Source organism: Anabrus simplex, chromosome 8 (assembly GCF_040414725.1).
Source record: "Anabrus simplex isolate iqAnaSimp1 chromosome 8, ASM4041472v1, whole genome shotgun sequence".
NCBI classification, from domain to species: Eukaryota; Metazoa; Arthropoda; class Insecta; order Orthoptera; family Tettigoniidae; genus Anabrus; species Anabrus simplex.
Window position 1 is genome coordinate 23,150,161 of NC_090272.1, and position 243,793 is coordinate 23,393,953.

Consider the following 243,793-nt stretch of genomic DNA (forward strand, 5'->3'; position numbering starts at 1 on the left):
TTCCACCTTCCTCAGCGTGTGATTTCAATCCGAGTTCTTCAGCTGTTTTCTGCAAGATGTAGGATCGTTGAGAGCCACAATCCAAGAAAGCTCTCACAGTTTTTCTTCTGCCATTTCCGTGGACAGTAACCTTCAGTGTTTGTAGTATTACTTGACGAACAGATGTATGACAAGCCATATTTGAAGTTGTGTGAAGCTGACTGGCTTTCTCTTCTTTCTTCGATTCATCCTTATCTTTCTGAAAAAGATCAGGACACATAACCGTGGCATGCTTCTTACAACAAACCAAGCACCTAATATTTGATTTACAGTTCTTTGACAAATGATTAGGTCGCAAGCACGTGAAACAACGCTTTTTTCTCTAACCTTCGATCTTCTTTCCTCAACTGTCATGTTTGTTGTTTTGAAACACGTCTCGCTATCATGGGCCTTTTCACAGAAGATACATAAGTCTTCTGAAGTATTGCTAAGTACAGCCACCGTAGGTATACTCATATTATCTTTAATGTGCTTCCTATCTACTTTTGAAAAAGATCCCTTCCTTTCAGTCTTTCCTTTCGCTTCTGTACTACCGAAACCTGACTGTGCTAACAGTATTTGCTGCTCATTTCGGACTTCACTCTTGACAAACTCCATTAAACAATCAAGTCGAGACATCCTAGGTTCCATTTCATTTACACTCTGTTTAGAAAATGGACTTCTCTGCCATGCCCGTAACGTTTCTTCTGGTAAACTCGACTCAACCAAGGGAAATAACCATGTACCTGGATCTGTGCCGGTCAGGTTTAAGGTACTGAGTGACCGTAAATGCGATTCTAATCTAATCGATAAAGTTGAAAGGGGAAGTTTATCATTTTGAGTAGCATTTGAAATTACTAGTTTCAACAGTTCTCTTACATAGACTTGCATCAGAAGGTCATCCCTACCGAATCGTTCTTTTAACGCTTCAATGACTTTTGGATATTTTTCTGTTGTTTGAGGGTAACTAAGAACAATTGACTCTGGTTCTGTGCCAGGTTTCATTGCCTGTAATAAATACTGAAACTTGTCACTGTTGTGCAAAGTATCATCTTCGTGTATCTTTCGGAACTGAGACCAAAACCCTAACCATTCCTTAAGATCTCCATTAAATGTCTTCAGTTCAATTTTGGGTAACTTAAAGGACCTTCTTTTACTGTTATGATTGCCTACGTCATTTCCGAACATCTCGCTAGTTTGTGGACTAATCTTTCCTGCGAGCAAAAGTGTATTGTTTACTTGAACCTTAATAACCTCAAATTCGTCACTATATTTCTCAGTACTTTCTCTTTCAGCTAAAATAACATTATCCTCTGCATGACTGTCTAATAAATGATCCATTATTTTCACGTCAATTTCATGAAGTTCCTCCATTAAACTTTCTAAACGGTTAAAATTTGACTGCAACAAGTCACGATTCTGCGAGGTAATTTCTGTTACAAGAAACTCTTTAATACATTGAAACTTCTTTGTTACACATTGCCTAATAGGCGTCCTACCTTTCTTTAGCCGTTCCATGTTGCTTCCTTCTCTTCTTGGATAGGAATAATTATTCACGATTACTCACAACATATATTCCTCTCTCGCCTTGGACAGGAATATTCACAGTAATTTATATACGTCTCCGATCACGTCGGGGGTCACCAAATGTTAGAAATGTCTTATCTGATTCCATATTTATATGAAAACATGCTTTTTCTCTCATGCAAACTATATTGAAATTCACCTTCTGCAATGCTTATAAAGAAAAACAAGAACAACAACCATATTATTAGAATATTACCCGATGATGAATGCTTACTCCTAGGAACTCTCAATCAACAGTTCATAGAGATGACAAATCCAAAGAGTATAAACGAAGTATTTACAACACAACCCTCAGACAACCTAACACTAAGGCTCCACACACCAACTTGCAAAAATACTGAAAGATGCAACTGTCATACTTTACATAAACCAATAAATGTTTCATAGCTAGGGATAATTATAGATAGTTATCTGAAATGGAATTTTCATGCATCAAATTTCATCATTAAAGTTCAGAAACTTATTTATATATTTAACAGAATTAGAAATGTCATTTGAACAAAAGCCTTGAAGTCTGTATAGTTTTCCTTAGTTCAATAGCAACTGCAATATGGAATTAACAGTTGGGGTGGAATACTTGATTCACACTTGGCTCAGGTAAATGCATGCCAGAACTACATACTGAAAGTCATGTACAAAAATCCACTGATGTTTCCAGCATATGAACTGTTCCAGCAAAGCATGCTACTTAACATACGGCAGCTATTCGTGCAGTCAGTGACCCTATACATGCATAAAAATTTAAAGCTCTTCTGCAAAGAATATAAATAAAAAAATTGTACTAGGTTGCAAGACAAAACTGGAATAAGTACCGTATACCACGCCGGAACACTTGACTAGGACAAAGAAATCTAAGTTGTCTAGGGCCACGGATATATAATGCACTAACCGTGGACGTGATCAATGACAACCAGAATACACTGAAGAAAAGGCTATTCACATGGCCCATATAAAAATTATTACAAAGTAGATCAACTCATAAATTTCCATTATAATATTTAAATCAACTAGCACACTATTCCTCTCTACTAAGAAACCAACCTTCTCCTTATCCCACGTCTCTCATTTCCAGCTTCCTGTTTATTACACCAAATGCAGAAAAATAGTACATAAAATTACTGTAGTACAATATCACCAAAATGACAATGCAGTAAATGATATTCACTAGATGCCATTATGTACATAATCTAGCTATTGCATTTTTGAAGCCAACACACGTTTACTTTATGTGGGATTCACACTGTACCTTTTACTACTTCTTTATGTATATGTAAGGTGTTGTTCGTGAGTAAAAATGTTTAAAATAAAAAAATTAAAAAGTTATGTTCAGTGGTTTGTCACTCGCATAGATCCTATGCTTCCGAGGTCCCGGATCAGACTGAGTTCTTCAGACCTCCACTCGCCGAGAGCACTGTTGTACCTCACGTCACCTCACCCGAACCCCACCTGACAAATACGGCAGCTCCTATTGGTAGAAACATCTTGCGATTGCAATTGGTCGATTGGTCAATTTCGAGTTGAGAATTCCCGGTCGATTGGGCTATCTGTTTATCGCTTTGATAGTTTGTATTATGTGTCTTGAACTTTCCAACCCGTTTTTAATTTCAATTTCACTATATGCGAATATGTTATTAATAACAATAACATGTGTATCATACATATTTATGTCACGTTATGGCCTTTCGGTTGAAATAAATTCGTAATTATCGCTTTGATGACCACGTGCGGTCACGCACTACTTTGCCACCTTTGTTTATCTTCTGGTTTATTTTCCTTTTCATGCTCCTCGAGTGTTTTTCACTGAGATTCTGAGTGGAATTTCTTGTTTGAAGAAGTAGAAGGCGTTTGAGGTAAGAATTCCTTATTATTCTTATTTGATTAACCTCCTGAGGACATAATATGAAAAGCAAATTACACTAATGTAAATGAAATTCCAATAAGAACGCCGGCCTCTCACCGCTGGGTTCCGTGGTTCAAATCCCGGTCACTCCATGTGAGATTTGTGCTGGACAAAGCGGAGTCGGAACAGGTTTTTCTCCGGGTATTCCGCTCTTCTCTGTCATCTTTCATTCCAGCAACACTCTTCACTATCATTTAGTCTGTAAGTCATTAATCATTGCCCCTGAGGAGTGCGACATGCTTCGTCAGCCGGCACAATTCCTATCCTCGCCGCAAGATGAGGCCTCATTCATTCCATTCCTGACCTGGTCACTGACTGGAAAACAGGTTGTAGGTTTCCAATGACTGAAATATGTATGAATATTACGTAAACCGAGCGTGTTAGGAGCGCGTAGCTGTGAGCTTGCATTCGGGAAATAGTGGGTTCGAACCCCACTGTCGGCAGCACTGATGGTGGTTTCCGTGGTTTCCCATTTTCACACCAGGTAAATGCTGGGGCTGTACCTTAATTAAGGCCATGGCCGCTTTCTTCCCACTCCTAGCACTTTCCTATTCCATCGTCGCCATAAGACCTATCGGTGTCGGTTCGATGTAAAGCAACTTGAAACATTATGTAACTAGCACATATCTAGGTTATGATAGCCGGGTGGTCAGTAAAGTTCCTAGGGAGAACACTTCAAATTCAACCATGTCAATTTGTAAAATGCTAATGATTGAGTATTAATGTATTTAATTTTGTATTATAAAACACCCAGCAAGTAGACTACACAGTGTGGACACGTACCAGTGAGATTGCGCTCGGGCTGTGGTGGGTTTGAACCCCACTGTCGGCAACCTTGAAGATGTTTCACTTCACAGCAAAGTCCCTTGCACACGGTAATGTCGCGGAAGGTAGCAGCATATTTTTCATAATACTGTACGTAAATTAACGACCAATTCTTTCGACGTAGATCTTAATAGGTGGAGCTATCTTGTGACGTGGCATGGGAATGTCTTGTGCTGGATCAGCTGCCATATTATTGCACGTAGATCCTGATGCTACATATTTCTTTCAATTTATTGGAACTCCTCTCCTGCGGATGGACTGAAAGGAATCATTATTTGTACCTCCTGCATGTTGTAAGAGGGAACAGTCACAGAATCTGTAATCACTCTCCTGTCTTTTAAGCCCATAAACATATTCATGATTCTATCCTATTCCGTGTAGCAGAAAAATTTAGATACATCTTACTGTACTGTAAATAGTGCAGAACAATGAATACAAGGGTTGCATACAATTTTGTACCTTGACATTGTTTATAATCTTAATGCAGATGATTGATTGAATGATATGTTGTGTTTTGGCGCAATATATAGGAACAGAGTACGTGCTATTATGTCTTGCTTTCTTCAAACACTACTCTGCCAGAGACTTGCCACCCTCTAGCAGATGCAAAAGAAATGCAAATCTCAATATTCCTCAGTGTGTGGCCCCAGGTGCCTCATTTGACAGACTGAAAGATGTATCATATAGTAAGTTCCTTGAGAAAATACAAATGGTGTTTTCGAAAACTTTTGACATGTCAGTGCAACGTTAGACTGCAAAAAGAGAGAAAAGTATTATGTTGTAACTTGCCAGTTCCGGTTTTTCTTTCATAAATGAATGATATTCTATTTGTGTTGTAATGTATTGTTTTCTAGCTGATGAATATTAATTGATGATTACCACTACTGAATTTAATGTCATGAAATAGTGATATTCTATGATCATTAAAACTTTTGTGAAAATTTCTCCTCAATGCTTATACCTGTAATAGGGTCTACTGTGGATAGTAGGCAGAATATAGCTCCATAACTTTTTTTTTGCTAGTTGCTTTACGTCGCACCAACACAGATAGGTCTTATGGCGACGATGGGACAGGGAAGGGCTAGGAGTGGGAAGGAAGTGGCCGTGGCCTTAATTAATTTACAGCCCCAGCATTTGCCTGGTGTGAAAATGGGAAACCACGGAAAACCATCTTCAGCGCGGCCGACAATGGGGTTCGAACTTACTGTCTCCCGAATACTGGATACTGGCCGCACTTAAGCGACTGCAGCTATCGAGCTCGGTGCTCCATAAATCAAAATATCATGTTTTATTTCAGTTTACCTTTGAATCCTACAAACTTCCTCCTTAGCATACGAGTTTCTTTTAATCACTTTGGTGTCTGTGTATGGCTTTCTTTCTTACATTGTATTTATATTTCAGTTTCTGCATGAGTGGCATGTCTTGATACTATTGACTGTTGAGGTTGGCTTAAATAGTGTTAAAGAGGACTGACGTACGAGCTGATATTAGTATCTATTTTTGTCGTAGGATTGCCAATCCCACTCACCTTCTGGTCACCTCCTTCCTTCCTTCCCCCATTGTGAGTTAGCTTCATTTTTCCTCAACAGAAAAAAAGCAACACAGGCCAGGCCGGTCACTCCCATCCTTCATGGCTTTGTGAATTAGTAAAAATAAAATTATAATAAGTAGCACATGCTGGTAAGCTTATTTTCTCCAGAATAATAATAATAATAATAATAATAATAATAATAATAATAATAATAATAATAATAATAATAATAATAATAATAATAATAATAATAATAATAATAATAATAATAATAATAATAATAATAATAATAATAATAATAATAATAATAAAGCACAGGCCAACCTCCAAGTGTATCATTGTTCAGAATGAAGTATTTCTGAAAAAGGTAACAGAAAGAAAGAAAGAAAGAAAGAAAGAAAAGATATGAAAGAAATGAGTATATTTAATATAATATTTAAGAGTGGAGGGAGGGTGAGAACCTGGGGAACCGCCGCTCTAAACGATTTAAATCGACCACTCGGTAATTTTAGTTCAGACCTCCTGACGGCCAAAGGCGCTAGCGTGCAATTCCCAGCGATCATTGCGGCAGCTCCCGGCAGTCTTTGCGGCAGCCGTTGCGTACCGGTACTATACGCGAACCTTTTCTTCAGCCCTGAGCTCCCTAGTGCTGAATCGGTAGACCTCGGTTATCTTCGACATCTATATTGGCAACCTTTGAAACACAAACTATGCATCGCTGGCGTACACGTTACGAACGAGTACTGATGTTGTTTACACAGCAAAGCCAAACTATAGAATTCATGCTAGGAACAAGATTCGCATCGAGAAATGTTATATAATGTTAAATAATGTATGTGTGACACAGTTGTTGGCGTAAGATAGTAAATGTTTAGAAAATTCATATCGATCGATCATATTATCGATTCAATTCAGATTTCATTTCCATCCAGTTGGCAGTATAACCGGGACCGTCAGCGCTCCCTCCTTACCCCTCACCCCGTAAAAACCGGGCTCAAGAAAAAGTTCGCGAATAGTAAAGAGTCGCCTCTACATTCTCTTCGATTATGTTAAACGTTTGTGCCAACGAGCTAGATTAACATAGAGAGGCGGAAGCGCTGCCTGGGTGAAGCTAATAGAACGAAAGTCCGCCATGTTCCCTGTGGTCACACAAGCAAGGGGGCGTGGCTGTTGAATGACGAAAAGTGTAGAAAATACGCATTTTAGAATCACTGGAGGAGAATTAAAGACCGTTGCCGAAAGCATTAAAAATCATAGACTGCGAATACAGCCACTTCATCATATTGCGGCACGAGGGCCAACATCACGATCAGTTGATTGTAAGGTATTTCGAAATCATCGCACAGTGATATACGAATATGCTTCTCTGTTGTGGTTAAGCGTAAATTACAATAAAAACCGTAGACATAAATATTTATGACAGAATGCCTTAAAATGATAGAGACCTACAATAGGGTACAACATTGTTCTGGTCATATTTTTAAAAGTATTGCATCCCCATGATTACTTTCTTTCTTAATCTGTTTACCCTCCAGTGTTCGTTTTTCCCACAGACTCAGCGAGGGACCCCACCTCTCCCACCTCAAGGGCAGTGCTCTGGGGCGTGAGACCTTGGGTCGGGGATACAACCGGGAAGGAGGGTCAGTACCTCGCCCAGGCGGATGCACCTGCTATGCTGAACAGGGGCCGTGTGGGGGATGAGAAGATTGGGAGGGATAGATAAGGAAGAGGGAAGGAGCGGCCGTGGCCTTAAATGAGGTACCATCCCGGCATTTGCTTGGAAGAGAAGTGGGGAAACAACGGAAAACCACTTCGAGGATGGCTGAGGTGGGAGTCGAACCGACCTCTACTCAGTTGACTTCACGAGGCTGAGTGGACCCTGTTCCAGCCCTCGTACCCCTTTTCAAATTTCGTGACAGAGCCGAGAATCGAACCCGGGCTTCCGGGGGGGGGGGCTGCTACTCACGCTAACCACTACACCACAGAGGTTGACCATGGGTACTTTTTTTCTTTACGTCGCACCGACACAGATAGGTATTACGACAACGATGGGATAGGAAAGGCCTAGGAAGCTGCGCGCCCTTAACCGCACGGCCAACTCACCCAGTACATGAGTACTGTACCACTATAATTGCTTAATGTAATTACTTATTATAATATATGAGGAGAATATAATGTTTTTCCCATTACCATATCATATTGGGATTACTAGCTGAAAGGTAACCTTGAAAGTTGTCCATTATGAAGTGTTTTTTTTTTTTTTTTTTTTTTTTTTTTTTTTTTTTTTTACAAGTTGCTTTACGTCGCACCGACACAGATAGGTCTTATGGTGACGATGGGACAGGAAAAGGCTAGGAGTGGGAAAGAAGCGACCGTGGCCTTAATTAAGGTACAGCCCCAGCATTTGTCTGGTGTGAAAATTGGAAACCACGGAAAACCATTTTCAGGGCTGCCGACAGTAGGGGTTCGAACCCACTACCTCCCGAATACTGGATACTGGCCGCACTTAAGCGACTGCAGCTATCGAGCTCGGTATTATGAAGTGTAGACCTAGCCTAGTTTTGAATACCAATGCAACTGACATTTACAATAAATGCTGCATAAATTTCACAGTTAGCAGTAAAATACTGTATTTACCATACTTGGTGTACGCTTGGCCGAAATACTTTACGTGGTTACGTTTCCTTGGTGGTGGGCGCTCCATTTTCTTTGTTTGTAAAATCGAATGAAAATTAAAGAGGGTTTTTGGAACGGCATTTGCCAGTAATCGCCGTTGGTCATTTGTTTCATACATGCACTTATCTTCGAAAGGTACAGAGCATAAGCGACTGTATTGAGTGGGATACCATTTACCTCTTTTCGTCCTAACAACGCATTATTCCGTTAATTTCTTGTTCTTTAAGGGATATCTGAAAAATAATCCGCCAAATAATTACCGTGGCTATCCTGTATAAAAAATAAAATGGGTTTAATTACAAACAGAGATTGCAAAAAGAATCTCGGTTATCATTCAGTAATACATAGGCCTACTTATAAATACGATATATCCTTGGTTTTATTACTCCGATTAGTACAACCGTATGCTGAACATACGGCTGGCATTCTTGAATGCGAGAATTTATCTTTTCACTTCTTAAAACTTACGGTGGTGATTAAGATGGTGGTGATTATTGTTTTAAGAGGAAGTACAACTGGGCAACCATCCTCTATTTAACACTAATCAGAGGGAAAATTTGAAGGGATCCGATACTTCGAAAAATGAAGATATCGGCCAAAGGAAGACAAGGGCCACGAAGGGCGTGAAAATGAAAGACTCCCTAGCCCTCGCAAACCTAATAGCATCGGGGTCGGAAAAGAACAAGAGTTGACCAAGAGAGGTCGGATAGGATAGGTGAAAGTGAGGAGCCTGGCACAAGTAAGTGGAAGCAATGCCAAGACACAGCTAAGAGCCCCGTGGTTGCCAATCCACGCTCCAAAGTTCAGAGCTCCTGGGGTGTCTTAAAACTTACGAAGACGTAGAAATTAAATTGGCATGCACGATCTCCCTGTCACCTCAACGTATGTTCTCGCGCCAATTCGCTTTGTTTTGACAACCGTTAACATGGCTTCCGCTTTATCAACTTGCTTCCGCAGGGAGCGCTGATGTCAGGCATGCAGCCTCTCTATGTTATTCTAGCTCGTTGGTTTGTGTATATAGGTATTCCTAGAGCTGGGAACGGTAGGAGCGGAGCGGAACAGTTGTTTCCGCTCTTCCTCCGGAGACCACCGGTAGTCCTCCGATTGAATTCACTGGCGGAAAATTCAAATGTTTTAATGTGGGCAATGTTGTAACGGTGATCTTGGGTGGAATTATAAGGTATTAATCCAGCCCGGGGGCCACTACATTTGTAATGTTATAAGTGAGTGGAAATTAATGCAATCTTACTTAGAGAGCGTCTGAGAGGAGAGATGTGTTCATTGCGACGTCCAGGAACCCACCAACCCGCCCCAAGAAGTACATTTACTGTTATAACTAGAGACGAGAATTATAGGCACTAAAAACAGTTAAAATAGGCAGGCATGTAGGCTCTTAAATTAGCCAAAATAGGCATGCAAATAGACACTAACGTGTAAAATAGGCAACAAAATAGGCATGAAAAAATACTTATAATTCAATAACACGCTGAATTACTATAAAATGAATTTACAACAAGCAACGTTTCAATGTTTTCCGGTAACAATCTTGTTCTCCTGTCAGGCAGAATGTTTTGTACTGAGAGAAATCTCTCAACATCACAGGAAGTGATTGGACAACGCTTCAATGAAGCCACTTAATCTGATTTTAGTTCAACTGCTTCATCTACCTCACCTCGTAGCACCCTGGCTACTTTTGCCGTCGTTTTCCGTCATGGATTCTGCTGCAGGACTCGTATGGAACTTTTTGCTGACAGCGGCTACCTTCCCAGAGGTTCGGTCAAAATTTCTCCTGACTTCTTCCACAACCCTAAATGACTCCACAGGGGGAAAGCCACTCGTCTCCTACTCGGTGATGCTCCCGGCAGCTTGTTGAAGTCTGAAGATGCTCCTCTTTATGCAGGGGGATATTAGCTCCCACCATTACAGTGCACAGGTCTATAGAAAATTGTTCTTAGTCGCTGTTCACAGTGGACTGGTAGAACAGCTGCGATGACAACGCTTTTTGTGCTCGTGTCAAATGCATCGCCATATTTCTATGATAATCTATATGGTATTTTTTCACATTTTATCTGAAAAATAATAAAATTGACTTAAATTACAATGTTCTTATATTTCTACAGCTGGGCTAATTGGCAATAATGCTTAGTATAAACATAATAATGGCGTATGGCCTCCGAAGAGGCCTGGTGCGGGTCTTTTTCTCGTAGACGGCCTATTAGGCGACCTGCATGTCTGTGAACATGAGGGCCATACCTAGGATGATTTCTAATGCTGAAAATTCCACACACACCCAGCCCCAGAGTCATTGGAATTAACCAATTAGGTTAAAATCCCCGACCCGACCGGGAATCGAATCCGGGACCCTGTGAACCTAAGGCCAGTACGCTGACCATTCAGCCAACGAGTTGGACAGTATAAACATGCATTTGTTTCATTAAAAATAGGGAAAGACTATTAGCGGTGATGTTTCTAGAAGTACAAAACTTTAAAGTAGGAACAAGAGAATTCGTAATTTACATGGAAATATGTCCTCAAAAATGTTCAGTTATAATCTGGCAGTTTCCTGTCGAGTTCACTGAGTGAAAAAAAAAAAGCCATAAAAATGACGCGAAACGATACCTGAGTAGCGTAGAGGAGAGATCCTCCCTATATGCTTGCCAAGGATTCACCAAGCTGCCTCTAGCAGTATTCTTAATTATATAGAAGAATTAAAACGGAGGCACTGTAAATCTCAGATTTGTGAACATTTTATATGTTGCTATTCGCCTGCTTTGGTCACCCGAGTCAGCTGTCATGGAGACTATTTTCTGTTGCCTGCAATAGATCCTGCATCATGTGTGCCCATAAGGCTGCCAACCTCACTGAAAATTAGAAAACCGCGTGATTTGAAATTGCCGTGGCATACGCCCATAAACTTACTTTTTGTCACAGTTTAGCAAAACTCTAGTGATGGGATGCTAGAGCTTACTCACCCCAGACTCTCTGTACTCTTTGTACGCACAACGGGTACAAACTGAACCTCACCAATCCAGACCAACGGTCTTTCCACTGGCCTGGTCTTGTAGAGGTAGTCTTTGTAGCCTTGTTAAACACGCTATAACATCGTCCAAGCCATGCCATCTTGTATGTCTAGCCTCTGTGATATCGTCCTAGCTGCACTACATTCGATCTTCAACCTATGTTTCGCGAAGGCATAGCGGAAGCGTAATAGAGTTCACTGGAGCCTACACATAGCGCTGGTGAAAGTTACTTACGATGTTTAAAAATTACAATTCAGTTGTAGTCCGCTTCTGTGATGTACTAGTTAGCGTGATTAGCCGCCACCAACGTAGGCCCGGGTTCGATTCCCGACTCTGCCATGAAGTTTGAAAAGTGGCACGAGGGCTGGAACGGGGTCCATTAAGCCTTGGGTGGTCAATTGAGTCGAGGTGGGTTCGATTCCCACATCACCGGGCGAGTTGGCCATGCGGTTAGAGGCGCGCAGCTGTGAGTTTGCGTCCGGGAGATACTGGGTTCGAATCCCAATGTTGGCAGCCATGAAGATGGTTTTACGTGGTTTCCCATTTTCACACCAGGAGAATGCTGGGGCTGTACCTTAATTGAGGCCACGACCGCTTCCTTCCAACTCCTAGACCTTTCCTACCCCATCGTCGCCATAAGAACTGTCTGTGTCGGCGCGACGTAAAACCGCTAGCAAAAAATAAAATTCCCACCTCAGCCATCCTCGAAGTGGTTTTCTGCAGTTTCCCACTTCTCTTCAGGGAAATGCCCAGATGGTACCTAACTTAAAGACGCGGTCACTTCCTTTCCTCTTATTTGCCTGTCCCTTCCAATCTTCCCATGCCTTCACCAGGCCCCTCTTCAGCATAGAAGGTGAGGTTGTCTGGGAAAGGTACTAGTCCTCCTCCTCGGTTGTATTCCACTACCCAAAGTCTCACGCTCCAGGACACTGCCCTTGACACGGTAGAAGTGGGATCCTTCGCTGAGTCCGAGGGAAAAACCTACCCTGGAGGGTAAACAGATTAAGAATGAAAGAAAGACAGAAATAAAATATTTCAGTTTTAAATCTCTATTTTCGCAGGAATTGAATCAGAGTTCAAATTACCGATTTTTAATTTTCATCCACTCTGTGACAGGAGACCATCGGCGTTCTAACTCCTCGTTCAGTAAAAATGATTATCTACATTTTAGTAATATAAATTATTGAAAGTTCACGACTAATATAGCATTGCAACAAAATAACTTTCCACAATACGTAAATTAATTGGCCTATAAATGCTACAATGAACTGCGATCACAGTTCAGTCACAAGAAAAGGTAAAAGGCAGAAGACTACCTTTTATTTATTTTTGCTACTGGCTTTACGTCGCACCGACACAGATAGGTCTATGGGGACGATGGGATGGGAAAGGCGTAGGAGTGGGAAGGAAGCGACCGTGGCCTTAATTAAGGTACAGCCCCAGCATTTGCCTGGTGTGAAAATGGGAAACCACGGAAAACCGTCTTCAGGGCTGCCGACAGTAGGGCTCGAGCCCACTATCTCCCGGATAAAAGCTGACAGCTGCGCGCTCCTAAGCGCACATCCAACTCGCCCGGGCATTGCCATAGACACCCTTCTTCTTCACAATAAATCATAACACGTTCTGAAGACAAAGCGTACGCGTACAACAGTTCACATCGAGAAGGAGGTATAAGGGTTCGACGTTGATTGGTTCTCGCATATGTCTTAGAATGTTGGAGGGGTTGAATGCTTCGAGGTCAAATTGTTCCTTGCTTTTCCTGAAGGAAATTTCCCAAAAACTATTTCTGGTGACTTCCAAGAATTTCCATTTTTGTTCATGGGGTAAACAGATCTTGAGAAATGAGAAGATAATACTGTCGAGCGCATCGGTTAAAATATAATGCAGTGGAAGAAAACCGTCTCCTTTGAAATATATTAAAAAGGCATCAAATAGGCATCAAATAGGCAATTATTCTCCAAATAGGCACAAACCCCTGAAATAGGCATTTATAGGCACAATAAAACCAACTAAATCTAGCTTAAAGGAACCTGAAACAGATTCATATCTCAAAAGCCTACGTTTCTGAACACAGGAATAAAATAGGCAAATAGGCTTCTAACCGTCCAGACCAATGGTCTTGTCCACGGCAAGAATCCTAACTATCCAGACCAATGGTCTTGTCCACGGCAAGAATCCTAACTATCCAAACCAATGGTCTTGTCCACGGCAAGAATCCCAACCGTCCAGACCAATCGTCTTTCCTCACAAAACTAGAGGCCTAACGCCGCTTCGCGGCTTCTAACCGTCCAGACCAATGGTCTTGTCCACGGCAAGAATCCTAACTATCCAGACCAATGGTCTTGTCCACGGCAAGAATCCTAACCGTCCAGACCAATCGTCTTCCGTCCAGAGGCAAGAATCTAATAATCACCACCACCAGCTAGCGAAGCAAGCATAGTTCCTAAGTACAGAGGTTGGCAACACGAGCACTGCTAGAGAACATCCTTTCCGAGTAGGCCGCGAGCGAGGAAACAAACGACAGTCGCTACGCGTGAGTGGCCCCCGCTATAACAGATTTTAATCGGTTGAAATTCAGTTTGCAATAGGTGCAAGTGGATCGAATAATGTAGATTGAACATTGCCATATATTATGCCCTTGCAAATGCATTTACAATATTATTAATAGTAAAAATGTGTAAGTAATAGCCTAATGATATTCCATTGCATATGAACATGTATTATATGCGATGCTCTTACATAAATTATACTCGTAGCTGATTTATTATTGAAGGGAAAGAACTGGTCCGCCTCTGTGGTGTAGTGGTTAGTGTGATTAGCTGCCACTACCGGAGGCCCGGGTTCGATTCCCGGAATTCACGAAATTTGAAAAGTTGTACGAGGCCTGGAACGGGGTCCACTCAACATCGGGAGGTCAACTGAGTAGAGGTGGGTTAGATTCCCACCTCAGCCATCCTCGAAATGGTTTTCCGTGGTTTCCCACTTCTCCTCCAGGCAAATGCCGGGATGGTACTTAAGGCCACGTCCGCTTCCTTCCCTCTTCCTTGTCTATCCCTTCCAATCTCCCCATCCCCCCGCAAGGCCCTTGATCAGCATAGCAGGTGAGGCCGCCTGGGCGAAGTACTGGTCACCCTCCCCAGTTGTATCTTCAGATCCAGAGTCTGAAGCTCCAGGACACTGCCCTTGAGGTGGTAGAGGTGGTATCCCTCGCTGAGTCCGAGGCAAAAAAACCGAACCTGGGGCCTCTTCCACGAACGAACTTTGCAACTTTTCACTTTGCACTTTTCAGTTCAGATTTTGTTCCACCATCACTTTTCAGATTTAGCTTGCAGAGTGGAAAGTGAAAAGTTAGGAATCTTTTCACTTTTCAAGCCTGTTATGTTCCTCCATTGGTACAGAAATGCAAAGTGCAAAAAAAAGAAGTGAAAAGTTTTCAGAAGTCTTGCAAAGAGATGATTCCCTTTTCATCTGTTAATTAACAAGTATGTACACGAGTTTCTAGGCATAGAATTTGGTTTAGTGATATAAACACGTTACGACGAGAGCTTTTGTTAGCATCAAGTAAGGACAGTGATGAAATCTCCAACAAGAGAACGTGCAAAGGCAGGATTAATTTTCATAACCTCACTTCGACGTAACTTCGCGAGTGATTTCGTATTACCCCAACACAGGTTGACTATATTCTTCAAATTATCGGTAATTTATTGAAACATGCAACAAAAGAAGTCAATCGCTTTCCGAAAAAGAACAAAAAGAACCAATGCTTACATTGTTTAATAAATGGTGCCCAGTTGCACGGTGTAGCAGCAATACATGGGGCATCAAAAATCAATTATTTGTAGAACTGTTACCAAAGTCGTAGATGTTATAGTAAATGTAATATTTCCTAACATAGTACCATACGTTGACCTGATAATCCACTTAATATAGAGAGCGGATTTCTAATGAAGGGCGAATTTCCCTCTGTGTGTTGATATGTTGGCGGTACTCTCGTTAACATTGATGCGTGCCTCCATTTGAGAGGTTATTTTTAAAGTTGCCAAAAAGGATGTCCCGTTTCTCCTTGACAACTTCAAGCACAGCCAGCTCCTTGTAATAACCTTTCTTTCCCATCTTCTTCTTCTTCTTCTTCTTGAAAGGTGTGATTGGACTCATGTGTTATCGTCAAGTCACGAAAACATTAATTACTTCAACACTGACACATGTATCACTGGTATTGTACTTTAAAATGTAACTGATAGAAAAAACATACCATAGGAGTCACACAAGAAACGATGATGACATATAGACAGAGGGTAAAGAGATTTATATCCTACCAAAATTATGATAAACATTTTGCAATGGAAGAGTGAGCATAAAGAGACTGTCAGAGGATTATAATATAATATGTGCATCATCAAGAAACTGATTTATGCTGTTCACAAGAGTAGGAGTTAGAGAGGATAATAAACACGAAATACTTGTGGGGAATGGGATGCCCATGTTAAGCAAAGAGGATAGGAAGCGCTGGCGGGGAACATCAAAAGCAGGACATTGTAACAGAAGGTGATTATTGTCAGTATCAGACAAGGCACAAGCACAGGAAGTTGGGGGAGGAAGATGAAAACGATTTTTATATTGGGGAGTAAGGGCATGATTAAAACGTAGACGTATAATAGATGTGAAATGGCGCCGAGAGTACGTACCATAATAAAACCACGGTTTAAGAGGAATAACAGGTTGTAATTGATGATAAAAACGTCCCTTTTCTCGTGACGTTTCATTCCAATCGGACTGCCAATGTCGATATGCTATATCCCGCACTTCATGAATGAGATCAGAAGGGGGGATCGCAATAAAAAGAGGGGGGATTGTTGTGATGCTCGTTTAGCTGCCTGATCAGCAGTCTCATTCCCCATGATAGCAGAGTGACTGGGAACCCAAACTAGAGTTATATAAACACCAGAACGAGTAAGGACATATAAGAGATACTTAACGCTATATAAGTACCAATTAGGGGAAGAGAGAGGCGAGCATAAGGCATGCAGAACATTTTGTGCATCCGTGAAAATCGTAACCTTATCATAAGCATGTGACCTGATGGTAATGAAGGCTTGTCGAATAGCAAACAATTCGGCGGTAAAAACAGAAAAGGCAGAAGGGAGGGAAAACTCAGAGAGAGTATACGGTTGGGGGATATAAAAGGCTGCTCCAACGCCGTGTGCTGATTTTGATCCGTCAATATAAATACTTACTTCCCTTATGTGGAGGGAAACTCGAATACGTTTAGTTGCAAGAGGGGAAAGAGGAGTAGAATGTGTTAGACAAGAAAATGATTCAGAAGAAGATATAATTACTTGAGGACAAAAGGACTGACTGTCATAAGGGATAGAGTATAAAGGCAATGTGGGTAAACGGAGGAGCTCAAATTCTCTTGGTATAAGAGAACGAAATGCGGTATATAAAGCAGGGACACGGTTTCCACGGGGAGATTTGGAAGAATAATAAGAATGTAAAAGTCGTAGCTTGGGGATAAGCTGAGACCGGGTGACAGTAAAATGTTTGAGGACATACTTAGCGGCTATGGTCCGTCGCCGAATCTTTAAAGGCTGTTCACCGGCTTCTATTAATAAGGCATTGGTTGGTGTAGTTTTAAGTGCTCCTAAACAGACACGCAGTGCGCGGTATTGTATTGTATTTAAACGTGCAAGGGTAGTAGCAGAAGCAGTGTCGATAAAAAGAGCACAATAATCTAGTAAGGATCGAATAGTTGCTCTGTAAAGGAGAATAGCTGTAACGGTGTCAGTGCCCCAACTTCGATGGGTGATCGTACGTAATATAGAAATAAAACGATCAGTTTTACGTTGAAGAGAGACCACATAAGGAGTCCATGATAATTTGTGGTCCAATATGACTCCAAGGCAGGGATGCTGATTGACAAAGGGGATGGTAAGACGATCAAGAAGGAGAGGAGAACGGTTAGGTGCGTGAGTATGGGTAAAAAGGATTGCAGCACATTTGGAAGGCGAGAGTGAGAAGCCATGTTCATGTAACCAGAGAGCAACCTCATGAAGTACACACTCTATTTTTCTCCTACACACATCAACACTATCATGTGATACGTATAAAACATAGTCGTCTGCGTAAGCTAAAACTCGTGCGTTCTTTGTAATTATACGTTCTAAATCTCGCATATAAAGCGCAAAGAGGATACCGCTTAGTATATCACCCTGTGGGACTCCATGCGAAACGTGTCTTCCTGGAAACGGGGGGGTAGGGGGATTTGAGAATGAGAGTACGAGAAGTATATAGGCGTTCTAATAGAGAAATAAAAGCAGAGGGAAAGCCAAGAGAATCAAGGCAAGACCATAATAGGTGTAAAGGAACGGAATCATAAGCTCCTTGAATATCAGGAGAAACAGTAATAGTGCTATGTTTACGATGTCTAGCTAGTAGGAGATCAGTCAACAAAATATTGAGTGGATCTTGTGTGCTACGTCCTTTAAAAAAGGCATACTGATATTTAGGAAGGATTTGATGTTTCTCCATAACCCAGAGAAGACGCCGTAGTAGAATTTTTTGAAAAAGTTTCCTAACACAGGAACTAAAAACAATGCCACGATAACTTAAAGGAGAAGAGGGATCTTTCCCAGGTTTAAGAATTGGGACTAAATGAAAGTTGTTCCACTGTGTCGGTACCTGTAAGGTGAGAAGGGTATTATTAAAAAGAGAAAGTAAAACAAGAAGACCGGTATGGGGTAAAAGTCGGAGCATAGTGTAAGTGATACTATCAGGACCAGGAGATGAACTACGAACTGCTTGTAAAACGGACTGCAATTCGGACAGTTGGATGGGTTGAAGTAAAACAGAAAATTGGGGGGATATGGGACGGAAGGAAGAAAAGGGAGGCGGAATTGTGAAGTCAGGTGTTATAGTATATAGAAAAGAAAGAAGGACATTAGGCAGAATAATCGAATGCGTAAGATGTACAGAAGTAACACGGGTGAGCGCGCTAATTGCGTTCCAAAGGGATGTTGCAGATACGCGTTGATTAAGAGAGGAGATGAAGGCCTTCCAAGACTCGCGTCTCTTTTCATTAAATATGCGTTTGATACATGCATTATGACGTTTCAATGTTAAATGATTAGCTAGCGTCATATTCCTACGATACAATTTAAATAAAGCTGTTCGCCGCAGTATTAACTTGTGACATTCGTCGTCCCACCAATGTATTTTCTGATAAGGACGGGGACAGAGGGAGGGGATAAATATGAATGGATGGAAAGTCACAACATATGAGGAGAGAATGCGTAGAAGGGTAGTATAGTCTAAGGTATTGGGCGCGTATTGAAGGAAATGGGTGTGAAGGAAACTACAATACGATTGTTTATCAAAATTTCGGAAAGACCGAATATTACTGAGCTGAGAGGGTGGGGATGAGGAAAAGGGTGGTTTAGAAACACCAAAAGAAATAAGAATAGGGAAATGATCACTCAGATGAGTGTCACGGAGTATATGCCACACGGTATTAGGAGTCATGTGGTCATGGCAGAGCGAAAGATCAACAGCACTAGGGGGTGAACCAGGAGGGGTGAGTCGAGTTGGGAACCCGTCATTTAAAAGGGTAAAGTGATGGGATTGAGTTGCCGTAAGAAAATTTGTCCCTTTAGATGTATCTTTAGAGCTACCCCAGGCAGTATGGGAACAATTAAAATCACCAAAGAGAAAAACATTGTCAATGGAATCAAATTGGGTAAGGAAGTGGGACCAGTGAGAGGTAGAGATATAAACATCAGGAGGACAATACACATTGATGAAATATATATTTCGCACGATAATACCTAAAGCAAGAGTATTTGGAATGCAATGCGTCAGAGGAAAGGGGACATATGGAATAGACTTATGAATAAAAATGGCAAGGCCTTCACTTCCATTAGTATCAAGGCGTTCGACACGAAACTCAGGAAGATGAAAAACGGTGTCTGCATAAAACCATGTTTCTTGTATTATAATGATGTTAGCACATGTTTCCTGAATTAATAGTTGAAGTTCATGTTTTTTTATGAAAAAGACTTCTAGCGTTCCACTGCAAAACGCGTATCATATAGGGTAAGGATATGAGCGATGCGATCTCGTAGTTGATAAATTACCGGTGAAATGGGAGACTCTCCTCCCACATTCTGAAGAAGCAAGAATAAGATTTGTTGGATTTCTTGATGTACTTGGTTTCTTTGCATTAACAGTTGCGAGTCGTGGGATCGGGGCGGGTAACTAGGACTCGAAGTAGAGGGAGGTGGTGCTGTGGGAAGAGAAGATGATGTTGTAGCAGGCGGAGAAGATAATGGAACCCGGCCCGTAGAACCAGGGTCAGGGCGTACCAAGGCAAGATAACCAGTTCTATCATAACCCGGAGTCAAAGGCGGAGGGGCAGATTTCTGGATTACTTGTGTAAATTTACGTTTTCTAGAAAAATCTTGAACAGGGGAAGAAGAGACTTGTTCTGATACCGGGGGGGGGGGGGGGAATCCTGGGGGTGTTGAGACGGATGATAATGAGGGAGGGAAGTCTTGTTCTTAGCATCTTGAAATGAGATATGTTCCGTGCTCATGACCTTCTTTATCTCTTGTTGATATTTGTGTTCCGGACAAGTTATTGCTCCCGTTGGATGTGGGCCTTTGCAATACACACATTTTGCAATCTGAGGTGTACAATGATCGGTGGCGTGCTCCATTGAGCACTTCCCGCAGCGTGCTACCTGTGCACGACATTGGGCCTGTGTATGACCATATCGGAGGCATTTTCTTCAGAGAACAGGGGAAAAAATGAAAGGCTCAACATGCAAGTAGACTTGGAAAAGAGACACTTGTGTAGGCAACTTTTGGGCTTGAAAAGTAATTTTAATTGACCCAGTGGGGACATATCCAACACCATCATTGGAAACAATGCGACAATTGAGACGTTGTACTGCTTTAACCGGTACGGTTGAAGTAAGATAAAGTCGAATGTCGTCTTCAGAAAGGTTCTTATCCACATCTCGAATAATCCCCACATGAAAAATATTAGAAGACGGGATGTATGCCTTAAGATGTAGAGATGTGAGCAGAGGGTGGCACAGAAAATCGTTGGCTTGCCCCGCATTATTAAAAATAATTTGTAGGCGATTACGACCTTTACGGGAGATAGACTGGACGGAAATATTACGTTCATAAAAATGTCTCCCAAGGGCCATAGGATGGAGTTGCCCTAAATTTTTGTTTTCTAGAGATTCAACGTATACAATATAAGGTCCAAGGTGTGAATGGGAATACTGTTCACGTTCCATAGGCGGCAGTACATTGTCACCATTAGAATTAGAATTTTGTGATAATTGTGAGTCTGTCAAAATTTATTGAGCTGCCAGGTTTCCAGAAGATTCGTCTTGCATCCGAACTTCTTCCTCCTGCGCGACAACTAACTTATCTCCCAACAAAAGGCTATCACCTCCACTGGAGGCAGCCATAATAACACACGGCACTAGCACTAAAACAAGAAAAAAGAATCCTCACAACCAAGTACTGAAAACACGGAGCACACGACTAAGCGTATCGTAATGTGTAAGTACTAGGTAGCGACTGGAGGCACAAAGTTCTTCAAAATATACCAGTAAACAAACTTCAAACTATTTGCTGAAGTTCAAACAACACCTCTCTACGGTTGCCAAGGAAAACATCACCCCTTTCTTTCCCATGATAACAACTTTAAAACTAACGGTGCCACAATTATACATGTAGGATTACTGAAGAGGGCTCTGCCATCTAAGTAGACCTATACATATTCCTTGACGTCTCAACTGTACTATAGCTAATACTTCATTGTTTTGCAATCTCACAGACATGAAATAAAAGTTACATTGAAGTCTTAAAATTAAAAGGTTGTGAGGTACGGTATTTAATAATAAACCTGCAGAACAACGGGTAGGCTTTAGATTTAATATATGGCGACCGTGACAGGATTCTATTAAATAGTGGCTTGCAACATACCGTACGTAAATTGTGAACATATCCATCCCCAGTTGTTGTGTAACGGTACAGACGGATGGATACGTTGAAGAAGAAACGAGCGGTAGTACGGGCGGCATTTACTCGTGTATATAATATCTTGGAAGAAAGACGAAATTCCATACTAAATCACGAAGCTCGAGACGATGTGGAGATTATGGCTGATCTGGAATTGCTACGTGAGAAATTTGAGGAGCTGGCGCGCTTGGATGCAGAAATATTGGAATTGCTGCTACAAAATCAGCTACCAAAACACAAGAATTGGATACTGAGGTGCAGGTCGCGGATGAATACTCAGGCAAGTACAAAAGAATAAGCCTTTACTTGCAAAAGTCTCTAAATGCTATTGACGATTCTATCTCTGACCAAAACGTAACCAAGAGAAAATTTAAATTGCCTGCTCTCGAGTTAAATAAGTTTGGTGGTGAAGTTAAAAACTGGCTAATCTTTTGGGGACAATTTAAGAAAATAAATGATGATCCTGACTTAGATGATTCCGATAAATTTCAATATTTGTTAACAAAACAAAAACCAAGATAATGAAATGTACTCTGGATGGTAAACAGGATGTTAATGTTTGGTTGGAAGGAGAAAAATTGACTCAAGTAAATCAGTTCAATTATTTGGGAAGCATCATTACATCTGATGGGAGGTGTGAAAAGGACGTCCGTTCTCGAATAGCCCAGGCTAAAGAAGCTTTCAATAAAAAAGGAGCCTATTGACCTCCAAGGCAATATCACTACCAGTAAGAAAGCATTTCATTAAGAGCTTCATTTGGAGCATTGCGACCCCTGGACTCTATTACAGGCTGATAAGAAAAGAATAAATGCATTTGAAATGTGGTGCTGGCGTCGAATGTTACGAATTCCCTGGACTCACAGGCTAACAAATGAAGAAGTTCTCAAGAGAGCTGAAGAAACCGTCAGTCTAGAGAAAATGATCGTGAAAAGAAGATGTAGTTGGACGGGTCATTTACTCCGGCGTTCATCATGGTGCACCACACTGCTTGAAGGGAAACTGGAAGGAAAGACTAGAAGAGGACGACCTAGAGCAGGGTTCCTTGATGGCATTAAAGGGCGACGTCCATATCAACTAATCAAGCAGTTGGCTCAGGATCGAAGGTCGTTTTCACGAGGACAGTCATGCTACCCACCAACCATCAGGTTGAGGAGAATGAGAGAGAGTTACAAGCCATGGAGCCGAACACTAGAGCTAGGGAAGTGGTGGAAAGTTTTCCCCCTATGGGTTGTAACTATAGCAAGGCTATTGAGTGCTTGAAATCTAGGTTTGGTCGGGATGATGTGTTAGTAGAATTCTATGTCAGGGAACTACTTAAATTGATTTTAGCTATGAATTCTAAACACAAGCAGGTCAGTCTTTCCTCTCTCTATGACAAAATTGAGACTCAGTTAAGGGCTCTAGGGAGCTAGATACTCTTGGTATTCAAGATCCAGGTGAAAAAAAAAAATAAAGAAGAAAGAGAACAGGCGACTCTAGATTATTTTCTCGATACTGTTAAGGTAAATGAAGAGGGCCGCTATGAAGTGAGATTACCATGGATTGAAGGACATCCACCAGTTCCTAGGAACTTCAATTTGGGGAAAAGAAGAATGGAACATACCCTCAAAAACTAGAAGAAAATGGTTCTAAAGCAATGTATGATGAAATTCTAAATGAATGGGTACAAGAAGGAATCATCGAAGAAGTACCTGCCTCCCAGTGGAATGAAGGGCACTATTTGCCCCATCGACCTGTATTTAAGGAGAACAGTACAACAAGAGTCAGACCTGTTTTCGATGCGTCTCCTAGAGAGTGTGGCTATCCTTCGATGAATCAATGCTTGGAGAAAGGGATTAATCTAATTGAAATTATACCTACATTACTTCTCCGTGTGATAGCAGATATAAGAAAAGCATTCTTCCAAATTAGTCTATGTGAAGAGGATCGGAACTTCCTTAGATTTCTTTGGGTTGACATGCAGGGAGAAATGAAAATATTCCGTCATACCCGTGTTGTGTTTGGGGTGACAAGCAGCCCGTTCTTATTGAGTGCTGTGATTGATTTTCATTTGAAACGTATTGAAAGATGAAAGGTATTCTCCAGCTACCATCAAGAAGCTTAGAAAAAGTTTTTACGTTGATAATTGCGTAACCAGTTTACAATCAGCTGATGATCTACTCTGTTTTCAGGAAGAAGCAAGGAGAATATTTGCACAGGCCAAATTTGACTTGAGAGGTTGGGAGTATTCTGACTTTAACCTAAAAGATAAGACTGCTACTCCTGTTCTAGGCCTTATTTGGGACAGAAGATCTGATACTCTAGCCGTGAGTGGCCACAAATCTATAGACGTAAAGTTGATCACTCGAAGAGCTATACTGTCAATAGCGCAGAGAGTATTTGACCCTATTGGCTTCACGTGTCCTGTGTCACTTTGTCCAAAGCTTTGTTGCAGCGATGCTGGGTCATGAAAGGGGGATGGGACGAAGAAGTTCCAGATGATGTAGAAAACGCGTTCTTGGCATGGTTACAAGAGCTTCCTTTACTTGAAGAAGTGAAGATATCTCGGTGGCTCATGGGAATGAGTGATATGATATTATGTTGCTCGGTGCATACCTTTTGTGATGCCAGTAAGTTTGCATATGCCGCAGCAGTGTTTTGCGTTTAGAATATAATTCCTGTGTACATGTACAGCTGATACAAGCAAAATCTAGAGTGTCACCACTCAAAGGAATGACAGTTCCGAGCCTGGAGTTATTAGCTGCAAACAGCGGAGTGCGGTTAACTGCATCTTTGAAGAAGGAATTTGAACAAATAGAGACAGAAATTTTCTTCTGGAGTGACTCTACTACTGTCATCACGTGGATACAGAGAGAAGGTCACTGGGGAGTCTTTGTGTGGAACCGGGTTCAGGAGATCAGAAGGCTGACGGTGAAGGAAGCTTGGAGACACATACCAGGCAATATGAATCCTGCTGATCTTCCTAGTCGTGGATGCTCTGCTGTACAGTTGCTTGAGTCTAGATGGTGGGAGGGCCCACCATGGCTGAAACTGCCACTTGGAGAATGGCCTTCAGAAGCACCAGAACCGGATGAAGAAATTATAAGACAGGAGAGAAGGAAGATTATCACTTCGATACTTCTATGCCTCGACGGTGATTTTGACCGGAACGGGCAAGTTGGCCGTGCGCGTAGAGGCGCGCGGCTGAGAGCTTGCATCCGGGAGATAGTAGGTTCGAATCCCGCTATCGGCAGCCCTGAAGATGGTTTTCCGTTGTTTCCCATTTTCACACCAGGCAAATGCTGGGGCTGTACCTTAATTCAGGCCACGGCCGCTTCCTTCCAACTCCTAGGTCTTTCCTATCCCATCGTCGCCATAAGACCTATCTATGTCGGTGCGACATAAAGCCACTAGCTAGATTTTGACCGGTTCTACAACTTCTCCAATGATTGTGATAAAATTGTAAGGGTCATTGCTTGGATATTACGGTTCATTAATTCTTGTAGAAGGAAAGATGTGGTGAAACAAAATGAACTTCAACTGAAGGTATTCAATGTAGCAGAGAAATACCTTGTACGTTTGGTGCAACATGAGACTTTCAGTGGAGTAAAAGATGATAAATTATCTACGTTGTGTTCCTTTATGGATGTCGACGGAATAATTCGAATAAAAACGAAGATAGTCGAAAGAAGAGATTTAGAGGACTTCAGGTTGCCTGCAAAGCTGCCTTCTAAACATCCTGTGGTTGACAAGATTGTGTTCTGGACACATATCAAGTCTTGTCATGTAGGAGTACAAGATCTCCTAAGCCACTTAAGGGAAACATTTTGGATCCTCAAAGGAAGAAAAACTATTCGAGCCATTCTAGCTGGTTGTGTTGTCTGTCGGAGACATAAGGCGAGAAGTGTTTCCGTTTGTACACCTGCTTTACCTGAGCCACGAGTGCGGGATGCAGTTGCTTTCGAGACTACTGGTATTGACTTAGCTGGTCCATTGTTTTGAGAAATAATCGCAAAATGTGGATATGTCTATACACTTGTGCGATGTACCGTGCAGTCCACCCTGAGCTGACCTCATCACTCTCCATTGATTCATTCCTACGAACTTTCAGAAAATTTGTAGCTCGCTGAGGTAGACCTTCGATTGTATATACAGATAATGGTAGAAATTTTGTTGGGACACACAATGCTTTCAGTCAATTGGACTGGAACAAGATTTCCAAATACAGCAATGCTCATCAGATTGACTGGCAATTCAATCCTCCCACAGCAGCATGGTGGGGAGCATGGTGGGAGCGACTAATAAGGATGCTAAAACAGCTGCTAAGGAAAACTCTTGGCAAAGCTTCGCTATCCTATGAAGAGTTGGAAACAGCCTTATGTGATTGCGAAGCCGTGATGAACTCTCGACCGCTCACATATGTATCAGAAGACAGTGTCGATCTAGCCCCTATCTCGCCTAATATGTTTTTGTTAGATATGAAAGAAATGGGCGTGCCAGACTGTGATGTCATGGATTCTGATCATCTTAACCGACGGAACAGAAATCGTTAAAGGATAAGAGATAGCCTTCGTCAGCGATTTAGGAGAGAATATTTAGGTCAATTAGCATTAACTGCCCAAAAGAAGAGTCGTCAATTGCTTCTAGGAGAAGTTGTTCTTATTGGAGCAGACAACATCAAAAGAATCGATTGGCCTTTAGCTGTAGTGGAACAGCTTATTCCAGGACGTGATGGAGAAATTCGTCTGGTGAAGCTGAAGACTGCAGCAGGGGCCCTTTTCCGACCAGTCCAGAGGGTATATCCTTTGGAAATTCGTGCAAAGGAGGCATCTACAAAAGATGAACTTTTAGTCGGCAAGAGTGGTGGAGTTGGGACAACTGCCCAAAGCAGTGTGGAAGGTAGTGGGGAAATTGGACATGTTCGAACTAGGTGTGGACGTAAAGTGCAACTACCTGCTAGATTTCGATGTGATTGTGATTGACTTTCAATGACTGTTTCATTTGTTTAATTTTACTCCTGTGTTTCTGATTTATTGTTTTAGTTTGAGTCGTTGGAAATTAATCACGACACAAAGGTGGGAGTATGTAGGATTACTGAAGTGGGCTCTGCCATCTAAGTAGACCTATACATATTACTTGACGTCTCAACTCTACTATAGCTAATACTTCATTGTTTTGCAATCTCACAGACATGAAATAAAAGTTACATTGAAGTCTTAAAATTAAAACGTTGTGAGGTACGGTATTTAATAATAAACCTGCAGAACGCCGGGTAGGCTTTAGATTTAATAATACAGTCAATTTCGCCGCGAAAGTTAAAAACATTACAATCATGAGTATTTGGCCTATAGACTTTGACTATGGAATAAACTTGATCGGATCACTCATTCGCAAATACTTTTCACTTTGCGAAGAAATAGAAAAGAACAACCTAGATCATGGTAGAACAGAAAGACTTTGCACTTTGCAAGAATTGAAAAGTGAAAAGTACAAAGATGAAAAGTTGCCAAGTTCGTTCGTGGAACAGGCCCCTGGAAGGTAAACAGGTAAAATATTGAAAAAGAAGAAGGAGAAGAAGAAAAAGCACGGATTTTTTATATGCTGTACCGGGTTGAGTAGTTCAGACGGTAGGCTAGTGGTAGGGACGGAGCGGTGCGAAACGGAGCAGTTGTTGTGACGTCATTGCCCGGCTGTACCGAGTAAACTACCGAGTGAATGTACTGTAGCGGCACGCTTAAGCATGTTCCTGGTATTAGAACGTAAAGGTGTTTCACCCGTCTGTTCAATGACCTTTTCTCACAACATAACTGGTTTGCTTAATACAGCAATGTTGTTTTCTGCTGCTAAAGTCGATCTGCTCATTTCATCCTTGTGATGCCTCTTGATATAAGCCCACAAATTTGATACACTACCACCCGTCGCGTAAATGCGGCCGCAAAATTTGCATTTTGCTGATTTTTTAATCATCAGTAATTTCAAATAAATGCCATGCATCAGACGGCCTTCGTGGCATTTGTGGTACAAATTTCTGTAAATATTTATTAAACTCCTTTAAATATTCTAAAACATGAATACCACCTAAAATGGGATTAGATATCGAACTAATGCCACATTTATAATCTAATGTACTTTGCATTATCTACAAAACACAACAAGCAGAGGAAATATAGACGCATATTTAATAAGCACAGTCTGAATACAGGTACAATATACTTACAATGGTAGGCCACGACGTTCGGATCACGGAGTACCTTCAAACTTTGTACACATTAGTAGTCCATTAGGACAAGATAATGTGCAGGTAGTAAGGCGTACTATTAAGGCGTTCTCGAGAAAATCGCAAGAAAAATTTTCGCGTCGAATATGTTCCGGTGCGTTACGGTCACGAGCACGGAACGGCGCTGGTCGAGTGGTTAGCGTTTTAGCGGTGGGCCTGTGGATCGAGTCCCGCTTGTCGCGTTGTTTTTCAATTACAATTCAAAGGTGATATAACGAAAAAGGTGTATTCTATTTGCATGGACTTTTATTGGATTTCAAAAGTTATTTGGCTCTTTACTCATGTTTCTTTCTTTCTTTCTTTCTTTCTTTCTTTCTTAATCTGCTTAGCATCCAGGGTTGGTTTTTCCCTCGGATTCAGCGAGGGATCCCACCTCTACCGCCTCAAGGACAGTGCCCTGGAGCTTCAGACTCTGGGTCGGGTGATATAACTGGGGAGGATGTCCAGTACCTCGCCCAGGCGGCCTCACCTGCTATGCTGAACAGAGGCCTTGCAGTGGGATGGGAAGATTGGAAGGGATAGACAAGGATAAGTTAGGTACCATCCCGGCAGTTGCCTGGAGGAGGGGTGGGAAACCACGGAAAACCACTTCGAGGATGGCTAAGGTGGGAATCGAACCCACCTCTACTCAGTTGACCTCCCGATGCTGAGTGGACCCCGTTCCAGCCCTCGTACCAGTTTTTTCAAATTTCGTGTCAGAGCCTGGAATAGAACCCGGGCCTCCGGGGGTGGCAGCTAATCACATTAAACACTACTTCTTCATCATCTGTTCACTCTCCAGGATCGGTTTTTCCCTTGGACTCAGCGAGGGATCCCACCTCTACCACCTCAAGGGCAGTGTCCTGGAGCTTCAGACTCTGGGTCGGGAGATACAACTGGGGTGAATGGCCTGTACCTTGCTCAGGTGGCCTCACCTGCTATGCTGAACAGGGCCTTGTGGAGGGATGGGAAGATTGGAATGGACAGGCAAGGAAGAGGGGAGGAAGCGGCAGTGGCCTTAATTTATGTACCATCCCGACATTTGCCTGGAGGAGAAGTGGGAAACAACGGAAAACCACTTCGAGGATGTCTGAGGAGGGAATTGAACCCCTCTCTACTCAGTTGACCTCCCGAGGCTGAGTGGATCCCGTTCCAGCCCTCATACCACTTATCGAATTTCGTGGAAGAGCCGGGAATCAAACCCGGGCCTCCAAGGGTGCCAGCTAATCACACTAACTGCTACTCCACATAGGTGGACAATAATATAATATAATACAATATAATATAATATAATATAATATAATATAATATAATATAATATAATATAATATAATATAATATAATATAATATAATATAATATAATATAATATAATATAATATAATATAATATAATATTCACTAACGATAAATGAGAACGTATATATTTCATATATACACCTTTTTCATAGTTATGGAGCAGTATTTACTACGCCGCTACCACATCCGTTGCGCACCACTACTGGAACTGCAAGGGAGCACACCAGAGAAGGATGAAAAATAACGTAGCAGTTACTTTGTCACAGTTACATGCCTGTCACTGTTACAGAGGACAAAAAAATAACATGTTCGGGAGTAACGACAACACAATAAGTTACTAGTGAAAACAGTAACTGGGAAGTGGGAACTGTCACCAGTAGCAGCTTACAGACACAGACTTCAGAGTTCAGATAGTACCCATGTCTTCCAAGTGAGAGTGTTTTCGTAGGAGATTGCTTTAAGATACACTATAGTGTATAATATACTGAATATTGTTTTTGTTTTAGTTACTGCTGTCATCTGGTAACTATAGTATAAACTGTTATGACATATTCAACTGCTCAGGGTTTATCGTTGACTCAGACATCGCATAGGGCTGCCTACAGTATAATTTTATTATAAGATTCACCTGTATACATTTTCTTTTGCCATAAATAAATTAGTACGATATGCTAACTTTCCATATTGATATTATTGATAAGATATTATAGATAACACAACATTACTTCATTTTACTTAACCGATCCTCTTGTACCGGTTTGTGTCGATGTTTGATGTTTTTTTTTATCTTCTGTCCTTGATCGGGGCATTGTCAAACTCACTCCTCTAGATTTCAGAAAAGACGCTATGTCGTCTTCTCATATCATCCGTTTTCCGTCTCTCGTTAACTTTATAGCAAATAGGAATGCGTATTTTGATGCACCGACTTTCAACAGTGTAGTGATGCGTGAGTGCATGTGCGAGTGAATGAACGGGATTTCGCAACACAGCTGTAAACGAGGCAAGCTTGAACCCGTGACCAGGCTGTGACCAAAATGTGAGTAACGTTGGACGTTATTTTTAACTGTTACTTTTCACAGTTACTTCATTGTATCAGTGACAGATGTAGCAGTTACACAACGAGGCAAGCTTGAATCCGTGACCAAGCTGTGACCAAAAGGTGAGTAACGTTGGACGTTATTTTTAACTGTTACTTTTCAGTTACTTTATTGTAGCAGTGACAGATGTAGCAGTTACACAAGGATAACCGTTTGTCATACCTCTAGAGCACACATTCAGTACTGTTCCTCAGTCGCCCAGCGAAAACACCGATTGGTTTCTAAGCAACAGGTTCTTTCTTCTTTCTTGATGATGTTGATTGGGCTTTATTTTATTTTGCCCATTAAGCTAGCTTGGATAAATGTATAAACTGAGGGATATGATCTATAATGACTATAAGTCAGTTGTTCAGGAAGGTATTATCACACAATTACATCACTAGAAATTGTAGCACTTTCTCTTCCTCTTCGTCTTCTTTTCTTCTAGGCCATTTACACAGTTTAGAGTAGAAAACCTTTCCGTAAAGTTGTCATAAAAGAATGTTGGACTGGGTACTCTGATGCTCTGCTTAATAGACAAGACAAATACTTAATAATACACGGACTATTTACAAACAATAAACACGTAGGGTAGATCATACTTGTGGTGTCATCGCGACAGTTAGGGATGAGAATCATACAAAATCTAAAGGAGATTACACAATGGAACACAGGGACACAGGGTACAAATCTTCACGCAAGAGTAATCCGTCTCGGAGACTTTTCTACTTAACAAACTGGACCGGATCGAGATATAAAGGATAATACAAAAGAGAGGAATGATAGAATAGAATAGAATAGAATAGAATAGAATAGAATAGAATAGAATAGAATAGAACAGAATATATTTATTTATCACCTACAGGATGTCCCAATTACAGATGACGTAATAGAAAATTAAATAATTAAATGAAATAAAAAATAAATTAAATAATATTTATACAAATATACACATATATACAAGCAGATATAAATCATCACATGTTTTATACAGATTATTCACATAATTTACAAAATTATCACGTTCCACGAATTGCAGTGGAAGGGTAGTGAAAAATGTCGAGTGACCCTTCCAGCTGATTTATTGCCCTAAGGGCTTGCATGAGCCAAGAATATTCATGCGCAACCGTCCTACATTTGGCCAGGTGGAATGAACATTTCTGCCTTGTTCGTCTGCTTGGAACAACCTCAGCATAGCCGGACTGTCCACTTTACTCTTCAAGCATTTAATCACTAACATTGCGTTCGCACACCTTCGGCGCGTTGCCAGCGTATTCATTCCAAGAATGTTTACAAAATCTTCATACCTGCTTGAAGAGAGTGGCGTGCCCAGGAATACGAAACTAATCCACTTCATGTAACTTATCTGTACTCTCTCGAGATGGTGTATGTGGCCTTTCTGATACGGGAGCCACACCTCACAACCATACTCGAGACAGGGTCTCACTAGGGAACAAAACAGCGTTTTGACACATAAAATATTACTGAAACCTTTAAATTCCTCTTGACAAACCTCAGGAGTCTGAAAGATTTCTTTATAATACCATCAATGTGTTTCCTAAAGGATAAGCCATTCCTGTTACTAAGAATTACACCTAGATCATTAAACTCCTCCACACGATTTAAACTTAATCCACTGATTTTATACCTGTAAAATACAGGTGTAAATTTCCGAGTAAATGACATGACACCACACTTGAATTTATTCACTTTAAGGGACCACTTATCACACCACTCGCATATTTTCTTCAGATCCTCTTGTAGATAATAGCCATCATTGTCTTCTTCTATGACTTTATATAGTTTCAAGTCATCAGCGTACAAGAGACATTCACTGCTCTGAACGACTGTAGTAATATCATTTAGAAACAAAACAAATAGAAGAGGCCCTAACAATGATCCCTGTGGAACGCCAGATGAAGGTTGATAGGGGTTAGATATCAAACCCTCGGACTTGACAAAACATATTCGACCGAGCTCGATAGCTGCAGTCGCTTAAGTGCGGCCAGTATCCAGTAATCGGGAGATAGTGGGTTCGAGCCCCACTGTCGGCAGCCTTGAAGATGTTTTTCCGTGGTTTCCTATTTTCACACATTGCTTCCACTTACTTGTGCCAGGCTCCTCACTTTCATCTATCCTATCCGACCTCCCTTGGTCAACTCTTGTTCTTTTCAGACCCCGACGCTATTAGGTTTGCGAGGGCTAGGGAGTCTTTCATTTTCACGCCCTTCGTGGCCCTTGTCTTCCTTTGGCCGATATCTTCATTCTTCGAAGTGTCGGACCCCTTCCATTTTTTCTCTATGATTAGTGTTATATAGAGGATGGTTGCCTAGTTGTACTTCCTCTTAAAACAATAATAACCACCACCACCTCCTATTTTCACACCAGGCAAATGCTGAGGCTGTACCTTAATTAAGGCCACGGCCGCTTCCTTCCCATTCCTAGGCCTTTCCCATCCCATCGTCGCCATAAGACATATCTATGTCGGTGCGACGTAAAGCAAATAGCAATAAAAGTATTCGTTTTGTCAAGTAGCTCTTTATCCACTTGAAAATACTCCCGGAGACTCCATACGCAGACAACTTTCTCAACAAGGCTTCGTGTTGTAAAGAGTCGAAGGCTTTGGAGAAATCAGTATATATCACATCAACCTGTTTACCTTTGTCCAATGCATCGGAAATTGAAGATAAATAAACTGCCAGATTGGTAACAGTTGACCTGTCTTCGACAAAGCCATGCGGAGATGGATCTATGTACTGACTAAAAGAGTCATACAGGCGATTATATATGACTTTCTCCGCCACCTTCGTTAAAAGTGAGAGCACATTATCACCTTTCTTCCACTCAGCTGGAAAACACCCACACTTAAATGATTTATTTATAATTTCATATAATGGAATTGCCAGTTCAGAAGCACATTCACGGAGGACGATGCCAGGTATCTCATCAGGCCCACATGATTTGTTGATATCCACCGATGACAGGATCCGTCTCACTTCTACTACAGAAGTTTGAATAGACACTGGATCTATTGAAAATGGGGGAGAAAATGATGAATTGCAGGGCTCGGAAGGAGAATGGTTCTTCGCGAAAGTTTGCGCAAATGTGTTTAGAATTTTATCTTTTTCGTGGATTTCAGTTCCGTTTATTAGCATAGTGGGAGGCAAACGGGACGATTTTCTTTTATTATTAATGAAATACCAAAAGCGCTTAGGGCGTGTGATGAAGTCATCTTCTACCGACCTAACGTAGTCCCTGTACTTAGCACGCTGCAGTTTTTTACATTCACTTCGTAATGTGGAAAACTGCACGTAGTCGCACTCTTGGCCTGATCGTTTGTATTTCCTTCTCGCCCGTTCTTTTTCCTTCAGTTTCTGGATTAGTTCTGAGTCGTACCAAGAAGGATATTTTCTGATGTTAATTTTTCGAAATGGCACGCTGTCTTTTATGGCCGCATAAAGCAAGTCATAAAAAGTGCTCACAGCTTCATCCACTGAGTGGGACTCTTTAATCATATCCCAGGGGCACAGGGATAAAAGGTCCCTCATTAAAGAAAAATCAGCTTTCTTCCATGCAAATATGACTTCGTTTTGCGCTTTGAAGCGAAATGTCCTTAGCATAGGCAGGAAGATTTCGATGGCTTGGTGCTATGAGTGAATTACATTTTCAGTTTTGACGCACTCCCCATTCCGAAGTAATTCGTTTGAGACTAAAATTAAGTCTAGAAAATTATCATTCCCAGTAGGGAAATCACAAATCTGAGATCGAATTCATTAATAATTTCTAGAAATAAGAATACCTCCTCATTTCTCTGTTTGATAATGTGTTGTACTTTCGACGACTCATCAGTTTTCGAAGCTAATGGGCTCAAGTTAAAATAACCGCACACAATAGCAGTGTCCCGTCTGTTGAGAAAAGATGTAATGTTTCCCAATGTTTGACGTAGGTCAATTAAGCCGGTTGTTCACTTCATCTGGAGGCAGGTAGCGGCACACAATGAAGACAGCACGACCGGGTTGAGGGTTGACTTTCACTACTTGACACTCCCAATTCCCAGCAAGCTCAGGCTTCGACACTGGTCCAAGATCAGGCTTCACACCTTCACACCTCCACCATCCATTTTTGCAATGTACACGGAATTTCTGTCCTTACGAAATACAACGTAACTGTCCGTTAATATTTCAGTATCAACTACAGTTTCGTTAAGCCAACTTTCGCTGATATAAATACAGTCATAGTTCCCTTCCAGCATTAAAGTCAGCAAGCGAGTTACGCATACTCCTCACATTTTGATAGAAGAATGCTTTGGTTGGGACCTGGATTCAGTTGTACATCTCCGGAGAGGGCTAGCATTAGGACGGCTAGTACATAGCTGGATACCTGCGGACGAGCCGGCCTTCCCTGGCCGCGGGCGTACCTTTCACTTCGGTGTGGCGACACCAAGTACCTCGAGCCGTTGAGAGAAGCCACGAGGCCAGATAAACTGCATTTAGTACTCACTAGGACTCTTTCCCAAACTGTATCTCGCGCACTGTCAAACTTAAGAGTACTGTAATCACATCGGTACAAACGAGCCGGACCGTAGGCGTATTTAACTATCGATAACAGAAGTATTACTCGGAGAACTTCCGACACCTGAATATGACAAGCCGCCATCTTGGCAGAGATCCTGATAGAAAATAGATGCTGAAGTACAAATAACAAAACATGTAGGAGGGTTAACGGGTTACCAACATAATGGGAATGGCGGATTAAAGGCGAAAGATTTAATACACTAGCAATGCATGACCGGTGTCTATTAAAACTAGTGTGGGAAGTTCGAGTACCGAATCTTGAAATATAGAACAAAACTGTAAAGAGCCTGGCTACAAGGGATCCTTATAAAAACGCCATGACGAAAAGCACCCTATATATTTAGCAATTTGTTGGGGCTATATTGGTAGTACGAACTAATCGGTAAGCCCAGCTTGATCAAGAAAGTGATTAATTACATTAATTATGCAGCAAACCTGATATAGTCGCTGGGAACGCTACGCGTAATTGTAATAACTTTTTCAAAACAAATTTTCAAGGTGCATCAAGCCATTTAAAATTTAAAAAAATATTATTTGCGTCACTCGCTACCTCACCATCTGTGGTATAAGTGCATGGTTAAAACGTAGATGGATAATGTTTGTCCAGTGTAATACCAAGGTTGCGTGTCGACAGAGGATTGAAGTTCATAATAATAACGGTCCTTATATTTGGAGGTATCGAACCAAAAATCATTCCTCTGCCTATTTCTGTCTTGTTTAATTTAGGTTTGTAAATCAGTGAAAGTTTGGGCTGTCATTTATTACAGCTGTATTGGAGGCTGCTTCTTTTGCTAGTTGCATTTTCCAGGTCATAAATTAATTTTTAACGTTGTAAACATACCAATTGGGAGATGTTTTGAAAGAGGTTATCGACTGAAGGGTGCTCATTGAGTCTGTATAAATGGTACTCTTTCTGTATTGGGAATCCTTAAGAAATAAGAGAGCCTCCCGGATAGCAAAAATTTCCGCTGTGAAAATATATAGTGTCGATGGCAAGGAATGTTTTTGAGTGATTTCAAGTTGGGGTATGTAAATGGCAGCTCCTACTCCTCTCATATTTTTAGATCCGTCTGTATAAATATCCAGTCCTATATCCACATTGGATGATCTAAGGAGTTTGATAGTTACTAGGGCAGGTTGAATCGTAGGGAAACCAGTATGGAAGGAATTTATAGAGGTGAGAATGATTTGTGGTTTGTAATATAGGATATCAAGTTGAAAAGTTAAATGGGGCAGGGATCAACACTGAAGAATTGAATTTTTATATGGCATAATTTGTATGTATGCCATAATCAAGGCGGGCTGTGACATGGTTCGTTTGGGATGGCGTTGTAGTAATTTATAGAAGAGTTGGATATTGGGAAGAATAACATTGAGTGCCATGGACATTTTCTTTAGTAGATACTTTTTGGCTAGGTATAATCTTCGTATATGCAATGGTTGCTCCCCAGCTTCTACAAGTAACGCATTAGTAGGGGAGGTTTTTAGGGCTTCTAAGCAAAGGCGGAGGGCACTATATTGGATGCGATCTAACGTTCGTAGTTGAGTCTCAGAAGCAGATTAAAAAAGATGAGCACCATAATCCAATCGGGATCAAATTGTAGCTTTATAGAGGGAAAGAGCAACCACTGAGTCTGCTCCCCACTGTCGTCTAACAACTGATTTCAGAATATTGGCATAATTATTTGTTTGTTGTTTTAGTTTCTGAAAACGATATTTCCAAGATAGTTCATGATCAACAAGTATGCTTAAATAGCAATGAAAGGTGCGAATAGGAATTTAGATGTTATCCATCATGATAGGGGAGGTATCATACTGTCTGTGATGTGTAAATACCAGCGCGGAACATTTAGTAGGGGAAAGTTGAAAACCATTATCTAAAAACCAGGCATTGACCTCTCGTAGGGTGGCCGTTAAACTGCTCCTACATGTGTCTATGTTTGCATGACTGGCGTAAATAAGAACATCATGTACATAGGTGATGATTCTAGCTGATCTGATAACCAAATGTTCCAGTACTGCAAGTACAATGAAAGAAATAGACCAATCTCCCTGAGGCAGGCCTTGCGACGAAGACCTAATTTGCATTGGTTGGCTGGGTGCTTTGACAATTAATCGGCGATCAATCAATAAATTACGCACTAGAGCGAGGAAGTTATGGGGTAGATGTTGAGCATGGAGTTTCCTTAAGAGAAGGTCAATCATAACATTATCATATGCTCCTTGAATATCTAGAAAAGTTGCTATCAAAATATTTTCTAATCTCTGCCAGCAGAATGTCCGTAATAAAAACATTATGGGCATCCTGTGTACTTCGCCCTGGTATGAATACATATTGATATTTTGATAACAGATTGTAATAATCCAGGCACCATAATAGACGATTTAGGAGAATCTTCAAAAAAATTTCTAAGAAAAGAACCCAAAATAATTCGCCTATAATTACTTGGAGTCATGGGATGTATATTTGTTTTTGTATGGGAAGTAAAAGGAAATCATTCCATTCTGGTGGTGTCAGAGATTTAACCAGAATATGATTGAAATAGTTAACAATAAATTGTTTAGCATGTGTAGGCAAGGCATGTATCATCGAGTAAGTGATATAATCGGGACCTGGGGCTGAAGTTTTTTTCTTAGCAATACCAAATTCCAATTCCCATAAGGAAATGTGTTGCAGTAATGTGCTAAATTGCGAACTTAACTGCTGAGGAGTCAGTGGGGATATAGGAAGAACTGTATCTGGCGTTAACTGATGATAGAACTCCTGAAGGGTTTCTTGGTCCAGGATTGCTTTTACATTGGTATGATGAACATGAGATAAGGATCTTATGGCCTGCCATATTACTTCGGAATTTGTAGCCACTGTAAAATTGGAAATGAGGGATTTCCATGCTACTCGCCATTTATTATTAAAAATTCTTCGCATGGAGGTATATTGTTTCTTAAGAGCGAAATTATTTTGCGGAGTGTGACGGTACTTATTGTACCAAACGCCCTCAGAAAACCTTTTGGACTGGTATATGTGCCGTTAGAAATTCTTATCAATAAACCTTGTGAAAGAACATTATCGCATCACATTTGATGTGTAATATTTTGCCTTTCTTGTTCGAATTTGTTTATCATATCTAGTCGCGCTGTGAAGTGCTACGCTCTGGCGACTAGGCTTTGAACTTTCGAGTCCGCCTGAGGGATTCTGCGCGTGTGCGTGCAGCAACAAAGTAAGCGACGCTGCTTGGCATAGGACGCGAGCAGTTGAAGTGGAATCGCCATGAGAAGAAGTCGAGTGTGTTGCAGCGGCGGTAGGTATGCTTCGGGTCGGTGGCTTTGACCCAGGATAAAAACAGGGCTCTGTGGGCATTTGGTGCCCTTATAACCTGGTAGCTGGCCTCGACAAATTCAAGTGCGGCACGAGCAGTTAAACTGCATTTTTCTTCTCCTCTGGACCTGGTTGTTAAAGGTAACATAATGTAGCCCTCGGCGTCCCTTCGCTGTTCATGGACCGAAAGCTGTAAGTTTCATTTTAATCTACTCATGGGAATTCTACAAGAACTGTGAAAAATTCCAAGATATGATTTTGGTTAGTTCCAAAAGTGATCTCTACCCGGAATAATAATAATAATCGTAATAATCGCCGACTTGTGTAATGACTGCATGTTCGTTACGTTACCATGTGTTCACCAAGAAGCTTCATCTTAAAGTTTTTAATAGAAAACAGCAGTGTGGACTGATTATCAAAATTAATTTTAAGTTCAACTATGATTTTAGCTGGTAATTTTTTCGAGAACTTCATGTAAATGAAGAGCCAGCGCAAGGTTCTGTTTGATTTTGGTTAACCTTCTAAATTTCCTTTTAGGATTGGGTTTTTGGGTTAATATATTGTTTTCTATTCTCCTTTTTCTGGCTCTTGTAATTTGTTTTAACTTTTGGGGCTATTTCTGTGTCGGTTTTTGTCCTTGCGGACATGCCTTTGTTGTTGTTTCCTTAGCAACGTGTTGTTGATTGGATTGTTGGGCTAACTTGGATTTTAATCGGTCCGTAGCGACTTAATTGTACCTTCAGTAACGTGGATGTGATTGAATTTCATGTGCTCTAAGTATAAAGTTATTTGAAATTTTATTTGCCATTTATTTTTCTCGGTTTGGTAATTTTTTGTAATGTTGATTCACATGTTTTGGTGGGATAATATACTACCCATTGCGTAGGCTCACCGTGAAGTAAAATATATTCCTTAGTGGTGAATTTTACTGCAACCTAGGCCTAATAGTTTTCTAGATTTTAAATTCAATCAATTTTAGGGTAGGCGACCCGTCGTGTAGGTAAACTTTAATTCTTCTTGTTTCATTAGTTTCCTTATCGAGGTCAGCACTTTATTATTTTTCTTTAAAAATCAATTCTATTTGACTTATATTTTATTGTTCCTGTAAGTTAATGTCAATTTAAATAACTATTTATTTCAATTTAACTAAGTTAATTGGTTTTCCACTTGTTTGTTTTTGAGCATTCCAAAAGATAATGATTTTTCCATAGTTTACTAGAGTTATCTAGAGATACATACAAGCACTTATAATTTCAAGCTGAATTTTAATTTTCTCTTTTAACTTATTGAAACATTTTTCTTAAGCAAATTAAAGTAAAATGTATTTACAAATCGTGGATTTTCATTTCACTAAATCAATGAAGCACTGTCACCGTTTCTTATTCATTTTCTGACCGCGGCCTTTTTTGCTTTCTTCCACCTTCTAAGGTGTGCCTTTTCCTCTTGTTTGCTGGATTCTTGTGTGTTGTTGTCTTCCTTGACTGCTTTTGGCCTCTCTATGGTGTTCGCTTTAACTCCCTCTTTGGGGCGAACACGCTACCAATCTTCTCACCTGGGGGCCTCACTCCCAGGCGTGTAAGGTTGTAAACCCATCGTCCGAAGGTTGTTTCGGGGACCTTGAGGATGGTGCCGGTTTGAGGGGTTAAGTCACGACGATAGGCCTGAAAAAGCTGGTTTCTCATCTGAAGTAATTGATGGCATTGCTTGTCCTACCAATGCATTTTTGTTGCGGTATTCACAAATTTTGGTATAGTCACCACTGCAGGATGATACAGAACTATGTAATGTTTGAGGAGGGCCAATAATTGATTACTTGTGAGGGGGGCATCCCCATGAATATGCAATGCAGGACAAAATATAATTATGAAAAGTATCTAAACTAAAATGTTTGAGTGGTCGATGATAGGATGTATATGATTGACACGCTTAAATACGATTTGGTTTACTGACTCCGTCTGTGAGTAGGATGGGGAAATGATCACTCAGGTGGGTATCCTTGATGGTGTTCCAGGATATGTTATGAGCTAATGAAATATTACACAAGGATAAATCCACTGTACTTGGAGGGGCCCTGGAGCAGTTAACGTTGTAGGTGACCCATCATTCAATATTAATAATTGGTGGTCATGAACTGTATTAAGTAAATTGTTACCTTTAGATGAGTCAAAGGCACAACCCCGGGAATTGTGGTGTGTATTGAAATCTCCTGCAATGATTAAGGATGGATAATCTGCAAATTGATTAAGAAGTGTATTCCACTGCAGTCTGGTGAGGTAAAGGTCAGGTGGACAGTATATATTTCCTATACACATATTTAAAAGATTGATATTTAGTACATACAAGTTGGGGATATGATGCTGAACTGAGACGAGCCGATATAACAAATTAGATGCTATCAAAATGGCTATTCCATCATAGCCATTGCCACCGAGTCGTTCAATATTATGGCCATGCAGATGAAAAAATCGATGTATGATGAAACCATGTTTCTTGCAAAATGATGATATGTAGTCAATATTCCTGTATTAATAAGAGTAATTCATGTTTTTGGGGAGGATACTTCGACTATTCCATTGAAGGATTCTTATCATATAATTGTAGGAATCTAGTTACATTATTCCTTAGCTTATAGACCATATGGGACCACTGATCGTAGCGCCCTAGAAGTTGTAATAGTTGTAATACAGTATTAGTGATTTCCGTTTGAAGATGGGTCTTTTGTTTCAAGAATGAGGGTGATGGCACGCTGGTAGGCATTTGAACCGATTGAGTGGAAGAAGAAGCCTCTCTAGGAGAAGTGGGACTCACGTTGTTAGCAGACGACACTAGGGTACTAGCATTGGATGTATATTGTTTCATATCACGGAGGATGTTGAGATATCCCTCTCTATCATAATCTGGCATGGGTACCGGCCGTGGTTCCCGAACGATAACCGAAGTAAATTTTCTTTTCCTAGGGGTTTCAAATGATGACTGAGGGTACGGTGCAGAAAGGGGTGGGAAGTATTGGGGGTGAAGTTGGGGGTTATATGGTGAAGGATGTAAATTCTCATTAGCCTCTTTAAAAACTGTTATCTGTACACATGAGTTTCTTTACACTGACCTGATATTCATGCATTGTACATTCTAGAGAACCTACTTTATGGTTACCCCGACAATGTAGGCAGAGTAGTTAGTCTTGTTGACACTCTTTAGTGAGATGTGGGGATGCACTTCGTCCACATCGAGGGGTTTTTGCTCTACAATGCGCAGCCAAATGCCCATAACGTTGGCAATTTTGACATATTAATGGATTGAAAATGAAGGGTTAGACGTTCAAGACAACACTGCAAAGGGTAATCCTATTAGGTAATTTTTGAGCGCGGAAGGTCACCTTTACGGCTCTTACGCCACTATATAAATTTTGCTTTAATTTACAACAGCATCCCCTATGTCATTGTGGATCCGTAGATGCCGATATCAATCATCTCTTTTTGCAATGTCCGTTGTATAACTCCCCTAGACGCTGCCTGTACTCAAGCTTAATACATTTCAATTTTCCCCTCCCCACGTCAATTGCATGTCTGGTATACAAGCCCTCTCACACAATAATCACTATATTAAATCAGTTCTTAGATCACTCTAATTTACAACTATAATCCCTCATTACCACAATACATTAACATCACTTACCTATTTTATAATATTCTCATTTGACTCACGTCGTCCCTACCGCCTGCTTTTAAACCAAGCCATATGGCTACCGTATATTGTCATCTGTCCCCCTCCACCGATCGCGTGTACATTTTCATTGACGACATATCATCACACTGTCAGCCCTCTTAATTTTTTGTTTACGATCTCAATAACACTTTCCGCTCTCTAAATCCCCAAAATACGTTGATCAGATATTAATTTCCCTCTGTCCAAAGTCCCACACCCTTACACCCCTCCGTAGTTCCACTGCCCTCTCCTATTTATCCCTTATATGTTGGCCCGGTGTTGTATGTTTTGTAGAATGTAGGATGCTAAAAGGTTTGTTTCTTCCACCTATTCAATACATGTAAATTTTATAAATTAGGAATTTATTATTGATTCCACTTGAGACATGTTTCGCCCTTCATTTAGGGCATCATCAGTCAAAATATCACCTCAAGGTAAAAAATCAGGTAACTGGTTAGTAGTTGACATGTACAAATTAATACATATTATTAATACACATACAAAAATTAAGTATGGGAAATAGTTGTACAAAAGTGATGGTTGAACATATAGGTTTATAGGTGAAAAGTCAGCACCAATGCCTAAAATTAACATAGTAGAGTTCGGCAGTGGTGCTCTGGAGAAACAGTTGACGCAATCATAGGAAAATAAAAAGTTTAGAATATTTACATTAAAACAATTAAGGGAGAAAAGGTGTAGTGTTCGGCGTCAATGTTTGTAACCAAAAATTAATGTCAAAGGTTGGTAACTATACAGTATTTACATTGTTCAATTGAACAGTTAAGATAAAGTTTTAAAAATATTTACATTCAGCGTAAATGTCTGTAATAAAAACTAATGTCAATGGTTGGTAACTATATAGTAATTACATTATCTAATTGAATAGTTGAGAATTTACAATTATATACATAATTACACAAGAGCAGCTGGTGCGCAAGGATAAAAAATTTCAGTACCAAGTGCGTCCTGATGTTTTAGAGGTTGGAAGAAGGAATTAGCATTGACATTTCAGTAATATGTAGAGCAGTTTATTTTAGTTAAAATCACCGGGGGTAGGGAAATAGTTCATAGCCAAATGAGGTTTAATAGGCATCAAGCTGAAAGTTTTCCAGTTGCAGCGCCGAGATCGGTACGGAGACTGGTCAGTGTGGATGGAGATTCATGGGTATTCCGTGCGTTTGAACGGCAACAATGGTGACAGTTATTAGTGGGTAATTGTTAATTAGGAAAATGTTGCGGGTTGAAACTTTCGCATATTCTATTAGTTGACTTCTGTAGCATCGAATGTGATGTGAAGACATCGGTGTGAAATGCCGGTGAGACAAATTGATATTGTTCCGTGGAATAAAGTATGGCGGACTTCGGGATGAAGTTATTGTTCTTTACTTGTCTGGTGAGATAGAATAGAGTTGCTTGTGTTGTGAACTGCTGTGGAGAGATTAGAATGTATACGGCAACTGCAGAGTCAGAGCGTTAAAGCTGGGGTGAGGCATCTTCTCATTCTGACTGCGAAGAGGAGCCGTGGTGGCACGCCATATTTGTGCCGATGTGCGCTGGGTTCCGGTGTGTTGTTGAAAGTTGTATTGTATGAAGTGGAAGTTATCTGATGTGTCGCTGAGAGGTAATTGTTGATGAGTATTGGTGGACTATGAAGGAGGCTCAGTCGGTAATACGCACATGCGGTTAGCAATGGCGCCGCCAAGAAATATTTCCCTACCCCCGGTGATTTTAACTAAAATAAACTGCTCTACATATTACTGAAATGTCAATGCTAATTCCTTCTTCCAACCTCTAAAATATCAGGACGCACTTGGTACTGAAATTTTTTATCCTTGCGCACCAGCTGCTCTTGTGTAATTATGTATATAATTGTAAATTCTCAACTATTCAATTAGATAATGTAATTACTATATAGTTACCAACCATTGACATTAGTTTTTATTACAAATATTTACGCTGAATGTAAATATTTTTAAAACTTTATCTCAACTGTTCAATTGAACAATGTAAATACTGTATAGTTACCAACCTTTGACATTAATTTTTGGTTACAAACATTGACACCGAACACTACACCTTTTCTCCCTTAATTGTTTTAATGCAAATATTCTAAACTTTTTATTTTCCTATGATTGCGTCAACTGTTTCTCCAGAGCACCACTGCCGAACTCTACTATGTTAATTTTAGGCATTGGTGCTGACTTTTCACCTATAAACCTATATGTTCAACCATCACTTTTGAACAACTATTTCCCATACTTAATTTTTGTATGTGTATTAATAATATGTATTAATTTGTACATGTCAACTACTAACCAGTTACCTGATTTTTTACCTTGAGGTGATATTTTGACTGATGATGCCCTCAATGAAGGGCGAAACATGTCTCAAGTGGAATCAATAATAAATTCCTAATTTATAAAATTTATATGTATTGAATAGGTGGAAAAAAACAAACCTTTTAGCATCCTACATTCAGTATCTTCAATACGGATAACAATGATTTTTATCACTTGCAACGTTTTGTAGAAGTCGCTGAGATCGGCCACTCTAGCGTGAAGATTAGTATACCTTGTGTCCCTGTGATTCTCCTATATCTCCTAGTATTGTGTACATCATTTAATCACTCTCATTTATCTAGGTGCTACGTCTTCTAATGAACTATTTCAAGTACTTTGAAACCATTTTATGCGTCCACTGCACGATCTACTTTACTCAATCTTCAAGTACTTCTCAATCAGAGAACATTGCGAACTGCATTGGTGTCCTAATTTCACGGAATTGTGTGCGAGTGTCGAACTAGTGCAAAACATATTAACGTATTGTGTCTGGGTGAAACAACGAGCCCACATCAACTTCAATAACAGAACAGAGCAATTGCTCCGTTCTCTTCTTAGTTCTATGTATTCCATGATAGGTAGTAGGAGGTCCTTTCTGAACGCTCTTGGTTTCAAAGTTTGAAAACGTACGGCGAGAGTTTTAACCGTTCAAACCTGCGTTGAAAAGTATTTTCATTCTGACATCTGAGCTGATCGAAAGTGGAAGCTATTTATTGGTGTGTGTCTAAGGTGCGTATTGAGAATACGACCGTAATTAGATCTGATCTTTAACATGTTGAATGCCGAGCATCAATTTTATTCCTATAGTGCTAGAGTAATTGTACGTGATGTAGGCTGTTTATATGCCGTAATCTTTTCAATATATAATTGAAGGAGCGTTATTACCAGTAGCGGACAACTTCATGAAAAATAGTTAAGAGATATTTTCTTTAAATCTACTGTACGCTAGAAATACTGAATTATTTTCACTGACCTTTCTGCATACCTGTCAAATGTTCATTCTATCAATCTTCTGCATTTAGGGCTATTGTCCAGGTGGCAGAGTCCCTATCATTTGTTTACCTAGCCTTTTCCTAAATGTTTTGAAAGAATTCTGAAATTTATTGAACATTTTCCTTGATAAATTATTCCATTCTGTGTAAATTAATATTTGTCCTTTTGAATTCAGACTTTATTTTCATATTATGATCTTTACAACTTTCAGAAGTTCAGCTCAAGCTTTTTCCTCTACTGTCATACTATGCCATCTACACAAACAGGTCGGAACACCCTGCTTTACCGATTTAGTTGGTCCGTTAACTTCTTTATCATTAACATCCTGCTTTGTTAAGCAGTTTAACTTTGTCTCCCTACTCCCAATTCTTCACAGTCCAAAGTTTGCTGAATTTTCGTAACAGTACTCTTTTGTCGGAAATCGCCAAGAACAAATCGTGCTGGTCTCCTTTGGATCTTTTCCAGTTCTCATATCAAATAATTCTAGTGCAAGTCCCATACACTAAGCATACCTCTAATTGGAGGCTTACCAGGGCCGTATACGCCCTCTCCTGTACATCCTTACTACAACCCTTCAATACCCATATAACCATATGAAGAGATCTGTACCCTTGCTTTACAATCTTGTTAATGTGATTACCCCATGCAGGTTATTGCTTATGTTAACACCTAGGTACTTCCAGTGAACCCCATGAGGTTCTATCACCCCATCAACACAGCAATTAAAACTCGTAGGTCTTTTCTTCTTGGTGAATCTTAAAACCTGACTTTTCATCCCACTTATCATTGTACCATCGTCAACTGTCCATCTCACAACATTTTCGGGTTCATTTGTAGTAAATGTAACCGTTTGTAAAATGCGCCTGTGATTAGTCCCACTGTGAAGAACACCCTGGGTCTGTATTGCCTGTGAGTGGTGCCATTGTGTGCGACATACCATGGGTCTGCATTAGCTGTGATTAGTACCACCATGCAAGGAACATGAGTCTACATTACCTGTAATTAGTGCTAATATAGGAGAAACACCATGGTTCTGCTTTTGAACCCCATTTTATAACAAAGATAATCTTTGAAGGCATTGTGAATTGGATCCATTGATAGTTTTGGACTCATGGTCATTTTTTTCATAATTCGTTTTATATTTTTGTCAATGGATACATTTTGATGTTTTAATTATAGTTTCATTTCATTGCACCTTGTACCATTACAGGCTGATGACCTACCTGTTTGTCCCCTTTAAACAACAAACATCATCACGTTTGTAAAATAACTGAAATGAAATGTCGTATGGCTTTTAGTGCTGGGATACCCAGGACGGGTTCGGCTCGCCAGGTGCAGGTCTTTCTATATGACACCTGTAGGCGACCTGCGCGTCGTGATGAGGATGAAATGATGAAGACAACACATACACCCAGCCCCCGTGCCATTGGAATTAACCAATTAAGGTTAAAATCCCCGTCCCGGCCGGGAATCGAACCCGGGACCCTCTGAACCAAAGGCCAGTACGCTGACCGTTCAGCCAACGAGTCGGACTATAAAATAACTATTAGGATGAGATGATGTTTAATTACATTTAGGCCTATTCAAATAACCTTTTTTTCCTTTCTCATGTACAAACAAATATTACTGTAGCAGTCGTCTAACTGAGGGAAAGTCTTGCAGGTTCCTCATTAAAAAAATGTTTTTCCTAATACACTTCTTGGGCCGATGACCTTCGATGTTAGGCCCCTTAAAACAAGCATCAATACACTTCTTAGGAATTCAATTGTGTTTGAGTTATCAGTCCATAGATTGGTTTGATGCAGCTCTACATGCCACCCTATCTTTGCTAACCTTTTCATTTCTACGTAACTATTGCATCCTACATCTGCTCTAATCTGCTGGTCATATTCATACCTTGGTCTACCCCTACCGATCTTACCGCCTTCACTTCTTCAAAAACCAACTGAACAAGTGCTTGGTGTCTTAAGATGTGTCCTATCATTCTATCCTTCTCGTCAAATTTAGCCATCTCGTCAAATTTAGCCAAATCAATCTCCTCTCACCATTTCGATTCAGTATCTCTTCATTCGCGATTTGATCTATCCATCTCACCTTCAGTATTCTTCTGTAACACCACATTTCAAAAGCTTCTGTTCTCTTCCTTTCCGAGCTAGTTATTGTCCATGTTTCACTTCCATGCAATGCCACACTCCAGATGAGTCTTCAGAAACATCTTTCTAATTCCTGTTTCAGTGTTTGAAGTGAGCAAATTTCTCTTAAGAAAGTTCTTCCTTGCTTGTGCTAGTCTGCATTTTATGTCCTTACTTCTGCCATCGTTAGTTATTTTACTACCCAAGTAACAATATTCATCTACTTTCTTTAAGACTTCATTTCCTAATCTAATATTTCCTGCATCATCTGCTTTTGTTCGACTACACTCCATTACTTTTGTTCTGGACTTATTTTCATCTTGTACTCCTTACCTTAGACTTCGTCCATACCATTCAGCCGCTTCTAGAGATCTGCAGTCGCAGATAAAATAACAATACAAATTCTTGATTTCCTCTGCTTGGATTGTGATTCCCTTTCCAAATTCCTCTTTGATATCCTTTACTGCCTGTTCTATGTAAACATTGAAAAGGAGGGGGCGGGGGGTGCAAAATGCAGCCTTGCCTCACTCCTCTCTGGATTGCTGCTTCTTTTCCAAAGCCCTCATTTCTTATCAATGCAAACTGATTTTTATACAGATTGTTGATAATTCTTCGTTCTCGGTATATGATCCCAATCACCTTCAGAATCTGAAATAGCTTGGTCCAATCAACATTATCGAATGCCATTTCTAGATCTACGAATGCCATGTACGTTGGCTTGTTCTTAATTTGATCCTTTAAGATCAGACATAAAGACAGGATTGCTTCACGTGTTCCTACATTTCTTCTGGAGCCAAATTAATCTTCTCCCAACTCAGCTTCAACTTCTTTCCATTCTTCTGTAAATAATAAGTGTTAACATTTTGCAGGCATGAGGTACCAAACTAATGGTTTAGTAGTTTTCACACTTGTCAGCACTGGCTTTCTTGGGAATGGGTATAACATTCTGCCGAAAATCAGATGGCATTTCTCCTGTCTCATACATTTTACATACTAAATAGAATAACCTTGCCATGCTGGTTTCTCCTAAGGCAGTCAGTAATTCAGAGGGAATGTCATCAATTTTAAGTGCCTTGTTCCTATTTAGGTCTCCCGCAGCTCTGTCAAATTCTGACCTCAAAATTGAGTCTCCCATTTCATCAGCATCAACCCCCTCTTGTTCCAGAGCCATATCCTCTACGTCATTACCTTGATACAACTGTTGGATATGTTCCTGCCATCTTTCTGCTTTGTCTTCTTTCCCTGGAAGTGATTTCCATCTGAGCTCTTAATATTCATACAGCTAGATTTCCTTTCTCCAAAGGTTTCCTTGATTTTCCTGTATGCAGCATCTACCTTTCCTAGGACCATAAAACTACAGACATCCTTGCACTTCTCCTTCAGCCATTCTTCCGTAGCTACCTTGCACTTTCTATCCACTTCATTCTTTAATCGCCTGTATTCTTTTCTGCCCTCTTCATTTCTAGCATTCTTGTATTTTCGTCGTTCATCAATCAGGTCTAGTATCTCGTGAGTTATCCACTGATTCTTAGGCCGCTATTAGCCGTGGGCGACTAGTGGCGCAACTAGTTGCTCTGGCGAGTCACGGACCATTGGATCAAATGGAGCCCATTAGCCGCGGGCGACTAGTGGCGCAACTGAGCGACTAGTTGCCGGCTGTCATCTGAGCCGGTGACTGCTCTGGCGACTTTTAGTTGCTCAACTGCGTGACGGGGCATTGCAGTAAATGTAGCTTATTAGCCGTGGGCGACTAGTGGCGCAACTAGTCGCCGGATGTACCTCCCCGCGCATACGGAAACGTCACTCAAGTTCGTGTTCTCACACCAGCTTGACGTAATGCGGACGATGGAACGCAATTGAATCAGCGATCCACCTAACCATTATCTTTCTTCATTACCTTGTTTGGTATCGTGCTGCGGCAGAGTGAAAATTTTACTTATTGCGATAGTTTATTTATTGAAGATGGAGACATCAAATAAACTACAACAGCAAATGAAGGAGATGGCAAAATAATTTGAAAGTCAAATAAATAATGAAGACCATTTTTGACTTAGAATGAAAACCGGTAACTTGGGATTCCAGAACTGAAGCTTAGGCCTACACTGACAAAATAAAAACACTGAATTCTTGGAACAGCATTTTAAAGAACTTGAGGTGAGATATATATATATTCTAGAGGCTTTACGTCGCACCGACACAGATAGCTCTTATGGGGACGAGGGGATAGGAAAGGGTCAACAGTTGGAAGGAAGCGGCCGTGGCCTTTATTAAGGTACAGTCCCAGAATTTGCCTGGTGAGAAAATGGGAAACCACGGAAAACCATCTTCAGGGCTGCCGACTCTGGGATTCGAACCCATTATCTCCCGGATGCAAGCTCACAGCTGCGCGCTCCTAACCGCACAGCCAACTCTCTCGGTGTGTGAGTATGATAAAACGTGTACTACTCTTATATGGAAATACAGTATATAATGCCCATATAAATTCAATAATCGTTTACATTTACAAGTACCATTGATCCATTATATGGCTCTATTAGTGAATTACAGCTCAACTGGGAAACACTTCTTTAGTCGTATGTCGTTTCCCGTTATTTCTTCTTTTATGTGGCCAAGCAGTTCGCAAAATGACGACTTTGACATGCGCAGGTAATTGAAAAAATTACTGTCATCCCCATTTAGATCGTCAAACAATGTATAATATAATCCTCTAGTCAGCCGAGAAACAAATATAGGATGTTTCCGCACTTTCCTAACCCTTCGGTTTTTCCTTTTTAATAGATGCTCAAGAAGAAGTTCTCTCGTAGGACGCCATTCTCTCAATTGGTTATTCCCCAGTATGAACCGAGCAGGTATTCACAAGTTGCGCCACTGATCGCCCGGTACTTAAATCCACTGGCAACTAGTGGCGCAACTAGTTTAGCCACTAGTCGCCCACAGCTAATAGCGGCCTTAGTTGATCTTTTCTTCCTTCCTAACATCTCTTCAGCAGCCCTACTGACTTCTATCCACTTTTCCTCTATTGTGTTTCCTTCAACCTTTTCATTTAGTCCTTGTGCAACTTGTTCCTTGAAACAATCCCTCACTCTTTTCTTTCAACTTGTCTGGATCCCATCTCCTTGCATTCCTTTCTTTCGTCAATTTCTTCAACTTCAGGTGGCATTTCATGACCAATAAGTTGTGGTCAGAGTCCATGTCTGCTCCTGGGAAAGTTTTGCAATCCAACATCTGGTTTCTGAATCTCCGCCTAATCATAATGAAGTCTGTCTGATACCTTCCATTGTCTCCAGGTCTCGTCCACGTATACAGCCGTTGTTTGTGGTGTTTGAACCAAGTATTGGCAAGGACTAAATTATGATCGGTGCAGAATTCAACCAGCCTACTTCCTCTTTCGTTCCTTTATCCCAATCCGAATTCTCCTACTGTATTATCTTCTCTTCCTTGGCCTACCACTGCAATCCAGTCTCCCATCACAATTAGATTCTAGTCACTTTTTACGTATTGTATTAAATCTTTTATCTCTTCATATATTCTTTAAATTTCTTGATCATCTGCTGAACTAGTAGGCATATAGGCCTGCACTATTGTGGTGGACATTGGTTTGGTGTCTATCTTGACAACAATAATTCTTTCACTATGCTGGTCATAGTAGCTAACCCGCTGCGCTATTTTCTTATTCATTATTAAACCAACTCCTGCATTTCCTATTTGATTTTGTGTTGATAATTGGCTAACCAAAAATCCTGTTCTTCCTGCCAACTTACTTCACTTTCTTTTCTTTCTTTATTCGAATCAGAAGTACAATAGAATAATACTACATTTAAAAGAAACAAGCTATATACACAGATATATACAAATAAGTCTTCAAGAATAAATGCCATGCAGATGTCGCACCGATTTGACCCAAAATTTGGTCACTTCAAGGGCGTTTGGTTTGGCCAACACCAAGGCTTCCATTGTGCAGTTTGATGGACACAGGGGGCAACATAGCAGGTGTTCGGTTGTTTGAAGTTCACCAGTCACAAAAGGCCGTATCGATGGGAAAGTTCCATTTTTGTAGATTTGCTCTGGTTCTACCCACTCCAAATCTAAGTCTATTTAAGGACCTCCCTGTCAACCAGTCCTCGGTGTGACCAGGAGGCAACACTTCCTGTGGTTCCATCCATTTTTACTAGATGGCAACGTACTTCACTTACACCAACTACATCTAACTTTAGTCTATCCATCTCCCTTTTCAGATTCTCTAACCTACCACGATGATTCAAACTTCTAACATTCCACGCTCAGACTAGCCGAATGTCAGTATCCATCTTCCTGATCACCCTCTCTCATGTAGTCCCCACCCGGATATCCGAATGGGGGACTAGTTTACCTCCGGAATATTTTACCCGGGAGGAAGACATCATCAGTACATCATTCATACAGAGAGAGCTGCATGTCCTCGGGAGTTAGTTAGGGTTGTAGTTTCCCGTTGCTTTCAGCCGTGTTGAGTATTATTACAAGGCCATAGCAGTCAATCATGTAGACTGCTGCCCTTGCAACTTCCGAAAGGCTGTTACCCTCCTTTCGATGAACCATTCGTTAGTCTGGTCTCTCAACAGGTACCCATCCGATATGGTTGAACCTGCGGCTTGGCTATGTGCTCCATTGGGACGCACAAGTCTCCCAATGCGGCAAGGTCACGTGGTTCGCAATGGAGGAATTTCATTGTACTGGTTTGAATTTTACTTGAATCTCTCTTTGTGTCTGTCCAGTTCTGTGCTGCATGTGTAAATATGGTTGTATGGCATGTCTTGTACATCACTTCCTTACACTTTCTTGGTACTGCCTCCTTCCGAATTAGATTCGTTATATTCTGGCCTGTTCAACCCGTTAGCTAAGATCTGTATCCAAACTTGTATTTTGCATTAGTTTGCTTGCTAGGTATTTGAAGCTATCTACAATTTTATGCTTCCTCTTTAGTTACCCTTATCCAGGGATCTTTTAGGTTGGGCTTTGGACCATTGACCTCCATCCAGGTCTTGCACTTGCACCTCCCTGCGGACATGACGTGTGTCGCTTCTGGGGTAGGCCGTACTACTTACCTCTTTGTCCTGATCCACTTTCACGCTTCATATGCACTGTTATTAAGATTGCCTCTCCACATCCAAAGGCATTTTATACTTAACTGCTAGGTTTCAATGAGTCTGCCCCTAACCAGAACGGACGATACCGTAGGCCTACTTGCTGGGTATCAGTGGCACTTCCTCCACTGGGAGACCAGCACCCAACCAAAGGAACTCCTCCACTCAAAGCTGCTGGTCCTTTGAGAGAGTTAGATTATTTTCCGTTGCCCAACACTTGACGTAGAGTCTCTTGCTGTATGGTGTACTCCATTCCATAGCAGATAACCCTAGCCATACTATAATTTCATGGGCCTGTCCTCCAAAATTGTTAGTCAATAATGCAGAATTTTACTTATTTCCTAAATATTAACTGTGTTTGTATTGTGTTTATAGTTCATTCATCATGGGGCGGAAAAGAACTAAGCCAAGATCCACGTCTACATCTACTCGGCATACTAGTCGGTGTACAAGAAGTATAAAGAAAGAACAGCCAGAAATGTCTGAAGAAAAACGAATGTTCCTAGAAAATCTGGAAAGAGAATGTAAGAATCTTTTACTGCCACTTAACTATAGCCTACTGACTGAGTTCAAAATGTTTAACTGTTTAGAAAATATCTTTCTCAGGATATAGATATTTGTGATGTAAATTTGTTTAGTACATAATATTGAGGGAATAGGAAATGTAAAATTAAGTGTTATTGAAGTATTTCAATATAAATCACTGTTCAATATTGTTTAGAAAAAAATTAATTTATAGTACTGCTGGGCAATAAAACATGCAGGCACAATGACTTTATAAGACAAAGGAAGTTTTATGCATCACATTGTTCAACTGTAAGCAGATCATTAACATAACTTCGCAGATAATCTGCCTTGCAAATTTGCACTCTGGTCATTTCATGAATTAGGCCGCATTCACAATGCAAACGTAACCATAAACTTAACGACGTAACGTAACCGTAAAATTGACATACTTTGAGGTATTCACAATAGAGGAACGTAACATGAATGTAAATAGTACACAGCAGCCAATCAAAACACTGCCATGTTATTTAGCACGGAAGTTTGGGCTATCTCGCAGTTTTATATTTTAATACCTCGATGGAATCAAACAACGTGGTAGTGGAAATCATATTACTTCAAACACCTTTTGCTTTGCTTCTGGCAGCTGTGTACCTGGAAAGGTGAACTAAGCAACGGTGCAGAAAATGGGTTCATACCTTGAATCAAAGAAGGTTATGTCATGACGATTTCGGTAATCTACTGTAAGAAATGACCCTCATCAGTTCGTTTTGTACATGTGGATGAAACCTGAACTGTTTGATACTATCTTACGATATGATTCCCCTTTTCTAATAAAAAGAAGCATAAGGTATCCTGTGCCCCTAGCTATCACACCCTGATGAGATGTTTGGATGATATCGTAAACTAGTAGTCTGTCATAATGTTAAGAAATATACAGGGACACTGTTTTATCTATGACAGGGATTGTCTCTCGTCCGTTCGCCAGCTCTGCGAGTTGTCTCCTGTCATTTACCGTCAGATTTCATTGCTGCAGGATATTTATTTCCATGTATTAATTTTCGGTACAGAGTCTTTGTAATTCTTTTTCCTTTTATCATACATACATACACACAACGATTATTTTGAAAGTGAATTAAGTGTTTTGTCGAAAAAAGTCATATCATGCACAAAATACAATGTTTATGTCTGCTCTGATTGGTTCTTAAACCTAACGTAAAATTAACCGCAAGAGCTTGGAGTTTGCAATCCCTTAATTTTACGGACTCGCAGTTAAGTTTACGTTGGCGCATTGTGAATGGTTCCATTAGATGACATGGCCGCTAACTTCTAAGTTGACGTTAATTTTAAGTTTACGTTACGTTTGCATTGTGAATGGGGCTTTACTTGACGCATATGTCATATTACTAGAAACTGGAAAATTAGCATATATAATTTTCTGAAATTAGCATTTTAAAAATTAGACAAAACCCTTTTCTTTTGTCTTCTATTCTAAAATTTTGTAATTTAAGGACATGGCACAGTACTGCTCAAATCTACAAGAAAATTAACTTTTCAAATGAAAGTATTATAAGAAGTTTTGCATTGCTTTCCTCCAAGTTGCACCTTCTATCTGTAATCACTGTGTTATTAAGGGATAGAAAATGTTCACTGTCAACATTGTTCGTTAGGGTCCACAGTAAATCAAAACAAAATCTAGCAAAAACAAGAATTCTGACTGCACCTCAGTTACTGCAAGCATGTCAGTTTTCCCACCGTACTTCAGTTGATTTTGAATTAAATCTCTGAGGGAACTGTAACCAGATCAGATTTCCTTTTGTGAAAGAATTGATGCACCAAACAGGTTTTCAAGATTGGTTGCTTTCCGATTATTTTACGGTTCTACGGTTGAACGTTATTGTACGGATTTTGAATATCCGCGTTTGGTTTCGCTCTCTGCAGTCAAATGATTTGTTTGGCTTTCGATAGTAGCTGGTAATACGAGATGCAGTGTTTGAAATTTGACCGGTGAATGTATCGATAATCACATTATCGATTATCACCGTGTTTTTGTCACCTGTTCTACGTCAACTGCTACTTCATTGAATGAGATGTTCCCAAACAAGTAGCAAGCTGCGATTTTGAAGAAAAGAAATCCATGAAAAGTAGCAGGCTATGAATTTATATAAAACAACTTCAGTAACTGTGTCGTGCTTCGTAGCAGCTGAAAGGCTTTGTTTGTCTGCATGTAACATTACAATTAAATTGAAATAACAAATAATGTAGTTCCATTTATTCAATTCAAATATAAATGTAACTCTACATTTCTTATTTATTTGTATTGAATAGGTTGAACTACGTTATTTGTTATTTCAATTTGTGATACAGTTCAGTACGGAACATCATGAAATTTTTATTTTTAAATGCATGTAAAATTGGCGGTAGTTTTGAAACTCATGGAATTGACGAATTTCTAAGCGATTTAGTATGTTAGTGGTGTTCGTAATGAGTTCAACTAAGAAACGAGATTCAGTCTTTTCGAGAGGCATATTCTGCTTAATTTCCTTGTTTTATACAATCACGGAAAGTTTTCCCAGTGTTAAGTGAACAGATGAGCACTCATCAAGATGTAACTTTGTATAAGTATTTAATTTCAGGGGTGATCATAACATATACAGTAAAACCTTGATGCATGGTTTTTCAGGGGGCAGGGGTAAAATGACGACTGATGTGGGAAAACTATAAATGCGGGCAACATAAAAAATAGGGGGAAAGCAAAATAGTAAAATATGGATACTGTATTGGGACATTTTTAGTTATTTAAATACCGTATAATCTCTAATACCACCCGCCACCGAATAAGACCCGCACCCTTATTTTGAAAGAAGAAAATTAAAAAAAAAAGTGAAGTCAAAATTATTTACAATCTTTACTAACACACATCAAATGATTAGAAAATACAAATAAAAGTAAACAAACATTTCCAGAGCGATATCCAAACAGTTAATTCATCATCAGTACCAAATTTGGAACTTTCATCTCCGTCACCTTCCCACGAAATGTCTTCATCGCTGCCATCCATAGCATTATAAATGCTACATTTCCTGAAGCTCTTCCGTATGAGGTCTCCAGGGATACGATTCCATGCCATCAAAATCCACGAACACAGCAGCTGAACATTCGGGTGCTGAATGCGACCAGTTGGCGTCGGTGAGTGATTCAGCCGCCATCCATTCTGTATAGAGCTGTTTATAAAGTCTGCTTTAAATGGATGGTTCATGCAGACATCCAGCGGCTGTAGCATAGAAGTCATCCCGCCCGGAATGACTGCTAGGTCGGTTTTCCCATCCTTGATGTTTCTTCACAGCGTCTGTGGTGTGGCTGTAGTAACTGTCGAGAACAAGAAAGATCTTTTGTCCCAATAATGCACCAGGCCACGTTGCCAGGCACACTTTACCCAATCTTCCACAAGTAAACTGTCCATCCAGCCAGAGTTCTGAGATCTGACGATAACACCAGCGGGTAGATTTTTAGGAAGCGTCTTTCGCTTGAGAACAATGTACGGCGGCAATTTAATTCAGTCGGCGAGAATGCACAACATTACCGTACACTGTTGTTTTTCATTACCACCTGGGGTGTGTTCCACAAACAAACTTTGCAACTTTTCAACTTTGCACTTTTCACATTTCAATTCTTGCAAAGTCTTTCTGTTCCACCATGATGTAGGTTGTACTTCTCAATTTTTTCGCAAAGTGAAAAGTCTTTGCGAATGAGTGATCCGATCAAGTTTATTCCATGGGCAAACTGTATAGGCCTAATACTCTGATTTTAATGCTTTATTTTTCGCGGCGAACTTGACGGTATAATTGCGGTACCGTTAGTTTCAAAGTTTTTATCATGGGAAAGAAAGGTTGTTACGAGAAGCTGGCTGTGCTGAAAGTTGTTAAGGAGAAACGAGACATCTTTTTTGACAACTTTAGAAATAAGGTCTCAAATAATGACACGCATCAATATTAACGAGAGTACCACCAACATATCCACACAGAGGGAAATTAACCCTTCATTAGAAATCCCGTCGCTATATTAGGTGGGTTATCAGGCCAACGTACGGTACTATGTTAGGAAAGATTACATTTACTATAACATCTATGACTTTGGTAACAGTTCTGCAAATAATTGATTTTGATGTCCCGTGCATTGCTGCTACACAGTGCAGCTGGGCACCATTTACTAACCAGTGTAAGCATATAAAATTTGTTCTTTTTCGGAAAGGGATTGACTTCTTTTTGTTGCATGTTTCAATAAATGACCGATCACGTCAAGAAAATAGTCAGCCTGTGTTGTAATACGAAATCGCTTGCGAAATTCCATCGAAGTGAGGTTATGAAAATTAATCCTGTCTTTGCACGTTCTCTTGTTGGATTTTTCATCACTTTCCTCACTTGATGCTAACAAAAGCACTCGTCATAACGTTGTTATATCACTAAACCAAATTCTACGCCAAGAAACTCGTGTACATAACAGATGAAAAGGGAATCGTCTCTTTGCAAGATTTCTGAAAACTTTTCACTTCATTTCTTTGCACTTTGCATTTCTGTACCAGTGGAGGAATGTAACAGGCTTGAAAAGTGAAGATTCTTAACTTTTCAGTTTTTTACTTTGCAAGTTAAATCTGAAAAGTGATGGCGGAACAAAATCTGAACTGAAAAGTGCAAAGTGAAAAGTTGCAAAGTTTGTTCGTGGAACAGGCCCCTGTTCTAATGGTAACACTTTTCACACCCTTAACATTCACAGTCCTGTCCACTGGCATTTCAAAGTAGACTGGCGTCTGATGTGCATTGCCAGTTTGGGAAAGCAAATATGCATTTTCCTTCTAAAACCAAATTATGTGACGCTGAAACGACAACTTCTCATCGTAGGCACAAGGAAGACTGTGAAATTGAGATACGCCTTTGTACGCTCAACCCATTTCTTTCATAAAAATTACAAACCCATCTTTGGCTTGCCTTAAACCCTTCCAATGAACGTTCCTTTGCGGTCTCTAATGGCTTTAGCTGACACATTTTGGTTGACACACCATATCCCAATTCCTGCCTTTCTGTCACATATTTATAAAGTTTTTTTTTTCAATTTCTGGAAACTGTGCACTCAGTCCACGAAAAGCTCTACGATGAACACTACATGTTAATAGCACATTTTTCTTTCTCCAATCGCAAATGCACGACTCTTCAATATCGTATTTCCTACCGGCGGAGCAATTTCCTATAATTCGGCTTCCTGAACTACTTTCAGTTTCTCACTCACGGTAAAAGACTGCAAACGCATTGTGGAATTCATGTTGATACTCCGAGAACATGCGCGAGACTGACGCCAAGCGCGGAAGTAGCGTATACTGAGAGTGGAGAGAGCATTGTTGCCAAGCCGCGCCGGCAGTGATGCCGGATTTATGCGCATTGGGAAAGATAAATTTCCCAAAATTTTAAATGTCCCGCACCCAATTTTGGAAGCGATATTTTAGAAAACAGTGTGGGTGGTATTCAAGATTATACGGTATATTATTATAAAAACAATGGCGCGTGGCCTCCAGAGCCGGGAAGCAGGTCTTTCGGGCTGTCACGTGATAGGCGGTCTACACGCATATGAAAATGCGGCCCTACCTAAGATGAATTCTGTTTAATTCGGCAAACAGACAGCCTACGAAACAATGTTTCTTAGTTTTAACTGTATCAATACGGATCTATACGATGAAGTTCGTAGATTGTACTAAACAGACAGCCCCTGAACCGTTCGAATTAACCAAGGAAAGTTAAAATCCTTGACGCAGTCGAGACTCCTTGAACCAAAGGCCAACACGTGCGAACCATTTAGCTCATACTATACATACTGGTATCAAAATATTGCAATCATGATATACAGATGCAGACAGAAGTATTCAAATAAAACATTATGCTACTACAAGACTACATTTAATGACCAAAACATACACAATAGAAATACACTCCTCTTCTATGGTTTGTAATACATCGTACCTTCATGTTAATGTCACATATATGCATATAAGTTACACAAATACATTTTCGTGCTTAAAAAGTTTCTCCCAACATTGGGACAAGTTTTCAAGTACACAAAACACAGCACTCTAGTGCTTGGTTTTCATGCCTTTATATTGAATCACTGCTGCCGAATGCCTTGGCACTGAATGTACGTACTTGCTAGTTATGTCCGCAGCAATTTTGTTTCATTCCTGCAGAATAATTTCCTTCAGTGTCGTCTTGCTGGTAATGTTTTCTGATCCTAATCTTCCAATACCTGCCAAATGTTCTCGATCGGGTTCAAGTCGGGTGATTGAGGTGGTGTTTTGAGAGAATGAGGTGTGTTGTAGATGATCCGTAATCTAGCAACTTCGGAGGTGTGCTTCGGATCGTTATCTTCTTGGAAATAAAAATTATTTCTAAGATTTAGTTTTTGAGCGCTTTTCTTCTGATGTTCTTGTAGCATTTTCTTATACTTGTTCATGTTACCCTCAATGAAAGCCAGCTCACCCACACCACTTGAAGCCATACATCCCCATACCATCACGCTGCTACCCCGCATGCTTGAATGTAAGAATCTTTTACTGCCACTTAACTATAGCCTACTGACTGAGTTCAAAATGTTTAACTGTTTAGAAAATATATCTTTCTCAGGATATAGATATTTGTGATGCCTTACATCTGATATGTTTGACATTTTTGACATGCTCTATTGGTGAAGAATATCTAATTCCCTCAATGGGAATTTAGAATTTTCCATACACTCGGGAATGTTGCTCATTGATCGGTACCTAATTTAAAAGCTTGAGATACTCTTCTTGTTTCTCAATATTTCTGCCAGATGTTTATGAATTTATTACTTTAGGGTCCTATTTTTGCCAACAGATGTCTCTGACTCAACTGTAGTGGATGTTGGTGACCCAGGCAGTTTGTTTTCGCAGCTTTCCCGTATTTCTTGCTATCTAAGTGTACTTTGTTAGGTGAAAATGGAGAGTGAAGAAGAGTTTGACTTTGAGTTTAGTGAGTCTGATAGTTTTGAAGGTTTTGAGGACAGTTCAGAAGAAGAAAATGGTAGTTCTAGTTCATCTGATTGTGATATTGCAAGTGCCAGACATTGGTGTGAAATTGATACTTCTGGAACACTACCACCTGCCCCACCACGTTTTCCTTTCAAGGCTAATCCTGAAATACATTTCCAGCCGTGTTGTGAGGATGTTATGCACTATATTAGTCAGTTCATTGACGATGCTTTTATAGATATTTTGGTGACGGAGACTAAGAGATATGCAAGACACACTAATGCTCCGGAATGGAAGGACACAATTGATGAAATGTATATTTTTATCGTGCTGACAATACTGCAAAGCATTGTAAAGAAACCTACATATCAAATGTATTGGTCCAAGGCACCTATATTAGCTACACCCATATTTCGTCAACTTCTTCCTTTCCTTTTCTTAACTTGAAGAGGTACCTACATATTTTGGACAATAGTACATATGTTGCAGAAAATCCTCCACAACCTAAACTAAACAAAATATGGCCTATCCTGAATCACATGTCTATTAAATTTGGAACTGTGTGTACGCCGGAAAGGGATGTGACAATTGACGAAAGCTTGCTGCTGTATAAAGGACGATTGGGCTGGGTCGAATATCTGCCTCTCAAGAGAGCCAGATTCGGTATCAAAACATTCATGCTGTGTGAGTCAGCTAAAGGTTATGTTTGGTCCGTGATCATATACACGGGCAAGGGATCTAAATTTGATGAGGACTACAAACATCTACCCATGTCATCACAAGTTATGACACTGATGAAACCCCTGCTGAATAAGGAGTACTAACTAACTGGATAACTATTACAGTTCTCCCCAACTGGCCAACATTCTGATTACCAATCGCACAGATATGTTAGGCACTGTGTGCCCCGATAGAGCAGATATGCCTCCAAATTTCTGGAGCACGAAACTTAAGAAGGGTGAGGTTGCAGCATTCCAGCGAGGAAACTGACTGCAATAAAATGGAAAGACAAGAGATGTCTGAATCGTATCTACCATCCATAATGTAGAAATGGAAAGACGCAGAGGACGGAAAAAGGAAGTTGTGAAACCTAAATCTGTGTTCGCGTATAACAAAACAGTGGTCTGCTACTAACCCCCTGCTGCGGAAGAGAGGGAAAGTTTTATGATATTTTTCCTCCTTGGAACTAGCAGTATGGAATGCTTTTGTCCTCTTCAAAAAACATGGAGGAAGGACGAATGCTCTTGACTTTGTGTGGATGTCGTTGAGAAAATGATTGCACAACATCACAGAGAGGAATTTTCTCCGAAAGCAGCAGGTCGTCCTTCAACAAAAGCAACCCCAGTGCAACTTATTGGCCGCCATTTTCTTTCGGTGATTCCTCCGATGGATAAAAAGCAAACCCAACAAGGATGTGCAGGATGTGTAGCAGTGTGCGTGATGCTAGAGGGAAGAAGGCACGGAGGGAATCCAGGTAATGTGTAAGGAGTGCAATGTAGCGTTGTGTTGATCCTTGTTTTAGGGCATTTCACACAGCCACGAACATATGAACAGTATTGAGTGTCATGTTGTATTACTTGCCGTCTGTTTAGTGCTGTGTTATTTTAGAAGGGATTTTGAAACAGGAACTGTTTGGTGGCTTATATTTCATTGTTAAGTTCGAAAAATGTATTTTCATTGTTACCACTGTCATTAGTTTTCAATACATAGCCCATTTTAACAATAAAAAATTAGGTAAAAATATCACAATTTTGTAAATAATTGGTATGTTAAGAGCTTAATCGACCATCACTTCGGTATATATTGAACTTTTTTCATCTGACCATAACACACGATCCAAGAATGCATTATCCTGCGATACATATTCATTAGCAAATTCCAAACGCTTTCTCTGGTTTACTTACTGACATATGGTTTACGTCTTGGTGTTCTGGATTGGTACCCGGTACTGTTCATAACCCTACGAACTGTTCTTTCATGAACTACCCTCCTAAGATGTTCTTCCAGATGTGCTCTAATTTCTGTTGCCATTATTTGGGGATTTTGCTTCACCATTTTAAGCACCAATCTTTTATTTCGAGATGTAAGTTTCGGCGGAGCACATTTCCTAGGCTGATTAACAACGGTATTCCTTGTTTTATAACGTTGGATGACGCACCACACAGTGGATGGATTTCTGCGTACAGCTTCTACAGTTTCTTTACATGTCTTTTGTTCATGCAGATGATTTTTCTGTGGCCCCCTTGCTGTCCTTTTTCATTATGTCTCAAGACTGTTACGCATGCACATGTTAAAAATTTTCCGCTAAAGGATCTTCCGGATTTCTTTTTGAAAGTTGGCAGGTATCTCAAATACATGATCCTTGATGAAGACTGTCACCGTGGTTTGGTGGATTAGCAGAGGTGAAAGAAGGTGCGGGGGTGAACAGGTCTCAGAATACGAAATTAAAGTTAAGATAAAATTTAACAAGGTTATATTTTCTTTTCAAGATTAAGAAATAACAAATAGAACAGGTACCCAGTAGCCGAAACACAAATCGATAATGTACAATTACAGTGATTACAGGATTTGGGCTCCGAGAGCCAGACACACACTTCTTGAGCTATAAGCCCAACTTTACGATATACACAATTCAACAAAGGGGCAGAAGACCCCAATCATGCCCAGGAGCACTTGCTCCCAATTACACCGTAAAGCCTCCTCGAGGCGCGCAGAAAACAAAATTTAGGAAAGAGCGACCTGCTCTTAAGTTCGAGCCTATCAAAGGCCACACCAAACTCCACTTTCAAGTTGTCCTCCAAGGACATGAAAACAGGGGTAAAAATACCCAACCTACTGAGGCCTATTAAGTAAAGAAACAGGTCAATTACATGGCCTCTAAAATACCAACTTGAGAGGAGGCGTTCTTGCACTCCTACTTGGCACTAGGCCGTTACTGCAAGGGCTAATCCCATACTAGAGAGGTGACTTATAGAAGAAGACAATTTACATTACATTAAGGAAGAAACGGTTGAGAAAATAAGTTCACTTCAACGCAATATGAGTGGGAGCTCGAGAGGGTTAAGCACTCTCTATCCCAATATGTAGTTTAAAAGATAGAATTGATACTAGGTGTCTTTACATTTTAGGGGAAAAGTTACATGGTAGAAAGGCTTCGGACCTGCCCCGAGAGTTAAACTGCTGTGCTAACAAGAAAAGAAGTTATTAAACGGCCATTACCTGGTGGCTGAACTGCTGCCCGAAGAAAGAGGCGCTTCCCGCCCCCTGCTACGTACTTTACACACTGATAGATGTTACTGAAGTGGCGCGGAGACCCGAAAATCAGCAGTTTATATACCCTCGTGGAAAGTTCGAGGCGTTTCAGGAATGAGAACACCCTCCCACAAGAATTTTATTGGCTAACAACGAAAACCCCTACACTAGATGAAGAAGAAACACATAATTGGTGGAAAATTAATTACCAAAATTCCCTATTCGTTAAATTCAAAACTGGCGGAAAGAAAGGGTTTATATTGCCAACTTAAACAATAACTGAAAGAAATTTAACAAAGAACAAACTTATGAACACAAAATTTCTCCAAAAATATAGTTCTTTCACTTCGCACTAGGGTGCACAACTGTAGTTCTTCAGTAGTGCCCTCTGGAAGAGAATGTCCACACTTCTTACTACAGGCAAAACAAAAATACATCGAAAACGACCCAGTTCAGAAACTTCAAAATTTACAAGTAGGGACATCTTCTGAGAAACTTGAGAATTAACACAGTAGATAAAGTTCAGACTTCCTCCAGTAGAGGAGTTTCAACTGGCGCAAAGTTTGAATTAGCGGTGTGGAGGTGTACCACCCGGTACAAAGACCCTATGTGAATTAAGTCTATTCACTTCCTGGTCAGTCAAGTCTTATGTACTTAATAGGCTACTGCAGTTATCTTTCATATGAGACAATTTGAAAAATTTAAGTGTCTTGAAAGTACCCATTTAAATAGAAGATGGCATGAAAGCAGATGTTCTACAGAGTAGGGACAGGTGAAGGAAAAAGCTTTGCATTCTTTGAATCCCCATACTGAGATTTTAAGGGCCAGTTCAATCATCTGCTGGTAAACTAGATGGCAGTTATGCAGGAAGTAAATTACGCAGGGATGTAAATCATCTGGTACTGTGGCTTATATGCTACCATTTTTATGTAAGCGTTAGGTAACTACCTGAAGCTAGACGCCGATATACAGGGTTGGCTGGACTGATTTTCAGAGGTTCTCACTTTCAACTGAAGTGTTGTCTATAGTAAAGGTGTATGAAGCTCATCTTATGTTCCTTTAGTTGCATCAGTTGATTATCACCAAGCCTAAGAATGAGTCTGTAGTGTTGAATGAATGAAACCTACAACCTGTTTTCTAGCCAATGACCGGGTCAGGGGTGGAATGAATAAAACCCCCATCTTGCGGCGAGGATAGGAATTGTGCCAGCTGCCAAAGCCTGTCACACTACTTTGGGACAATGATTAATGAGGAAAACCTGTCCTGCCCCCGCTTTGTCCACAAATCTCGCATAGAATGACCAGGATTTGAACCACGGAACCCAGCAGTGAGGGGCTGACGTGCTGCTGCTGAAGTGTAAATTTTCAAACACCAGTTATAAGCAGTCATATAAGTTTGGGTTGTGAACAGCGTTCTCGTAGTAGAGTGGTTGTGGCATTCGCTCCGAAATAGAAAGTAATTGATAACAGGATTTTCAGTCTGTCAGAACTGATTTAGTATAACATATCGTATACTTACTTATACGGTGCTACAATCCTTGAAGAACATGGGCCTTGTCGATCACTTGTCTCCTCCAGTCTCTCGAAGTGGCCAGCCTTCTTCAGTTCTGTATTCCTAGTCTTCTCAAGTCTGCCTCTACATTGTCCAAACCAAACCCCATGGCACTACAGCCCTTGAAGGACCTTGGCCTACCAAGCGACCGCTGCTCAGCCCAAGGGCCTGCAGATTATGAGGTGTCGTGGTCAGCACGACGAATCCTCTCGGCCGTTATTCTTGGCTTTCTAAACCGGGGCTGCTATCTCACAGATAGCTCCTCAATTCTAATCATGTAGGCTTAGTGGACCTCGAACCAGCCCTCAGGTCCAGGTAAAAATCCCTGACCTGGGCAGTAATCGAACTCGGGGCCTCCGGGTAAGAGGCAGACACGCTACCCTTACACCACGGGGCTGGCTCTACATCGTCCAGCCATCTTAATCTTGGTCGTCCCACTGAACAACTTCCCTCGGGCTTGGTGACACCCCTTCCTTGGCACTCGCTGTTCCCCCATTCGCTGCACGTCCCAACCACCGTATACTTCTAACCTTTACATCTGCAGTTATTGATCTATTCTTAGAGTTCATATAGTTCTTTGTTGGTCCTAATTCTCCAGCCACCCTTCTCGTGTACTGAACAGGAGTCTACGACCACATGCAGAAGCCACTATAGGAGAATACCAGTGTGGGTTTAGGGAGGAAAGAGCAACAAGGGACCAGATGTTCACCCTCAGAATAATAATAGAGCAAGTGTTAAAGAGTACAATATAACGGTACACCAACTTTGTGGACTTCAAGGCAGCCTATGACTCTGTTAATAGAAGGGGGATTCTCTTTGGTACTTTGATAATAAAATGTTGTACCTTTACTTAGTCTTTTATTAATTTCAGGGTTGATTTCATTACTTCCATTAATAATGCTACCCAGATGTGTAAACTGTTCTATGTTCTCTAACTGTCCTCCATCTATGTTCACTTGGCTTCTCTTTTCCACAGTGCATGACTGCAGTTTCCTTTTTACTAATTACCATTCCAAACTTCTTCAGATTTTCATTCCAAATGTCCAGTCTCCTTTGTACTTCCTTTTCTCTCTTTCCCCAAATCACATCATCTGTAAATACCAAAGCATTCACTTCATTACTACTGATACTCTAGGTTTTATGATTTCATCCATCAATATAACAAACAATAATGGTGACAGTGCACTTCCTTGCTTGAGACCTTTTCTTGTATAAAATGTTTGTCACCATTCCCCCCTTCAACACTGCTTTTACTCTCATGATACAACATTTTTATCTTATTAATGATTTTGGTACATTCCTTTTGCATTCACATACATGTTTTATCCTAACTGTATCCTAAACTATTCCCAAATCCAAAAATACGAATATTGTTTCTTGTTCCTTTCCAGGTGTTTTTCCATTATTGTTCACACTGTAAATATAAAGTTTATTGTTGATCTATTCGGTCTAAAGCCATATTGTTCTTCCTGTATGTTTCTGTTACATCCCTCAGTCTTTTGTCTATGACTTTCTCCATTATTTTTAGCCTTTGTAATGATAGGGTTATACCCCTATCATTTTCACATTTCTACCTATTTCCTTTTTTGAACAGTGGTGCAATGCTTCCTTGTTGCCAATCTTCAGGTATCCTTTCATCCTTCCACATGGCATTGGTATAGCCACTGTAGTCCAATGCTTCCTGCTGCCTTAATCATATCAGCATTGAATACATCTCTTCCACTTGCTTTACCTTTGGTCATTGTTCTCACTGCCCTTTTAAGTTCCAACCATGTTATTGGGTTCCCGTTTTCTTCTTTTTTGTTATGACTTACTATCTGAAGAAATTTACTATGGGGGCAAGATACCCCTTGCACCCCTAGGGGCAGGGGTGAATAAAAAAAACACAAAGAGGGTGGAATTATAAAAATAATAGGCGACAAATATTAATGTACAGTCCATAGGTTTTGGGCTTGCTGAGGTGAATGACACTCCGGCTGTCATTGAAGTCCATGTTCATCCCCCATCGGCATGGTTATGAGAATGGGTGGAAAGAAAATGTCCAAAATTATGGATGCATGAGTGTTTCTTCTGGCGTAGCCCTTATACAAAATTTGTACACATATGACTTACTGTACCAGTCATACCGGCATTTACTGACGCAAGCAAACAAGGAAATGAGATAGACAAAATGAAAGAAAAACGTTAAAGTGAAAGCCCAATACTTACCAAAATACACCAACTGGACCATTTAACAGAGGCAACCCGGACGGTAACCTAGCGGTTTTCATGGTGGTAAATATTAGAAGAATGAAAGAAAAACGCTGCTTAATTTCTTTTATAAGACAACTAAATCATTTAATTACCGTGATTAAGGGGATTTTACATATGACATATGACAGTGAAAAACAAATAAGGAATTGGCAGGTGCACCTACACGTAACCCATAAGATTAGATTGATTAAAAAACAAACTTTGAATTAACACAACTAATAACACAATTAAATGAAATTTAATTGATAACAAAGATACCTTAAAACGAGGGACGCCCTGTTATTTAAGAAAATAAATTAAAGATTAACTTAAACCAGATCACTTACAAATACCTATTTGGATTAAAGTCCATGGATTAAATTTTACTGATCCCCAGATGACTCCGAGTAGTTACCACAAACTTTCCAAGATTTGCTTGGATATTAATAATTTAATCAAAATTATCTCTTCAGAAATAATTGTACATAAGAAAATGTGTTAAGATGAGACCGCGAGATTCTCTGCCGAACCAAATCACATTAGGCACAACTTGAAATTAAAAAAACAAGCACAGAAAGTCGCTCGAAGCCGAAGCCGCACACACGAATAATAGACACGAAACAGGCTACCAAAAATCACCAGAAATACGCCCCCCCCTTCGGAGCGGAAGAACAAGCTAGTACAATTGAAGTTAATGAACTCACCAAAAATTAAAATCCAATCAAATATTGTCGGAGCGACGAGCGATAATTAGCTCAGATAGAACACACATAGTTTCTAAAAATAGTATGAAAGATAAGGTAGCACAAATCACACAGGAAAGTTCCCACCTTCAAACCATAAAACAGTAAAAGAGAAGAAAATAGAGCCAACAGTTCTCACTTAATGACACGCTCGTCACCAATTCAACCAATCGTCAACCTCTCTCAAAACCCACATTATTAGAATCAAAACATCCCAAAAACAATCGTTCCCGTAGGCAACGGTCGCCAAGGAAACGTCCAACAAAAATCGATACCGAAGAAAGAGAAAGAAAGAAAAAATTAATCAATTTAAAACAAACTACACTCCGTTTCACGGAGATTACCTCGCGATCTCAAACCATATAAGAAAAGCCCTTGCATATTGAGATTTTTTCCTCCTTATTTTTTTTTTTTTTACTTCAACTTAACCCAAAACAAATTAATCCACAAGTCCCTCTAACCTCTAATATTTCACGGAAAGAAAAAAAATTACTTGTACACATAGTTGAATTAAGCGGTACAGTCAATAGGCCATAAGTTTTTCCATGTTGATTAAATTGTTCAGGTTCATTTCAATGGTCAACCAGAAATCGTGGAATAGATCCACTAGTTTAGCCAAGTTTTTTTTTTTTGAGACGAGGTAATCCAACTCCCGTAGAAAAGCCAAATATAAATATCTGTTAAATAAACTTACTTTTCCAGCATCAGTTCCCGTTTGAGCTGTCCATTACTTAGACTTGGAGAGCTTGAATTGAGTAAAGTTGAGAAACAGGCGTTCCCACGAGGTAGTAGAATTAAGAAAACCTTAAAAGATCAAACTCTTTTGAGCCTTAGCCCCACATCCTTCACACTTTATCCAGGTTTATCCTGATGAAGAGGCTCTTTTAGGGAGCCCACGCGCAAACCTTCTAGCCATCTTGAAGCTCGACAATCGAATGAAACTCGCGCCAGTATAGCGATGTACCGCAACGTAGAATAGGATAGCCAGCGGACCATACAGACTCGCTCTCTAGTTGGCACGTCATTAGATCATTACTCCAGAGTCATGGGACCAGAAAATAAATAGTAGAACACATCATATGTAAACGACGGCGGTTACAATTAGCGGCCTAAGTCGTACCGAAAAAAAAGAAAAATTAAAACGGAGTAGGAATAAGATTCCAAAGTGATACACATTTCAAGGGCGAATAGCCCAGGTCTAATATGTTGAAGGGAAAGGCTTAAAACGTGTCCCCATTGGGACAGCCTCCGCCTGGAAAGCACAAGATAAACTCCCTCCACGTGCAGTGATCCAGACACAAACTGAATTTCATTAAGTCCACTTAAGATAATGATCACTGCACCCAAAACCTCTAGAAAATGTAGTTTAGATTCATTTTCAATCACTAATATCAGTCGTTACTCTCAAGAACAGATCAATTTTCGGAGAACATCACCTTCGCAACAGATGCACTGAGGATAATTCTTTTTCACTTCTCCACTTTTTTTTCCAGCAGAGGTTACTAATTTCAATATGATTTGAACCTAATTAGTGTTCATCATATATTTTTCACCATTCATAAATTACCAAAGTTCATTCATTATCAAGAAACACACCTTCCAACTTAACACCTAGCTGTTTTTTTGGCATCACAATCTTTAGTAACTAGTTTTACATAACCATCAGATTCTTCATCAAATGTGTATCTTTAAAATGGTTTTTACAATTTTAAATTTTCTTCTCAACGCTAAAGTAGTGCAAGTTCGTGCTTTACATTAAGCCTCAAGTTAAGCAAAACACAAAAATAACCCAAAGGAAAAGGAATAATGAACACAGGGCAAAAATAGGTAAATGAGTCACAGCATGACATCAATTACCATAAATTAGCTAAAACATACCTCCACATACAAATCAATCGACTCATCAACAGAGCGCACCCGCATAGGAAAATGGGAGGAATGCATAAGGGATATGTAAAATAAAATGGCAGAAACCCTACAAGGCAATTAAATCATGTAGGGGAAATACACCAAAACATGCATTAGTTCACTTACCATACAAATGCATACTTCGCAAGATTCAAGGAAATAGTTATTTACTCCCATCTACAGGCATACACAAATGCACAGATACTTCATCATCGAAACTTTCTGATACATTAGTTAAAGGGAGTAGTAGTATCCCAACCATAAATGCGAATGTTGAATTTGTCGAGATGCATCCCCATGCTTAACGTCTTCCGCAAACGAACATGCAGTCTCAATATCAGAAAAGGTAGTTGGGCATTTCGTCAATGATAAGTATGAACGGTATGCGGGTGATATTCACTTAATAATCCTAGTTACCATTTCTTCCTCTGGTACAGCTATTCTGAATACCTTACAATAAAATTTCCAATCAAGGATGTATGTCAACAAATTTTCATGCAAAAGTTATACCCTAAAACAATATTGAGGGATTAAACTCTGGGGGGCCAGAGGGATGAATTTTGATAGGACTAAATCATTAAATTCATTTATTTTTAAATTCTTAGGAATAGCTTCAGTAATTTCTCATTTTAGAATATCCTCACAATGGGGGGAATAATGCCCTAAACATACCCAGATCATCCACAGAATATACGCTCCCTGATTCTGTCATTTCAACAAGAAATTGCAAAAAGCGAATACACTCAATTGAATTGACTGAGAAAATCTTAACTCCATGAAATAATTCCTTCAGTGGGTTATGTGGAGGGGTGACATTTAAGCCTGACAACGTCTCTAATACAGGCGTAGATACACAACATGCATTATGGTGGCAATAATTAGAGGCAACGTGGTTTGAGTCATTCTCAGGATTAGGCCTAGAATAGCTTTGATTGCTAGTTATGGACAAATTCTCCATTTCCCTACTGGCAAGTATAATTTCTAGCTCAGTGGATATACTCGTGGACAAAGATAAAAGTCTGACACATTCAGATACATATTCTGCTTGAGGTTTGATACTCAGTATATCTTGTATTCTATTAATGAAATGGCTCATCCTAGCTCTGAGCAGATTGATTTGACCCTTAGTAGGAGCCTGTTCAGCAAACTCTTTCTTTAGGATACAAATTTCATGCAACGCGATTTCAATATCGTGCAAAGACTTACTCACCTTCTCTGGAGTAAGAGGGGATAAATTGATGGGTACTTATATACAGTCTGACAACGAGATACACTCCGCATGAGTCTGCCCACGTTCCTGACCCCTTACAAAAAGTTCATAAATCAACTCCCCTTTCCGGAGTTGATGGTGAAACAATACAGGACAAACCATAGATGAAACAGATATGCAACAGAAAATAACAAGAAGATATTAGAACAAGAAATTGCACTCCTTTTCACAAATCTTTTCCCTTAGTTTACCTCTTTTTTGCTACAGGCTCTTCTTGCAATATTCCAAGTATTTACCACCATGCCAGGGAAAGAATTTAAAAATGTACTACCAGTACCAAAATTGCAAAAACCACACTCTGCTACCACTTACTGTACCAGTCGTACCGGCTTTTACTGACACAATCAAACAAGGAAATGAGATAGACAAAATCAAAGAAAAACATGAAAGTGAAAGCCCAGTTCTTACCAAAATACACCAACTGGACCATTTAACAGAGGCAACCCGGACCGTAACCTAGTGGTTTTCACGGTGGTAAATATTAGAAGAATGCAAGAAAAACGCTGCTTAATTTCTTTTAGAAAACAACTATTTAATTACCTTGATTAAGGGTATTTTACTTATGACAGTGAAAAACAAATAAGAAATTGGCAGGTGCACATACACGAAACCCATAAGATTAGATTCATTTAAAAAACATCAACTTTGAATTAACACACCTAATAACACAATTAAATGAAATTTAATTCATAACAAGGATACCTTAAAACGAGGGACGCCCTCTTATCTTAGAAAATAAATTAAAGATTAACTCGAACCAGATCACTTACAAATACTTATTTGGATTAAAGTCCATGGATTAAAGTTTGCCGATCCCCAGATGAGTCAGAGTAGTTACCACAAACTTATAAAGATTTGCTTGGATATTAATAATTTAATCAAAATTCTCTCTTCAGAAATAATTGTACATAACAAGAAAATGTGTTAAAATGAGACCGCGAGATTCTCTGCCGAACCAAATCACATTAGGCACAACTTGAAATTAAAAAACAAGCACAGAAAATCGCTCGAAGCCGAAGCCGCATATACGAGTAGTAAACACGAAACAGGCTACCAAAAAAAAACGCCAGAAATACACCCCCCCCTTCGGAGCAGAAGAACAAGATAGTACAATTGAAGTTAATGAACCCACCAAACATTAGAATCCAATCAAATATTGTCGGAGTGACGAGCGATAATTAGCTCAGATAGGACACACATAGTTTCCCAAAATAGTATGAAAGATAAGGTAGCACAAACCACAAGGGAAAATTCCCACCTTCAAACCATAAAACAGTAAAAGAGAAGAAAATAGAGCCAACAGTTCTCACTTAATGACACTCTCGTCACCAATTCAACCAATCGTCGACCTCTTCCAAAACCCACATTATTAGAATCCAAACATCCCAAAAACTATCCTTCCTGTAGGCAACGGTCGTCAAGGGAACGTCCAACAAAAATCAATGATGCCGAAGAGAAAGGAAGAAAATCCCCAGGAAAGAAAGACAAAAAAATTAATCAATTTATAACCAACTACACTCCGTTTCACGGAGATTACCTCGCGATCTCTAACCATATAAGGAAAGCCCTTGCATATTTAGATTTTTTCCTCCTTTTTTTTTTACTTCAACTTAACCCAAAACAAATGAATCCACGAGTCCCTCTAACCTCTAATATTTCACCGAAAGAAAAAACATTACTTGTACACATAGTTGAACTAAGCGGTAGTCAATAGGCCACAAGTTTTTCCATGTTGATTAAATTGTTCAAGTTCATTTCAGATGGTCAACCAGAAATCGTAGAACAGATCCACTAGTTTAGCCAAGTTTTTTTGAGACGAGGAAATCCAACTCCCGTAGAAAAGCCAAATATAAATATCTGTTAAATAAACTTACTTTTCCAGCATCAGTAGAAAGCTAACCCATGACGTAAGTTTGAGCTGTCCATTACTTACAGACGTGGAGAGCTCGAGGTAAAGTTGAGAAACAGGCGTCCCCACGAGGTAGTAGAATTAAGAAAACATTAAAAGATCAAACTCTTCTGAGCCTTGGCCCCACATCCTTCACACTTTATCCAGGTTTATCCCGATCAAATGTACCACCTGTAAAAAAACCTACATCGGGCAAACCGGGAGAAACTTCATTATCAGATACCACGAGCACACTAACGCAATAAAATACAAGTTTTCAGCCATCGGCCAACACATGCAAGATTATAACCATAATTTCACCAATATTAAACAAGACATGGACATCCTCGTATTAGCAAACAAGGGCCCTTTACTGAACATAATGGAAAATTACTACATACACCTAGACCAATACTTTAATGCCAGTCACAATCTCAATGAAATCTCAGAAACCCAACATACTCTTCGATCTATTTATCACTTTCCTCAGAAACAATAATGCAGCCAACCTAAACTCAATCCTAAATTTAATCAAAGGTACTTTTCCAAGACAATTACACTTTCTCCCGCACCCTTCAGCCCTACCTTAAGCCCTCTTCCTAAGCCATATTTCATTTCAATACAAGAACTTACTGATTTCCATGATTATAATTTTTACAACACCCCATTTATACTTTATTCTTTGTTAAAAACCTCTTAGTATGTATATTCCTTGTATTATTAACTATTACCATAACATCTCATTTCACTTGTTATTCTTTAAAATAATATAATATTGTCTTAGGATTTCGCCACAAATGATCTTTGCTCCAATACGGCTGATGACCCCTAGATGGGTCGAAACTAGTACCGTATAATTTTGTAATTTTGTGAATATATTGTAGTATTGAAAAGGTGGAAACATTTACGTTGTTATTATTATTATTACTTATATATTATTCTCAGTTCAATACGGACCAAAAACATGAAATTCATAACCATCAATGATGTAGCTTACCAGGCAAAACAGAAAGCCTTTCAATATCTAGGCCTAAAATTAAAGATAGCCAAATTACGCAAAGACATTGATTTCCTAAAGCAATGTATATCACTTAACTTGACACCTAATTTTCTAAGAAGCAATAAAAAGAAACATCGGACTTCACCTCAAACCATCAAAACTCAAAACAAAACAAACAAAATATGGTTAAGAGACGAAATTAAATTCTTGTACAGGAAGAAATATTTTTTGAATCAGAAATTATACGACACTCACCTCGCAGCGACTAAACTACTTTCAAACGCACAATGGACACTATTCTATCAAGAAGTAGAGAACAAATTATTCTACGAACTAGCCAAAAAACAGTCAAATTTGGAGAATAAACTCAACAGGCTAAAAAACTGCCAACTACATAACCAACAAACTAGAAACTCCAATAGTAACACGTTCGATCGTACGCAGTTTCATCCAGCTGTTGTAAATCTATCTAACACGCCCTTAAGTGAAAGTGAACACTTAACTTTATCCAAAGGACCAAAACACAACTGGCCAAACTTGAACAGCCTCAACATAGCCGCTACTATGATCACAGAATCAGAGCTAGCCATCAGCAAAATGCCGGAAGACACGCAAAATGAGGTTAGAACCGATGTTAAAAGGAAACTGACTGATATCCTCCACAATTTAACCAACCCCGCAAATAACCTCAATAATAAAGAAAAAATTGCTGAACAAAAGCGCATATACGCCCTCAAGAAGAAAATTAAAGACAACGAACTCATCGTAACCAAAGCTGACAAAGGCAATGCAACAGTTATCATGGATAAAAAAGTATATATTGAAAAAACAAAAAACTTTTTCACAGACAGCTCATTTTCCATAATCAAAAAAGACCCCACCCAAAAAATTCAAAAACTACTTAAACAAACTCTTAAAAACACTTCATTTTTATTTACCGAACAGGAAAAATCCAAACTCATACATATGAACCCAGGACTCCCCACTGCTAAAGCTCTTCCCAAAATTCACAAAACCGGAATTCCCATCCGGCCAATTATCAACTATAGACCGAGCCCCTTATACAGAATATCACAATTCATCCAATGTTTCTTAAGAAAAAATTATCAATTCTTATCCAAAAAGTCTATTAAAAACACATCTGAGCTAGTAGAAAAACTAAACAAGTTCAATTTGCAACCGGATCACTCCATCCACTCTTTTGATATTGTAAACATGTACCCAAGCATACAAGTATCAAAATTAATTCCGATAATTATAAACAATTTAAACAAAAACAGCCACTTAAGCAAACTAGAGATACAAGACTTTATCACAATATTAAAACTTATCATCGACAATAACTTCTTCACTTTTGACAATGTCATATATCAACAAAATGGTTTGGCAATGGGGTCACCGGCCTCAGGTATCTTAGCAGAAATATACCTGGACTTCCTCGAATACACCAAAATTGACAACGAATTCGAAAACATTCTCTTTTGGGCCAGATATGTCGACGATGTCTTTGTAATCATGAATGAGAAATCAATTAACGCACCCACCACCCTCTTAAGACTCAACAATATTGATCCTCATATCAAATTCACACTAGAATCCGAATCAAATCAAAAAATCAACTTTCTAGATTTAACCATCACTAGAAACTCAGATTCTTTCAGTTATAAAATTTTCAGAAAACCCACTCAAACAGCCTCCACCATTCGCCAAGATTCAGTGCACCCCCAGTCCCACAAACGAGCCACATACAACAGCCTAGTTCACCGAGCTTTCAGCATACCTATGTCCAATAAAGATCTAAAAAACGAACTCAACACAATCCGCGGAATCGCAAAATTCAACGGCTTCAGCAATCATTTTATAGAAAGGATAATCAATAAACACAAACATCGCCCAAAAACTACCCTCAAAAAAGAAATAACCAAACCTATAACATTTTCCAACTTCACGTTCAACAATGATATCTACAAGTTAACCAACATCTTTAAGAAACAAGGCGTTAAAATAGCCTTCAAAACCAACAATAAGAACATGAATGTTTTATACAATACTTCACACATCAACAAGACCAGCAGTTTTTTAAAATCAGGAGTTTATAGGATCAAATGTACCACCTGTAAAAAAACCTACATCGGGCAAACCGGGAGAAACTTCATTATCAGATACCACGAGCACACTAACGCAATAAAATACAACAAGTTTTCAGCCATCGGCCAACACATGCAAGATTATAACCATAATTTCACCAATATTAAACAAGACATGGACATCCTCGTATTAGCAAACAAGGGCCCTTTACTGAACATAATGGAAAATTACTACATACACCTAAACCAATACTTTAATGCCAGTCACAATCTCAATGAAATCTCAGAGAAACCCAACATACTCTTCGATCTATTTATCACTTTCCTCAGAAACAATAATGCAGCCAACCTAAACTCAATCCTAAATTTAATCAAAGGTACTTTTCCAAGACAATTACACTTTCTCCCGCACCCTTCAGCCCTACCTTAAGCCCTCTTCCTAAGCCATATTTCATTTCAATACAAGAACTTACTGATTTCCATGATTATAATTTTTACAACACCCCATTTATACTTTATTCTTTGTTATTCCTTGTATTATTAACTATTACCATAACATCTCATTTCACTTGTTATTCTTTAAAATAATATAATATTGTCTTAGGATTTCGCCACAAATGATCTTTGCTCCAATACGGCTGATGATGACCCCTAGATGGGTCGAAACTAGTACCGTATAATTTTGTAATTTTGTGAATATATTGTAGTATTGAAAAGGTGGAAACATTTACGTTGTTATTATTATTATTACTTATATATTATTCTCAGTTCAATACGGACCAAAAACATGAAATTCATAACCATCAATGATGTAGCTTACCAGGCAAAACAGAAAGCCTTTCAATATCTAGGCCTAAAATTAAAGATAGCCAAATTACGCAAAGACATTGATTTCCTAAAGCAATGTATATCACTTAACTTGACACCTAATTTTCTAAGAAGCAATAAAAAGAAACATCGGACTTCACCTCAAACCATCAAAACTCAAAACAAAACAAACAAAATATGGTTAAGAGACGAAATGAAATTCTTGTACAGGAAGAAATATTTTTTGAATCAGAAATTATACGACACTCACCTCGCAGCGACTAAACTACTTTCATGATAGGAAAAACTTAAAACGGTCCACCTTTTCAATACAAAAAGTTATATTTTATTTATAACATGTATTTGTACTTGGAACTAGTTTCGACGCTGTGTTTGCGTCATCATCAGCCAAAATGGGAAACAGGCAAGCATGTAGGCATTTATGTTACACAAGGCGTTACATTAAACAATACACATCTTACAAGGAGATAAAAACAGGGACGAATATAGGAAACAAATGAATGAATCGTTGAGAAAACAAAAGTTATAAAAATAACCTTAACCACACATCTTGCAGTGCGAAAGTGTTCTTCTTGAATGATTCCTGAATGTAAAACACACGCGCACACATTTCTGAGGAGCCAGCAGGCAGGACAAAGTAAAGTGAAAACTTAAGAGTTCTTCTGAGAAGAGTTCATCATTTTTCTATGTTCCGACTAACTAATGAAGTCTCCCTTGAGTTCCTGATAAACATATACAACAGGAAATTCTCCTTCACTCTCCATGCCTGGAAGGCATCCTGGAAGGCCTTTTCCGGAATGTCTTTTAGAGCCGATGTAACATGCGCCTGGATTCTTTCAACGGTCCACCTTTTCAATACAAAACGCACGCGCACACACTTCTAAAGAGCCAGCAGGCAGGAAAAAGTAAGGTGAAACCTTGAGAGTTCTTCTGAGAAGAGTTCATCATTCTTTCTATGATCTGACTAACTAATGAAGTCTCCCTTGAGTTCCTGATAAACATACACAACAGGAAAATTAAACAATACACATCTTACAAGGAGATAAAAAACAGGGAAAGTTATACATATTAAAAATAACCTTAACCACATATCTTGTAGTGCGAAAATATTCGTCTTGAATGATTCCTGAATACAAAACACACGCGCATACATTTCTGAAGAGCCAGGAGGCAGGAAAAAGTAAAGTGAAACCTTAAGAGTTCTTCTGAGAAGAGTTCATCATTTTTTCTATGTTCCGACTAACTAATGAAGTCTCCCTTGAGTTCCTGATAAACATACACAACAGGAAATTCTTCTTCACTCTCAACAATAGCTATAAAGATCAACAGTAAATTTCATTTTAAATATTGTGTAGAGACGTGAAAGCATGATCTTGAATATAATATAACTCCTTCATTTAACCCAATTTTTTACACAAAGTGTTATATTAAACAATCCACATCTTACGAGGAGATAAAAACAGGGACGAATGTAGAAACAAATGCATTTTTGAGAAAGCAAAAATTATACATATTAAAAATAAGCTTAACCACACAACTTGCAGTGCGAAAATATTTGCCTTGAATGAATCCTGAATACAAGATGCACGCACACACTTTCTAAAGAGCCAGCAGGCAGGAAAAGGTAAGGTGAAACCTTAAGAGTTCTTCTGAGAAGAGTTCATCATTCTTTCTATGTTCCAACTAACTAAAGAAGTCTCCCTTGAGTTCCTGATAAACATACACAACAGGAAATTCTCTTTAACTCTCAACAATAGCTATAAAAGAGCAACGGTAAATTGTATTTTAAATATTGTGCAGAGATGTGGAAGCATGATCTTGAACATGATATAACTTCTTCATTTAACCACCTTTGAAAGTTACTCTCTATATTACATAGCTTCATTAACAACCATTCTGTAGCTGCACAAATTAATCTTGTAATCTTCATAGGTCCGGTATTCAGCTTGACCTTTGGACAAAATATTGAACAACTTGATTTGGACTTCATCTTGAAAAAGATTCCACTGAGCATTTGAAAGTAAGGTGGCTGCCTCTAAGTGAGTTTCATATAAGCGATGATTTAAAAACGACTTTTTCTTATAGAGAAATTTTAGTTCATTTTCTAACCAAAGTTTGTTTGTCCTAACCTGAACATCTTGTTGATAGGGAGGAACAAAACGTTGTTTCGTGACGCTTTTTAAAAAATTAGGGGTTAAATTCTGTGTAATGCATTGTTTGATAAATGCTATATCCTTGCCTATTTTCCCAATTTTGATTTTTAAGCCCAAGTAATGATAGGCTAACGACTTTGCCTGGTTGGCTGCTTCATTTAAACCTAAGAATTTCATTTTTTGTCCGTATTGAACTGAGAAGGATGATAGGAAAAACTTAAAACGGTCCACCTTTTCAATACAAAAAGTTATATTTTATTTGTAACATGTATTTGTACTTGGAACTAGTTTCGACGCTGTGTTTGCGTCATCATCAGCCAAAAAAAATGCATTTGTTTCTACATTCGTCCCTGTTTTTATCTCCTCGTAAGATGTGGATTGTTTAATATAACACTTTGTGTAAAAAATTGGGTTAAATGAAGGAGTTATATTATATTCAAGATCATGCTTTCACGTCTCTACACAATATTTAAAATGAAATTTACTGTTGATCTTTATAGCTATTGTTGAGAGTGAAGAAGAATTTCCTGTTGTGTATGTTTATCAGGAACTCAAGGGAGACTTCATTAGTTAGTCGGAACATAGAAAAAATGATGAACTCTTCTCAGAAGAACTCTTAAGGTTTCACTTTACTTTTTCCTGCCTCCTGGCTCTTCAGAAATGTATGCGCGTGTGTTTTGTATTCAGGAATCATTCAAGACGAATATTTTCGCACTACAAGATATGTGGTTAAGGTTATTTTTAATATGTATAACTTTCCCTGTTTTTTATCTCCTTGTAAGATGTGTATTGTTTAATTTTCCTGTTGTGTATGTTTATCAGGAACTCAAGGGAGACTTCATTAGTTAGTCAGATCATAGAAAGAATGATGAACTCTTCTCAGAAGAACTCTCAAGGTTTCACCTTACTTTTTCCTGCCTGCTGGCTCTTTAGAAGTGTGTGCGCGTGCGTTTTGTATTGAAAAGGTGGACCGTTGAAAGAATCCAGGCGCATGTTACATCGGCTCTAAAAGACATTCCGGAAAAGGCCTTCCAGGCATGGAGAGTGAAGGAGAATTTCCTGTTGTATATGTTTATCAGGAACTCAAGGGAGACTTCATTAGTTAGTCGGAACATAGAAAAATGATGAACTCTTCTCAGAAGAACTCTTAAGTTTTCACTTTACTTTGTCCTGCCTGCTGGCTCCTCAGAAATGTGTGCGCGTGTGTTTTACATTCAGGAATCATTCAAGAAGAACACTTTCGCACTGCAAGATGTGTGGTTAAGGTTATTTTTATAACTTTTGTTTTCTCAACGATTCATTCATTTGTTTCCTATATTCGTCCCTGTTTTTATCTCCTTGTAAGATGTGTATTGTTTAATGTAACGCCTTGTGTAACATAAATGCCTACATGCTTGCCTGTTTCCCATTTTGGCTGATGATGACGCAAACACAGCGTCGAAACTAGTTCCAAGTACAAATACATGTTATAAATAAAATATAACTTTTTGTATTGAAAAGGTGGACCGTTTTAAGTTTTTCCTATCATCCTTCTCAGTTCAATACGGACAAAAAATGAAATTCTTAGGTTTAAATAAACTACTTTCAAACGCACAATGGACACTATTCTATCAAGAAGTAGAGAACAAATTATTCTACGAACTAGCCAAAAAACAGTCAAATTTGGAGAATAAACTCAACAGGCTAAAAAACTGCCAACTACATAACCAACAAACTAGAAACTCCAATAGTAACACGTTCGATCGTACGCAGTTTCATCCAGCTGTTGTAAATCTATCTAACACGCCCTTAAGTGAAAGTGAACACTTAACTTTATCCAAAGGACCAAAACACAACTGGCCAAACTTGAACAGCCTCAACATAGCCGCTACTATGATCACAGAATCAGAGCTAGCCATCAGCAAAATGCCGGAAGACACGCAAAATGAGGTTAGAACCGATGTTAAAAGGAAACTGACTGATATCCTCCACAATTTAACCAACCCCGCAAATAACCTCAATAATAAAGAAAAAATTGCTGAACAAAAGCGCATATACGCCCTCAAGAAGAAAATTAAAGACAACGAACTCATCGTAACCAAAGCTGACAAAGGCAATGCAACAGTTATCATGGATAAAAAAGTATATATTGAAAAAACAAAAAACTTTTTCACAGACAGCTCATTTTCCATAATCAAAAAAGACCCCACCCAAAAAATTCAAAAACTACTTAAACAAACTCTTAAAAACACTTCATTTTTATTTACCGAACAGGAAAAATCCAAACTCATACATATGAACCCAGGACTCCCCACTGCTAAAGCTCTTCCCAAAATTCACAAAACCGGAATTCCCATCCGGCCAATTATCAACTATAGACCGAGCCCCTTATACAGAATATCACAATTCATCCAATGTTTCTTAAGAAAAAATTATCAATTCTTATCCAAAAAGTCTATTAAAAACACATCTGAGCTAGTAGAAAAACTAAACAAGTTCAATTTGCAACCGGATCACTCCATCCACTCTTTTGATATTGTAAACATGTACCCAAGCATACAAGTATCAAAATTAATTCCGATAATTATAAACAATTTAAACAAAAACAGCCACTTAAGCAAACTAGAGATACAAGACTTTATCACAATATTAAAACTTATCATCGACAATAACTTCTTCACTTTTGACAATGTCATATATCAACAAAATGGTTTGGCAATGGGGTCACCGGCCTCAGGTATCTTAGCAGAAATATACCTGGACTTCCTCGAATACACCAAAATTGACAACGAATTCGAAAACATTCTCTTTTGGGCCAGATATGTCGACGATGTCTTTGTAATCATGAATGAGAAATCAATTAACGCACCCACCACCCTCTTAAGACTCAACAATATTGATCCTCATATCAAATTCACACTAGAATCCGAATCAAATCAAAAAATCAACTTTCTAGATTTAACCATCACTAGAAACTCAGATTCTTTCAGTTATAAAATTTTCAGAAAACCCACTCAAACAGCCTCCACCATTCGCCAAGATTCAGTGCACCCCCAGTCCCACAAACGAGCCACATACAACAGCCTAGTTCACCGAGCTTTCAGCATACCTATGTCCAATAAAGATCTAAAAAACGAACTCAACACAATCCGCGGAATCGCAAAATTCAACGGCTTCAGCAATCATTTTATAGAAAGGATAATCAATAAACACAAACATCGCCCAAAAACTACCCTCAAAAAAGAAATAACCAAACCTATAACATTTTCCAACTTCACGTTCAACAATGATATCTACAAGTTAACCAACATCTTTAAGAAACAAGGCGTTAAAATAGCCTTCAAAACCAACAATAAGAACATGAATGTTTTATACAATACTTCACACATCAACAAGACCAGCAGTTTTTTAAAATCAGGAGTTTATAGGATCAAATGTACCACCTGTAAAAAAACCTACATCGGGCAAACCGGGAGAAACTTCATTATCAGATACCACGAGCACACTAACGCAATAAAATACAACAAGTTTTCAGCCATCGGCCAACACATGCAAGATTATAACCATAATTTCACCAATATTAAACAAGACATGGACATCCTCGTATTAGCAAACAAGGGCCCTTTACTGAACATAATGGAAAATTACTACATACACCTAAACCAATACTTTAATGCCAGTCACAATCTCAATGAAATCTCAGAGAAACCCAACATACTCTTCGATCTATTTATCACTTTCCTCAGAAACAATAATGCATCCAACCTAAACTCAATCCTAAATTTAATCAAAGGTACTTTTCCAAGACAATTACACTTTCTCCCGCACCCTTCAGCCCTACCTTAAGCCCTCTTCCTAAGCCATATTTCATTTCAATACAAGAACTTACTGATTTCCATGATTATAATTTTTACAACACCCCATTTATACTTTATTCTTTGTTATTCCTTGTATTATTAACTATTACCATAACATCTCATTTCACTTGTTATTCTTTAAAATAATATAATATTGTCTTAGGATTTCGCCACAAATGATCTTTGCTCCAATACGGCTGATGATGACCCCTAGATGGGTCGAAACTAGTACCGTATAATTTTGTAATTTTGTGAATATATTGTAGTATTGAAAAGGTGGAAACATTTACGTTATTATTATTATTACTTATATATTACTCTTTTAGGGAGCCCACGCGCAAACCTTCTAGCCATCTTGAAGTTTGACAATCGAATTAAACTCACGCCAGTAAAGTAATGTACCCCAACAAAGAATAGGATAGCCAGCGGACCATACGGGCTCGCTCTCTAGTTGGCGCGTCATTAGATCATTACTCCAGAGTCATGGGACCAGAAAATAAATAGAACACATCATATGAAACGACGGCAGTTACAATTAGCAGCCTAAGTCGTACCGGGGGGAAAAAAAAAAAATTAAAACAGAATAGGAATAAGATTCCAAACTGATACACATTTCAATGGCGAATAGCCCAGATCTAAAATGTTGAAGGGAAAGGCTTAAAACGTGTCCCCATGGGAACACTATCCGAAAAAAGTACTGTTGAGTAAAAAACCCTGCACTGCTAAGAGGTGGAGAAATATAAAAATAAACAAAAATGACTGATGTTAATGTCGAATACATAGTTGACGAGGTTGCAGAGTTAAACTGTGACACTCTGGATGGTAAAGTCATACTTCAGCTGCAATCAGTATGGAGGTTGAGAAGAGGTGAAAATGAATGTAAAAATAAAGGTTATGGATATATGTGACTTCCCATCTGACAAAAGAAATATAATGGGGATGGGGAATAGGAGGGTATGATATGTAAAAATAACCAATATTAATATTGAATCCATCGTTTGTCGATGAACCGAATTGTGATGCTCAGGATACCGTTTTATGTCCATTTTCAACTTCCATTGAGACGGGGGCCTGAGAAGTGCTTGAAAGTAAATAGTCTAAAACAGGGGTGGCGAACCTTTTCCAACTGGTGTGCCATTTTAAGTCTGATTTATTTTCTGAACTGTATACTGTGCCACTTGCTATTTTTCTTTGGAATGGCTACAACCACCCCACTCCCCTAACCCACCCTGGACTTCCATCCCTAATTCCAAATTATGTTTCATAATATGTTATTACATTACATATACACCGTAAAATAATAGCGTACATTTCATTGCATGTTCCGTGGTCGTATTTGGCCAATACCGCAAAAATAAATTTTTAATATGTAATGTTAGGATACCTAACTTTATTTTTGTTTAAATATAATAAGCACCTATTGTAACACACTTCGTCATTGAGTATTATTGGGTATAGAAATCAAAAATACTAATATTGCCGAAGCACTTTAGGTGAAATGTCGTTCTCAACTTTAGTGTGAAACTTGTTGCTGAATCTTAGTAGCCATGTCATTTATGTTAGGTTCTTAACTTGTCTTCGATACCACACAAGAAGCACTTCACAATGTTCATTGCATAAAATAGCTTTTCGCAGGCGTATGATGACTCAAAGTAACTAATGCTGTAGCAAGTTTCTTCATGGCCGAAAACATTTGTGGGAGGCTGTTACGCTGTTCAAGTTCTCTGGCTTCTCGAAAGAATATTCACCATCAACAGCATACTCGATTTTCGCCAATTTGTCACCAAGTTGTAGGAATTTGTTCACCGATGTACAGCTTTCTTGAAATTCAGTCAGCTCCATTTATAAACTGTCAATATCTAACCACTCAAAAATTGACCTTGATATAAATCATTTGTGCAAAATGAGGTTTTGAAATAAAGTGCGACAGTTTCTCCAAATCTCGAAGTTGGGATAATCTCTTGGCAACTATTTATTTGTCTTAAAAAATTCGAAACAATAAACAGTTACACACTACAAATAATTACGCGATGTTGCCAACCACACACAAGCTAAACTTCGCTAATTGACTGATGTGGCTGAGTGAATGGTTCGTCGGACGCATCTGACATTTACCTCACTTGACTCCCGGAACTATCAGTGTTAAGTGTTGCCATAATGCACGTCTGAATGGAACTAGAATTTAGATTTTCGGCATTCATTTCTTAGACCTGAAACACTATAACTATACCATGCATGAGGTATGTATAGTCTGAAGTACAGGACGTATATAAAAACGTTAATATGTGCATGTGGTGTGGCACCAAAAAAATGACACGCGTGGTGTAGGTTCGCCATCCCTGGTCTAAAATGACAGATAAGTGTTGAATCAACCGCTTTTGGTGTCACAAAGCTGGTTGGCGACAGTCTGAATGACGGTTGAAATTGTGTACATCATATCTATAGCATGATGGCTATATACGTGTAGTTATCACTTATTTTTTGATAGGTTGAAATTCTTCTCAGTCAATTCGAGCTTCCACAAGGACAATGTTTTACTAAAAAATTAATCTAAAACTTGAAATGAAATGGATCTAAATATAACAACTACATAATAGATCATAAAATCAACATCTCAAAAAGGAATTATATAAAAATTCACTTCTCACATAACTGATAATACAGATCTTGAAGGTAAACATTCAAAAACTATCTGAGCAACGCTGGGTACTACGGCTAGTAATAGTATAGAAATTATACATACCTCTCCACAAGGTAACAAGCTAACGGGCCTGTCGCCTGACTCTGAGCACCAATAACAAGCAATGCTTGTCACAAAATCTGAAGCTGATACGCTACACAATCATCTGTCTGGAAGCTTTGTTAAGCCATGGAGTGTCACTAAATATAAAAGATTTGAGAAACTGGAAGTGAAGAGTGAGAAGGATTTACAGAAAGATCCTAGACTCGGATCTGGAGGATTAGGAATACTGGAGTAATAAGAAATTTAGAGCTCTACTTCGTAATAGAGGCTCTGACTGCCAGGAAAAGGCAGGTAGCCTTTGGCGAGATGTCTCCCAAAGACTAACCAGCTACCTGTGCACCTTCTTGCAAAACAAGGTCTTTACCACGTGGTGAAGAGACTTAAAACAAATGGTGAGACACATCCTGAAGAAAGTCCATGGCTTTGATGGAAAATCTCTGAAGAAAGGTAACCCCTGGTCAAAGGAAAGTAGTTACAGCGGGAGAAGATGTGGCGATACAGGGCAAATATCTATGGTTGAACAAGTGTGGTCCCAAGTAGGCCTATTTAAAAGAAGAAATAGTTTCATGCCGTGTTTAAAAATACAGCTTAAGTCCGCTATAGCGAGTGCGGCATATAACGAGAACTTCGTTATAGCGACGACTTTTTATGTCCCTTCAAAATTCCTATATTAAACTGTGTATAGTCCTTCGGTTACAGCGAGAACCCCATCACGCCATCACTGACGCATCCGTTATTACGAGCGATTAAGCTAGCGCGAATTTTTCCGTTACCGATATTTATGCACCTCTGCGATGATATTGCATGCGATCGATTACCTTCGGCATCGTTTCCTCGCTATGTCCACTAGCGATTTTTCTCGTCGACATTCGAAGGCGATGTCGGAGTCGATTAGTAATATCCGTCGACAGCTGTTCCGTAAAGAAAATTCGAAATGAAAGGGAACATATTTTCGTAATAAATGCGTAAATGTGTCCGATAACGGTTGTTAACTCGTTAAAGATTAAGGCTGACTAAACGGCCGCTTAATTTTGAGGCTAAATACTGCAATTAAGTAAGAATGGGATACACTTCGAGATATGTCAGAGTGCTTAATTGATTTCAGAGGTTAGTTTATATTTTGTTGCGTCTGGTTAAATTACGGAAAGGCTATCATGAACATTTATAGCGAGAAAGGTAGGCTATAATTTCTCTACTGGCGCTTGAAGTGTGTTTCAATCATACGTATAGTAGGCTACGGTTAAATTAGGATACGTGACTGTTTGAATAAGAAAACTGAAACGTTTGCAACAAAATGTGATAGATCTTCGGTATGGTATAGTTTTCTCACTTTGAGCATTTGCAAACTCTCTCGTTGACATTCAAAGGCGATGTTCGAGTTGATTAGTAATACCTAGGGGCATGATTTTTTTCGCATTTCGCGAAATAGGGCTTTCCACATCGCTTTAATTTCTCGTTAATCATTTCCTAAATTATTCAAAAAGTTTAATTCGTGAGATTTGTGAATTATTTAGTTGAAAGATTACATAAATAAAGAGAATCAATATTGATAATCATTCATTATTCCATATGTAATCTTGATTAGAACTATAATATAACCCTAATCAAGACTACATAACAAATTACCCTTTCACCCTACATGGCCGTAGCATTCACCCTTTATGACCATACCATTCGAAATGAGAAATCGTTATTCTGTCTTCAGTTTCTCTTTACACACATAATTTTGGAATACAATTTCAAGATCTTTATTTTCCATGAATTTCGCTGCATTTTCGCACTTATCGCAAAATAAGTAAATTTCGCTTTAAACTGGCCTTGTCGCTTTAATTCGCTGTAATTCGCGAAAACTAAATCACTAATTTCTTAACCAGAATTATATGATTCGTTAAGATATCTCAAAATCGCTTCAAAATATTTCTTTTCGCGCTCATCGTTAATGCGAAAAAGTCATGTCTCCTAGTTTTTATTTCGTGTGGCTATTTCTAGCCGAGTGCAGCCCTTGTAAGGCAGACCCTCCGATGAGGGTGGGCGGCATCTGCCATGCGTAAGTAACTGCGTATTAGTGTGGTGGAGGGTAATGTTATGTGTGGTGAGTTGCAGGGATGTTGGAGACGGCACAAACACCCAGCCCCCGGGCCATTGGAATTAACCAATGAAGGTTAAAATGCCCGACCCGGCTGGGAATTGAACCCGGGACCCTCTGAACCGAAGGCCAGTACGCTGACCATTCAGCCAACGAGTCGGACATGCCTCTAGTAATACCCATCGACTGCTGTTCTCTAAAAAAAATTCAAAATGAAAGTGGATAACACGTTTTCGTAATAAATGCGTAAATAACGTGGTCGATAGCAGTTAACTCGTTAAAAATAGACTGAAGTAAACGATTTCTTAAGTTTAATGTTAGGGGCCTTTAAATACGGAAATTAAGAATGTGATACACATCAAGATATGGCAGAGTACATCACTGATTTCAGAGGATATTTCACATCTTCTCGCGGCTATTTACATGTAAATTTTTCGCGAGAAGCTTATTACTCTACATGCGTTTCAAATATGTTTTCATGATAGGCTACATATACGGTTAGGTGACGCTGTTTGAGGAAGAAAGCTGAGGTGTTTGCCACAAAATTCTCTGGAGTGATACCGTACTTCTCCGAATCCAAGACTTTTTTTTTTTCTCAGAATCTCATGCGAAAACTCAAGGGTTGTTGGATTCGCGGCCTAACAGTAAGTTAATGGATACCACTGGCAACTACCGCGGTAACCACGCTGCTTTTCACACGCGCACAGAACTCGTTGACAATAAACGACCGCCTCTTTACTACACATGGCTAGCCGCGACAACCGGTTGTACAGAGCCTGTGTTTCTCAAATCTGCAGAATGGCATCAAAGCATGCGACCCTTCGAATTATTAGAAAAGCCATGGCTACTCAGTTGCAGTGTCAAAACGTCTATTGTACTTGACGCTTAGTAAAATTAAGGTTTATAGACCGCAGGAATATTTTTGTGATGGATAGTCGTATTGTAAAGATACGTGGAAAAGGTATTGCCGGCAAATTTTCAACGGGTTCTAGTCTATATTATGATGCAAATTTAAAGTTAATGTTTATTAAACACTCGGAAATGTAGAATTGTGCAGCAGCAAGAAAATACGGCATTGGCCTAACTAAAGCCAATATTTGGCGTTAGCATGAAGACAGAGCTAAAAAATGCGTACTGTCACTGCCTTCGTGATGTCCAGGCCGTACTGTAACGAGCGCGGGAAAGCAATCAGCTGATCGTTAGGGGGGAAGTTAGCACTAGAGTTAAACATAGATTTTCGCAGTTTTATTGAAATTTTTAACGATGGCCACGTGTTCACTCAGATATATGTGAGAATGAGTCGTCATCGACTGCATTATTAAGTGGAAAGTCGTTAATTAGTGAAGAAAACTTAGTGTGAGCGTGTATTTATGTGAAGCTATAGGTTAAGAAGATCGTTCTTCAGTGTTTTAATTTCGTAGTTTATTTGTGTAAAGTTATATTTATAGTGTAAAATTGAGTTAGTGCATTCTGTGTTTTATTATTAACCACGAATTGTATATACTTAAATTAAGATGATCAGTGAGGGAAATCACCATGCCTAAGAGTTGCTGTGTGCCTGGCTGCAAAGCTAATTATAAACAAGGAGAGTACACTCCGGTATTAGTGTTTCCTTCTGATGAAGAACGAGTTATGTTATGGAAGAAGGCTATTCCCAGGGAGAATTTAATAGTTAATCACAACACAGTTGTGTGAAAACACATCCTGAGGGAAATAAGTGTCCCGTCCAGATGGTGAGTTAATTTTTTTTATTATGTCATAAACATTGGTAACATTAGGTAGGCCCTATATTTTTTATGTAATCAGATCTACGGCTTATCTGAATTTGGTGTATTTGAAAATGCAAGTCTTATTTATGAGTATCACCGAGCTCGAAAGCTGCATTCGCTTAACTGCGGCCAGTATCCAGTATTCGGCAGACAGTGGGTTCGAACCCCACTGTCGGCAGCCCTGCAGATGGTTTTCCGTGGATTCCCATTTTCACGCCAGGCAAATACTGGGGCTCTACCTTAAGGCCATGGCCGCTTCCTTCCCATTCCTAGACCTTTCCTGTCCCATCCTCACCGTAAGACCTATCTGTGTCGGTGCGACGAAAAGCAAATAGAAAAAAATATGAGTATCAAACAGCAGTGTGATTTATGTAAATCTTATCTTCTGACAGATTCAGATCTTATTTATGAACTGTCTCCAGAAGTAAGATATCTGAATTTCCTAAATCGAGGGGGCTTAAAGTATCCATGAAATGAAGTGAAATGTCGTATGGCTTTTAGTGCTTCGGCTCGCCAGGTGCAGGTCTTTCTATTTGACTCCCGTAGGCGACCTGCGCGTCGTGATGAGGATGAAATGATGATGAAGACAACACCTACACCAGCCCCCGTACCATTGGAATTAACCAATTAACGTTATAATCCCCGACCCGGCCGGGAATGGAACCCGGGACCCTCTGAACCGAAGGCCAGTACGCTGACAGTTCAGCCATCGAGTCGGACAAAGTATCCATCAGACATGTTAATAGAACTTGGAATTGAGGTGTACAAAGTATTTTGTGTGTTGGTGTCAGATATATGTATAAGATGGTATTTCTAAATTCAGACGATCCTAAGGCCCGGTTTCTTCAACGAATGTTAAGTGTTAACACTGCTGTTAAGGAGACTTAACACACAATTTAACAAAATGGTCGTCTCATCAAGAATTGTTAACTCTAACAATAGTTAAATCTTGTGTTAAATTAACCTAGCAGCACCTTGTGTTAAACCTCTAAACAGGTGCTAAAATTTCAAAATGGAGACATGTAGAAGACGTAAGTTTGAAGCTTTAATGCTGTATGAGGACTATTTATAAACTGAAGGCAAAGGACGGCCCATACTAAGAAATAACGACCTTTTAGAGTTGTCAGAAGAAAGATTTCTAATTACCGAAGCCATAATGAACAAGGTACCTACTAGACGATATAGATTAGAGTTTCCAACAGATTGCTACTTACCAATCTTTCCAGTGCAGCAGTTGCTTATAGATTTTACAAGGATGGGTCAGACCCTGCGTCCAATCGATTTCAACTAGCTTAATGTACCTGTTGAGGGATACTCAACAGTAACTCGTGTAGAAGGGTTTGGGTCAATACCGTACAGTTTCGGTTTCGAAATAAATGAGGACAAATGTCATGAGGCAGGATCCGCTTCGGACCACGTGGAGGGGATGGAACACTAAAATGCGAACGCATTTAACTTGAACTTGTTAGGTCCGCAACGTAATAATTTCCGAAAAAAATACGAATTTCCGATTGTAAAGCACCGCGTGTATACTTGAAAAGTTGCACACTAGTCAAGTGTAACTGGCTGAGTGGTCATCGTACTTGTCTACGAACCACGACGATGAGAGTTCGAGTCCCGCGTTAGATGACTTTCTTTTTTAAATACAAATTTAATTATTTCAGGGAATGTGAAGATAAAAATGCGAATAAAAGTAATGATCAAATTGCAGTGGAACTTTATTTTCCTACCTCAAATTAATATAGTCCGTCTCTGTGGTGTAGTAGTTAGTACCCCCGGAGGTCCGGGTTCGATTCCTGGCTCTGCCACAAAATTTGAAAAGTGGTATGAGGGCTGGAACGGGGTCCACTCAGCCTCGGGAGGTCAACTGAGTAGAGGAGGGTTCGATTCCCACCTCAGCTATCCTCGAAGTGGTTTTCCGTGGGTTCCCACTTCTCCTCCAGGCAAATTCCGGGATGGTACCTAACTTAAGGCCACGGCCGCTTCCTTCCCTCTTCCTTGTCTATCCCTTCCAATCTTCCCATCCCTCCACAAGGCCCCTGTTCAGCCTAGCAGGTGAGGCCGCCTGGGGGGGGTACTGATCATTCTCCCCAATTGTATCCCACGACCCAAAGTCTGAAGCTCCAGGACACTGCCCTTGAGGCGGTAGAGGTGGGATCCCTCGCTGGGTTCGAGGGAAAAACCGACCCTGGAGGATAAACAGATTAAGAAGAGATCCAGCAGTAACTGTGAGAACGTTTAGATCTATATTAATTTCAGGTAGAAAACAAAGTGTACCTGTACTGCAATTTGCGTAATATTTTTGTTCCCATTTTTAAATAACGTTCCCTGAAACGAGACTCGAACTCACGTCTACGACGCTCGCAGACAAGTACGATGACCACTATGCCACAACTCCTAAATATATACGCCTTGCATTGGAATCGGGGTTTCATCAATTTTTCAGAAGTTATTAGGTTGCGGACCTGACATGTTTAGTAAAATTTGTTCGCCTCTAGTGTTATATCACCTCCACTTCGTCCGAAGCGGAGGTTTGTAACGACATCTGACCTCGAGACACTTTCCATGTAGGCCTAATTGTAGGGGCAAAAGATCTTCGTAGGTCGACGTCCCGAACAAATAGCCTTTTTTTTTAAAAGAAAAAAGGCCTAATTGTAGGCGACTATGTTCACGAGGGCAAGAAAAGTGTGCAGAATTCTACAAAGAATTCTTGCTGCCATTGCAGCATTAACAAGGTACCGGTACTACATTATTTTCCCCGCAATAAAAGAATGTCCGAAAATCATTCAAAACATATCAATTATCACATTTTCCCGGTGATGTAGGAACCTTAGATTGCACTCCTAGAAGAATAGGCTATATCGAATGTCGTGATATAACAGTCGCACACTCGCATAATTTTAAATTAAAACTATAACAACATTTGTCTCGCATTCATCATATTAACGCTGTTGTTGCCTCTTACTTGACATGTTTACTTCTTAGCGGTCTCCGCTAACCATAACCTATAATAATGTCAACCATGTATCTGTGTGACAAAATACTATTTCAACACGCCACTAGGAGCGCTATATATAAAGAAACAAAAGACGCTCACTGCCAAACGCGTTCAGAAATCTTACGGAAATGTGTTAATTTGTCTTTAACAATTGTTTCGTAACAAATGTTGGAAATGTGTTCGTGAAACAGGGAACTTTTAAACGAACTGTTAAATTAATAACAATTGTTAGATAACATTTGTTAAGCAGAATTTAACATAGTTGAAGAAACCGGGCCTAAGTGTGTCACAAAATCCCTGGCTTTGGAGTCAATGCAGTTGGCTGATTCCCTAGTCATTTGTGACTGCGGGAAGAAATTGGAAGACCTGGCCGGACCGTGTAGGCCTATATATATTTGGGTGAATATATTTTTTAATAACTTTTCCAAAATTCACACCGACTTGTGTATTCAACAAAGTGCTTCAAAGAGAGCAGACCTACTCCATACTGGTGTAACTTCCTGTAAGAGGTCCAGGAAAGCTGCAGTGTTCATGGAGTGCTTTACAGTGAGGTACAGAAATAATTTATATTTGTAATAAATAGTAATTGTAATTGGCTGCATGTTTTCTGTCAGTGTGTATGATGTGAATGTTCCAGTTGACCAGAAAATGGATAAAATCGCAAGAATATGTCTCAAAGTGTTAGGCTGTATTCACGCAAACGAACGCATATACGCGAGAAATAGAACGTTACGGAGAAGGATATGTATTGTATGTCAGAATTAACAAATATTTGAGGATAGGTTTTGGTTTTATTAGGTGTTAACAGTTCTTTAAGTAATTTAAACGAGTGTGTTATTCAAGCGGAGCGTATGCGTATCGCCTTAAAGTCCCCTCCAAAGCGTGACGTCATCAGAGGTACAGTACGGCCTGGACATTACGAAGGCAGTGGTACTGTACAAAAAATGCATTCAGTGGTCCGCAACAATGACTCCTTAAAGAAGTCGAAGGTGAAATTGTGAGGTATGTGCACGAAAAACGCAAGGGCGGAATGGCCATACCGTGGCGCAATAAACTACTTCGTTGACTTTCAACGTTCACAATTAGGCCTATACGTCGCTAGCCGGTGAGTTTGGCGGAACCCGACAAGCGAGACGTGCATGTAGCGGCAGCCGGTTATATCTGACGCTGCGTAAAAGTTTTATAGACAGCAAGAATAATTTCCTGATGGATCGGTGTATTGTAGAGACGCATGGAATAGGTATTGCCGGAAAATTTTCAACGAGTTCTCTTTTGTATTGTGATGTCAATGTTAAGTTAATGGTCCTTAAACCCGCGGAAATAAAGAATAATTGTGCAGCCGCAGAAAAAATAAAAAAAAATAATACGGCGTGACGAAAGTAAATGTTCGGCGTCTAAAAATAGTCTAAAAATGCATCCGCCTACTGTACAAGGCATTCATATGATTTTACAAACTTCTTGTTGAGCCTGATTGAATTTTTTTGAAGGAAAAGTGGGGTTCATCTTGGATTCGGAGAAATACGGCACTATACTTTTTTCAGAATGAAACTAAACGTACACTTTCAAGTAGATTACGAATTACGAAAAATAACAAACAAGTAAGCCGTAGTGTGGATATCATCTGCGGAAACGCAAGTTTTGAACAAACATTCCGTTTCATACCAATTTTAAAGTGCTTGTTGGGTTTTCCGACTTGTATACAAAACCTGTTATAACGACAATCCATTATAGCGAGTGAATTTTTTGATATGAATTCTCGCTATAACGGACTTCTACTGTAACATTACTCTGTCATTATGTAAGTTTTAAATTAACGAAATTCACATATGTCATACAGACAAGAACAAAATATTAAATGAGACTGAGATGGCATAATTTTTCCAACTCCGGTTTCCTGGGTACATGCCATTAAAAACATTAAATGCACATAAATACAGCAAAACCTCGTGAATTCGAAGTCGTTGGGACTCAAAAATCGGACTTCGAATTACGTGATTTCGAATTAACCGCCAATCCGCAATTCAGAAGTACCAACCCTTGCCGCGTTATAAAATATTTTAAGGCCCGTTACTGCATGCATTTAACCTTGATTCACAGTTTATACCTTTCAAATACCATGAAAAAAGAACTATTTCCAAAATGTATCCAAGAAGGTGCATTTACAGTATTCAAATAATACACTCGGATATCTCACTGGTAAACATAACCTCACGCAACGAAAGAAAGAAAAAAAAAGCACTATTCAAAGACGAGGAGAAAAATCTATGCTCGCTCCCATGTGTAAGTGCTTTATTGATTGGATTACTATACTGTATGCATTTTAGATGCCTTGTGTTTACACAGAAAGTACCCGATGCCCTTAAAATCGAACTTTCCTATGACTCTATCCTTGTACGATTTCCTGCCGTGGCACTTCTCTCGTACTTCAGAAATGTAAACACTTGCCGCGTCACGAAGTATTCTAAGACCCATTAATACATGCAATCACCTCGATTCACAGTTTAAACCTTTCTACTGCCATGGAAAAAACTATTTCCGAAATGTATCCAACAAGGTGCATTTACAATGTTCAAATCGTACAAGGATAGAGTCATAGGAAAGTTCGATTTTAAGGGCATCGGGTACTTTCTGTGTAAATACAAGGCATCTAAAATGCATACAGTATAGTAATCCAATCAATAAAGCACTTACACATGGGAGCGAGCATAGATTTTTTTGGATAAATCGCTGACAAACATAACCTCACGCAACGAAAGAAAAAAAGTCGCACATTTCAAAGACGAGGATAAATTATGCCGGTTCTCCTGTGCAAATGCATTATTTTTTGGATTTCTTTACTGTTTGCATTTTTATTATACATGCTTTGTACTGGCATGGAAAGTGCCCGACGCTCTTAAAACATCGTGGCTTATCGAAGTTTCCTATGACGAGGGGATAAAGTATATCGCTTCCATGTGCATTGCAACGTACTACTATGACCCCCAGTGGCGGCTCGTGAAAAAATCGTCCTACGTGCTACAAAAAACAAGCTAAATACGCTGTTTTAAATCTGCATATTGCCATGATGAACAACGCATACTTCAAACTTGGTAATACTACTACTACTACTACTACTACTACTACTACTACTACTAATAATAATAATAATAATAATAATAATAATAATAATACAACTTTTCTCACAATTTATAACTCAGAACAAACAAAAACAACATGAATTTGGAAGCAGATGAATTCTTCGACAACTGTCTACGAGATACCGGTAAATAATTCATTGGAGAAATATTGTTTTTACTAACCTAATGGCGCAACTTACATCAGTGCAAATAGAATCGTGGGAATATAGATCTCCACTAAGAACACTAATTTAATTTCACTTTATATACACTGCAGTGGATAAATAATTTGATAAATCTTCGTATAAACTTTAGCACTAACACAATGACAGAAAAAAACACGCACCAGTAATATAACCGCGAGATTAAAAACCGCACAAAGCAACCGAAAGAGCTGCCAACTGATTCATTGAGACCTCCCCTATTACCAGAGTAAATGTCCGGCTCCATGGCTAAATGGTTAGCGCGCTGGCCTTTGGTCACTGGGATCCCGGGTTCGATTCCCGGCAGGGTCTGGAATTTTAACCATCATTGGGTGTACGTGTTGTCGTCATCATCATTTCATCCTCATCACGACTCGCAGGTCGCCTACGGGAGTCAAATCAAAAGATCTGCATCTGGCGAGTCGAACATGTCCTCGGATACTTCCGGCACTAAAAGCCATACGCTATTTCATTTCACCAGAGTAAATTACATTGTAATGCGGGATAACATTTAGGGTGAGTCAAAGATTCTTTGACTCACCTACGAATTCCTTATTTTTGAGACAAAAGGAAGATGGATATTTTAATAAGCATGTGTGAGATAGATTGCCTCCACTTACGTTTTACTTTCGAAACCAGACGATGCTACTCTCTAGTGGCATATTCGCTTACCACGTTCAACATAAGCACGGCCGACTGGATCCCTCGCTGCGCTCCGGCAAGACCAACTACAATTACATTGTAGTTGGTCTTGGCTCCGGGTAGCAGGAGACATCGAGTAATTCTGCCCCCTTGCGGGAGAGGAAGTAACTATAAACGGGATCAGTGAAAGTTGATCCCGGTTTACGGTATACTCCGCCGGCTAGGGGGAGTGTTGCAAGCTTGGCTGCGCCTGCGTATTGCTTCCTTCAGGCTACAGGCAAGGGCTCACTTCACATGAGCACGAGCCTTGTTCCCCGGCAGAACGGCGCTAGGTGTTCGACAGATCTCGTCCTGATTTGCACAAAACACAAATTCATATCGTACTCAAAACAGCGAAAAGGCACCGGGATAATTGTACGGTACATAAATAATATTCCTTACAGTTCCAAGCTACGTGCTGGAGCCCGGTAGCACGTACTGACCGGCCGCCACTGATGACCCCCATCCCTCACACTACGATTTCCCGGCTGGCAATTTCTCCTTTAAAACCATAAGACCGTTTGGGCTCGCATTAAAATAAAACAATGCAGTTTCACCGGCAATGTCAATGTTGTTCGGTGCCTACGAATTTATTATATTTGCCACGTTTTTTCGTCAACTGTCGGCATCGCCAGTGTTCGCGAATTCTGTTTTCCCGCACACTGCATGTTGCGTGATATTACGGCGTTCCTTAAAAGGTTGAACACAAAAGAATTCCGATTTCATTCAACTTAGCAATCATGAAGCGCACTGTAGACCCACCGAAGTGAGTGTAAGTGCAGAAAGCTACCCCTCCACGTTCCGGAACGCGCGTTCTATTATGACGCGGAGCGGATACATTTCGAGTTGAAATTACTCTGTAACATACTATTGTTTTAAAATGTAAAGGCAGTTTCGAATTAAGTCTGAATTTCGGTAATGGGGTCGACATTGTACTTCGAATTACGAATTATCCGTATTTCGAATTTCGAATTAAACAATTGAAATAACATGCAAAACTCTATCTCATGTTTCCGGGAACGAGAGCTTCTTCGAATTAGGCGGGATTTTGAATTAACCGATTTCGAATTATCGAGCTTCTACTGTATTTCTCCTTATCAAGCAACTAGAATTTTTTCAAAAACGTATGAAACCTGTTCACATTCACAAACATAGTGAAAAAATCATAGTGCTTTTATTCGCTACCATAGCTACTGTTTTAGAAAGTCCACCCTCCCCCCACCCCCTAAAAATCCTCACCTTCTTCAATAACATGGCCTTGGCACTGACAGCTTGGTATGTTAACCATGCTGGACACTTGTAATGCCTACAGATGCATTCAAACTACGGAGGACGAAACCAGAACTATGGATTAAAGTGGGTGGTAACTGGTGTCATGCTAGTATGAAGAATGCAAGTATGAAGAATTCTTCATACTTGCATTCTTAATTCATCAATACGGACAGAAGCTGATAGATTATAGTATGGTGTCATGCTGTCGAATGTACAGAGGAACACCACACTTTCTACAGTACTATAGAGTTCACTCACTTTTCTGTTCTTCAGGCACAATCTACATCTCAATGTAGTAGTAGTCACTTTATGGGGGGAGTCTATTTCAGCAGCATATGTTCCTTTTTCCATCCAAACCAGATGGGTGGGGGCCTTTGCCGGTGCTTTCTTGGGAAGGATGTAATTGGAGGTGTGGGTAGTTGGAGATGTTGAAGCCTCCAACATATTAGAAACAGCTTTTGAGGGAGCTATATCACACGAACACTCTTCCTGACCCCAGAGATAAGATAAGACAGATGACCTGCATAAATCTTAAATACTTTATTGTCTTCTGTGAATTTGATTTCTGTACAGTCGGAAGCAGATGAACAAGATGCAGATTAGCATATAATAAAACACCTTCAGCCCAGTACTGAACTGTTATGTGTACCCCATGCATGTGCTTGTTACATTCTGCTATGCTTACCAGTTTTAGTTTCTTGCCGAATTTACTTTTTCAATGATTTTGGTGGAATGCATTGATGAAATCATACTCTTTTCTTGTCCTTCCACACAAGAAATGTCATCTCATTTTTAATTGTTTTCAGTGATCCCTACATTCTGTTGGTAGACCCCTATTATGACGTATTTTCCCCACATTTGGCAGTGTTCCCATAATTCTTTGGCTAACTGAACAGTGTTATAATAATTGTCCATGTAGACAGAATATCCGTAACCTAGTTAGGGGTTAAGAAGCTGTAATACTGTATAACGTAGACTAATTCCACTTGCACCGAGTATTTTCGGTTCACATTTATATTCACTAGCGGATGCACAAATCCAGCAGACCATTATTCCGTATATTGTGATCTTAGCCGGATTGTAATCAGTCCAAGCCAGCCTTCCTTCATCTACATTAAATGGCGTAAGAGTGGGTCCACCTATTCAATACGTGATTATTTATGACAATATGTTTTCATAAAAATTGGTTATATTCTTATTAAAATGTTAATGGTACTAGTTTTGACTTTACTTGAGGTCATCCTCAGCCATTACTTAGTCAAAATTGGCATGATTAAAAAAAATTACTGAAAAGTACAAAAAAATGAGTCTTTGGTGAAAAATATTTTGAAGTGTGACACCAATGTCCATCCATTGTAGTATGTGATGCTATTCAGAAGAAAAGCTTCGTTAAGTTAATGGCTCTGTTTGTTCAAATTGTAGTCGTAGGAACCAGTCATAATCTTGATTAACATTGACTTGTAATAAGAAAATATATTTGACAAACTTGAAAATTGGCTGGAGGGTGGGGGCATCTACAAAATAAACTGTGGAACACAATGGCTCAATAGATGTTTGTAGGGTGTCAGTATTGATAAAATGTGTGTATCCAGAATAGATCTGGAAAAAGAAAAAAAAGAAACTGTTGTTTTGTTGAAGAAAAGGAAATGAAGACTTGCATTATAAGAGACTTACACCCCTTTTTCACATAGTATCCTGGGTGTCTTTCAGCAACAGTGGAGTGTCCTACACTGATTGTTACATCGAAGCAGAGGCTGGTGATAGTTCATGGGGTGGTAAGGGGATGTAGGAGTGGTGAGTGGCTGGTATTGATGTTAGAGCGTGTGTTCATTCTAAATTTGTTTGTTATAGACAGGAATGATTATGTTAAATAGAATGTTAGGCTTTTCAGAGATTTATTTGAGGTTGTAATTTTGATTAAAATAGTGTTCTAAATGAATGAACCAATTTTCGAGAATACTGAGCAGAGTACCTTTGTCCGCGACCTTTAAGACATATCTGGTTAATAGATGTGAACTGATGATTGGAATCAGACATGTTGACTCATGGAAATTAAAAAAAAAAAAATATTTTAGCATTAACATGCTCTACGTAATGTGTTGTGAAGATTCTGCATGTTGTACCACTATTATTGCACTTGAGTATATGAAATTTTTTATGTGGATTGATTGTGTGTTGTAAAAGATGGAAGAATGACTTGTAGTTTTGAAGCTATAGTGAAATGAGTCTCTTAAAAATGTTGGTAATCTCTGATATACAGTATACAAAATACTGTGTAGTTTGTCCTTGTGGCTGCCTTCTTGTGGGGGAAGTTTTATTAATCAAATCGTTATTAAACGTGGGTACCGTTTCTTTAGTTAAAGGGGATAAAGCTTTTTATTTTTATTTTATTATTTTGTCAAACTGTTTTACCCATTATTTCTGGCTATTGCATGGATAATATTCAGTTCTTCTTTAAGATCTATTTTGGATAAAGAAATAGTAAAGGCTTTATGTACCATGCTGTAAATGTGATTGGGGATGCAAAGAATCTTGTTGGATGGTGGTGTTCTGAGATCTGGACATTAATCAAGAGCGATATTAAGAGGATAGAAGCCTTTGAGATGTGATGTTGGCGTCGGCTGCAACGGATAAGTTGAGTGAAGAAGGCCGACTCCGAGCTATTGAACATTGTCCAAGAAAAGGGTCAGCTGTTGAGTCAGATGGGGAAGAGAACTTTCTTGGATGGGACATAGGCTACGACATAGGAATGATAGGAATGTGTCGATAGAAATTTTGGGAGAGAAGATACCAGGGAAATGCCCTTGTGGAAGTCCATGAAAGACATTCATGATGGCATTTCTTGTGAAATCAGGATGCAGGAGCTATGGAGACTTGAAACGTACTGTACAAGATCAAACCAGTTGGAGAAGACTCATTGCAGGGGCAAACAAGTCATTAGTCTGCATTACTCAAGGAAGGTGGTGTTAGCATTTTGTGTAGGTTTTCTGTAAATATTGTAAGATATTGAATGTTAGGTAATAATTAAATCTAAATAATTCAAAGTTTGGGTTTCGGATTCTACTGTAAACTTAATGTGTGGGTCTAAGATATTTAGGTTGGCAAGAGTGGAAGTCTCATTGGTGGATCTATGATCTATTATGACAAATGTCATCAACATATCTGGCCCAGCAGCATGTTGTTGAAATCAGTATTATTAAGAATTTTATTATGTTCAAAATTACTCAAATATCTGCCAAAATCCCTGAAGCCAGCAGGGCCCTGGACAAACGGTTTTGCTGATTAATGATATTGTCAGAACTAAAATAATTGTGTAAAACAGTTCTAAGATTTTTAGAAATTCTTGAGTTTCAAGTTTGCTAAATTTGTTTATATTGTTGGTAATTAGGTCTTGTCATTTACGGGTTCGATACATATTAACCTGATGAGTGCTACGCCCATCTATAGACGGTGTGCGAGAATTTTAATTTTTTTTTTTAGTTTCCCGGTTCGTTTTCGAGTGCGAATTTGATCTCTGACATGTTCTGCCATCTGTTGAGCATTATGTAGAACTGATCAGAGATTATAGCTTCGGGAAGGAACTTGGAGCTTTTTGTAGACATCTGTGATGTAAACAAACATGGTGGAACAACTAATTTGCTCTTGCAGCGATGTTATTTCGGATCACGGAATCTTTCAGTTATTAACCACAGTGGAAAGTGATGATGGAGATAATCATTTTAAGGAATTGTTAAGTGATTTTGATAGTGAGTCATAGAGAGTGCCGAAAATATTGTATGCGAGAGAAACAGAGCCGCCTCCTAAACTAAAGAAGAAAAACACGGTGTGTACAAAAGCTATTTTATCGCTAATTTCGTGGCGGATGGATTACTTTTCTTCACCAGAGTTTCAGGTAACTGTGACAGGCTCTGAGGGCCAAGTAGTGTTTGATGAAAACCCGAAAATCATTGATTTCTTTGAAACTTTTGTGCCAGTGGAGTTGGTGCAGATAGTTGAACAAATTGGCATCACAAACAACCAGTAGAAAATATTTAACTATCACCACGTTCCAGGTTTGGAAAGTATTTTAAAATATCAACTTATATACTTCTAAGCAGTTACATGCATTAGTTGCCTACAGATTTTAGGAAATATTATTATTTTGGGCTCCTTACTTTGTATAAAGGTAATGCACCCATGGGCTCATAAGTGTAATTTTTTCTCTCAAAATAATATTGAAGATAAGTGTAGGATTTTCCATTTGCATTTAGATTTATAAACAACCAACATTTATAAACATTTTAAGCTAATCACCCCACTGATAAGTTAAATATTGAGGCTTCTTCAATTTTTTCTACATACGAATGAGAAAACTCAGCACTGAGGTACCAAACAGTCAACTGGTAACTCAGCACTTAAAAGGTTAAATATGTCAAATGTGTGGATGGAATGGTAAGATTGAATTTTGATGCCTTTCATACTATAGCATAACTCTGTTATTTCTTATTGATTTTTTTAGCCAGAAAAATATTCTTTAAAAATCATTCGATAAATTAAACTTCGTAAAGTGTACTCGGCCTAAAATAATTGGTCTGATAGGGGCTCTGGCTTTGTGGATCTTGGGCAGTGCTCTGGCTTTCGGATGTCCTGGGTTCATGTTGATAAATTTTGAACGCTCTTGATCACTTAAAAGAAATTAAATGTTTTTGAGAATTTGATTTAAATTATGCTGGTCTCTGGATGTGGGGTCTTTTTTTATTATAGTAAATGAATCTTCACAAAAAAAAGGTTTGTTTTATTGATTTACCTTATTCATTACAACTATAATATTACCTTTATCAGCGTTTGTATTAAGATCTCTATCTTTAATTTTCTTTTTAAGATTTGAAATTTGTATTTCCAAAACATCTATTCTGGATTTACACACATTTGATCCATGTTGACAGCCTACAAACATCTGCTGGGCCACTATGTTCCACAGTTCTATTTTTTTTTAGATGTGCCCCCTCAGCCAGTTTTCAAGTTTATCAAATACTAGCTGATGTACTCGTGCTTCGCTACGGGATTCTCATAGACTTGTCTTCGTGGTTTTCCTAACTGAAGTCAATTTAGGCCATAACAAAAACGTCAGTTGGAATGTAGCGATTAAAAGCAATGTTATCACATAAAATACTCGATCAAATGGAAACAGCAGATTTTCTCACTTTTAACGAACAGTACTACGATGCTGATCTAACAGTCCAAAGTTCCAGTGCTGGAATGAGCAGGCCGCAGACAGCCGTGAACACTCCTCTGTCATTCTGTTAAATGTGCAGGCTGTTTATTCAAATCGGTGCCGCAGAGTAGCGATTTAATAGCTCGAATGCTATGATGAACCAGTGTGTTTATGTACCAGTAGTATATGCAAATTTATGAACCAGAGGAATGGCATGCTAAAGAGGAAAGTTATTCCCCATCTACTTCCTGCCAATATTCAGGCAGGCTGCGGTACAACCGGATGAGTTGGCCGTGTGGTTAGAGGCGCGCAGCTGTGAACTTGCATTCGGAAGGTAGTAGGTTCGAAACCCACTGTCGACAGCCGTGAAGATGGTTTTCAGAGGTTTCCCATTTCCACACCAGGCAAATGTTGGGGCCACTTCCTTCTCACTCTTAGTCCTTTCCAATCCCATCGTTGCCATAAGTCCTATCTGTGTCGGTGTGACGTAAAGCAAATTTAAGAAACTCTGTATAAAACAGTAATTCCCATCTATTGGAGATGAGTTGCAACAGGGACACAAAGCACATTCCAACAAACAATGGTCAGTGTAATGATATTGTTATGAGCTTTCTGTATTATAGGCCTTCACATTCAATTTTCTTTAGACTCTATGATATTAGGGCGTCTTACAAAATTATTTATAGCATAGACTGTAGTTCCTTATTCACCGACTTTGCATACCGGTACCGATTTTCATTAAAATCTGTTTACCCATTTTCTCGTGACGGCGCTGATATGGACTTGGCAACAAAAATCAAAATTCATGAGTACCTCATTTATCATAGCTGGTATGGTAAAATTGTATAAGACATAAATGATAGGAAATTTAATAGTATAAAACTTTAGCTATGTAGTATTTGTCGATAGGACCACTAATAACACATATTTGAGAATTCAATTTTAGGCCTTCCCCTAAACTACCATTTCTCTTGGCGGGCGTGAATAAGATTTATGGCCTGGATTATAGCAACTTATTCCCAGAGTTTTCATATCGATTTTCATTAAGATAGGACCACTAATAACATAAATATTTGAGAATTACATTTTAGGCCTTCCCCTAAACTACCATTTGTCTTGGCGTGAATAAGATTATTTATGATCTAGATTGTAGCGACTTACTACCGGACTGTACATACAGATTTTCATTAAATTCCCTTCAGCCGCTTTCTCGCGATGCGTGTACAGACAGACAGACAGACAGAAATTACGGAAAATTAAAAAGTGCATTTCTTTGTTACTATGGACACGCCCGATACAGAAATTCTGAATTTTTGAATTCTGACCAATGTACAGACAAAACTCTTATTTTATATATATATATATATATATATATATATAGATATTTTCTCATTACAAGCCAACGTTGATCAAGATTATGACTGGTTCCTACGGCTACAGCTTGAACAAACAGCACCATTAACTTAACAAACCTTTTCTTCCGAATAACGTTGCGTTATTCAACGGATGGACATTGGTGTCAATCTTCAAAATATTTGTCACCCAAAAACTCGTGATTCTTTAGTCTTATAATTTTTAGATGTTTTGTATTTTTCTGTTTTTTAATGATGCTAATTTTGACTAATTATTGGCTGAGAATGGCCTCAAGTAAGCTCAAAACTAGTACCATTAATGTTTTTATGCAAATATAGCAAATATTTACAAAAATATGGCTATTGTCATTGATATTCACGCATTGAATATCCCATTTGATGTAGAAAACTTGTCATTACGGATCATTATAAAGTTTATATCATTCCTTCATGTGACAGGTTTTGCTCTGGGGTGTACACCAAAGGAAACTGGTCGCTAAGCTGTTCTAATATTGGTCTGATTTTATAGAGACTATCTGAATTATCCTTGTAGTGCCTGTTGTCATTGAAATGAAGAATTATACCACCAAACTGGTTCTTTAGGCACCTTTTTTGAGAAAATTGGAATTTCAAAAGTGGAATATTTTGTGCAGTATATTTTTACATCTGGCTTCCTAATAATACCAGTATTAAAACTAGCTCAAAAGAAATGTTAATTTTCTGACACTTGTTTCCATGTCAGCAGTATTGAATACTTGGAGTGGAAATTTAGGGGTGGTTTATTGAGCTGGCTGCTTGACTGGTAACTTTGTTAAATCATTTTTCATAGATATCATTTCATTTCGTGGAACTGTACTTGTAATTTTTCATTTTATTATCGTATTTTAAATTATTTTGATAATGGTTTCGGAGTTGTTTGTGGAACACTAGTGAATTACCAAATTTGCTCACACTCCCAAATTACTGTATATAATTAATGGATTAAAAATTTTTATGCCTTAATGATTTATGGTTTAATTTAGGAGATTAGTTTGGAATCTGGTTATTCTGGTTGCTATTTTCATAATGTATATTTCTGTTGCCTCCTTTATACATCGTGCTATAATGTTATGGTCTTATTTCAGTTCAAAATGAGCTACTTGTTTTGGAGAAGAAGTATCAAGAATCAATAGGAAATATAAAAAATTACTTTGGTTTGATACGTGCCAAACTGGGAGAAAAGGCGTTAAACACTCGTTATTATGATGTAAGTATTATGATTATCAAGCATATTCTAATTGTAATGTATACTTGTGGAGTTGGCTGTGCTGTTGTGGTTGTCACTTAAAAGCATCAAGAAGAGAAAGTGCAGTCACTTCTCCGTGTGCCCATACTCTTCCGTTGTCTGCGGTGGGCCTAAGTATCTGGCCGAAACTGACAAGACAGTTGCTAGCTGATTTAATTGCTAATGCAGTACACTATTTTGCATGCGGAAGTCCATTTTCATGGATCTGTGAGTGTTGAAGTGACATTTTAGTGTTTCTAAGAGTACATTCTCCTTGCTCCAACGGAACCATGCCTTGTATTTTAACAATGTGTAGGTCAGGTTACAAAGGCAATAATCAGGTAACACCTTTCTTTCTACCCAAAAATAGCAGCATATTCATTAAGGGGACAAATGCTATTTCGTGGAAGGACAGAAATCTCTGCATATTCATGTGTGTGCGATGTTCATTTTCATAATTACATTATTCAAGCTAAGTTTGTGATTGGTGGCAAAGAGACAGAACTTTGCGACTGAGATGACATTTAACATTGGACATAGTACCATTTACTTTCCAATACTCTACTGAAATATATAATACAGATTAGGGCAACAAAATCCCCCTGCAAAGAGGTGGTAATGGCGCATAAGGAAGTGCTGGCTACAAAAGTTTACAGACCTGTCCATGAAACCTCAGAATCATCCCTCAATGAGTAATGCCATTCTTAACTCCAGTTTCTGTTCATCTAAAACTCAGAAGATACAATTAATAATGTTTCTATTCTTGAGATAAGAATTAAGCTTTTGAACAAAAATTAGACTAGAGCAAAGAATGTTGTCTGTAGCAAAGGCCAGAATAAATGAGCTATAGAAGAAAGCTGGAAACATGAGTAGGAGTAATGCTGAGCCTCAGGCTAATACGTTTGCAGAAAGTAGAAACTGATAGTAGGTACCATGATAAGAGATATGAAGTGCAGGGTTCATAAGAAATGCAGCATGACAATTTCCCTAAGATGGTGTATTGTAAAAATTAAATCCACTGAAGGTTGTAGGCATTATTTACACCCTGGTGTGTTGCCTCTTCATTCAGATCATTTAAGACATTTGAGCAATCCCAAGTAACATACTGACAGATTAGAGCCCCTAATATATTTGTATGTATAATTATTATTAAGGATACCAAAATTAATTCCACACAAAGTAACAGGCTTGAGTACATTTCTTTATTGTAAAATAAATACTTGTAATTTGTTATTTTAACAAGAGTGGGGTAATTGTCAATCTAAACCTGTGTAGATAGAAAAACATAAACAGAACTCTGAAGTTATTTTGAATACAAACTGCTCAACACACATTTATACAGCTACACATTGCTAATTAAAAATCAGTGATGTTGTTTACTGATATTGTTCATTGTGCAGTTAAACACAAAACTCAAATAGGTAACAGACTGACATACTCTGAAATATTCATCTCATTCAGTAATATTGCACATAGTTCAGGTTTGTGGGTTACTGTAGTCACGTCCTAGTTCGTGAACCATGGGCAACAGCTGAGTGGCCTAGTAAGTGGTCCTGAGAGTGGGGATACCAGTTTCTATGGAATGGGAGTGGGCATCTTGGACATATTCTGAGTCATGGCCCTCCTTGTGCTCAGGCGGCTAGGACTATAAAATTCACCGGTGGTCCATAACCCGTTAAGAGGAGAGATCTGAGCTCAGAACATTTTAAGCAAGCCTCGGACCTATAGGAGTAATGGAGTCCCACTCCCATTTGACAGGTGAGGGACTCCTTGGAAACGACTTGGCGAACGAAATGGAATTTGATGGGGAGCTATCAATATTAATGGGGCTTATGGAAGAAAGAAGGTAGAACTGGCTGAGTCAGCAAAGAGGATGCATCTGGATGTGCTTAGGAGTAAGTGATATTCAGGTAAGGGGAGATAATGAGGAAGAGATAGGAGATTATAAAGTGTACTTGACGGGTGTTAGAAAGGGAAGGGCAGAGTCTGGGGTAGGGCTCTATCGGGAATACCATTGCACGAACATAGTTTCTGTTAGGCACGTAAATGAGCGAATGATGTGGGTAGATTTATCAGTTGGAGGAATGAGGGCAAGAATTGTGTCCGTGTACTCACCATGTGAGGGTGCAGATGAGGATGAAATTGACAAGTTTTATGAAGCATTGAGTGACATCGTGGTCAGGGTCAACAGCAAGGATAGAATAGTGCTAATGGGCGATTTCAATGCGAGAGTTGGGAATAGAACTGGGTATACGAAAGGGTGATTGGCAAATGTGGGGAAGATATGGAAGCTAATGGGAACGAGAAGTGTTTGCTAGACTTCTGTGCTAGTATGGGTTTAGCTGTTACGAATACATTCTTCAAGCATAAGGTTATTCACCGCTACACATGGGAGGCTAGGGGTGCCAGATCCATAATAGACTATATCTTAACGGACTTTGAATTCAGGAAATATGTTAGGAATGTACGAGTTTTTTGCGGATTTTTCGATGATACAGACCACTATCTGATCTGTAGTTAACTAAGTATCTCTAGGTCTAGGGTAGAGAAAGTGAAATCTGGCTGCAAACGAATAAGGGTAGAAAATCTCCAGGATGAGGAAATTAGACAGAAGTACATGGATATGATTAGTGAGACGTTTCGAACAGTAGACAGTAAGCAGGTTCAGGATATAGAAAGAGAATGGGTGGCATAGAGGGATGCTGTAGTAGAAACAGCAAGGGAATGCCTAGGAACAACTGTGTGTAAAGATGGGAAAAGGCGAACATTTTGGTGGAATGATAAAGTGAGAGCAGCCTGTAAACGTAAAAAAGGCTTATCAGAAATGGCTCCAAACAAGGGCCGAGGCAGACAGGGATTTGTACGTAGATGAAAGAAACAGAGCAAAGCAAATAGTTGTTGAATCCAAAAAGAAGTCATGGGAAGATTTTGGTAATAACCTGGAAAGGCTAGGTCAAGCAGCAGGGGAAACCTTTCTGGACAGTAATAATCAGGAAGAGATGGGAAAAAGAAAATGAACAGTGTTTTGAGTAATTCAGGTGAACTCATAATAGATCCCAGGGAATCACTGGAGAGGTGGAGGGAATATTTTGAACATCTTCTCAATGTAAAAGGTCATGTTCCACATCTTAAAGGGCTACATTTTCACGAATCAAACATAACCTGTCTAATACTCGAAAAAACTTGTCTCAAAGCAGCTTCAACCAACACACTGTTTACAATGGTTATATCAGATATTTTAGACCAATTAACTTAATGAGGATAACATAACATTCGCCTTTTCTGTTAGCCAATCTTTTAATGTCGGAATATAAACAAGATTCACCCTCAAGTTTTCAACCATTTTAGTCTTTTGAAAACTTACGTTGACAACTGCCCCAGCAAATATATGCTGACTTTTATAACGAAGAGGATCCACTTCAGTACCAGACATGTACCATTTCTGGCAAAAAAAAAAAGCCTTTTTAGAACTGTGTATTAACACAAACTTTCTTTTAGACAAGATTTTAAATTAGTTTACAATAATTTTAGCATGTGTTGTACATGTCGTGTCCCAACAGCATATTTTATAACCACTATTCTGTAAAGTTAATATCATAGGAAATCATAGTTCAATTTTTACAAATTATAAAGTGTCATTGTCCTCTAAACAATGTTTGTTTTAAGATTAAATTAATATGGCTGATGATGCCCAATAAGAAGGGTGAAACATGTCCCCATAATATTTAGAGTTTCTATGTCTAATTGACCACTTAACGTGGTACTGATTGTATTGAATAGGTGGAACATTAAATTTACTCCTCTTGTAAACTGAGTACCGGGCAAGTTGGCCGTGCGCGTAGAGGCGCGCGGCTGTGAGCTTGCATCCGGGAGACAGTAGGTTCGAATCCCACTATCGGCAGCCCTGAAGATGGTTTTCCGTGGTTTCCCCATTTTCACACCAGGCAAATGCTGGGGCTGTACCTTAATTAAGGCCACGGCCGCTTCCTTCCAACTCCTAGGCCTTTCCTATCCCATCGTCGCCATAAGACCTATCTGTGTCGGTGCGACGTAAAGTCCCTAGCAGAAAGAGAATCAAAAGTGCATTGTTGTGCCGCAAATATGCAGAGAACGTTGTGCTTAGTAAAATATGAGGATCTGTACTTGTTTTACAGGTACTATGCTCATTCTCAGTCTATATCATTGCTGATAAACATGCTAGATTTTTCTAGACTTCTTGTTGAGACATAAGTTGCTGTGTATGACATTGAAATCAATTAATCTAAGAATAGCTTACAGAACCACATGTAATAATGCTTCCATTTTACATAATACTAAATCTGTCAATGAAAACAACAAATATGGCCACTAAGGAATATACCGCATAAAATGCAACGATTGTAGAGCCAGCTACATCGGGCGCACTGCCAGATGTTTTTCTATTCGCTACAACGAACATCAATGCCACTAAATATAAGTTTTCATCCATAGGGCAACATGTCGAGGATCACAAGCATAAGTTCACTAATATCGAGAATGACATGCAAATTTTAAATATGAACCCCACAGGCCCATTGCTCAATATAATGGAAGATTTCTACATCAGTATGGACCAATATGCTAATCCTAACTTCAGCTTAAAAGAAATCGCACAAAACATTCTTTTCAACACAGCCATTCCCATTCTAAACGACACATATCTAAAAAGAATTAGTAAACACAAACCCCCCCAAAGACGCGGCCCCTCCGCACTACCTCTCAATCTTAATACTACAACAGCCACACGTACACGCAACAGTGTGCAGCACACTCCCGACTATGCTCAAGGACATATCCAGCTCACATGTAACACACACACACACACACACACACACACACACACACACACACAATAGTTCATAACCCATTTAGCAGGCACACTCTATCAGTTATTCTAATTCCTGCCTTACTTTTATTTTTTCTCAGAGATTTTGGCTTACCTGAGTGGAATGCAAGTATGAAGAGGGGAGCACTCACACTTCCTTCCATTGATTTCAATACGTCATACACAGCAACTAATGCCCCAACAAGTAGTCTAGCAAAAACTAGCATGTGTATCAGCAATGATATAGACCGAGAATGAGCACAGTACCTGTAAAACACGTACAAATCTGCATATTTTGCTGAACACAAAGTTCCCCACATATTTGCGGCCCAAAACTGCACTTTTGAATCTACCTTATACAACCGTTGGACATAATGTTGGCATTACAGTATAAGATATTTGAACTTGACACCAGGATGTCAGCAACTCTTTAGACTAAGAATTGTATCCTATTTCAACATTACAGCAAATATAATTTTTGGAATATGTGGCATTCATGGGACTCTAGGAAGTCCAAGCCTTTTAACTTCCAAACTGTACCATATGAATATACAGGGTGAAGCGAAATTCGCGCACTCGGGCGTCGCGGCGCGACTCCTCACATGTCAGCAATTAAAAAATGTCTCTCACAAAAGTTTGTCCTGCGAGTATATCCGGGAGAAAAAGGACGTTGAAGAGTATTGATTAGGTGGAAAACTCATCCTTCATACTTGTGTGCTCAAACTATCAATACGGACCATGAAGACTATAGATTATAGCATTTCTACTTATAGGTATACTATCGTGTTCTGATACAGGTTGCAATACTGATGTCGCGAGCACGGCCGATCCGCTGTGTATGATGTCCTGCATAAAAACTAATATCCAATAACAAGTAACTGTGGGCATGGGATGATGACTCACCACGAACTGCCCGCTCAAATATTTCTCCCACACCCTGTTACTCTTCGCCTCCGCATCATCTGAAAGATTCTATCTGAACAATCAGTTCTTAGTTTAGGCCTAGGCGGGCCAGTGGCTAAGCACGGCAACAGGTCGAACCCGCGCCGTCTGAAAGAGGCCTCACAAACGTAAAATTAAGTACCAACGCGTCAGACACAAGGAGTATGACTGGCTTGGGACTGACAGTCTCTGCAGCTGTAGGCTGACAGACAACCATGCTCTGGAGCTGTGAAATTAAGTTCTCTAGCAAATCCTCACCCAGACCAGTTGTTGCTGGCCTGTAGTGTATGCAACGTGGCTGGGAATGCTAATTTCAATTTCTTATGGTGGGAGATACGAACTTACTAAGAAGTGACGTAAATGTGCTATCCAGGTTTCTTTAGCATGTATTTAATAGGACACGTCCTGGGACTTTGGAATAATGGCATAATAACCATGGAAACTTGCTAGAGACTGTCTTAACCAGTTTTGACTGTATTTTCTTTTCTTTTTGAAAGTGTAAATTTTAACTTTAATGCTCAAATCATTGACAACTTCTTGTTTGAGTCGTCAGTCCATAAACTGGTTTGATGCAGCTTTCCACACCACCCTATCTGGTGCTAAACTTTTCATTTCTATGTAACTGCTGCATCCTACATCTGCTCCAATCTGCTTGTCATTTCATACCTTGGTCTACCCCTAGCGTTCTTACTGCCTACTCTTCCCCCAAAAACCAACTGCACAAGTTCTGGGTGTCTTAAGATGTGTCCTGTCATTCTATCTCTTCTGGTAGCCAAAACAATCTCCTCTCGCCAGTTCGATTCAATATCTCTTAGAGTGATTCGATCTATCCATCTGACTTTCAGCATTCTTCCGCAATACCACATTTCAAAAGCTTCTATCCCCTCTTTGTGAGCCATATTTCACCTCCATACAATTCGCTCTGGATGAGCGAAAACATCTTTCTATATCTTACATCAATGTTCCAAATGAGCAAATTTCTTTTCTTAAGGAAGGCCTTCTTTGCTTGCACTAGTCTGCAGTTTATGCCCTCCTTATTTCTGCCATTGTTATTTTACAACCCAAGTAACAAAATTTGTCTACTTTCTTTAAGACTGGAGGCCGAATTCATAGAGAGCACTTACACATAAGTGCCCCTTATAAGCCAGGTTTTATTTCACATTCCCTACTTAAGGGTCCCACTTATTGCTATAAGTGAACCTCCTACACACACTTAAGTGATTCACTTACGTTTCAGCAAGATGGAGGATAATGCTTTTGCTGAATATGTTGCATTCCATTCATAGAATGCTTTCCGTGCACACAGAAAAGATGGAAAATCCTGTCGAAATGTATTGTGACCGACAATTTAAAGAGGGTTTCCTTTTAATAACGTGACAGTTACGAATATTCTTGAGAGAGTTAACATAACCTCTAGAGGACTCGCTATTGTCACCATTAATGAAGGTATTGTTTTGAGATTTTATGCCATCTCTTAAATTCAGGATATTATTATTACCGGGCGACTTGGCCTTGCGGTTAGGGTCGCGCAGCTGTGAGCTTGCATCCGGGAGACAGTGGGTTCAAACCCCACTGTCGGCAGCCCTGAAGATGGTTTTCTGTGGTTTCCCATTTTCAGTAATAGTTACAAATTTCATTGTATTCCATATTGAAGTGTGATTGCAGTAAATTAAGGTTTTCAAATGGCCACCTATTCAATACAATATTATTTTATTGACGTCAATCACGTCATAAGGGTACTAGTTTCAGCATCTTAATATGCAATCATCAGCCCTATATGCAAATTGAACAATTCTATATACGTACCTCAAGCAATCTAAAACATTTTTAAAAGCACGTTATAAAACACATTACTAGCAACTACAATGATGCGTGAAATGGAGTTAAAATTATGGTACAATTGAAATGCTGCTGTATAAAATTCATAAAATGGGGGATTCGAACCTACTATCTCCCGGATGCAAGCTCACTGCCGCGCGCCTCTACGCGCACGGCCAACTTGCCTGGTCACTTTTGATTCTATCTTATAGAACCATTGGACATACTGTTGGCATTACAGCATAAAGATATTTGTACTCGACACCAGGATGTCAGTGACTCTTTAGACTCTAAGAATTGAAGGGCTTAGTGAAAATTGAGCTAAGTGCATATTATATGAGCTGGGTCCATCTGGCATCTGTTAATTGAACTATCAGAGTGCAGGATTGCTCCATGTCAGTACTAAAGAGGATAATATAACGGGCCTTACAGAGCAGTCTCACACTTCCGAGTGGAATAAGGAGGTATCCCAAAATCTCTCTGATGCCTGTGTTCCGACTGGCTAAATGATTACCTAACCAACCAATGGGAGAGGACTGATGCAAAAAGTAGTGGTTTGTTTATAAATGAAGAAAATATAGAAATTAAAAGCAAAAAAGAGGAAGAGAAATCCATAAAAATGGGAAGATAATAGCACGAAGAAGGCACGTAACAGTGGAGAAGAATATATTGCACGCAGAAGGGAGGTTATACCTGCTAAAGTGTGCACCACTATCCAGTGCTGTAAAACAGAATGGTGTGGCTACAAGGATATTGCAGAAGACAGGAAGAAAGAGCTTTTTAATGCTTTTTGTTACCTCAGACTACAGTGGTAACTCTAAACAAGGCCCAAACACAGTTAAAAAGGGAAGGTAAGAGTACAGTGCGCAATATAAGAAAACACTACACACCCGGAAAAACAGTAGCTAGCATTACGCGGGTCTCCAACAAAACAAGTACGTAACTATCAGTGGGGCCAACTAGTGAACGACAAAACGGGAAGATGGAAGGGCTGGGAACCTACCAAAGGCATGGACATGGCTTTGATAGCGGATTCCGAAATAAATGGCCGTGATCCTTAGATTTTAAAAATATTATTTAAAAGATAATTTTACAAATACATTCCAAGTTTCGAGCTATAAGTTCAGTGATATACATAGCTTATTTCGTAGCAGTGTAAACTCAAATTTCAAATCAACTATACATCTAGTTACCAATGCAATTTACAGGTTATCCAAAATGTAGCGTACCTAAAGTGATACAGAACTATCAGAGGCAAACCCCAAGGGAAATCCTATTAAACTACAATATACATATTTTAGTGAAACAAAACGGGAATGCCTCGGAAACGAACAGGTAAGTCTAGCTGAAAAACGAAGGCGTCATAAGTAACTAATTTGGTGAATCTAGGAGAGTTTAGGGCAGACTCCTCTATGAAAAGCAAATCGGAACATTACGGAATTTTTAGCAGGAACGGAATTCAAGAGTGCTTACCCGAGGAGTGTGCCATCCCGAAAACCGGGAGGACGTCATCCAGATAGGGTGCTCGCAGACAGATACACCAAGACAGACAGATTTCAGGATACAGAATCCATTCGAACACTGCCTCGCTTACTATATATAGGAATTACTGGCCTTGGAGGCAGCCAATCAGCGTGCACGTGTTCCCTATCGCCACCTAGACTCACCAATCACAACCTTACTTTCGATCGCGAACTTTGACTAACATTCTAGAATACGCAGGATCGCGAAAGTCGTATTTTTCCAGAATAGACAGAACACACTTTCTAGAACACATACCAACAAAGTAACACACCCTGTACAAAAGTTATGTAACTTTCTGGATCTTTCCAGGAACTATAGACAGAATTCTACTATTTACAAATGCCTATGTTACAACATTATATAGTACTTCGCCAATAAAGTCTTAAAAAAATTACATTCCACTCATGCTACATAGTTCACTTGTAACACTTTTTATAACTTAGGAGATAGAAATATCCAAAATGCCTATCATTTTGGGCGTTTGGCTAGAGTGTATGGCAGGACGTGGAGCGGATGAAATAGTTTGCTTCAGATTATCCCCAAAATTAGAGGAAACATGAAACACCTTATTGTTTATAGTGATTCTTGTGTGGGACAAAATAAGAACTTTCCTGTTGTGTGTGTGTGTGTGTGTGTGTGTGTGTGTGTGTGTGTGTGTGTGTGTGTCTACATGACTGAAATGGGCTGGTTAGAGAGCAGAGATTTTTGGTGCCTGGCCATATATATTTGCCTTCGGATGCAGATATTGGCATCATTGAAACGTTAAAGCGATGTATCCAATAGTTTACACCCTTCAAGAATGGACGAACCTGATCCAAAATCAAGGAAAACAGAACCGCTCACTGTAGTGGAAATGCAGAAAGAGGATTTTGTTAGTTTAACTCCGTTAACAAAGAAGCTAACAGAAAGAAACAAAACCCCTTCTGGCATAAGCGTGGACTTCAGAGAGGCATCTTTTGAGGTTCCAGGGAGGGCATAAAGTGCATGTACGGTTCACATACAGTGATATAGGCCAATATACCACCATACGTCTGCAGAAGGGTAAGGGAAGGGCACAGAAAATAAATGACACTGTTCTGGAACCAAAGTATCCTATTGGTAGGCCCATCAAAGTGGCTAAACTGCGTGATATAATGTGCATGTTGAAGTTTGTGCCTCCCGCACACCACGGCTATTATCAGAATTTGAAATCAGACAATGGAAATGAAATAGAAGAAACCAATGAGCTTGATGTTATTTAGGGTGTTTAATGTTCATGAGGTTGGTTATTTTTTCTCTGTTGTATTTGAAAATCTGTTTTATCTATAATATCATCTACATGTCAGTAGTCAAGTGAACGTTTTTTACAATAAAAATCAACGTATTCTACCCCACATTTGCAGGAAGTTAATACAGTACCTACATCACTCAATCCTTAAAACATTTTGTCTGATTCCTATTGTTTTGATAAAGTTACAGGCAATCTAATACAATGCTAAATATCTCCAAAGTACACTTTGGAGGGATACCCCCTTTTTCCACTAAGCCCTTCAATTGTATCCTATTTTAACATTATAGCAAATATAATTTTTGGAGTATGTGGCATTCATGGGACTCTAGGAAGTAAAAGCCTTTTAACGTCAAAACTGTATTTATATATCTTAACATTAGGCATTTTATTAGAATAATGGCATTCATGTTTAATCTTAGTAATGTTTTATTCTGTACAGTCGCTATTGAATAAGCAGGTTCATCAACTGTCTTTTAATGTAATTAAAATTTTAGACTCTTTGTAAGATAAAGTATTGATTAGGTGGAAAACTCTCATCCTTCATACTTGTGTAAAGTAGAAATGGATTTATACGATACACAAAAATAGGTCTGCTCTCACCCATTTGACACATTTATTTCTCCTTTTCAGTTTAACTTATTTCTGGTTTTTTTTCGTTATCTTGTGTGATTTACAGCAGTTATGGAACCCAAAATAGACATTGAGATCTTAATTACTTTGTCGGAAATACCAGTGGTCTCATGTTAGGGAAAGCGTGATATCATTCACACCCGTTATTGAGTATCCTCAAAATTGTATCCATCTCCTTCTCTAATGAAATGTGAAGGATACAGCCTGCTTGAACTATTTTCATATTTTCTTAAGTGTATAAGATAAACGAAGACTAAGATGGTCTATATTATCCACACCGAAAAGATGTTGAAAAGGATCCACTGGAAAGTGCGGGGAGTTTTGCACCCGTCGACCCGCTGTGTGTGCGAGAAATCAATACAGTGCATCAAGTAAATGATATTACATAACTCTTGGGACTAGTTCCGTCTTCAGCCAAATACAAAAATTAAACAGATTTGATAACTGAAACATATGAATACCAGACAAAGACAGTGTTGTTGGAATAATTATAACATTAAAATATATATATATATATATATATATATATATATATATATATATATAAAAAACAAAAATTAAGGTAATGATCTTCTTGTCACAATATGATGGGCTGATTGCAGAAATGGTATTTAGACGATGTCTGCGGTTAAACAATGCCTAAGTATGGCTGCCGCATTGCAGAGAGGTTATTTATCACTTAGACACTGTCTAAAACCAATGTTCAACCGTTCATGTTTAAACACTGCCGAGAGCACTGTTTAACCTCAAATGAGAGATGTGAATCACAATCTGAGAGTATGTACCATGAAACATGTAATTTGTGTTATGTTGAGACGATTCCGGGAAGAAAGGTTAGTCCGATCGCCTCTCTGTGGGTCGCCCGCTGCTACATTGCAGAAATTCGTTTGACACGTGCGGGGAGATAGATCTTAAAATAAGGTTTAACTTTTTGAGAGACTTGTTTCTTCAGACTGTAATTGTCAACTTGAATACAATTCTTGGAAACAGATATATTTTATTATATACCTGGGATAACTTCTGTGGAATTACAGGTCACTTCGACTACATACATATTAGTCATGTGTCCCGATCGTGAGAGGGCTGTCACATACATCAACCGGAAGGGATTGACTTATATTTACTGCCAAGTAAACACACATAAGTGAAAACTAAAAAGTTGGTTGTATGGGTTATATATATACAAAATCGTATACGTTTTTGGCAACTATCAGATAGGAAAAGGAAATGGTGGTGATGGTGATTATCGTTAAGAGGACTGGGGAAGAAGAGCTGTGGCCATAACAGCCCTAGTATTTGCCTGGTGTAAAAATAGGGAAACTACGGAAAACAATCTTCAGTAGGGTTGGTTACTATGTCCCTGTTTCGGCATAAGGTGCCGGTGCACAGTTATGTTCCACTGTTCCAGAACACAGTGTCAATTGTTCCGAAACATTCTCAAGCGAGCCGGAGACACTGACTCGTTGTCCCATCAGAAGCGCCACTATGCACTGCCCTTCGCCTACTAGCTGAACTGTGCAGCGGGCACACGGGACGCGGGACTGTAACATCGCACTGTAGAGAGAACTTCGAGAGGCAACGTTACATGCTCCGCGCCAGTGGGAATTGGGAGTGTGCCTGTACGGAACATGCTGTGTGCCTGTGTTATGGCCATGGTCCAGCATAAAGCTGCAGGGAGCGTGAACGAACAGTCGGAACACTGAAATTCGCGCCCAATAATCACATTAAAGGCTGCTATTAGGTTAAGATTTTTCCGGTCAATATAAAATACACATAACACGGTTACAATGCCAGTGCAGGTGTTTAAAAGTAACCAATTCAAGAATATTTTCACCAGTTGAATGTATTGGCCTGTATTGTGAGTAATTAGTGAGTAATTAATATCTCAAATTTCCCTCAACACTTTCTCGGGGATTGACGTTAAACATTAATTTGGACTTTAAGAAAACTTTTAAGCCTAAGAAAAATATGGGTCGTTGCTTTGGAATTAAAAATATAACTGGATGAATACATTGTACTTTCCTGCTGTTAGGCCGGGCGCGCATTGAGAAGCAGTTGGCCGCAGAGCAGGGAAGAGCAGAGCAGAACATTGCGAAGTGGACGTGAGCGCACATTGCCACGCAGGGTCTCGTCGGTTTTCAGAAATAACATGTTTTCTTTAGACTCTGTGATACTGGGGCATCCACTATAAAGAGGCTCTTTTTTCTTTTTCTTCAAGCATTCGCGATTTTTCTCATTTTGTTAGTCATCTTCACAATTTTCCTTGTGCTGATGGCAACGCGGTTATTCAGCTTAAGACAATCGCAATATAAACAAACACTTTCGCCAGTTTACAAGACTGAACAATATTTCTATGTTACAGATGTTTGGCGTTCATATGGACTAAGCAAAGAATTTAATTCACGATTATTTTTTATATTTTTTACGTCGCACCGACACAGATAGGTCTTACGGCAACGATGGAATAGGAAAGGGCTAGGAATGGGAAGGAAGCGACCGAGGCCTTCATTAAGGTACGGCCCCCCCAGCATTAGCCTGGTGTAAAAATGGGAAACCACGGAAAACTATCTTCACGGTTGCCGACAGTGGGGTTCGAAACCCCTATCTCCCGAATGCAAGCTCATAGCAAGGCGATCCTAACCGCACGGCCAACTTGCATGGTAAATTCATTAATAGGATCACAGTGGAGGAGAGGGAAAAATATGTATTTACAAATGTGCTGCTAGATTTTCATCTAGTTGACACAAGATACTAAAATCAATCAACATTGACAATCTGTTGTGAACACGTTTGCATTTATATTTGACAAGACCTGATAAATGATTTTCCGTATTTATCTCTTCACATAAATGTGACGATGGATGACGGCGACGGAGTCGGTGATGATGCTCTCCATAATCAGCATTAGATCTTTGTCTTAAATTCTATATGTTGCGAGAACTTGGGTCATGGATTGTTTCATAGATATATAAGGATTACATTCTTTTGTTTGCTGTTTGTTTAACGTCACACTAACATATCGAAGGTTTCCGGCTACGGAAGAAGGGTGGAAGATTGGGAAGGTAGCGGGCATGGCCTTAATTAAGGTACAGCCCCAGCATTTGCCTCGTGTGAAAATAGGAAACCACGGAAAACCATCTTCAGGGCTGCCGACAGTGGGGTTCGAACCCACTATATCCCGAATGCAAGCTCACAGATGCGAGACCCTAACCGCACGGCCACTTGCTCGGTGGATTACATTTTAGGCCTTTTTCTAAACTACCTTGTTACGCAGCGTGAATAAAATGATTTATAGCCTAGACTGTAGTGCCTTATTCCCCGAATTTACATACCGATTTTCATTAAATTCCGTTCAGCCATTTTCTCACGAACAAACATACATACGTACATACTGCATTGCAGTCCACATGATTCACATAGTACCTACAAAACATGGTGAGACTAAATGGCTGTGGTAATTTTCTCCTCCATTTCCTAACTAACTGCGTGACACGTGCGCAGGAAACTGTGTTTCGAAGACCGCGTGGTAGGCGGAAGTACGTGGAGAACCGGCCTGCTCTGCTCTGTCCTGCTCTGTCTGTCAACTTGTGATGGTGCAATGATTTGTGTGGATTACAAAAATCTGCTCTGCGCTGCACTGCTTTAGCTGCTTCGCCTGCGTCCCAATGTGCCTTATGCTCTCTGCACTTCGAATTCCTTCCCTCTCAACTTCCATTTACTTTCTTCAATATCTCAAATTTCCCTCAACACTTTCTCGGGGATTGACATTAAAAAATTAATTTGGACTTTAAGGAAACTTTTAAGCCCAAGAAAAATACGGGTCATCGCTTTGGAATTAAAGATATAACTGGATGAAAAAATGTTGACACTCCAACACAGGGCGGCACACAGCCGGTATCGACAGGCAGACACAGCCAAGGCCAACTAATCTTAGTGCGGCCTTGGTACAGCACGTTCGGTTCAGGCACATCCAGCTGAAGCGGAGCATGTCCTGTTGCCTCTCGAAGTTCTCTCTAGGAGCAGTTACAGTCCTGTGTCCCGTGTCTCGGCACTCTGTACCGAAACACTCCACCTCAAGTTCCTAATGTTGCGGAACAAGTGAATGTTCCGGTCTGCCCAACCCTAATCTTCAGGGCTGCCGATGATGCGTTTCGAACCTACGATCTCCAGAATGCAAGCTACATCTATATGGCCCGTACATCACACTCGGCTACACATTACTATTGCTTCATCGTCCCTTCGTCGAAGCTACCGTATTTGAGTAGATCACACTCACTGTAACAACGCTATAATCAAAGCTACACTTCCCCATACGGTGGCATGTCGCTTTAGTGTCGATAATATTACGAGATTTAATTTCCACCGAAGGTAATACTCTTATCTGTGGGCAAGTTGTGCTCATGCTTAGCCGTATTTGAGTAATGTGTAGGAAAATGAAACATCTGACTGGCATTCTACGCGTGCACCGAATTTCATTGGTTGCGACAAGCAAAGAGTTTCATTTCCATTTTCAAACCAATATTGAAACTTTAAGCGGTGTCTAGTTAAACATCGACTGAACATGGTTTATGCAATATAATATCGTGCTAGATTTAGACGTTGTATAAGGCTTAAAACTCGTCATCGTTTCTGCAATCGGCCCGATATCTTTAAGTTGACTTAAGACCTGCGGCAAAGAAGTAAATCTGGAAATGTTTGTCAGAATGAGGAATGAATAAATATACAGGAAAGAAATTAAAAAGGAGAAAAATTATTTGAGAGACTCGCCTATGTCTGATGTAGAACGGACACTGACTTGCTGGACAAAGCAGCCATGCCATGTAGACAAAGGAGTGGATAAGGAACTCGCACTGACTTGCTGTAGGAAGCAGGCAATGTATACAAAGTAGTAGATAGGGAGAGGTGGGTAGGGGGTAAAGAAGGGGGAGGGAGGAGAGAAGGGGCTTCTAAGGTGGGGCTGTAGGATGAGGAAAGAAAGACTGCTGCTGAGGGGAATATGAGATAATAAAAGAAAGAGTTTTTAAAAAAATTTTATCTGAGGCATGATTACCAAAGTTAGGAATTAAAAGGTCAATGTTTGATTTCTCTGATATTTCATTTAGGTTGAAGTTAAGATTGAAAAACTGTTCTAGATTTATAAAACAATTTTTTGTAAAATTGAGCAGGGGGCCTCTTTATATAACTTTGGGAATTTTCGTGTCATGGTTGATATTAGTGAACTTATGGTTAGTATGCCGGCCCCGTGGTGTAGGGGTAGCGTTCTTGCCTCTTACCCGGAGGCCCCGGGTTCGATTCCCGGCCAGGTCAGGGATTTTTACCTGGACCTGAGGGCTGGTTCGAGGTCCACTCAGCCTACGTGATTAGAATTGAGGAGCTATCTGACGGTGAGATAGCGGCCCCGGTCTAGAAAGCCAAGAATAACGGCCGAGGGGATTCGTCGTGCTGACCACACGATACCTCGTAATCTGCAGGCCTTCGGGCTGAGCAGCGGTCGCTTGGTAGGCCAAGGCCCTTCAAGGGCTGTAGTGCCATGGGGTTTGGTTTGGTTTTTATGGTTAGTATCCCCCATGTGCTGTTCCATGGCTGAAAATCTTTTATATTTCAGGGCGTTAACATGCTCTAAGTATCTTGTATGGAAGCTCCTATCTGTTTGACAGCAATAAGATGCGTTACACCTTACTTAGTGAACTTACTTCTATGATTAAGAGAATTTGTATTGTGTCAAATACCTGTTTGTTAAAAGTTTTGAAGACTATTTTGACGTCTCACTTTTTAAATACGTTTGTGATTTGGTAGACTTGGGTATTATTATTCACCAAAGAGTCTTTAATTTACTAGCTGATGCACTGCTACATTTTGCTTTGAAACACCTCTTTGTACTTTAAGCCCTTCCTTTCTTGCAAAGTCAAAAATAAAGCACGGTGTTTGCAAGATGTTGCAGGTAACTCCAAAACATATAAATGCCTAGTAGGTGATCACGCTCAGATAACTAATCATATACTTCCAAGTTCTTCTGGCCTATTCTCGACAATATTACACTTAGAAAAATATCAAATGACTGTGATCCTCTGATGGAACTACTGTAAACAAAAAATCGCTCAGCTAAAAAAATGCTGAAATTATGAGAACTCCTCTGCTGGAGTTCATTTTTGTCAAAATATGACTTATAAAATGTGAAATTAGGTTTTTCATTTATTGTTGAATAAATATTATGTCCCAGCTCAGGGTTACAAGTGAAGACCTCAACGGCATCTATGGCGAAGGTGGACTTCAGTACGGCGGCGATGGCAGAAGAGGCTGCCCTGGACTAGGGGATAAATATGAGTACAATCCAAAGAGGTCGATGGCTTTGGGCTGATGAGGCTCTTTAGGAGGGCTGGTGGTTCCTTGGTGGAACTAACCACAACAGTCCATCTAATAGCGTCTGGACTCCATGTTGGGAGTGGCTGCAAAAGGTGTCTGTTTCCCAATGTTAGGTGCAACGTGAAAGAATCCTAGCTTTTGGGTGTGACAAGCCATTGTACTAATAGTCTGTAAAATGCTCAAGGGCTTGGGAACAAGTAGGGCATCCCCCAAAAGCAACGCAGATTTCCTGGTGTTCTCGTCCTGGGGGGACTGTGAAAAGTGGGCAATCGGTGACAAAGATTGCAACCATAAATGTCTTGACGCTGATTGGCAAGACAGATGAACTAATAGAACACATGGAAAAGGACATTGCCTTGTTGAGATTGAGTGGAACCAAGTGGAATGGAAAGGGACTGAAGAGATTGAGGAAGGGGTCTCACTTGTCTTGGAGATGCAAACTGCAGTAACTTTTCTTATAAGTGAGGACCTGGTACAGTATATAGAGGTCTACCAGGTAAATGACAGAATCATGAAAATCACACTTGGCCGACTGTTTCCCTCGCTCCGCTCCTTATACCGGCCTTGACAGTCGCTTGTGAAGCCCAGCATGAAGCTATAATTAGAAAGTTTCACCATAATGCTGCTGGAGCGCTGGCCTCCTAAGTCACTGACAGGAACCAGTATACTGCAAATTACCACATTTCCAGTTTCATTTATATTGTTTTGCTGTTGTGTTGGTAATGTGTTCGCAATGAGGTGTTTATTGGCTTGTTATTGATAGTTATGCACTAATTAGTTTATTTATTATGTAGTGTGGTGATATGATTTTTTTTAACTGTTCACAAATCTTGGAACATGTGATATTGTTGTGCACCTTTTTGTAGTTCGAACATAAATTTTCTGCAAACAAGAAAAAAATGTAACAAGTGGTTCAAAGTAATTTCTCACCATATCTCGTCCTAAATAAGAATTCTAATTTATGCGCTAATTCTTCTTATTGTATAGTGTAGTGGGTTTTTTTAACTGTGTATGTATTCATATATGTTTCAATAAAAAAATCCATAATTTTACACCAAAACTTTTAAAATTTTGTTAGCAGTTAACAGGAAGGTAAATGAAGACTGTTTATGCTATCAAATTGCCCAATTTATAATTTAAGGGGTGTCCATTAATTTTTTGTTAACAAAATGGCACTTTTTTGAGACTATTGTTATTATTATTAGCGTATGGTAACGTACACAAAACAATACAAAGATTAAATATAAATGAACAGTAAGCACAAACCATTATATACATAATTATAAGATATACACATAACATTGAAAACAATCATGCAAGCAAAAGGGTTCAAAGATTTAGATCCAAATTCTCTAGCCATTGTATGGCCTCAGCAGAAGCCACCACAAAGTCCTGGCTAGATCCAGCGAATGCCCTTCCAATGCATTCGGTGACGATATGGTCGATAGTCTGTTTAACTGCACCACAGTCACAGGCTGGGGAAGATCTCATACCCCATTTAAACATCATTGAACCACATCTCCCGTGGTTAGTACGGACTCTGTTGAGGGCTACCCATGTCTTGCGGGGTAATAATGCATTTATTTTAATATTTTTTTTCCGATCTGTTATTAATGTTCTTGATGTCCTCTACTAAATATATTAGTTTATCACGGTTACACGATGAATTATAACACATTCTTCTAAAAATGCAAAATTAAAAAAAAATTATTTTCATTTCTTCATACTCAGTTTTTGAAAGGGGATATATATTTTTTGTTGGTTCTACTACAGGACATTCCTAAATTATCTTCAATTTGTGACCTTTTTGAGGTAGATACCTGAATTAGAACTGACTTATTGTTGTTTGAACATGAAAAGAAAACAATTCTTAGTTTTAAGTAAATTAATTTTAAAGTTTTGTATTATGATTAGACCTCTTTCTTTTTAAGTGGAAGTATTAGAATTCTCTTGCTGCGTAGGTGGGACGTTCCTCTTCAAGTTTCTTGTCCTCTTTCAGCTTTCTTCTTCGCCTGAGGTACCTCCTTCACTGTCTTTGTTCAGCAGTGCTCTGAAGTTGACTTCTGCATACATGTCTCATCAGCTTGTGACACTCCTGATGCTGAGTACATACCAAGCACACTCTTCATTCTTCTTAAAACCTCTATTTCAACCTTGTTTCCACAATTAGTGTAAAACAGCATCCATGACACCCAGTTTGAGTGGACAGCCCCACATATGTATCTTTTCTACACCTCTTCCATACCGTAGTGTTGAATGATTGTTATTTTGAGTCAAACATGAAGACATTTTGATAACATTTTTGGATCATAGAGCCTTTCATACACAGGATTCATTGCATGTAGGACTTCTAGTGGTATTCCTGTTTTGTGCTTATAATTGTCAAGTAGATTGCCAGCTTTGGCTTGTTGGTATGAACACCAACTGTCTGTTCCTGTGGGGCATCTGTGATGGGAAGGCCTGCCTTTATAGGCAGTCAAATGATACTATGTTGCCCATATAGCATTTGTCATATCTTTTATGGAACTGCAGTTGGAATGCAAAGGAATTCCAAAATAATTCTGACACTTGTCTATCAGTGCCCCAGTTAATTTGCCTCTACCATCCATCTTTTTGTTATGTTGTATAATTTTTCTAAGAGCTGTTCCTAAGCACTTTTGGTAGTGGCCCACACATTCCAGTTTGACTTCTTTACCATTGTATGGACTGGAATCACACACTGCCTTGTAACTTTTGGAATCCCCATTCCCATAGAAATCTAGATACTCCAGAACTCTACTCTCACTTGAGCGAGAAAATATTTTTACTGCTCCATGAGGTTCCATAGGCGAAGACTCGCTGTAAATTTTTGGCACAGACTGCAACATGATCACCCTTCCAACCTAAATAGGATGGGGGAATGCTTATCATTTGAATGTTTCTTACATCCAATACAGTTTCTGGATATTATCTCGTCATCTAGAACTTAGCCTTTGTCAACAGATATTGCACATACAACACCAGACAATGAAGAATAGCCACGGTTCTGCCATGTACCATCTACGGAAATACCACATTCATTACCTTTCTTCTTCAGAACTTCTTGGGCAGCAGACTTCATGCATTCTTCAGTGTAGGAAGACACAACAGAAGATAGTTTTCACATGCTCATCATAAGCTGTAGGCAAGGGTGGTGGAGGGAGGTTCATGTTGCAAGCAAACTTTTTGGCATCACTGTATCCACAGCCTACTAACCTCGTACTATAAACAAGGCATCTGTTTACCTCGGGAACATGTTCCTACCTTTTTGAAGAGCAAATTGTCTTGCTTTCATAACCACACACTGCCGGGCTGAGTGGCTCAGACGGTTAAGGCGCTGGCCTTCTAACCCCAACTTGGCAGGTTCGATCCTGGCTCAGTCCGGTGGTATTTGAAGGTGCTCAAATACGACAGCCCCGTGTCGGTAGATTTACTGGCACGTAAAAGAACTCCTGCGGGACTAAATTCCGGCACCTCGGCGTCTCCGAAGACCGTAAAAGTAGTTAGTGGGACGTAAAGCAAATAGCATTATTATTATAACCACACAAGTCACATACCAAACCAAGAACTGCAGCCCATCCAAATCTTTGATTTTCAAAATTCTTAACCTTCAAAGAGCATTGAAAGCAGCTAGGGCATGCTACAATATTTATTAAATTCTGAAGGCAATCTGTCTCAATTGTTATAGTTATCAACTGGTAAGTCAGTCATCTGAAACACTACTATCACCTGTAGGTCTTATCTTAGATTGTGATGCACAACTTTGTTCAGTACTTTCGACATTTAAATTGTTTTCGTTTTGACTGGGTTTTGTATACCGGTTACCACGAAAACTGCTTTGTTTCTTTTTAACATTTTGATATTTAGAGCCCATGACAATGAATATATATCCAAATGCACACAGGTAAACAGGCAACATGACAATATTTTCACTCAAAACCTGCAGTTACGGAAAGCATGGAAGCTGGCATTACCAAAGAGTATTACTGCTGAATACAAAGAATACGCATGTGGAGCCATCTGTGGAGTGCTATTCTGCAACGAGCGCCAAACTTGAATTAAAACATCGAAAGGAACCATGAAATTCTCCGTGCAACGATGCCACGCCCACCTCAGACCGAGACGTGGGTGCATTGTTCACTTTAAATCAATTTTTTGAGCATATTTATGCATGAAACATGGAAGAACTATAAATTTTCTTAATGTAGAATGCACCATCCTGAGGGGGTTTCTTTCTTGCACCATATTGGGCGACCCATCAATTGCTCCGGCTATTTTCCCCTCAGTCATCCATCATTTCTACAGATCATTAAATGAATCAATGCATTTAATAAAAATGATGCTAAGTTTCTGTAGCTATGCTCGCTTCTAATATTCATTGTATAAACAGTTACCGCATCATAAAATTTAAGCGATATCGTAATCTTCATTTTTCTTATCACATTTTTTTGATATGATAATCTTTAAATTGCCACGCGACACCTCTCAGGGATAATTAAATTGCATATGCGAACAGTACTATTTTTACGTGAGATCAACTGGGACACCACATTTCCTTTTTAATAAATTACCATCGATACCATTCGTCCTCCGGAATCAATATCAAGTTTTCCAAGTACAATCATTCGAAGAAAAGAAATAAAATATTTTTTTTAAAGGAATTAATTCAAAATCATTTATATTATAATATTAGCCCATCTCCTAAAATAATATCTAAATTGGATAATCTATAATTTATTTCATGATTCTAGAATCATAAAAGAAAATCTGATAATATTTGTTGACATCAATTATCTTCCTCCTCTCTATATGAAAAGATAAATTTAATCTATCTTTGATCTGATTCAACTATTCCTCTTGCATTTGTTATGCGCATCACAAAAATAAAGGATAAATTCTCTTAATTACATAAATCGAAAGTACATATTCTATCTGTTGAAAACGTAGTTTAACATTCTCTGAAATTGATTATCTCATAATAATAATAATTAATTAATAAGCAGAAAAAAAATTAATATGGGTTAAAAATAAATCTAAGTCCCTAAGCCTTAGTAAACTTCATAATAAATATGCTTAATCTGAGTCCATCAGTTCTTGTTTCTTTCTTTTAAAAAATGCTTATTTTCATCATTATCAAATTGATATTCTGTCATTAACACACGCGTATCTTCCGATGTTATAACGTTAGCAATCGCAAGTAAGTTCCAAATATATATCAGCTCGAAATGGCTATTTCAAATATATATCGTTCATTAAATGAGAAATATTGGTCACCTTGACCATGTCATTTGGTTAAAATATTCAAATAACATCCTAAAATTAAATGTAGGTATCATGTAAAGATAAATTATCGTAGTTCAAATAGAAATTATACCTAATATAATTTATGGTTTCACCAATATCCAATCAAATATCAAAAATTCCGTAGGAATGCATTTGGTAACCTATTTTATTTAATTGTGGTAGAGATTTAAATTATGAAATTGTTCTATGAATTAACCCGGCATTACTCGCTAGGTCTTTACGTGCGCCGTTACTCGCTGGTGAGCGCAGCGCTCACCTTTATGTTTAAAGGCTATAATATGTCCATATAAAGATGGGGGTATTTTTAATGTGTCAATTTGAGATAGTTATTTATTTAGGAACACGGCCGAGTGGAGTAGCTATGGAGGCAAGCTCTACATTCGGGAGACGCGCGAGTTCGATCCCCACCGTTAGCTGTCCTGATAATGGTTTTCTGTTTACGCTTCCAGGCAAATACCGGGGCAGTTTCTATTCATGGACTACAGCCGATTCCTTCCACCTATTTAGCCAAATGAATTCACCATCATTGATTTCATCTGTCTTAGCTCTTCAACTGAGGTTGGCGTCAGGAAGGGCATCCGGCCGTAAAAGAAGCTATGTACATTGATATCACAGATTGCTATAAACGAAAGTTCCTCTCCTTCCTCAGAACTTGCAGACACTCTGAATCAGAGATATGATCACTTCCGTAAACCTCATCTGTTTCATTACCATCAGTCTCGATGTTCAAGACCTTTCCTCCTACGTTTCACACAACCACGAAAGTATCTGATCACTGGATGCCACAATAACTTGTAAATATTGTCTAACAACAGCCACAGTATAAACATTTCACATTAAACACAAACATAATACAAACCCTGACTTATTACAATGAGCGAAGTATAAGTAGCACAGTTCCTCGCTACTGAGCGCACCGCTCACTAAACATACACTGCCGTGCCTAATAATGAATTGCGGGTGTTTATTTTCAAAGGTAATGAAAATGACTGACGCATTCCCTTCATAACAATCTGTTACAAAGGTACAGGGACTTTCAAAGGTGGAGGTCTTGTAACATATCCTACAAGAAGCAATATACTACGAAGGTGAGCGCCGCGCTCACCATGCGAGTAACCGCGGGTTAAATACATTCTCGACACCAAACTTCAAATAATATTCAGTACAACGTTGACATATTCTCTATGAAGACAACAAGTTTCCCTTCTTTTATTTCTTATTTGGATATTTAATCTGAAGACAGTTTACGGTAACCCACATACGAAATCTACGATGTATTTCATTATACTCATGTACCACTAACCCAATATATCTCGCATTGCCATATTATCTTGCTGCATATGTCAAACATCACCATTGGCCAGTAATACACCGTATTTACCGCCAAAATTAACCTTAAGCATATCTATTTCTCCATTTATCAATATTAATTACCATAATATATCATCATTTATTCCCACAAATATATCTCGGCGAATAATTATTCGTAAATCCACATCAACATGCCGCTCAAATCCTAACTTCCCTACGTAAACATTTATCATTTCCAACAAGGCGGCAAATCATCTTAACATGTCATTAATGTACTGCAACGGTACACTTTTGGGTTAGATTTCATATGTAATACACATAAACACGTTATCCTGAAAATGAAACACATATATAAACTAAACAAGTTAATATTTACTCGCATGTCATCGCGTCGTAACAGCAACCAGATATTATTTACTCAGAAATCAACTATCTTCTTTAAAAATATTAAATCTGGGATACGTCTCTTTGTATAAGTTGTTTCAATCCCATAATGGCTGAAAATCACACTCTAAATCTCTCCTTGTTCAATTATAAACATTCCTATATTATGACATTGATTGTAAACTCTGGAAGAAATACCTACTCCCATAATGATAAATCAACTAGGACAATCTCATTGCAAAGATAGCATCGACCGAGATTTCGTCACAAAGAACTACGTAAAAACATACCAATGTTCACTGCAAATATATGAATACTACATCTACGACACATTAATTTCAAGATAATAAAGTAATTCTTTGGAACTTAACTTGCGGCTGCTGACGTTAGATGACTGGGTTAGGCTTCGATGTTGTCATCTTAGGACTGCGTAGATCGTCTCCAACATCCGTTACGTCACCATCAGGTTGTAGTTTTGGGACCCGGGATAGTAGAAACAGCTGGGCGGTCTACGTCGGAAAGTTGGCTCCATCTCCGATTTAGCCTCATGTTGTAGCCGTTAGTCATATGTGAAAGAAACATTTCCAAAATGGCAATTAATATCAAGTCCATATCCTTGAGAATGAGAATCTAGATTATATCTTTGTTTCAGGTTATTAAATCAGTAATTCAATGTTAATTCCTTGTGACAGATTTTAACAGGTAAAAATTATCAAATTAGCTTTTAAAATTTTTTTTTTTTCCAGCTAATCAACCTATAATGCGTTAAACTTGACTTGATATCTCGTAACGGCCTTCGGTCTATATTCCGACTACTGTCCGGATACTATTCAACTTGCTCTGATTTTCCGTCACGATATTTGTTCAGATATAGGTGTAATTCAAATATTTCTTCACTGTGCAGGTTCTTCATCTCTTAATAACTGAAATATCTCTCTTCTTTCTGCGAGGATTAATTTTTCTTGTGGATAAATTTACGTCGTAGTTTTGTGTACCAGATTTTTTTGTTCACCTACTTCTTTTTTAACAATTTTAAAAACTTTCTATTATTTTTTTATCACGGCCGCATGGATCCTTGATAACTTTACGTTTCACTCCGTGACCTAGGCATACTTAATTCGCCAAATGAACATCTTTGCCGTCACGTGCATGGCCTCCTTGATTTTATACGTTCGTATTATATATATATTCTGAAATCACGGCCTATTTCACTTAATATATTCGTTCTTTTTAGATGTATGGCCCAATTCCGTAATCTTCGCGATCTCATTACCGTGCATGGCAAACTTTTAATGTCATATGACAACCTTTATTCCGTTATCAGGACGATGAAAACGGTGCAAGAAGAATTAAGCTTTCAACAGGCAACAAGAATGAAAAAGTGAAAATTCTGTCCAAATACGTAATTTCAAACGTGTATAAATACCTTAAACTGTGTTCACAAATCTTGGAATATGTGATATTGTTGTGCGCCTTTTTGTAGTTCGAACAGAAACTTTCTGCAAACATGAAAAAATGTAATGAGTGGTTCAAAGTGATTTCTCACCATATCTCGTCCTAAATAAGAATTCTACTTTATGCGCTAATTCTTCTATTGTATAGTGTACAGTGGTTTGTTTTTCTTTAACTTTGTTTGAAAACATTTGAACATGTATTGCTGTGTCTCTTTTTGTACTTCTGACAGGAAAAAAAGCAAATGAACACTCATTTCATGAATTCCATGTAGACCAGGACAAAACTAAGGAGTGGTTCAAAGCAATTTCTCGGGGTAACTTTGTCCCTAACACTAATTCTGCTTCTATTGTCTGTAGCTTTCATTTCAGGAAATCACTTCAAAGATTTGCATTTTTCAGAAACCACTTATTGCCTCTCACTACAACAAACAAGCTGACACAAAGCTGAGAACACTACGTTGAAAGCTATGAAAAAATAATGTGATGAATTCTGATCTTATTGAGATTTACTTATGAATTCAATTTCAAATGTCAGTTTTACTGTAGAACTAGCATAAAGTGGAGATATGGCTGAAGTAGAAATGACATTACAAGCACAAGGATGACTGAAACACCTAAGTTTGTATTATAACTCCCTACAACAACCCTTGCCTTGAATTAGCACTTTCATCTTAGTTTCGCATTTCTATTTTCTGGTATTTATTACCCTTAATTTTTTTCATCAAATAATCCTTTAGGTGGAGTCATATTTGCCACGACAGCACAAACACGTTTTCCAAGATAATCTCAACGTGGATATTTAAACACTGACACGTAGGAACCATTACTGTTATGCCAGTAAGGCCAACGTATGAAGCTGTGTTACCTGTGCAATGAACAGTTTGCCAAGTATTTACTCAAAATACTTTTCTCACTGAATTTTTATTGAAAATTATTTTATGTTTCAACCCTGCCCCTTTCCTGACAGCACTTGATTCTTAAAACTCTAATTGAACAATCACTTTCAATCTCCAAGATTAACATCAGAAGACAAAGTATTGTGGTCAGTTCTGCTATGTATCTAAATGCTATGGATAATAAAAATAATTACTATTATTCCTCACTTCAAGGAACGTCAGTTGGACTACTCCATAATTTCATTTCGCGGCGTTATTTTGGCAAATATAAACAAAGTAGCCTTTAGGATTAATCATTTTATCAGTATTAACCTATGTAACATTCTCTGTACCCCTAAATTAAGATAAATCGGCAGTCAGTACCAGAATGTCAGCTGAACTACACCACCTCTCCGCAGTTTCATTTCAATACATTATTTTGGCGAATATTAATGAAAGTAGTCTTTAGGATTATCATTTTAACAGTATTAACCCATGTAACATTCTCCATACCTCTAAATTATGATAAATCGGCAATCAATGTCTTCCTTCCCGTTCTTAGGCCTTTCCTTTCCCATCGTTGCTATAAGACCTCTCTCTGTCGGTACGACGTAATGCAAATAGGAAAAAAAACCTCTTTGATGCTCTGTGTTGGAAACATGACTAAACTGAATACGTCACAGCCTACTTTCTGTCGCCTTCAACAAGCATATTCCTTCTCCCAGTCAGTTAGGATTATTGGCTCTGCACTTGACCTTGGACATTGCCTGAACTGTCATTTGCCTCCCTGCTGGTTCTGTATTCTCGGTCTTGTAAGTGCTAAGCAGGATCTTCAGTAGATAAAATATTTCTTCAAATCACAGTTTATATATGGAAGTCTGTAAAGGAAAACTCTACTCTTGCTGTTTCATTGACTTTCTTCCTTAGATGTTATGGTTTATAGGTCCTCTGAAGCTGAAGTCAGGTTTTCACTAAAAATGAAATATTTGGTGTATACTTTGATGTACAGTAGGTGAATAAGGGCCAGTTATTTTTCTTTACTATAGCTGGAAGTTCACTAAAACCAGTGGTGACTGTAGTTGGATCCAAGTACTGTATCTTGTTAACTCATTTTTTGGATCAGATTATTGTGCGAGACTTTTTAAAAAATTTCAAAGGAGATATTCATTCTCATAGGATATAAACATCGTTTTGATCCATATTGAATTGTGATCACAATAGTTATTAATGTCGTAATGGTCCACCTTTTCAATACTATAATATGCTATATTTTTTAATTACATTATACTAAAGTAGGGCCTTGGCTGGCCATCTTCAGTGTTAATGTAATACATCTAATAAGTGTACAAATGTACATAAAAACGAATGTACAAACACACAAGACATTAAAATCAGGGATGAAACCGTCAGATGGAACTAACAATTCTACGAATATTAATGCAGGAAAGAGTCTGGATGATGACCATACTCCAGACAACATAACGTCAATATTGCTTTCCACACCAACAACAGAAATATGGATATTCTCCACAATTCCAATCTGGTCAACAAATCGGACGCTTTTACTAAGTCAGGAGTTTACAGGTTTCAGTGCAGCGACTGTAACAGTTCATATATAGGACAAACTGGCAGGAGCTTCAAGATTAGATACACTGAACATCTCAATGCAATTAAATACAATAGGTTTTCTGCAGTTGGTCAGCACATAAAAGATTATAAACACAAATTGAATGGATTAGATCAAGATTTAACAATATTAGACAAGCTGAGCAAAGGCCCCGTACTAGATATCACTGAAGCCTCTTACATACATCCAGACCAATATTGCCATCCTAATCTCAACTTGAACAACATTTCCAAAAAGCCCAGGATTTTATTTGATTCTCTTATTTCAGTTCTCAACAGTGTTAAACTCCCTAAAAACAGCTTGTTTTTTCAGATTATACATTGCACGTTATCACGTTATTCTTCCCTACCACGCCCACCTGATTCCCCCCCCCCAACGATGTTCTTTGCTTCTAGCAAACTCCAGCACTTGCTCCTTGCCACTCTCCACGCACACATCAGACCGTTAGAGGTCTCTCTCCTACTCAACTTTAGTGTTTTGCCCTATTTCCAAGATTTCATTTTAACTCTTAACTTTCTCTTTATACATCAGGTTCCGCAATTGGATCAAGAACTTTCTGGCCATATATCTACTTTCTCTTTGCCTGCAATATGATCCACTTCTTTGAGTACCTCATATGACAGCTTCTTTTTAAGAGTTGGTGTTACAAGCTACCATCAAACTTACTTATGTTACTTTATATTCAATACTCTGTGGAAGGACTGCATACTACGACAGTTTTTGGATGTCCATGTTTTATTTTAACCTAGTGTTTAGCAGTGCTATGCTTGAGACTTTGTAACTATTTCAAAGTGATTACATCTTCAAACATTTGTTAATATTCTCACTTTCATTTTATACTTTGACCAGCAAGCACATAACTTGTTTATATTATTTTAAGCATTGCATTTTTACTTCATCCTATTGTCATTTACTAAGGGTCTATTATATGTACTACGTACTTGTATATCTTTGTCCATACGACCTGTTTCAGCTGATGATGGTGTCCATAGACATCGAAACCAGTACTGAATAAAACTGTTGTGATCATATCAACAGCATATTATGTATTGAAAAAAAAGGTGGAACAATCAAATTTCCTTCTATTGTATGCATACTCCAGATGTGAAGAATTTAGAGCCTAATTTATTTTTCAAATTTTACACATAGTTCATCCCAGATTTTCAAGTAAATTGTGTTTGTACATTTGTTTTTATGTCAATTGTGTGTTTGTACATTTTAGTTATTAGATGTATTACATTAAAGGCCGAAGATGGCCAGCAAAGGCTGAAACTAGTCCCTAGTTTAGTAATGTAGTTCAAGAATATTGCATATTATAGTATTGAGGAGGTGGACAGTTACGGCATTAATTTTTATAATTATTATCGTAATATTCATTCTGATATTGGCCTCTTCGTGTAGAAGAAAGTGATTTTATGGCAGTTTGGATGGCACTTGGGTACTCGTCGTGCATGTTTGGAATCATAGAAAAAAAAATTGTTACCTGAAGTAGCATAGAGGAGAGATCATTCCTCAATGCTTGCCAGGGATCCACCAACCTGTTCCAAAGAAGTATTCTTCCATATATATTAGAATTGAAACAAAGAAAGCCTAAAACAGGAAATTGTGACAATTTTCTTTTTCCCCTTTTCGGTAAGGGGTCATCCATTTTTTCAGTAAAATCTAGTGCTTGCCTGATTTTATCCTGTGCTTTAGAAACTTAATTTCCAATTCTGGAGGTGCTCATGACCCTGAAATTTAGTCGACCTATGCAAAAAATGAGTACCAGGTTAATTCCTGGGGGGCAAAGACAGCTGGGAATAGAGCTAACCACTCTACGCCACATCGGAATCCATTAGTCCATAAATAGTCGGGGCTTGTATGGTAAGTGACCTCTTGTCTTCATCACGAGATGGTGCAGCTCTTTTGAGGCATACCCCCAATTGAGGCAAGTTGCATGTATCATTATTAACCACATACCAGCCCTTCTACCATTTTTAAATTTCTGGCAGTACCGGGAATCAAACCTGGACCTCCAAGGACAGCAGTTAATTGTGCTAACCGTTAAGGTGCTCTCAATTGGAACTCTTAGGGATTCAAGAGTTCTTTCTGAAGCAAAATTATTTGTTCCTCCTGAGGTTCTCTCCGTTTAAGGTTTGATGTCCTACTGAATCTTTTTAAAGCACCCTTCTGGTTTAGAAGTATTTAATACATCTATTAAATAATGTAATTCCTAAGCAAAAGTTTGTCAGTTCACTGTCTTCAAATCCATCTGAGTTTATCTGTCTAAGAAACTTAGTACAATTTGAAACAGAATTAACAACTAAAAGGCAAGTTGTGCAGTGAAATGAAATTGCGTCTACATGTGCAGATGTTAGCTTGTGGCAAACTTTCAAACCTGAAGAATTATGGCAATTATCCCTTTCGAAAACATGTCAATAGAATTTAAAGTTTAAAACTCCATTATAGTAGTACACTTGCCTTTTGTCATAGACATTTCTCATTTAATATGTACAAGCAACTGAGAAGGCCCAAATTCTCCTACTTCCATCAAAAGGATTAGGAATATAGCATAAGAACTTCTCTTCTTTCCCATTTATTCCTGAACATTTCCACACATTTTTATTAGACTGGTTTTCGTCTAAGGAGATACAAATATGCCAATTTTCTCCACTGTTAAAACCACCTGGATTCAAATTTTTTGCAAACGATCACTTGGTGTGGAAGTTTGGCTTGCATGAACATCAGTTAATTGAACCCTTTTATGCAATAGGGGCACATAATTGAAAACCATTGTTTGATTTGATTTCCCCCTCCCCTGTTATTCGGCGTGTTCGCCAAATCGTGCTCTTCACTTTCACTTAATAAGACTCCTAGTTCTTGCCTTCACAGATCACTACTCAACATAAACATATTACAGCTATTGATAGCAACCCTCGCATAGCAATGGTGCTGTCTGTAGCTGACGAGTCACTGCAGTCCCTATATTTGACAGTAGTAAACAACTTAAGAACTCGCACTTTTTCTTCTACTTGCTATGCTTAGAATGTATTCATGGATATATGTATACAATGTGTAGAAATTATGTATTCTAGATTTGCAAGTTTACAGGTTTTTTAGAGATGATTTTAATTCTCCTTTGGTGGTAGAGTTGAGGTTTTATATAAATTTTGAGTTTTAAGAATTGTGCATTGTTGAAAAATGAATTGTGATTTTAGTTGTGAAATACAGTTTGCTTCATTTTTCTTGTGTAACACATAGCTGTTGGTTGGAAATTAACTTGGCTGGATGTTTGTTTTAGCTACCCTTAACTGAAGAAGTACAATCTTCTGCTGCAGACTCTACAACAAGGCGCAGATCGAAAAGCTGTTCTTCACTTTTTGCTGTCCCCAAAGGTGCAGTCTCTTTTTGAATAAATTGACATCCAGGTATTACTGTGCATTACTTCCTTGTAATGCACAGAATTCTTTTGTCAAAATCCTTGATAGGACTTTCCAAGATCTGTTAACTGTCCTTTTTCCCAGTTCATGTACATACAATGACTAGCAAAAAGAAAATTCACATGTTCATCTTTTCTTTAAATTTTTATTTACTTACTAATATTATTAACTGATACGATGTATGTATTGTCTACACACTCCACTTAATTAGCAATGTTTTAATTTACATGGTTCAGTTTGTCAAGATGTTGGAGATTGTTTTGCGGTCTGCATGGTTATTTCTATAATGCTTTTGATGGTCTCTATTCAATAACACTTTATGATCATTGTTGTTTGCTTCATTCTTTTTTAAAATCAGCATCCTGCACATCTTACAGTGAAAACTCTGGCTTCTGAGAGCCTTCTTACAGTTTTGAAAGGAATGTAGACAGCTAAAGATGCCTTTAAGTTCAGAAGCTCCTGTGAGAGCAGTAGTACTGGTGAAAGATGGAAGTTCCATTATGTTGCAGAAGTGTTGGGAACACAGGCTTTAACCCTGTCGAACACTAGGGATGGGTTCAAAGGATGGGACCGGTATATACTATACAGTCCTAGGAAGTTCAAGGGACTAGGGCTGTTCTGTTCGTGTTGGGAGGTTGTTCACCGCATTAATGCCTCTTTAATTCCAGAGATTCTTACATACAAAATACAAGGAAACGAAAGGAAGAAAACCTCAACTGTTTGAAAAGGCTTCATCTAACACCAGATGACAACGTATTGAATAAAAAGGATGTTTTTATACCCCCGGAAAATAAGAACCCAGTTGAGAGAAGTTGATTTGGTAAGTGGTGTAATCTCTCTCAGAAAGGGAAAGGCGTTATAGTAGAACCTCAGTAATTCAAAATCAGTTAATGCAAAATCCAACCTTATTTGAATAAGCTCTTGTTCCCGGAAATATGAGGTACGGTTTTGCATGTTATTTAAATTAATTCGAAATACAGATAATTCGTAATATGAAGAACAGTGTCGGTCTCATTACCGAAATTGACTTTAAATTCAGAACTGCCTTTACGTTTAAAAAAAAAAAAAAGTATTTTACAGAGTAATTGAAGTTCAAAATTTATCCAAGTCATGATAGAATGAGTTCCGGAATGTGCAGGGGTAGCTTTCTGCACTTTCACTCACTTTGATGTGTCTTAGAGTGTGCTTCATATTTGCTAAGTTTGAGTGAAATTGTAATTCTTTTGAATTCAGCGTTTTATGGAACGCCACAATATCACGCAGCAGGCAGTGTGCGTAGAAGCAGAACCTGCAAACTCGGGCGAAAAAGCGTGGCTCATATAATCAGTTTGTACGCAGAGAACAATATCGTTAATGCCAAACCCAAACGGACTAATCGTTTAAAAGGAGAGAAGTGCCAGGCGTTGAATCGTGCAAGGGTGGGGTCATTGTACTGTTGCGATGCACACAGAAGTGAGACTTTCTCCCCTTGTCGTAGGAAAGTTTTATAAGTCACGATGTTTTAAGGGCATCAGGTACTTTCCGTGCAAGTACAGGGTATCTAATATGGATACACTATAGTAATCCATTGAATAAAGCACTTGCACGGGGGAGCCAGCATAGATTTCTCCTCGTCTTTGAATTGGGCTTTCTCTCTCTCTCTCTCTCTCTCTCTCTTTCGTTGTGTGAGGTATGTTTGCCAGTGGTTTATCTAAGTGCATTATTTGAATAATGTAAATGCACCTTGTGGAATAGTTTTTTCCATAGCATTTGAAAGGCTTGAATCAAGGTGATTGCATGCATTAATGGTTCTTAGAGATACTTAAAGATACTTTGGTGGGTGAAGCTAAAGACCTATGTGGAGTAACAGGATTGACCAAGAAAGAGACACCTTGGTGGAATGACACATTGGCTATAAAAGAGAGAAATTGGGCAAAAAAGATGCTAGACAAAGAAAATCAGAGAGATGCACAAGATTCAGGTGGCCAAGAAATGATTACAGGAACGTTACAGGGCATAAGAACTTACAGCTAAGAGGATAGTAAGAGAAGAGAAAGAGGGAAAAAAAATGGAATGAGTTTGTGGAAAAGTTGGAATAGGATAGCAGAGGAAGCAAGAAACTTCTTTACAGAGTAATTAAAAACAAGCAAAATAACCTAGAAGACATCAAGGTAATAGAGCAGGACAGTGGATCAGTAGTACGAGAGGAAGATGAAATCGGGAGAGAATTCAAGACCTTCTTTGACAAGCTCCTGAATGGAGAGGTATCATGTAATTCAAAACAGAAAAGAATCTGAAAAAAGTGAAGAGCCCAGCAAAAATATGGAGCCACTGATCACATGGCTGGAGAGAAGAGCCTTTAAAGTATGAAGAAAGGGAAAGCTGCAGGAATAGATGAGTTAAGTATGGACATGTTGAGAGCAGGAGGAACCCCAGCAATCCAATGGCTATATAGACTCCTAAATGTTGTATGGCAGCAAAATACCATCCCAGAAGACTGGAAGAAAGGTATAATTGTTCCTATATTCAAGAAAGGCAGCAGATGGAAATGTACCAACTACCGTGGCATCACTACTCTCTCATGGACTAAAAATTCTGGAAAAAAAATTACAGAGGATAGATTACGGGAAATTGTAGAACCACTTTTAGAAGAGGAACAATATGGCTTTAGGCCTGGAAGATCTACAACAAATGTTATATTTGCTGTCAGGATGCTAATGGAAAAACATTGGTAAAGAGAGGAGCATTTATATCTACTGCTCCTTGACATTGAAAAGGCCTATGACATCATACCAAGGGAGCTTATTTGGGAGTGTCTGAGAAAGCTCAAAGTTTGAGGCAGTGTAATTTCAAAAGTTAAAGTGCTTTACGAGAAAACCAGAAGCTGTGTGCAAGTCAGTTCTGGACTGTCAGGCTGGTTTGAGACAAAAAGGGGAGTACAACAAGGTAGTGCTTTGTCGCCCCTATTATTTATCATTGTAATGGATACCCTATTAAAGGTGCTAAAAGGAAAAGGGCAACAAGACTTAAAAGTATTTGCATTTGCAGATGATGTAGTAATTTGGGGTAACTCAGAAAGATGTGGAAGAGAGACGGCAGGGGTGGAGTCAGGAGTTTGAGAGAGATGGATTGAACATTAACAAGGCTAAAACGGTGGTGTTGAAGGTACAGAAGGGTGACAACCAGCCGGAAATCATGCTAAATGGCACTAAGCTGGGCAGTGTCACAGAATTTAAGTACTTGGGTAGTATAATGTCCAAGGATAACTTAGCTAAATATGAAGTAAACAGTTGAATCAGAAAAGCAATACATTTTTACCTCAAAGTAAGACAGCTACTATGGGATAAACAAGTACCACTCAAAAATAAGATTATACTGTATAAATCATACCTACACCCCTATCCTCACATACAGCCTGGAAACCGCTACATTAACAAGAAAGGACAACTCGAAACTCCAAGCAGTAGAAATGAAGTTCCTACACACAATGATCCAGAAGACCAGGAGGGATAAAATCAGGAATGAAAGTCAGAAGATGTAGGGCTAGAAGACTCCTTACTCCAGAAGATCCAAAAGGCAAGACTGAAGTGGTTTGGTCATGTGAAAAGAATGAGTGCCAATAGGTCTGTAAGAAAGGAGTATGAAAGAGAAATAAGGGGAAAGAGAACAGTGGGCAGACCTAGAGGAAAATGGACAGACTTAGTGAAGAAGGATATAGAGGAGAGCGGTCAGGATTGGGAGCGGATTGTGAACGAAGAATGGGTCATGGACCGGACAAAATGGAAGGGGCTCGTATACCACACCTGGGAAACTGGAGTTGGTCAATGATAATACCTTGTGACGCGACAAGGCTTGGCATTTCTGAATTACGAGAGAAGTGCCATGGTGGGAAATCGTACAAGGATAGTCACTGTACTGTTTTGTAATGCAGACAGAAGTGAGACTTTCTCCCCTTGTCATAGGAAATTTCGATAAGCCACGATGTGTTACGGGCATCAGGTACTTTCCGTGTAAGTACACGGCATCTAAAATGCATACGCTACAGTAATCCAATGAATAAAGCGCATGCACAAAGGAGCCAGCATAGATTTCTCCTCATCTTTGAATCCTGCTTTTTCCTCTTTTGTTGCGTGAGCTTGTTTGTCAGTGAGTTATCAAAGTGCATAATTTGAATACTTGTGTGTACCTTGTTACATACATTTTGGAAATAGGTTTTTTCCCGTGGCATTTGAAAGGTTTAAACTGTGAATCAAGGTTAATTGCGTGCAGTAAGGGTTGTTAGACTATTTTGTGACGCGATAAGGGTTGGCATTTTTGAATTATTAGTTGGCGGTAAATTCGAAGTCCTATTTTTGGGTCCAACGACTTCGAATTAACCTTTTGCGTCAACATCCTCCAGCCAGTCAGTGGGTTAGTCGCCTTCAAAGATTATCTTGTGGTGAATGGCGTGATGCCTCGAAAATGACAGGCAACGCAGGGGCTGTACGAGCTATTCCAAGCAGGACCATCGCCATTAACTGCCATGAGGTAGATACTCGTGCTCACCTCCTCGGTTACTGCTCGCTTGGAGAAGCTCTACGAAATACTTGGCACCATAAAATACGACCCACCATTGCTCAAGCGTTAAGGGACTACATCCAATAGGTACAATATTTTAATTTGCTGCCTTAATACTTTTCATTTTGTCCATCTCTTTGACCAGTCTTAAATGTTCTAAAATGTTAATAAAACATCTATATTATTTTTATGAACTAAAGTGTGTCGCTACCTGTTACAATGTGTTCTTCAGATTGAGTATATTCTTTGTCTTGTTTTGTGAACTCTGAATTAAGTTTTTTTTTAAAATGTAAAAACAGTGTTCCATAACGTCTTTCCAGTTGCAGCATATGCTGCCGAGATATTGTTAGTAAACACGTGACAGCAAAAAATTTATTTGAGATAGACAGCACATGGCACATGATTATACTGAGATCACTTAGAATTTCAGCCAGACTGTCCTACAATCCAGCAACAAGCACAGAGATTCTTCAGCGACAGATAATAGCCAGCTGTTTAGGAAATAAGTTATTGTCGGCACTTCAGAAGGCTCACTCAAGAGGTTGCCGTTTCATGTGATGGATTGCGCAGACTTGAAAACGGCCTTCCAAGGACAAAAGGAATGAGGATGAAAGCATTCTCAAAGAAAAACTCTTGAAGGAGAATATGGATTGCATCTATGGTATCCCCTGGGCCCATAGCAGAGTATGTTATTTCCACTTGCTCCGTGCTCACCTGATTTTTTTTTTCCTTTCAGACCTCCCACGGTCAGCTCTTGTTCTCTTCTGACCCTGGTGGTGTGTGGTTTGCACGACCTGGAGAGTCTTTCATTTACTTACCTTCTGTGAGTAATAATAATAATAATAACTTAAATGTTTCCACCTTTTCAATACAATATATTCACAAGATTACAAAATTATACGGTACTAGTTTCGACCCATCTAGGGGTCATCATCAGCCGTATTGGAGCAAAGATCATTTGTGGCGAAATCCTAAGACAATATTATTTTAAAGAATAACAAGTGAAATGAGATGTTATGGTAATAGTTAATAATACAAGGAATATACATAATAAGAGGTTTTTAACAAAGAATAAAGTATAAATGGGGTGTTGTAAAAATTATAATATATATATATATATATATATATATATATATATATATATATATTATAATATATAATAATATATAATATATATATATATATTATAATATATATTATATTATATTATTCTTTGTTAAAAACCTCTTATTATGTATATTCCTTGTATTATTAACTATTACCATAACATCTCATTTCACTTGTTATTCTTTAAAATAATATTGTCTTAGGATTTCGCCACAAATGATCTTTGCTCCAATACGGCTGATGATGACCCCTAGATGGGTCGAAACTAGTACCGTATAATTTTGTAATCTTGTGAATATATTGTATTGAAAAGGTGGAAACATTTAAGTTATTATTATTATTATTACTTATATATTGTTCAATACGGACCAAAAACATGAAATTCATAACCATCAATTACCTTCTGTGGCCGTTCTTTTTCATTTGCTGATCTCTACCTTCTTCTAAGGGTCGGACCACTTGTTTTTACCCTCCGATTAGTGTTAAGAGTGGATGGTTACCTAGGCGTTCTACCTCTTAAAACAATTGCCGCAACCTAAAACAAAACAAATGAACGGTGGACATCATTAGTACACAGGGGAGGAGTTGTACAGTGAAACCTCATTAGTGCGTTCCTCATGAACATGTTTTCCTACTTAGCACATAGTAAATTTGAAGTCCTAATTCTCATCGTATTAAATCCATATAAAATTACCTCACTTATAGTCACAAATTTTTGCTATTACCGCTCAATACGATCACATTTTTCCTAGGCCTGAGAAAAGTTGTCATCCCTTGAAGGAGCACGATTTCCAGCTCGGGTAAGAGCCCTTGCCGCAGTTGCATAACGGAAAAAGGCCTTAAATTCTGGAACCTCACTGGGTAATAAGTTGTACCTTTTGGGAGCAAGCCGTTAGCCTCAGAAATGTTCAGTTTTGCTTACCGGTTAGCAGTCAGACTTCTGAATAACACAATGAGCCTGTTTGTGCTTGTATATTGCAGTCCATTCAGAAGTTAGAAATGTATTTCGTGTTTAGTTGCACAATGAAGGGTAGCGAATATTTGTTGCATGATAGCCTACGTCTGGAACATAATAGTGTGAAGTTGACCAGCATAGTGATTTGTCTCGTGATATCCTAATAATGGATATGGAAAAGTTGTGAACTAATGAAGACAAAATTAGTCTGTCACCAAGTAGACTGGCTTCAGCATCTTTAAGCGTGCAGAATCGGCGTGAATGTTGAAACTCGTACCTTCCAGTTTTGACTTGGATAACTTGAGTTGGTCTTGGTCGGTCGAAGTTTTGTTAGATTCAAAATGGCGGCCAGTCATTCTGTTAAATCAATCAATACTGATCTGCATTTAGGGCAGTCGCCCAGGTGGCAGATTCCCTATCTGTTGCTTTCCTAGCCTTTTCCTAAATGATTTCAAAGAAATTGGAAATTTATTGAACGTCTCCCTTTGCAGTCGCACATGGAGATGTAAAACTCCAATTCATTGTCCAGAGTGTGTGACCAGCAAAATGTTTAATAACCCACTGGTCCGAAATAAAAGGCTTCTACTAACATTTGTTTTAGAGACGGTGTGATCTGCAATAATACTTAAATATTTTTTTGGGCCCCATGCAAATATTTTCATATTTGTTTGATGTTTTTAACAATTTTCAGTGCACTATTGTTATTTTATAAGGCCCGGCAAAATAGTTTTCATATTTGTCGTGTGTTTTTCACTCAGTACTCTCTACTCATAGTTTTCACTGTGCCCACTGATATGACGTAAAATCCCCTTGTGTTGGAAAAAACGTATCTAGCGTTTCCATATCCCTATTGGAAAGTTTTTATTCGTGTATTCAGTAGTACGTTTTCTGGCTTAACATGTCCATCTTCCTTGTCCCCTGCAGAAACGTCTTAATGAGGCTTTTACTCTAATATATAACAGAACATCTGTTATTTTCCCACATGTATTACGAAAAATCTAGCCTTTAAGTTTGTTAGAGACTAGGTCAGGTTACGTGTAAGGACACTCATTATTAAAGTTCTTATTGACTATGATGATTAGAGTAGAATTTTCTTGTCCATCTATTCAATACTTATGTTTTGGCTTTATTAACCCTTTCCTGCCCTTAGCGCCCGAGAGCGCCCAGCTGCATTATCTGCACACACGAACTATGCAATAGTTTTGTTTTCTTTGGCTTTGAAGTGTTTATGAAGCATTTATGAACACGCAGTACGATCTAAAAGGCTTAGGAAATGAAAGAAGAGCAATAATCTGTCTTGACGTCGCCTAGGAAATGGTCTTGAACTTCTGCGAGCGCGGGACAGCTGTTTCGTTCGTAAACATGATGGGATTGAATACTGCGGATATTGAAACTGAGCTGAATATAGGCGACGATAGTGACACAGAATCGTTCAGTAGGGGTGGAGGTGAATTTTTGGTGAGGGAATAACGTATCAACGAAGATAATTTTAGTGATAACAGTGATGTAAGTGAAAACTGATATCGAGGATTCGGACCTGATTACGATGTTGCGGCATTTCGGTTAAAACAAATAAGAATTCCCTACCACGTAGCACGTCAATAGCAAACTCCCCGCCCAACATCTCTTCCCCTCAACCCCCTACCCGCCCTTCACAACAGCTCTTTCATACATACAACACAAGGAGTAGAGCCACAACAGACAATAGTCACAGTAACACAATAAGGCCCTCAAGATTCTCTAGCAGCAGACAAAGGGGTAAGTGATAATGCAACATCAACACTCACATTATAAGCACAACACACACACACACACGCGCGCGCGCAGTATTACTTAAGTTCATTTCCATTTGTTCCAGAAGCTTCTTCCATTCCATAAATCGAAGGAAACAGTCAGATACCAGTACTCAAAATTTGGATTGAAGCCCCTTTTAACCATAACTTACATCAAAACGATCAACTTCCAACGGAGAGTCTGGTCGCTACAAACAAGAATTAAATTGTCAATACTTCCTCTGATCAAATAGCCAAACTGCAGCAGCAAGCCTCATCAAATCTAGGAGCCATTTTCCAACGAACTCAAGACTTCAATTCTAGATTATCATCATGATTAATCACGCATAATGCAAAATTACAGTCTTTTTAAATAACATTATTTAGAGAGCACAATTCTTAACTATAATTCTCAATACTGAAATGTTACTGTAATCTAGAAACCAACGCACTTCAGAAACTATGGCTCCTGTATATTAACATCCAATATTTATATTTGACTCAAATTTTAATGCCAAATTATAGTTGAATCAATTTTATTTTAACATTGCAAACAATTTTTAGCCAAATTAACAACTGTGTTTTGGACGTCAATGTGTTTTAGAATTAAGAGTTAATCCATTTTAACATTTCAAATCATATTGTCATAATTTTTAATGTGTATATTATTCTTGTTTTAAATATTGTTATCACTGAAATCAGATTTACATTCAATGTAATGAAATTTGTAACAACAACCCAAAAATGGCAAACCTTGAGGCAATAGTATAGGCTGATGATGCTTATGAATAAAAGCGAAACATGTCCCGGTAAATTAGTGTTGTAACATTACAACTTAACAACACAAACTGTAATTTGTATTGAAAAGGTGGATCAAAATAACCAACAAATTGTTAGTATATCATAAAACAAATGTTTCGTTTCATTACTCCGAATGATTATATGGATGATTTTGAACCTGTCCATAATTTCGAAAGAGTATTACGAGAAATATATTATTTTTGACATATGTTAGGAGACAAACTATTCAGTGAGATAACCACTTGCATATATATCAATGCAGCATTCAAAAAGGCACATTCTGGAAACAGATACAGAATGTGAAGACACTTGCTCAGGGGAAATAGAAGCTGATATACAGTATATATTCCACTTCCGGAATCGCGCGGTTATTGGCCCGCAACTCAACATGAGAATGTGACACATAGCCTACTTGACTCCCTTGCCTACTGTCAGTCGCAATCAGATTGGGGAGTTTTCATGATCAGAGTTACAAGTATAAGGTTAGAATCCCAGCACATGGGAATATGGTTGAAAGAAATGTATCTTATTAAGCATTTGTCCATCTTCGGTATTTCTAAAAAAACGGCTAGAGACCATACAAAAAAAATCTAAAGGCGGGTGCACCCCAGGTTGACAGACGCGGGAAACATACAAATCGATCGAAGAAGCATTCAGAATTAATACTGTGTTCTATTAAGGATCACATGGTCTTTTAGAGGAAGGTAGAGCCATTATAGTCTCCACGATTCACGAAAAGTGTACTTGCCAAATAGCTTACCAGTTAAGAAAATGCATGCTATGTTTATGGATGAGAATCCCAATAGTCCTGTCATATGAAACTTACCGGATAATATTCTGTACCAAATTTAACATAAGTTTTGGATATCCTCGCACGGATACGTGCAGTACATGCGACACTTATTCAGCTGAGGTTAAACTATTTTTTTGCTAGTTTCTTTACGTCACACAGACACAGATAGGTCTTATGGCGACGATAGGTTAAACTTAGATAGTCACAAATAGAATCACTTAACAAATGTTGTGGTGCAGAGCGTAAATAAATTGAAGCTCAATTATAGGCTATAACTTAGGCATTCAAAACAAATTGCACCTTAAAAATGCTGAACAGTTTAATACATGTAAACGACTTGCGAGCGAGGCTCACTTTCAAGGGAAGCAATAGCGATGGATTTCCAAAAGAATTTATGCATGCCTAATGCCCCCGTTTTGCCGGGCAGCTCAGCCGGTAAGCAAAAGTTCCCAGAGGCGGAACGTTCGCTTACAGGCGACGCTAAATTATAGGGGTCAGGGACAATCTAAGGACTGACGACAAATGAAAACACTAAAAAGAAATGGGTTTTAACATTTATTAAATAAAACATTAGCACTCTCCAGATTCAATAAATATTTTCCAAAATCTTGAAATAAATTATTTATCTCTTCCCTGCTGGAATGCACCTCACAGTTCTCCATTAAATTTCATTCTGTAAAGATACGAAAGTGGGTCTTAATGAATTGTCTTAGAAAATTAAATGAACTATTATTTGAGAGAATCCTATCTCAAAATATCAAAATTCTGAATTATATCTTTCTTTTGAATTATAATTTAACATGACAATACTCTGCGATTTATTTAACCGTGAGTCAAAATTTTACCTCACACGAAAAATCCAATAACTCATTTTTATTAATTAAATATTATTTCAATTAATTATTTAAGCTTCAAGTTATATAATAAAATTATTTTGAAATCCAATATCCAACTCATTTAACTCTTATTTTTATGTCAATTGTCCTAGTGTTGTGCACAACTCACAATAAAGACTTAAATTTCTCGCATTGTAGCGTTAGACATTTTACATTTTGTGAGCTTAGTTCATTGACGCGATCCTTGCTTAAGTATTTTCCCTCGAAGCAAAGATTCTAATCTATCTTATTCCGTCATAAAATCACTTAAAGATTCATAATTGAGCCAAATATGCTCGCCACAAAACAACAAAAAAAATCGAGACTTTACGCGCTCAGCGTACACATAACATGACGAAATATAACCATGGAAATTACAATTACAAACAAAATCAGTCATTCATCCATCTCACATTCAAGCTTTGGTCCACGGTAATATTATTAAACAAATTTATCGAATCCTATCTCTTTATTTTTATTTTTAAATTTTATTTGAAATATGAGAGCTTCTCTCGATGACCATATCAGACAAGGGCTACCATTACGATCGTCTGACGTGTGATTGTGACAGGATTATCACTTTTCCAATGAAATAAATTCCACAACGATGTTCCAGGATAATTTTACAGTAGAAATCGTCACTAAAAATTCCATAGAACTGCCTAGTCACAGATAAATAAACATTCGCGCATACGGTCTATGAGTCACGACTGCGTTATTTTTAATCTCTTATTATCACAAATTATTGATCAACTTGTGCTGCATAAGAAGAAATTATGTTCAAAAACACACTCTCTTCCTTAACTGACTCATGTAATGGACACACAAATAAAATCCTATCTTAAGATCCATTTACAAGTCTCAAAAATACCAATAACAGTAATTGCAAAATTTGTGGACATCCAAGCCACGACCAATATTCCAGGCCAACATCTACTTCAATATAGCACACATTAATCACTTATAAGCACAGTAATAATTACACTCATGACCTTTAAACATTCTATTAGACCGTAATAATGTCAATTATTATTATTATTATTATTATTATTATACGCGCGCGGTCGCGTCATCGCAGGCTATGGTTTAATGAAATCATAGATGACTCTATTCTATTTCGAATCTATGGTAAACCACAAAACGTCAAGGAAAAATCCTAAATTCACAGAACACGTCGATATTCTGTCCCAAATAATTCAGAAGTTATTCCATCATTAATTTATAAATTAATAACTATTATCGCGTGGGTCAAATATTTTTAACACTTCCCTAGACTTATCATGGGACAGTGAGAACATGTCACGAAGCACTCACTCAAATAGAACAAATTATAGGTCCCAATTACACTCTCACACACATCAAATCTACCAACACCAGTGAAAGAAGAGTGAAATTCCTAACTACAAAGACTATTAGAAATGATTTCAAATATTCAAGCAAGGACTACGTCTACATAATGATTACAACAGAAAATAGAGAAAAGTATAATTTAAAATCTTAGCTGTAGTAGACTTGGCTTCTGGACTCGGTTGATGATCAGTGAATATTTAACCAAAATCCATCTCCGATGTTATTCTCTCCCGGGCTGAATTATGCCTCACATTTTAATGATACATGGCTGCAGCAGGCGAGGACTTAGGACAATTACAAACTCCGTCGTAATGCTGAAGTTCCATTCTTCCAAAGTATTTCAGGACTGCTAGGAATCTTGCGTCTTCTGGTGAAAGCTGAAACTAAAAGATCTGTCTTAGAAATAATTCCTAACACACACTCGATTCTTCAAGATGGCACAGTTTTACCTACTTTAGAAAATTTTCTTCACATTTATAAATTTAAAGAAATCTGAACTGCTGCGTTTCCGATATTTCGGCGTCACAAAATTTCCTCAGAAGCAGAAAATTTATCGTCTTTCCTCAATGAATGCTGGTAATATTCCACGTCGGATACGTTGTTTCCAATAACACGTGCTCATACAATTATTCCCGTAGACAACTGAGCAAATTAGCAGAACAGAATGAGCAGAATAGAATGAGAAAGATTTTCCCAAGTACATGGGTATTTATTTCTTCAAGACGTAGGTGTGTTTGTTAATTAAATTTAATTGGCTGAGATTTTGCGATCGGGCTAACCTTGCGATTCAATTGGTTAAATATCATGACATCAAAATCTCAAAGTATTGATCGCTTTTAATCTGGTCGAGTTCCTGTCCACGTGCCACCCTTCTGATGTCTTCAACAAGGCACAAAAAAAACCCAGACTCGCTTACAGGGCACGGGGAAACCTGTTTCCTGCTGGCTATCAGATAGTGCAGAGTTGAACTCACCTTGCTGGATGATAATTTTATGCATGGTTCCACCCAAGTAATAAAATATTCTTTCCACACAAACCAATAACCAATTTTCAAGGGTGCATATTCTCCCGTGGCTGAAAAAATGATTTGATGGGCAGATTAAATCATTATTATCTGGAAATATAATTAACATGTCCCTTGAAAATTTTGAAGTACAGTTGTGTGTCACACTATTCCATAGTTATTCCAGATGACGTTCCAGCACGTAGCCTACTATTGTCCAGTTCCAGCGCAGCACAAAGCAAGCGTAATTGACTCATGGCGGCATCTTGTAACTCCTGACACTCTTTGCATACTTCTTCAGTCATATTGACCTGCGTTGAAGCATGAAGGTATATTGGATCCTCATCTTCGTTCCATGACGTTTCCTCTTCAAAGATGACGTTTATTTGATTTATAGCAGATTGTTTAGGGCAGTTATAACTCTTCAAATTTGAACCATTATGAACTCCTTCATATGATTGATCAAGACTTTGTATGCGATAGGCATTGTTCCCATAGACTTTAATAATTTTGTACGGCCCAATAAATAACGGTGCAAACTTGGCATAAAATTTACTTGTGGTTTCTGAGGAAGCTGGTTTCTTGAGTAACACAAGCTCATGTAATTTTAATGGACGACGAAACTTCTTGTTTCTGACACGTCTTTGCCTTCTCTCAGCTTGTTCCCTTAGAGATTTTGCTGCCTTCTCAATATTCTCCTCCAGGGTAGGTTTTACATTTCCTGGGCATTGAATGATACTATCCCAAGGTCGGTAAGGTCGTCTGTCAAAATGGAGAACAACTGGAATCTGAGATGTTGCCTCGTGTATAGTGTTATTTAAGCATTCCATCATAACTGGTAACACATCTACCCATAACCAATGTGTATTTCCGCAGAAAATACGGCAGAATTTTGACAGTTCCTGCATTACTCTTTCAGCTGGATTGCTCGATGGATGGCGGACAGAATTCAATATATGCTTAATGCCCAATTGTTCCATAGCTTGACGAAATTCAGCGGAGGTAAACTGTGATCCGTGATCAGTCAATATGGCCTTTGGCTTGCCCATATGAGGTATCAGGTTGCGGATTATCCGACGGATTACAGATTTTGAATTCGCCTTTTGGATAGGATACAAGGCAATATACTTAGAAAACACGTCGATAGTGACTATTACATGTCGGTTTCCCCTCCTAGAGATCGGGACTGGTCCAAATAGGTCCATTGCAAATAACTGTTTAGGCCCTGTAGGTATTATGGGAATAGGACTATGCTGAAGCAGAGGAGAGCTAGGTTTTACTCGCTGACAAGTATCACAGGTGCGGACTACATTACGAACAATGGTTCGAAGTTTCTCCCAAGTGAATTTCTCTTGAATAGTGGCAACCGTCTTGTCAATACCACCATGACCTGTTATTCTGTGCGTATGCCAGATAAGGGATTCCTGTAATTTTGGAGGCACCACAACTCTAAGTTCAGATTTTGCAGAATCAATGAATTTAAATAATATTCCATCCAAATATTGGTAACGTGAAGCTTTCCTCTTACATCTTCTGTAATTAGGTTCTCCAGGTTTGATTCTCTTCTCCAAAAAGTCTATGATGTTTCGTAAGTCTTTGTCTCTTTTCTGGGCTTGCCGGATGTAACGTAATTTTCTTAAAAATTCGTGGTCCTCTGGAACTAATTCAATCTGATGGATTTCCTCAGTATCGGCATTCGGGTTACGACTTAAACAGTCAGCTAATAAATTGCTTTTTCCAGTACAGTGCTCCAGTTTGATGTCAAATTGCTGGACAAACATCGTCCACCTGAATATTCGTTCGGATGCCATGGTAGTTTTCAACATGAACGTCAAAGCTTTGTGGTCAGTCCTGATAATTTGATAACCATATATTATCTTCCGCCAGTATTTGAGGGCATAAACTATTGATAACATCTCCAATTCAGTAACCGTATAGTGCTTTTCGTGATTTCTCAATTTTCTGCTGACGAAGGCAAGATAAATTCTCCTTTTAGGGTCTTCCTTATTTTCTTGGAATAACACAGCTCCAATTCCAATACCTGATGCGTCTGTTTGTAATATGAACGGTTTTCCAAAGTCTGGATATCCCAATTTGACGTGTTGTATCAGCATTTCCTTGGTCTTATTAAATGCTGTCTCACATTCATCATTCCATTTCCATCTGTTCCCCTTTTTTAGCATATCCTGTAAAGGTGCGACAGTCTGCGTAAAATTAGGGCAATGGTTGGCGAAAAAGTTGGCCATCCCTAAAAATTGCCTTTACTTATGGCTTCAATCTTGACCAGGTTAGGTCTGATTCCTTCACCATCTATTATATGTCCTAAAAATAAAATTTCAGTCTGACAGAATTTTGACTTGGCTAGATTTATATGGAATCCCGTTCTAGAAAGATTTTCCAGCAATTTCTCCAGTTTAGATAAGTGATCTTCGAAGGTTTCACTGGCCAAAAGTAAGTCGTCAATGTACTTAGTCGTGAAGCTCTTTACTTCCTCCGTAAGACATCGATCCAATGCTCGAATAAGAGCGCTTCCTGCATTAGATATGCCGAAGGGCAATTTTCGGAAGACGTAGGTCTGTTGGTTGAACATGAATCCAGTTAGGAGTCTAGATTTTTCCTCCAGGAGAATGTGATAATATGAAGAAGTGAAGTCGACTGACGATTCATCCCTCGAAATTTCCTTAGAACTTCCTTAATAGCAGGTGCCTGGTCTCTTTCAGGGATTAGCTTCCGGTTTATCTCCCGAGCGTCTAAACACAAACGAAGGGATCCATCTGGCTTGCTTACGATGACCAAAGAACTAAGAAAAGGTGTACTAGCTTTCATTATAATCCCATCTTTCTCCATGCCTTCAATTAATTTCTCCACTCTAGAATGGAATTTCTCCGGGATCGGGTATGGCTTCTTCTTGAAAGGAGTCCAGTCAGTTGCCACCAATGAATATTTAAAATCTGGAATTTGTCCCGGTTTGTCATCAAACAAGTGCTTATATTTTAATAATAAATTTCGAAGTTGTTCCTTTTCCTTATCAGTTCCCTGAGCTGAATTCACCTGATTTATAAGATCCAAGGGATGTGCTCTATTTTCGCCCTCTTCAATGATGTCATACAGAACCTGATGAATTTCTTCTAAGGCCTCATGGTCTTCTTTCTCCCTCGATGTTAAGGCGCAATTTATGTGAAACACCTCTTGGTCGGTTACATCAACAGGATTCATGACTGCAGTTTCTGAAAATTCCTCCAGACGAAATACTATTTGGTTGGAATCCAAACTAATGTCTGTGTGGTATGATGTAAGAAAATCCATTCCAAGAATGATATTAAATTTGATATTTGTCATAGCCAAAAATATATTAGGGAACTTGGTGTTTCCGATTTCCACATCGAGAAATGTCTGCTGCTTGCAAGTTACGATCTTGTCAGGGATAATTCCTTTAATTTTAACATGTGAGACTGGAATGATGGGTATTTCATGCCTTTCTCTTAAGTCATTCATAAATGATGTTGATATTACACTAATAGTGGAGCCGGTGTCAACTAAGCATTTAACTCTCACGCCACAAATTCTAGCTAATATTATTGGTAATGTCCTTGCATTATTTCTACTAGTCTCAAGATTTTCTTCTAACAGATCATCAGATTTAGTAACCCATGAATCGATCTGAACTACAATCCATTCCTTCGGGACCTCTGAATTATAAGATTTAGGATTCGTACTATCATTTTCTAGTTGGATGGATGTTTTTTTTTTTAATAGCCCCTTGGCTATAATCTTCCTTTTCATAGCGCTGACGATTCTCTTCTTGCTTAGCTCTTTGGTATTCTAAGCTTTCTGCTCCTACTATATCTGGGTTCACGTCCTGGTCCTGAATCGCGTGACGCCACTTGGATTTTTCTTGATTTTCTTTGCGTAATTCCTGGATGTATTTCTCTCTCTCTTCTTGTCTCCAGTTTCTTTTTCTTCCTCCCGTATAGTTAGTTTCACTATTTCTTCTCCACCTTCCTCGAATATTTTCATAGGGTCTGCGTCGTACATTCCTTCGGAATCTCTCTCCTCGTCACTTCTGTGTCCTGACCTTGGAGAACGGTCTCTCGGTGACATTTCCTTTGTAGTTCGACCGCTAGGTCTCCCTTGGTTGAACGAAGCTCCACTGTCGGCTCGGATGACTGTAGCTTGCAACACCTGTTGTTCTTGACCTAGGTTACGTCGTGGTTGTTCTCTCGAAGTTAAATCGATTTGTCGAAGCACGGCTTCAGCCTGAATTGCGGTCTGCGCGTTCGAAGCAATCATTATACGTTGAATGTCCGCTGGAAGTTGCCTTATTATTACACGGACTACTTCAACTTCTGGGGGTGGCATATCAAGCTCCTTTAGTTTACGTAATTGAGCTGAGAAATAATCAGCGTAGCGTGTGGGCGTAGAAGAAGCGTACCTCTTAGCGTAGAGTTATGTTTTTAAATTATGCTGTAGGTCACTATTCCAATATCTCTCCAGAAATGCCTTCTTAAACCCTTCAAAATCTTCAAATGAATACTTGAACGCTTCATACCATGTTAATACTGAATTCTCCAAATAGCGTTCAGTCACCCTTAGTTGGCGTTCAGGAGGTATTTTATTATCTCTAAAGTATTCCTGAAGTTCACGAATGAAGCTTTTAGGAGTAACGCCTTTAACATTATTGAACTTCTTTGGCTGTTCCTCATGAAGTTTAATAATATTAACAATTTGAGTCTGGCCTGAAACATTTGCTGAATTTATCCCACTACTGTCCTGATTTATGTAAGGATTGGTGTTATTTATGGGATTAACCATGTCCATCCTATTATCTACTTTTGGAGTTGAAGACGGGACTTCACCAGACATCCGCTTCTCCAATTGACCTTGCCTTTCCAGTAATGTTGAAGTGACAATATTATGACTCTCGCCCTGAAGTTTATCTTAAGCTCTTCAACAAGTTCCTTAATTCCGTCCTGAAGTTCACGCTTCGATGCTTCGGACGCAGCTTTTACTTCGCTAATTTCCTTGTCCATTTCCGTTTTTATTTCTTTAAGACCTGTCTGTGTCTCTTCGATAGTCTCATAGAAATATTCTAGCCTTTCTGACGTGGTTACTTGGGAAACTTTTATTTCTGCTATGACTCCCTTTTCCACTTGTTTCAAAGTTTCGCAAAGGCCGGTAAACTTTTTACTCCATGCTGCCTTAGTCGCTGTAAGGTCCTCCGCATTGTCCACAATTTTCTCCTCAATATTCTGAAAGTTTTTCTCCACCTCATTTTTGTATTTATCAAGCCCCTGTAGTACGTCTGTCTGGACTTTAGCGAGTCTCTCACTAACTTCGTTCGACATCTCAGCTAACGAACTTGTAATACCCGCCTGTATTTCACCTTTAAAGTCTAAGAAGTTCTGTTTAACTGCTACAAGTTCACTTTGAATGGATGCTATTTTTCCATTAAATAATTTCACATCCATGTGCAGTTTATTAATGTTTTCGTCCGTCCTATTCTGTATTTCTTCCAAAGCACTTTTAAGATCGGATTTAAATTTATCCTGTCCCTCGTTCAGTCTAAGCTCAAATTTAGCCTGATTTTCACTAAGGTCCTGTTTCAATCGCTCCTGATTTTCACTAAGATCCTGTTTCAATTGCTCCTGATTTTCACTAAGTTCCTGTTTTAACTCCTGTTTTAATTTATCATTATTTTCACTTAATTCAGCGCCAAGTTCCTGTTTTAATTTAGCACTATTTTCACTTAGGTCCTGCTTCAAGCTATCTTTCAAATTTCCTAACGCATTCTCCAAAAATGCACGCCATTCATCCATAATAAGAAATATTTCAAAGAAACGGCAGTTCAGACCTCGGGGAGAATAACATCAGAGTATAAACCAGAGTCCAGTTCCACGTCTACTAATGAATTAAGCTCACCTCCTTAGGGGAAGATTTGTATATCATTTCAATAATATCTAACTATTAAAATCCGAAATGTTGCGCAAATGCAGTCGCATAAAAAAATATGAAATTTTCCTAATCTCCAAGATTTTGTTTCAAGTATTCAACATGGCCCTTCCTAACTTTAACTAAAGTGCACTCTGCCACAGAGATCTGGGCTAATAAATGTTATCAAATAACCCAAAAATCCTATTGTCGCCGCATCTTGCTTATGTCCAAATTTTGGACTACAAGATCGAGTCCTTAGATTGGCGTCGCTGATGAAATTCGGGCCAAGCACGTTACGGGCGCCAAATTTGTACTACCTGCCCCCGTTTTGCCGGGCAGCTCAGCCGGTAAGCAAAAGTTCCCAGAGGCGGAACGTTCGCTTACAGGCGACGCTAAATTATAGGGGTCAGGGACAATCTAAGGACTGACGACAAATGAAAACACTAAAAAGAAATGGGTTTTAACATTTATTAAATAAAACATTAGCACTCTCCAGATTCAATAAATATTTTCCAAAATCTTGAAATAAATTATTTATCTCTTCCCTGCTGGAATGCACCTCACAGTTCTCCATTAAATTTCATTCTGTAAAGATACGAAAGTGGGTCTTAATGAATTGTCTTAGAAAATTAAATGAACTATTATTTGAGAGAATCCTATCTCAAAATATCAAAATTCTGAATTATATCTTTCTTTTGAATTATAATTTAACATGACAATACTCTGCGATTTATTTAACCGTGAGTCAAAATTTTACCTCACACGAAAAATCCAATAACTCATTTTTATTAATTAAATATTATTTCAATTAATTATTTAAGCTTCAAGTTATATAATAAAATTATTTTGAAATCCAATATCCAACTCATTTAACTCTTATTTTTATGTCAATTGTCCTAGTGTTGTGCACAACTCACAATAAAGACTTAAATTTCTCGCATTGTAGCGTTAGACATTTTACATTTTGTGAGCTTAGTTCATTGACGCGATCCTTGCTTAAGTATTTTCCCTCGAAGCAAAGATTCTAATCTATCTTATTCCGTCATAAAATCACTTAAAGATTCATAATTGAGCCAAATATGCTCGCCACAAAACAACAAAAAAATCGAGACTTTACGCGCTCAGCGTACACATAACATGACGAAATATAACCATGGAAATTACAATTACAAACAAAATCAGTCATTCATCCATCTCACATTCAAGCTTTGGTCCACGGTAATATTATTAAACAAATTTATCGAATCCTATCTCTTTATTTTTATTTTTAAATTTTATTTGAAATATGAGAGCTTCTCTCGATGACCATATCAGACAAGGGCTACCATTACGATCGTCTGACGTGTGATTGTGACAGGATTATCACTTTTCCAATGAAATAAATTCCACAACGATGTTCCAGGATAATTTTACAGTAGAAATCGTCACTAAAAATTCCATAGAACTGCCTACAGTCACAGATAAATAAACATTCGCGCATACGGTCTATGAGTCACGACTGCGTTATTTTTAATCTCTTATTATCACAAATTATTGATCAACATGTGCTGCATAAGAAGAAATTATGTTCAAAAACACACTCTCTTCCTTAACTGACTCATGTAATGGACACACAAATAAAATCCTATCTTAAGATCCATTTACAAGTCTCAAAAATACCAATAACAGTAATTGCAAAATTTGTGGACATCCAAGCCACGACCAATATTCCAGGCCAACATCTACTTCAATATAGCACACATTAATCACTTATAAGCACAGTAATAATTACACTCATGACCTTTAAACATTCTATTAGACCGTAATAATGTCAATTATTATTATTATTATTATTATTATTATTATTATTATACGCGCGCGGTCGCGTCATCGCAGGCTATGGTTTAATGAAATCATAGATGACTCTATTCTATTTCGAATCTATGGTAAACCACAAAACGTCAAGGAAAAATCCTAAATTCACAGAACACGTTGATATTCTGTCCCAAATAATTCAGAAGTTATTCCATCATTAATTTATAAATTAATAACTATTATCGCGTGGGTCAAATATTTTTAACACTTCCCTAGACTTATCATGGGACAGTGAGAACATGTCACGAAGCACTCACTCAAATAGAACAAATTATAGGTCCCAATTACACTCTCACACACATCAAATCTACCAACACCAGTGAAAGAAGAGTGAAATTCCTAACTACAAAGACTATTAGAAATGATTTCAAATATTCAAGCAAGGACTACGTCTACATAATGATTACAACAGAAAATAGAGAAAAGTATAATTTAAAATCTTAGCTGTAGTAGACTTGGCTTCTGGACTCGGTTGATGATCAGTGAATATTTAACCAAAATCCATCTCCGATGTTATTCTCTCCCGGGCTGAATTATGCCTCACATTTTAATGATACATGGCTGCAGCAGGCGAGGACTTAGGACAATTACAAACTCCGTCGTAATGCTGAAGTTCCATTCTTCCAAAGTATTTCAGGACTGCTAGGAATCTTGCGTCTTCTGGTGAAAGCTGAAACTAAAAGATCTGTCTTAGAAATAATTCCTAACACACACTCGATTCTTCAAGATGGCACAGTTTTACCTACTTTAGAAAATTTTCTTCACATTTATAAATTTAAAGAAATCTGAACTGCTGCGTTTCCGATATTTCGGCGTCACAAAATTTCCTCAGAAGCAGAAAATTTATCGTCTTTCCTCAATGAATGCTGGTAATATTCCACGTCGGATACGTCGTTTCCAATAACACGTGCTCATACAATTATTCCCGTAGACAACTGAGCAAATTAGCAGAACAGAATGAGCAGAATAGAATGAGAAAGATTTTCCCAAGTACATGGGTATTTATTTCTTCAAGACGTAGGTGTGTTTGTTAATTAAATTTAATTGGCTGAGATTTTGCGATCGGGCTAACCTTGCGATTCAATTGGTTAAATATCATGACGTCAAAATCTCAAAGTATTGATCGCTTTTAATCTGGTCGAGTTCCTGTCCACGTGCCACCCTTCTGATGTCTTCAACAAGGCACAAAAAAAACCCAGACTCGCTTACACGGCTATCAGATAGTGCAGAGTTGAACTGACCTTGCTGGATGATAATTTTATGCATGGTTCCACCCAAGTAATAAAATATTCTTTCCACACAAGCCAATAACCAATTTTCAAGGGTGCACTAATTTATCCACTGACGTGTATTACCGTAGACAGCTGTTTACTGTTCTCCTTCAATATACATGTTTTGTCTAGTGGACACTCGGTTTTCTATATATACCCAGAGACAGTTGCACATAAAGCAGCAGATGAAGTTTGTTCTGTGTTGCATCATTTTATATTTATATTTTGTGAACTTGGGGATGAGATAAAACACTTGATAATCTTCTGTGATTCTTCATGTGGACAGAACAAGAACTGGACTGTTTTCAGATTTCTCCACTTTATTGTACATCATGCCAAATGCCCGATTCTGTGAAAATAGTATTTCCAATTTTGTCTTAAAAAGGCCAAAACATGCAGGAAAAAACAACGGTTATTTAGAATCACTAAGTCATAAAACGAATATTTGCAAAGTTTGAGAAGTGTAACCAGTTTATTTTAAAACGTGCATTTGCGTGGAAATCCGGGCTCTAGTCATTACAATAACGTATATGAAATAATCGATCAAATGAAAGATCACACATTTCCTCACTTTTAACAAACAGTACTACGCTGCCGATCTAACATTGCAAAGCTCCTGAGCTGAAATGACCAAGCCGCAGACAGCCGTGATCCGTGAACACTCTTGGTCTTATTTCGGCTGGGTGGGGGTGTCGAATAGTGGTGACTCGCAGGGCAAAAATTATGCCCTTTTACTAACCTGTTTCCTAGGATTACCAGAGGAGTCGGAAAATCTCATTTCACTACACAGGCAGCGGAAAAATCTATCTGACATGGAGGCAAATTTTTTCCTCCAAGCCAGGGGAGAAACCCTCTTCACAGTTAATTTGGAATAAAATGAATGTAGAATTTAATAAAAATGAAGATGAAGCTTTTCTTAAGAAACGGCTCTTTTCAGGGTTGAATTTTGATTTATTTAGTGAATTGTGGTGCTATAGTTTGGAATAGGCTTAAATTCTAATTCTAGACCAGGTCTTGCTGCTGCTGCTGCTGCTACTACTACTACTGCTGCTGCTGCTGCTGCCTTAAGTGTGGACCCTGCTCATTCAAAACAGCGCGTCAGAGTACGGATCGAATAGCTGGCATGCTATGATGAACCAGTGTGTTGCGTACCGGCAGTATCAGAATATGTATGAACCAAAGGAATGGCATGCTAAACAAGGTTTTCTAACTCCCCTATTTCCCGAAAATATTCAGTCAGGCTGTCATACTCGGTACGCAGCAATAGTCTCGTCTATATGAGTTGAGCGGCAGCATAACAAAGATCACAGCAGTGGTCAGTGCAATGTTATTGTTGATCAATGTTATGGGCTTTCAATATTGTAGGGCTTCGCATTTAGTTTTCTTCCGACTCTGAAATACCACTCTTATCAGAGTCGGTACGGTAAAATTGAATAAAACATAAATGGTCGGAAATTGTATTCTCTGTAACTTATGTTATGTAGTATTTCTTGATAGGACCAATGACATAGGTATTTAAAAATTAAATTTTACGCTCCTTCCCTTAAAGTACAGTTTCAAAAGGGTGAATAAAATTGTTCATAGCTTAGACTGTAGATTCTTACTCCCCGACTATAAACAGACTTTCATTAAATTCTGTTAACCCATTTTCTCGTGGATCGGCGTTGATATGGACTTGGCAATAAAAATACAAACTCATGAATATCTTTGTTAACAAAGCCAGTACAGTGACAATGTATGACATAAATGATCGGAAATTTAATTCTCTAACTTTCATTATGTAGTATTTCTCGATAGGACCCCTAATTCACAATTAAGTATTTATTTATTTTCCACCTAGTCGATACAATGATTGCTTAAGGCAATTTTTAAAATTATGTTAATTTTAAGGTCACTTCCTCTAAAGCATTACTTTGTCAATTTTATATATTTTTCATCTAAACAGTGTTATGTGGCTGAAGATGTTGATAATATACGAAACATGTACCACTTTTGACCATTAAAAATTGCCTTAAGCAATCATTGTATCGACTAGGTGGAAAATAAATAAATACTTAATTGTGAATCTATTGAAGTGCGATACGGACCATGAAGCTGATTTTATGTAAGGACCCCTAATAATAAAAATATTTGAGAATTAAATTTTAGGCCTTCCCTTAAACTACCATTTCACTCAGCATGAGTAAAATGATTTATAGCCTAGATTGTAGTGGCTCACTCTCCAACTTCACATACCAATTTTCATTAAATTGTCTTCAGCCGTTTTCTCACGATGCGTGTACAGACAGACATTACGGAAAAGTAAAAAGTGCATTTCCTTGTTATTATAGACTTGACCGATACAGAAATATCATTCTTTTCAAATTCTGAGCAATGTACAGATAAAACTCTTATTTTATATATGTATGTGTGTGTGTATATATATAGGGTAAAGTAAGGTAATTTGGTGATAATTTTAGATTATAGCAAAATAATGAGGGAAAATACAGGATTTATTTCTTTTAAATTCCATGTATCATATAGAACAGAACATTAACTGAAGGTTTTGATCATGAATGCATTCTTGCAATAACTTCATCTTGAATTCTTTATGATTTTATGCAACTCAATTGAGTTAGGTTATATGGTGATACATATAGGTAATTTAGTGATAGTAGCAAGGTAATTTGGTGATAGTTATTTTAAAACCCTTTTTATTTTCAGGAGTTGTATAACTACATTTCACAGGAGTTTTTGTCTTATGATGAGTCTTCACAACACACGTGACACATTCACATGATTATGTCATCACTATCTTGTGATTGGCAATCTTTATGCATAGTATGTGTACAAAAGCTGCACTGAATCCACTTTTCCAAAGTTTTGCATTTTTAATCATTAGAGCACGATTTTTTTGCATATGACACATATTCAGTCATTATCAAACTTTACACCTGAAGGTCCAGGAATCAGTAAGTCAACATGAGCGCTGTTAGGTCATCTTTCCTACTACTGTCGCTGCTCGATAGGAGTGTGACACCTCTCGGAAGAGTCTCTTCTGTTTTTTGTGATCACGTCTTGGTTGTCTGGGAAGCTGAAGGAAGTGCTCAACATTGGAATTTGAGTCTGCAGATTCGCTTATTTCTGAGAAAGATCTGTCACGAGAGATGAGGCAATAGCTACAGAAGAGATCACACTTTGGTTAAAAAGGCACTATTCCAGCCTTTCTAAATCCGCCTGTTATGTTGGCATGGGAGAAATTTGAAATAAATGCAGGATTGAACAATGAACGGAAATTAAACTGGTTTGGTTTATCGTTGGGGTGATTTCACATGTAATCGAAGTTTGGGTAAGATACCTTCTACAATATCTCTTTCTTCACTGTTTTGGAGCCATCATTTGAGAGACGACCACGAAAAACCTTTAAATTTTGGGGCTTGGTGCACTGTCATTTTACCTTCAGTCACTATTCTAGCTGCCTCAACTAAGTCTGCACTCTTGTACTGCTTGTACACTTAAGGATTATCATGTTGTCGAGGCTTTCGTTTCATGTTGGGTTTTTTAGCATTTCACCGTAAGCTAATTTGTTGACGGTCTATTTTCTGAAAATGATGATGAAATTTGTTAATTTACACTACCTAAAACTGAAATATATATAAAATTCTCATTCCTTCAGCATTTAATGAACCAAGCTGGAAATAGAAAATAACGTTTTGTGGGTTACCATCAGCTGAGTAGAAACTGCTTAAATATTACGGTATTTTCTTAAGGTTTGTCCCAAAAATTGTTACAGCATTAAACTTTTCTCTCAATGCAAAAAAATAACTCGCTTTCTTAGGAACAGTTCGACACCAATACTAACTAAAACAAACGGTTTATTGCCAAAGTTTATTTCACTTGAACAGCACACTGCATTTAATAAGTCTGCACTTGCCAAATCACTACAGCTGAGTTACAAAATCTCATACCTCAGTAAGTGAAAGAATCCAAGGATTATACCTGAGCACGGGACAAAGGAAAAACCCAGGACACCGAGCTGACAACAGATGAGCACAAAAACAGACAAGGTTTGGTGGTGGCATTCGTTTAAAACATTATCACCAAATAACCTTACTTCACCCTATATAGTTTTTCTTAAGACAGCCTTGTTGAATGTGTACATGAACTTCATTATCACTACAGAGACATGAATCACTGCCTTGCCTCTATAGTGAAATGGCAGGGTATCTCGTGAACCGTTGTTTCTCTTATCACATTAGCAATTATTACTGTTGTTACTTCCCGCAAACATTTCTTTTTTGCAAATATTATACTTCCTGCAAGATTGGAAGCATTAGGCCGATATTTGTTGTTTTGAAGTCCCACTGTTATTGTTTAGTTGGCCATTGCAGCATGCGGTGAGATTACAGCAGATATTCGCGCAGTGACACGCGCTAACTTAGTGTTTGCCACTCGCAGAGCAGCGGTGTATTTCTTCCATCAACGCACGGAGCCTATAACAGCCTGCCTGAATATTGCCGGGAAATAGCTGAGGAGTTAGATGACTTTCTTCTTTAGCATGCCATTCCTCTAGTTCATACATTTTCTGGTACTGCTGGTATGTAACACACTGGTTCATCATAGTACTCCAGCTATTCAATCCCTACTCTGAGGTGCTGATTGAAATGAGCAGTGTGCACACTTAATGGAATAATAGAGTGGTGTTCATGGCTGTCTGTGTCCTGGTCATTCCAGCTCTGGAACATTGGACTGTTAGAGCAGCATATTACTGTTCGTTAAAAGTGAGAATGTGTGTGGTTTTTCATTTGCTCAAGTATTTCATATGATAGCATTGCTTTTAATCGCAACATTACTAGTAACATTGTAATGACGTGTGTTGATTTCAGTTGGGAAAACAACTAAGATAGGTTTTCTGAGGATGTAAAAAGACAAGTCAGGAGTGAATGTCTGCCATTACAATGAAAATTCCCCAACTTGATTGTGACTGGAGGGCAAGAGGGTCTAACATTACAATGAAAATTCCCCAACTTGATTGTGACTGATGGTAGGCAAGGGGGCCTACCATTACAATGAAAATTCCTTAACCCAGTCTTCACATGAGAAAAACGTATGGCGAATTCGCCATCGCGCTTCTAGGGTAACGTTAAAAGCTATGCACTTTAATACAATATTACAACATGTACACTACCTAACATAGAATTCCGAAGTGAAGCACGGGTACATCAGCTAGTATGCTATAGATTTCTTAACCGAGTGGAGTGGCCATGTACTTAACTCGCCATGGCTTCAGAGACAAGCTCTGAATTTGGCAGATGAGGATTCCAGCCCCAGTCAGCTATCCTGAGAATGGTTTCCTCATTTTCACTTCCAGGCAAATACCAGGGTAGTTCCCTCCATCTCCTTACCCAGTTTCATTCATCATCAATCATTCATTTCTTCACTATCTCCTCACTTGAGGTTGGCATCAGGAAGAGCATCCAGCCGTAAAAACATGACATGTAATTTCGTCTTGCTATATCCTCACCCCCTACATTTGCTACAGATCTTCCTAGGTATAACTCGTGTAATATTTAAAGGCATAAGTCTATAATGAAGATGTATGTAATATTCATTGATACTTTCCTGAGTTGCCTGCTGCCATTTCTTGATGGATACAGTACTTTTGTATCCATCTCTTGGCACAGGCCAGAATAAAGTGTAGCTTTCACCAAAGTCCCAGTCTCATCCATGGCTGTGACAGTTTGGAAGCTGCTGGGGTATGGGTGGTGCTAAGTAATGACATTCAGAGCACGGCTAGTGCATCTGAGTGTTATGAAAGGTGTTGCTCATAGGGTCAGTCGTGCTGCAATAGCACTTTCTGACCCAGTGAGGAAAGCAATGGCAAACTACCTCACTCCTCGGCTTGCCTAGTACGCCTCATTTTGGTGCTGCCATTGGTTTTTGCGGTTTCCTTATAACCGCATAACCTTTGGTGGTGCTATTTGAGGATCCAACCAGCCTCTGGGCTGATGACCTAACAGACAGACAGACTTTCCTGAGTACAGAATATTATGGGCAGACTTCATAGGCAGCACTTACACATAAGTGCCCCTTATAAGCCAGGTTTCATTTCATATTACCTACTTAAGTGTCCCACTTATTGCTATAAGTGGACCTCACACACACTCTTAAAGCACTCGCTTATGTTGCAGCAAAATGGAGGATAATGATTTTGCTGAATATGTTTGCATTTCATTCACAGAATGCTTTCCGTGTACACAGTAGAGATAGAAAATCCTGTCGAAATGTAATGTGATAACAATTTAATGAAGGTTTCGTTTTAGAGTTATGAATATTCTTGTACCTTTGATTGAGAGTGAATGTAACCTCTAGAGGACTCTCTAACTCACCGTTAATGAAGATATTGTTTTGAGATTTCATGCCACCTTTTATTATCAGGTTATTATTGTTGTTGTTGTTGTTAATATCACCATCATTACCGGTATTTTGCTTAATTGGAAACGTGTCACAAGTTGATTAGTTAAGACTGCAGGCCTATGGAATAGTAGAACTATACTGAGTTATATATAAAATGAATGTGTTGCACTACCACCATTTAAAGGTTGATTTGTACTAATTTTATCATGTTAGTCAACCAATCGTTTGCTGGATTATATCAGAAGTTTCTAAAATTATGGCATTGCACATCAAAACATACTATTTACATTTTATTGGGGAAGTAATTAGGTCTATTACAATGTAATGGCTACGGATATATTTGTGAAATCATTAAAAGCGTTGTAAGGCTTGATATTCTACATTTGGATGAATATTTGTGTAGGTTCGAGTACCTGGATAACTATAAACATATTAATGAATATTGAATTTTCACGACCGCATTGTAATTGAAACATACTTTCAACGTATTAGGTCGTGTTACGTACATGCAGTACGTGTTGAAGAGATGTTAAGTACAGAACAAAAATGGCCAGCTGGACACCGGTGTGATCCGAACCCACAACCTCCCGATTTCGCGTCGGTTGCTCTACCAATTGAGCTATGGCCTAGGCCACCTTTGTTCTGTTTTGAAAGGATCTGAGCAACCGATCGGGAGGTTGTGGGTTCGGATCCGACTGGTGTCCGGCTGGCCGTTTTTGTTCTGTACTTAACATCTCAACACGTACTACATGTACGTAACACGACCTAATATGTTGAAAGTCTGTTTCGATTACAATGCGGTCGTGAAAATTCAATATTCATTGACATGCCCCACAACGGGCGACTTAAACGCACTCTACAGTGTGCTAGCAGCAGTGCCAGACCTGTAGCTCAGATCCTTTCAAAACAGAACAAAAATGGCCTAGGCCACCATAGCTCAATCGGTAGAGCAACCGACGCAAAATCGGGAGGTTGTGGGTTCGGATCCCACTGGTGTCCGGCTGGCCATTTTTGTTCTGTACTTAACATCTCTTCAACACGTACTACATGTACGTAACACGACCTAATACGTTGAAATCTGTTTCGATAAACATATTATATTAAGAAGAAAATTAGACTGGGCATTTTCGTAATTTGCATTGTCCACAACAAGTTTTTCCCAAGTCATTCATATTCTGATGAGAAACTGCATCGGTCAGCTTCTTCTATATTACGTGCACGTGCTTCGATGCAAGTTTTGCAGGTGTCGTCTCAGCTCGCTGTTTTGTTATCCATTCTGATAACCAAATACAATATAGTGTATAGACTATCTTTTAACCTCACAAATGTCGCGTGATGTCCTTCGATAAACAAAACACAATACATCATCCTACTATTCGGTAGCCAGAACTACACAATCCGGGAAGCATGGGCATGATATACAGCATTGCCACATCTCCAGTGATACTGTATCAATGAGTGTGCTCTTTAAGTGCTGTCTATGAAATGTAAATCCGTATAACTGAATACTTATTATGTGATCCCTTGTTACTTAAGGGTTCTACTTATGTATAAATGCTGATTATGAATTCTGCCCTAAATTTAATTTTGGATCGTTTTCGTTTCAGTTCCACAGGAAAATACATTAAAACGCAGTGAATCCACGAGCCGTGTGGGAACGCACTATCAGGTTGGTATCAAAGTATTTAGATCATGTCTGAACCTGCTTTAATAACAGAAAATAAAAATTCAGTGCTACGTAACCATCATATAATGTGTTTATTTTACTGTACTCTATCTCTGTGCTCTTAAAGAGAGAGTGAGTTAGTTAGTTATAACTTTGTTGGACATGTTCTCATTTTTCTTAGGAAAATTAGGGAATTTTATTTTTTAAACTATTTAGCCTATATTAATCTTTGGGTTCATGACTGTACCCAATCAAAATAAGGAATATAATGCTTCTAGATTTTCATTTTTCACAAAAATGAAGGCTGGTGAGGACCTCATACCTACACATCACCAAACCCTGACTGAGGAGGGGTGGTGACTTCTCTGGACCTTAGAAACTCTCACAAGCTTCCTGAGAACTTGCCTCATCTACCTTATCATTCTGAAGATTAAAGCTCTCTTGAGTAGTGAAGATTTTCTCATAATGTGAAGAGAATTCTTGATGCCCTTTGTTGGCATACTGCTGCTGGAGCTGTCTTGATGTTTCCTCTGCTGCTTAAGCTACAGCATTGGAAATGTCCAGAGTTCTGCTGATAAGCTATTACCCCAGAGTCATCAGAAATTACTCTCAGGCCCAGTTTCTTCAACTCTGTTAAATTTTACTTAACAAATATTAACTAACAATTGTTATTAATTTAACACTTTGTTTAAAAGTGCCCTGTTTCACAAACACATTTCCAACATTTGTTACAAAACAATTGTTAAGACAAATCAACAAGTTTCCGTGAGATTTCTGAACGTGTTTGGCAGTGAGCGTCTTTTGTTTCTTTACTTAAAGCGCTCCTAGCGGTTTGGTGTAGTAGTATTTTGTCACACAGACACATGGTTGACATTATTACAGGTTATGGTTAGCGGAGACTGATAAGACATAAACGTGTGAAGTAAGAGGCAACAAAAGTGTTATTATGAAGAATGTGAGGCAAATGTTGTTATAGTTTTAATTTAAAATTATGCGAGTGTGCTTAAAAAGTGAGAGAACGGACTGTTATATCACAACATTCGATATAGCCTATAAGAATAGGCTATTCTTATATTCTTATCACCGGTAATTGATACGATTTGATTAATTTTCTGGCATTCCTTTATTGCGGGGAAAATAATGTAATGCCTTGTTATTGCTGCAATAGCAGCAGGAATTCTTTGCAGGATTCTACACACTCTTTTCCTGCACTTGTGAACATAGTCGCCTACAGTTACATCAAAAGTGTCAAGCATAAAATCTAACAAGTGGAGGCCAAACCCTGTGGTCATCTGATTTCACCGAGCTTCAATGTACCTGTGAGGAGACACTCAAAGGTAACTCGTGTATAAGGGTTTAAGTCAATATACTTCAGTTTTCGAAAAAAATGGGGTCAGATGTCATTACACAGAATCCACTTCGGACAAAGTGGAGGTGATAAAACCCAAAGAGGCTAACAAATTTTACTTCAACATGTCAGGCCAACAACCTAATAACTGCTGAAAAATTGATGAAACCCCGATTCCAGTGCAAGCCATATATACTTTGGAGTTACATCACAGCGAAATGGAGTGGTGGCCAAGTGGTTACCGTACTTGTCTGCGAACCTCGTAGACGTGAGTTCGAATCTCGTCCCAGCTATAATCGTTGTACAAAATAAATTAATATGTCTGCCTCTGTGGGGTAGTGGTTAGTGTGATTGGCTGTGATTAGAGGCCCAGGTTCGATTCCCGGCTCTGCCATGAAATTTGAAAAGTGGTACGAGGTCAGCTAGGTAGAGATGGGTTCGATTCCCACCTCAGCCATCCTGGAAGTGATTTTCCGCGGTTTCCCGCTTCTCCAGGCAAATGCCGGGATGGTTCCTAACTTAAGGCCATGGCTGCTTCCTTCCCTCTTCCTTTTCTATCCCTTCCAATCCTCCCATCCCCCCTCGTCAGCATAGCAAGGTACTGGTCATCCTCCCCAGTTGTATTCCCGACGCAGTCTGAAGCTCCAGGACACTGCCCTTGAGGCAGTAGAGGTGGGATCTCTTTCTCTGTCTGTATGTATATATACATTTTAGGTAGAAAATGAAGTTTCACTGCAATTTGATTATTAATTTTATTTGCATTTTTACCTTCACATTCTCTGAAATAATGATTTCATTTGTATTTAAAAAAAGTAAGTTTTGGGCGGGACTCGAACTCACCGTCGTCGCGGTTCGGAGACAAGTACGATGACCACTCGGCCACTGCTCCACTTGTCTGGATTGCAACTCTTCAAATATATACCAGTACACGTTGCATTAGAATCTGGGGATTCATAAATTTTTCGGAAATTATTAGGTTGCGGACCTAACAAGTTTTAGTACAATGTGTTCGCATTTTAGTGTTCTATCACCTCCATGTGGTCTGAAGCGGGTCCTGCCTCATGATATTTGTCCTCACTGTTGGAACTCTAACCTATTTTCAATATCGTCTAGTATCTTGTTCATTATGGCTTTGGTAATTAGAAATATTTCTTCTGACAACTCTATGAAGTCGTTATTTCTTAGTATGGTTCGTCCTTTGCCTTCTTCAGTTTATAAATAGTCTTCATACAGCAGTAAAGCTTCAAACTTACGTCTTCTACATGCCTCCATTTTGAAATTTTAGCAGCTGTTAAGAGGTTTAACACAGGGCTGCTGCCAGGTTAATTTAACACAAGTATTAACAATTCTTGATGAGACAACCATTTTGTTAAATTATGTGTGAAGTCTCCTTAACAGCAGAGTTAACACTTAACATTCGTTGAAGAAACCGGGCCTCAATATCATTATGGTGAAATGTTTAGTTCCCATGCCATTGTCTCGGCTTCTGGGTGGGTTTTCGTCAGATACGGGCTGCCACTGTTCTCGCAGTGCGAGGACAACTAACTCTTGTGCAATCTTTTATGCTGCCTGTCTGAGTAAATTGTTGATTGTCTGGTAGTCAAACCTTTTGCTGATTTTCAGCAAGGCAATTAAAGCTACCCTGCTTGCATATTTCAACCACTCCATGCTTAAGTAAAATAATAGTTAAATATTTTATATTTAGTGTCCACCTTTTCAATACAAATTATAAATGATACACATTTATGTTAACATTCAGGGACTAGTTTTGACCTAAATCGTAGGTTATCAGGCATGAAGCAAATTACACAAATGTATTGAATGAAATAAACAATGTAACGACACAATCGTCTTAAAAACTGTACGTACAATCAATAGAATTTTAAGTTAAGGTTGGTTAAATGAAATAATTTCTGTAAAAGCAATGGAAGACAGTGTAGTGTCAATAATATTAAAAATATATACATACCATATGATATATATAACATAATGTTCAAGATTTTTGTTGCACTACGTTAGAGATCCTTTTAATAGAGGTTCCTAAAATGCTGGATTGATGCTCTATCATAAAAAGTTGTTTTTCATAAATTCTTATCTTTTGACTCCATACTTAAGCAAAGAAGATCCACTTTTCTCTTTTTTTGTTGAACACTTACTGGTCAGGACTAACCTTTAGTGCAAGGGTTGCTTGTTACATGGAAAACTGGTTCTACGGCCCAAGCCAAACATTTGTGACAGTATTTATGGCTGGACTAGGTACTGGATATGTGCATGTTGAACTTCAGAGAAATAGAAATGAAAAGTATGGTGCTATAGGTATTTATGCCGGTCGTGCATGCAATTTGCGGCCCTCACCTATTTGCAGTAATGTAACAAAAATGTATGTGGGGAATCTTAATGGTCATAATATTTCCTTTCTTATGTTGAAATCTCTAATAAATGCTCTCTTACAGACTGAGATATTGAAATGACTTTCATTAGCTAGTATGGGAAAGTAAAATAATCAGCATTCTTTAGCTCAATCACGTTGTCATATTTTGTGGGGAATGTTGGTACTTATTTCAGCAAGGTGCATTGGGATGTGATGCAGAGTTAGATTCTCTTTCTGGTGTTAATACTTTTCCCATATAAGCACCAGCTTGTTCTCTAGGCCTCAACTGCATTGATCAAACAAAACCTAGAGTCAGTTCTGGGGAGTTGAGTGCCAAAGGAAACTTGTGTGTATAGTACCTGTAGAGATGTATGCAGCCTTTTATCATACAGTAGAAGTCCGTTATAGCGAGAATTTACATGATCATCATTTAACAGTTCCAGTTTCCCGGGTACTGCTGGCGAGCCTCTTCCATTCTGTCTTATTGAGATACTTTCTGTTCTTAATGACGTCCTCCAGTGTCCTTCCCCGATCTGCAATGTCCATCTTTACGATGTCTATCCAGTGGGTTCTTGGTCTTCCCACCATCAGTTTCCCTGTCACATTCACAATTAAGTATTATTTTCCACCTAGTCGATACAATGATTGCTTAAGGCAATTTAACCCCCCTGTGGGTGGGGGTGGTAGAATAACACCCACGGTATCCTCTGCCTGTCGTAAGAGGCGACTAAAAGGGGCCCCAGGGGATCTGAACTTTGGAGCGGGGATTGGCAACCACGGGGCCCTTAGCTGAGTCCTGGCATTGCTTCCACTTACTTGCTCCTCACTTTCATCTATCCTATCCAACCTCTCTTGGTCAACTCTTGTTCTTTTCCAACCCCGACGCTATTAGGTTTGCGAGGGCTAGGGAGTCTTTCATTTTCACGCCCTTCGTGGCCCTTGTCTTTCTTTGACCGATATCTTCATTTTTCGAAGTGTCGGATCCCTTCAATTTTCCCCTCTGATTAGTGTTATATAGAGGATGGTTGCCTAGTTGTACTTCCTCTTAAAGCAATAATCACCACCACCACCTAAGGCAATTTAATGGTTGAAAGTGGTACATGTTTTGTATATTATCAACATCTTCAGCCACATAACACTGTTTAGATGAAAAATATATAAATTGACAAAGTAATGCTTATGAGGAAGTGTCCTTAAAACATCTTCAGCCACATAACACTGTTTAGATGAAAAATATATAAATAGACAAAGTAATGCTTAAGAGAAAGTGTCCTTAAAATTATGTTATGACCAGTGTCAATTTATATATTTTTCATCTAAACAGTGTTATGTGGCTGAAGATGTTGATAATATATGAAATATGTACCACTTTTAACCATTAAATTGCCTTAAGCCATCATTGTATCGACTAGCTGGAAAACAATAGATTCACAATTAAGTATTTATTAAAGTATGATACGGACCATGAAGCTGATTTTATGTAATCCCTGTCACATGTCGCTCCAAGTTAACATGCTATCCTTGTTGACTCCATCCTCATTTTATGCCCTAACCACATCATTCCTCAACTTGTCCAGTTTGGTGTTTTGAATTGTGGACCTAAGGAACTTCATCCTGGATGCCTGCAACCTTGACGAGTCATTCTTAGTGAGGGTGCAGGTTTCAATACCTTAGGTTAAGATTGGTATGAAGTACTGATTGAACGTCACCAGCTTTGATTTTGTTGGTACTTTGGGATCCTAGAGGAGTGTTCATACATGCTGGTAAAAGTGAGAGCTCTTCTGCACTCTATTTTCCACCTCCTTTGTGGCTAGTATATCTCGAGATATTACACTGCCGTGGTATGTAAAACTTTCCACACTTTCTATGGATGGTTTCCTAGCATGATGTTTGCTGGTCGTCCCTCTCTGTTTATTGGTATCACTACTGTTTTGAGTTTGCTTATCTTGAGATTGAATTTACAACGGCGAAAAATTTACTCGCTATAGCGGATTGTCGTTATACCCGATTTTCCTTACATTTCAGAAAAGATACGCAAAAATACAAATACTTCACCATGCACGTATCATGGAAACACATTGTATGTCCCAGCAAAATAATACTGTAATAATAATCATACTAATCTCGCTGAAAATTTGAGGGAACAGCCTTTCTGAAATTTAACCCGACATGGTAATAAACTAATCTTTGAAATCAGTGATGCGTTCTATTGTACCTTGAGATGTATCACATTTTTATTTATTTACTGTACCTAAACTGCCGGGCTCAGTGGCTCAGATGGTTGAGGCACTGGCCTTCTGACCACAACTTGGTAGGTTAGATTCGATCCTAGCTCAGTCCGGTGGTATTTGAAGGTTCTGAAATATGTCGGCCTCGTGTCTATAGATTTACTGGTACTTAAAAGAACTCCTGCGGGACTAAATGTTGACACCTTGGCGTTTCCGAAAACTGGTAAAAGTAGTTAGTGGTACATAAGGCCAGTTACATAGTCATTACTGAAATCGGTTATTTCGGCCTGTATTTTGACCGAGCTAACGAAAGCTATGTCACGTTACTTAAACACTTATGATGAAGAAGAAGAAGAATTATGAAGGCATGTTCTCTCTCATTTCATTTCATTTCATTTAATAATCAACAGCGCAAGATAACTCGCTAGTGTGTGTAGTGGACTTAGTGAGAAATCGATATGGATGATAGTGTTCAATTTAAATCTGGCCTTCTGCAACACACGAGTAAAAATGCCCGTTGTACACAATCACATTTTTCTTCCTGTTCAATACTTTACAAGAACAATTTCAAATCTCTTCAAAGACTGTTCAATATTGCTGAAGATTTGGCAAGGTTTGATAGAATTTTATTTTAATGTGGAGGAAAGTCAACCAGCAGTTGTGGTTGTTGGACTAGCAGTGTGAGATATTCTAGGAGGAGAAATGCACAGTAAGGCAAAATTAACATGGAAAAAAGATTGCAATATTCTTCTACATAATTTTTGTAATGTATTTACTGCCTTATTTGCATAGGTTATGTTGAGTTGGATTTATGCACATGATTTGATTTAAAAATGATAGCAGTGCAATGGAAATTTGTTTCTTATTGCACGAAAACATATTAGGAATTCAATAATATTGATCTGTTATTTGCTTCCAATATTGCGAGAATTCGCTACTGATAATAATATGCGAAGATAGTCATAAATCAAACATTGCAGATGGTGTTTACTTACAGGTTATCATACAGTAATAAATGTAAAAACTGTCAATTTCCTTAAGAAATTTCTCTCCTGTCTTCTCGTACACTTCTGCTTTTCATTTTATTGTACTCTACAGAGCTCCCTGAATAAAGGCAGAGATGTGCTTCATACTTTAGCAGTTAATACACACGCAACATCCACTGGTCATGAAACCATTTTTGTTTACATTCCTATATATCCCAGCATGCCTGGCGACTTAGCACGCACCGTTAATACTCTAATTGCAATGGTCAATTGTCAGTCTTTGATCGACAGGACATGAATTGAGTTTCAACGCACAACTTTTTATAATGCAAAATAACACACACCAGCATAATTCAAACAAGGGACCAGTTACCAAAAATGGCGAAAAGTGCAGTGATTAAAAATGTATCACCATGCAAAATGAAAGTTAAAACTATTCTAGGCTATATTACATTTGCATTTAAAGTTTGCATTCACAACGCTGAATTTGAATACAGTAGTTACCTTACAGAGGCTTCAGGAAGTAGTCCAAAGTTGCTTGCTTCAGTCTTGTGCCGGCAGTGGTGTTCCTTATCGCAAAACTCTCCACTCGCTGGATAGCCACTAAATCGTCTAGTGATGTGTCATTTATTGCATAAAATGTTTTTCAAACATCTAAAACACTCATGACTGCAGACTATGTTGGTACGTCTGTGATGTCCCCGGCCTCCTCACTCTCGTCGGATTCATCACGTGAGTTAGTTGGCTTAACAAGCTCAAGAATTTCACTCTCATTCAGATCCCCGCACACAGGCACACCTTGGTCAGCTTTTGCGTAATCATCAAATTGACAGGTGACTTCCAGCTGAGAAGAAACACATCAAATTGACAGGTGACTTCCAGCTGAGAAGAGACACGATTCCAGCTTTGTGGCACTTTGAGATGAGGAAGTTCCTCCTCAGTAATTTGGCTTTTTGTTTCACTTCATCGGAACCCAGCATGTTTGAAACATGCAGAAGTTGCAGCGGGAGATATGGTTTCCCACGACACTGCGATAGCTTCCAGTACGTTTCATTTCAGCACTTGTTTTACCTCAAGTCTACGCATTGAGTTGACCAGTATGCTATGAAAAGCAGTGTTTGAGTTTAAAATATGCCCTGATCAAGTGGTTGTAGCACACTGGTACAATTTGGTGGTAGGAATACGAATTCAATATTCCTTAGCTCAACATTTGGATGAGTGGGGCAATGGTCTATAGAAAAGACTTTTCTGTTCTTCCATCCCATTCTCGAATCAAATGCTTGAAGCCACTGCTTAAAAAGCACAGATTTCATCCATGCTTTCGTGTTCACTTCACACGTGCACGGAATATTACGCATGCCTTTAAATGCTAACGGCACGCCTGACTTGCCAATAATAAACGGTTTCAGTTTATCACTACCATAAAGTGCAGATTCATCAGCGTTGTAGACACCTTTGGGCTCGTACCTTTTGAGAATTTCACAAGAATTGGAAGCCAGTCATCAAGGGCTTTTTCGTCTACACTTCCCGATTCGCCTTTTATTATGTGAAGCGAAATGCCACGTCTGGCTTTAAAGCGGTTTAACTATCCATCGCTGCACTGGAAGTCTGAAATACTTGTCTGAGAGCCAAGTCTTGTGCCTTAGATTTTAACATTGGCCCTGAAATAGGAACTCCTGCAGCTCGCTTCTTGGTCAACAAACCAAAAAGGGCAGCTTCAAGGTCAGCATGGTCCACGCCACACAGTTTCTTAATCCCGCTTGGAATGCTACCTTTTGAAACAGCGTCTTTGATTTTTTCCCTTATTTTTAAGGGTAAATAAATGGAGTCGAAGATGTTAAATTAGACTGCCTGCCTATTTCACTTTTTGTTCACGCTGCTTTTCTCACAAGCCTGCACGATTTCATATTTTGTGGCCAAATCTAACGATTTTAGTTTCCCACTCAACATTGTAATGTGTTAAGTCACAGCAGAACGAACTGGATTTGTTTTATTACCAGTACTTTTTTCGAAAGGAAACTGGATTTGTTTTATTACCGGTACTGTTTTCAAAAGGAACGAAGACTCCCAAACACAACTTAGAAAGAACCAACAGCTTGACCAGTGCTGTTCACAGCACCAAAAACTGAAGACAAACAGAAATTTAAATTAACACTACACATTAGTCAGTTTGCTTTTAATATCACGTTCTTCGCACGTTATGGAAAGAAACTCTATCTTTTAAATAAATAATAGCACAGTCTGTTTATATCTCACACAGAAAACAATTTTAGACATGCGAACTAAGGAAATCACGACTTAAGCAACACAAGAAGTGGTTTTTTTACTCTGCGTACGACAGCAATAAATAAAAGCGTCAGATTGTCACACCATGAGGAACGACAATTTTTTGACAGCAATAATAATAGCTCAAAGAACTCTTCATTGCGACAATGCATAGCCATAACAGGTCGACCAACTCAACGAATTTGTGACATCTGAAGGAACTACCGCTTCACATGAATTCTTGATACGAGATGATAATGGTACCAATAAAATTGTTCGCAAGAGACCTGCTGCTGCAATTTTTGTCGATCGTTTCATAGAAGATTTTATAATGTAATTGTGTAAAATGGTTTCACTAATGTACGAATATTTACCGTATTTTAGTTCATGCAGTATCGAGGGTTACCCAAAAAAATTGATGGCATTTTGCTAGCTACCTACGCTGAAGAGTGTAACTATCAATAACGGAAAATAATCTGGGACGTCCGAAAGAACTATCGCTTCTTGTGAATGCTTGATACGAACAAAAGTATAAGGATGGCAATAAAATTGTTTGCAAGAGACCCGCTGCTGCAATGTTTGTCAATCTTTTCGTGGAAGGTTTTATAATCTGATTGTGCAAAACGATCATATATTTACCGTACTTTAGTTCGTGGAATATCAAGAGGTATGTGGAAGAAGTCTTTTTGCTAACTTTTTACGCTGAAATGTAGAAATACCAATAACGGAAAATAAAACGTGTTAAAATCTTTCTTAACGGATGAGTCTGTGAAAGGTTTATCGTTGTAACCGAAGGCTAATGTAGAGTTCAATATAGGAATTTTGAAGGGACACAAAATACCTGCTGTTAAAACGGGGTTTTTGTTATATCCCGTACTCGCTGTAACAGGCTTCTACTGTATCTCTAAGTGTTTTTGTACTGTGAATAGGCTTAGTCCTCCAAATACTGAACTGTCTAGTAATATTAAAATAATAGGGGTGATGTGCAGTTTTTTATTTTCACTATTTTATTAATATAATATATTCTTCTTGTCTTACTAGACTCCCGCAAATAAAGCAGTACCAACAGGTAACATGATAACTCCTAAGGTTACCCAGAATACACCAATGCCTGTTATGAGGCGACCTCGCCTAGGAGAATGGGTTGTGTCCATGTCTGGGAGTCCCCTGCTGGTGCCGTCAGTTGCCGAAGATAAAACTGTCAACGTTAATATACCCTTGCAAGATGGCTCGGTAAGTACTTCACTTCTAAGTGAAATTGAGCTACCATGCACGATGATTAGTTCATTAAAATAATGAGAAAAAGGATTTTTGTTTGCTGCAGAATTTATGGTTTTGAGAGTAATGATGCCGACTGGCCAATCTGTACAGCAGCTGGTTACCTAGTTCCCCTAGTTGAGCCTGGCATTGCTTCATGTTGTGACAGGATCCTCACTTCAGTCTTTCCTCTCTGACCTCCCTTAGGCAACTTTTGTTATGTTCAGACCCTGCCAGACCTTTTTGGCCCTTCCCTTTACCAATACTTTCATTCTTCAAAATGTCATACCTCTTCCATTTTTACTCTCTAGACCCCCTGTGGGAGACGCAGATGAATACACCCACGATATCCCCTGTCTGTCATAAGAGTCGACTAAGAGGTCCCGGGGGCTGTTAACTTGAGAGTGTGGGTTGGCGACCACATGGTCTTTAGCTGAGTCTTGGCATTGCTTGAACTTACTTGTAGCAGGCTCCTCACTTTTCATCTATCCTGTCCGACCTCCCTTAGTCGTATTAGAGCATTTGAGGCCTAGGAAGTTTTTCATTCCCCCCCCCCTTTGTGGCCCTTAGCCTTTCTTCGTCCGTTACTTCATTTTTCAAAGTGACGGATCCCTTCTTTTCTTCCCCTCTCTCTCTTTCTGTCTCACTCCCTCTCCCATGGGTGGGACACACAAAGAATACATCGACAGTATACCCTGCCTGTCGTAAGAGGTGACTAAAAAGGGGCAACCACTGGGCGAGTTGGCCATGCGGTTAGGAGCGCACATCTTTGAGCTTGCATCCAGGAGATACTGGGTTCGAACCCCACTGTCAGCAGCCCTGAAGATGGTTTGTCATTTTTAAAAAATCTCATACGAAAGGTTGAGGCTTTCTAAACACAGATACGAAGTTTTATGTAAGTGTTCCTCATAGTTTTGGAGATATTTGCATTTAAGTGACAGCTTGCACATTGTGATGGGCGTGGCTACGTAGCAGTGGATGCAAATGTACAGCGCCAGACGGTTGTGTGGTTTCTCTTTTCGTCATTTTCTTATCACTGGCTGCATGGTTAGTATACAGGTAGGCCATGTCTGTATCCTTGGTTTAGTGAGTTGTCTTTGTGAGTGAAAATCTTTGAACTTCTGTTTCCAAGGTTTCTGTTGTGTACTTGTTTTAAAAATTTCCACGTGCTTCTATTACATTGTATTGTGAATTGTGATTATAATGCCTAAGAAAGGGAATGTTGCAAGACAGAAAAAGAGATTTGCTGGAAATCGCTTTTCTAATGAAGAGAGAGGTGATAATGGCAATGTCATTATAGACGTAACCAGTAGGCCTAGTGCATCAGCGAGGAAACTTGGGCCAGAGCTTAGGTCACCTGGCAGTGATGCTAAGGATACTGACAGCGTGTCATATAGGATTATAGACTTTTCTTCTTTAGTGGATAATATAAGTGAACATTTGTGTTGCAAACTGTCATGAAGATATGAAATTAACTGGAAGTAATAGGTATATCTGGGTTGGCAAAACAGAGTTACTGAGAAGATGTCTAAAAGGGAGAAACAAAAATGAAAATGAGTCGTTCATCTGTAAAGTTTGGTCCATTTGTCCCAAAACGGCATACAATGGTAATAAAATAGTTAAAATAGCAACCTACAGTGCAGTGGCCAGTTTTAATGATGGAGCTAGCAGTAGTCTAAAAGTACTGAAGGCATTGGGAATCAAAGCTGGAAAGATTACTGTGGAAGCTTTGAGCAAGTTTGACAATGTACATGTAGATTCTGCTGGAAAAAAAAAGTAAAACTCAACTTTGGAGGCTAGAAGGACTAAGCGAAGACTCAGACTGGAAGAACAATCCAAGAACATCCAAACAGAGGGTATAACATATGGCAGTGGAGCCTTCTAATTCGAACGGTGAGTAGAACTGTGTGTGACAACTTTACAGGCGATTTCCTGAAAACTTGTTTTTTTTTTTTTTTCAAACAAGAAATGCAATACAAGAACCATTTGTCTGATCTAAATGAAACTTTGCACAGTTGGTCAAATAGGAATTCTATAGAGGATGAACTAAAAATAATGGAACCGAGACAAAATTTAGGCTTAATATGATATAAACAGGTCATAAGATAAAAATTATATGTATATTTTTAAAAACCTGCCAAATTAATTTGAATGCACTTAGAGATTTCATCTTAGTCGATAATCTATAATATTCTGTCAGTTTCAATTCAAAAGAAAGAAAACAACCTTTAAGCTCATATTTAAAGAGTTATCATGTTTTGTGTCAAATCATGTGATTAATAATTTTATCAAAATTTATTAATTAATAATTTGGCTATTTAACATTATATTTTGATTTGTACTATATCAAACAATAGGTTAGAATGTTATATATCATATTGATTTTCAATGTCCTACTTGAAATAATGTAGAAAATAGTCATGTTTTTGTTAAGTGGTGACTAAACATTGCATGACTAGTGTATGACTCCCCTTAAGGCCACGGACGCTTCCTTCCCATTCCTAGGCCTTTCCTATCCCATAGTCGCCATGAGACCTATGTGTTGGTGCGACATGAAGCAAATAGCAGGGGAAAAAAAAGAAAAAGGTCAACCAAGGGATTTAGAACCATGAAACTATTTGTGATTAGTATCATGTGGGGAACACCATAGGTGGCCTTTACTTGCGAGTAGTACCACTGTTAGGTACACAGTAGGTTTGTGATTAGAAACAGTGGGTTTCCAGTACCTGTGATTAGTACCAATGCATGCGAAACATCACAGGCTTGCGTTGCCTGTGATTTGTACCATTATGTGAGAAAACACCACAGGTCTGGGCGTTGCCTGTGATTAATACCACTGTGGGCCGGTATTATAATCTAGGTTTAAACTGTTGGTTCATTTAGACTTCAGTTTATTTGTTAGTCGTGTATTATAAAACTTAAGATTAAGTTTAACTAGAGATTAATTTTACTGCCACTCATCTACCATTTAAACTGAAGTTTAAGAATACATAACCTTACAACGTGGCAGAACGAATGGAATTCACGTTATTTTTGAGGTGTTTGAAGAAATACTAAGCGATGACAAAGTGGTACAAATTATTGAACGACCACAGGCACGAGTTTTCTGAGCAAGGGGACGTCACTTTCATATATAGAATGAAAAATAGTGTTTAAATAGGTTTAGGCTTACAAAACAGACTGTCATAACCCTATTTCAGAAAATTGGTGCTAGAATAAAACATGCAACGAAAAGGTAAGAATGTAAAAATGACATTTTGAACTGTTTGAATGTCAAAAAGTGTAATTTTTAGAAAATAACTTAACTTCCTTCTATTTCAGAAATCATGCTGTAGAACCCATCAGTCAGCTATTATTAGCATTGCGGTTTTACCTGCACCTATCACAGATCTACCACAAATCAATAGTGTTTGCAGTTACTCACTGTCACAAATATCAACGACCCCTAACGAAGTACAAAATATTCTCAATAGTCTCCCAACAAACCGCTCCACCGGGCCCAATGATATTAGCCCTATATTCCTCAAAAATACTTCTGCATCTCTCTGTGCACCGTTATCTACAATTTTAAACCTGTGTATGGCTACTGGTACATTCCCCGACAGCTGGAAACAAGCTGATATCACACCTATTTTCAAATCTGGCAACAAATATATCATCATACTGCCCAATATCTATCGTTCCAATACTATCCACTGTCCTCGAAAGATAATCCACCGCCGACTCCTCTTTTTCACACAGCCGTACATATCTGAAGAACAACACGGATTCACTCCCGGAAAATCATGCCGTACTAACCTCACTGTTCTCAATCACCACATCATTTCAGCAATGGAAAATAAATCTCAGTTAGATGCAATCTATATAGATCTGGCCAAGGCATTCGACTCAGTGGATCATGCACTTCTTCTTCATAAGCTCGCTACCAGATTTAATATCCACGGCCCCGTCTTGTCATTGATAACAAGTTTCCTCTCCGGCAGAAAACAAAGAGTGGTACTCCCTGAATCTGCCTCATCATGGTTATCTGTGTTATCAGGAGTATCTCAGGGCAGTATTCTGGGACCCCTACTCTTTGTTCTCTATATCGATGACATAATTTTTTGTACCCGAAATAGTCAGTGTTCCCTCCTCTTGTACGCTGACGACCTGAAAATCCTAAGGGAAGTGTCTACGCCTGATGACTGTGACAAATTACAGACTGTTCTCAATTCGTGTGGTGACTGGTTTAAGAAATGGAATCTTTCTCCCAATTTTAAGAAGTGCAATACAATCTCCTTTTCATTGCTAAAGCAAGAAATGAACACTGCATATACCATCCACGGAAATACATTGCAATCGGCTTCTCAGGTAAGAGACCTAGGTGTTATAATAGACTGTAAACTAACCTTCTCTGCTCACATTCACTCCATAAAATCCCGTGCTATGCGTACTCTAGGCATTCTTTACAGGTTTACTGAAATTAATGATATTAACGCCTTAAAATTATACTTTGTCTCGTATGTTCTCCCCATTATTGACTTTTGTTCCCCTATTTGGTCCTCGTCTGCTATCACAAACATATCTCAACTAAATAGTATTTTTAACTTTTTCACTTTCATTGTTAAGACTCGCAATCCTGTTTTTAAGAACAAAACTAAATGACATTATGAACTGCCTGGGTATACTTGACCTGAGAAGCCGTTTAGTTATCTGATTTATGTTACCTCCATAAAATAATCAATGGCTACACCAAATGTAATTCTCTTCCAGCGTACTTCCCTATACACGTTCCTCCCCGCCCTACACGCAACCGGCGCACCCATCATGTGTCCCATCCGCGCCTAACCTTACAACAACGCTCTATCTTCCACAGTCTCCCTACTCTTGGTAATTCACTACCCGATATCGACATATTCACACCTTTCGCATCCTTCAAACAAAAAAAATTAGAAGATTCCTTTGAAGTCCTCTCCAGGTTTTCACTTTCTTCCGTCCCTCCAACCCTTGACCTTTCTTCTTCCTAATTTCTGAAACCGACACTTCCCAGTTACCGTTTTCATTGTTGTTACATTGTTACTGTTAAAATTGTTAACTATTGTTGTTACTTAATATTGTTGTTTATACCTTTGTTATCTTCTATACTTATTTAAACTTATAATAATAATAATAATAATAATAATAATAATAATAATTAGTGTAAAATGGCCCTCCATAGGCTGTATCTAATAAATAAATAAATAAATAAATAAATAAATAATATGTCTATTAAAATGGGAGATTTTGGAGGAATTCTTAAGGCCACTGTTTCACAGACTATATACCGTATTTCCTCGTGTATTAGATCCCCACTCCCCCAGCTTTTCGAGACAAAGAAAATTAAATAAAATAAATCTCGCCTATAAGGCCCCCCTAATTATGCATTATGATCCAGTTGCTAGGCGGGCAATAATTCCATTGTAGAGATTTATCTCCCGTATGCAGTTATCAGACTGTGCCTCTTATAAGGGCTTCTGATAAGTTCACCTGCATACACCCCAGCGTCAGTGGGCAGGGTCTGACACACCCCACTCTGAGTCTAGTGTCAGACCTAAGACAAAACGCTGGTTAATAGAGGAAACGCCTGAAAAGCCTTACATCTGATATATTTTTTATGTGCTCTATTGGTAAAAAATATCTTAATTCCCTCCATGGGAATTTAGAATTTTCCTATCTCTTTAGGACTAGAATTTGTTTGTAAAACCTAACTTAAGCTTATCTAAATTACAAATACATTAAACACATTAAAATACACAGTACATTTTAAAATCCTTTAAAATAATGAATATAAAACATTTCATAGAAATGAATGTATGCGTCTTGTATGTATCGTATGTTCTCGTTTGAGTCCAATGTTATAAATAATTCAGTGCTTGCGTTCATAGGCAATGCTGTAGCTCTCTTGGGAAGTCTTATTGTATATTAAAATGTCTCCACTTGTGTGTATGGTGAAAAGCTTCTATTATTAACAAAATCCAGTATATAAACGGAGGTAAGTATGTGCAGCTGTGAGTGGAATATTATCTTTAAGTATTGGAGGAAGTTGTGGTCTAGGTTGTACGGAAGTATTTCTTGATGCAGAGTGGTGGCTCCTTCCTCGTCTATAACTGTATGCTGATGTATGTTGTTATTGCTGTCGTGGTTGGGTTGCGTTGGATTTGACACGCCAAGCTCTAAGTACCTGAATCATAATACATAACAATTTCACATTCAGCATGCCCAATTTGGACACTTAGACATAATGCTTCCTTATGGCATCTCCTTTTAGAAAAGGACATTTTAACTAATGCTTGACACAAATGTAAAGGTATTCATGTACAGCTGATTATTTAACAGTCGAAACCGGTCCTGTAAGTTAATTCTTACAATAATAAAAATTGTATTGATAAGGTGGAACCTTTTGTCTATACATATGTGAACTATCAATACGGAAATGAAACTAGTAAATCAAGAAATACTACATAACCAAAGTTACATAGAATTAAATTTCCGATCATTTGTCTTCTACACTTTTACTGTACCGGCTATGATACCACAGATATTCCTGAATTTTGATTTTTGCTAAGTCCACTTCAACACCGAGCCACGAGAAAATGGGTGAACAGAATTGAATTAAAAATCAGTATATAGAGACGGGGAAGAAGAAACTATAGTCTAAGCTATAAACAATTTTACTAACCCTGGATGAAATGGTAGTTGGGGTAGGCACCTAAAATTTAATTTTTAAATACCTGTGTTATTGGTCCTATAGAAAAATACTACGGTACATAAGTTATAGAGAATACAATTTCCTCTCATTTATGTTTTATTCAGTTTAACGTACCAACTATGATAAGAGTGAAGGTCTACAATATCAAAAGCGTGTAACATTGATCAACAATAACATTACATTGACCATTGTTTGTTGTGATGTTCTTTGCCTCTTGCGGTGCCCTCAACTCCGATAGATGGGATTACTGTTACGTACAGAGTATAACAGCCTGACTGAATAATGGCGGGAAATAGCTGAGGAGTTAGAAAATTTTTTCTTTAGCAAGCCATTCCTCTAGTTCATACATTGTCTGATACTGCTGGTACGTAACACACTGGTTCATCATCGTATTCCAGCTATTCGATCCCTACTCTGACGCGCTGTTTTGAATGAGCAATGTGTACATTTGGCAGAGGCTCACTTAGTAATTAATTAAATTACAATTTAGGCCTATTCCAAATTATAGCACCACAATTCCCTAAATAATTCAAAATTCAACCCTGAAAAGAGCCATTTCTTAAAGAGTCTTCCTCTTTCACTTTTATTATATTCTACATTCATTTTATTCCAAATTAACAGTGAAGAGGAGGGGTTTCTCCTCAGGCTTGGAGGAAAAATTTGCCTCCAAATCAGACTTTTCCACCGTCAATGTAGTGAAATGAGATTTTCAGACTCATCTGGTACTCCTAGGAAACAGATTAGTAAAAGGGCATAGATTTGCCCTGGGACTCTCCACTATTCGACCCCCTCCCCTCCCGCTGAAAAAAAAGACTAATAGTGTTCACGGATCACGGCTGTCTGCGGCTTGTAATGTAATAGACAAGAAAAATGTTCCACCGATCAATACTATTTGTTGTGAATGAATTATTGCACTAGTACCGGTTTCGGCCTTTTTTGGCCATCATCAGCTAGCACACACAAATTTACAGTCATTAGACAAAATTACAAAGATGTTACGTTAGAGCATCCAGATGTCTAATGAAAAATGGAAGTAAAATATATTGCAGTATGTTGCGTTAAAATATCTCTGATTAAAAGTGGTGATGGTTAGAATAAACTAAAACCTATTGATTGAGCATGGACATGAGTACATAAACACATTAAAATATATAGGCCACATCATAAGACACTAAAAAATATAGAACATTAAACACATTAAAACATGGTATATTTTAAAACGTCTATTAAAATTTGAGTTCATGTTGTGTTGCATTCATTCTTCAATCCTCTTGTAGTTCTTATGTGTATTAGGTGATCATTGAGAATGTTCTATGGTTGATATACTTTGTATTGGTATGTTATAAGAACTCTTGTCATTAAAATTGAAAATTGAGTACTGTGCAATTCAACTGTTGATGTAGTCCAGTAAGATTTATATATACAGCGAGATAGGGTTTGATTTTAGAGCAGTTGGTGGTGACACCTCTCTCGTCTATGCACGTTATATGGTTGTTATCTGTAAAGAAAAGCTGATATGAGTGTAGCATGTGTCTGCCATTATAATGAAAACTCCCCAACCTGATTGTGACTGATGGTAGGCATTACAATGAAAATTCCCCAACCCAGGCTTCATATGAGAAAACGTTTGGTGACTTCCCCGTCGTGTTTCTAGGGAGACGTTAAGAGCTATGCAATATAATACAATCTTGCTCACAAGGTATACACTACCTAACCTAGAATTCTGTATACAATGTAGAATTCCGTAGCCAAGCACGGGTACATCAGCAAGTTTTAATTAAAACACTTACAGTAACTTTTTAGAAGACACCATACAGTAGTTACACAAGAAATATAGCTCTGTTAACACCTTTAGAAAAATAATCAGTTCTTGTTTGAGTTCGTAATAATATGACCTTCCCCTACAGAAGTGATATAGAAGCAGGATACTATTTCACATTATTCTGCTTCAAAATTGTTCATAGGAAGGTTGAGCATGTTATAAAAGTAAATACTTTTTAACTTGTAATTCATACTTGACAACCTTTAAAGTACACAAGTATGAAGGATGAGTTCTCCACCTAATCAATGCTTTATTTTACATAGTTACAATATTATTTACATAAAGAAACTGTACCGGTTTCGACCTGTAAATAGGTCAACTTCAGCTGTTGAAGAACCTGCTTATTACAGAATAAATGCTATTCAAATTAAACAAGAATGCCATTAAAATAAACATGAATGCCACTATTCTAAAAAATTACTTAATGTTAAGATATATACATATGGTACAGTTTTGGGGGTTAGAGGGCTCCTACCCTGGCCCCATGATTTCTACATATTTCAAAAATTATATTTGCTGAGGTTGAAATTGGATACAATTCTTAGTTTTTCAAGAATCACTGACATTCAGATGTCAAAATTAAATTGAAATAAAAAATAAGGTACTTCAACCTATTCAATACAAATATATAAGAATGTAGTGTTACATTCCTATTTAATTATAAGCGGAAGCGGTACTGGTTTTGACCCCAATCCGGGTCATCATCAGCTGGATAAAATGCAAAAAACAAGGCATAGGTAAGAAAGAAATTAAAGAACGAGTCCTCACAAAAACAGTTGGAGGCAATTTAAACAACAGGGATAGGCAGTGTATAATCCAGAAGTAGAAGGTAAGTCACTTAAAAGAAGCAAGGCGCAATCTTCTGAATAGCAGCATAGCACACGCAAAGTTCGGCACTGTCTCAAAATGTTTACGAGAGAACCAATTTTAAGATTGACATGAAGTCTTGAATTTCTAGTTTACTCAGATTACTGAATTTGTTTGAGTTGTTGCTTATTATGGGGAATAATTTGGAAATTGGAATACAGTTCAATACGGAACATCATGAATTTTTTATCTTTAAATGCACAAGCTAACCAAGCTAAATATAAAGCCTTCTTACATGGGCCTAAAGATCAAGACTGCTAAATTAGGAAAAGATATAACTTCCTAAAACAATGCTTTTCCTATAACCTTACCCCTAAATTTCTTCAAAGTTGTGTCAAAAACCCAAAGAATAACCAACAAAATTTGGTTGAAAAAATTTTTTTTCATACATACATACATACATATCCCACGTCGTTCCATCTTAAGCGATGGGTCGGCAAACGAGGCTTCTCCGCCAGTTGCGGTCCCTGAACTTTTCTCCAATGCTTTCCAGAGTATGTCCTCTCTTGAATGTCAATCTTCACCATGTCCTTGTACCTGAGTCTTGGTCGCCCTCTTGGTCTTTTGTCTTCATGTTTTAGATCGTACTTTTTTTTCTTCTCGGTAATCTGTTATCACCCATGCGTCGCATATGTCCTTACCATCTCAGTCGCTGCACTGTTATTTTGTCCTGCAGTCTTACAACTTGAGCCTGCTTGCGAATTTCCTCATTACGGACTCTGTCCCTCCATGTTTTGCCGATCGTGCTACAGACAAATTTCATTTCTGCTGCCTGGATTCTACTAACATCTTTGTTTCTCACGGTCTATGTTTCGCAACCATAGGTCAGGATTGGTACTAATAAGTTTCATATATGACTCTTACATTTTGTTGGTATTTTCTTGTTCCATATTATGTTTTTAACTGTTCTTAACTATTTTGATGCCTCTATAGTTGGAACATTTCTTTCTGTCTCCTTACTTGAAGATTGGGATTATGATGCCTGTTTTCCAATCGCCTGAATTCCGTGGGAAATTTCCTTATCTATAGAACCGATAACACTTCCATGATATTTGAATTGATGGTTCATCTGTAGCTGTTTCCCCTCCATTTCAATGTGTCCCATTGGTTGCCCATATCTCTTCATGACCATAACCTCACTTTTCTCTTGGCTGAAGATGAGTCCATATTCTGCCCAGGAGTTTATTTGTCCTTGAAGATCTTCCTTAGTCTCCCCACAAGCATATATTATGATCTGCGAACAATATAACTTTCATTTTCTTACCTCCAATGATTTTGTTAACTTTTCTCTGAATCTCGTTCATCACAGTGATGAAAAGAGGAGACAGAACACCACCCTGTCTTAACCCAGATTTTATATCAAAGGTTTGTCATTCCTACAGCACCGGGCGAGTTGGCCGTGCGCGTAGAGGCGCGGCTGTGAGCTTGCATCCGGGAGATAGTAGGTTCGAATCCCACTATCGGCAGCCCTGAAAATGGTTTTCCGTGGTTTCCCATTTTCACACCAGGCAAATGCTGGGGCTGTACCTTAATTAAGGCCACGGCCGCTTCCTTCCAACCATCCTTCCTTTCCGATCCCATCGTCGCCATAAGACCTATCTGTGTCGGTGCGACGTAAAGCCAATAGCAAAAAAAAAAAAAAAAACATTCCTACAGGTGTTTTGACTTTACTTTGGGTATCTTCATACAAATTCTTGATCCGGTGTATCATGTCATCCTGTATTGCAGTTTTCTTCAGTGCTTCCCACACCTTCTCTCTATTCACTGCATCAAATGCTTTCTTGATATCCAGAAAGGCTAACCACAAATCTCGGTTGTGTTCATAGTATTTTTCCATTAACTGACGGACTGTAAGATTAAATCAGTTGTTGATCTCCCCTTCCTGAATCCATACTGTTCTTCGAAGAGGTTCACTTCAATAAGGGGTCTGATTTTACGCTCTATAATTCTTTCATAAAGTTTACCAACTGGAGATGTTAAAGTGATGCCTCTATAGTTGGAACATTTCTTTCTGTCTCCTTACTTGAAGATTGGGATTATAATGCCTGTTTTCCAATCGACTGGTATGTCCCCTTCTTTCCAGATCTTACGAAAGAGTCTGTAGATCCAATGATTTCCAGAAATGCCCATTGCCTTGATCATTTCTCCATTAATTTCATCAGCCCCTGCTAATTTTCCAGTTTTGATGTATTTCCAGGCATATTCTACATCATTCCATGTTAATTCTAACCTGTTGTCAGAGGCAGACTTGCAGGAGGTAGTACCGGTACTGTCTTTTTGTGTAGGCTGCATGCAATTCACATTTAGTAATTCATCAAAGTAAGTCCTCCAAGTCTCTTTGATCTTCTCATCTTCAGTGATCAGATTTTCATTATCTCTTAGGTATTTGGAGTGTTCTTTATCTCTTTTTCTATTTTTCATCATCCCATATAACATTTTTTTATTACCACTAACATCCTCTTTCAATTCATCACTCCACTTGTTCAACCACTTCTCTCGTTCTTCTGTAACAACTTTGTTTGCTTGTTTTTTAGTTCCTTATGATCAGTCCGGTTCTTGAAATATTTTCTGAACATGTTCTTGTTCAGAACAGCAGTTCTTGTTCTGTCATTCCACCATGGAGTTTCCTTCCGTCTTCTTGTGCCACTGGTTCGTCCACAAACCTTCTCAGTTATCATTACTAGATTTTCTTTCAGATCCTTCCATTCCTCCCCAACTGTTCTTTCATCTGTCTTTGGCATCACTGTTTTGATGTTTTCTTGGAACTCTATTATTCTATCATTGTTCTTCAGCTTCCAGGTCTTGAATTTCTTTACCTGTGTGGTTCTTACTTCTTTTAACTTGTTAAACTTTAAGTATCCAATGAGGAGTCTATGATCACTTTCCAGGGAGACACTAGGAATCACTTTTAGATCTAACAGTCTATTTTGTAGTTGTTTCTCGCTCAAATTTATTTTGTAGTTGTTTCTCGATCAAAAAGTAATCTATAAGAGATTCACTTTTTCCATCCCATCCATATCTTGTGACCTTATGGCTTTTTTGTTTTTGATACCATGAGTTCCCTATTATAAGGTTGTTCCTCAGGCAGAGGTCAAGTAGTCTAGTTCCTTCTGGGTTCCGTGGACCCCATCCATGTGCTCCTAGAATACTTTCATATCCATCTCTCACAATTCCTACTTGAGCATTCATATCCCCTATTGTTCCATGTCCTCTTATTCTTTCCTCTATGTCTTCTTCAAAATGTTCTTTTTCTTCATCTTCACAACCGTCTGTGGTGCTTAGCACTAAATGATGGTTCTGGGAAGATTTCAGCATTATGTGGAGAATCTGATCAGAAACATATTTTACTTCTACTACATGATCTTTCATTTTATGATCCATAACACCAACTCCATTTTTTGCTTGATCTCCACCTGACCAAAATAGATGGTATCCCTCTCTGAGTTCCTTTGATCCTTTTCCCTTCCACTTGGTTTCATTGAGTCCCAGTATGTTTATGTTCCTCGTTTTCATTAAGTCTACACATTCCTCTATTTTGCCAGTTAGTGTCAGAATGTTTAGCATGGCAATTTTTATTTCTCATATAGAGTTTTTTGTGTTCTCTTTGGTTGTGATGGAGCATCGGGTATTGAACAGTCATTAATATTATTACCAATGAGTAGAGGCATGATTTTTTCACATTAACGATAAACGCAACAAGAGATATTTTGAAGCGATTTTGTGATATCTTTACAAATCATATGTTTCTGGTTAAGATAATATGGATATTATGTTCGCGAATTAAAGCGACAAGGCCATTTTAAGGCGAAATTCAATTATTTCGCGATAAGCGCGATATTACAGCGAAATCGGTAGTGAGTAACGAACTTGAAATTTTTTCCAAGATTATGTATGAAAAGAAAAGGAAAAGCAGACAAAGATCATCAACAGGAGAGAAATATGTTATCATTAATGCTCTGGAAAATCTCTTTAAGACATGGCATCAAAGAAAAGGGGTTGGCTCCAGGCTTCTTGCCAAACGAAATGTTTGGAATGTTGTTCTTGTGGTGGCTGGTAATTCCGCCCCAGCCTGTCTCCTCACGGCATTGCGCAATCCTGGAATCCCTAATGACGTCTACAAGCATTACAATTAACTGTATTTCGGCTTCGTGGTCAGATAAAATTAAGTGATCACAGACAGTAGCGAAGATGGGTCGCTCGACAAGTGTTACGGTGCACAGCAGAGCTAAACAGTTTGCTAGTGAAGGTTTATACGTTTCGGAAAGCTATATTTTAATGTGTAAATTTTGTAATGTTCGTATCGAGTGGGCGAAAAATGATACTGTCTCAAAATATTGTTTTAAAAATAAGGAACATTGAGAACGTAAATTTAGCACTCCAACAGTGAAACGGCAAGCAACAATAGAACTCGCATTAGATTTGCAAAAGAAAGCTAAGAGTGAAAAAATAGAATTTATTCACGAAATAACAGTGATGCAAATCAGAGCCAGCTTCCCGCTGGAGAAGGCAGGCGACCTTGCAATCCGGAAAGGGCTTCAAAAGTATGTACTAGGTATGTACAGTCCATCAATTAAACCTCCACAATAAACGATCAGTGAATGTAATGAAACCTTTAATGAATAATTTCAGAATTTTATTAAAGCGAAATTAAAGCGATACGGCAATATCTATTTTGTGAAATAACGCGAAAATTAGTATCCTTCTCGCGAAATCGTTCAAAAATTAATGCAAAAAAATCATGCCTCTACCAATGAGGGAACTAGTCATTATTCTGGTGATTACAGTGTTTCCATCCGAGGCCTCGTTTAATAATTTTGAAAGAAATTCCAAATTATTCAGCAGCTGACTTGCTGGGCCTATCGCTTCCGAAGATTTTTCTGTCGAGGTTATCTCCCTTAGCCTTTAATAGTCCCCTATCAACCTGCAAGGCAGAAGGCCCCGAGTCAGATCTCAGGGATCAGATATTGCCTCTTCCGCCAGATCCGCCGTACCAGTGATTTTCACTTCCGCCTTCACTGCCGTTGAGGTCTTCACCCGTATGCCTGGGCATGGGTTCTGTGTTATACCCCACAGGACTGGGTCCCCGACTGAACTCAGCCACCCTATCACTCCGGCCTACTGAAGTGTAGGGTGCCCACCCCCGCGACGTGGACGTGCCAGACAGGAATTACTCAAGTGGAGGACTAGGGAAGGTGAGCCTTCCTCCCTTGAGCCGAGTTAATGCTTGTATGTGGTGCCACAACCAAAGGCGAAATTTTTTCTTATACAAGAAAAAATCATTTTTAAATAAGAGTATATGAAACACACCTAGAAATTGCTAATCTTCTCCCATGTGCACAATGGAACCTCTTCCTAACTCAAGTTGATAATAAATTATGTCATGAATTGTCAATTAAGCAATAAACTCTTGAGAAAAAACTCAACATTCTAAAGAAAAACTCTTATTCACATAAATATCATTTTAAGAACATTAACACACCCTCTAAAACCATTGAACAAGTCCATCTTCCCATTGTCAATTTATCTAAAACAACTGGGTGATGATGAAAACTTAAATCTTTCTAAGGGCCTCAAACACAATTGGCCCAACCTCAATAATCTCAATATAGCCACCAATTTAATAATTGAATCTGAAATAGCCATTAACAAAATGCCAACATAAGATGAAATCAGATATGAAGTACAAAGAAAACTTGAAAAAATCTTCATTAATAATAACAAAAACACTTCCCTAAATAATAATAATAATAATAATAATAATAGTATATTATTATTATTAATTAATGACAATAGTCATTTTAGATCTTAGAAATAAAATCAATGACAATCTCATTACCAAATCTGATAAAGGCAACACCACTGTCATAATGGAAAAAACTGACTACATAGCTAAAACTAAAGATTTCTTCAACGGCTCTTCTTTTTCTATAGTAAAAAAAAAAAAAAAAAAGACCCAACCACTAAAATCTGACACCTGCTCAAACAAACCTTAAAAAACACTTCCTTTCTCCTCATAGATCAAGAAAAAACTAAATAAACGTGAACCCGGCCTACTCACTGCCAAAGCCCTTCCAAAAATTCATAAAACTAACATTCCCATCTGCCCAATAATCAATTACAGACCCAGTCCCTTATATAATACTTCTAAATTCATCCAAACATTTTTTCTAAAAAATTACAGATTTTTATCCGACAAATCTATCAAAAACACTTCTGAATTAATCGACAAATTAAAGAACTTTGACATCCAACCAAATTTTTCTCTCCATTCTTTTGACATCGTAAACATGTATCCTAGTATTCCAATTTCCAAATTGTGTTCCTCATAATAAACAACAACTTAAACAAATTCAGTAATCTGAGTAAACTAGAAATTCAAGACTTCATGTCAATCTTAAAATTGGTTCTCTCGTAAACATTTTGAGACAGTGCCGAACTTTGCTTGTGCTATGCTGCTATTCCGAAGATTGCGCCTTGCTTCTGTTAAGTGACTTACCTTCTTCTCGATTTTACACTGCCTATCCCCGTTGTTTTATATTGCCTCTTCAACTGTTTTTGTGGGGACTCGTTCTTTAATTCTTTCTTACCTATGCATTGTTTTTTGTGTTTTATTCGGCTGGTGATGACCCGGATTAGGTCGAAACTGGTACCGCTTCTGCTTATAATTAAATAGGAATGTAACACTACATTTCTTATTTATTTGTATTGAATAGGTTGAACTACCTTATTATTTCAATTTCATTGTGATACAGTTCAATACGGAACATCATGAAATTATCTTTAAATTCAGGTGTCAAGTTTGAATATCTATGTTAAATGCCAACACTATATCAAACGGTTTTATGAGATGTTTCAAAGTTCATTGTTGGGCCGCAAATATTCGGGGACTGAGAATTAGCTGTGTATCTGTAAACAGGTTACTGAACCTCTTCTAAATTTCAACCTCAGCTAATATAATTTTTGAAATATGTAGAAATCGTGGGGGCCAGGGTAAAATCCTCTAACCTCCAAAACTGTGCCATATGTATATATGTTAACGTGTAGTATTTTTTTAGAATAGTGGCATTCATGTTTATTTTAATGGCATTCTTGATTAATTTTAATTTCAGTAGTATTTATTCTGTACAGTCGCTATTAAGCAGGTTCTTTAGCAGCTGAAGATGACCTATTTACAGGTTGAAACCGGTACTGTCCTTTTATATAAGTAATATTGGCACTATGTAAAATAAAGTATTGATTAGGTGGAGAACTCATCCTTTATACTTGTGTGCTTGAACTATCAATACGGACTATGAAGCTAATAGATTATAGAACCTTTGAAGTAGTTATTCATTTTCCTACTACACGGTGGTTACAAAATGTGTTGCTTCACACATTGTGGTTAACCTTTCCTCCCTTCATGTTGAAACTTCTCGTCAATACCGCGCAGCCGAGTTTCGTAAATGGAGCTTGTCGTCCGCAACCTCTGGGCTTGCTTTCGTACATAAGCGTTAGTTGACACCCCAAGAAACCGATGCATTGCTGATTTTCCAATCACTAGACGTTAGGTTTTCGTTTCCCGTCATTAGTTCCCAGCTTCACTATAACCCTTTCTGTATTTGTTAACTGTTCCTCACAAACCACAAATGCCGTATTGCATAATGATGCACAAAATTTGAATTGGAGTATTTTTTGCTTCAAGGGACGAAATGTTTGCCTTGAGAAATTCGTGTAACCGAATTTCAAGTAATACAGAAATAAATACCCATGAAGAATAGGACAAACGACCGGAAAATTTAAGTTACTTAGATACTGAAAATTTGAGTAAAGGAGGTTCAATTTTAAAATTTTAAATTTAATGGTCAGTTCACATTAGTAACGAGATATGTATGCCTTTTATCCTGTCCTTTTTCCCACTTAGACTGTGGTGCAATGTATGTGATGAAATCCAAGAATTTATAAATATTCCTGATTTTGATTTCTAAAAGTTCTCAGCTATGCACTCCCCAGTTGTATTCTTCTGTTAATTTCCAAAGCTGTTCCATCTTCAGACAGTACACTTTCCAAGTATTTGATGTGTTTTACTACTTCCAATTTCTTATCTCCCACTTTGATGATTTATTTTCCTTTTTTTTTGCCTCTACTTACCACCATTGTTTTACTCTTCTCCACATTTATCTTCAATCCCCATTTTTCAGTATTTATTGCGCCTGTTCTTGAACCTCCACTTCATCCTCACCCCAAATCACATCTGCAAACATCACCTTCATCTTCTTCCTACTGTAATCCTTCATTGCTGCCTTCACTATGTCATCCATCACCATTAAGAACAGTAAGGCCCGGTTTCTTCAACTGTATGTTAAATTTTACTTAACAAATATTACCTAATAATTGTTATTAATTTAACACTTTGTTTAGAAGTGTCCTGTTTCACGAACACATTTCCAACATTTGTTACTAAACCATTGTTAAAGACAAAATACATTTCAGTGAGATTTCTGAACGTGTTCGGCAGTGAGCGCCTTTTGTTTCTTTACATAAAGCGCCCCTAGTGGTGTGTTGAAATAGTATTTTGTCACACAGACACATGGTTGTCATTATAGGTTATGGTTAGCGGAGACCGATAAGACGTAAACATGTTAAATAAGAGGAACAGAAGCGTTATGATGAATGTGAGTTTCTATTTCATTTAATTTTAATTCAAAATTATGTAAATGTGCTTAAAAAATGAAAGAACGGACTGTTATATCACAGCATTTGATATAGCGTATTCTTATATTCTTATCACCGGGAAAATATGATAATTGATGTGTTTTGAATGGTTTCCAGGCATTATTTTATTGCGGGGGAAATAATGTAATGCCTTGTTAATGCAACAGTGGCAGCAGGAATTCTTTGCTGGATTCTACACACTTTTTCTTGCACTCGTGAACATAGTCGCCTACAATTACATGAAAAGTGTCTCGAGCATAATATCTAACAAGTAGAGGCGAGGCCCTGCGGTCAGCCGATTTCACCGAGCTTCATTGTACCTATGGGGAGACACTCAATGGTAACTTGTGTATAAGGGTTTAAGTCAACGCGCTTTAGTTTTCGAAAAAAAATGAGGTCTGATGTCATTACACAGAATCCAGTTCGGACAAAGTGGAGGTGGTAGAACATTAAATGGCGAACAAATATTACTTAAAAATGTCAGGTCCGCAACTTCTGAAAAATTGATGAATATCATATTCCAATGCAAGGCATATATACTTGGGAGTTACATCACAGCGGAATGGAGTGGTGGCCAAGTGGTCACCGCACTTCTCTGCGAACCTCGTAGACGTGAATTCGAGTCTCATCGCAGCTATGATTTTTGCATAAAATAAATTAATATGTCCGCCTCTGTAGTGTAGTGGTTAGTGTGATTAGCTGCCACCGCTGGAGGCCCGGGGTGGATTCCCGGCTCTGCCACGAAATTTAAAAACAGGTACGAGGGCTGGAACGGGGTCCACTCAGCCTCGGGAGGTCAACTGATTAGAGGTGGGTTCGATTCCCACCTCAGCCATCCTGAAAGTGGTTTTCTGTGGTTACCCACTTCTCCTAACTTAAGGCCACGGCCGCTTCCTTCCCTCATCCTTGTCTATCCTTTCCAATCTTCCCATCCCCCAGCAAGGCCCCTGTTCAGCATAGCAAGTGAGGCCGCCTGGACGAGGTACTGGTCATTCTCCCCAGTTATATCCCTGACCCAGTCTGAAGCTCCAGGACACTCCCCTTAAGGCGGTAGAGGTGGTATCCCTCGCTGAGTCCGAGGGAAAACCGACCCTAGAGGGTAAACAGATGAAGAAGACGACTATTAAATTAATATTTGAGGGAACGCCAAGATGAAAATTGGAATAAAAATATTACGCAAATTGCAGTACACTTTATTTTCTACCTGAAATTGATATAGGCCTAAACCTTTTCACTGTTCCTGCTGGATCTCTTTCTCTGTATATATATATATATATTAATTTGAGGTAGAAAATAAAGTTTCACTGCAATTTGATTACTAATTTTATTTGCATTTTTACCACCTTCACATTCCCTAAAATAATGATTTAGTTTGTATAAAAAAAGTATGTTTAGGGCGGGACTCAAACTCGCGTCGTCGCGGTTCGGAGAAAAGTACGATGACCACTCGGCTACTGCTCCACATGTCTCGATTGCAACTCTTCAAATATATACCAGTACACGTTGCATTAGAATCTGGGGATTCATAAATTTTTCGGAAATTATTAGGTTGCGGACCTGACAAGTTTAAGTACAATGTGTTCACATTTTAGTGTTCTTTCACCTCCATGTGGTCCGAAGCAGATCCTGCCTAATGATATTTGTCCTTACTGTTGGAACTCTAACCTATTTTCAATATTGTCTAGTACCTTGTTCATTATGGCTTTGGTAAATAGGAATATTTCTTCTGACAACTCTATAAAGTCGTTATTTCTTAGTATGGGTCGTCCTTTGCCTTCTTCAGTTTATAAATAGCCTTCATACAGCAGTAAAGCTTCAAACTTACGTCTTCTACATGCCTCCATTTTGAAATTTTAGCAACTGTTAAGAGGTTTAACACAGGTCTGCTGCCAGGTTAATTTAACACAAGTATTAACAATTCTTGATGAGACAACCATTTTGTTAAATTGTGTGTTAAGTCTCCTTGGTAGCAGAGTTAAAACTTAACATTCGTTGAAGAAACCGGGCCTAAGGGTGATAACACACTTGTTTTAGTCCATTCTCAATTCTGAATCATTCTTATACCCCGACTAGTCTTCACAGTACTGTAGCAATCTTTGTACATTGCAATTATCATGTTTCTGAATTAATTGTCAATCCCTCTGTTTATTTGGCATTCCAAACTTTTGTTCTAGGGATGCTATCATAAGCCTTCTCGAAATCGATAAAGGTCATTATATCCTTCCATATTCCTACCTCCAGCAAGTGATATTCGCTCTCAGCTGAGACATCTGGTTATGTCCCATTGGGAGATGGAGTGGCAGGCCATTCCACATCCCAATAAGCTGAGAGCGATAAAAGGAACAACGAAGGTATGGAAGACTTCCCTTCGGGCTTCGCGGACGGAAGCCGTGGTATTATGTCGCCTTCGGATCAGCCCTGGTATCGTGACTCACGCATATTTTGAAAGGAGAACCTCCTCCAGTGTGTACCTGCAGTGACCATCTTACCGTGGTACACATCCTTATGGAGTGTACGGACCTGTATAGATAAGAAATGTGTTTTTCCACCAATCAATACACAATTTATTTTAAATAAACTAGTACCGGTTTCAGCTCTTAACGGCCATCATCAGCTAGTACATGATTTGTTTCCAGCCATTAGACAATTCACAAGTTGTTATTGTATTAGACATCCTGATGTCTAATGGGGGATGGAAATGTATACAATAGCATGAAATTAAAATATCTGTAGTTAAGGTAAAAAGTTACAATAAGTTAGAACATGAGTATGTAGAACATATTAAAACATATGGGCCACAATATCAAACACTTAAAGTTTTAACACATTAAAATTTGGTATGTATAGGTAGACACTTGTTAAAATTTTTCAGTTCATGTTACATAGATTCCATTCTTCTATCTTCTGTGTGGTTCCTTTGCTTCTATGTTGGTTTTAGCTGTGTGAGGTAATCTTCGAGAATGTTCTGAAGCTGGTATGCGTCGTATTGATATGGACCTTTGTCATGAAGAAATTTTATTGTGTTATATATTCCAACTTGTGATGTACTCTAGTGAGTTTTAATATAGTAAACTGCAGGTCTTGAGTTTGAATTTAGAAGCAGTTGGTGGCAACACCAAGTTGTAACAACTTGTGAATTGTCTAATGGCTGGAAACAAATTATGTACTAGCTGATGATGGCCATTAAGAGCCGAAACCGGTACTAGTTTAATCTATTTAAAATAAATTGTGTATTGATTGGTGGAAAAACACATTTCTTATCTATACTTTGAATCTGTCAATACGGAAAATGAAATTTATAAATAATACGAAAGCCAACCAGGCAAAACGTAAGGCATTTAAATATCAGAACTTGAAAATTAAACAAATGAACGCAACCAAAAGCATTGCCTTTTTGAAGGAATGCCTTTCAAACAACTTAACACTGAAATTTCTCCAGAAATACAATAATAAACACAGACGAACTGCTCAGACATGCAAAACACAAAACAGGACTAATGAAATTTGGTTAAAGGAAGAAATAAAATTCCTGTATCATAAGAAACACCACCTTAATAATGAACTTGACTCAACACACCTGAAAGTATCCCATGAACTCCCACACAGCTATTGGAATTACTTTCAACGAATTTCCAGAGAAAAAATAGAAGACTTAGCCATAAAGAAACAAAGCACACTAAACAAAATACTGGAAACACTGAAACAACACTAACCTTAATCGAAAACAAAGATCCCTCTCTTTCTAACAAGGATTCCCAACATAAATTTCATCCACCTATAAAAAATCTTACGCAGACCGCATTTGACGACGTAGAAACGGATATGTTGAGCAGGGGACCCAAACATAACTGGGGTAATGCATCATCCTACCAGAATATTATAACTACCGTTACCGAAACAGAACTTGCTTTACAAAGGATCCCATATGACGTACGAGACCAAGTTAGACACGAAATCAGTAGAAAGATCCCGCAATACATCAATAACATTCACAATAATAACCTAAACATGAATATCATCAATAGATCGAACTTAAACGAACTTAAAAATAAAATAAAACAGAACAATCTACTAATAACGAAGGCCGACAAAGGCAACCCTACGGTCATTATAGATAAAAATGAATACATAACAAAGACTAAAAAATGTTTCCAAGACAATACCTTTTCTATTAAACATCGAGATCCAATCAATAACATAGAAAGGAATTTAAAAATTTTACTCAAAAACACACACTTTCTTCTCACCGAAACTGAATCTGCTAAACTCGTAACAGTGAACCCCCAATTACCGTCCGCGAAAGCCTACCCAAAAATACATAAAGACGACGTACCTATGAGACCAATTATAAACTATAGAGCCAGTCCAACCTACAAATTATTGCAATTCATCCAAAAAATTTTAAAGAAGCACTACTCATTTTTGGCAAACAAAACAATACTAAACTCAATAGATTTTTGCAACAGAACTAAAGAGCTACAGATCGAACAACACCATACCCTTGCTTCTTTTGACATAATAAATATCTATCCTAACATTCCTGTTAAACAATCAAAATAATAGAATCTAACCTAAAAAACAATAGCAACTTGAGCATCTTAGAAATAAACGAATTCATAAACTTGCTTGAATTCACCATAAACAATAACTATTTCAGATTTCACGATACCATTTATCAGCAACAAGGCCTACCTATGGGGTCTCCTGCCCCCGGAATATTAGCAGAAATATATATAGATTACTTAGAACACACGTCGATCAAAGAAATAGATAATATACAGTTTTGGTGCAGAATTGTTGACGATATCTTCGTAATTTTAGATAATAGATCCACTGACGCACAAGCTATACTAGACAAACTTAACACTCTAGATCCCCAAATTAAATTCACCAAAGAAACCGAAAATAACCGTACACTAAATTACTTAGACTTAACAATAACCAGACACGACAACCACTTATCTTACAAGATCTACAGGAAACCCACACACACCTCAAATACCATAAAAAAATGACTCCATTCATCCCAATACACAAAAAAGAGCAGCCTATTATAGTATGATTTATAGAGCTTTTAACATCCCAATGACAACAGAAGACCTAAACAATGAATTGAAATTAATCCAAGACAGCTGAACATAATGGATACAGCAAAGAAATGGTCAACAAAATCATTCACAAAATAAAATCACAACCTAAAACTAAATTAGCTAAAACAGCCAAACCCAAAAAAGACTATGCCCTATTTACCTTTAACAACACCCATATATATACCATAACTAATATTTTCAAGAAGCACAACATGAAAATAGCATTCAAAACTACACACAATAGTACCAACATTATACATAACACTAAAACAGTCAATAACAATAAATACAACCAATCGGGTGTCTACCGTATCAAATGTAACAACTGTGACACAAGTTACATTGGACGTACAGGCAGAAACTTCACCATCCGCTACAATGAACATATAAATGCAGTAAAACATAACCGTTTCTCATCAATAGGCCAACATGTAGAAGAATCCAAGCATAGTTTCACAGACATCAATAACGACATGACAATACTAAATATAAACTCCAAAGGCCCCCTGCTCAACATAACCGAAGATTTCTAAATTTCTTTGGACCAATACGCTAACCCCAGTCATAGCATTAATGATATTACAGAGAAAACCAGCATCATTTTTGATAAAGCCATTCCGGCATTTAAGAATGATTACCTCAAAATAGTAAACACACGCTCCAACAAACCAACGAATCACAAGCCCGACCCCGCCCCTACTTCCCCAACGGCCACTCCTTCTTCCCCTCCACCTACATCCCCCTCCACAGCTAATGAGCCCCAGACGCACTCGCAGAAGAACACAACAAGCCTTCAGATACACATTGGCACAAGACCTCCACAACAACTATAGTTAGTACTCTTTCCATACACACACCAGGCATTCCTTCATACACACACCACCGGTATACTTATATTAGCTTATTCTTTACAGACCACAACCACAAACGAACATAGACAAGAGAGGTGTTGCCACCAACTGCTTCTAAATTCAAACTCAAGACCTGGAGTTTACTATATTAAAACTCACTAGAGTACATCACAAGTTGGAATATATAACACAATAAAATTTCTTCATGACAAAGGTCCATATCAATATGACGCATACCAGCTTCAGAACATTCTCGAAGATTACCTCACACAGCTAAAATCAACATAACATAGAAGCAAAGGAACCACACAGAAGATAGAAGAATGGAATCTATGTAACATGAACTGAAAAATTTTAACAAGTGTCTACCTATACATACCAAATTTTAATGTGTTAAAACTTTTTAAGTGTTTTATATTGTGATCATGTACTAACTGATGATGGCCGTTAAGAGCCGAAACCGGTACTAGTTTAATCTATTTAAAATAAATTGTGTATTGATTGGTGGGAAAACACATTTCTTATCTATATTTTGAATCTGTCAATACAGAAAATGAAATTTATAAATAATTGTACGGACCTGGCCGATCTTCGCCGTAGTCTTAATCTCCCGAGTACCGTCTCCCTTATCTTGCGTGATGACTAGCAGTCCGCAGACCTCGTCATCCGCTTTATGAGGGATAGTGGTCTGTTTTATCGTGTGTAATGGTTTTTTTTTTTTTTTTTTGCTAGTGTATTTGTTTCAATTGCGCTTTTATCCTATTGACTTGATTTTAGTTTGTGTTGCGCATTTTAATGTGTTATTTTAACGTCTAACGTAAATTGTGTGTGTGTGTATATATATTTGTACTACCAGGCAATGCCTTATTCCTTTGTCTCCTATATTTTCTTTTATTCCAAAATAAGGCATTGTGAATTAGATCCACTGATAGTTTTAATCTCATACTCATTTTTCATCCCCATTTTTTAACTCTAGTCAGTGGATGTTTTTTAAACATTTTAACTGTCACATATCATGTCGTCCATCTCGTTCATTAGGGGCCTGTCTCAGAATGAAAATGGGTTCCACTGTTGACATGCCTCCTCTAAATCCAAATTGTTCTTCTATTTGCGTTTCTACTTCAATTCTTTTTTCTAGTATTCTTTCCATTACTTTGGCAATATGTGAGACGATTGTGATTCCTTGGGAGTTACCACATATCTTCCTATCTCCTTTCTTGAATATTGGTAATATTATTCCCTTTTTCCAGTCTTCAGGGACTTTCTTCTCTCTCCACACAGATCTGAGAAGTCTGTATGTCCTGCTTTAATCATTTCTGTTGACACTTAATCTATTCCCACAGCTTTCCCCATCTTCATTTTATTAACTGCCCATTCCATTTCAGCCATAGTAACGTCTGATTTTTTAAAAAAAAATTTGTCCTCAATTTTGTTTGCTTGTGTAATTTCTCCACTTATCTGATGTCTCACTTTTAGTAGCTCACTGAAATATTCTTTCCATCTGTCCATTATCTCTTCTGGTTAAGTCAATATTTCTCTTTTGTTTTTTACAAATCCAGTGTTCACCTTCTCATTCCTTCTATTTTTTACAACTCCAGATAATAATTTTTTTCCCGCAATTTAAATCCTCCCTGATTTCCTCGGTGAATTCTTCCCAGCTTTTCTTTTCCTCTGCAATTACTTTCTTGCAATCTCTTTTTGCTTCTATATGTATAAAATAATAAATTTGCAAATTGATAATCCTGATTTCCTTTCCCTCCTAAATTTCCATGTACCACGCCCAAATTCAAGATTTCATTAAACATTTTCAAATAAAACAGCTAGAACATCTGCCCATCAAAATTCACCACTTTACAGACTATGCAGTATTTATAACAGTGCATCTCGGAAAAATAAAGCTCTTGATTTCAATACAAACATTTTTTAAAAGAATTCATGACAGCAAGAAAGTCCATGTAAATTGATCCCACAGTCAGAATGGAGCATCACACCGGCCAGCCTTTAAATTCCCATTAATGTCATAAGCATTGTTCTGTGTGCGTGTGTGTGTGTGTGTGTGTGTGTGTGTGTGTCCAAATGTTAATGCTGTAGACTGTATATTGTTTTGTTGTTATTGTGAGACTTTTATTTATGTAGTTAACTTTGTTCTTACGGCAATAATGCAGAATGTCTAGAAAGTCGTTAAGTTTTTCAGTAAAAGGATAAGATTAAAATGAGTTTAGAATAGATTTAAGTTAGGCTAGGTAATACCGTATTTACCCAAATAATCCCCGCCGTCAAATAATGCTCGCACCCTCATTTTAGAAAGGCTCATTTAAAAAAAAAATGAAATGAACTAAAATTCCTTTCATCGGAAGGGTAACTTAGGCATAAACAAATATTTCGTACCACTCCGCGAGGTCCACGTGGTCTTTACACAAATATCACTGCTATGAAATATATTTTCCATGAAAATGAGCAAGTAGGTCTACTTACGTGACAGGTATTTCATTAATATGAACTTGCAATAGGCTCGATTCCCTGCAGATGGGAAGATTCATAGTCTCTTGCATCACTAGAATCCTCTCCTAAATTACCCTCCACTTCTAATGCCCGTAGGCGGCTGGAATATCTTATTGAAGGATAAAATCACAGCGATGAGTAATATGATCTAGATTATGCAATTAATAAACATCCGACACAGTTTAGGTTAACTAAAGCTTCCGAACATAACCTGGAATTCCCAACACATAGGTAGGCCTAAAATGAATTCTCGATTATAGCTAATATCTTGTACGGTACACGACTGGGTGACTTTTAATGAACAATGAAGGAATACTGACTTATTTTTTGAGTGCCGTACAATGTGTAGGCTATAATTGGTTTTTCTTATTCCCTTTGTTAATACTTTCTGCCACCAAGTTCAATAACAATTCACTCTTTTGGAAAGTCATATTAGGCTTCTTTCTCTGTTTTTGCTCAATAGAGGACATAATTTATGCAAATTATTTGCAAACTCCGGATGGAATCAAAAACTTGTTTACAATTCGATAGTGGCGGCAGCATGTAGTCATTTGTTTTCTGTACTTCAGTATGAAAAAATGCGGTTCAAACTGAGATTGAAACGAAAACTTAGTTTTGGTAAACCGAGATAAGAAATTCTGTGGTGAATACGGAAGTGAGCGTTATTTGAAATGACATATCAGAGTTTTGAAAATCTAAGATAACAGCAAAAGTTACCGGCGTTGGTGAACACGGGCCTAAAACACTTCTCACACGTGGTCTCTTTTTACTGGACAGTAACACGACTGATGCTGGATAATTCTTTTCGTGCAATGTAAACACTTGAAATAGACACACCGACAAAATATGTTAGTTTTGCGATACAGTAAAACCTCGTTAATTCAAAGTCTTTGTAATACAGAAATCGGACTTCCAATTATGTGATTTTGAATTAACAGCCCTCTTGTAATTCAGAAGTGCCAACCCTCACCAGTTTTTGCGGTTCTGCTTTTCCGCGTACTGCCTGCTACATGATATTGTGGCTTTCCTTAAAACGCTGAATACAAAAGAATTACTATTTCACTCTATTTCCAACTGTTAAACACACTATAGACACACCGAAGTGAGTTAAAGTGCGGAAAGATACCCCTGCACGTTCCGGAAGACGCATTCTATTGTGACGTGGAGAAATGTTGAATTTAAAATACGGTACTATTTAAAAAAATGTAAAGTCAGTTTAGAATTAAGTCTGAATTGTTTTCTGTTTAAATATGACCTATGGGGACAGTTTTCTTCCATCTACGGTTGCAGTAAGCATAACTGTACACTCAGCATCGAAAACTAGGTGAGCCAGGAGCATGTTGGCAATCTTGACGCAAATAAAACCCGCACCCCAATTTTGTGCCTGGAATTTTTTTTTAAAGTATGCGGGGATTATTCGTGTAAATACAGTATTAAGCAATAATTATTTGTAAGTTATCTGTGTATCACAAGGAATGCTGCTGTAATTGAGATGAAAATCCTGTAGCAAGCAATAAATTAAATTAAAATTTTGTTTTACTTTCTTCAATCTGTTTTGTTTTCCTTTCCTTCCAGTTTTCTTCTTCTCTTTTACCTTTTCCTTCACTCTATCATTCCACCATTTGGCTCCTTTTCCCTTACTTTTCCTGGTGTGCTTCCACATGTTTTCTCTGCACTACTTACAATTGCCCTCTTAATATTTTCCCATTCTTGTTCTACATCGCTGATGTCTGTCCTTGGTATCTGTACTCTCAAATCTTTCTTGAACTCTTCTCCAACATCCTTTACCTTTAATCTCCAGACCTTAACCTTTCTTTCTCTTTTCTCTGGCAGTTTAATGACCTTTCCCACTCTTAATTTTTGCCACCACTGCCATACGATCACCCCCAAAGGCTTCTTCTAGCATGGCCGTAACATCCATTAGCTCTTTCCGATGTCCTTCTTCCACTAGTATATAGTCTATCAGAGTTTTCGTACTTCTGTCTTCCCATCCATAACTCATTATCTTCTAGTTTTCTTCCTGAACCACGTATTCCCTATAATTGGTTCCACTGGCAGAAGTCCATTAAAACATCCCCTTCCAGATTCTTACTTCCATAACCGTATGATCCCACGATCTCCTCTCTTCCCACTTGAGCATTTAGGTCTCTCATTATTATTTCTTTATCCTCTATATTTTTCCATGCCTTCAAGGAATTCTTCTAAGGATTCTTCTTTATTCCCCATTTGCGGAGCATATACTTGAAACAGATCTTTTGCTCCAGTCTCAAACTTTATTTTTCCTATGATTATCCTGTCATTTATCTTCTTCACCTCCTCCACATACTCTAGGACATCCTTTCTTATAATCACCAATGACCAAAATAACCTATATTAGCATATAAGTAAATACATAGAATGTGTTAACAGAATACCAATATAAATGGTCCGTTATTGGGCGTTATAAATTCTCCAGCTAACTCATTCCTGGTTGCAAGCATTTCGCCTGTGTGTGCTAAGTTGGGCTCATCTGTTGGTACATAGCACACCCACCAAGACGCATGGCTAGTGCATACCTTGGAGCCACTGGCAGTGCCAGTGCACTATGGGAGACTGTCTCATTAGCAAAAATTGATGCCTGCTGATGGCCAGCTGTTAGCTGCAATTGGGAGGTAATGGTTTGGAATCCCACTGTCGGCAGCCCTCGATGGTTTTCCGTGGTTCCCCGTTTTCACACCAGTCAAATGCTGGGACTGTTCCTTAAGGCAATGGTTGCTACCTTCCCACTCCTAGGCCTCTCCTATCCTTTAATCGCCGAAAACCTTTGTGTTTGTGCGACGTTAAACAAACAGAAAAAATAATTATTACATTAAACAATTGTAGTAGTAATCGTTGGTATGCAATGCGTTTAAAAATATCAGAATGAAGTTGTAACCTATCGTAGGTCCTGTTTTGTTTTAAGGACTTCCTTCATAAACACTCATTTGTCCACGGTTTTCGTTATAATTTACGCTTAAGCACAACAGCCAAGCAGGGTAATGCTTGTGTTTGGATTTCATGGCCTGTTCTTATGTCACTGTATGACTATTCTCTTTATATATTTTTCTAACTGTCCTACTATCAGCTGATCACTATGCTGACCTCGCGCCATAACAAGGGTGAAGAGGCGCTGTTCGCACTCTGTGATTATTAATGCTCTAGGCCAGGGCCTCTGAAACGTCTAAAATCCTGCATACAAATCGAGGCACAGAGACTCCATGAACTGTGCATCGGTCCGACTAGGCTTGACTCGGATGGTGTAGTGTGCTGAGAGCGACAGAGCGTTTGGTGATAGACGGCTTGTTTATTAGTGAAATAGATAAGCGCAAGACAATGATATAATAATCGAGCAACCTGTTTCGAAGAAAGCAAAGACTTTCGAAAGTCCATTTCAGCTGGGAACCTTCGTATATTTTTTGTCAGTCGTGATGATAAAGCCAAATGCTTAATCCATGTGATAATTTAATCAATATCTATTTTCCAATACAAAGGCTTTGCTCAAATTCTTTGAGAATTTGTCGAAGGAAGATTTTCCTAAGCTGCATCACAGAGCTCGATAGGTTAAGTGTGGCCAGTATCGAGTAATCTGGAGATAGTGGGTTCGAATCCCACTGTCGGCAGCCCTGAAGATGGTTTTCCGTGGTTTCCCATTTTCACACCAGGCAAATGCTGGGGTTGTACCTTAAGGCCACGGCAAATTCCTTCCCATTCCTGGTCCTTTCCCATCCCATCGTTGCCATAAGACACATCTCTGTCGGTGCGACGTAAAGCAAATAGCAGAAACCTAAGCTGCATCGAGAAGCAGCTAAGATGATTGCTATGTTTGGTTCCACATGCATATGTGAGAGGTATTTTTTCCTGTTTTGACTTGTGCGAAAACTAGATTGGGTGCGAAAAGGCCTATTTCTGATTGTAATTTAAGGGAAGGCTCTCTGAATTGCTGTCAGCCGGTCCCTTGTTCCAGGCATAACTGGTATTATTGCAAAGAAAAACAAAAAGAAGTGCTAGAGAAGATAAATTGTCTGCTCAAACCAAATTGAAAGTGGAGTGTTTTAACACCGGTAACATTGTCCCATACAACAGTGTCAGCGCTCGCCGCACTAAAACATTTCGCAGTGAGGGGAGAATCAGTGGGGAAGGTGGAGAAGGCAAAAACAGGCCTAATGGGCGAGACAGGTGTAGGGGAAGTGGAGTGGGGATTTGCACTCTGGTTAACCTAGTGAAGTAGTCTCTTGCACCGTGCAGTGCATGGGCGCATGCACCCTGAGAGGCCCTGTTCTAGGATTTTGCTTTATCGTTCAGTTAGCTTCAGCCAGGCAGCGCTTCTGCCTCTGTTACTCTAGTGTGTTGGTTTTGCATCCTTTGCACTCTTGTGCCAAATGGGTTATTTGTGTGAGGGATGTCCTGGTTGCCTGTTCAGTGGGTCAGAGCTTGTCTGTGTTCCCTCTTCCAAGGGATGTTTCCTAGGATTGTGCTTTAAGAGTCTGCCTTCTCCACTTCAGGTGATATGACTTAAGAATTGAAGAATTCTCTGTTGGCAAAGAGCTCATTGGAAAGGAATTTAAAGCAAAGCATTGCACTCCTGCAATACATCACTAGTCAGATGATCTTTCTGAGATCTTCGTCTTTTAAGGTTCACATTTTTGCACAGTCTGGATTAATCTCATCTCATTTTCAGCTTCAGACCACTTCAACAGAAAGAAGCTTTTGGGGTCCTGAGGAAAAACTGATATAGGAAAACTTGGATTGATGAGAAGAGCCTGTTTGAAGACAGCGGTTTATGAAGAGTGCTTATTCAGTGTACCAGTTTTCTGGAGAAAACAGGTTTTTTTTTTTTTTTTTTTTTTTTTTTTTTTTTTTCTAGTTGCTTTGTCGCACCGACACAGATAGGTCTTATGGTGACGATGGGACAGGGAAGGGCTAGGAGTGGGAAGTAAGCTGCCGTGGCCTTAATTAAGGTACAGCCCCAGCATTTGCCTGGTGTGAAAATGGGAAACCACGAAACCATTTTCAGGGCTGCCGACAGTGGGGTTCGAACCTACTACCTCCCGAATACTGGATACTGGCTGCACTTAAGCGACTGCAGCTATCGAGCTCGGTAACACGGAAAATGTACCGGGAAAATTACTTGTTACATCAGAATTAAGCATTTGAGCAAGATTGCTACATAGGCTCAATGCGAATAATACACAGCGAGTAGTACTTTGAGGGTGTGCATGATTTAGTGAAGGACAGAGAATGCTATAGACCTACTTGCACCAACTGCTCAAGGCTTGCGATGTATTGCACCCTTCTTACCTAGCTACTCAGCCGGAGAACGAGAGTCTCAGAAGTGGACCGTTCGTTTTCTGGCTTTGCAAAAATTTTAAGGGCAGGAATAGAAATAAGGACTAGCGACAATAAAATCAACTATCAAATATTAGGTTTTAACAATTATAAATCAGCACTCTTAACAACAAATTTAAATTGGACAAAATCTTGTAATTCAAACATCTTCTCTGCCGGTCTATTCGGTACAACGCAAATATTCTTCCCTTAACCCTTTCAGACCTGAAAGAAAACTGGCGGTGTGAATTTTTGTTTGTACGTCAAAAACTGACTAAAATGCTCTTAAATACATATATTTTTAGTTTATTTTACAAAATAAAAATTAACATCTGAAAAAAAGCACCCGCACAATTGTGCGTGTCAGGACTTACTTCACTACTTACAAAAAAGAAAAATTACCTCAAAGCATGTGAATATACATATGTACATGATCAAATGTTCTATTTTCCAGTGGGGAATAATTTTAAACAATTAAATCTTCGTTCAAACACAAGTAAACGTTACATTTTCTACATTGAGGAGGAGTTTTGACATTACTGCCCTTTTGGCAGCAGCAGCAGCAGCTTGTCGTCAGACCTGAATGAAATCTGGAGGTGTCAAAACGTCAAAAACTTGCTAAAATGCTCTCAAATACATGTTTTTACAGTTTATTTTACAAAATAAGAACTATCGGCTGAAAAACAGAACCCACACAATTGTGTGTGTCAGGACTTCATTCACTACTTGCAAAAAATAAAAAATTTAAAAAATTCGTCTCAGTACATGTGAATATGCACATATACATGATCAAATGTTCTATTTTACAGTGTGGAACGATTTTAAACAGTTAAAATCTTATACATTACATTTCTCATGTAGAGTACGAGATTTCTTTCTCAGTCCTTTTTGCGACAGCACTCAGCACTCCTGCATGCATTGGCTGTAAGGAAACCTAGCCCGCACATTTGTGCGTATCAACATTCAAAACCTCATGGTATTATGTACGATGTTGAAAGTTCACAATTTTCGTTTGCTACACAATCTACACACTTCATAGATTATATTCTGATATTCAGTAAAGCTTCTAGATTAATATGAATGCAGTAAATAAATACTTACTTCAGGCATTACTGCTTCCCGCCATATTGCTAATGAACTGTATTTTTAAACTCTTCTTCCTCCCCCCTGGTGGTCAAGTACTAAATAAAAACAGCTGAAGTACATGCTGCGTGTCCCGCACAAGCACTGCAGTCCGGTCTAGCGCCAAGAAAACGTCAAATAAGCTCAGACATAAATAAAATACGAACCCGCACAATTGTGCGTACATGGTCTGAAAGGGTTAATTCTGGTAACATAATTTCTGGAAATACACAGACAAGTATTAGCCTACATCTGACATAATAAAATAAGCGAATTTTTATGAGAAGACCTTTCTCTAACGTTAACATGATTATTTACAAAGTAAATTTTTGATAAATAATTTTCTGATTCATTTATCGTCAGCGATTAAATTATATCCCTTCCAGTTTAATGTATTCAATTAACATTATTTCCAGTAGATTGAAATGAGGTAAAATTAAAATTTAAAAATTTCTGTCAATTTCATTCAATATGTCTTCCTCAGATTTAATTTTATAAAATGAAAAATTTTCCATAATTATTACTTCAAAATTTCCCATAATAATTACTCTAACGCAATATTCTTCTTCAGTATTACACACATTGAAAATTCTGGTATTGTACGCTTCACAATAAATTGTTCGTGACTCCTGTCCACGGACATAACACTTGCTTATTCATTTTTATCTAAGACATTAAACCCTTCTCTATCTAATTTCGGAATAAAATCCACTATTCACTTCTCAATAAATGGGAGCAACACAAATAACGATATTTTCAATCAAAACTTGCGCAAAGAACACGTAATCGAGTCAAATTGTAATCGTAAGAAATATCGCAATCCATAGAAATGACTAATCACACACACAGCATTCACACTAGGGTACACGGTAAGTTTACAATGTTTATGACGATGTCTAGTCCATGAATATTACATTTTAATTTTAATCTAAGTCATAGAAAAATTTTGATGACTGTATCGGGTAAAGAAATACCATTGCATCCCCTAGGAATGTGATGTCAGGATTATCACTTAAATAAACAAGCTAGGTTCAACAACGATGTTCGTGAGAATATCAGCGATAGATATCATCGGAAAAATTATCGTTACAGAAACGCACATAACGCAGGTCAAATATAAACGTACATGTTTGTTTCATGAGTCACGACATTATTATTATTATTTAACCTGAATCCGCCCAGCGTGCCATATATGGCACGGCAAACTACACAGTCTTCTTGGACTCTTAGTATTGTAACCGCGCGCACTGTATCCAACGCTAAAAGTTACAATTTTATTCTCAAAAAATTCAATCTTGGGCGGATCCAGGTTAAATACCACAGCTATTGACTAACACGTGCTCCACCCGAAGAAATTATGTTTAACAACACACATTCTTCACATGAGACTCAAATGGATTCACAAGTCAAACACATAACTGATTCATTCCCAAGTCCATAAATGCAATAAATAATCCGTCAAGATTCGGCAGTCTTCCAGGCTCACATTTATCTTACTAGAGCACATATTAATATTTCACACACAGAATAAACAATATTTACACTCATGACCCTTATTTCCTTATTTAACCCGTGATGAAATATTATTATTATTATTATTATTATTATTATTATTATTATTATTATTATTATTATTATTATTATTATTATTATTAAATGTGCGAGATCACAAATCCGCGTAAGCTAAGGTATTATCGGAGAGGTCAGTGATTTTCAAATTGCTGCTGTACTGTTGAATGGGACAGCCAGAATAAATGTTGAAGATTGTCGGAGATTGCCTTACATTTTAATATACCATTGTAGCTGCGATGATGAACTTGGAATAGTAGTAGGCTTCCTCTTCCTGATGTAGTGGCATCTTGAATTATCTCAATCCGCACGCAGTATTCCTCTTCTTTCTTCACTAGTAGGAGGAGCTGAAACTGACAAATAAGTTTTAAGATGTGCCCAGCACACACACGCACACACACACACGATAAATTATATTGTTGAATAATACGTAACTTCGTCTGTAAAATCTGCTAAACTTGTAGATCTAGGATGGATAATGAGTCTGTTCTGCCGAGTGATCGAACCCAAGAGTGTCTGCGACATGAATGCCTGCGTAGAATTCCCAAGACAATCATCCAAGAAAGACTCGTATCAAAGAGAGGCAATTCCTTCTGGAAACACCATTATATAATAATCTTAAGATGAGGGTGTGTCGCCGTAATTGTCTGTGATTGGTCAATGACTTGCACCTGATAGGCTGTTACATTTCATTAAAATACTGTCGGGTGTTGCGCGGCCTTGCTCGTTATCGATCGGACGGCCTTGGTTTCTCCCAGTAGGTCACGTGGGGATAGCTGGCAGCCTGACACACAAAAAATTCATAGCTCACCCCCTCGCTTGGAAAATCCGGTTTCGTGCAAGCACTTCTCTCTGTAACACGGAGTTGGGAAAAATTTCCGTCCGTGCTAATGAAATGATAATCTTACACTCATAGATATTACAAATATTTCTTATGTGCCAAATTTGAAGGGGACATCATCTCCTTTGGTTGTAAAATGATTTAGTTGGGAAATTAAATCATTCGCACACAGAATATGTTCCCTGAAAATTTCCATTCACAGTCTTGAGTCACATTGTTCAGGTGGCATTTTTTTAGAAGCTATCTCGGCACGTATCCTCCTATTGTCGACCTCCTGTGCAGCACTTAATAAACAATGCTGATCTACTATGGTGCCCTGTATATCCTGGCATTCCTTACACATCTCCTCCAGCATATTCATTTACAATGATGCATGATGGTGCGCTGGATCCTCCTTTTTATCCCACGATGATTCTTCTTCAGTAATCACATTAATTTGATCAGTGGTTGCCTGCTTTGGAAAATAACTTCTCAAATTAGTTGCGTTGTGGGTACCTTTGCAGGTATTCGGTATGCATTATTCCCAAAGACTTTGGTAATCTTGTATGGCCCAACGAAAAGTGGTGCAAACTTTGCATAAAACTTGCTGGTAGGCTCAGAAGTAGCTGGTTTCTTTAGTAACACGTATTCATGTAGTTTTAATGGTCGATGGAACTTCTTGTCTCTTACTCTTGTCTCCTTTCAGCATGTTCACGTAAAGATATAGCAGCTCTCTCGATATTCTCCTCTAAAGGTCTGAGATTTCCTGGACATTGAATAACGTCGTTCCAAGGTCTATGAGGATGTCTGTTAAAATGAAGACTAGCAGGAATCTGTGATGTAGCTTCATGAATTGTTATTTAAGCAGTTCATCATGATTAGGAAAACATTTATCTACAGCCAGTGTGAGTCGCCACAAAATATACGACAGAACTTAGATAGCTCCTGTATGACCCTCTCTGCTGGATTACTGGACGGGTGACGAATAGACACATCAAAGAAAAGTACAATAGGTTCCACCTTTTCAATACATTATATTATGTGACAGTTTTACATTACAGTTAAACCTTCACATTTTTATACACTCGGGACCGGTTTCGACAGTGTCCCTGTCATCATCAGCCAAGAACAATCGAGGACAATAAACCTTACGATACTTCAGGTATAATATAACAGTGAATATAAAATTATACATTATCTATCTACAAAAAGGTGTGAACATGTCCAGGTAAAAAATCACGATTTAAGAAAAATCATAGTCCTGTAGGGTGTACACTTATAAAATTTCTAATTAAAATAACGTGTTAAAAATCTGCTGTTGTATTATAGCTATAGCAGAGTATGTTTATAGGTGTAAATCTATGAAGTTTTGGCACTCAAGACATATAGCTATGTTTGACAAGTTAAAGGTGTTCAAACATTTAGTTAAATGGTGTTCCACTTAAAATATGTGATGCAGTTCAGCTGAGGTTGTAGTAAATATGTTTGTAGGCTTAATTTTGGTATTTTTAACACTCGAGACATATAGCCATGTGTAACAAGTTAAAAGTTGATAAAACATTTAGTTAATGGTGTTCCACTTAAAATATATGGTAAAGTTCAGCTGAGGCTACAACTTGGACTTGAGGAGCAGATGATTGTGTAAAATATCAATATAAGTAGAAATGAACAATTTAAATGGGTCACTGCTTGTTGATGTAGATGATCAGCAAGTCCTATTAAACAATTATACATGTCGACATGTGGTTGTATATCATCTTGCTGAGAAGTAACAAAAGTCCTGGCTGAAATGGTGCTTGTAGATCTTATATTGTAGGTTGTGATTACATGAATTGATTAGAAGGGATCCTGATCCAAGTCGGAACCTATAAGAAATAAAACGCGATATAAAGTTACCGTATTTAAGAAACGAAAGGGAGTTAAATTTCGCGAAGTATTGGTGAATGAGAAACTCACCTCAGGTGCCAAGTTGATGGTAGACGGAACGTAGTGGAACTGACAGGCTGAGGAGAGACGAGGCCTAGAAGGGAGCAGGGAGGGGCGGAGTTACTGAGTTAGGGGAAGGAGGCAACGCGGTAGAGGCGGGACTGTGATCAGGTGGGCGCGTGCGATGGTAGGGGAAATATGTAAGCGTGTTGTGTATTGTTTTGAAGATGGATCGGTTTTTTGGTATTTTAAGAGTGTTCATTATTTTGATAAAAGTGTCAAAAAGTATTGTAGGTTTTTCGGAGAGATCGTTAAGGTTAAAATTTGGGTTATGGTATTGATCGAGTGAGATGTAGAATTGTTCGGTGAGATCGAGTATGGGGCCTTTATTTATTATTTCAATGATGTCTATGTCGTTATTCATACCATAAAATTTATGTTTATAATCATGTATATGTTGGCCTATTGCGGAAAATTTTCTGTATTTTATCGCATTTACGTGTTCAGTATATCTAATTTTGAACGATCTACCGGTCTGTCCAAGGTAGGTGCTGAGACAGTCGTTACAGTGGAATCTGTAGACGCCTGATTTGTCAGAAGGGTTAGAGGTATTGATTGAGTTAGAATTGTATAGGATATCTAGATTTCTGTTATTAGTTTTGAAGGAGATGTTAGTTTTCTGTTTCTTAAATATATTTGTAATTTTGTAAATATTACGGTTGTAGGTAAAGGTTGAAAAAGATTTCGATTTAGTAGCTTCTTTAATTAGGTTCGATTTTGGGCGATGTCTGAATTTGCTGATTATATTTTCTATAAAATTCTTGTTGTATCCATTATGAGCTGCGATATTGCGTATGGTATTTAATTCTTTGTTGAGGTCTGATTTCGACATTGGGACATTAAATGCTCGATGTACTAAGCTATTATAAGTGGCCCGTTTATGGCTTAGGGGGTGAATAGAATCTTCTTGTATTGTAGTGGCAGTATGTGTAGGTTTTCTGTAGACATTATATTTGAAGGAAGATAAAAGTCTGGTGATAGTGAGATCAAGAAAATTAATAGTATTATTGGCTTCGGATTCCAGTGTAAATTTTATGTCTGTATCAATAGTGTTAAGGTGGTAGCTGCGTCTGTAGTGCGTTGGTCCATAATAATAAATACATCATCGATATACCTGGACCAAAGATGTATATTGCTAAATGTTGTGTTATTGTCAATTTTTGTATGTTCTAAAAAATCTAAGTATATTTCTGCTAAAATGCCGGAGGCTGGGGATCCCATGGCTAGGCCGTCTTGCTTGTATATTATTTTATCGAAGGTGAAGTAGTTGTTATTGATTAAAAGTTTCAAGATAGACATAAAGTCAGTAATCTCAAGTTGACTAAGTTGACTATGGTTATGCAAATTTTGAGGGATAATTTTAAGAAGTTTTTCTGGTTTAATACTGGTGTACATATTAGTGATATCAAACGAATGTAAAGAATGGTATGGTTGAAGTGTAAAGTCATCCAGTTGTTTGATAAGTTGTAGTGTATTCTCGATAGATTTTCTAGACTTAAAGGTGTAGTGTCTTTTAAGAAATTGTTGGGTGAATTGTGCTACTTTATACAATGGGCTCGGTCTGTAGTTTACTATAGGACGTATCGGGACATTAGGTTTATGTATTTTAGGTTGTGCTTTAACGGTGGGAAGTCCTGGGTTCATTTTAATTAGTTTGCTTTTTTCACTGTCGGTTAAAAGAAATGATGTGTTTTTAAGCGTCTGTTTTAATTGCCGTTGGATGGTTTGTGTAGGATCTTTGTTAATTATTGTAAAAGTGCTGTCTGTGAAAAACATTTTGGTTTTGGATACATATTCTGTTTGATTCATAATAACAGTGGTGTTGCCTTTATCTGCTTTCGTGACGATAGTATGAGTATCTTTAATTTTATTTTTAAGTTGAATGATTTTATTTCTATCTTCGAGTTGAGATTTGGTCATGCTTTGGGTAGGTGATGTAAAGGTTTTCTTAAGCTGTTTGTTGGCTTCGTGTCTGAGTTCATCTTGTATATCATGAGGCATATTCTTTATCGCTGTTTCCGTTTCTACTATTAGTGTTTTTGCAACATTTAATGGGTTATAATTAGGCCAGTTGTGTTTAGGGCCTTTTGACAAAATAGTGATCTCTTCATCATCGAATGTTGTATTAGATAAATTGATGAAAGGAGGGTGAAAGTCAGCTATAGGGTGACTGGCAGTGTTTGGGTTGATCAGGTTATTAGATGGTTTGTTGGTTATGGAAGATCTGTTGAGGAGGGTTTGAAATTTGTTATCTAATGTGGACTGTTTTTGGACAAGCAAAGTGGATAGTTTACTGTAAATTTTCTCTTGGAAAATGTTCCATTGTGAGTCTGATAACAACATGGCAACTTCGAGGTGGGTTTCATACAATCGGTTGTTTAAGAGTGATTTTTTCTTATGTAGAAATTTCAATTCATTTTTGAGCCATAATTTGTTAGTTTTACGGTTAACTTTATATTGATGTGGTAAAACATGTTTCTTATTGTTATTTTTTAGAAAGTTTGGAGTCAGATCGTAGGCGATACATTTCTTTAAGATTTAAAAAAAATGACGAATAGAGTTTAAAATATGTTTAATTCCCAATTGTTACATGGCCTGTCGAAATTCAGTCGAAGTAAACTGAGATCCATGATCGGTGAGTAAGGCTTTAGTCTTGCCCATGTGAGGAATGTTACATGTAATTCGGCGCATTACCGAATTTGGATTTGCCTTCTGAATAGGGTACAAAGTAACATATTTCGAAAATATGTCAATCGTAACAATGACATGACGGTTGCCCCTTTTAGACGTTGGAACGTGTCCGAATAGATCCATTGCATACAATTGTTTAGGACCCGAGGATATAATTGGTTTGGGATTGTGCTGTAGTAAATGAGAACTAGGCTTCACTCTCTGGTAAGTATCACAGGTTCGAATTACGTTTCGGACCAGAGGTCTGAGTTCTTCCCAGGTAAATTTTTCTTGTATTGTGGCTAAGGTCTTACCAATGCCGCCATGACCTGTAATTCTATGGGCATGCCAAATAAATGGCTCTTGTAATTTTGATGGAACAACCGCTTTCAATTTTCACCTGGCGGATTCAACAAACTTGAACAAGATGTTATCTAAATATTGATATCGTGAGGCTCTCCTTTTAATTTTTTGGTATCCAGGCTCTCCAGGTTTAAGTTTATTCTCTAAGAAATTTATAATAGACCTTAAATTACCATCCCGTTTCTGAGCTTGTCTAATATATCTGAGTTTTCGTAGAAATTCATGGTCTTCTGGAATTAATTCCAACTGGTTAACTTCCAGAATTTGTGTTCGGGTTCCAACTGAGTCAGCTAGGAGGTTACTTTTTCCTGTACAGTGTTCTAGCTGTATGTTAAACTGCTGTACAAACATAGTCCATCTAAATACGCGTTCTGATGCCATTGTAGCTTTCATCATGAATGTTAGTGCTTTGTGATCCGTTCTCACAATTACAGGAAACGCATAAATTATCTTTTGCCAGTATTTTAGTGCGTAAACAATGGATAGCATCTCTAGCTCGGTAACTGAATAATGCTTCTCGTGATTGCGAAGTTTGCGGCTAACAAATGCCAGATAGTCCCTCTTCTCAGGATTCTCATCATCCTCTTGAAACAATACGTCCCCAATTCCAATTCCAGGTGCGTCTGTAAGACAAATGGCTTCTCAAAATTTGGATATCCCAATTTAACATTATTTAAGAGCATTTCTTTGGTCTTTATGAATGCTTGATCACACTCATCGTTCCATTGCCAGCGATTTCCTTTCTTTAGCAACTCCTGAAGTGGTGCTACAGTCTGCGTGTATTGTGGACAGTGGTTAGCAAAGAAGTTGGCCATACCCAAAAATTTCTGTACTTGCTTAACTCGAATAGATCTTGGAAACTTGCTAATGGCTTCAATTTTAACTGGATAAGGCCTTATCCCAGTACATCAATGTCCCAGAAATAGAATTTCGGGTTGACAGAAGCGCGATTTTGCTAGGTTGTTGTGGAATCCTGGTCGTGAGAGATTATCGAGCAGTTTCTCAAGCTTAGTCGTGTGTTCATCAAGGGTTTCGCTTGCCAGAAGCAGGTCGTCAATGTACCTAGTTGTAAAGCTCTTTACCTCTTCTGTCAGGCATCTCTCAAGTGCACGTATGAGCGCAGCCCCAGCATTACAAATACCAAAGGGTAATTTGCGGAAAATGTCTGCTGGTCGTACATAAATCCTGTAAGCAATCTAGATTTCTCCTCGAGAAGGATGTGGTAATATGATGAAGTGAAATCAACAGAAGAAAAGAATCTCATCCCTCGAAATTTCCTCAAAATGTCCTTAATAGCAGGTGCCTGATCTCTCTCTGGTATCAGCTTCCGGTTGATATCACGCGCATCTAGGCAAATTCTCAAAGAACCGTCTGGTTTATTAACCACTACCAATGAACTAATAAATGGTGTGCTAGCCTTCATAATGATGCCGTCCCGTTCCATATCCTCAATTATCTTTCCGACTCGAGAATGAAACTTTTCTGGAATAGGATATGGTTTCCTTTTAAATGGTATCCAGTCTGTTGCCACATGCGAGTATTTAAAATTTGGAATCTGGCCTGGTTTATCATCAAAAAGAGTTTATTTTAACAACAGATCCCTGAGTTGACTCCTTCCCTTATCTGACCCTAGAGCTTGTTTAACCTTCAGATTAACGAGGTCAAATGGGTGTGCCGACCTTTCGCCCTCTTCTAAAATATTATCCAGAGCCTGTTGAACTTCTTCTGTGGCTTCCTGGTCTTCGGATTCCCACGATGTTCAGGCGGCGTTAATATGGACAATACTCGGGTCATTTACAGTATATCGGGTGAATTAACTAAGGCTATTTTTGACGAATCATCCATTCTAAATAGAATTTGGTTCGTATCCAAGTCGATAGTTGCATGATATGATTGTAAGAAATCTACTCCGATTATGTTAAATTTTATGTTCGACATGGCAAGAAATACATGAGAAAACTTTGTGTTACCAATTTCCACATCGAGGAACGTCTGTTGTCTACATGCCACGGTTTTATCCAGAATAATTCCTTTAATTTTAACATGGGACACCGGAATAATGGGGATATCATGCCTATCCTTCAAATCATTCAGGAACGAAGTAGATATCACACTGATAGTAGATCCAGTATCTATCAGGCATTTGACTTTCACATTACAGACCCTAGCCAAAATTATGGGTAGTGTTTTAATATAATTTCCATTTGAATTTTGATTTTCTTCCAGTAAATCTTCTGACTTAGTCATCCATGAGTCAACTTGAACAATTATCCATTCCTGGTCTTCATGTATACTCAAAGGACTAGAATTCAACCTATCATTAATTAATTGAGCTGGTTTTTTTTTTTTTATGGCACCCTGGTTGTACCCTTCATTTTCCGAGTCTTCTTTTTCATCCTTTTCTTTCGCCTTTTGATATTCGAGGCTCTCAGCTCCAACAATGTCGGGGTTTGTATCTTGATCGTGTATTGCATGTCTCCATTTACTTCTTTCTTGATTAGACTTCTGCAGTTCATGGAGGTACTTTTCTCTCTCTTCTTGGCGCCAGTTTCGCTTCCTTCCTTCCTTCCTTCCTTCCGTTCGGCGAGTATCAACATCTCTTCTCCATCTTCCTCTATTGTCATAAGGCCTCCACTTAGCGTATCGCCTAGAATAGTCCCAATCTCCACTATTTCGATATCTTGGCCTGGGAGAACAATCCCGCGGGGATTAAAATACTGTCAGGTGTTGCGCGGCCTTGCTCGTTATCGATCGGACGGCCTTGGTTTCTCCCAGTAGGTCACGTGGGGATAGCTGGCAGCCTGACACAAAAAATCCATAGCTCAGCACACACTCCCACCTACTGGAGAAACGGCAGATGATCTGGGCCCCGAGCTACATCAATCACTAGAATACAAAATTACCGAAGAAGTCAACAATCAAATGAGAACCATGATAGAAGACATCACACACAATATCAAAAATATGATTAAAGAAGAAATAGCAGCTACAAAGCAGCAGAACCCTGTACCACAGGAATTTGTAAGAATAAGAACGACATCATACGAGAGAGAATAAACCGCGTCACGGAGGAGAGTAGTGGAAGGGGAAACCACTCCACCCGGGAGCAAGAACAGCCGTATGCAGAAGTACCGCATCAACACCACGAACAAAATCAGACAACGGATGAAGAAGAGGAAAAATTGACAAGACAAACCCACAAAAGGCACAAACGCCTGGAGAGACAGCAACAAACCATGAATGGTACAGGAGCGAAGGATGATGACTTACAAGCAGAAGAAAAGAGGGCCTGGCTGTATGTTGGAAGACTAAAACAGAAGACAACAAAAGGCGCCGTAAAAAGATTCGTAGCCAAAAAGGGAATTGCAGAGAATGTTACTTGCGAAGAAATAGAAACAAGATACAGCACTAAAGCTTTCAAGGTAGGAATACCTTTCAACTTCCTTGAAAGTGCAAACAAGAGGGAATTCTGGCCAACAGGAGTAACAGTTAGGCGCTACCGTTTTATTCGGTCTTTTCGAAGAGAAACAGGGGCATCGCTTGAATAAAACAACTCAGAAGCTCTCGGAAATTACAAGACTTGGAGAAAACGATGGGAGAAGGATGAAAATAATGTTATGGAACGTAGGAGGATTAAAGGGTGCAGCGTGCATAGCTCCACCAGACTTTCTTCAAGGATATGACGCAGCTATATTCACGGAAACCTTTCTCACAGACCATTGGCAGCACCCGGAATGCTATAGCATACACTTGCTAGCGAAACAAGGAGAAAGAGAAGATCCCAAGGAGGAATAACAGTCCTTCTTAAACCGTGGATAACACCAATTGGCTCAAAAAGCTTAAAGAAACTGCAGAACACTATAGACGAAGTGGGAAAATGGTGCATTGAACACAAGTTCGTAATTAACACTGAGAAGATGGAAATGATGGTGTTCAGATCAGGAGGGCAAATACCAAAATCGACAAGAATCGCCTTAAAGGGGAAAATAATATCTATCACCAAATAATACAAATATCTAGGGATAACACTCCAGCCGTCTGCAAAATTCTTCACTACACACACAATAGAGAAAGCGACACAAGCAATTAGAGCGATAAACGAAATAAGCTTCATCAGAGCAGAACCACTCCATTCTAATAGACAAAATACATAACAATATTAGCAACCTACTTTCAGCCAAATGCAACGGCTATAGGTATAATATAATACAGATGTTGATTCCCAAAGGGAATTTAAAATATTTGTCCCGAATGAGTAAATTTATAATACCAATATAATGGTCCGTTAATGGACATTATAAATTTTCCAGCTAACTCGTTCTTGGTTGCCTGCGTTTCGCTCTCGTGTGCTAAGTTAGGCTCATCAGTTGGGACTTAGCACACCACCCAAGACGCAAGGCTAGTGCATACCGTGGAGGCCACTGCATAGGCTACTTGAAGCCACCAGCAGTGCCAATGCACTATGAGAGCTATGTCTCATTTCCAAAATTTGATGCCTGCCTGGCCATCAGATAATACAGATGTTGATTCCCAAAGGGAATTTAAAATATTTGTCCCGAATGAGTAAATTTATAATACCAATATAATGGTCCGTTTAAATTCCCTTTGGGAATCATCTGTATTATCTGATGGCCAGGCAGGCATCAAATTTTGGAAATGAGACATAGCTCTCATAGTGCATTGGCACTGCTGGTGGCTTCAAGTAGCCTATGCAGTGGCCTCCACGGTATGCACTAGCCTTGCGTCTTGGGTGGTGTGCTAAGTCCCAACTGATGAGCCTAACGTAGCACACGAGGGCGAAACGCAGGCAACCAAGAATGAGTTAGCTGGAAAATTTATAATGTCCAATAACGGACCATTATATTGGTATTATATAGGTATAATAGACGAATTGGGCCAACAAATAACACAGAGCAAGAAAGACATCCCTCTAGTTATTGCAGGGGATTTAAATTGTCGGTTGGACATACCAAATCACAAAACAAAATTAGTAATAGATTCCCTGCAAGAAGGTTTCAACCTGCTAAACGACACCAATGTCCCTACATATATTTGCAGTATCCAGTATTCGGGAGATAGTAGGTTCGAACCCCACTGTCGGCAGCCCTGAAAATGGTTTTCCGTGGTTTCCCATTTTCACACCAGGCAAATGCTGGGGCTGTACTGTAATTAAGGCCACGGCCGCTTCCTTCCCACTCCTAGCGCTTTCCTGTCCCATCGTCGCCGTAAGACCTATCAGTGTCGGTGCGACGTAAAACAACTAGCAACATATATTTGCTACAACGGCAAAAGCACTATAGACATTGCCCTCATAAGAGGAGAAATAAAGGGGGACATCAATCCACTTTGGTACGCGTACCACACACCAGTAAGAAAACGCATTCCAATGAGCATCGACATACAAAGTGAATGGAAGGCAAACTTAAAACGAGACCACTCTCAAGGAGATTGGATGTTAGAAAAGTGGAAGAATGCCAAGAATAGATGGAACAAATCAAAACACTAATCGACAACTCAAATGTAGAGGAAGCTGTGCATGAACTGGAGAAACTCTTAACACGAGCAGCCAGCCCCAGGAAAGAGCGAACAGCAAAAGCATGGTTCGATCAAGAGTGCTTCCTATTAAGGAAAGAGGTGATTCAAGTTCTACACAGACTAAAATCAGACATCGAGAATCATACACTCGTTCAGACATTCACCAAGAAAAGATGATGCTACAAAACACTAACACGGGAGAAGAAAACGGCATACAGGGAAGAAGGAAGAATAATTGAGGAAGCCAGGAGAGACCCATTCATAGCAATCCGCCCTCGAAAGCAGACACAGACCCACTATATCAGCATGGAGGAATGGGCGAGACATTTCAAAGACACCCTCAGCAAAGAAGGAAGAGAAGGAACACCGGAAACCAACCAAGTGCATACAAGGCGTGAGACGGCAGCATGGTCTCCACTTACTACAACTGAGGTTCAAAACATTATTGAATCCACAAAAAAGAAAAAAGCTGCAGGACCGGAGATGATATACAATGAATACCTGAAAGACACAGTTCATCTACTAGCTCCAATTTGGACGAAACTTTACAATAAATGCATAGAAACAGCCAAAATCCCAGATCAGTGAAGACAATAGTAAAGGTAATTTTCAAAGGGAAAGGAGACCCGAAGGACACAAATACAGAGGAATAGCCCTGGAAAACAATCGTTTTAAGGTATTCACAAAACTAATCACAGAAAGAATAAGGGAAACGGTAGAAGAGCACCTCCGAGAATATCAATTCGGGTTTAGGAGAGGAAGATCCACTCTCGCAGCGGTGGAACTACTGGTAAATAACATATGGGAAGCCATCGAAAGGAAGGAAAAATACTATACAATCTTTGTAGACTTCACAAAAGCCTTTGATCTCCTGGACCAAGCATTAGTACAAAGGAAGCTCGAGGAAACTCTAGGAAGAGACAGCGTCTGGACAAGAATCATAAACTCCATAAATGAATGGAACAAGATAAGAATCTTGGACAGCCTAGACCTTTCAGAACCAATAATTCAAATAAATGGTGTACTCCAAGGGGACCCACTAAGCCCTCTGCTGTTCATCCTGGCAGCGAAGGACATTATGGAAATTGCAAAAAATGAAGTTGTAGCAGCATACGCCTATATGGATGATACTGTGATTGGCTCAAAAAGCTTAAAGAATCTGCAGAACATTATAGACGAAGTGGGAAAATGGTGCATTGAACGCAAGTTCGTAATTAACACTGAGAAGATGGAAATGATGGTGTTCAGATCAGGAGGGCAAATACCAAAATCGACAAGAATCACCTTAAAGGGGAAAATATCTATCACCAAAGAATACAAATATCTAGGCATAACACTCCAGCCGTCTGCAAAATTCTTCACTACACACACAATAGAGAAAGCGACACAAGCAATTAGAGCGATAAACGAAATAAGCTTCATCAGAACACTAAATCTTGACACAGCAATGGCGCTCTTCAAATTGAAAATCATTCCAATACTCGCGTATAGGATTGAAATTATATGGACACACCTGAATGAAAAGAACTTGGCAACACTGGAAAGAGTTAGAGCAACATACATTAAAAGAGCAATCGGAGTGGCAAAAACAAGAAGATCCAGATTAGTCTACCTTCTCGCGCGGGAAACTTTCCTCATAGAGGATTTAAGGACAATGTACCCTCTACCTAACACAACGGCATCGGAGAACCTACTAAGAACATTAATAAGGAAAAGAGAAGTACCCACGGAATTCTTTGGAACTGGGGCCATGATCGATCGTACATGGACAGCAGCAAATTTTGAGACGAGGCACGTGTTTACAAGACTTGCAGTACATGGATTCCACCGTGTCATTTGCAAAAACACAACATACCACGAACCGTCAAACTCATGCAAGTGTACATTATGTGGACAGTTATGTGAACGATATCACTTAGAATTCTGCAACAAGAGGACTAGAACAATCAGAGACTATGCGACCAATGGTGCAAGTGTTAAACTGTTATAACACCTTTTACTAATGTATGGCTATTTTGCTGCAATAAATGTTTAATATACAGCATCTCCACATCTCCAGTGATACTGTATCAGTGAGTGTGCTCTTAGTGCTGTCTATGAAATGTAAACTCATATAAGTGAATACTTATTATAAGTGATCCCTTATTACTCAGTACTTATGTATTAGTGCTGACTATGAATTCGGCCCTAAGACATCTGTGTAGCGTGGCAGGCAAGGTGCTCCTTCTGTCCTCAATGTTGGGTGTTTTAATCGCGTCCTTGGGAAAGAGTTACACTTTTTGCTTGAGTAGAACAACTGTGTAAGAAAGGATTAATATTTCGTCAATCGTGTACACAAATAGAAGTATAAATATTATTATGCGTCAATGCTAACTATCTGATTGCCTGAAGTATATTAAAATCAGAAGTATCCCCTCCGTGATTTGGGTCAGTCGGTCCAGTACTTTCCAAGCCCATCTGGAACAGACACCGTCACATTTTTAGTAATGGTATAGATGACCCGCATGAACTGATGACGAATGTGTCAACTGAACACAAAATATAAATTTCTTGTTTTATAACCAAATATGACATTTTGACAGTTGTAATGTAAAAACAGTATAGTTAATTTCCCTTTTTCTGTATTTATATGTCCCAAGCAATGCATTTTAGCAGGCAATTTGTTTAATCTGAGGAGGCATTTGTAACAAATCATTACACAAACACATACAGATGCAGGGTGAAGTGATCATGTAGGAAAGACAAGGAAGTAACAGTAAAAAGAGGACAAAGCTGTACTGTCCGGTATAATACTCTTATAAATCCTTCTAGTGTTCTCTGGGTGTTAGCAAGAGCAAACCACTTAGTTGTGGCATGCACAAAAGCTCAAACTTGTTCATACTTTGACGTTATCTGTTCAAGCAGCTCGAGCTGGGCTAAAGCTCATCACTAGTATCTAGTATTGCCCTAGTTAGTTTGGTGTAGTTTACAATTCATTATTCTTTTGATAATAAAATTTAATGCATATCAGATGTAAGGCTTTTCAGGCATTTGCTCTATTAACCAGTGTTTCGTCTTAGGTCTGACACTAGACTCGCTAGACGAAACGCTGGTTGATAGAGCAAACGCCTGAAAAGCCTTACATCTGATATGTTTTTGACATACTCTATTGGTGAAAAATATCTTAATTCCCTCAATGGGAATTTAGAATTTTTCATAATAAAATTGAATGTTCGTAGATATGAATTTTACCCTGTTAATTTTTAATTGCCTGTTCGAATTAGAGAACATAAATTATATTATACATACATACATTTTCATTATAGACTGTTATGCTTTTTCAGCGTTCAGTCTGCAAGCCTCTGTGAATTTACTATACGTCGCCACAATCTTCTATTTGCAACTAGTGCTGTGGCCTCATTTAGACCTATACCTCTTATCTTTAAATCGTTAGAAACCAAGTCTAATCATCGTTGTCTTGGTCTCCCTCTACTTCTTATCCTCTATACCAGAGTCCATTATTCTCCTAGGTAACCTATCCTCCTCCATTTGCCTCACATGACCCTACCACCGAAGTCTGTTTATGCGTACAGCTTCATCCATTGAGTTCATTCCTAACTTAGCCTTTATCTCTTCAGAGTACCCTCCTGCCATTGTTCCCACCTGTTTGTACCAGCAATCACTTTCATGTCTGTTACTTCTAACTTATAAATAAGATATCCTGAGTCCACTCAGCTTTTGCTCCCGTAAAGCAGAGATGGTCTGAAAACAGACCCATGTAAAGATAGTTTCATCTGGGAGCTGACTTCCTTCTTACAGGATACTGTTGATCGCAACTGCGAGCTTACTGCATTAGCTTTACTACACCTTGATTCAATCTCCCTTACAATATTACCATCCTGGGAGAACACACAACCTAAATACTTGAAATAATCTACCTGGTCCAGCTTTGTATCACCAATCTGACATTCAGTTCTGTTGAATTTCTTACCTACTGACTTCAATCTAGTCTTCCAAAAGCTAATTTTCATACAATACTCATTGCACTTATTTTCAAGTTCCAAGATATTAGACTGAAGGCTTTCGGCACAATCTGCCATCAAGACAAAGTCATTAGCATACGCCAGACTGCTTACTACATTTCCACCTAACTGAATCCCTCCCTGCCACTTTATACCTTTCAGCAGATGATCCACGAAAACTACAAACAGCAAAGGTGAAATATTATAGCCTTGTGTAACCCCTATAAGTACCCTGAACCAAGAACTCATTCTACCATGAATTCTCGCTGAAGCCCAATTGTCAACATAAATACCTTTGATTTTAATAATCTACCCTTAATTCCATAGTCCCCCAATATGGCGAACATCCTTTTCCTTGGTACCCTGTCGTATGCTTTCTCTAAGATCTAGGAAACATAAACACAACCGCCTATTCCTCTCGTAGCATTTTTCAGTTACCTGGCGCATACTGAAAATCTGATCCTGACAGCCTCTCTGTGGTCTGAAATACACTAGTTTTCATCCAACTTCCTCTCAATGACTGATCACACCCTCCTTCCCAAGATGCCAGTGAATACTTTATCAGGTACTCTAATCAATGAGATACCTCGATAGTTGTTGCAATCCTTCATGTTCCCTTGCTTATAGATAGGTGTAATTACTGCTTTTGTCCAATCTGAAGGTACCTTACCAACACTCCATGCTAATTTTACTACTCTATGTAGTCATTTCATCCCTGCCTTCTCACTATACTTCAACATTTCAGGTCTAATTTCATCTATACCTGCTGCTTTATGACTGGCGTAATTTCTCCATCATTTTCCTCCTACCCATGAGCTTGGTTGTTTGCAACACCACCAGGAAGATTTCCTTTTACGTTGAGATGATGTTCAAAATATTTCCTCCACCTCTCCAGTGATTCCCTGCGATCTGTTATGAGTTCACCTGAATTACCTAAAACACTGTTTATTTTCTTTTTCCCTCCCTAATATTCCGTATTAGTGTCCAGAAAGTTTTCCCTGCTGCTTTGACCTAGCCTATGCAGGTTTTTACCAAAATCTTCCCACGACTTCTTTTTTAATTCAACTACTATTTGTTTTGCTCTGTTTCTTTCATCTACGTACAATTCCCTGTCTGCATCAGTCCTTGTTTGGAGCCATTTCTGATATGCCTTCTTTTTATGTTTAGACGCTGCTCTCACTTCATCATTCACCAAGATGTTTGGTTTTTCCCCATCTTTACACACGGTTGTTCCTAGGCATTCTCTTGCTGTTTCTACTACAGCATCCCTGTATGCCACGAACCTACTATGCTGGCGTAGCAGGGGGAGAGGTGTTACTCCCACGTGGTGCGTACCAGGTGGCGGATAGTGGGGTCCTAACCGGTTTGCCAACGGACTTGAGGGAAATAAAATACCTCTAGCGGACCAAACACACTACCCCCTGTGGGTGGGGGGCGCAGACGAAGAATACACCCACGGTATCCCCTGCCTGCCATAAGAGGTGACTAAAAGGGGCGACCAAGTGACGATCAAATTAGAACCATGAGACTACTGTCGGATTTTTTATTATGGACACTCGAGTTTAGGCTTTAATTACAAACGAATCAATAGGCCTATTGCAATGCGAGTTATACCAATATTTTCCTTGTTTAATTCTACATTAGCGTATATAAGACATTGTTTTTGACGTTCATTAAATATTTTTTATTTGTGGTTGTAATAAATATTGCCCGGGTTTTTGGCTTCTTCTCTAGGAAGCGCTCACTTAGGAATATATACAAGGAAAACTACTTGTCTGATGGTAATGAAATTTGTATATGTTATAACCACATGTATTTGTAGTGTAATACTCAAGTTACAATTTTTTTTTCAATCATCCCGGAAAAAGTTCTTATCATTTTTCTAAAGCAACTCTTTCTCAGCCCAGGATAAACGTACAACAGCAAAGTTGGGCTTGTTTTGAAGCACTCAGTCATGGTTATCAGAAACTACAACAACTGTAACCGTACAGTTTGGTACCGAATTTATGAAGAGTAATATTGAAAGGAGGTTTTGTGTACGCCGGACCGTGCGATTAACAGCAGGCCGGGTGGTGAAAACGGGCGCAGTGTTGCCGCGTTCAGTAGTAATCACGCGCGCAACGAACACAGTACACTCACCCCGGGCAGTTGTGGAACGGAATGCCCATGACCTTGGTTTATCCGCAAGCTATTTTCAGTTGTCCTATGTTCTGCATGTTGGCCACGTCACTTCAAGATGCCTCCAAGACCGCCGTTATCAGAGGGTGAACTTGCAATGATTTTGAGTGCTATTTGTTTCTTTCAATGTGAGGGGGGGAAAAGTAGGGGACAAGAGGTTCCCTGTGTACAAGAAGGTGGCAGGTTGTCTTGGATTACCGCTGTCGTCAGTGAAGAGAGTAGGAGCCGCTTCAAAGGAGAATGATGGAAATACGTCATCCAGGTCAAGAAAGAAGCAGTGTGTGAGACCGGGGCGTCCGAAAATCCATCTGGATGATTTTACTTTGGGCACAATACGAAGAAATATGCACGATTTTTATATGAATAAGATATTTCCCACAATTAAAAGCCTCCGCATGAAACTGTTAGAAAATATGCCGGATTTTCCCGATATGTCAATTTCTACGCTTTTGAAAGTAGTTCGAAGCTTGGGATTCCGATTCAAAAAACTAAACAGGAAACCAGTGCTAATGGAATCTGTGACAGTTGCTGCATCCCGACATACCTACCTAAGACGAATTAGAGACTTAAGAGCACAGGGCTACAAGATCTTCTTTACAGAAGAGACGTGGTGCGGACAGAACCATACTATGAAATATGGGTGGCAAGAAAACGTGATTGAAGCTTTAGAAAACAACTTTGACAACTATAATCTGTACAGAGGGTACATTCAGCAAATTTATGGATGGCGTGGAGGGTTCAAAACACCGTCTGGAGCTGGGAAACGCATCATAATTTTACACATCGGAAGTGAAGAAGGATTTCTTGATGGTGCAGAACTTTGTTTTATTGGCAAGAAAGGCAGTGGTGATTACCACAATGAGATGAACTCGACTCGTTATGAAGAATGGTTCACGAAAGTCCTGAGTTTATTGCCTCAAAAGTCGGCTGTCGTTATAGATCAAGCTCCATATCATACGATGGTCGATCCTTCATCTAAAAGCCCGAACATGTCATGGCTGAAACCTGAAATTATATCCTGGATAACATCAAAGAATATTTCACTACCACCTGGAGTTGACGATTATAACAAATTAACGAAATCAGAGCTGACTGTCCTTGCCAGGCCTTATTTTCAAACACCGGTAAAGAAGCTGGAACAACTGACTAAACGACTTCGACCAGATGTACAGCTTGTTTGGTTACCAGTGGCCCATTGCGAGCTTAATCCAATCGAGCTCATTTGGGCTGACGTAAAAGGGAAAATAGCAAAAACAAATATGGCTAACACATTAGAAAATGGTAGAGGTATGGAAGCAATTAACGCTTTATGCCGAGAAGCCTTACGTACCGTCACCCCTGAACTCTGGAAACAATGCATTAAACACGCTAAGAAAATTGAAGACCACTACTGGGAAAAAGATGGACTATCTGAAAACGTCCCTTATTTCGAGCCAGTCATAATCAACATGAATGACAGCAGCACCGATTCATCGGAATACAGTGATTTTTCAGACGAAGAAAATTGATAGAATTAAATATTGTAAATATATGTAAATAATAATGCAAATAACTCTTGTAAAAATTGTACAGTGTGATATTTCTAAATAAGTCAACCATTTTTAAACCTGCCTTTGAAGGTCCAAAGCCCTTATGAGAAAAGGTGAAGTGGAATTTATAAGAGGAAATAAAATTAAAGGTTGAAAGTAAACGAAAAGCTGTGTTCGTTGCGCGCGTGATTACTACGGAACGCGGCAACACTGCGCCCGATTTCACCACCCGGCCTGCTGTTAATCACACGGTTCGGCGTACACAAAACCTCCTTTCAATATTACTCTTCATAAATTCGGTACCAAACTGTACGGTTACAGTTGTTGTAGTTTCTGATAACCATGACTGAGAGCTTCAAAACAAGCCCATGTTTGCTGTTGTACGTTTATCCTGGGCTGAGAAAGAGTTGCTTTAGAAAAATGATAAGAACTTTTTTCGGGGTGGTTGAAAAAAATTGCAACTGGAGTATTACACTACAAATACATGTGGTTATAACATATAAAAATTTAATTACCATCAGACAAGTAGTTTTCCTTGTATATATTCCTAAGTGAGCGCTTCCTAGAGAAGAAGCCAAAAACCCGGGCAATATTTATTATAACCACAAATAAAAAATATTTAATGAACGTCGAAAACAATGTGTCTTATATACGCTAATGTAGAATTAAACAAGGAAAACATCGGTATAACTCGCATTGCAATAGGCCTATTGGTTCGTTTGTAATTAAAGCCTAAACTCGAGTGTCCATAATAAAAAATCCGACAGTACTTGTGCTTTGTACTACCACGCGGGGAACATCATGAGTCGCTTTTACTTGTGCGTAGTACCACTGTGTTAGGTACCATACAGGTTTGTGATTAGTAGCAATAGAGTACATTGGTGGCTTCTACAGTACCTGCAATTCGTACCCCTATATGAGAAACACCATGGGATGAACGACACCATGGTTCTGCAATGCCTATGCTTAGTACCCACTATGTGAGGAACACCCCGGGATAGCGCGGGTCCCTGTGGTTAGTCCAGTTTTGTGAGGAACATCATAGGTTTGCGTTGCCTGTAAATAGCGCCAGTGTGCGAAACACCATAGGTCTGTATTCCCTGTGCAAATTTCATTGCCTGTGTTTAGTACCATACTGTGTGGAATGCTGCGAGTCTAAGCTACTTTTGATTAGTACTGCAACATGACAAATGCCATGGTTCTACTTTCCTAATGATAAGTACCATTATGAGAGGCCGATGACTTGGATTTTGGACCATTTTGGACTAACAGCGTTGTCGATTTAGTATTATGCTATAGACGCAGTCCCTTGGTCAGTAATACTATTTTTTCACATCAGTTTTTGTGAATGCGAGGCTTTGCGTGTCAGATCCACTGATTGTTTTAAATTCATCTCCATCCATGCATTCTTCGCCCTCACGTTTTGAATTCTGTCAGTGGAGGCTTTTGGACTTTTAATTTGTCATCTCATTTCGTACCATTAGGGGCCGATGACCTCGATGTTAGGCCCCTTTAAACAAGCATCATCAGCAGGAATCCCTGTATGCCACCCATTCTCTTTCTATATCCTGAACCTGCTTACTGTCTACTGTTCAAAACTTCTCACTAATCATTTGCATGTACTTCTAATTTCCTCCTCCTGGAGATTTTCTACCCTTATTCATTTACAGACAGATTTCACTTTCTCTATCCTAAGCCTAGAGATACTTAGTTCACTGCTGATGAGATAGTGGTCTGTATCATAGGAAAATCCACAGAAAACTCGTACATTCCTAACACACTTCCTGAATTCGAAGTCACTTAAGATATAGTCTATTATGGATCTGGTACCCCTAGCCTCCCATGTGTAGCGGTGAATATCACCCTTTCGTATTCTTCAGTTGTATTTCCAACTCTCGCATTGAAATCGCCCATTAGCACTATTCTATCCTTGTTGTTATCGCTGACTACGTCACTCAATGCTTCATAAAACGTGTCAAATTCATCCTCATCTGCACCCTCATATGGTGAATACACCGAGACAGTTCTCGTCCTAATTCCTCCAACTGCCAAATCTACCCACATTATTCGCTCATTTTCGTGCCTAACAGAAACTGTTGCGTGCAGTTGTTTTTCTTCTGAACAGTCCTACCCCATACTCTGCCCTTCCCTTTCTAACAACCGTCAAGTACACTTTATAATCTATCTCTTCCTCGTTATCTCCCCTTAACAGAATATTACTTACTATCCCTGATTGAAGAATACTTCAGTATAGACAACATTTTTAGTAACATTTCCTTGTATTAGAATATATGGTTTTGACTGCAACCTGTTCTAGATAAGGCAACATATAATTGCCCCTGGGAAAAACAGCATTCGCTTAAACCTATCCCCATGTGCTTAAAGCTGCAAATGATAACTTTACAACCTTTCTCGGGAAATCTCTGCTTCCTGCAGCAAAGTGAATCCTTGTTTTGGTATACAAAGTCAAGATGTGAACAGATTTCCACAATGGAAAAGATTTTAAGCAAGATTTAATAATATCTGCTCTAGTTCCCCTATTTATTTATTTATTTATTTATTTATTTATTTATTTATCATATGGCATATACATGAACAGTGCAATAAATTACAGGTTTATATCTACATTATTTACACCAGAAAACATGAAAGTAATTCCACCGATCACTTTGAGCTCCTTATGTCTCTGCGAGTTCTATCTAATGACTCTACAAGTCATGATGCACTCATCCCATATTCATATCTGCCAACCCTTCCGATTTACCCGAAAACTTTCAGTTTTTAACTCTTCTTCCAATGTTCCAATTTATTTTTAATTCTTCCTATTTTTGAACCTCCAGTACAGTCAATACTTTTCCACTAGGATAAAGGATAAATTCTTATGTGCTTGTGTAATTTACCCAACCTCATTTTCAAGTGTTTTTATATGATGTTTTATTTCTTGAGTGTATCGTCCGTCGCCTTCGTATATCGTGTTTCCTGCTCGCTACGGTAGCATTGTGTGCTTTACGGCTGGGGATTCGGGACTGCAATCATCCTACAAGAAAGAGAGTCTAGCGACTCAGTTAATCAGGACGAAAGAATGAGTTTCTTAATGTGTGGTTCGCGCACTATTAACATAGTTTCTCTGCGTAATTTTGTTGGAAGTTTTTTATGCCAAGTGTTTTTTCTAGCGGTTCTATGTTTTTCCCTGTGTCAGTCTTGTGTTAATAATGTACGAGACATACCGATCTGTTTTGTACGTGCTAGTTTCGCATATTTCACTGCATTTTTGTTTATTCTTACTTCATAATTTTAGTGAGTTGGATGTATTTTAGGGAGTTGTCGGTGACAGTTTCTGGTATTTTCTCTTCACATTACGGTCAAAAAACGTTATCTCCAAGTGTTCAGAGATACCTATAAAATTAAGTTTCCGTTCATTTTACGGTCTAGTAATAGAAACTTACGCGAATCGCCTTGGGAGATAAATTTTATTTCGAGTTATCGAAATTTTGAGATATAGAGAATACCGTTTTTTAGCATGTACTGTATAGCATATAATTGAATCATATGCATCTACGGGCTTTTACCGAGTGTGTTTAATAACGGTACCGGTATTTTAAAATTACAAAAGCTCTTTTACGGCATCACTTTAATTATAACCCTTATTATAGTAACTTTTTAGAAGACAGTATACACTACATACAGTAGTGAAATAAGAAACATAGCTCCATTAACACGTTTGGAAAATCCGTTAATCTCTTCGTTGCGGTTAACCTTTTCTCCCTTCACGTTGATACTTTTTATCAATACCACGCAGCCGAGTTTCGTAAATGGAGCTTGTCATCTGCGACTTGTGGTTTTGCTTTCGTACGTGACCGGTAATTGACAACCGAGAAACGGCGAGGCTTTGAGGATTTGCCTATCACTAGAAGTTAGTTTTTCGGTTCCTGTCATATTAGTTTCCAGCTTCACTGGAACCCTTTCCTTTACTTGTTAAGTGTTTCTCACAAACCGCAAATGCAGTATTGCACAGTTAATGTTGCACAAAATTCGAGTTACATAGTATTTTTTGCTTCAAGGGAGGAAATGTTTGCTTCAAGAAATTCGTATAACCAAATTTCGAGAATAGAGAAATAAATACACATGAAGAATAGGACAAACGGCTGGAAAATCTAAGTTCGAGGTACTGAAAATTCAAGTAAAATTTCAAGATATCGAGGTTTGACATTATTATTATTATTATTATTATTATTATTATTATTATTATTATTATTATTAAGTGTCATAAATTAGTGATTATATAAATTTTCTTGTAACCATTTTAATTTTTTTTAGTTTAAGATTTTAAATTTAATGATCTGATCACATTGTAACTAGGTATGCATGCCTTTTATCCTGTCGTTTTTTCACTTAGACCATGGTGCAGTACATGTGATGAAATCCAAGAATTAAAAAATCTTCCTATTTTTGATTTCTAAAAGTTGGCAGCTATGCATATTATTGGACTTGCATCTTCCAAGATTTTGCCCACCGGGCCATTTTTACGGATAGAGCCCTCACTCTTAAGTGACACAGCAAAGTGCAGTTTAACACATTTGGTCCCGTAGACTCCTTACAGTGTTTAAGGTCGTGCAGTGTAAAAGTCGTTTTGAATTTAGCGCTAAATTCGTAGAATTCTTAGTTCTTGTTGAAAACCGTAGGCGGCATACAAATGACAGTCCCTTGTTCCAACTACCTGAACAGAGGGTATATTCCAATGCTTTCTTTTTTTTTTTTTCTTTGATTAAACACAGACCTAAGCCAGTCGTGGTATTCTTGCGAGGATGTGTAGTGAAGTGAGTTATTGTCACGATAAGATGAGTTACAGTGTACGAAGTGAGGAAATGGAAAACATACAACTGAACGATGATTCTGATGAACTCGCACTTGATTTCAGTGATAGCGAAAGCAATTCCGATGATGATATACCGGCCTCTGAGCAAATTGAAATACAGCACATTGAAATAATCAGTACACATCTGTCTTACCGGGTAGGATTAATTGTTGACATTGAAGGTGGCAATGAAATGTCTTTCGTCACTTTATTTGTAAATGACTATTTCCTTGAATATGCATGCCATCAAACAAAACTCTACAAGGAACAAGTTATTAGTGCAGCAACGCGGACGTGGAAACCGGTCGACGTAAATGAGATGAACAAGTTTTTAAGCACAATTTTCGTAACTAGAATAATTAAAAAACCAGATCTAAAAATGTACTAGGCAGAGGACACTATTTTCATCTCGCCAATTTTTTCGAAAACCATGGCACGAACTCGGTTCGAAAACATATCGTTATCCTTGCACTTTAGTGACAGCAATCATTATCAGGGGAATCCTGATCGGCTATACAAAATTAGGCCGATTCTTGAAAGTCTGTGACCAGTTTTCAATTGTGTACACTCCAGATCGAAAAATCACCCTTCATGAAGGAATGTTAGCTTGGAGGGGCTGCTTGCATTTCAGAGTTTACAATCCAGAAAAAATTACCAAGTATGGGATTTTGGTAAGGATGGTATGTGAATCCCCTGCAGGGTACATATGCAAGTTGAAAATCTATGATGCAAGTGGCATGAATATCCAAGACACTATATTTGACTTACTAGATCCTTACCTTGGCCTGGGGTATACAGTGTACATGGACATCTTTTCAATAGTGTAAGCTTAGATAAGAAACTGCGTGAATGAGAACAGCTATATATGGGACAATAAGACAGAATAGGGGACTTTCTAAGGAATTCAGTGAAAGGCAGAAGTTAAAAACAGGAGAAATGACTTTCGATAGGGACAATGAATTACTGCTATGTTCATGGAAGGACAAAAAAATGGTTTCAACTGTACATTCTGCTGAAATGGATGAAGTACCGAACAGGTTTAGGAAAATAAAAATAAAACCTGTAAGCATTCTTGATTATAATTAGTTATGCACGGAGTGGATACAGCCGACCAGTATTTGGCAATGTATCCATTCATGCAAAAAAAACAGTGAAGTGGCCAAAAAAATGTTTTTCTACATTTTGCAGTTTACATTTTTTTAATGCATTCAGGCTTTTATCAATCACTACTGATCTGCATTTAGGGCAGTTTCCCAGGTGGCAGATTCCCTATCTGTTTTCTTAGCCTTTTCTTAAATGATTGTAGTGAAATTTGGTAAGTTATTCCATTCCCTAACTCCCCTTTCTATAAACGAATATTTGCCCCAATTTGTCCTCTTGTATTCCAACTTTTTCTTCATATTGTGATCTTTCCTACTTTTAAAGATACCCCTCAAACTTATTCGTCTACTAATGTCATTCCACGCCATTTCTCCACTGACAGCTCGGAACATACCACTCGTGATACAAATTCTTATAATTTTGTTAATTACCACCTATTCAATACAATAAAAATGTAATGAAAACTTACATATTAAGTTGTTGATATGGTACATGTTTCGCTCCTTTTTCGTGAGCTTCATCAGCCAATTATTATTTACTTAAGGTTATATAAGATCATGAATCTATTCTATTGGATTAAGATTATGCTTGTAAACCTGATTTGTAAAATATTATAAGATTTGTCAATCATATAACAGTAAAATTATGTTTTTAAGTTAAAACATATTTGTCTAAAATCTATCCAAGTCTAACATTTTATTGACAAAACTCATCTGGTGAACATCCTTTAAAATTATTTTAGAAAACCTTTTGAGATCTGGCTAATTGTATTGATTCAATGTTGCTTGACTTGTATGATTGCCGTTGAAACTTCGTTAACTATATTAACAATTTTCTACAGTTGATAATTGCCTATGTTATGAACATTTAACTTGTTCTCGATGTTGCTGGAGTAACATTTGTACAAAATGTATTGGCATTAATTTTATGTTGTCAGTACGAGAATATTGTTCGTGAACAAACTTGTTGGTGAATAAACACTTTCTAATGTGATGTTGATGTTGAATTTGAATTGTTCTCGTATGTTCCAAATTGAGCTTGTTTGTATATCTGTAATGAAAGATAAAATATATGTTTATGGTTTTGAATTATATTTCTGTATAAACTTCTTATCGAAAGAATTGTCACTTTTCTTTCTGCTGCATAATTATCTACTGTTACTCCTAGCCTCTTGAGAACTACTTGTTGTTCTGTTTGCACTCTTTGTATTATGAGTGAGTGTGGATGAGTTTGTTTTGGCGGGGAGTGGGAAGGGGAAGTGAAGGTAGGCGGTGCATTCATGGCTGCAGTGGATTGTGTGGGGGACTGCCTAGGAGAAGTAAGGGGAGGAGTTGCGTTTGTTTGCGTCAATAAGCCATTAACTTTTGTCGGATTAAAATGTTCATAGAATTTTTATCAGATTTAAGCATTTGTATTAGTTCCGGTAATTGTACTAAGATGGGGTTCTTTATTTCAATTTCGTCAATTAGGTTTTCATTTTTTCTTATATTGCTGATCTAAATGAATGTATGTTTCCTAATTCTGTCTTTTCTTTTCCTTTTTCTCCTCTTCTTAAAATTCTTAAATCCTTTCAATAGTTGTAAAACTGTGTCCAGTTTCTAGCATGTGTGCTCCCATTGCAGAATGTTTGTGTTTGGCTGCATTTACGTGTTCAAGATATCTTATCATAAAGCTTCGGCCAGTTTGGCCAACATACGAAAAATTGCATTCTGCACACGCAAACTTATATTTTCCAGATCCTTGATATTGATTGCTATTTATATTAACTTTATTGTGGTTGAAGAAAATAATTCGGTTTGTGTTTTGGGTTTTAAAGGCAATGTTAATATCTCGTTTTTTGATGGTATTAGTGACTTGTATATATAGCGGGGTTAGTAAATGTAAAAGTTGCAAATTTGGATCTCTAATTTTTATCTGGTATGAGACTTGTGGCCAATTATATTTTCACCTTTATTAATAATCTTGTTAACCATCTCTATTTTATAACCATTATTGACTGCAGGGTCCTTTATGAAATTAAGTTCTTTCTTTAAACTCTTACTAGTTAGTGGAATTTTTAGGGCTCTATAAACCAAACTCAAAAATGTTGCCTGTTTGTGAGAATTGGGGTGGAGTGACTCGTTTTTAATTGTTATTGGAGTAAACTTCGGTTTTCTATAAATCTGGAAATCAAATTTATATCCTGCCCTCTTTACATTTGTATCTAGAAAACTTGGCGAATTGTTACTTTCATCTTCTTTATTATACTGTCTAATTTATTTAAAAAATCCAAAATATTATCACTATTATTCAGTTTACTCTCTATTATGACAAACCTGTCATCCACGTATCTCAGCCAAAGGTTTAGTCCTTTGTTCTTCAAAATTTTAACATGTTCTAGATGATCCATATAGTATACCTGATGCAGGGTCACCCATTCCCAAGCACGTTTGATGATATATCTTTTGATTAAATGTAAAGTAATTATTTAAAACAAATCTCAATACATTCATGAATTCTTTTTCACACCTACTTAGTTTGCTGTGATTGAATAAATTGTTTGCTTATATTAATGGTTGCATTAATCGGTATGCAAGGGTACATGTTAGTTATACCATATGAACACATTTTATGATGCAGTTGCAGCTCAAATTTATTGAGCTTATCATAGAATTCTATCGAGTTATTGATTGTAGAATTATTGTAAAATTTAGTGCTTTTTAAAAAAAAATAATGTATAAATTTAGAAGTCTTCTACGTTGGGCTATTATGCAGTTGATTATAGGTCGCATGGGTATATTAGCTTTATGGGCTTCGGGCATGGCTCTGGCTGTTGGTATCTTGGGATTCATATTTATCAGTTTCTGACACTAGTTCATTAAAGAGGAAAGAGGAATTTTTAAGCAATTTCTTTAGATTCCATTGAATTTTGACTGTAGCTCCTGAGTTTCTGAACACTAACCCATGTTTCTTTATGAGCGTGTTTAGAAACTGGTGCACTCGCTCGCACAAATTTCAAGGCTAAGGTCCCTGATGAACACAGATGTTAGAAGAGTGATTGACAGCTTACTGTGAGCAATGTAGTTAATTTTTATTGGTTGTAGTGTTTCTTGTAGTGGCTGTATACGATGGGATTACTTCATCGATTGGCACTTTATGATAAAGTATAGCTTGTTTGACTACATTTATTGCAAGTTCTTTACATCATTGTAAGTGTTCGTGCAAAATATGTTTCACGATGATGGTTCCAGAGTATGGTAAACATACTCGAGCGTTACTGTTATGTACCATGTCCCACTACATTTAATGCAGGGAAAAGAGATTTAGGTTACTAGTGGGCACTCTGTTATCGTCCTTATTTTGTGTTTTCGTGTTTGTCCTAGTCTCCTCGTTACTCCCTCTGTCAATATGTTTACCTTCTTGTATGTTCCTCTTATTATTATTATTATTTCCTGTCTTTTGTATACATTTATTCAGTTTCGATATTTGCTTTGTAGCATATAGGAACTCCTGAGACTCGCTTTTTGTGGTGTGCAGAATTACTATTCTAAAAAATAATGTAATTCCTCAATAATTTTTGTTTGTATCTTAAGTTCGAGGCAATGCACATTTAACCGTTTTTTTTTTTTTTTTTTTTTTTTCCAGGTCTGGTCTGTCTTACCACATCGAGGGATAAAGCCAAGTGATCTTCCACCGATATCATCAGAGGCAACCAGAGAACAATTAGAAGCTATTGTGGATAATTTGAATGCGCTTTTGCATCATTAGAATTTGTGTATGAAAGTATTTCAGTGCATGTATAACAATTAAAGTAAGCCTGAACACTGCTTGGGCTCTATATATGGCGGGAAATAAGGGAACCCATGCAACGCTCGGGCAGCATGTTTAGTTTAACTGATAAAGTAGGGTTGCTTATTACAAAAATAAGAGAAGGGATCAACACTAATACATTTTATGGGAAGCATCCCACCAGGTTGATCATGTTCATTGCACAAGAATAGAAGCTCTCGAGTCTGCTTCTTCCAGATACGTTTCTGCTTATGCAGGTCGTTCAGTCTCTTTCAGTCTTCTCTTTTTTCTCCACATTCTATCATTCAACACCGTCTGCCACTGTAGTCCTCTCCGATTTGTCATCCTCCACCTGATCCCTCCATCTTGTTCGTGGTCTTCCAGTTGGTCTTCTTCCAGATTCTGTCCATTCCAGAGCTCATCTTGGTAATCTTTCTTGTCCCATTCTCTTGATGTGGCCGAACCATTTCAGCCGTAGTTTCTTTTAGGGGGTTGATCTGTAGCCTGTTTTGTATTGCACCCACTCTCCCTCTGAATCCCAGGCTAACAATCTCAGGGGTGACCGGTTCTTAATAGATCTCTAAATCAGAATATAAATATAGGTGCTCAAATAAACACAGGCATGAACAGGGCATGCAAATTAAGGCAGGGGAAGGCTCATTCATAGATACAAATTAAAGGACTCCACAATAGCTCTGGGAAGTGACAACTTAATTTCCATGGGAATTTGGAATAAGGCACAATTTATTAACTTCATTTGGCAAATTTCAATTCACGATAACTTTCACACCTTACAATTTCCATCCTGAAACTATCATGATTTATCCTTCTGCTCTACACTCATTCGTGTGGACATCAACTTGTTTGATCTCTGGGGTCGTAATGCTTCTACAACTTAATATGTAGCTACATCTTTATCGTATGTATTTCAGCGGGTTGCGATCCCGGCCTCTCTGCAACTGTCTTACTCCGGATGCGTCCCACGGGTGAATCATATAATTTCCAGTACCTGGACACTAATCGCTCTCTGTGTATCTCATCATAGATTCCTTTTATATTTCATCGTAGACTCCTTTTATATTTCATCCTAGCTTGCTTGTGACTACGCTTGACATGGATATCTCTCTATCCTCATATCTCAGGGTAATTACACATTTATGATTCACAGAGTTCACGACTTGTTTTAAACGATGTAGTACAATCCCATTTAATTCATTAGCTGCCTGTTATTTCTCAAAATCCCAATTTCACTTGATTATATAATAGTCCTCCTCCAGGAATGAACGTCGGGGTGTTTACTCCTAAAGCTTCAACGTTTTAACACACATGGATATACAGTCTTTACGTGGTCTCAAATCGCTATTTAGCATCATATAATTTATACCATTATTTAGCGCATATTATTGCCATAAAATTGTAACAATAAATTCAGGCATTTATTTAATCCAATAATTCACATTTATATTAACATTTGGGGCCCAATCATAAATTAGTATTTCAATAATGACTCATTGTCTTAATTTATTCACTTAACATTCAAATTGAACACCGTTCATATTTTAATCTGTTTTTTTAGCTGCTGATAATTTAACGAAAAAACTTCATCGGCAAATCTCGGCATCTAGGGATTTATTATTTCACGCGACCTTCCGTACAAAAAAAGCATAATCAAATAAACTGGCACTTTCGTGCATCTGGAATTCTCATAACAAATATGCCTAACTACAGTACAATAATCACCAAAGTGGTAGAGAAATCATGCAAATAAACTAGGTTAGCCTCAAAGAAACACTTAAAACTTTAAATGAACTCAAATCAATTTTATCTACAACAAGCATGCATTAATTAAACCCTATAACCCATATTTACAATATGTACAACGAACAAGTAATCTAATAATTAATCTGACCCATAATTACATTAATCTAAATTTGTCCATCCGTCTATCTTAATTAAATCATAAGTTCGTGGAACAATCCATGCGTTACGTTAAGTAACCATGATTAATTTACACATTGCCCCATCTTATCGCAATAACATCCCCAAATATAAATCAAATTTGGGTACTCATCATTCTGTTGAATTCCTGTGGCTTTGACGAATGAGAGGCCGGGTGGCCCACATCCGTCTTGCTCGTTCATCCCGCTGGCAGTTATACTCCTTACTCCTGGGCGTTCACCCATCACAAACACCTTAATTATTAATTTACAAGAATTTACACATCAATTTAATTATAAGTGCCTATTAAATATTCGTTTCTGCCCTAATCAGAAGCCTCGACACAACGTGTCTTGTTATTCGACCGGGCGCGATCCGCGATAGTCAATTCAGGACTTTCGAAATGTTACTCGGCCGTCTAGTGTTCGCCATGCTTAGTTGTTTTCCTGTCCGTGATAATGTTTTACCGTCTTACATGACTTGCTAATTCAGGCTATGCACACTGCCTTCTTAAATTGCTATCAGCTTTTGCTGATAATTGATATTAAATCACTGAAACTTTCTTAGTATAAAAGATTCATCG

At 38.5% G+C, this 243,793-nt stretch overlaps 1 protein-coding gene and 1 non-coding gene across 2 annotated transcripts; both read left to right on the forward strand.

Moving 5' to 3' along the window:
* The first annotated feature begins 44,742 nt into the window (after window positions 1–44,742).
* On the forward strand, window positions 44,743–241,310 carry borr (borealin-related). The gene is made up of 7 exons (XM_068228867.1): window positions 44,743–44,859; window positions 52,751–52,899; window positions 105,196–105,317; window positions 136,979–137,072; window positions 167,369–167,430; window positions 177,667–177,858; window positions 241,129–241,310. The coding sequence occupies exons 2-7, from the start codon at window positions 52,761–52,763 to the stop codon at window positions 241,249–241,251; spliced, it is 732 nt and encodes a 243-aa protein (XP_068084968.1). The 5' UTR covers window positions 44,743–44,859; window positions 52,751–52,760; the 3' UTR covers window positions 241,252–241,310.
* TRNAL-CAA (transfer RNA leucine (anticodon CAA)) lies at window positions 166,688–166,764 on the forward strand. Its single transcript has one exon. It is a non-coding gene; the product is annotated as a tRNA-Leu (tRNA).
* Window positions 241,311–243,793: the final 2,483 nt, after the last annotated feature.

What these genes read in the sequence shown, in the direction of transcription:
- borr (XM_068228867.1), top strand. Translation starts at nt 52,761, where the DNA reads ATGGGGCGGAAAAGAACTAAGCCAAGATCCACGTCTACATCTACTCGG. An exon ending in TAAACACTCGTTATTATGAT is followed by an intron (nt 105,318 to 136,978) that starts GTAAGTATTATG and finishes TGTTTGTTTTAG; the next exon opens with CTACCCTTAACTGAAGAAGT. An exon ending in GTGTGGGAACGCACTATCAG is followed by an intron (nt 167,431 to 177,666) that starts GTTGGTATCAAA and finishes TTGTCTTACTAG; the next exon opens with ACTCCCGCAAATAAAGCAGT.